Source organism: Zosterops lateralis (assembly GCF_965231275.1).
Source record: "Zosterops lateralis genome assembly, contig: SUPER_6_unloc_1, whole genome shotgun sequence".
In the NCBI taxonomy this organism is placed as follows: Eukaryota; Metazoa; Chordata; class Aves; order Passeriformes; family Zosteropidae; genus Zosterops; species Zosterops lateralis.
In genome coordinates this window covers 365,438-653,795 of record NW_028154616.1, presented here as the reverse complement: position 1 = coordinate 653,795, position 288,358 = coordinate 365,438, and the positions used below count along the sequence as shown (strand labels likewise).

The 288,358-nt window shown below is 40.1% G+C and overlaps 5 protein-coding genes and 1 long non-coding RNA gene across 11 annotated transcripts in view; 4 read left to right on the top strand and 2 right to left on the bottom strand.

The window, feature by feature from the left end:
• Positions 1 to 11,390, top strand: part of BDNF (brain derived neurotrophic factor) — a 39,062-nt gene extending 27,672 nt beyond the window's left edge. For both annotated transcript variants that reach the window (XM_083885337.1, XM_083885336.1), the window contains exon 2: positions 9,934 to 11,390. In XM_083885337.1, the coding sequence (XP_083741463.1) occupies positions 9,955 to 10,695 (741 nt within the window). In that variant the 5' untranslated portion in view covers positions 9,934 to 9,954 and the 3' untranslated portion in view covers positions 10,696 to 11,390. The remainder of the gene's footprint in view (positions 1 to 9,933) is intronic.
• Positions 11,391 to 48,151: 36,761 nt separating this feature from the next.
• LOC310911250 lies at positions 48,152 to 57,595 on the bottom strand. 3 transcript variants are annotated; one of them, XR_014590470.1, is made up of 4 exons: positions 56,233 to 57,595; positions 54,515 to 54,637; positions 48,439 to 48,506; positions 48,152 to 48,216 (listed from the first exon to the last, which is right to left on the bottom strand). It is a non-coding gene; the product is annotated as an uncharacterized lncRNA (long non-coding RNA). The 3 variants fall into 3 exon arrangements; XR_014590471.1 differs by lacking the exon at positions 48,152 to 48,216 and having other exon boundaries at positions 48,242 to 48,506; XR_014590472.1 differs by lacking the exons at positions 48,152 to 48,216; positions 48,439 to 48,506; positions 54,515 to 54,637 and adding an exon at positions 51,454 to 52,273.
• Positions 57,596 to 57,706: 111 nt separating this feature from the next.
• On the top strand, positions 57,707 to 77,005 carry LIN7C (lin-7 homolog C, crumbs cell polarity complex component). Its single transcript, XM_083885363.1, has 7 exons — positions 57,707 to 57,791; positions 62,966 to 63,084; positions 64,189 to 64,260; positions 64,618 to 64,827; positions 67,321 to 71,600; positions 72,982 to 73,102; positions 74,012 to 77,005. Exons 1-5 carry the CDS (start codon positions 57,755 to 57,757, stop codon positions 67,474 to 67,476), a joined length of 594 nt encoding a protein of 197 aa, XP_083741489.1. The 5' UTR covers positions 57,707 to 57,754; the 3' UTR covers positions 67,477 to 71,600; positions 72,982 to 73,102; positions 74,012 to 77,005.
• Positions 77,006 to 85,804: 8,799 nt separating this feature from the next.
• Positions 85,805 to 161,730, top strand: LGR4 (leucine rich repeat containing G protein-coupled receptor 4). 3 transcript variants are annotated; one of them, XM_083885331.1, is made up of 18 exons: positions 85,805 to 86,375; positions 117,873 to 117,944; positions 132,069 to 132,140; positions 133,612 to 133,683; positions 142,066 to 142,281; positions 142,927 to 142,998; positions 144,383 to 144,451; positions 144,970 to 145,041; positions 145,128 to 145,199; positions 145,854 to 145,922; positions 146,326 to 146,397; positions 151,589 to 151,654; positions 152,285 to 152,356; positions 153,213 to 153,284; positions 153,565 to 153,690; positions 154,785 to 154,882; positions 155,466 to 155,540; positions 158,757 to 161,730. In XM_083885331.1, the coding sequence occupies exons 1-18, from the start codon at positions 86,191 to 86,193 to the stop codon at positions 160,031 to 160,033; spliced, it is 2,829 nt and encodes a 942-aa protein (XP_083741457.1). In that variant the 5' UTR covers positions 85,805 to 86,190; the 3' UTR covers positions 160,034 to 161,730. The 3 variants fall into 3 exon arrangements, with proteins under 3 accessions (XP_083741457.1, XP_083741456.1, XP_083741458.1); XM_083885330.1 differs by having other exon boundaries at positions 154,785 to 154,906; XM_083885332.1 differs by lacking the exon at positions 85,805 to 86,375 and adding an exon at positions 107,477 to 107,539 and having other exon boundaries at positions 154,785 to 154,906.
• A 6,712-nt stretch (positions 161,731 to 168,442) lies between these two features.
• On the top strand, positions 168,443 to 187,039 carry CCDC34 (coiled-coil domain containing 34; the record flags this gene model as incomplete). The annotated part of the gene is made up of 6 exons (XM_083885334.1): positions 168,443 to 168,627; positions 172,262 to 172,394; positions 174,701 to 174,808; positions 184,646 to 184,804; positions 185,249 to 185,390; positions 186,564 to 187,039. The coding sequence occupies 6 exons, from the start codon at positions 168,443 to 168,445 to the stop codon at positions 186,776 to 186,778; spliced, it is 942 nt and encodes a 313-aa protein (XP_083741460.1). The 3' UTR covers positions 186,779 to 187,039.
• Positions 187,040 to 259,262: 72,223 nt separating this feature from the next.
• BBOX1 (gamma-butyrobetaine hydroxylase 1) lies at positions 259,263 to 287,764 on the bottom strand. The gene is given in 9 exon segments (XM_083885333.1): positions 259,263 to 261,545; positions 262,666 to 262,832; positions 263,535 to 263,731; positions 269,147 to 269,252; positions 272,669 to 272,867; positions 281,332 to 281,446; positions 283,097 to 283,354; positions 283,356 to 283,477; positions 287,689 to 287,764. Coding segments are annotated over 9 exon segments (1,377 nt in total). The 5' UTR covers positions 287,741 to 287,764; the 3' UTR covers positions 259,263 to 261,384.
• Positions 287,765 to 288,358: the final 594 nt, after the last annotated feature.

Sequence of the window (288,358 nt, the reverse complement as noted above, 5' to 3'; positions counted from 1 at the left end):
AAATGCATTAGGGACAGAGTGCCAGCCATAGCAAGTGCAAAAGTCTTGTTTCCAAATGAAACCACTTAGAAGGTGGGGGGAAAAAAAAGCTGAAAACTATAATGCTTTGAAATCTGTGGTAAGCTACATTGTCATTGTAAAATATCATTGGTGAAAGAGCACATCTCGCCAAAGTGTTTTCAATGCAGTTATGTTAACATATTGACATAATTTTCCAATAGTGTTATCTCCAAAGATAAAGCTGTTGTCACAGCAAGATACATGCAGGTCTGGCTGTCCAGTGAAGTGGATTAGCTTCCCAGTGAGCATATCCTTATATTGGTATACAAGTCCTCACTATTCCATTAACATTGATTGAGGTGACTTTGCAAACCTACAGATTTCTGCTTCTGCTCTGGTTCTGCTCCCATGTAACTTTGGACTTGAATACTCCCAGAAACTGCTCTGGTACCTCCATGTAAGCTTTTATTCCTTGCCCTGTGTATAGAAATTGTTTTCATTGAGATGCTGTGCTGACAGCTGGCCTGAGCATGTGTCAAGAAAAAGCCACACACAAGGGCAGACAGCCAAATGATGACTGAAACACCCACTAGCAAATGCAGGAGTACCGTTAATACCTGTCAGGGCTCTCACAACAAGCAGTTCTGCTTTCTGATTCATGCACATCACAATGTACTGATCAGCTGCATTTCAAGTACTGGCTGTGGCTAAAAGTAAGGTGTCCTCTTACATCAATGCCCCACACAGTCAGGGTCTCGACAAAGGTAAGTCTTACAACAAGCAGGTATAGCATTTGCTCTCCTCTCCTCACCCTACTGAAAGTGCTCCCTGCCCAAACCACAGGTAAGCTTCTGATGGCTGATCTGATCCTGGTTTAGGGCAAATTTGGGAGAAAACCCCCAAATAGGGTCCCTCTGGGAAGCAAACCCAAACGGCCCCTCCCCCAACTGGTCCAAGAAAGAGCTTCCTCGGAGAAAAATGGAAAAAAAATATTTATTTAACAAAGAAAGTGCCCACAAGCATAAAAGAATTAATAATATGAAACAATAAAACCTTCCATTGTTCTGAAATGAGATTGCAAATTGAGAAAGTCCTTGCTGTGAATTGTAACTCAGCTCTCTGTCTCTTACCAGCTCCTCTGGCACTGGAAGATGCCGAGGCCCAGGCCCTGGTGAGCCGCAGGTGCCAGCTCCTGGTGCTCTTCTGGGTTTTTCAGTCCAGAGCAGGTTTAAACAGTCCCAAGAAAAAGGAAAAAAACTGTCCAGGGAGCTTCTCTGCTTCAGCTAGCCATGACTAATTAGAAGCAGAGGAGATCTGTCCCACTGTCTGTCTGTGTTTCAGACGAACCACAGTCCAGGAGCAGCAATGTGTAGGAGTCAGGCAGTTTTCTCAAAACAAACTGCACATTTCTCCTTCTTCCTGCTTTGCTCCCAGAACCAGTCCTAAAGGTACAGAACTCAATATACAGCGCAAACAAAACAGATTATTTGGATCATAATCCATAAGCATCATAAAGTCACCCTAGAACAGATGATTATGCTTTTTAACCATTTCTTTTCCTTGGCAAATCTTCACTTATGTTCCTGTTGGGTGCATAATGTTCTATATGTCCTAAGAAGCTACCACTTGCAGCAGAACTGATGTGTGTGGGATGCTTTCTATGCTGTTCAACAGTTTATAGGCACTCTGTGAGATCCAACTTCAACTGGTGCAGGAACTTCTGGGTTGTTCCAGGGCTGCTGGACACATGTCACTGTTCAAAGGATCCAACTCATGCTAGATCGCACGCAACGTGATCCTTTGTGTTCCTGCTTCTGGGTGCCAATTATCCTTGACTTCTGTGTGAGCTTCATGTGTGTACTTGGCAGAATAGCTTAGGCCTGTGATGATTCAGTACAGTGTTTCATACCAGAGAACTGCAGTGAAATAGAGGACAAACTACAGATGCTCCTCAAAGGTCTGAGGGTCTGCCTTAATGTTCTTTTGCACACGGGTTGAATTAGCATTTTATAAAGCTCTGGTGGCTATTGAAGCAAATGATTTCAGAGAACTGTAATTATCTGACCCCATGGAGGAACCAGATAGTATCTTGGCATGGAGTAATTGCTTAATGGATTGGTTTCATGAGTTTTATGTTGGGGGAAGAGTATGTACGCTATTCTATAGGTGAACCTTCCTTTCACAGAGATTGCTTTAATGTTACTTCTGAATTACCACAAGTAATGGCATGAACATACCTTGATGTTTACTCTAAAGACATAAATGCAGTTTTCTGAAATCAGTTTTGAAATTGGAATTTGCTGATGCACAAGTTTTGGTCTTAGAAGTATCATCTGTGCTGTACAGTATTTGTAACATAGTAATAGAAGTGTAGCATGTTACTCTACCCATCATACTCTGAAAAGCAGAAATAAACCTATTGATAGTGCTTTTATTTGTGGAGAACATTCATTGGGATTTCATATGGGAGGGCATACCTTGGGATTCAACATGAAATTTTGGCAAAAAAAAAATTGTGGTGAAGCGTATTGTGTTTAGTACGAATACACACACGGGCTCCTTTGGGAGATAAGTTTCTTTGTGCACAGTTGTAATCACAACTTCCTGTGCAGTTTGAATGCCCCGAGTGTGGTGTGCAGTACCAACAGCTGGAAAGGCAATAGGTGTGTCACTGGCTCAATAATCAGTTCCCATTATCAAAGTATAAAAAAAGTGCGCATCTCTTCTAAAGATGTTGTCTCTCTGAAAACCTATGATACCATCTGTGAATCTGATCTGCTATTTCTTCACTTGTACATACTGTCAAAACTCATCCTTCCTGTTTACTGGTATGGGCAGACTGGGTCTGAGATCTGTCCAGCAGAGATCCTGCTGGGAACACCTTGTAGTCTTGCACTTAGCCAATTTAACTATAATTAAGCATGTTTTCAATGAATCTGCTCTGCACTCATTAAAGCAACTGAATTCTCACTCAGAGCTTTGAAGCAAGCTGTTTGAGTGTCTAGAAAGGTACAAGCAAAGTTCGTAGGAAAGTCTGATATGTGGCTCTGTGAAAGATCAAGACTGTGATGTCATGTCATTATTATTTTGCCATTATTTTCTTTGGATTCTTTCTCACCTCTGGTTGTCAGAGGCTGTGATTTCTGTGTGTATTGAGGAGAGAGTCCAATAAAACCTTGGAACCCCACAAAAAATGCCTTGTAGTGCTGTAGATAGGTGCAGGCTTTTCTAGAGCCAATAGAGACATTGCTGGAGTTTCTTTGCTCTCAGAAGCTGTACCACAGACAGTGTTTAGCAACATAAGATAAAAGCAAACTTCTCATGCTAAAAGTTGTAGTTAAATTTAACACTACTTGCAAATTTGCTTGCTGTTTATCTTGGACTTCAAAATACTTCACAGTCTCTGCTATCTCTGGCAATAAGACTAAGTAGATTTCATTACTTCAGGGAAAAACCAACATGAGAATAAAAATAAAATAGGTTTATTCTTCCTGACGTGAAGCACCAACTTACAAGAATACAAATTGGATATGGGTGTGCGTGTATATATATTGGGGGGTGGGTGCTTTATTTGCAGTAATGAAATTTAATTACATAGTTTGCTGCATAAATAGCCTCAAGGATAAGTTGAGTGTGTCAGACATCCAGTTATGCATGTGATAAATGTTAATACTATTTGTTCTCAGTACATTTAGTCTTTGGAAATCATGTGCTGACATGCATCCCATTTTGATATCTGTTCACACACTGTGGTAATGATGCATAAAGCAGAAACTCATGCCTGTGGCATTCAGTAGGATTTAGTAAATTGAACTTTTGTTTAAAGATCTTAGAAAATGGCAAGGCACAAAATGAATGTCACTTGCTCCTAATTTTATTTTCCTCCACGCACTCCTTTCTGGAGATTAAAGCATGAATCTATTCACTACTGAAAGTTATTTCAACTCACATGGCAGATATCGGGATGCCAAAACCAAGTACATGTTCACAGCTATTTCTTAGGTCTCTCTGCTGGAAATATAACCTGTTAAACTACTGGATTTCTGCTTAAAATAATTAAAATAATGAAATTAAACAATTAACTGGTGAATCTTCATTAAATACAAATACTGAAATAAATAGTTCAGCAAGGTAATTGTCTGGATATGTAAAGTAGCTGTAGATAATTGACACGACTTTCATTTAATGAGCCTGCTTCCCATTAGTGGAGATGACTGCCACAATTATGTGTCCTTACTCTAGCTGTAATTGTATGGACTTTATTGGAGTGTGAAGTAGGTCGCATCTTCCTGAGATCCAGTCCAGTGGGTGACCTCTTTTCATTGCTACAGCTTCACTGTGCTGCACGAAAGCAGAAAGGACATTCTTGTGGCCATGAGAATGAATGGTGTTCATGAAGCTGGTCTCAAGCAATTTCTGATAGACGTGTCTCATGTCCTGAGGGAGTAGTTTAAGGCTTGCTCTCAGGGAGGCTAGTGTATATCTATGTTGTACAAGTTAGTGGGTGTACAGCAGTGTATGGGACAGCAACGGGACCAAGACTACTTCTCCTAGAGAGGTCTTCAATCTTTTATGCCCAGAGATGTGCCTGAACAGGAGTGCAGAAGAGTTGCAGCCTTTACTTGTTCCTAGAAGGTGTGAAGTAGAGACCTGAACCTCCTACACCTGAGAAGGGAGGGCAAAGGACTGTACTGTAAGAGTACAGACTGGTGTTGTAACATCAGTGATTTTTTTATTGTATGTTTCTGGGTGCACATCTTACTACACGTAGTCATGGCTACACTGTTTGTCTGGCATTCAGTTGTATTGATGCCCTCAGAACATGCATTATCAGCCAGGTTGCTCCAGTTAAGAAGAACTCAGCACTGGTGAGCCTCCATGGGAAATAGTTGCTCAGTCTACCAGCATAGCCTCAGGTATGGATGTACACCATTCTGGGGCATCTCCATGCAAGGCCTCATAGTGGTGGATATGCCCAGCACAAAAGGATCAATATCTTGCTCCATAGTTGCAGGCTGGGAATATAGGAAAATAGTTTTCTTCCATGTTCCCAGCCCAGTTCCCCTTCTACACAGAGTGGCACACTGACTGTCTCAATATGTTAATGTTTGGGGTTTACAAGACACTTATTATAACAGGACAGGCAGTATCTTTAATCTTTGCAATTTAATGAAGGTTTGGTATTTGAGGAACAGAGAGGAAAAGGACTGAAAACTGCCATCCAAAGTATTTCCAATGACCTTATTGGTGCTATGTTGGGATATTAGTCCTGCCTCATTAAGAAAGAGATGAACTGTGCTGTTGTGTTTGATGCTAAATGCCAGGAACCCATGAAAAAACTCTTGATCCATTTTCCTCTGCTACAGTTGAGCAGAAGAGGGGGAAAGTAAACCGTAAACCCAAAGGGGCTCATGAGTTGAGGTAAGGATTGGGAAGAAACACTTCAAGGGCAAAATAGGCTCAAAATTAAAAAGTATTAAAAATTATTAACAGAATTGAAAGAGTATAATGAGAACTAAAATCTTTAGTACACCTTTTTTCCCCCACGCTCCCCCCAACCCCTGCCGCCCTTCTTTCCTTCCCACCAACAGTGCAAGGAAACAAAATGGAGAAGTTTTAGTCAGTTTATCACTTCTAAAATATTTTTTCAGCTCACTTAGGGAGAGAAGTCTCTTCCGTTGTGTAGTGGGGTCCTTCCCATGGGAGGCAGTTCTCTGTGAACTTTTCCAACATGTTTCTAACTTTCACAAGTAGCAGTCCAGCCTGACCTGCTGTAATGTGAGTCTCTTCCACTGGCGAAATAGTCTTCCCAAACTACATGGTGTAGGCCATTTTAGTTCATGGGGTGTAGTTTTTTATGGATGAGTTGCTCTAGTTTGGAAGCAAGGGTTCTCTTTCTTTACCTTCTTTCTCTCCAAGTTTCCCACCAGATTACAGTTTTTCAGCATCCACACACTCCAGCATGAACACCTTTTCTCACAGGCTGCAAGTGGACCTCTGCATCCCCCCATGCACTTCATGAATTACAGGGAAACTTATATTCTAGTCCTCACCATGGCTTGCAGAAGAGTCTCAGCTCTGACGCTTAGAGCACCTCCTCCTTCCCTTTCGTCCTTTCACCAACCTTAGTGTTGCCGTATTGTTCTCCTCATGTATCTTCACCTTTTCCTTTTCTCTGACTCAGGAGAGAATTGGTGCCTGTAGGTTTGTTTGTTCTCAAGCTGTATCAATAGAAAAGTTTTTATGGAGTTCACAGCACTGAAAGGTTGATCCCATCAGGGCTTCACATCAGGGAATTGTTCATCATGCCCCTCGCTGTCAGCTACGTGGTCCCTGCCGGCCCCACACAGGCAGTCCTAGCCACTGCAGCGTTGGCACCATTCAGGACCTCTCTTCAAGTGGGGCACCAAAAAGGAAAAGCTACTGCTGCCACCGCGCCCTTCTATCTGCAGAATGGCTGGTTGAAGGTGGCTGAGCAAAGAAAGTTCATCGCGAGCCATGCCAAGATGGCGGCTGTGTGCCCTGGCCGCACTGCTGGCTGCACAGTCCTGGCAGCGCCGGGATGGACCCCGCGGCCACCTCCCAACCCCTCGGAGGAAGAAAGAGGATTTGCATGCATATTTTCCCTTCTTAAATATGTAATCGCAGAGGCATTACCAACTACTTCAGTTGGCTTAGCAACATGTCTGTTTTCAGAGCCACCCTGTAATTCACTTTGCCAGGCATGGAGGAAGCTTCTAGAAGCTTCCCACACAAAAAAAAAAAATCCTTTCAGTGCCTGGCATCCTCCCTCAACAAAAAAAATCAAGCCAGGTAAAACCAACACGCATGCATTCATGTGTCAGCTCAACAATAGCTGAAAGGTTGTGTGATTCTACCCATGAAGTGAAATATTTTGTTCTGCTAAAGCATGTTAAACTAGCTCATTTTTAGCAACTGCTAATACAAATTCTCTATGGTCTCTAAAATAAAGATTTCCCAGGTGATGAAATATTACACCCTTGTATTAAATTACTTAATATAATTTTGCTGCCAAAGATAAGGACTCTGTATAGTGCTCAAGTCACCGTCAAGATAGCAAGAATCTTTTTACATCCTGCTTCTGGAGTTCGACTTAGTCTGGGACTCATTTGCAGAGTAGTAGATGTTTGATTTGTGGTTGCTTGCTGGAAATATTCCTTGTATCTGTGCTGCTAAAGCTTACTTTGACATGCTTTTCTACAGTTTTAAATGGGAAGAAGGGGATTGGCTTTTAAGCAGATATGTTTTCTTGAATATCATCAGTATGTTATGTGGGTAATGCCTGTCTAAAATTGTTGATTTTCAGAGTCCAGTTGTACACAATTTCTTGCCATCCCAGGTAATAGTGGTGATTGTGCCATCGAACGAGATGTAAGAAAAGCATCCATGTGGGTGAAGTTGCACATTCTGTTTTCACATCTGCACAAGATAAACAGCCCAATGGCAGTAGTGAGCGATGTGGCCTGGTCCAGAGATTCTTCTCTCCCTTGTTCTCCTATCTAACTTGGAAAGCAACTGATCAACTCCAGCTGGTGTGCTTACCCTGATGGGTGCAAACTTCTCCCTCTTCATGACAGGCAAACTGCTTGTCATGATGCTTCTTGAGCCCTCCCTGTATTGGTCTGGAAGGCCCCTTGGGGGACCCATGTGCTCTGTCCTACAGAGTCATGAACTGGCCGGGACCACTGGGCACTAGTTTGGTAAAAATAACAGGAACTTGGTTAGAAGCCAGAAGATCTGTTTTCTGTTCATTGCTCTGGTGGCCACAAAGCATGATGTGAGTGTTTGGGGTTCTTTTCGTTTTAGGTTTTATATTAAACAATTCTCTGAAGAGAGAGTGTATAAATATTTTTTTTTCATTCCACTGGCTCTGCATTTGTATGTTAGCTGAGCCACCCATTTTCAAGACAAGACGACTTGTCTCTCACTCAATAAAGGACAACTAGCAATCTTTTTCCTTCTTTTGTAAATCACCTCTGTAATGCCTCTTTTACTCCCCTTTCAGGAAAAAATCTGACCACTCCCTGTAGAATGTTTTAAAAATCCCAACATGAAAAAAACTACAAAACATTAATGTTCTGCATGCTTAGAGCAAACACTATGTTCCTGTGAGTCACAGATGTCAGGTTTGTTTAATCTTAATAAGTCTATGCCACAACACTACTATTAAACAGTAAGAGAGATGGAGGGATGCAGGAAGAGTTATGCTGGGTTAGAAAGGCTTCTTGGCCAAAATCTTGTTTCGTGGGGGCCTGGAAATGAGTGGGGTATGGAGAGAAACCTGAACACTTCCCACCATGCCTTCATTAAGTACTTTAAGACCTACGTTTCGGGCATTGCCTTGCTATTGCACATTTCATTTTACATTTTAGAATGTTTTATGATAAATTGTGTTTCCAAGTCATAAGAGTACTCATTTCCCACAGTATATTTGCTGGAGATAAAGTCTTTTTATATAGCACCCTGTTGGCAAACAGAAATAGCATTTACTCCAATGAATGTTGCCAAGTATGAGGTACTTCCAAATGAACTTCAAAAGCTCTGAAACATGCATTAGCTGCTTTTTCAAAAATTTGAACAATGCCATTGCTTTCTAGCAACCAGAACTGGTGAGAAGAGGGATCAGAAGGTAAAACAATAACAACTGGATAGGGTAGATGTTGTTGTAGTGCTTTGGATCAAACAGAAGGCATAGCTATCTGTCAGTGCAGGATTTGAGGGTGGTTCTTATAACAGGACCTAAAGTATCTACTCTGCACTTGAAGAGGAAACAATTTCTGCCCTGAGGAGACACAGCAAAGCACTTGGGAAGGAGTTCATATGAGCTCCAAGCAGTTGGAAGTCCTGATAGGAGTGAGTTGTGCTGATTCCGAGCTTGGTGAGGAATTTCCTTATCAGCACTCCTTTCTGGGGTTACCCCTCCTCTCTCAGTGAGGACAGAGATGAGCATACACATAAACATCAAAGCACAACCCTTAACATGTGCCAGATTTTGGGGCAGAATGTGACAGAAACAGGCAAACTGCTGTGGTTCGGTATGGCAGTAGGGCTGGTTGTGTTGGGTTTCATTATGGCCTCTGGGCTCTAACTAGGCATCAGTAAATGCTTTGTCCACCTGAGGACAGGTAGTGTGGGGCCCTGGAAAAGTACAGAACAATGGTTCTGCTACTGTTGCTTCAATATAGCTCTTACCAGCTGTGTAATCCAGCACACCCTTTCCATGCTGTTCACATAATGCAAGCTATCTGTCCAGCTCAAGTTAAGTATACTTTCCCAGGCCATTTTCTTGTTCTATATTCATGTATATATACCTTCTACATTTAGATGAGAAACTGACCTGCTGAGGCCTCAGAACTGTATGGCTTCTTCCTGTATTTTGAGGATTGCTTTCAAAACACGCGTGCAGTTTATCCTGGTGCTGCTCAGTTGTTTGGGGGTTTTTTGTGGGCAGAATGATAAACTATTTTCTGCCATAGAGAGATCCTCAAAATCAAGTATTTACATTTGCGCTTGAAATGGAAGTCTTGCCTTTCACAGCTGCAAAGCTGTCTTTTATTGCTGAAATGTTGCATTCCTAAACAGCAGTTCTGCTTTTGCAGTTACTTGAAATAGGTGTAATTGGTCAATAAATAAGGAGTTTACATAGTATCTAATGTAATACTTGCTACAGAGAGATTTTTGCATGTAAGAACTGAATTGCTAAAGATCAATGTTGCCTGTGCTACAGCATATGCTTTTTCTGAAACTCTAAATTAAAGAACACTCTTTTACAAGACTATGTTTTATTACTGGTAATGAGTTGCAACTGCATGCAGAACATCTCTGTAGAAAATGCATAGTGTTGTGACAACTTGGGTGAATTTTTATTGCTCTAAACCTTGTAAGTTAATTTATTTTTCTTGGTTTTAACAGTTCCACCAAGTGAGAAGAGTGATGACCATCCTTTTCTTTACTATGGTTATCTCATACTTCACTTGCATGAGAGCTGCCCCAATGAAAGAAGCTAGTCTAAGAGGACAAGGCAGCTTGGCTTACCCAGGTCTTCGGACCCACGGGACTCTTGAGAGCATAAATGGCCCCAGTGCTGGTTCAAGAGGACTGACATCGTTGGCAGATACTTTTGAACATGTCATAGAGGAGCTTCTAGATGAGGACCAGGACATCCAGCCCAGTGAGGGAAATAAGGATGCAGACTTGTATACATCCCGAGTCATGCTAAGCAGTCAAGTGCCTTTGGAACCCCCACTGCTCTTTCTGCTCGAGGAGTACAAAAACTACTTAGATGCTGCAAACATGTCCATGAGAGTCCGGCGCCACTCTGATCCAGCTCGCCGTGGGGAACTGAGTGTGTGTGACAGCACAAGTGAGTGGGTGACAGCAGCAGAGAAAAAGACTGCAGTGGACATGTCTGGGGCAACTGTCACAGTCCTGGAAAAAGTTCCAGTACCCAAAGGCCAGCTGAAGCAATACTTCTATGAGACCAAATGCAACCCTAAGGGGTACACAAAGGAGGGCTGCAGGGGCATAGACAAGAGGCACTGGAACTCTCAGTGCCGAACTACCCAGTCTTATGTGAGAGCTCTCACCATGGATAATAAAAAGAGAGTTGGCTGGCGCTTTATAAGGATAGACACTTCTTGTGTATGTACATTAACCATTAAAAGGGGAAGATAGTGGATTCATGTTGTATAGATTATATTGAGACAAAATTATCTATTTGTATATATACATAACAGGGTAAATTATTCGGTAAAAAAATAATTTTATGGACTGCATGTATGACTGAAGTTTATACAGTACAGTGGTTACACAATCTATTTATTGAACATATCCATGACCTGAAGGGGAACAATAGTCATTTGCGCACAAGTTTAAACAAACAACAAAAAGAAAGAAAACAAAAACAAAAAACAAACAAAAAAAAAAGTAAAATCAAGCAAACAAAAAAGTCTACATTACATTCCTCCATAACATTGTGGTTTGTCGCCGTTGCCAAGAATTGAAAATATAAAAAAAATTTAAAAAAAAGAATAAAATTGCATGCTGCTTCAATTGTGAATTAATGATAAACTGTCCTCTTTCAGAAAAATAAATTGAACCAAAACATTCTGTTTACATTTTAGACAGTAAGTATCTTTAGTCTGTTAGTATATATGTTTACTGCTTCTAACTTCTGATAGCATTGAAATTAAAACAATGTCAAGGTGCTGTTGTCATAGTTTTACTGTTTCTCTTTTACTTTTGAACTCCCATCACATTGAAAAAGAAAAAAAAATCATTATTTTATTCTGGATGAGAAGAAAAAATTGGTTTTTGTATGTTGTGAAGGTGTTTGCAATAGCAGTCCAACTACTGACAAAAAATAATAAAAAGAGGCAACTGAAAAAGAATGGTGATGTTCCACTTCACATTGTTGAACTTCAGGCTTAAAGCCAGCAATTATTTAACTGTATGGCAACATGCTTTTTTGCTTGTTGGGGGGGTGGTTTGTTGTTGGGGGGGGGTTTTGTTGTTGTTTTTCTTTTTCAATTTTCAGTCTTTTGAGCCATGCATTTGCTTTACCACGTTTGCTTGTGTTTGAGAGGTTTTTTTGTCCCCCTTTTCTCCCCCTGGAGGGACATTGGTTGTGATCTTTAAGTATTTCACTTACCATAGAACTGGAGCTTGTCATATAGAGAATATTCTATTGTGTTCAGAGCCATTATTTTCATATAATAAAAGACTGTGCTTGTATTAAATGTCTTGGTGAAGCACGGTGAGAGTGTCACTAGAAAAAGGGTCTAGAAAAGATGATGGTGGATCTGAAGTCAGGTTGGTTGTGGGACTTAATAGCTCAGCTAGTTTGGGAACAAATAACAGTGATTTGGGTTGACTGAGGCTGTCCCAATTGTAGTCGTATACTGAATGTGGTCCTGTGCATTACGTTAGAGAGTGAGAGTGTAGCGATGTACATGGATGTCCTTCCCCTCCAGATCATGCCAGCAGCCCCAGGCCTGCAAAGCTGGTGGGCAAACTCTGGTGGCATCTCTGCCTGAAGGAACCCTGGAAACAAGCTTGGGAATGAGACAGAAAGGAGAGCTGCTTCTAGTAGAAAGCAATTAGCCTTATGTTTGTGTGGCTCTACCTCTGCTGTCAGACTTATTTTATGAAACAAATATTGGCACTAAAAAACCACCCTTGAAGTAAATGAAGAGCAAGTTCTGGAGTAGTTGGCTTAACTTGCTCACGTTCTGAGAGACGTGTTTAGCTGTGTGTTCCCCTCTCTCCTGACAGAAGTATTGCTAAAAAGATGGGTTGTAAGGCTCAGAGCTGTGCATAGCACTTGCACTGGCTACAGTGGGCTGAGAACAAAAATAGCTTGTTAGTAAGCTCACTGAAGGCTGATGCTATATTTGTAATTCCTGTAGATTAAAAAAAATAGCTGGACAAGTAGGAAAATATGGCAAAATATAATCTGCTTCTGAAAGCTGTAGAATCTGTGTTTATTAAAACTTTGACTGGGCAAAGCTTATGGAAATATGCTGGCCCCATTAAGGCCCTTTAAAGAGCATATTTAACACTGATTTTACATCATCACTGGTAAAAACCCATGCTGGAAGAAAACAGACGCTTTAACATCAGTGATTTCTTCTCCTTCGGGTAGAAGGACCCCATTCCTGAGGGTCACTAGCTGTGGAGGTGCCAGTTGCATCAGCCATGTGCACACCGGCCTGTGCGTGAGAAGAGAGGGTTTTGTGACCCACCTGAACCTCCAGCTTCAGCCTTCCCCATCGATTGCTGATGCTGATTGCTGAAAAAAAACCAAAAACAACCCCAGACCTTACTGAAATTCTCAAAACTTCATCTCAGATATTCTTCATGCAAATTAAATCATAGAATCAAGCAATATTTTGTGTTGGAAGGGACCTTAAAGATCATTTATATTATGGACAAGTACACCTTCCGCTAGACCATCTCATTCCCCTGGGGCCAGTACCTGTGTGTGTATTGCAATTTGCATTTAATTAACCCAGCATCACTCAGGAGTTATTCTCAGGAATACTGCTAATCTGCAGCAGAGAACAGGTGTAATGTTGGCTTCTCTCAAAATAAAGAGTTGGTTGCTTTTAAGGAAAGGATGATGCTGATGTGTGAATAACAAACAAATCACTCATCTAGACTGGATAAAAAGAAAAAAAAGACAGGATCTGACAGTAGTCTAATTCAGATACAGGAATAAAATAACTACTAGTTCAAAGAAATTGAATTTCCAAAAGAGAGGTGTTAATGCATAAATCATGCTAGAAACAAAGTTTCTTACTTCCCAGAGTTAACTATCCTTTACTTATAAATCCTCACCTGGCACAGTAAAGGTGGTGCAGGTGTGGCAAAATTAGAACATGGTAAGTTCAGAGGGGTAAAGGACAACCCTTGTAGCTGGGGGGACTAAGGGATGGAGCTGGGAACCTAGAGAACTGTGTCTAGTAACTACACCTGGAGTGATATTCCCCATAACAGGCCAACTCTATACTTACTGATACAAGGTTAAACTGGAAATTAACCTGTAGTCCCATGGCTCTCCCATCCCTGACCTTATACATCCATGGTCACAGGCTGGGCAGTTTTAGTTATTAGTTAACAGAGAGACAGAGAGGGGAGTGTTGGTTTTCTTTTATATCACTTAATTAAACCCTTGCTGTGATCTGTTTGTGACAGAAGTATATCATGCATGTCAGCAGGCCTAGTACTGTGTTAAAGACTCTTGCAACTCTAAATTCATGTCTGTGGCCTTGTTCTCTATTATTCATCTTGTGTAACATAAATATTTATTGTATATTTATATAATTTTATGGGTTTTTGGGAAGATACTGAAATTAGCATTAAAATTTAAAAGCAACTGCGTCATATTGTAAATATAATTAAGCTATATTTAAGTGTACTGATTAACATAATATATGTTTAACAAGAGTTTTTTATGTTTTTAAATATATTTTCAAAATACATATATATATATATAAATGGGGTTTTTTGGAGGACCATGTGACTTTTCTCTAATTGTAAAACAAACTTAAGTTTTACTATAAATATGTGTGTTCTTTGTTTTAAAACAATTTTTACTCTATTTTAGCAATAAAATCTCATTTGGAGGGCAGATAGCCCCCTGTTTCATAGCTGGACAGTTAGCATCGGGAGGGGAGGGATAGCAAGAATTTACTTCACATAAAGGTTGGGGATACTTGCAGAATTATGTCTTTCCATTTAATTCTAGCCCAAAAGTCCTCATGAATGACATATATATGGTTTTACTCAAGTATAAAATAAAGAGTGTAATGGATATAAGGGGGTGGGAGTTTCTACCTTTAGTAACTAAGGGATAAGTGAGACATAGGCTCAATAGCTATAGTCATGTACCTGATTTTTAAATGGTGTCATTTATATTTATATCCCCTGCACTGATTTATGACCCTACAGAGTACTAGGAGTGGAACAAGATTTAACATCTTGTTACCATTTCTAAAATAATATTCTCTACTACAACTGCCAAGCCTGTATATTTAATTATCCCATAGACCTATAATAATCAATAAATCCTCATGATGAGTAGAAAACTTTCACATAGCTTTAGGAGGGAGACAAGGGGAGGGACAGAAACCCAAACTCTTACAAAAAAATCTATTGCTGCAGATTTTTCAAGAGCCCAATACCAGCAATATCTCACAAAAACTGAGGAAATTATGCTTCTACAGATTGTCATTTTTATTTAACACACTTGCATGCACATTGCTTTCTTTACTGTCATTTTAACATAAGCTAACAGAAGCTGTAATGGATGCTTAAGTCTTCGGGATGTGGACGAATGGACAACCACGTCGTGTGCCTGCTCCTGGCTGCAGGAGCTGGCTCTGCTTGGACCTTGCCTCCTTCCTGAGGTAAGAGAGAGAAGTTGCTTTAGCTTAATAAATGTATGTTGATTATATGACATGGGTGCCTAGGGAATAAAATGCACACATTCAAAATACATATTTGAGCTGCAGAGGAAGATACAGGTGCTAACCATCCAGCTAGTCAGCCACTCTACTGAGTCCTTGCTCTGTAGGGGAAAACAAAGGTATTTCCATGGCTTTTCTCATTTGGAGGGAAGAAAAAAAAAATCATAGCTAGACTTTAAAATTACTCAGCAAAAAAATAGTAGAAAGCAGAAAAAGATTTTTGAAGAGAAGTGAAGGCTACATTGAAGTCTAATGAGAGGGGGAGGATGTTTATTTCAGTTTGTCCCAGTGTTGTGGTTTGAAAGCAAAATGAATGAGAGGCTCCAAGTCAGAGATATAATTTAATGAGAAGAAAGGTAAAAAGGTAAAAATAAAATGAAATAAATGCAATAACACAAAGAATCACTGACAGGGTCAGAATACAACCTGAGCAGGATGGTGGAAGCAGTCCAGGTGAAGTGCTCTTCCTGAAGCAGTGATCCTGTAGAAAGGTCTGGGAGCTCTGGTCCTCTGGGAATCCAGTGGGTAAGTGCTGCTTGCACTGTCCCAAATCCCAGCTTATATCCAGGTGAGAATGCTTGGCTCCTCCCCCTGGGCAGAGCATCTCACAATAGCATGAGAAGTGTGAAATGGGTCCTTGATGGCCCATTAACAGAGATAACCCCTGGAGGGAGTTACCTGTGACTCATGGGTCATTAGCAGAAGACACCCCAAAAGTCATTGGCAGAAAACACCCCAAAGGCGTTAATGGGCCATTAGCAGAAAAGGCAGGGGGCTTGGGAAAACACTGGCCCATCTGGTTTCAACAGTTCATGAAGATGGTGATAGAATAAATACTTTGTGTACAGCCTACACTGCAACCCAGGACACCCAGGCAGATCTAATACACGGCTTCTACAGCTCCTTCCCCTAATTAGGTCCTCATTGAGAAGACACTTTCTGGCAGGTCAATTAAAATGAAAAAGTAATTGATGCACTTTTTCTGAGTAAATATAAAGAGCACTGACGTCTGACTTTATGAAGGAATTGGAATTTTAAAGTCAGGAAGTTTCTGTAAGGGGGTGTTTTGGAAGAGGAGGAGACTTATTTTCCTGAACTTTTTTCATAGGTAGAGTTTGTTTTTTTAAAACAACTTGCTACCACTCTGGGTACTCAGAGACTGGTGTTGCTATAAATCAGAGAGTTTAAAGTGATAGCTTTATTTTGATGCCTATGGGAGATGGACTGGAGATAGCACAAGTGATCCTGCTTTTCCACACAATATCTGGGTTCACCTGGCAAATTTGAAATGCTTCTGGAAAGTCTTTCAGGTATTTTAAATCCTGTTAGACAGTGGCAGAAAGCACTTGGAGGTAAATTGCTCTTTGCTACACCAACCCCTCTCTACTAAGAAAAATGGCACATAGTTGCTGGTTTTTGCTTTGCTGTGCAAGGGCGAGTCTCTCTGCCTGTGACCTGCTGCATTCTCCATATGAAGTCACACACATGTATATACGTATTTATCTAGCTGTAAAATCACTGTTGGTGCTGCTCACTTGTCTCTGTTGGTCAGGCTGCTGCTGTATTGTTGACTGCATACAGGATTGTAGCCCACCTGCTGCTGCAGGTCCTTACTCTGTAGGAATAATGTGAAGAGGGAACAAGGAGTGGCAATTCCAGTAATTGCCAGTACCTGGGAGGACCACGCAGGCAGCAAGGGCTTCCCTGCTGCTTAGAGTCCTCCAATGCCTCAGCTTGCAGCAGACCCTGCTGATCTCATCTGAACAACAACTGCCAGTTTGTTCACACAGGGATTTGAGAGATGAGGAGGAGGATTTGGCACAGAGCTATGAGGCTTCTTGCCTAAAACCTCTCTTCTGCCTCTGCCAGCAAAGGGGTGGGTTACAAGGAAGGATATGTCCTGCTGGGAGTGCAGAATTTTGCACTTCTAGAAATGACATCTCATGAGTCTACACTCTGAAAATGTTTCCCTTTGCTAAAAGAATCCTTTCTTTATGCTGTCCCTTCCTTCCCCTTTAGTAAAAAAATCTGGTGTAGCTTAAGCCTATAAAGTTCAGACTGCAGTTCATGTATGTAAACCAAGCTGTCTTCTCCTCTCGTGTTATGTTAATTATAACAGCCTTTAAAACTGCTCAGACTCTAAACAGGGGTGTAGGTACCTGATGGACTAAATATTCCTTCAAATGTCATCTACACTGAGGGTTTTTAATCCTCTTAAGAAGATTTCCAGTTATAATTTTTTTCTGACCTTTGAAGACCATTCTTCTGGGTGACTAATTTTTTCTCGAACCTCAACATGGTCCTTCATAGAAGTTCCACTATATTTGGACTCCAACCATGGGAATCTGTTCTTTCAAGACAGTATAAAATGTGTGACCATGTTTCTATTACAAAAATAGTGTTGCCAGTGTCACCATTTACTTCTATGGAACAGCCCAATGATGCCCTTTCACTTCCAGTTGTACACTGTGCTCTTATAGGGATTGGTACAGCTGTAAAATTGAATGGAAGGATGGAACCAAAAAAGCTTTGAGAAATATAGAAAGAACAAATCTAGTGAGCTTTGTTGAGAGCAAAGTTCAGGAGATGTACTGCTGCTTCCCCTGTTTGTAGCAGGCTGGACATCCCCACCTTTGCTGTACAGCCACAAATACATATCTAAAGTCCTGTTTAGCTACAAGAAACTCAAAGTGTGTGGCATCTTTTCTTTTTTTAGTCCCTCTGGTTTGCTTTATTCTTGGCCTAAGCAAAATGTCTGTCCTTGATGTCCCTGTGTAATGCAGGCCACCTGGTGAGTAAAAACAGTCTCAGCAACACAAGTGTTTATTTAAAAAAATAAAATCTCTACATCACCTTGTAAATTAATACCTTTTTTTTGCCTCACGGGAGTTACTGCTCCTGAAGCCAGAGCCAAAAGGATGTGCTGATATAGGTGCAGATCGCTGCTAACAGGTGATTGCCAGTGTTGGGCTGCAGCAACAAGGCGACTTGCAGTTGTGTCACCTAACTGGTGTTAAATCACGTCCCAGCTTGTTACAGATTTTTGACCACTATTCCCTTGGGTTTGAGTAAGTTAGTCTTGGAGATGCTACCATCTGCCTATTTAATTCTGAAGTGTACAAAGAAAGTCTCACTCTGCTTCAGCTGAACTATTCAAAACAGCCATATTATCTTACACTTCTTTTCCTTTGAGTTCCCCTCCTTGCTGCCAGCTGTGCTGGTGTGGCTCACTCACCTCCCCACTTCAGGGGATATAAGTTCAGACATGCCCACTCAATCTTGCTGATAGCTGCTGGTGCATTCCACTGAGCTGCACAGGTCTCCACTGAAGAGCTGTCATGGCAGGAGAGGGAAACAAAGCGGATCCTGCTGCCAGCTGCCTTGCCCTGTTGTGCAGTAGTAGGTATCAAACAACTTCTTGTTGGGTCACTGCAAGACACGACACAGGAGAGATGACCCTGTGCTGAAATACTGACAATGGTAGATTCAGTTCAGCGCTTCAGGAGGAATAAGCCATGCCCCTGTTTTCAGAAGTTTTGTTGCAAACAAGCTGTCTAGTGAAATAGAAATTTATCACCTCATGTGCCAAACAGAAGTGTTGTTTTCCCAGGGAAAATAGGGCAAGAGCTTGGAAGAGGTTAATGGAAGAAAAGCATCAGTTTGTGTGTTGCCTTAAAACATGCATTACCATTAGCTTCCCAAAAAGATAACGATCTTCATATGACTGTATGCATTGAGGCCTTGATAGTCAGGTATTTTATTTCAGTGAGCCTGACAAGCCCAGGGACCACACAACCCTTTTTGCCAGCTGTTAAATTCAGCTTGCACAGTGTGGGACACAGAGGAAAGGCAGACAAACACATGAAATCCCTCTAAATCTGTCAGGTAGGCATCTGCAGTTATCAGTAGCAGTGCTGCTCTTGTCTGTTCCTTCTCTAATTAAACCAGAGATTCCAGGCATAACTCTGCATGTCCTTACGGCTTTGCAGTTGTTGCCTGCGTGGAAACTCAGAGGAACAATTAAGATAAAGTAGTGCAAACGATAGTTATATGAGCTAATTAGCCTTGCCTGTCACTGAAAATAGTGGATGGACTGCCTTGCTTGAACTTCCAAGGTTGTACATCAATATGAAGAAATCCTGAAATAAAGGGTTCCTGTAGCCTAAGATGATATTAGGGCTCTGCAACCCCCTACCTATGCAGTGGTCATCTCATAAATTCCCTTTAAGAAACACAATACTCTGTTCTGTGCTTCGTAACACAACAGATACCTATGGTTTCTAAGAATTGGTGCAATATCTCTAATGAAGTATTTATCAGTTATTGAGTAGGGCTGTAACTACAGTGTAATTTACAGACTAAGTTTACAGACTAATTTCAGTTTGGTGCCACACTAATGAAATTACCACCTATGCAGTAAGTTGGGACATTGCACAACAAAGCTGCACACCCAGAGACATCAGCAAATATTCTTGCTCAGAGCTTTTGTTTTTCTCTCCTTTAAATAGGACAATTTTTCATTAATCACAGAGCCTAATTCTGCCTCTGAAAAGCACAGTGTCTACTGAATTTAGTTGGAAGATTAAAGAGCACTCAATAAATCAATAGAGAATAAATCTAGCAGAAGTCATTCTGGACAGAATCGGTTTTAGCTCAGGAGAAAATTGGGATGAAGACTGGCAGAGGAGTAGTCTGAGAGTCAATTGCTGTAAAATTGTCCCATTTCCACCCCCATCCTGGAACTTGGGAAAACTGGGGACTTGGTCACCACTGGAGATCAAGTATGAGGGAGGCCACACTGGTGATTACTTTTGGTGTGGACTTCCTCAGAAACTTCCTTTTGCAGAGTAACATGAAAAAGCCCCCATGGCACTGGCACTGGGACCTTGACAACACTGTGGTGTGTGCCTGTGTGGATTTCAGCCCCAGTGACCACTGACCCCAGAGGAGGGTCGAGTGGAACCTTGTCTGCTCTGGGAGGCTGCTCAGAGGGCATGGGGGGTAGAGCCATCTCCTGGAGTCACATAGAAAACCACGTGACTTCCTTCTACTGCTTTGGTCTTCATGCTCCTAAGTTGTGTGAGTTTGCCTTTCTAGTACATTAAAGTCAGGCCAATAGTTTGTTCTGGATTTACATAGATGTATTTGAGCTACAGCCAGCCATGGGGATCCAGCAGGGATGAGAAACCTGCCATGTCTCTGTGGTGCTACAGACTTCACATGGCCTCAGGCACAGCTGAGATCCCTGGCTCTACTTTCCCATTAGGTTTTGCCATTTTGCTGCTGTTGTCGCTCTGAATATTGCTGATTATATTTTACCAGCAGGTTGCCAGCTGCAGAGCTCCACGCCTGGACACAGGATCCTACAGCTGCATGGCTGGCTGGGAATTGCCATTTTGCTTTGAAGCAAATGAGCTTGTTCCACCCAACAGTTTTCATCCTCCACCATACAGAGCACAGACCCTCTGCTCTGGTTCAGATCTGTGGCCACCATCTATTCTTGCCTCCTTGTGTGCTATACATTGTACCCAGAGGCTTCTGTCATTACCCAGGAGGGGGTTTTCCTACCTCTATCCCTAAGCTTTGCCAGGTCCCAAGAAAAAGTCACTTAAAGATTTACCTTTAGGGTCCTGCAGTGTTTTGCAATGTGTTCTTGTTGAACTCTGTTGAACACATAGATTTAAAAATAAAACAATACAAAAAAAAGCACAAACAGAAAAGATTTTCTGCTGAAGCTATGATTACTGTGAATAATAACTAGGAAATTACAAGAATTCAAAATACAAAGTTTCAAGTGCAGAGATAAAACTCTGCCTCTTCTCCTCTAAAGGCAGGCACACCAACCGGTCTTCTTGGCCAGTTTGGTCTACAAGGCAGCAAACAGTGTTATTCCTTAGATCTATTCTAGGAATAACAAGTGTACTTGGAAGAAGAATTTGGGCAAATTACATAATTTGGGTTAGGAAGTTAGGATTTGAATAAACACTGATTTGATTAGGAAAAGGGTTTCTTTCAACTATTACCACCATACTTCTGACCTATGGTTTTCTATCTTTTGAGATGAGCAACATACCTGGTGCCAAAAACTTATTAGTTTTTAGAGACATATTTATGAAGACTGCAGCACATCACAGGATGCAAAACTCTTATTCTTTAATAAATTACATATCGCAAAATATCACTTCATTGATGATAAGATATCTACAATGTAAATATTTGGTAATATAAATACACCCTTACATTAAATAACTGAACAAAGCCTATGTGACAGGCTTTGTGAGTCACTAATGCAGACAAATGCTGTATTGATTACCAATGCAAAGGTCCATACTGTAGGCTGATTTTATTTATCAGAATACATGTACCACGCCAAAACTGGAAATACTAAATACTCCTACCCGCAAAGTATTTAAAGGATGTTCAAATTAAAATCCCCCTCTGCAAGTATAAAACCCTGTCAAAGACTTCAGACTTCTCAAGTATACTGCAGACTTGAAATGATGGAAAATATGGGCTCCAGACTTTTTTTTGGGGGGTGCCTGGCAAGCAAATGTGACATCTTGAAGTCCCTGGTTCCAGCCTGCCCCTGTGCAGAGCTGGAAACACAAGGCAAAGTAGGCCTTACACTTTGTGTTTGGACAGGTCCAGCTCAGTTAGGATCCAGTGCTATATGTGCTCACTTCCCACAGATACTCTAATCCAAAGCTGTGTGTCCAGATAGATACACATGAGGATCCAAGTGTCTGACTCTCATCAGCAGCTAACTGTGGACTTGGGAAAAATATGAAGAGTTGGTATTACCTGTCCAAAAATCCCCATGGATGATTAACTGGTAATCATACCATCACTGGACTTATTCTCTCAGTTTTGCTTCCCTCCTTTTGTTTCTCAAACTCCTCACTTGGAGGAGAGCCCAGGGTGAGTACAGATTTGCTTCACAGCCAGGGCCACCACAGAAACCTGATCCCAGAGACAGACCACCTCAGGGCAAAGATGCTCTCCCTGCACAAGAAACCACTGGAGAGCCCGTCTGCACAGATGAAGCAGTTTGAAGGACACTTGAGGGATGCAGGGGGCTGCATAGGTGTGTGCTTCACCAAGGAAGTAAAACTGATTAACAGTTTCCCACAAATTAAAAATGGGACAAAACCATTTCTGGCAGAGGACAGGATTTTCCCCAGAAAGGGGCAACAGGGGAAGTGGATAGAAAATCACCTTCCCTTGACCTTGGGAAGAAAAGGCTAAGATGTAGCATGTTGAAGGCCACTAGACAGAACAACTGTAAAGAAAAGTCAGAGAAACTAAGGAAGATCCATTTAGCTGGGTAAATGTGTTTGCAAGAAGGAGAAAAAGAAATGTGAGCAGTACAGCCAGCCAGGGGAAAAAAAACCCTTGGAATATTGTATTGACTGGCAGACATGGGGATGCTGCTGAGTACAGAGGGTTAGCTAGAGGCTGGGGAGGGGGCCAGGGTGGCCAAACAATGAGGCTCGACATGGGGATTTAGATATAACCAGCCTCTGCTCAGGGCTTGTTGGTGCTTGCGTGCTCTCAGTGTCTGAAATGGAGCAGCTTTGCTAATGAGCAGATGTTTTCTTCATGTGGCTGTTACGACATCCATTAGGGTTCCTGGTGGAGATGTGTAACCAGTCCCTCCCCACCCACACATCAGCTTTGACTCCAAGCTGTAATACACAATTATGCAAAAGCATTTGCTTTGTGCTGCTCCTGACAGTCCAACATATGTACAGAAATTAGTTTTTTAAATAAAAATAATCCTGCTACTGCTGCAGCAATCTGCCTTACCCAGAAACTCAGTTTTGGGGTTCCAAAGTGCCAGATGCTGGCTTTGCTGGCTCTAGATCTGCTTGGTAAGGTCGCCAGAATTGAGAACAGGACACATGGGGTACCAGCGCTGCAGTCCCATCCATCTCATCCAAACTAGCTGGTGTTATCACATCCTAGCTAGCTCAGCTATGGGCATGAAAAGGGTGTAAAAATCATTTGGTTAGTGTAGAGTAACAACTGAAATGTTAGTTGAATCAGCCATGAGCACTTGCTGCTTTCATCAGCACTATAATGAGATATTAAAAACTTTTCAGAGGAAACCCCCAGCCACCTGCATGCAGATAACCAATGCCATGATCAATTAAAACTACTGTCAGAAACATACAAAGGGTGTTGTTTATGCTGCATCCAGATGTCAAGCAAAAAACCCAAACCTGTGGGCTTTAGATAGTGCAGACTATAATTGCTGGTTTTATTATAGCATAACTGAGGCATAACTCCCATCTCTTCCATTTTTCTGGAGAAGTCTCATTCAGTTTATCATTTGTTACCTGAGAATTTATGTTTCACATAGACACCAAAGAAGGTTGAAGAGTAAATATCTCTTTGTGCTAAAAACATTTTCATGAAAATGGAATAAATAATAAGTACTTATTTTTTTGTCCTAGTGGATTAGGTGACCTTTTAAGAAAGATTCCTTTTCTTTACCAGCTGTATCTTATTTAAATATGCAGTTGCGTGCCTCTCATCTTTCTTTCCATGTTTGATTTCTGAACCTCTCTAATTGCTGCCAACTTTTGTGCTTGAGCAGGGACGGGTGAGGATGAAAATTCTGCTTTGATTTAGGCAGATGTGTTTGCATATTGTCGACGTTACCATTTGCATGGAAGGAAAAAAGATCACAACTATGGTGTCTTCCATCTTTCCTAGCTGAACTGTGGCCTGTGGAAAATGTTAAATGCTGAAGAAATCATCAATAAATCACAAAGCTCTGCTTGAGCAGTTTACCATGGAGGATCTGAAATTGCAGTTTCTTCTCAGAATACTTCTATGAGGTCTGCATGTGTCTTATGGCTGGGTAAACTCAGCATAGAGTGTTTAAGGAATTCACAAGCGATCTCAGAGCAAAGTAGCAGCAGAATCGCCACATCCCCTTTCTTTAACAAACTGGCCCATCATCTTTCATTTGAAAGAAAATGAGAAAACCTATGTGTCTCCCTTCCCTGCACTGCAATGAGGAACCAGAGTGTTTTCAAGGTTTTGAATGAGGAGCTACCTGGCTTTGTGGTTGGAAAGAGGAGACAGCAGTTCCAGCAGGCTGAACCTGAGACCTTTGGACCCAAGCTGCAGGGGATAGGGCACGATTGGCAGTGCCTGTGGTAGCCCAAGGGCTGCCAATGACCATCTACCCTCTTTTCTTTTATTCCAGCATTGTAAGAACACATGGAAACTGAGTCTTCTGTTGTACCCTCTATCTCTACATGCAGTTCAGCTGGAGCATGGTGACCTCAATTTTCTGATGTTTGTGGTGTGCTTATAGGATCCATTTCCCTTGTGTTTGCCCCATTTGACGCCCCTGTGGCCATCGGTCAGGGAGAAGACAGCCTTGGGATGTGGGAGGCACCATGAAGGACCATGAGGTAGCAGCAGAGCCAATGCTGGGGTGGCTCTGTTCCACACAGGACCATGTGTTTGTAATTTGTACTATGACTGTGCCATGTAGTACCCCCGATGTGCGTATGCCCTGCTTCCTGATATGATTTCTTAGTCATCTTTCTCCTGATGTCGACTTGCAGTTCTCACTCAAAATGTTCAAAAAAGATAATCTATTATGCAAAGCAACAGAATCCTGTTTGCAAAGCTTGCCTCCGCTGGGATTTCTGTTGACATCTTTCAAGCAGCTAAAGTTCAAATGAGAAACAAACTGATCAGGAACTGGAGTGGGTGAGGACCAGGGTTCAACAGGACCATGATAAATGGTGGTGATGAGGATGCAGAAGGAAGCCAAGTTACCAGGTACAGGTTACAGCCTTGCCTGAAACATTGTGATTAAAGCTTATCGGGTGCACAAATAAAACTGTTGGAGTTAAATTAATCGTGGCTTAATAGAGCTGAATCCCTCCCATAGGCTTCAGCAGCTCTATAAATGGCATTACAGCCTGGGTGTGTAATTGTAGCTGGAAAAGGACATCCCTAGGTTTGGGCAGGCATCTCCTGACCTGAATAATTTTCCCTCATTCTGTATGTAGGAGTGTGTTTTTCCACACAGCTACACTATGTGTAATGTTCACCATTATAGATGCCCAAAGTATGGAACTGAAGCTCGGTTACTTTTTTTTTAACCATAGATGCTGATGTTCCTCATACTTGCTTTAGGAGCTGTTGAAATTAAGATTTTCTCTGCAGCTCTCAGGGAACCATTTTTCCTCTATTAAAAGCTGCAATTTTCACAAAACAGCATGATTTGATTAACTAGAACTTGAAGAATAAGGTCAGATAATGTGACACTTGCAATAAAAGGTCAAGATATGACAAAGCCATATTTAGTGCATTTCCCACCTGAATGGGGAATTGCCATTATGCATTCAGTTTAAGGAACACTCATATTTATTCCAGGAATGCTCTAATGCAACCTTTTCCTATTAGCTAAATAAAAGATTAAGTTAATGCTGACACTTACTTTAAAATTTACTGGAATAATTATCATGGGCGGGGGGAAAAAGGCCAAGATTTTGAGATTAATTGCTATGGAAATAAGCAATGTTGGTAAAGCTTTGCTTGTCACCATTTATTAATATTCACAGTAGATTTGACCAACTCTTCCTCCTTTCTTTTTTTTTTTTTTACTTTTTCATCATTTCAAAGAATTTCCTGTGTTGTTTTATTAGTGAGTATGCATGCATCTGTCTCAATGAAAGCAAGGGCAGGAGAAAGTTTTAGGGCATGGTACTGCATGGAAGGAAAAGATTTTGAATGGGGATGTCAGTAAGTGGATGCTGTTGGTCTTCAACACCATGGGGAGTTGATATTGGGACAGGGCTTCTGTGGAAATCAAGTGTCCTCCCTCCTTTGATATAAAACAATTGCTTGATGTGGGACACCTAGGATCAGCTTTTATCCTTCCAGCAGAAGAACAATAAAAAGTGTGACTTCAAATGAACATAGATTTGAACAAGGTACTTACCTTTTCTTTCCAGCAGGCCCAGCTCAGATTAGGAGATTTTTTTTCTGCTTTCTAATGGATGGCAGGCTTTGTGTCCAAAGCACAGAGTGTGCAGGGGACAGAGGGGTGAAAATATATAATATTTTAATATAATTATATCTATATATAATTATGTAAAATACAATAATATTCTTCTAATTTTTTTATTTTAGTTAAACTATGTCCTTTGTATTAAAAGGTTTTCAAGAAGTTCTGCAAGTCCTATAATGATAAGGATTCCACCACACACTTTATCTTTTTTGAAAAAAGCAGAGAAATATGTAAAAATTCGTTGAGGATAAGATGTGCAAATAATATTCAATATAATAAGTGGGAACACAAAACAATTTGTGGTCAAATTTGTTGTTTTAATTCATAAAAATTGTTTCAGAAAGGATGTTTTATCCCATTTTCCTTTATTTCAGTACCAAAATCTAAGATTTTATTGCTTTTCCTACACACATGCTTTTTACCAGCACTGCTGATGTATAATTCAATCTCCTATATTCCTGCCACTGTTTACTAAAATGTTTTTCAATTATTGAGTTCAGTTCTGCACAGGCTTATCACCATAGGCTTCACTGGGTAGGCATGGCCCTGCTCCTCCTTTTTGCTTGTTAATTAAACATGTCATACCATTGATCAACTTTTGATGGATTAAGACTGTTTTCCTGTATTCTGAAAATACACAAAGAAATGTTTCTGTCAATGGTGTCTGGCATTTGGACAAGGAAATGTTTCTGGCATTTGAGTAAGGAGCAATTCCTGATTAGCAAGCATCTAGAGTAGAGTAACATCTACTGGAAATTAAATGAAATGACAGCTCAGAACTGAAAAGTACAATAAAACCTTGGCAGAGGGTTTTATACAGAGAGGGCAGCTGCTTCCACTCCTCAGACATATTTCCACAGCCTGTGGGACAACGTGATCAGAAGACCAATCTGAATAAATCCAATAGCTAGGCTGTTTGACATATTCCTCAGTGAAGTGTTCTCAAGGCTCTCAAATGGAGGAAAAGCCTCAAGGAGGGACACAGCTGCATACTTATCCCACCTTCTCTTCACCGACTGGCAAGGACCTCTATCCCAAAAGGGTCTCTGGGAGGGGAACAGATGCTGGCAGAGATTTCACACTCCTGCCAGCTGGTCCCCACCTCGTTCTACAACCAACAGCTGGCACTCTCTCTGCTCTCCTGTTGCAAAGTTTTGCCTTGCAAAGTTCCCACAAAGGAAAGGGGGTGGTGTTTTTCAGAGTTCAAAAGAAATCCTTTGGATTTTGGCCGGGAATTTCTGTATGAGGCTTTGATCCTAGAAGGTGACACATAGCTGGCATCTCTGTTAGCATTGCTTTGCATAGGTAGCTCAAACCATGCATTTGGAGCAAAAGAGGGAAGGTACTTCCACTAAGTGGACTGCCATTGATTTTCATATGTTCATAGGTATTAGAGAGGAAAAAGACCTATTAAATCATCTAGTCAGTATAATCACAGTGGAACTACTCCCTGCTGGACATTTACTGGTGGTTTGTCAACTCTAGTTCAGGAAACTGAGTTGTAGTGTTCAATATAATGGATCCTAAATTTCCATTTAATATCAGTTTTCTTTGGTTTCTGCTTTTATATTAATGCATTGATGGGCTTTATATTGATTGACTTTTCTAAGTGTAATGAGAACAAAATGCCACTTATCATTTAAGTCATTTAACTCAAGCTAGCAAGCTGTCAAGCTAGCTCCTCCCTGGGGAAAATCATAATGGCTAGAGCAGAGAACCATGTCAATACAGAAGTGTTGGTAAGACAGAAAATTCTTCAAAGATTTTAAATTATTTCAAAATAATAGTAGAGAGTTACACAGCTGAATATACCAACCAAGTCTTCAAAACCACATGGTGCAAAGCAAACAGAGCATTAACCTTTGAGCCAAATCCCTACCTGGTTATGGTCACCGAACTATGGAGATCTGCTTGAGAAGGACTGAAGGAAGAAGAATAAACCCATTGCTTTCCCCCCCTCAACTAATAAAACCTAAAATTGCTTGTAGTGAGTTATTTATAGATTTTCATGTAGTAGTAGACCTAGCATGAGAATAAGTGACAGAGGAAGGTTTTGATCCTTATAAATATCTTGTGGAAAAGACACTGCAATTACCATCATATATATCATTACTTAAGATGGAAAATGCTATACCTCTTCAGTTCTAGAACCAGGCTCTTAGAAACATGTTTGAGTTTTAACACACCAACTGTTTCACAAATGCTGCCAAACTGCTGCTGGAAGACAGCTCCAGGATTAAACATTTGTAGACTGTGGATGCAGTGCAGGGTGAAGTGTAATCTAAAACTGCTGGAAATCAATTAAAATCCTATCATTCTTAATAATACATCACTGGAATTATTTAGAGAAGGAATTCTGAATATTGTGTAACAGCCTACTCTATAGGCTGGGTGAGAAATTATCAAACTAAAAATATGCTCTTTCATCAGATTTAATAACTTTGGTGTAAAGAAATAAAACAGAGGTTATGAAATTTTTTATTTGCAGAAGGATGCAGTTGCTTTTAATTGTGAATTCATAGGAATGTATGAGGAGGAAAGAGGATCCTGTTCCTTTCTTCTCATTCTTGTGTTTTCCACTACCATATTTACTGCAGTTACCAACAACTTCTCCAGAGCATGCAAGGATTTCCGGTTTCAACCACTATTTCTCTGAAGTGCTCTAATCCAGCCTGAAAATAAAAAACCCTTATGAACACTTATGACCATCAAGAGATCTGTTTCCACTTTCTGCCAAAAAAAAAGAAATTAAATTACAAATAAATTATTTCAAGAGAATCTGAAGTCTACTTAGCAGACTGCTATCAGCAATTCTCTGAAGAAGGTGAAGAATCAGAAAATTTCACATTACTTCCAGGCCGTTTCCCTGGAAAGGGAGCTAAGAGACAGTCTTTGGGAGTTCAGCTAAGTCACACTCCTTATTATACAATTTATATATGGCTGCTCTCCAAGGAAAATAAATCTTTCCATGTTTCTTCCATCCATCTTACCTCACTCCAGAAGCTGCTTTTGATTCATCCACAGTCTTATTAACAAAGATGGTAGGCAACATAAAAATAGCCAGGATGAAGGTCCCTGCAGCCCAGCAGCCCTTCTCCAGTAATGGCATGAACAGGCTATGGAGAAATAAGAACCAAGCAAACAAATAACATCCTTCCCCTAGTGATGTCCCTGAAAAAGACTTCTTGCAGATGAAGCAACTTCTTGAGCCTCCTGTTGGCCCCACAGTCATTGCATTCTTGGGCTGGTAGTGCTGGGGACCTTTTTTCTCCCCTTCTTTTTTTTGCTCTACCTTCTTTCATACTCAGATTATATCTCCTGTTCTTGTGGTTATGGGTTTTTGGTGTTTTTTTTTTTTTGTCTTATGGATATTTTTCATGTTCCCCTCAGCTAAAGTTTGGCAAAGCAAGTGAAACAGGCTCTTCTAACTGCTGCTTAGGATAATCAAATCCTTCTGGGACAGTTCAAGATAATCACTAAACTATGGGTCTCCCACTAATTATAATAGCTTTGGCTCAAGCATCTGTCCCACAGATAGAGTTTATGCTTCTTTTCATCATTCAGTTATAACATTTAATATCCAACATATAAATTATTAGATGATGAATGCAATATCTGTGAGAGATACAATCTCTCTTTTTATCTACTATATCCTCTGGTGAGGTTAGCTTAGGGGGCTGATGATGTATCTTGGGAAAATCCATTGAGAATTCCTGATTGTTTCAGAGACTAATGTTTTTTCCATCTTTAGATATGGGTTCTCCTGTTTGTTTGTAAACTATCATAGCCCTGTATCTAATGTCTGAGTAATGTTTACTAATCTTCTTAATCTTCCAAAGTTTCCTAATCTTCTGGTTTTCCTAATCTTCTGGTATGTTAAATACAGCACTGGGTTTTTCTTCTGCTAGCTGGTGAAATCCTTTGAAAATGTGTCTGGACTCATGAATGTGCTTATAATATGGGTAAAATTTGTATATGGGTGTATCTTTGTTTTGGTGGATCTTGTGGACACAAAAAGCACTATTTTTCCAATGCCAGTAACATCAGTTTAGGCTATGGTGATACTGAACTCTCAAAAGGTGATATTAATCTTTTTACACCCATGAGCAAAATTCAAAGTTGCCTCCTCTGAACAGACTTGCTTTTAATATTTTTAGTACTCAAAATCTGCTTCCCTGTGGTTTAGGTGCTACTGCTGTTCCTCCAGTAACCCTCTTGAAACTGTCCATGAGGAAACTTACATCACATGAGAGATGGTCGGAGGGTGCCAGGAGCAGGGCTGCTCAGCTGATTTTACAGAGGAAAAAACCCAGTTTTTTTAGGATTTTCATCACATGAGAAATAGCCATTGTTTTCCTAGAGTCCACATAGCAAGAAAGGTTTGTAATGTGTTCTTGTCCCATGGGTGGGCCCTTCACAACCACCACGTACTCTGCTAGCTCACTGCTTCCTCCAGGCCAGTTGGCTTCCTATGTATTTAGAGTTTAGGTATTTACTAGCACTTCATGCACAGATACAACAGTATCCCCCAGAGGTGGGACCTGCTGGGGCTGAGGCAGGCATGCTGTCACCTGTGGCCATGTAGAAGGTACACTAGTCTGATTATGGACCCAGTGCCACAGATTATTCTCCCTTTTCTGGACACTGGCACAACATGTTCAATACTGAGAGAAGTTTGTTGCTCCTGATGTCTGCTTGATTAAACAGCATTTATTATCCTGTATGGATGCTCTCTATGAACAACCACTGAGGTGCACATCCCACAGCTGTGCCTTGCATAAAACACCTGTGAAGCCCTCAACTGGTGGAACATAAGATATAAAATAAACAGAGATGTCTTCCAAACTAAAAGCCTTAACCACCTCAGAAAAATCCAGTAAGTTTATGCTCATTCATTTGAAGCAATTCAATCAACTTATTTTAAGCCCAGGGTTGGTACAGACATGTCCTGTATGACCAGAAATCAGAGCAGCTGTCCCTTTGCCAGCATAAGATGGATGCCTGCTTCATTTTAAGGACTATTCAAACCCTGCTCAGGCTCCAAAAGGTAGCATTGAAGTGCAGGGCTAGCAAGGTACAGTGCTGAAGGTGGATCAGCTGAGTCTCTTTATCCCACGGAGCAGGAATACACCAGCAGCTGCCTTGATTACCTGTTCCTGGAGAAGTTTCGAGGCTGTGGCAATGCTGCTCCATAGCTTGTTTAGTGTCTCTTCTGGAGCATCTGCTTATCACTCATGCAGTAACTATTCCTTGGTGCCTTCCCTGCAATTTTCTTAGGTTCCTGGGCCCCATGTGATCCCTAGGATAAACATTTTAAAACTGTCTTTCCACAAAACTGAGCCTTTACTGAAATGACAGCTAAACTTTTCCTGGGGCTGTGAGAGTTCCTTGATAAGATCTCACATAACATGCTGGGGAATTATGTGTGGCAGGCTCATTCCTCACCCATTAAATGAAATTAATGGTTGTTTCACAATGTATAAAATAACAGGGAAAATATGCCAGTAGGTGGCAGGGAATGCTGCTGAGTCACTGGATATTAAGCAATGCAGAACAAAGCAAACAAGGATTACAGACTCTTTGGGGATGCCATATCAAGTAACCATTTGGAAGCAAGTAGCAGCCCTTGCCTGACACATGCAGGCACAGGCATCTGTCACCACAGTCACACTCTGGCCCAAGGCAGGGAGGCAAGAACCTTGAAGCCAATGTGGCTAAATGACCTCAGCAGGGTCTTGATACTCCTCTGGGGAAGGTAAAAGGAAAAGACTAGAAAACTTTATCTTAAAGCAGAAATAGAAGTGCAGCTGCTTATTACAACAAATCCTTATTTTTAATTTTTTTTAGCTGGAGTTTTAAAAATAAAGATATATGTCTTATATTTAGCAAAATTTAAATAGTCTGGTGCCCACCAATGTGGCAAATTTTATTTGTATTTTCTAAACCTGTTAATGGATATTTAGTTGCTGTATTTCAGATTAAATAATTAAACAAAATCTTTAGTACCTCTTCAGCTACATATTTTATTTTTTTTATATTCACTTCCAGAAATGCTAACATATTCCAGCACAAACAGAGTGTGGCCTCAGATGTCTTCATCAGAAAACATTAAAGGTTAAAGGTACGCAGTAATTAAGTTGTGCTAAGGGAACTTCCTGTGAAGCTGTTGCATAAATCCATTGAAGAAAGAATAGAAAGAAGTTAATGAAAAGAATGTGTGCTATTGACCAAATTTAGAGTAGGCTTCTTAGAAATATGTTTGCCACTAAGTTGCCGGGCTCAAGCAAGAATATCTAGTTAAAATAAGAGATGGGAAATGATGGAGCACTTCCAGAATAGGAAATATCCTCATGATTGCTTTATTCACCTCAAAAGAGGTAGTTTAGGATATTAATTTGGAACTAGAAATAAGTGGGGGCTACAGATAGTTTTATGATTTCTGTGACTGATTATATACTTGCCTCTTTCTTTGAATTGAACTATTTAATTTTCCATTCGCACGTCAATATACATTCATGCCAAGACTGCAAATTACTGGTTTTACTATAACAATGAAGAAAAAACCAGTGATTCTTGTAGTTGGTTTTGATCTGGACTGAAGTAAAAGCAAGCATTTGAAGGCGTAGGGGCAAAACGCAAAAAGCCAATGGATGATAGAAAAATGTTAGAAAATATACTAGCCTTGTGACTAGTGAGATGACCTCAGACATGACATCTTTGGGTTTCACTCCCTGCTTTGTATCACATCTCCTAAACAGCTTCCTAGTCACAAAATTCCTAGATATTCTGCAGTCTTTCTCTCATTCTAGTTTATCATTAAAAATTTTAATCCTGGTTTCATCTTGATGTAAGTGAAAATAAGTACTGAGACCTTTTTTATTTTTTTAATTTAAAATAAATACCAATTTTTCAGAATAGAGACCCTAGAGCTCCTAGAGCCCCTGGATCTAGAGAGTCAGACAGATGACTTAGACGAAAATTATCTGCCCAGTGAGCCTCCCAATTATGATTCATCTGTAAGATGGATCACCACCTCTAATATCAAAAAGAAAAGAAGGGCAGTCGGAGTGGGTGACTCCCATCTGAGGGGAACAGAGGAGCCCATGTGTTGACTGGACCCATCCCACAGGGAAGTCTGCTGCCTCTCTGGGGCCCCGGTGTGGAACATCACTGAGAGGCTGCCTGACCTGATTCAGCCCTCTGATTATTACCCACTGCTGATACTCCAGGTTGGCAGTGACAAGATTGAAAAGAAGAGTGTCAGGGCACTGGGTCAAGTGGTTAATAGGTCAGGGGCACAGTAGTCTTTTTCTCAGTTCTTTTGGTGTCTGAGAAAAATAGTAAAAGGAATAGGAGAGCTCACATTATCAACAAGTGGCTCAAGAACTTGCAGAATTTCAGATTCTTTGATCATGGGGCAACTTTTACGGCTCCTGTTCTGTTGGAACCAGATGGGATACATCTCTCTGTTAAGGGCAGAAGCTTTTTAGCTCATGAACTGGCAGAACTCATTGAGAGCGCTTTAAACTGGGTTTGAAGGGGGAAGGAAGTGCAGCTGGGCTGTCTGGTAGCAGACCCAAGGGTGGTAAGCCTGCACTAGGGGTGAAGTCAGTAGCCCAGCTGAGGTGCATGTACACTATTGCACGTAGCATGGGTAACAAAAAAGAAGAGTTGGAGATCATAGTGCAGCAGCAAAGCTATGATGTAGTGAATATCACAGAAATGTGGTGGGATGACTCACATAGCTGGAGCACTATGCTGGATGGCTACAAGCTCTTCAGAAGAGATAGGAAAGGGAGGAGGGGTGGAGGAGTGGCCCTTTATATTAGGGAGACTTTTGGCACCATTACTATTGAAACTAGTGATGAAGAAGTTGAATGCCTATGGGTAAAAATTAAGGGAAAGGCCAACAAGGCTGACATCCCACCAGGAGTCTGTTGTCATCCACCCAACCAGGAAGAAGAGGTGGACAACTTATTCTATACACAGCTGGAGAACGTTTCAGGATTATCACCTCTTGTTCTTGTAAGTGACTTCAACCTGCCAGACATCTGCTGGGAACTTAATACAGTAGAAAAGAGGCAGTCCAGGAAATTTTTAGAGTGTGTGGAGGACAACTTTTTGTTGCAGCTAGTGGGTGAGCCCACCAGAGGGGGGGACTAGGTTAGATCTGTTGTTTGCAAATAGAGAAGGGCTGGTGGGAGATGTGGTGGTTGGAGACCGCTTGGGGCATGTTGATCATGAAATTATAGAGTTCTCAATATTTGGTGATATCAGGAGGAACATCAATAGAACTTTTATATTGGACTTCTGAAGGGCAGACTTTGGCCTATTTAGGAGACTCGTTCAGAGAATTCCTTGGGAAGCTGCCCTTAAAAACAAATTCATTCAGGAAAGGTGGGCGTGCTTCAAAACAGAGATCTTGAGGGCACAGGAACAGACTGTCCATGTGTGCCGAAAGATGAGTCAACGAGGCAAATGTGCAGCCTGGATGGGCAAAGAGGTTTTAGAGAAACTTAGGAATAAAAAGAGGACGTATCATCTTTGGAAGGAGGGTCAGGTCCCTCAGGAAGTATTTAAGGAGGCTGATAGAGCATGTAGGAATAAAATTAGGGAGGCCAAAGATCAGTTTGAACTTAAAAGGGTGAATTTTGTAAAGGATAATAAAAAATGTTTTTGCAAATATATTAATGGTAAAAGGAAGGGTAAAAGGAAGACCAACCTTTTTTCTTTATTATATGTGGAGGGGAACTTAGTAACTGCAGATGAGGAGAAGGCAGAGGTGCTTAATGCTTTCTTTGCCTCAATTTTTAGTGGGAAGATGACTTGCCTTCAGGACAACTGTCCTCTTGGGTTGGTTGATGGTGTCAGGAAGCAGAATGATCCCCTCATTATCCAAGAGGAGGCAGTCAAAGAACTGCTGAGACACTTGCATATTCATAAATCTGTGGGCTCAGATGGGATCCACCCCAGGGTGATGAGGGAGCTGACAGATGAACTTGTGAAGTTGCCCTCCATAATTTACCATCAGTCCTGGCTCACTGGTGAGGTTCCAGGTGACTGGAAGCTGGCCAATGTGACCCATTCACAAGAAGGCTGGGAAGCAGGATCCTGATAATTATAGCCCAGTTAGCCTGACCTCAGTACCCTGTAAGGAAATAGAACAGTTTATACTGAGTGTCATCACACAGCGCCTACAGGACAGCCAGGGTATCAGACCCAGCCAGCATGGGTTTAGGAGAGGGAGGTTGTGTTTGACCAACCTGACCTCCTTTTATGACCGGGTGACCTGCATGGTGGATGCAGGAAAGGCTGTGGATGTTGTGTACCTGGACTTTAGCAAGACCTTTGACACTGTCTCCCACAGCATACTCCTGGAAAAGCTGGCAGCCTGGGGCTTGGACAGGAGCACTCTTTGCTGGGTTAAGAACTGGCCACATGGCCAGGCCTAGAGAGTGGTGGTGAACAGTGCTGCATCCAGCTGCCAGCCAGTCATGAGTGGTGTTCCTCAGGATTCTGTGCTGGGGCCTGTTCTGTTCAATATCTTTATTGATGACATGGATGAGGGCATTGAGTCTATTATTAGTAAATCTGCGGACCACACTAAGCTGGGAATGTGTGTCAATCTGTTGGAAGGTAGAAGGGCTCTGCAGAGAGATCTGGAATGGCTGGATGGATGGCAGAGTCCAATAGGATGAAGTTTAATAAGTCCAAGTGCCAAGTCCTGCATTTTCACCACAATCACCCCCTGCAACATTATAGGCTGGGGACGGTGTGGTTGGACAGTGCCCAGGCAGAAAGGGACCTGAGGGTTCAACAGACAACTGAACATGACCCAGCAGTGTGCCCAGGTGGCCAATGGCACCTGGCCTGGCTCAGGAATGGTGTGGCCAGCAGGAGCAGGGAGGTCACTCTTCCCTTGTACTCAGCTCTGGTGAGGCTGCACCTTGAGTGCTGTGTCCAGTTCTGGCCCCTCAGTTTCGGAAGGACTTTGGGACACTTGAGCACGTCCAGAGGAGAGCAATGAGGCTGGTGAGGGGCTTGGAGCACAAGCCTTCTGAGGAACAACTGAGTGAGCTGGAGTTGTTCAGCCTGGAGAAAAGGAGACTCAGAGGTGACCTTATCCCTCTCTATAACTTCCTGAAAGATAGTTGTATCAGCTGGGGGTTGGTCTCTTTCTCCAGGCAGCAACTGACAGAACGAGAGAACACAGTCTCAAGCTGTGCCAAGGGAAATACAGGTTGGATATTAGGAAAAAATTTTTCATGGACAGAGTGATAAAGTACTGGAATGGTCTGCCTGGGGAGGTGGTGGAGTCACCATCCCTGGATGTGTTTAAAGAAAGACTGGATATGGCACTCGGTGCCATGGTTTAGTTGAGATGTTAGGACATGGGTTGGACACAATGATCTTGAAGGTCTGCTCCAACCTAGTAATTCTGTGAATTTTCCAGCCAAGTCTGCTCCTTTGCATTTCCTTCTAAACACATCAGACTCTGGCTGAAGTGCCAGGTTTGGGATCTGGTTTTTCCCCTTTTTCCTCTTCTAGAAAATCTTTTAGACCTGAAGCACAACAAAGCTCTTTATCCTTCTCTTGATGTTTCAAATTTCTTATGTAACCTTTAATAAAAGTATGTCTAAAGAAATCTGCATAATACTGTCCAGACATGTGGATGCTAGCTTGGAGTACGACTTTTTGTGCTGCTCACCTACCAGCACATTTGATAAGTGAGGAGGAGTGTCTCAGACTTTGGGACGTCTTCCCAAATGACGTTCCTTGCTAGCTCTCTAAACAGAAGGGATTTGCCCCAGCTGTTTTCTCAACAAGAGGATGCAAACCAAGAAAATGTCTATCACTGATTATTTTCAAGCTGAGTAAGGATCCATACCACCTTACCACATCGCAAGGAATTGAAAATCTAGCCGCTGATGGACACTTATTCCTCTCAGATTTATCCATCATCCACTCTGTAAAAAACCTGTGTTGTTACATATGAATACTCTTTCACCTCAAAGACATCACAGAATAGCATATGGTCACCTATTCAGGATAATGATTTTGAGGATCATTACACCACAGAGATGGGATATTTCACTTGTGTTAGACTATTGTGACAGTTATAATGTATGGTGAGTTTTAATGATAAATGCATGTGCTCACTTTAAAAGGTGTGGATTTTGTAAGAACAATAAATCTCACCTTTATAGTTATGCTTAATATTAAAATTTCTCTGCTCTCCCAGCTAACTCACTATTTCAGTTTAAGACTATCTAAGGGGAACGTTCTAAAATGAGTTCTCTCCCTTTGTTATAACCAATCCCTTTCCACCAATAAGGAGAAAATCAATACAAGCAGATATAAGAGAAAAAAATAGCAGTTTACTAACAAGTGAAACAGGAAGGAGAAAAAAAAAAAAACAACAATAGCAACAAAAAAACCCACAACCAAACAACAACAACAACAACAGCAAAAAACAGTTTATAATCACTAGATAGAAATTTGCTAAAACTCACCAACTCCCTAGGGACAAAGAGACACCCACCCAAAGCAGTGGGGTACTTCCCCCCTTCCCAAGACAGTGGCTACCAACATCCCAACCCTTGTAGCTTGAAATACAAAGGGGAAATAGTGACAACAATTCCCTCCCTTCCCACACACACCCCTCCAGAACCGGCGGCCTTCGTAGGCAATGGTGTAATCCGGGAGACACGGGGAAAGGATGGCAGCACCCTTCCGGGAAGGTAGAGCTCCTGGAGCAGTTCTAGTGGCAGAGAAGGGCCGGCGTGTGTGGGGTCGGCTGCCGCCCGCCCCGTCCTCCCGCCGCCGGCCGCACCCTGCCGATGGATGTCCCCTGCACTGTGGGGGGAACTGGTCTGTCAGCACTGCCACGGGGACACCGGCCCCAGAGACCGCCTGAAATTTTGTGCTGCCTACAGGGCTTGCAAAATAAATTCCAAAATAGTTTCTGATTGCAAAATGCAGATTTTTCAAGTTGCTACCCTTGTCAGCCCAGAAAAACCCACCCAAAACAACCTCCGAGGGGACGGAGCCTCTGCCTTGAGCTAAAGCCACCAGCCAAAAGAGAATTCGGCTTGGCAGCTCAGACTGTAAAGGGACTGGTACCCCCCGCCCTGGCACTGGCCACTGTCGCTCCTGATTTTCTTGCTTTCAAGTGTTTGAATCTTTGCAGCCTGATTCTCACACTGCTTTAATGTAAACTATATGTATTTTTAGAAATTATATGTGTGTTTTGCATAGTTCTTCTCTGAGAGAATTTGACTGATGGTCACAGTGACCAATGGAGTCAGGAGGTTGTAACCTCCTTGGGCCAATCCTAGCCTTCTGTAAAAAGTGTATATAAGTGATGGAGTCAGAAGAATAAAGAAGCTTTCTATGTTTGACCCTGCTGCTGCCTGCTTATCCTCTATGAGGGTCCACACCCATATTGCAACGTGTGACCCTCTCTAAGTGAGGGGTGACAGGTCACAGCACCACATCTTACAGAGACAGGAAAAATTTGGGGCACAGGTAAATACAGAATAAAATAGCATTTTGGGTTATCCACATTTGCCTTTTTTTTTTTTTTTTTTTTTTTTTTTTTTTTAAATTTAGACTCTTTGCAACATCAAGACATCTAAACCATAATCCAAAGCACATTGCTAGTGAATGTTAATGAAATCTTTTTAATTAAGGTTCTCTTTCTAAGGAGTTTTCCTCAGGAGGCAAACTGCTTCTGAGAGACATCTCTGGGCATTGCAGGCAACTTGCAGAAAAACAGGATTTCTCACATCTACTTCACTGCAGCCCCTGTGAGGCTCCTAGGCACTTTCTGACAAGCATAACATAAATAGGAAAAAAAGCTTTTGTCTTTTTGAGCTACAGACACAAGCCAAAACCAGACAACATGGCAAGTTTGAAAGATAAATCCACATAAATCTTTCTGAAGAGTAAAAGAAAATATTAAATTCAATGCACTCTTTTATTTCAGGATCACCTTAAAGAGAGATGAAACACTACATGAAAAGAATTGGGTATTTATATTATATTGGCTTATACTGATGACACTACATGGAGAAATAGAACTTTACCAACATTTAATATGGAAAATACAAATTTGCATAGATGATTCCATTGTACTATGTAGAGGATTAAGTAAATGTACAACAAGGAAAATGTAAATTCTTTACTATTTGATGAAAAGGGTAAGACTGACTACATTCCTTGTAGAAGTCCCTGTCTTAATGGGTACTTCCATTCTAATTCTGCCATGTTGTTTGGCAAAAGCCAAACTACTTGCAGATAAACTAATTCTTGGTTGTTGGAAACTTCATGCAGGAAGTGATAGAAACTTGCTTAAACACTGGGACTGAATGTTGTCATGGCAGGACAAGAGGCTCTGAAATAATGAAAACTAGAAATAAAATACAGTCCTGAGATGCCAGTCCTGAAGACCTACCTGACATACCATGTCAAATTTTGTTTCCCAGAACTGGGGTAAAGATAAAGGAAGGAAAGTACATGATTTGTCATTACTGAGCCTTCTGCTCTGCTGATAGGAGAAAAGGATTGTCACTTGCTAGTGATAGTGACATTAAGATTGTTGCTTTGGAGAGCCATTCCACTGTACAACATGCAAAGAATAAAGAGAGCCAAAAAAAGATGCAAAACTCAGCAGCTTTAAAAAGGCACAATGGTCATGCACCTGGGCCATGAAATCCAGTCTCTTCGTGTTTCAGATCTGTGTCATCATCCCTTCTATAAACAAACCCATTCTCTCTTCTAAAGACATGTTTCTGGGGTTTTGCGTGTTTTGGCTGCAAAGCTTATTCAGCTTCAAATCAAATATCATTAATGGCAGACAGCTTGTTGGTAATTCCTAACTTTACTATTGCCTGACCTGTATCTATTTGTAGTCATCTGTCTCTGTTACCTCTGTTGCCTCTCCCCAGTCCCCAACATTTATTCCCTCGTATACTCAAAAAAGGTAATGCTCTAATAACATATCCCTTGGAGGCCTCCAATAAAGGCCAGTCTATATTACCCCCTATACTAATATTGTCTCAAAAGAGTGTTGTTTCATTTCTAGGTTATTTAAGGTATCAATGATGTTATTGCAAGTGTTCTGCAGCCTTTTCCAGTGCAGTATGGGTCAGCCCAGGGCAAATAGTGGGACTGTGTTTCTACCTGTTATAGATGGGTAATGCAATGGTTGGCTCTCGCAATTAAGGGATGAATAATCATATGTGTATGCTAAGAGAAGCTTTATTGATGTATAGTTATGTTATTGTGGTTTGTTGTTTAGATGTCCTCTGGTTCCCCAATAGTCCTCCTTCCCCCACTGTATGGTTGTCAAGGGACAGCCTTGGTAGTTGGGACAGCCGCACGAGTACCTCTACCTGCACCCCTTGCATGGGGCATTTGGGAGGAGGGAAGGCTTATTATTAGGAGGCGTGGCATGGCATCAGCTGACCTCCAATCAAGTTGCAAGGAAGCAGCCTCCACCAATGAACAGCAAAGAAGAGTTGACTGACAGGCTGTGGGATGGGCCAGGGTTGCCCGCTGCAATCCCCAGGGCTGTAAGAGGCAGAGCAGGATTTTGTAGATTAGCACATAGCTGCTGGGTCACCAACTCTCGGCACACTGTCCTTTTTCCTTATTTAGTCTCTTGCTGTATTTTGTTAAGGCTTAATAAACTTTAAGGCTTTTAAGGCTTTAAGCTGTTAAGGCTTTGAAATTTAAAAAGTGAGTGTCATTTCTCACATACCCCTGGGCCAGTCAGTTCCAGGTGTACTGGACACCTCTTCAGGTGAAAGCAAACTGTAGCCTGTACTCTGCTGCCAGAGGAATGGAGAAAAACACATTAGCAGTGTCAACATTGGTGCTACTTTTCTTCCTTGAACCCCAGTTTGTACTGAAGTTCCAGCATGTCCAGCACAGCAGTGCTCAGTGATGGTGTGACTTCATTCAGGCCACAACAGTCTGCTGTCAGTCTCCACTGTCCACTGAACTTGGGCACTGGCAATAAAGGACTTTTAAAGCATTAGAGAGTCTGACCACTCTGTTATGTGAAAAGGGAGATTTCCTCAACCCTCAGGTTCATCAGAGCCCTAAGGAAAGCCAAGACCCTTGTGCCTGACCAGTCTGTCAGTGTCCTCCCCTTCACTGAACAGTCCTACTGGCTTGGAGGGTGGTTCAACTAACTTATTTAGGTACACATGCCAACAGCAAAAGGGAGACTCCACAACAGGTCTTCCCACTTTATGACCGCCTCAACAGGTCTTCCACTTTATTCAAGTATGTAAGTATGAGCCAGTGACTGCCAGCACCCATGAAGAACTCACACTAACAGTTTATGGAATAACATTCTTTATTAATAGAAAACTGGGACAGATTAACGTTTAAGAATTGCCAGTGATAGTATCTGACTGCAAAAATGTATTCAAAACTATACACAGACAAGCTCTACACAGAGAGGTGCAAAGTTATGCAAGGTGCTGAGCCCTGGCTACTATTTATCAGACACTGGCTGATACTAGACAGCATTCTCAGGGAGTAGGAGAAAAGCAGAGTAACAGGAACCATGGCCATTCAAACTGCATCTGAACCATGGGAACAACCTCTGCCAGTAGCAGTCACACCTATACAGACAAATCAAAGACCAAATCAGTTTGCCTAGTGGGGGATGAAGAGGAAACAAGGCCCTCAGAAAAGGCAGGGCCAGGAATAATTCTGATTCCTGTCCCCAGGTGAACTCCAAGATATGCAAAAAGATTCCATCTGCCAGTCACATGAGACCCTGGTGACCTGGCTGCTCCAGTGCTGGAATATTGCAACCCAAAATATGAAAGTAGATGGTGGCCAAACAACTGGGATTGACAGGGAGATTGGGAAGAGGACAGAAACTCTCAGCCTCTGGAGGTGACTCCTGTCAAGTGTGGGGGAAAGGCACAAGCAGGTGGAATGCCCATGGAGAAAAGATATCCAGTACCTGAGATAATTAGCTGTGCTGGAAGTAATCTATAGGGACTCAAATGGTGAGCAATCCCCTGTAGATCCAGATGAGCTTCAATGTATACAATCCATGTGGCAGAAGTTTGTATGGAGCATGCCAGTTGTACACCAACTCATTGGCATTGATGTCAATGAAAGGAGAACAAACAGTGCTGACTCTGGCAATATGAGGATCATTTTTGTCCTCCCTATCTACCTGCACATTGGCTGTGGAAAGACTGTCCAAGCCCACGGACAGATTTGAACGACTCAAGCACGCTAGAAAATAAGTGTCCCCTGCCTCACCAGTACAGACCAGCATCTGCCATTGGGAGGAAGCACCCCCTGCTTGAGAGAGAGGGTGCACACTAAGAGGTAACCTGTGGATTTACCTGCCTGACCACACAGAGGGAGAGGGGTGGAAAATCTTGTCTCTGCCCTAGCAGCACAGGTATGTCATTGGAGAGGAGTAATAATCACTGCAGGAAATTCTTCAAGAATAAATGCTGCTCCAGTTTCCACGGGACAAGTCCTCAGGTCCTCAGACAGGATAAAAAGGCTGATGTTACTTCTGATCCTCTGGAAAGGATGTTCAGTTCATATCTACAAGAAGTGAGCAATGAGTACTATGACCAGAACTTAGAGAGACCCTGCCTCGAGCCAGGTGGGGAAAAGGGAAAACAGATCTATTGGACAGTGTGGATCTGATGGTCTGGCAAATCAGACCCACAAGAGTATGAGGCTTTAGGTGATGTCTGTGGGAACAGTGTCACAAGAAGTCATCAAGATAGGTATGGGCAGAATCCATCTCTATTTCTGGGGTGACAGGGGGATCCCAACAGCTTCCTGTGCTGGAAGTTGAAGTGATCCTGATTGGGAGTGAATGTCAAAACACTCCATTGCCCTTGATGTCATCATGTCATAAACTGATACTCCACAGTACAGCAACAAAGCAATCCTGATCCCTCCCCCTGCTCCTAAAAAGAGCACCATGATGGGAACATATATGGAAGCATGTGCAGGGTTAGGTACAAGGACAGACCAAGCAACACTGTGACCAGATTTAACAAAGCAAATGCTTAGATCAAACTTGTTTCCAACCTGCTCTGGGCAGATCTGTTGTTATCTCAACCCCTTCTGACTCAAGCTGGGTGTCAATCAATGCTGTTGTGGTTTACAAATGGTATTCTCCAATTTAGTGCCTCCACCAAGACTCTCCAAAATCCCACATTGCTTACTCACTTCTTCCCCTACCCTTCTCCACTGCTGCAGATTGGAAAATCGGAGGAACTGAAGTCAAAGATCACAGATTGAAATAAGAACAATTTACTGGAAGTAGCAATGAGATAAGTAAGAGCAACAATATTAATAATAAAAGTATATAAAAGAGAGAGTGCAGAGCTCAACCTGACCAAAGCTACAGCACCCAAATTATTCTCTCCTGTCAGGACCAGTGTCACTCTACTGCTCCATCTGACATGCTTGCTTCATGGGAAGGAATGTCTTTCTTTTCAGAAGAGAAAGGGAATCTCTTTTTCTTGCCTTGGCAATGACAGGATGGGTATTGAGTAACATCTGGGCTTTGGCCACATCTGCTCCTGCTGATCTGGGCCAAAACCAGGCCAGTACTAGAAAAAGAACATATTAGGAGTAGCAACATAAAGGCTACCGAAATTATTACATACAGCCAGTGGTTGTCTAATACATAGTAAAAGTATTTTTCTACAATTATTTTTTAAGTGTGGGGTTTTTTGTGAGTGTGATAATCGAGGTCCAGAAAGTTTTCCTTATGTAAGCCTTTCCTTATGAAAGGCTTTAGGGATATTTAAATTATATTTTAGCAGGAAACATACTTCCTTTATGGACTACTTCCTTGCAAGGTGTGGTTCAATAAAAACTAAATTTTGGAACCCACTGCTAACTCATGCCTCTATTTGTGCAGGACACACACTAGACTTGCAGCTTCCACCCCTATCCCACTCAAAAAGTTCTGCTGAGTTAAAGTAGGAAGTAGAGCATAGTGCAGAGGCAGTTTCTTCTTTTGATCAACCTTCCCAGAGGCTGGAGCCACACATTGCTTCCAGTGATGAAAGCAGAAAGAGATTCAGCATGGTTATAGACTCCTAACAAAAGGCTATTCTGCCAAATCTATTTTGGGCAGCTTCAGTTCAGCACTAGTTCTTTTTAAAAGTAAACTCAAAACTTAAGGATTCAAATAGCTTTTCATAAAGTAAAATACAGTATTTTTTCAAGTTGTCACATTTCCACACTGCTTTGTCTCATAGGCTACCTTAACAAGACATTAAGCAAAACATTTGAAAGGCAGGCAAATGTTGCTAATACAATATGAACTTATCTCTATGACTCTACAGAAAGACACAACTTACAGTCCTTTCAAAAACATTCCTATCCCATTCAAGATGAAATGAAACATTCTCTGTTTCTTCTGAATTTCACCAATTAATACAATATCATTCCCTAAATAATTTCTATTTTGTACCAAGGAAAATGTGCTTATAGGTGAGAATCGTGCCAGCTTAATTATTCTATTATTCCTTGCATATAGAAAATGGCAAAGTCGTTGAAATAAATGTTGAAAAGCAGATTTTGTTCTTTCTGGAATACTACACTATTTTATAATACTATTAATATATATTAATATATATAATAATGTGGAGGCCCCCTGCCTCTGAAGAGGACATTGAAAGGGTCATGCACCCTGCACTTCCTTGGAGAGCAGACAGTGCATGAGCACCCCCCAGCTGTGGATTGGCTACCCCAGTTCTGTTCCCTGGTTGGTCAGTTCTGTATCCTTCCCCGATTGGTCCAAGTTTCGATCCCCTAATTTGTTTATTAATATTCTCCCTGATTGGTCCGTTTCTTCAGTTTCTAACCCCATTGGCTGTTGGTAAAACCACACCCCCTTTGGTAGGTGCATAAAACCCTGACAGCTGAGCCCTCTGGGGTCTTTGGCTTGTTGGCGGAGATGAAGTAAAGAAGCCTCCCGAAGACCATCCCTGGCTCCTGTGGTTCCTTCTGCGCCACTTGGGATCACCCCCTCAGGAAGAGCAGCCTCCAACAGCTAGAGTCTTGTCTGGACTGATGGTCTTGGACTTCACAAAAGAGCTGAAATCTGCCTAGGCGCCCTGCGCTACGTGGGCTGAGGCTGCCTTACTCAAGGCAACTCACTAGGGAAGGTCGCTGCCCTCAGAAGAGCTAGCCGGAGGCAAAGGCGGGTGGCGATATAATAATATACTAATATTATTAATATTATAGTATCCTGTTTTGTAAATAGAAGCTTGCTCTCCTTTAAAACTTAATAGTGAAGTGATTCCTGCAGACCTGTACCACAGTGTACATTTACTACATCATACAGTAAGGTATGTCTCACAGAGTCAACAAAATCACAGAATCAACTAGGTTGGAGAAGACCTTGGAGGTGATGCATCAAGTCTCATCTGTATGTGGTCTTTCATAGATACTGTGTATTTTATTAAAAAAGAACATTTGCAAGTTCAACTCTTTTCCTCTGAAAGAAAGCAGATGCATTTAATTATTTCTGAGTGTCAATGGTAATTAGCATCACTGGTAATAATGGTAATTAGATGCATCACTGACTTTGCAGTTTGACTTTGCCGCTTCTGTCAGTCTTGTCATCAGTAAGCAGCATTTTTATCTATAGAAAATGCTGGGAGTGGGCAGGGTTAGACATTGAAAAGATTTTAAAAAATGTAACAGGCAGAGCTGCCTATATATCTGCTACATGCTCTCACATTCACCAGGAGTGACTAGAAAAATTCAGAGACATTTCACATAGTCAAATTTTATGTGGAAAAAATAATTCTCATGGAGATTAGGTGACACTTATAAAATGCTGAACTCTTTCTACATGTTAATCCAACAGTGTGAGAGAGATTTATCAAAATGTATATTCTGTAACACGTAACAGAGCAAATTTATCTTCTGTCATATGAAAACAGAAAAAATTGCTAGTATGTGCATAACAAAAAAGGTACCAAGTCCTATAGATACAAATACCTGCATTTTGACAGAGACAATAGCAATCAATCACAGTGTGTGGCAGATCATGAAACTCACCCTGGACTAGGTCAGTGAATCAAAGTATTGCTAAAATTGAAAATACTCATTCAATGGTTAATGATTCAAAGAAAATAAATTCAGCTGTATTAATGCAATAAAATTCTACCAGCATCACAGTCCTGAGAAAAAGAGATGTCTTGATAACCTAAAAATTGAATTTCCACTCTCTTCTCTGACATGAATCATAAATAAAAGTCCTATCATGGTTAATTCAGCCTTTCAGGTTTTCTGAGGAGACATTGTTCTTCATGGTCTAAAGATATTGCTGTAATTTTTATAAGCATATATTCTGATACCCATTACCAGTCATTTTTTTTTTTTTACATTGGTGTACTGTGTTACAAAATTGCCATTTCCTCCTGAGAGTAACTGGACACATATATACATTCTACAGCAATTAGCTAGGTAATTATTTAAGTAATAACATAAATAAAATTCCTTTTGGACTTAATACTTGCCTTAAAACGTTGAAAGCACTTTGAATGCATGTGAAAACACATATGTAAATAAATGCTGTGGGGTGTGATTTGTATTATCTGTGCATTAAAATAATACATTGATTAGCACTGTTACACTTCCAAAGTTGTTATTGGAATAATGAAATTTTAGAGAACTGTGTTCCAATGTCTCCTTTAACAACCAAATAATCTTATAGAACCTCCTTGCAATTAAATTAATGTCAGTTGGATGTGAAGAAAAATACTAGCTAGCTACAAGACCACTATGGATTAGTCCTGTTAATACAAGAATATACCGCAATACACATATATAGGTCCAAAGAGAGGGAAAGTTTTAGTTTCCATAAAACTGAGATGAAAGTTTATACACCAATAGAATTATATGGAGACAAAGCCAGTCAAAATTCTTGTGATAATCTTACTCTTCCGATATTCTTCTGATAGGATGATGGTAATGATGCTGATGGTGTTCACAGGAGAGAGATTCATGAGAACGACTCCTTGCACAGCTTTAAAGAGCATCTCTTTCTCATGAAAATCTTGAGTATAGACCTTGTATTTGAAGAAAAACCTGAAGGAAACTGAACAAAGTTTCTTGAACCATTTTTTAATGTGGATTTTGCATAGGTAATAATAGACTATATCCTGTCATGTTTGCATTCACCTGTGTCTAACATCTAGAAAAAAAGGGCCACATTTTTGGCTACCTGGTAAGACACTATTATAAAAATATTAAAACCTTGCAAAGTAATCTATAAAGAAAGCTCATCTTCTTAGTTATGGATTAACTTCTTACACACCAAGTCTTCTCACCTAAAGCAAACTATACTCTCATTTTAAATTACCTTACACTTGAAACTGATTTCCACTTTGTTTTGAACTGGGAATGCAGCTGTTTTCCAATGACAGCATAGGCTATATCACTTAATTCATGACAATCCTTCAACAATGGCTCTGGAGTGTCAGCCAGAAGTCCTGCTGATGTATCCTATATAGCACGTAGCACCAGTATTTCGTGTGGCATTAAAGTGCAGCTGATAACACCTAAGTTAATTCATTGTCTTAGTTTGAAAGACAGGTGTCTGCCAGGGAAAGTAGGAGCCTCCCTTGGAATGGAGAATGTAAACCACCTCCTTCCAAATTATTATAATTTTGAAATTAAGGGGCTTTCAGGCAAAGGTATGGGGATAGGAATAACAGTTCTATACTAGTATGTGTAACAAGGCAAACAAAACAACAACTACAGCATTAACAACAAAACAGAACCAGGAACCTTGTGACAGCCTTGTCGGCTGAGACAGGAAGGGATGGAGGAGAGACTTTCCTTCACAAAACCCCGAGGCAGTCTGATCCCGGTGCCCCTGCAGGACTCTGAGGAGCACCAAGGTGGAGCAGTAGGAATGAGCAGGAATCCCGGGCTGATGGATGAGATGTATCAGAAGCTCCATGGTAGTAGCTGGAACTGCAGGGATGAGCAGGACTCCCGGGCTGGTGGATGAGATGTATCAGAAGCTCTGGGGAGGTAGCTGGAACTGCGGGATGTCCGGCGGGCAGGGAATGTGGGGCTACGGTGTAGCAAAGACCCAGAGCAGCGCCGATGAAGCGGCGGGGCGGGACAGCGCCGGCCTGGCTCCATCTGGGCAGGAGAAGGCGAGCTCAGAATTACTGGACACGCGAACAGATGGTGGTAGATCCCTAGGACTGGGCTCCAGTGATTATAGTGAATTCTCCCCGCAGCAAGCAACAGCTTGCCCGCCCTCCTTCCAATGCCGAGAGCGAGAGAGCGCAGCTGCCCCCAGCCCCGTCCTTTACCTGCCCCCAAAACTCGTAGTATCTTCCCCTCCGAGAGAAAACTCACAGAGACAAAAAAAAGAAGTTTAGGCAGGTGTTACACTTCTCTCCTCTGGCCACTTCTTTTGTTTTTTGCTGAAGTACCAAAGAATACCCAGTAGTTAGTTTCCTAGCAACTTAAGGAAAAAAAAAATCTGTAAGTAAAAAAGAAACAAATCTAACCCCCAACATTCAAAAAAGATACAAGTAAAATAACACTGGAAAAAATATCACAAGCTTGAGTGAGACAGATAAAAGGGGCTAAATTAATAATTTCATTATAGTTAGCAAAATACATCAATTAAAGTTTAATGCTTAGCTCTTTCATGCTTCTCAGCTACTAGTGTGCTAATACAAAGCTATTTACCTACTAATTCAAGAAATGCAACCCCCACTCTTTGGGAATGAGTTCTGAGATCTTTTTTCCTCCAAACACTTGCCAGGACAGGGATTTCCTGACTAAATTGGCACAAAGAGTTTGTCATATTAATACTTAATCTGTCAACATCCATTTATGGATTGAATTTTTCTAAAGAAAAATACAGCATGATATAGACTCAGTTTATTCTCTTCTAATGTGTCAAGACAGAATTGTAATTTACATAGTGGCTATTTCTTTAAGTACATTTTTTTTAATTTGAAGATAAAAACTACACTAAAATACTTCTGCCATAGCAATGCCTTTGTAACTTAAGACACTGTTGCAAAAATCAGGAAGTCCTTGAAAAATGCAGCAGTGTGCTTAAATGTTGTCGTTCTGATTTTTCACCCTTCTGATGTTCATTCTTGGACTGGAGAGTTCTTACACATAGTAACAAAAATAAAGACTAATATTTTGTAAATACATTTCTTTCCAGGGGGAAAGACAAACTGATGAACTTCTGAGTTGACCACTGGAGTCAGAAGGGTGTTCCTCTCATCCCCCAATCCTTTACCAAATCCCAAAAACTATATAAGTTGAAATTCCCAAAATAAAGTCCCTTTTCCTTTTCATCTCACATCCTGATGAGAGAATGTGGTTCTTTACGTGTCCTCTTACAACAAAATATTACCTCAGAAAGGAAAAAGCAAGTGGGTATCCATAGCTTTTTCTTTTTCTGTATAACCTATAGCCCTATTTTCCTTCCCTCCATTGTGGTCCTACACTGGCATTCCACTTCTTCAACTGGAATTCAAAGCCTGTCTCCTGCCTACTATTACATTATCAATATTCTTCACAGATCACAACCTAGAAACCCAAACTTTGTTCTGGTTAGGTTTTTTTTTGTTTGTTTTGTTGGGGTTTTTTTTCTGTAGGTATAAATCTGTACAAATTGCTGGAGTGACATGGTTTAAGCTAGAGAGTGCTATCAAGTAGACAATGGCAGCTGTCCTTAAAATTTACTTTTCAGATTTTCTTATTCTTGTAATGTCATTGTCCAGTTCACTGAGTCTACAGAAAATTTAAAGCAGGCACTGTAATTTCTGAATCTTTAATCCTTACTGAAGTCAGAATAATGGCCCTTTAAAGATATGTTTAAACATGTGCTCTTATACATGTCCTTTGGAAAAGTCTTAGGATTTAAGAAATATTGCTGAACTCTCATTGTTTTCCATAGGCTAATCTGTCCAAAGCCTAAACACGTTATTTAAAATTTCAATCACTTCTAAGAGAATGGTAGCTCCTGCACCACTGAGAAACATCTGGATTTTATTCCAGAAGCATTCCACAATTCTGGCTGCTTAAACATTTTTTCTCATCAGAAACTAGTCTATGAGGATTTAATTTTGTTCACCTGCAGAATTCCATTTGTATGACCTTTTCATTGAAACGCACATGGAGCAGCCCTCAAACTGAGACAAACTGACATTAAAATAAATCATGGAAAGAATTGAGTACATCACTGCCACATTGGCAAACACTTTGAGACCTGTTGAGAACTATTCTTTTTCAAAGCAAAAAATACAAAATGCAGACTAAATCAAAGCCAAACAAGAGGAGTTATACCCTCAGAATAAATTAAGAGCATATAAATACATGTTCTGAAGTAGTCAGAACTCTTTTCCAAAAGAAATTCACACAGTATGTCATGCTTATACTTGCAGTGATTTAATACAGATGGTAAATTCAATACATTAGCCCCACAAAGAGATTAAACTGGTGCCAAACAGGAAATATAAAGCACATCTCGCATTTCACACAGGCAGAACAATACTTATATGTATATCTATAGATAGAGAGATATAAAAATGTGTGTATTATACATAATATATATATACTGTTCAACATATATTATCAGGTAATTTTATATTATTTTATATATTATTATATTTATAATAATGTAATATATTATACAAAACATAAAGTATAATAATCACAGAATAACAGACTAGTTAAGGTTGGAAGGGAGAACTGGGGATCATCCAGTCCCAAGCCTTGTACCAAAACAGCATCACTTAGAATAGATTACATAGGAACTTGTCCAAGAGGCTTTTAAATGTCTCTAAGGGGAGAGTCCACAACTTCCCTGGTCAGCCTGTTGCAGTGCTCTGCCACCCTTAACATAAAGAAGTTCTTCCTCATGTTGAGGTGGAACTTTTTGTGGTTTAGTTTATTGCCATTGCTCCTTGTCTGGTCACTGGGCACCGCTGAAAAATCTGGCACCACTCTCTTCACACCTGCATATTTATGTGCATTGATGAGATCACCTCTCAGACTTCACAGGCCCAGCTCCCACAGTCTTACCTCATAACAGATGCTCCAGACCCTACACTTGCCTCATTAGGCTTCTCTGCCCAGCTCTCCAGCCTATCCAGGTCCCCCTGAAAGGGAGCACAGCCTTCAGGTGTATCAGCCACCGAGCCCCCAGATCCGTATCATGAGCAAACTTGCTTAGGATGCATCCTATCCCTCCATCCAGACCATGGATAAACAGGCTGACTGGACCCAGAAATGATCCCTGGGGAATGCCCCTGAGCACAGGCCTCTGACTGGATCCTTCTCGTCCCACTGCGACTCTGAGTTGTGCCTTCAGCCAGGTCTTGATCTGCCTCACTGTATGTGAAAAACGAGGTTCACTTTTTAGTAAATTTTAAGGAATATGTTTAATAAAATAATTAAGACAATTAGGAGATAAGAAAAAACCAAAAACGGCCGGCCGGGTGACTCGGCATTCAGCCAAGTCCACACCTTGCTTTCTCAGAGACACTCGTTAAATACCCTTCTCGTTATATCGATATATGAAATTCCATCCATATTCCAGGAACTGCCCTGCATGGTCCTTCCTTGGATCTGCCTTTTTAGAGCATGCGTGTTTCGTGGCTGTGTCCTTGTTATCGCGTCCAGCTTGGGCCTTGGTCCGTGCCTTCTGCGGGTGGTAGATGCTGATAGTTGGTGTTATCAGTAGCAGAGTCTTCTTTACATGTTCACTGGATGTTATCCCAACCAAACAGACAGTTTAAGCAGCTGCTACATCAACTACTCCCTTTATATCTAGTCTTACCAATAGCAGAAATAAACTTTATATCTTTATATCCTTACTATGTTATTAATCATATAGCATACATCTTGCGAAAAGCCAATTTTATAATACACACATATAACAAACCCCACCTCTTCTTTTTATAATTCATTTGGCTTTGAGCCATATTTCTTGTTTTCTAGCTTCCATTATTTCCTCTTATAGACACTTACTTTCCAACCAGTCACCACTGGTCCTTAAGTTTTCCACAATTTAATATTTTCCCAATTATGAATACAACTATCTAATTTGGATGGGTTATAACAGTGACTGTCGATATGGGAATGTGTAATAAGAAAGGAACCTCGGTGTCTTTTCATATAGAACTTTCAGTAGTATCTGTAGCATGATTTTGCCAATATCCTATAAGGCAAAAGACAAAGAATGAGTGAAGTGACAGAAAAAGGAATAACAGAGGTCTGGTATGGCTTATACCTCCACCCTCCATGCCTATGGGGTTGCTACCCACAGCAGGAGTATATGATCTTCTTGGTGGCAAGTACAGCGGCCAACCCAGTCTTGCCCTCTATTTCCTTGTTAATTCTTTTTGTTTGTTTGTTTGTTAGTTTTCAGACAAATTGCCTTTGACCTTTTTTTTTTTTTTAAACCGTAATTCTCTCCACTGTTCCTCAGGTATTTCCCACTCAACAGGCACTGGTAATCCCCATTTACTGGGATATATGTACACATGCATCACTAAAAGGCAGTAAAGTCTTTTAATCCAAAGGCCAGCTGCAAAGCCTTTTTAGAACTGACAATTGATTATGCTGGCCATAGCTGCACTCCGAGTAAAACTGCATCTTTACTTCAGCTATTCCATGTACTGTGACTTTTTCGCATGATCATTTTACTGAAATTAGGGTGTCATCTTCCTCTCTGAGGAATCACTTCTGCTACCATTTAATTTTTGAAAGCTTCCACCTTTTAACTGTAACTAGGATTGAGGGACAGGTTAAAAAGAAATTTAAAGAGAGAAAAAAAATTTACTCAACAAGAAATAACTTAAACTACAGAGTGAAAAGAAGAAAGAAGAGAAAAAAAAAAACAACAAAAAACAACAGAAACTTCTTTTACCCCTTCTGATGTTAGAGTTTTATCATATTGAAGGTTTCTGTTGGGCCAATCCTCTGCTCAGCCTATTCTTAGGGCAGGAAGACAATGAATTCTTGCTATTCTAGAAGATTTTCCTTCACTATTTAGGAGAACTTAGAAAGGTACATACACTATAGGATTTATTTCTATCTAAGGCAAACACATTCACTCAATTTGACATGCATTGATTTGAAAGATTAGATGCTCCTTAGAAACTTCGATAAGAACCCCCTTTGACAATCAACACCACCAGTTTTGTGAGCTAGGTCTTATCTGCAGCCAGCTGGAAAACTAAGAAAAAAACCTTCCAAAACAGTTTCTGCAAAATTCATAGTAACTTATCAAGCAGGGAAATAAATGAAACTACTAGAAAAATTTTGCATATACCACAATAATATTTCCAAGCAGCAAGTATCTTGTCATTCATACTATCTCTCCTTATATTCCACAAGAAAATCTGACATCTTCTTATATAAAAAAAGAAAACCAAAACACCTTCAAAAGTTTCTTAACAAAGACACACAAAGAACTGCCCACAGAAAAAGAAAAAAAACAAACAAACAACAACAAAAAAAAACTTCTCAACCAATATCTACATCTCAACCTCTGTCTAAGAGGCGAATGACAAAGTTTTTCCACCTTATAAAGTTATATAATTAGTACCTTAAATTATTTTTGATCCACCCATTTGAAGAACAAATCTTTATATCCCTTCTCATGACTTCTAAATGGTAGAAGAAAAATTTGCTCTTGAGAATAAACTTGACAGAACTAGATTTCTATCAGTAATTATCTGTACCTTTTTGTGGGGACAACGCTGCCAGCGTAACTGAAGAATGTCTTGTATTGGTTACAAATATCTGCATGTTTGTGTGTGTACACAAAGGAATCACAGCTCCTGTATTAACTTTGACACAGTACCAGTTTAGTTGAAAACTCTTTCCTTAGTTCCCACTCTGTCGGGTAGTAGTTCACCCTATATTTTGTGAGCACTAACATATCCTCTTGGTATTTCACATAGGCGCTCTTCTCTGCCCTCCTTCTTTAAACAAAACAGATTAATAAGTAATAAAATGTCTTTAAGTTAGTATGAAAGAAGTACCTTAAACACACACAAAAATAAGAAAAATAAAGGAGGCAAAAACATATTGTTTGTTCTGTAAGATATAAAACCTAAAATAAATTAGCCAAAATGTTAGGGATATGGAGCCCGTCTTCTTCTTGAGATTTTCATGTACCTGCAATATTATACAGTGGAGTGACATAAACACTTTCAAAAAAAAACAATATTACATATTTCAATTTCAACTCCCCACACTAGAATTACTTGAAAGTCCATTTCCTTTGTAGCTGTGAAGAAACAGAGGTAGCATTTGACAGACCGGACTGATTTTTAGGTGTTATGCAGAGAAGTAAAACAGAGAAAGTCCTTTGTCCAAAACTTCCAAATTTACTTGAGTCTTTTCCAGTTCATGACCACTCAGCTCTGTTTAAAATTCAACTTTGTATCACCTGGTTTAGATGCTACAGTTAATTCTTGGGTTCTCACACCGGTCTCTTGATTTTGCTGACGTTGATTTAAAACTTGCAGCTTTAGTTTTTCAGCCATACCGCAGCTTCAGTTGCCTGCAATACCTGAAAAAGCATCTTCCCACTATGGGGTTAAAGAACTTCCTCTCCCATTTTTGCAATTGTAAAGCTATACCCTCTTAACATTAATTTCTCTTTATTTCATAATTTAAACATTATCTCAAAGGGTGTTACTTTCAGGTTCCAATCTGGGTTGCATCTGGACTCCCAACATACATTTACTCATGGCATTTGAGCATTAATTTTGTTTAAAAAAATTCCCAATAACAAAAGATCTAATTTCATCCATAATTCCTTCTTCTTCTAATTCCTTCTTATCAAACACCAGAACTCTCACAACTCTTTTGACTCCAATCTCCTGTTTCATTAAAACTATTTCTTCCTATTTCTGAAGTCACCCCCCCAGCATTTGATGTCTTATAGCTATCTCTTTAGGCAATTTCAATGCACTCCAAAAAAAAACCAAACCAAACAAAGACAACTTCTAAGACCTCTAAGAATTTCCAAAATTCTCAAAAAACCTTTCAAGACCTCTAACATAAGACTCTCCAAGCTTCTGTCCCACCTTCAGGATTCCATCCAGTCACTGCCTGGTCTCCTCTCTGCCATCCAACAGCCCGAACATCACCCCCTCCTTTTTTTCCCCCGAGGCACAGAAAACTCATCAGCTCAGCAGCACAGCACCATGTGCTGCATAGACCATCTTTCAAAACAAAAACTCCTATTTTACTTCAGCAGTCTATATTACACATACATTCACTCAAGAACAACAATAACAACAACAATAAAAACTCTTCAAAATGAATTTCCCCATTAATCTGCAAAACTGCACCAATCCTCTTTTTAGACAGCCCTCTTGAACCTGAATTCTTCATTAATTCCCTTGCAGTTCCCCCTTTTCCATTCAGACATTTTAACCGTTTCAACAATTCACTTCTTTAACACAAATAAACTCCACAACAATCACACCTCTTCAGCTGCACTTACTTCCACTTACACAAAGACAACACAAAAAGATTGGTACCCTTTTTTTAAAAAAAAATTGTTAGTTTTTACTCATAGGTATTTGACTAACCCCCAGATGTTCTTAGATTATCACACTTTTCAAGCCTTTAGTATTCCTCAACCTGGCAGCCTTTTCCAAAGCCCAGGTGTCTTGGACCTTACACCTGCAAGGCTTTTTTGTGTTTCTATCCTCAATCTGGCAAAAACCCAAAAATACCTATATTTGGCCAAACCCTAAATGCTCTTGGGTCTTACGTAACCCTTTTTCCTGGGACCCCGTCCCAGACCAGGGGGTTCAAATGTTTCCCCCCCCCAGTGTCCCGTTTTCCCAGTGGGTTGTCTAGGAAAACTATCGGCTCCCTTGAGGGGTCCAACCCCTCCCTGGGACCATCCCAGCCACCCGGGGTTTTTTACAACCCCCTTTTTCCTCTGGGATCCCGTCCCAAACACCCGGGGGTCACTTTCACACTTTTTTCTTTCACTTCGCTTCCTTACTGGCCATTTCTCTCGCGAGATAATGGAAACGCAGCCTCAGAAGCTCCCACTCGCTTCACCAGTCTGGAGTAGCCAGCCAGTGTCTCATTCACACAGCACGCAGACCCCCCTTTTAACCCGCTCCCCTGAGAAATACTCACAACCATTTTCTTTTCCAGGTTCTTCGTGCACGAGGTTTTTATGGAGCAAAAATACTGCAGTTTTAGGGAGCCTTTTCCCTTTTTCTTACTTGCTTTTTTCTTTCTCCTTGCTTGTCTCTTTGGATGTTTACCTGCAATCCCCAATTCTCACCAGGAAAAACAAAGTTTTGGGCCGCCAAAAACCCAGGCGGGGCGCCTCCCTCCCTTCTGGATTTCCTGGGGTTTCAGGGATGAGGTATATCCCGGACAGAGCCCCCAAATTGTGAAAAACGAGGTTCACTTTTTAGTAAATTTTAAGGAATATGTTTAATAAAATAATTAAGACAATTAGGAGATAAGAAAAAACCAAAAACGGCCGGCCGGGTGACTCGGCATTCAGCCAAGTCCACACCTTGCTTTCTCAGAGACACTCGTTAAATACCCTTCTCGTTATATCGATATATGAAATTCCATCCATATTCCAGGAACTGCCCTGCATGGTCCTTCCTTGGATCTGCCTTTTTAGAGCATGCGTGTTTCGTGGCTGTGTCCTTGTTATCGCGTCCAGCTTGGGCCTTGGTCCGTGCCTTCTGCGGGTGGTAGATGCTGATAGTTGGTGTTATCAGTAGCAGAGTCTTCTTTACATGTTCACTGGATGTTATCCCAACCAAACAGACAGTTTAAGCAGCTGCTACATCAACTACTCCCTTTATATCTAGTCTTACCAATAGCAGAAATAAACTTTATATCTTTATATCCTTACTATGTTATTAATCATATAGCATACATCTTGCGAAAAGCCAATTTTATAATACACACATATAACACTGTACATCCCTATAACCCATATTTCCTGAGCTTACCTACGAGGATGTCATGGGAGACACTGTTGTGCAGAAAATCACACTGTGAAAAGCCAATGTCCACAAAGGAGACAGAGGAGTCCTGTAACTTTACTCGAATAAATGACAAGACCCAGTGGACCTGGGGCATATAGGAGTCTCTCTTCCTTTATTTGAATGAAGTTGCAGGACGCTTCTGTCTCCACTGGGTTTTCCGTACAGGGTCAATGACCATGCTGAAGTCTAGGTAAACAACGTTTCTCTCTATATGAGTATGTATATGTATGTATATTTAACATTAATTACATATTTAAGCTATGCCATCTCCAGGGGCACTCCGAGTGCACAGAAAGATCTGCCCTCGCAGTGTGTTGCGTGTAAATAGTCCTCAGTTACCCCGAAAGATGGGGAAAATTCGGAGACGACATTTTCTAGTGATATTCCCATCAGGATACGGGCATCACACAATCCAGAGGAACAATGTCCTGGTACACTGGTGGGCAGTCAGCTGCCGGCCTCCGCAGGGACCCGCTGCCGGCCTGCCGTCAGTGCTGCTGCGGACACCCAGGCTGAGCAGCAGCGGCCTGGCCGCCCCTCACAAGGTCCGGTACCGAGTCCAGTCCGGCCACCGCCCCGCGGCCGCTCAGGGCCCCGCGCGCTTCCGGCGGTGCGCGTCACTTCCGCCGGGCGGGGAGGACGAGATGGCGGCGCTGGGAGAGCCGGTGCGGCTGGAGCGAGGTGAGTGCGGCCGCGGGCCGGACGGGCGCTGCTGCCGCTCTGTGCTGCGGGCGGCGGCGGAGCCCCTGGCCCGGCTCGGACCCGTCAGGCAGCCGCGGCCTGTCCCGAGCCCCTGGGCGGCCTCCCCCGTTGGCCGGCCTCCCCCGTTGGCCGGCCTGAGGCCGCGGGGCAGCAGCAGCCGTGCGGCCCTCCCGGCCTGCCGCAGGAGCGGAGCCACGCCTCTCCGCCGGGCACAGCTGCAGCTGCTTTGAACAGCTGATCTGATTTGAACAGCTTTCCGTCGCTTCTGGCTCTCTCAAGCGTGTCGGTGGGACCGACTTCTTCGGCTTTGCTTTATGCAGCTCCCGGAGGTTTTTCTCGCGTTTCGGTTTGCGGCTGAGTTTCCGTGGGTGCGCTCGCCTAAAGTCTCTCGCTGCGTCTGCTCTGCCTTCACTGCTGTTAACGCTTCAGCCGACTCGTACTCAGCCTGCCATCTCTTGGTTTCTGTTTCTCTCGTGTGAAAGCTTCATCTTGGACACAGCAGAATTCTTAGAATTCTAAGTTCAGTCCATTAGTTGTGCTAAGAAAAATAATTTACTTCCTTTATAGACGACAGCTGACACGTGAACGGGTCCCTCTACACTTGTTCATGATTGTTCTCTATTACTCTCTCATGTTTATGTTCTCACTCCATTTTTCCAGTATGTAGTCTTAATTTGTATTGTTAGTACCTGCAGTGTGTAACTGAAATTAAGAGCAAAACAGATTAATTTTAAAACCTAGTTGGGTACTTTTGTGTAGTATGTTTGTGACATTTATCCACAGTTTTTAAGAAACAATTATAACTTTCTTTGAATGTGATTATCTGGTACTGTATAAGGTCCACAGATGCTTATATAACAATATAAATAATTGGTTTATTGGTATATATTTAGGAGACTATGGATTAGAAAATGAAATTTACATGGGAAATGATTACTGATAGTTAGAAATCATGTTTCTGAAAAGAAGAACAAGTAGGTGAAGTATAGGTGATTGAATGATCTGACTTTTCTCACTACCATTCCCACTAGGACCACCACTTTTGCTCAGATTGCCAGATGTATTTTTGTAGGTGTAGAACTCACTGTCCATACCCACTTTATTTTTCTGGTACCATCGTGTTACCTACTGAAGAACACAGTTATTCTTTTTTTGCTAGCCCTGCTTCCCATTCCACACTTGTAATGTGTGAGTTGGCCTGTAAATAGTGAGTTATGTAAGGTCTTTGCTTCACACTCCGCAGCTCATCCACTCTCTACTCCAAAGCTCGTTAATTAGGGCAGCTGCTTCAGCAGTGGATTAGTTGCGCTTGGAGGGTCTGCAGACTTAAGACTCGGATTCTATCCTTCACCTTATTACCCTGCCACTATGCTCTGTCCATGAAAACAAACAAATCTGCAGAGTTACTTAGGGATCAGTGAAACAAAGGAGCTATTTAGTCTACAGACATATTGGTCTTTTTAAGAAAAGAAGAAAAAGAGAGCACCATTTTGTAATGGATCTACAAAAGCAAGAGCCTTATTTACAGAAACAAGTAACTGTTAATTGTGTGGGGTTGATGGGCAAAACCTGATGATGAGTCGTAATTAGCTTGAAAGTGAATGTCACTAATGTTGGCATATAGCATAAGAAAGAATAGTGTAGAAAATGAGTTGATTTTAAATCGTTACCTTACCAGGGCAATTGGAAATTCTTGTGTCTTTTCTCCTCCAAGCGGCACTGTGAACACCACCACCCAAATTTACTAGAGGGCAGGAATGAAACAACAGTTAGCATTTCAGTTATTCTTACAGTTTAGTGGTGACATATGCTAATGCTACATACTGCTTAGGAATCTGGAATACTTGAACATAAGCAGTGGAGGTGGTTAATCAGGAGTGTCTATGAGGATGCTGTGTTTGTTCCCTTTCTGTGTTTTGGTCACACGTGCTTGGAATGATAGCATAGCTGGCTTTCCCCCCCAACATTCTTTTAGTTTAAATGGTTCTTTTTTTCAGGATTTAAATCTAGTACCCATGATCACATCAAATGATTTGTGAAGAACAGGCAATTTGGTATAAAAAGGAAAAAAAAGTGAAAAGAAAAATAATTTTTCCATTATGTATGGATTCGTTTTTACATAAAACAATTGGTTTTATGGTTTGGGTTTTTTTAATGGTCCACCTGTAGAGTTACATCTACATCGTTCCTTGTTGAAATTCATCATTGGAATACTTCTGTACTATTTATTTTGGTCTCTGGTGCGGGACATTTCACTAAGGTATAGTGTTTATATTGCGAGGAAGACAGCTTTCAGCTAATCATATTCCAACTAGTAATTCAGGAGGAGGCAAATTACATCAGTAATTTGTACAGTAATTTGTGTTATTTGACAGAGTAATCAACAAGCTTTTCTTGAAAAATGAAAGAAGATGTGTTTTGCCCCTTATTTCTAGCAAAATTCTTTTTCTTAAAGCAATATTGCTGGGATAGATTGAATATTCAGCTTTTGACTTGTGGTGTGCAATGCAGTTCAGTAGAAGAAAGTTGTGCTCAATTGCACAATTGCACTTCCACACTGGTATAATGGGATCCTCTCAATAACATACAATGAAACAAGTGCTGGGAACAAAGTGTCCTGCTGATGGGGTCTATTTTCTCTATCTACCTGAGTAAGAAATGTGGTGTGATAAAAGGTTTATTGAATGCTGAGACACTCTAACTTTCATGCTGTGTCTGACTGCTCTGGGTTTTTACTTTATAGCAGTAGTTTGGTCCTTTGATCTGAAAACACTTTTTCATTAAAGTGTGTTCTCTGCTTTGGTTTAATCTAAAATGAATCCAGTACAGTGTATCCTGATCAATTTTGAAAAGCTGATTCTGTGTTCTTAGTCTGTAGTTAGTGAAAGACACACCTGTTTTGCAAACAAACCAATTTTACCTTAGGGTAAAAAGTGCTGTGTCATTAAATGTTTTGTCTATTAAGGGATACAGGTAGGAAGCATATCTAATTTAATGACAAAACATGAAGGTGAAAAAAAGAAAAATTATCACATGGAATTCTGGTGTCTTCATTTCTACAGTTACTCCTTGTATCAGTACATTGCTGTCACCATTTAAAATTTCTTGCAGAATCCTTATCACACTGATAACAAGTTTGTACACTTTATATCTTAACATGGTTCATAGACCATAGGCTCAAGAATGGCTATGTGGAACTGTAGTCTTTATGTGCACGTAATAATCATTTGTCTGAAAACATCTGCAAGTATTTAAATGATAGCAGTGTTATAATTTATAGATTTGCTAGACAATTCTCGTTAATATGTGGAGTGTTGTCAGATTGGAAATGCTGTGATTGCCACTTGATCATACGATGTCAAGTTGATCAGTGAGCTGCTTCATGAATTCAGTACTACATGAATTAGTACTACTGTACTAGTGTTGTTACAGGGGTTACTGAGAATGTTGGTGATTTTGCATCATCTAGAATGTCTTTGATTTCACCAACTATTTTGGATTTTAAATGAAATACAAAATATGTATTAGGAAATGAGCTGTAAAAGTGTGGTTTTTTTTTTTTTTTCATTTTGCAGTTATACAAATAGCAGATATGCATGCCTGTGTAAAATGTGTTCTCTGTGGAACAAGGGACTATTAGTAGATAATTTAGATTTTGATATTGCTTTGGATAACTGATCCTTGTAAAACTTGGAAATGCTTGCCAGAAAACACCAAGTTCTCATGGCACATGGAAATGTTAACTGTCATCAGAAATAATGTGAGTCTTATGGCTGTAGTACTTGAGTGTATTTCCACAAAGGGTTTGTTCCCAGTCCAGGGATGACCAGTCTGTGTGGTTAAGGTATACCTTGTTTAATCAACTGCATGACCTGGTCTCAATCTAGTGGTTTGTAAGATGTGTCTGATAATTCATGGGAGTGGACAGAACATTGTCATGGGCTGTGTCTTGCCTGTGCACTTCACCCTAGTTTCAGAATGTGTACCCCAGTACCTTTTCATCCTGTTAAATAAGTGCTGTCTTTTTTACACTCTTATTTTATGGCTATTGCACATCCTCTGTGCTGATGTCATACCATTGAGTAGATGTGCATGCACATGAAAAATGATTACCTAGAGGTTAATTACAGAAAAAAAGAAGTAATGCATTTGGGAGATAGCAGTGTCCCAGACTTCATCCTGTTCTAAAATGATCTTCTGTGCATTATTTTATATAGTAGATTAATCATTGCTTTTTGGTCTTTGTGATAATGAAAGCAATCCTTTCTATCTGCTTTTTTGAGAGACTGTCCTAGTTCTGTTCAAGAACTTCTGTGTTTCAGAATAATCACTAATGTAACAGTTTGGAAATACAAGTGAGGGTTGTGAATGTATTGTACTCTTATGGTGCTGCCAAGAGAATGTCACGTTGCATTTGATGCCTATCTTGAGTCATACTGGTCTGGAATCAAATACTTCATGGAGTTCAGTTTCACAAAGCAGCATTTATGAGAAAATAGACAATGTGAACTCTTAGGAACAAATTTCAAGGAACTGAAAGGGGTTTGGGGTTCAGAATTCTAGACCATGGACATATTGTCTCTCAGCTCAGAATATCAACAGGAGTTCTGTTGGTTTTATAAGGACTTGAGGAGGGAAAAGAAATAGGCCAGATAGTTGTCAGCCCTCTTCTATGGGAAGTATTGAGTATACCTTATTGAACTAAGGAATGTTAGACAGCATATTTGATATTATTATAGCTGATGTTAACAAAATGCCATCTATAGAGTATTATGAAGTACCACTACCAATACTTTAATACACATACTAATATTTCAGTCCTTTGAGGAAAAGTTGGATTGTCTTTGCAGTATGCATATGTCAGTGATAGCTCCAGATATGTTACAGGGTTGTTGCTATGGTTGATTTATAACAGGCTGAAAGTACAGTGTTTTATGGTGGCTTTTTGTAAATATGTAGTTTTGTGGGAAACAAAACTTAAAGCATAGTTTTAAAGTGTATGCAAGTGCATACACGCAGACTGCTCCATTAACTTTATTTAACAAAACAACAACAACAACAAAAAAAAACAAAGACAAAAACAAAACCCCGCCCAAAGATACTTTGAGGTTCCTTAGGCATTCCTCATTACTAGTGCTTTATTTTTTTCATAGACATCTGCAGAGCCATTGAATTGCTGGAAAAATTACAGAGAAGTGGAGAAGTGCCGCCACAAAAGCTGCAGGCATTGCAAAGGGTCCTTCAAAGTGAATTCTGTAATGCTGTGAGAGAGGTAAGTTAGCTTGATGTAAGTAGTTACCTTCAATTAAAGACAAGTATGATTTTCTTTATCCTTTTTGTGCCCAGTGCAGTAAGCTGATTTTGAACTTCATAAAGCCATATTTAATTTACAGAGCTTAATAGAACAAGCCTTATTTTTAAGCAGTTTCAAAATAAAATAATTTGAGACACCATAGGTATATAAAATACTGGCTTAGTAGCAAATCACTTCTTAAAGGTTATTTTGAGAGTCTGTCCTTACTGGCAGCTAACAGGATGTTACCCAGTTGGTATGTAAGAACAGACAAAATACCAATTGCCTATGTTATTTTTAAGCCAAATCCACACCATCTTTTAGGTGGAGTCTTGTGCCACCTCATCTTCTTTCCAGGTATTCTTTTGGAGACTTTTAGATGATTGGATGTGCCTTGCTATTGCTGTTGTTTATGTTAATACTAATGGTAACAACTGGAATGATTTTTAAAAAAATCTGTTTGTAGACACAGGTGTCATCTTGATGTTTTCATCCTGTCGAGGACACTGTACTTACTGCTTAGCAAGTACAAATGGTTGGCAGGGAGGTGAAAAGATATGGGTTAGCCTTCAGTGCAAGCACCTCCTTAGCATTAATATTCTTATTGTCTCTGAGTTTTCAATCCTGTTTTTTCTTAAGATATTCAATTAGTTGCTAAAGTTGAAGGAAAATTTGGGAGTTTGTAGGAAGGGATGGATGGGTTGTCAGCAAAGACTTGAAGAGCTGCCCTTAAGTGTTTTTGCATGCATCTGTATTAAAGAGTTCCAGCTTGAATCAAGCAAGAGAAAATAGTCATCATGCCTTGAGTCAGGTGTGCCAGCCTAGCCATAAGCATTTGCAAAGTCCTGGTGAAGTCTGAATTCTGTGGAAGGAGGGAAGGCTTAGGTTGAGACTGAGCAATAAAGATGGTGAGAAATATATTTCTTCATAGAATGTTAGATTCCCTGTCCTTGTGAATCAGGGCGTAACATTAAAAGTCTCGACTTTTAATTTACAGTTTTGAGTTGTACGTGATATTTTGTTACAGTACCTAAGCAGAAAAATATCTGCTTAACTCATGCTAAAACTGTTTTGTTTCTAAAGGTGTATGAACACGTATATGAAACTGTGGATATCAGCAGTAGCCCAGAAGTTAGAGCTAATGCAACAGCAAAGGTAAAAGCCAAACCATAACTTGCAAAAAATACAGTAGTTTATTACTTCAGAAGATTATATAATCTTGAGACGATTATATAAAATTCAGAAGGATATTATCTAGATGTCTGATAAAATTGATAAGCTTAACAGGTTATTAAAAGATATAACAAGACTTGTTGTTTTAAATTTCTTTCTTTTCAGTTTTATTCTTGGAGTTGTAAATTTTTCATGCTAGTGTTGGTATGTAGGGAATTCTCTCATTTGTCCTAACATTTAAGTACTTTGAGATAAAATACATTTTCAGCCTGCTCACTTTGTCTAGCTAAAGGGACTGTATTTAATTCCTTATAAATGAGAAAATCTTGTTTCTCACAGGCCACAGTAGCTGCATTTGCTGCTAGTGAAGGTCATTCTCATCCCAGAGTGGTTGAACTACCCAAAACCGAAGAAGGTCTTGGCTTCAACATTATGGGAGGCAAAGAACAAAATTCTCCAATTTATATCTCTCGAATTATCCCTGGAGGTATAGCTGACAGACATGGAGGCCTGAAACGTGGAGACCAGCTGCTTTCTGTAAACGGAGTGGTAGGAACCGGTTTTCTTTTCTTTATGGAGCAGTAACGGCTTGTTTCCACTTGAGGGGGCACAGGGAACACACATGGCAGAAGCTGGTCGTGTCTTCTAATCTTGGCAAAATGCTTTCTTTTTGTCCTCACAAAACAATTTTGCTTAGATTTCTGTAGAGTTGTGTGCATTGAGACTTTCAGGATTATGCTTTGTTTACCTGTCTCAAAAAGGAACTGCACTGTCTATATCAGTATTTCACATTCTGAGGGGTTATAGAAATGTAGTCAAAGAATTTTGTAAAATACAAACTGCCTTCCTTTTTCTTCAAAGTTTGATGATGCAGATTTTTACTAATAGAGCTTTCTTCACCTTCTAAGGTAGGTAGTAAATTATGCTATGTTGCTTTTGGCTGACCAGATTCTCATTTTTCCCAGTAAAAATGCTACTGCATGATGAAAACTGTAATGAGATGGAACTACAAGGTGGTGTTACCTTGTATGGTATTTTTTTTCCTTCCACTTAACTATACTGAGCTTCAGAAGCAGGCTTTTTTCTGTATTTTAAGAAATATATGTCTGAAGTGCTTCTGGGGATTTTTTTTTTTTTAGTAAGTATCCTCTTCTGAAGAATTAACAACACAAAAAGTAAAACAAAGGGAGGCTGGAAAGAAAAGGTTAAGGGCAGGCTTTGACTTGAGACAGCTTTCAGTCACATGCATGTAAATATCTCCCAAACACTTGCTTTTATTTACAGAGAGGCTCTATGTAGGCTTAAAATTAATATCTCATCATTACATCTGTAAACCAAATTCTATTTTAAGGCTGAGGGTCAAACTAGATTCTGGGGTTTTTTAACTCTTGAAAAGAATAGTGACTGGGTATAGATACTGGATATCTGGAGTCTAAGAACACCTGGCTAGCACAAATCTCTGACATACTTGGCTCCTGATTATTACCTGGGAGTCCAGCTGTCCTTTTCAAAAGACATAAGAGAAATCATAGCTGTAGTGATGCAATTGTCCTTGCCTTAGCCTTCTGTTATTACAAAACATTGAGGGACTGGTGCAAAACTGTCTTCAGATGAGTCTTTCCTCACCCACAGACTCTCTTAAAAACAAACCACTACTTCACCCAAAACTGAACCTGGTCATCAGGTAGTTGGTATAGCTAACAGTGACTCTCTATGTGCATGTACGTGTATAAATATATACAGCCATTGAGAGAGTACAGTGATTGAATAAATTGCTGTTACAAACACTAATGTAGTCTCAGAAAAATCATTGACGGATGGAATCCTGTCATCATAGTACATGACAGGCATTTTCCTGTGATTGTAATTTATACTTCAGTAATAATAATAAAAAATGCTGCTGCCAAGACTGCAAGGAATATGACTGAAATACAAGTTTATTTTTTTCAGGAGGGAGATCCTGAGTACACTCCAGAATTTTAGGTGTTTTGATAGAATTAAACAGAACTCTACAAACATTTTATTATTAGTTTTAAGCTGAACAGCCTACACATCCACTTGAATAACAAAAATGAAAACATTCAAATGTATGTGTTGTCTAAGTCTGATAGAAGAGAAATAACTTGGGGTTTTTTTAACTGTTGTTTTTCTTTCTGTAAGTAACTTTATAGTAACGGGGAAACCCTCCAATCAACAGGTACATCACCTGCCTTCTAGCTTCTAATAGCACCAGTGGGAGGTAGGCTTGGAGTAGTCCCGTCATTGTGTTTAATAAGTTTGGGAGAAAGATGTTTTGCTGATAAAATATATGCTGTCCAGGAATGTATAATTGGATGCAGTTTTTGAAAACCGTTGCTTAGAAATTGTAATTAAATGAATCTAATACAGTTCTAAGAAATTTTGAGAGTTGTTTTAGGAAAGCATTTTTATTTTGGTCTTCCTGAGTTAGGTTAGGCTATTGATAAACAGTTTAGAGGAAGTGAACTTGAATGTCCTGGGTTTACTGAGAGACATGTGGAGCACTAAGATAAGCAACACACTATACCTAAGTTGCTCCATTGCAAGCACCCAGTGTGCACTGTTTTGCCTTGTTGTGATGCAAGGTAACATCAAGAAGGCAACTATCTTGCAGTTGTCTGTGGCAATTTATTAAGCAAATGAGGGTGCTAAATTTAAAATGCATGCAAAAGAAGAAAAATAGAATTAAATTTTAAGTAAGTATTCTCCTGAAGCTTTTGATTTTAAGTGTAATTTCATAAATTACTAATGTTATCGTAGAATTTAATTGTTCAGCATAAATCTAAACAAGATTTTTGCACTATTCTTTTGCTAATACTAATTAGCATTTTTATCGTCACTTCACTTGGTTTGTTGAAGCATAAGTCTTGAAATTGCATTACATTGTCCTTATTCAATCTTGAAAATAGAGTACATATAAATAAATACATAAATAGAATTGTTTATATAGAATTGTACAAAAAAAAGAAAAAATCTGTTTTCAGTTTGTGTCTTTACTAATACTAAATGGTTTGTGCTTCACAGAGTGTTGAAGGTGAACACCATGAAAAAGCAGTAGAACTGCTGAAGGCAGCTCAAGGAAAGGTTAAATTAGTTGTGCGATACACACCAAAAGTCCTCGAAGAAATGGAGTCAAGATTTGAAAAAATGAGATCGGCAAAACGAAGGCAGCAAAATTAAGTGTGCAATAACTTAAAAAGAAAAATATATATTCCTTTTACATTTTATAGTTTCTTTGTGGCTCAGTTAATCCAATGCCTGTCATAAGACCCTGTCCTTTTCATAGAATCATGGAACAGTTGAGGTTGGAGGGACTAGATCTAGTCCATTCCCCATTGCCCAGCACAGAGGAGGGCCAGCTAGAGCAGGTTGCTCAGGGGTGTGACAAACTGGCTTATTAAACGTCTCTAGGGATGCCCATGGCCAGTCTGTTCTAGTGCTTTGCTCTCCCTCACACTATGAAGATCCATTCCTGTGTTTAAGTAGATGTTTGGTTATTTCCACTTGTGCCCACTTCGTCTTGTCCAGCCACTAGATTTACTGGGAAAAGTTACACTCTTCTTACTCCTCCCTTTCAGGCATTTACACAGGTTGGTAAGATCACCCGAGCCTTCTCTTCTCCAGGCAAGTGAGACAATCACAGTTCTCCCAACGTCTCCTTGTCTGTAAGACACTGCAATTACTTAATCACCTTTGTGGCCCTTAAATGGATTCACTCTTGTATGCCCATTTCTGTATTGGGCTGGGGAGCCCCAGACTGGACCAGCACTTGAGTTGCATCTCACAAGGACTGAGCAGAGTGGAAGAATCCCTTTCCTCAGCTTGCTGGCAATGCTTTTTCCAGTGTAGACCACAAGACTGTTGGACTTCTTTGCTGCAAGGGCACATGGTGGCTCATGGCTTGCTGTTGTTACCTGCAAGGCTGCTCTGCAGCTGGTGAGTCCCCCAGTCTGTACTGGTGAACAGGGTTATTCCCCCCAGTGTAGGACTTTGCACTTTTCTTTGCTGAACTTCATGAGACTTGTTTGCCTGTTTCTCCAGCCTGCTGAGGTCCCTTTGAATGGTTTGCTGGGAATGTGATCTGTCCCATCCCCTGGGTTGTTATTAAAAACATGCAAGAATATCGACCCCAGTATGGGCCCTGGGGTGCATTGGTAGTGACTGGCACGTGGCAGGACATTTTGCCACTGGTCACAACAATCCTCAGCAGTTCAGCCAGTTTCAGAATGTTTTCAGTCTCCTTGTGTTTCACAGTTTAGGAGGAATGTGTAGGTTTAGAATGGCCTAAAATGCCCTGGAAAAGCATATATATGGTATTTCTATTGATTTTTTTAAAGTAAGTCTTGTGTCAGACTTTTAAGCAAGAAAGTGAATTTACAGATTTTTCAAATGCATTTAATAAGACATAGCTGTACAATCAGCATCCTTTTTTTTCCTGTTTTCTTTTGACATTAGCATAGAATATGCCAGGGTTTTTGCTAACTGATTTTTGAAAAAAAAAAAAGATTCTTATGTAGCAGTATTTTGGCACTTTTCTTAAGAATATGTTGTATGTCAACTACAAAACGTAATCACAATCTACTGTGTAACTGATAATGATACCAGATTTTGTAATGTTTTTGGTAAGTACATTGTTTTTACACTTCTGCTAAATTATAATTCATTACTCTGGAAATTGTGTTACCTCTCCTGTAAATAATTTACAGTTGGTGTTCTTATATAATGATGTTGTAATAGCCAACATTTACAAATTTGCAACAATCATTCCTGTAATTTACATTATTTTGTACTAATTTTAAAGCAGTTATGGCGAAAGACATGATTGCTGTGTGCAGTTCTGGATTGACTCTCTAGATGTATTTTTATATTGAGAAACAGAAGATATATAAATGCAGTGCAAAAGAATTCCAGATGTTTCCCTGACTGACTTTCTGCTGTGTAAAAGAATTATTCATCTTAATTTTCATACCATTCTTGTTTTTCTAGTATCTTTTATTGTAGTCTTATTTACATATTGAATGTATTGGGTCTGGAATTGTTAGTACCTAAATTACTGATTGTTATTGTTAGTAAGAGTAAAATGTCCTGAGTTTTGTATGCCAGGTTACTGTGACGTGAACTTGTCTAGGGTTTTATTACTGACTGCTTCTGAGTTGCAGGATTCTTGTTTGTACTGCAGAAGTACTACATCATGATTGCTAAATAAGGACATCTCCATCCGCAAACAATTACTGTCTTATCTCATGTGTTCTTGATGATGGCATGAGTTTTGTGTACAAGTTTGAAAATTTCTAGACAGAGATCCACTTTTTGGAATGTACCAGGTTTGATGCTGTACTTGTGTGGTTTAGGTTTTGGGTTTGGGTTTTGGTTTGGGTTTTTTTAGGCTTCACCTTTTGAAGAATTAACTTCATTGTCTATTGGGTATCAATTCACTTGTATGGCAGCTAGGAGTACATCCTAATTGACTGTTAGTAATTTGGTTTTTAGAGGCTTAAACTGAAAAGTGCAGTTCTTGCTATGTGGCTAATCCCTAGTCTTATTTCACATGAAGCAGTATGTGAAAGAAAGGAAAAGGTTAGTAATATAAAAGTGACAGCTTGAAGCTTGTGCTTGCTTTTGTCAGTTGACCAATTTGAAATTAAAAAAAAAAAAAAGGGGGATTGCTGTGGGCAAGTGAGAAATATAATTGCTTTCTGCATGTTTGTAAGCATGGTAAGCCTGCAAAGAGAGGTTTGGGAGATACTGGTAATTTGAAAATGCAGTATAAATATTTATCAGTTAGATGACATTGAGCACTGAATTGCATGGTTGGTTTTATGTCATAGGCTTCCTTCAGAAGGCCTCACGTTACTGATACAACCATGTTGTTGAATTGTATATCTTTATGGAACAACTAATGTTTAAAGTATTGAGACCAAAATCACTAGTTAGACCAATTGTGGATGTGTTTTAATTTAATTGTTAATTAGTAGAGAGATGTTTTAGAGCCATATATAAAAAAATATATATATTACAGAAAGGTATGGATACAAGATAGGAATGTTCATTTTACAAACCCTTGTATCCCTTGTATTACTGAACAATAGGTGTGTTTTGTTACTCTAACAAAATATTTACTTTACTGCAGCTAGAGCTGCTAAATCCAGTAGCATTTTCATTCTGAATTGTAGCATTTGGTTATGGTTTGTCAACTACTACAAAATGTGGAGAAGTATATCTGGGCATATAAATAGTACTTGTGAAATTTGATAAAATGTTTTTAAATTGCAGTAACAAAAACAGTAACAGTCAACTAATTAATAAACATCTTTGATACTATAAGAACCCTTTAATAATAAGGAAAGGGTCGATTATAATACTCCAAGAAACTTGATCTCTGTTACTATTGAGCAGTGCCTGTACTGTGTTAATATGCAGTCCCTACACACTTCTCATACTTGGGTATACAAACAGTTTAAGAAGAGGTATCATTTCTGCAAGTAACTTCTGCATCTGTTGCTGCTGTGAAGGATCTTTGGGTTTTATCAACAGAAAAATAAAAATTCAATCTCATAGGCATTGTGTTTGGATGTTTTTCTTACGACTTTCCATTTTGAGTACAGGTTACAGACTGCTTTAATTGGCTGTTTATAGTCTCTAGTAAACACCTGCATGTGTGTGGGCATCTGAAAAGAGAAACAATAAATCTGTGATTAGTTTGTCTCCTGGTTGCTTTTGAATCTTTCCTTTTCTACCCAGTGTTTTGTTATTTGCTGGAGAAAAAGTGCAGTAAAGTATCTATAATAGTTAGAACCTCTTGCATTTTTGAGAAGTCAGCTACATAAACTCTAAGATGCATATTATTCTGAGTCAGGTATTATCTTTTAGTTGTTTGAATCAAATATCTCATTCTTAGTCAGATATTTTAATTGTTTGAATCAAGTGTGTTGAGATACTGAATTTCTGTAAGTCCTTCAAAGGACAACTTGTAAGGTTGCTAGTAAAATGTTTCTGGAGTTATGAACTGAGATGAACATAGGAGAAAATGCTTCAGTTTTCAATGTAAAATAAGTTGAGGTTTTGTTTATTTTGTTTATTTTTTTTTAAAGTAGGCTGGACTGTGAATTGAAAATACATGGAGAAATATTATGTGAAAATTTGATGTGGATGACAGATAACGCTTGAACTGGAAATAAAAACACATTTCAGTTTTATTTAAAAAACAAATAGTTTCCATGACCTGTCTTATGACATTGAAGGAAGTCAAAAAGCAAAGTTGGAGTTGAATTGATACAAGGAATGGCTGAGACCACGGTTGGCAGGTAAACATTGGAATTACGGGGAAGTTGTGGACTCAGTGCAGTTTGAGTTTCTATGATTCTTTGTCTTCTAAAATCCTGATGAGAAGCTGGTTTCAGAGCAAAGTCTAGGCTGCAGTGTTCACTGTTACAGATTAATTGTCCCTAGTCTGGGGAGTCTAAGATGGCACACTAAGCAAAAGATATCTGAGATTTGGAAGTGAGCCTCAGGATAAAATTGATTGCTAGTTATAATTATAAAGAAAACCAATAAAACTGCCCTTCAGAATAAAGTTAGAAATAATTTGAACTTTTGGTGTGTTACTGTTTCCTGTTGCTTTAAAGACTTCCAGGTGACAAAATCATGAAAAGTAAAACAAACTATATCCCTCACCTTTGTTGGCTTTAATTGTGTGGTTGTTTGGGATTTGGGGGGCAGGAGCGAGTAAATTGGGCATTTTATTGGTAAATAAAGGTTTAAAATAAGTCTGCACAGACACATGCTAATGATTTTTCCCACCCTCCCCCCCCAAAAAAAAGAAACAAAAAACCTTGTCACACATTGCAAGGCTTAAGAAACTGCATCTATTAATTCCAAACTGAGCAATCTTCAGCTCTCTATGTGACTTTTGTATCTGTTTAATTGTATCATTTGATATATTGATAAATCTTGTCTAAAGAATAGCTTCTGTTAATATAAAAGCTGGAGAAAGATGGATACATTCCAATATTGCTGGATGTCTGTGTTCAGTCTTAATGCCTTACATGGGAATGGTGCCCTGTGGAGAAACAGTGATACTGAAACAGTTGTTCTCTGCATCTAGAGTAAACTTCCAGACCGTGTTCTACCCCCCCATCCCAGCCCCCCAAATTTCTTAAATAGAATATTTTTATTTTCCTGTTTGGTTGATCTCTTTTGATAGATGATAGATTGTTACCCCACGCCCTTAGAGGGGCAACACATTGCGACGTGGGTGTGGACCCTCACAGAGGACAGCATGCAGCAGCAGGATCAAACATGGAAGGGCTCATTATTATCTGACTCCAATAGCTTATATACATTTTGTACAGAGGGCCAAGATTGCCCCAAGGAGGTTACAACCTCCTGACTCCATTGGTCAATATGACCATCAGTCAAGTTCTCTCTCAGAGAACAAGAATGCAAAACATACTGATAAGTTCTAAGAATACACATTGTTTATGTGCAGCAGCCTGAGAATCAGGCTGCAAAGACTCAAACACTTGAAACCAAGAAATGCAGGGACGACAGTAGATCTCATTTGATACATGACTCTTAAGTGTTACTCAGCGCTTTGTGTGAAGTTACTTTTTTTTTTTTCCATAATAACCTGTTTTAGGCGCTCAGATACACATTCTTTCATGTTCCTTTCTGATTTCTCCCTAGCTTTCTAGAAGATAGATCTGTAGAAGGGGGGGGGAAATTAAAACAACCAAGCACCTCCCTCCCAACCCCACCAGAAAGTCATCTTCCTGAACAATGCAAGACTGAGTCATCTAATTTAAAAGTAAGTAAAACTACCTGTACCTGGTTCTTACCTAATTGCAGCTCTGCTTCTCTGCCTGAGCAGTTACAGTAGCATTGTCTGAATAAAATCTAAACAGTGCTGGAGACTAGATGGCTAACAGCAGGGAAATAAGTCATCAGGCCTTCCACCTACTTCAAGTGGCTGTAAGCAAAAGGCACAAATTAGGAATTTATTGCATTCCTGGCATTGCAGTGGCATATAGAAGTCCTGGGTTGAATTTGAGTTTGAAAATGATCACTGTTTACTGAGCATGTATTACCTTCCATTCTTGTAAATGACAGTGAAATACAGAGGCCTACTTTGCCTTCCCCTGACATTACAAAAATATGGAAAACAAGGGTCAGAGCAGCCAAGCAGTGTCAGAAAGAATAATGCACATGTAAAGGACATTGAGAGCCATCTGAGGCTCAGGCATTTTCAGACTCTTTTCCTTATTGCAGAATGCTAAATTGGATTGTGGATGTGGATTGTACACCTTAGGCATTGGTCATCACACATAGACCTACAATGAAACTAAAGCAAGTACTAATTTTGATGAGTATTTGAGGATTTTTCTGCAAAATCTTCATAGAGGGTTTTTAGAGCAGTCCACAACCTCTCCTAATCCTTTAAGAATTTGGATCCTATTGCATTTTGCCAAAACAGAACAAATAATGTGTCTATCTAGTTTTTGTAGCTGGCATCATAAAATAAATGTTTCTGAGAAGTGGGAAAAAATACAATAGAAGAAAATTAAATATGCGTTTTTGCAGTTTTCTGTGTGATTTTACTTGAGACAATTTTTTTTTCTTACAAGAAGTATGAAAGTGAGCTGTCTCAGTATGAACAAACAGCTTAAGATGCAAAACTCTTGGTATATTTATTAAAACTTGTAATTTCTTTTTGCAGGCTCCTGACTATAACCTTACTGAGCTCAGAGCCTACAGTAGCAAGGGGTTTATTTCAATCATCTCTATGATGAATGTGGAGTGCCTAAGAAGTTGTATTTGTCTGCTGCTTCACAAAAGTATTACAGAATCAATTAGGCTGGAAAAAACTTCAGAGGTTGAGTCCAACCTGTGACCAAGCACCACCTTGTCACTCAGACCACGGCACTGAGTGCTACATGCAGTCTTTCCTTAAATAGCTGCAGGGACAGTGATTCCACCTCCTCCCTGGGCAGCCCATTCCAATGCCCAGTTACTCCTTCTGTACAAAATTCTTTGTGTGTCCAACCTGAACCTCCCCTGGCACATCTTAAGACTGTGTGTCCTCTTGTCCTGTTGTTGGTTGCCTGGGAGAAAAGACTGACACTTGGCTGGCTACAGCTCCTTTCAGGGAGCTGCTGAGAGCATTAAGGTCAGCTGTGAGCTTCCTCCTGTCCAGGCTGAAGAACTCCAACTCCCTCAGCCACTCCTCATAAGTCACACACTCCAGGCCCTTCAGGAGCTTTGTTGTCCTTGTCTAGACCTGCTCCAGCACCTCCATGCTCCTGAAGTAAGGGGCTCAGAACTGGACACAGGACTCGAGGTACTGGGGAGCAATCGCTGTCCTGGTCCTGCTGGCCACACTATTTCTGGTAGATGCCAAGATGCCACTGGCCTTCTTGGCCGTCTGGGTGCATGCTGACTCATCTTCAGCCACTGTTGACCAGCACCCCTAAATCCTTTTCTGCTGGGCTGCTTCCCAGTCACTCTGCCCCCACCTGTAGCAGTGCAGGGGGTATTATGGCCAGAGTACAGGACCCAGCACTTGGGTCTTGGTGAACCTTATGCCATTGGCCTTAGTCCTTCAATTCAGCCTGTCCAGGTCCCTCTGCAGGGACTTCCTGCACTCCAGCAGATCAACACTGACCCAACATGGTGTCATCCATGAGTTTGCTAACAGCAGACTCAATTCCATCATCCAGATCATCAATAAAGATATTAAACAGCACTGGGCCCGACACTGATCCCTGAGGGACACTGTGCCTGGGACTGAAGACGGGTCTGAGGCCTGATATATTTGGTCTGCAGTTGTGCACATCAACAAGATAATGTGGAAGAACCTATTGTTAGCTGGTAGGACTACACTTCAGAAATGAAACTATGTATCGGTCACCTGGTGGGATTGATCCCCTGAAAGGGGAACAATATACAGTAAAGCTGTTGTTGGTATGGAGGTGTGATCATGGGCCCTTGTGACCTCATCTCAGGTGTTGTCCCCACATGAGAAACTGGCCACTCCCAAGGACATGGTTCTGGGGTGAAGGAGAGAGGACGTGATGCACACTGTTTTCATTGAGGGGACATCCTGAAGGTGTGCTGCCCTCCTGCTCCTCCCACTCAGGAGCCATGCTCCATCTCCTTCTCCTGCTCAGCAGCTTTTTCAGCATCCAGGGGTCAGTATGTATTTATTGCTAAAGTGACTAATAAAACTGACTTGCCTTGCTATTCTGATTGCATCTTGAGATTTTTTTGTGCACAGGCATCCTCCCGAATCCATAACAGACACCACTGGTGACTAGGTAGATAGAAAAGAGGCTCCCTCTACAAATCCCCAGGGGCAGCCAGGCCCGGTGCCCCTCCAGATGGTGAAATGGGCTGTAGCAGCAACCTCGGAGCAGCAGCTGGAATGGCCGGGATGAGGGAAATCCTGGAGTGGTAAATGAGAGGTAGCAGAAACTCTGCAGCTGTAGCTGAAGCAGCGGGGGATGTCCCGGCAGGCACAGGCTGTGTGGCTCCAGTGCAGCAAAAACCTGGAGCCGCAGCAGAAACATGGCAGGGGCTGGGCAGCAGCAGCCTGACTCCCAAACATGCAGAGAGAGGCTCCCTGGGAGGGGTAGGGGCTCTGGGTCCCGGGGTTACCCCTGAAGCACCCGAGCAGATGGTGAAAGTCCCTTTTCTTCGTTTGTTTTCCTGATTAGGTATGGTGCTAATAGGGTCCCATTTCAATGACTGCTCTCACGAGCAAAGGTTCACTCATGGCACGAAAAGCAGGACAGGGCAGCAGCGAATTCTCCCCCGGGTAAGCAGGAGCTGGACCATTCTCCTCTGAAGCTGACAGCGAGAGCTAGGAGCTATGCCCAACCCCTTTCCCCAGCCCATTCCTCGAGATAACTCGGCCCCTCGGAGAGAAACCCTCAGGTAAGAGAAGGCCAGACAGGTGCACTCTCCCCACCTAAGCGTGGCAACTTCTTTTGTCTCTCTCAAGCACAGGTCATTATCGTTTCTTAACAACAGATTGGACAAAATTCCATTAGAGAAAGAAACAAAAGAAAAAATCCTAAACTCCAAGACTTGGTATCTGATAGATCAACTTTGTGATAAATGTGACATTGGGTAAAAATTTGTGATAAAAGAATATAGCAAGATATGTTAGATTGGTGTTAATATAAAATGTAAAAGAGTATAGTCCGTAGAAACTTTTCCCCAGCCAGGTTTCCACCGTCCTCAGTCCTGGGACAAAAAGAACAGGACAAGGGCCATCAGGAGGAACAAAGACACTAGCCAACCCAGATAAGAATCGGCATTGCACCCAGACAGAGAAATTCCTCTCCGAAGGAAAAAAGAATTCTCCCCCGAGGAATACACATTGAAATAACCATGGGCCGGAGAGCTCCATCCGCATGTGAAAGGACCTTCCCGGAATACGATCTGCAAAGTTCGACAAATCCGGGAAGCCCATCCGAAAATTATTTGGACTATTTGCTGGACTATCTTGGGCACCTGTTCCACCTCGGGACATGAAAACCCCTATAAAACCCCGAGCTGCGACCTGCTCCGTGTGGATTTGGGAAAACCGTGCCTTAGAGTGCGGTCCCCCCATCCACCCGGCGCTGCGCTGTGAATCCTATTTGTGGTTTTCTCTTTTTATCGGTGATTTGGATTGTTTTATTAATAAATTGTTTCTTTGTTAATCCGATTTTTGCCGTTGCATTTATAACAACTTGATGGTAAATCCTAATCAGTTAATGTGTTTCCCCTTCTTCCTCCCAAGATACAAACTGGCTAAAGTAAAACTGGGATTCCTCACTTACTCCAGTTATAAGGACTCTGCCAAAGCCTATTGAGTCAGTTTCCTTTTAATTGTAAGAGCTTTTCAAAAGTACAATTTAAGGTCAATTCTACTGAAACTATGGCACCCATAGATTAGTAATGTCTATACTCCTTCAAAATATGAATAAAAATACAAATTTTTTCTCTGCTGCAGCATTTGGGAGACAAAGAACAACATAAAGTGTTAGACAGTGCTGAGGAATCCTGTACTAAAACCAAGCAAACACAAACACTTCTGTTCACCTTTAAAGCTCCATGTGCAGGAAGAAATTGATTGCATGCAGTGACTTAGTAATTTCAGAGAGTGTGCCAAAAAAAGCTATCTGGCGTAGGTACAACATGATTTAGAATCAGCGCATTGCATCCAGGATATTCATGCGCTAATTTATACTAATAGAAAATTCTACCCAAAACTTAGGAGGTGTGCAGTCTTCATCATGATAATTAAAATGAAACAACTTGTTATCACTACACTGAAAATTGTTCATTACCAAATTACTACATTACAATTAATAGTTTCCTTATATGATCCCCTATATTTCTTAATGTGTATTTCTTTTTCCAAAGCCTCTGAAGATAAGTTTACTTCTTTACATGACTTTGTGTCCACTATAATTCTTTAAAAATAGGTTTAAATAGGATTCAGAGCTATATATTCCTTAATCTGATCTTCCGCATAGGCAGATTTCACCCTTGAAACACTGCTTTGTTTATGTTTTTTATCCCTGGTGTATGTCTTGCCTTCAATTTTTTACTGGTTAGCATTTTGGTCGCTTAGAAAAAAATATTAGGTTGTGTGTCTTAAAAAATGTGATTCTTATTTCCTTTAGAGGATCTCAGGGAAAGAGGTATGGACAGAATGGGAGCTGCTCTGGGTGGCTGAACCCACTCAAGATGCTGCCGGAGAGCCCCTATTTGTGCCTGTCCACTCCCCATCCAAAGTGCTCTTCCTACTACTTTTCAGTTGGACACATATGATGAAATATACCAAAATGAGTAGTATATATATTGGTGGATATGGATGTTGCCTTTTCATGCATTGACTCAGTGACCAGGATTGGCTTTGAGCTGCTCAGCTTTGTTCTTGCAGGTTGTTTCCCTATGTAAGTCTTAGTGGCTCTGTCTTCACTAAATTCCACATATTTCTCTGTAACTCCTTTCCTGTGAAGTATTTGTTCAGCATATATAAACTGCCCCGGTCATGAGCCGGTTTTGTTTCAGTTACCCTTTGATTTGTCTTAATGTTTAAAGTATTTCACTCTAGAATGTCTGTAGAAAATCGTTATTATGCTGTGTTTCTAATGAATATTCCATAGAAGAAAGTTTATCTTTAAATTATCTGTATTTTAGCACCAAGCATTCCAATTTCTTTCAAATGAGGTAGGATTCATTAGCTCTGTATAACTTAAAAATAATTTGAGTTACTGCAAAGTGCCTACAAAATAAAGGGATGCTCGAATCTAAACCAGGAGGCAAGTGGTCAGAAGAGAGGAAAGGTGCACAGTGTCTGCCCTATCATGGTGTTCTGCCAAAGGCCTGTAGTTTTGGGTGGGTAGGGGTTTCATCTGAAAGTGGAAGAAGCTTGAATTCTGATCAGGGGAGTGATGAGTCACTGTCACAAGTTGCACAGAGAAGCTGTGGCTGCCCCGGCCCTGGAAGGGTTCAAGGCCAGGTTGGATGCGGCTTGGAGCAACCAAGTCTAGTGGAAGGTGTCCCTGCCCATGGCAGGGGGCTTGGAACTGGATGATCTTTAAGGTTCCTTCCAACCCAAACCATTCTATGATAAATTTGCCCATTGCTGCTCTGGGTTAGGTGGGTATGGGAAGCAGGGGAAGGTGCCCAAGAAACAGGACTTGATGCTTTCTGCCTTATGTTTACTTTCATACAGTAAGACAGAGATGTTTTGTACTGTCTACTTACAGTGGAATGCCTCTAAAAGTTGCAAAATATGAATTAAAGCCTGTTCTTTTATTACAAAATCTTTCCAGCTAGAATACAGACTGACATGAATATTGGACCTGAATTTAATTTCCAGTAATTTTGTCCTAAATTGCTTTTTTATCCTTGTATAGCTGCCTAATTTCAGCTGATGACTGGGTTAGAGTGACAAGATAAAATTAATTTCTTATGATGCTATTATGGTGTCCCTCTTTTTTCAAGGCGAACACATAATACTAGAGAAACTCCAGAGCTAATTCTAGACAGCAGAAGACCTGACACATCTAGGCTGAAAATACCCAAACAAAAAAACCCAAAAAACCAAAATAATAACAATAACGTTAATAATAATAACAATAACGACCCTACACACACACTTTTGTGAGCTGTCCTCTCTTTTGGCTTTGCTCTATCCAACTCACAGAAGGTGTTGGAATAAACTGCCTGCAGTCATTCTCTTCTAGCTATTTCTTCTTGCAGCCCAGCTCACTGCATTTCAAAGACATATTTTGGAATAATTGAGCAAGGATATAATCACCAGGCCAAACTGCAAAATACACTATGCTCTGGATTATCCAGGTAATGCATACAGAGGAGCAGGTGGTAGAGACACTGTACCATTGGAAGTTAAGCATTGTTTACGTATAAAGGTAATATTTAATCGTAAGCAATTTTAAAATTAAATTTCTCTCAGGTTTCTATTTAATATTTAACTTTTATATTTTTTCCTTTGCTCTTCATGTGCTGTTTCTAAACTATGGATCTTAGTGGTCTTGTTTGTCCTCATTGGCTTTTCTTGTTTTACAGAGGCATAAAGTAGACATTGGGAAAAAAATTTTTGACCCTACCAAAACAAATTTTTTTCCCATAACTTTTCTGAAGTTTTAAATTGTTTCTGTATTTCTGCTATACCAAGGTTTGGATCTTTACCTTCATTTTCTTAACAAAGGTTTGATCTTGGCTGAGCCTTTCTTTTGTCACTTGTTTCCTGAAGTCACTTTCAGTTCTACTTCAACTGAGTAAAAGTTTCAGCCACTTTTGTGGGAAGAAGTATACTTCCATTTTAAAGAGAACTTGCTTTGTCAGTGCAGATATTCCAGACTGTTCTTTTCCCACACACAGCAGCTCTATGTCATGTTCTCCAGCGTAACTTTAATTTCCTTGTGTCGTGGTGCAACCCCAGCACAGTGTAACTAGAATCCAAGTGTTAATTGAATTTCCCAGAAGAATGGGGCTAAATAACAGCAGCAACAGCAGCTTTTTCACGATGGTTCTTCACAGTAAACTTCGGATTAATCCTTCAGGTCCATTTCTGGCCTACTGGAGTGTAAAGCTTATTTTTATCACTAGACAGAGATAAAATTTAAAGCTGTTCTAAACTGCACACATTTCTGTGTTTACATATGCATATTAAACTGGGTCTGGGCAATACTTAGGTAGGGGAGCAGCCCTTGGGGCACATCCTGCCATATTAGCATTTCTGCTAATGGAGGATTATTTTGATGTTTGAAACCAATGGTGGTGGTAACCCGTGATAAACCAGCTCACCTTGCAGGATTAACACACTGACTGCATTTTTACCCCAATTTATCAATTAAAACCTCCATGCAAATCCCTTTTATTTTCCTGTAAAGTCTAATAAAATCTTAAAAGAAAACAAAATTTTTATCATGACTATGATCTTTACGTTCCCATTCACCTGCCATTCTCTCATGGCACAACTCTAGCATCAAGGAGTTCTGATGGTCCAGTCTACCTTCACTTTGTATTTATTTTTGTGTTCATGCTTCAGGTCTTAATCTGCATACTCTTCCATATCAAACTCCCATTAAATCCAAATGAATTCATGTCTCTGAAGTGGGACTTTTGTCAGAAGTGGGTAAACTGCTGGATGGTTTTGTGGCAATAGAAGAAAAAATCCAGTGTCCATACTTTTGTATTTTTCCCCTACATCACTCATGCTTTCCTAATGCCTTTTCATGAAATGTCTGACAAATTTTCAAAGCCATGTGTTTATACATCAGGCACTAAATCCTGAAGATCTTGCACAGTGATAGATCAGTTTATGATGCTTCTCATTTTCTCTGAAGAACAGAGAATAGTTTCTCCACAGTTCAACCAAAATGAACTAGTTTTACCTCCTTTTTTCTAATTGACTTGATAGTTTGACCCTCATCTTCTTCACCTGGTTTAAAGCACACCTCAGGATTTTTCTTTTCTTTTGCTGTTTTTGTTTGTTTGTTTTCTTAATTAAATAAGCTAATTGCTGCCTTATACTGTATTTTGAGGGATGCTTCTAGGAATTTGTGATATTAAGGATTGCTTCAGACTAGATTTTTAAACTATGGTAAATTTAAAATCCATGGTATAATTTTTACTTAAATATGTAATTTAGTAAAATATGGCCATATTTTTCAGCTTAAAAACATCTTAGCATGTAGATATTTATTACGTAAATAAGCCATCTTCACAGAAAATGTCAGGGGGTTATTTATAAAGGAAAATAAAATCAACAAATTCCTGCAAGCAGGTGTCTGCCTAAGCAGAAAGGGAGGGAAATGGGAGTTGTTGATGGAGAGGAGAGAACAGTGATCCATCGGTACCAGCAAGGGAGAGGCAGAGGCTGAAAAACTTCTTGAAGGAAAAAAAAAAACCCAAAAACTTGCTTCAAGTAAAATCACACAGGACAAGTAATGGACTAACTGAAGCAGCAAAGCAGTATTGACTGGATAAAAAGGGGAAGTGGATTGCTCCTAGGGCAGGAGTTTCAAATATGGATACTTCAGAGAGCTGCACTAAGGAAAAAAAAAATCTGAATTGATGCTGGTAAAAGAAACAGAAAGATTGAAACCAGGCAAAGATTGAGAGGAAAAGCTAGACTATTCCAGTATTCCAGTATTTCAAAGCATGCAGAAAAAAAAAAAAAAAAGCTTTGCTATTCTGCTTTTACTAGGGACCTTTTGTCCTTTTGTCCAGAGAACTTCTTTGGGGCATTATAGGGTACCACTGCTGCTGTACAAAGTAACCTCCATGCTACCTACTATTTGTCTTCCAAAATCCAAGCAGGCACTGAGGGCGATTTCTGCTCCCATTATCTTTGGTTATTGAAGTGAGACTATTTGCAGAGTGAGTATAAGTGCTTTGTTATTTTTCTTTGCCAGTAGTAGAAGAAAAAGGTCACTTTTTCTTATGGGGATTGGTTTGGTTCTGTTTTGTTGAAGTAAGGTGAGAGAACTCCTTTAAATTTTTTTCCCCTTCTATTCTGGTTGCTGCTCTTCCACTGCTATCCCTGAGCACAGGCACAGAAAGTGACATGAATGCATGGTGTCTTTGATCCTGACATTTCTTAGAACAACATGGCTTTGACAACAGCATTTCCCTGCCAAGATCAGCCTGGGAGGACAAAAGATAACCATATGTGTCAGTAGTTTTATGGCAAGCTTTTAGCATACATTGGTAGATTGAACTTTGAGAGCTTCACATTTCACACTAGGTACAGGACAAGCACATAGGCTGTCACTAAAACGACCTTACTTTTTCACTGATAAGTGATGATGTTCATATAAAATCAGTGTATCAGGAAAAGGATTCCTAAATGCAAGAAAATGACAACATTTTTCAAGTAGATAAATAATGTTAACACTTTCAGAAGGGAGTTAAAAGTTGAAAAATGAGGAGAAATGTGGAAGATGGAGGGGGTGGTGGCTGGAAGATTCATATTTCTAGGGTCCTCACTGTGCACTCTACTTTCTTGGGCATAGATGATTTTAAATCTTCAGGTCTCCACTATTAACATGCCTGATTCTTAATTTTCACCAAGTGACCATTTTTTAAGCAAAGACTTTTTTCCCCCACTTCAGTCAGCTCAAAAAAGGTGTGATTAGGACAGACCTCAGCCCTACATGGGGTCTCCTCTGGGATGTCAGTGTTGTTACAGGCAGTCGTTGGAACATGAAGTGTAAGGTATGAGCTCCTCAACTCCTGGCTGACCAGCACATGATCAGAGCACCAGTTCCAGGCCAGGGCTGCTATGAACACTATCTCTTCACTGTGTGTCTGCTGGAAGCAGGTCTGCCTTATCCCTGACCTGTTTGCCCTACCACATATTTGCAGGTATTTAGAATTTTTCATATGCAATTGCAGGTACTCGAAGTAACTGCTACCAGGCCATGTGACACCATGGTACAGTTGGTTTTACTTTGGATTCAGTTACCACTGCAAATCTGCTCCTGGCTTTAGGGAAGTTGGCAGAGCTCTGTCTATACATGGTGGTGGTGTGGTTCATCCCATTTCCCTGCTGCGGCAGAGGCAGATTGTCAGCCACTGACCATTTTCTGTGCTTCTCTGTCATTTATCTACAGAATGGACAGAAGGGTACCTGCCTACCTATGTAAGTCTGTAGTGGGCTCTGTGGGTGTTTGTGTGGTTTAGGTTGGGCTGCACAGACACCTGCCTGGGTGTGACTCAGGCTGTGCCAGCAGTGCAGCTGGGCAGGCAACTCCCCAGGCAAGTTCAGAGCATCCAAACAAAACATGTGAAATAGGTGGGATGGGTGTGCACCAGGACAAGATCTGGTGACTTTGCTGTGCTTTCTTCAGCCAGATTTGTTTGCTCAGAGCCTCTTATGAGGTCTGGACTGAAGTGAGCTAACAAGGTCCCAACTGGGTTACCAAGTACTGCTGTGACATCCACAGTGACATGTGGGGACTGTGTGGAGCATGGTGCATGAGTCAGCTAAGTTAATGCACCAGGCTTATTCCTAGTGGTGGCTGCAGGTCAGAAGCATCCAAAAGAAACCATTAAAAAAATAAATATAGATGATGGAGTGTTGTCTTGATTTTTTTCAGCCTTCTGATGTTTACATTTTGCACTGGAGTCTTCTCACCATTGTAACATAAACAAAGAGTGATGTTTACAAAACTGTGCATTCCTTCTTGGGGGAAGGACAAATTGCTGGACTTCTGGTTTGACCAGTGGGGTCAGAGAGGTGTCAACTTCATCCCCCAATCCCTGCTCAAACTCCAAAAACTATATAAGTCAAAATCCCAAATAAACTTCCTTCTTTGTCATTCTCATAACTGGACGGTGTGAGTGTAGTTTTTTCGTGCCTGTCTAACAACAATGGAGGGCACTAACGACAAGGATAGAGAAGGTTTCTGTTTTGTTTAGTACTCTTTTTAAGGTAGGTAGGAGAAAAAGGACCCAGACTGGCAGAGTTTTGGTTGCCATGTAAGAGTTGTATAAAAGCCAGGTACCACGGCAGTGTTGGTGGGAGTTAGGTTTGTTCTTTATTTTACTCTAAAGATTTTTTTCCCCATAAGTTACTAGGAGATTAAGTACTGGGTTCTTAAGTGTGCTTGTCCAAAACAAAGAGGTGGCCAAAGCTCGGAGGGGGAGATAAATTGAGTTTTGGGGCAGGTAAAGGACAGAGCTGAAGGCAACTTTACTCTATGGCTCTCGGTGGCATCGCATGGGAGAGGACACGGCTGCTTGCTGCGGGAGGAGTTCACTGTCACCAGAAAGTCCTGTCCTGGAAAATCTACCATCATCTGCTCCTGTGCCCTGGAATTCTGAGCTCCTCCGCCTACCCTGCTGGAGCTGGGCCAGCCCTGCCCGCCATCGCGGCTTCTTCGGTACTGCTCTTTTTGCTACAAGTGTGACCCTGCACCCCCCTGCCCTGCCGGGACACCCTGCCCCTGCCTGCCGGGGACATCCGGCAGCCACAGCTACCAGCCCGGGACTCTCCAGCCGGGTGCTCTGAGGGTCCTGCAGGGGCACGAGACCAAACTGCTCTGGGTTTTATGCAGTAAAGCCCTCAAGCTTCTCGGTACTGTTTTGTTATTAATGCTGTAGTTGTTTTTGTTTGCTTTGTTATATATACTAGTAAAGAACAGTTATTCTCATCCCCATAGCTCTGCCTGAATGCCCCTTTAATTTTCTAAATTATAATGATTTGGAGGGAGGGGATTTGAATTCTCTATTCTGAAGGGAGGCCTTGCCCCTCCCTAGCAGATACCTGTCTTTCAAACCGAGACAAGTGTTTTGTGTGGGAAGGAAATAGTTCTTTCAAAGCAAACCGGTTTTGAGAAGAGCTTGTGCTGCAGTCACTCATGCATTGGGAACAGGAGTGTGAAATGCTTTTCTGTCCCTGAGGCAGAAGGACGGCATGGCCCCCCGTGCTCATTCCCAGGGTATGGATGTGCCATGCCAGCTGGAATCCTCTAGTAGCGGACCCCGAACGGGGTTGCCTTTATGCCGCTGCATTATCAGGGCCTTGTTGGGACCGGTGCCTGCCGGCTGCGAGGGGATGCGGGCCCAGGCGCTCGCACGCTCCTGCGGCGGCAATGCTGTAGCTGGAAATGGTGTCCTGAGGTCACGGGGCCCGGCGCTACCCTCATTCACAGGCCAGCCTGGCCCTGGCCCCGGCCCCGCGGCTGCTCGGTTCACTCGGTCACGTTTCCGTGGGCACCGGGACGAGGGGCCTGGAGATCGCGGAGGTCCAGGCGCCGTCCGGGAAGCGGCCGCGGGGGTGCGGCAGCAGCGCGACGAAGGAGGGGTTGCTCCGACCCCGCCCCTTGCAGCCGTTGGATATAGCCGAGCTCTTTTCTGCATATTTCCCACCCCGCGCCAGCTCTGCACCAATAGGAGCGCGGGTGCGGCTGTCTCATTAGCATACGCACCTCTGCCCTGGGCGCGGAGCTGCCGTGGCTGCAGGACCGAGGTCCGGGAGGGGCGGGTGCGCCGAGCGTAGCCGCCGCCGCCGCCGCCGAGGGACCGAGGCGCACGGCCCGGGACCGCTACCGCCGCGGCCTCCCCCTCGTGCTGCCCGCCGGGGCTGAGATGAGCGGTGGCGAGCAGCGCTGCGGGCTGTGCACGGGGCAGGCGGGCGGCGGAGGGCTGACTTCCCGCTAAGGCAGCCCCAGCGCCGCGCCGGACGGAGGGCCCTCTTTATTTTTTTTTATTTTTAATTTTTTTTTGGTCGTTGTTGTTTTGGGTGGGTTTTTATACGTTTTCCCGGCAGCTGGCCAGGCTCAGTACGCGGAGGGCGCCAGGGGAGAGCCGCAGGCCGAGCCGAGCCGGGCCGGGGGGGCTGGGCAGCCGGCGAGGTCGGCGATGCGCTGCCTCGCTTTGCTTGGCCTCGTCGCCTGGGGCCTGGGGAGCTGGGCCAGACACAGCGGCGGAGCGTCACCCCCGCCCTGCCCGGCCCCTTGTAGCTGCGACGGCGACCGCGGCGTGGACTGCTCCGGGCGGGGGCTTGCGGCCGTACCTCCTGGACTCAACGCTTTCACGCACGCCCTGTGAGTCGGGGCGTGGGCCAGGCTGCGGACGGGCGGGCAGGTAGCCGCGGCGGGGAGGTACCTGCGGCGGGTACCCCCAACAATTGTGTATACGCGGTTGTTGTTGCTGCGGGTCTAACGCGGCTGAATCTGGGCCCGCCGCGCTCCCCCGGCCGAGCCCGCGGTGGTGCCTCCGGGCCGCACGCAGGGCCTGGCGCCGCCGGGGTAGGTGAGCTTGGCAGGGCCTGAAGCGGCACCCCGGGGCTCCGGTGGGCGGACGTGAGCTGGCCGACCCCGAGGGGATCGGCCTTGGAGGGTTAAAAGGCTGGGAGGAAGCCGCTCGGATCCCGTGGCAGTGAAAGGGGAGGTCTCGGGGGGTTCGGTGGGGCCCGAGTCGATCCCGGTGCCGTCCTGAGCCGGGGGGGAGCTGCTGCCCTCGTATGTATGCCTCAGCGTGACGTCCTCGCCCCGAATTGTCTTTCTCCTAGTTTTTCTCTAGAAACCAGTTGCCAGGCTAGTCAGTTTTCTCCTAAAATTTAAGGCATTTTCAGACACGTAAGTCTGGTTGAACACAGTGCCTTTGCTTTTACAAAAATCTTCGTTATGGTAAGGCACAGAGGAACCTTGGAAAAAACCAGCATAACCAGACACCGAAGGTTTATCGAGTTTTGCTTGTGAATGAAGAAAAACATAAACTCTTAAAACATTTTCTACTATATTCTATGATGGTGTTGTAAAGCAGGCAGAAACTGGTAGATCTTATGTGGAGGTTTGGTAACTTTAATAATAAAATTTTAATTGAGGAATGAGCACTGTTCTGTAGAGACATGACGGAGGAGGGATTTGCAACTTTCAATACGGTAGCTTTGCTAATCCACAAACCTGTTAAGTTTCACAATAAAACCTGTCAGTCTTGCCCCACTTCTCAGCGCAGATTTCACAGGGTGGATCAAGGCCTAGTATGGGCCAGTGGTCAACTCTGGTATTACTAAAGCTTTGCCGTGTTTACGACATATAATATAGCACACTACGGCAAATGACAGTGCGTTGTTTCAGATCGGTACTGAATTGCTCTTTTGTCAGAATACAACAGTGGTGTTATCCCTTCGAAAATTGCACTTTTTTTCTTTTTGTTTGCCTACACTTAATATGTAAAGAGAGTCTGATTCTTAGGTATTGGGTGTTTAGTTTACTGAGGAGATTTTCAATTTCTGAGGAGATTTATGTATTTGGATTGTTTCTTTTAATTGTTCAGGCTGAGTGGAGAAAGATTGCTGGGCCTTTTTTATGTAGTATTTGATGAATGGTAGAAGTTGCAGGTCTCAGTTCCTGTGGCTAGATATTTTGTTCCTTTTTTTTTTTTTTTTTTTTTTTTTTTTTTTTTTTTTTTTTGTGTGTGTGTGTGTGTGCTCATAAGGTGTTAAGTGCGACCTCACTTTGTGGTGTTTTTTCTGTGGTAGAAATTGTGGTTTCTGAGAGTTTGGGATAGGGAGTTAGACGCTGCCATCCTGAACCCTTAGACTTACTGCTAAACAGTCTTCTCTTTCCTCCACAGATAAAACAGGAAAGTTATCCAAATTAATAAAGTGCTTGAAGTCTGTCTTATAAAATGGACTGGTACATCTGAGTGTCTGCAACACGACATAAGTTGTCTGATGGGCACAAGTTGCCCTAGCCAACACTCATTAGAGATAAGACTGCCAAAGAGTTTCAGTTTATAAATTTCTCCTTACTGTGCAGGTAAACTTCACATACAATGTGACGCTTATGGCAAAAGTGAGAGGAGACTTGCATACACTTCAGTGTGCTTTGGAATGAGTTTTGTAGCTTCTGATTTTATGCTCTTTGAACTTGAGAATAAACTTTCTTGAACTTGAGAAGAATGTATCTGGTGCTGTGGCAGTGGAGGATACTCTTGATCCCTGTTTGTGATTAGTTCCTGCTTCCTTCTTTGCAGAAGGAAAAAAAAATATGATTTCTTGGTACTTCTGAGCTTAACTAGTGCCTCTTGTAGTGAGGCCACTAGAAGTCTAAGGTACGTAGAAGACAGTTTTGGAGGCAATAAAAAAACTCACTTCTGACCTGCTTGAACTGGACAATGTATAGTTTTACCAGAGATGCCTAGTTGGTTAGTGTGGAAGAAGAAAACACAAAAATAAAATCACACTCCTATGTTACATGTTTATCTCGTGGCAAAGCACCTTTTGCTATGTGAAGAGAAGAAAACTTTTCTGTGCTCTATGTCAGGTACCTTAATGATGTCAGGAAAGCCCTTTAGCATGGCTACAGGGCTACAGTTGTTACATTGCTACAGTTTTTGATTATAGCCATGGCAGCAGAGAGCCTGTAGCATAGAGATGATGGCTGAAAGATTGTTGAAGGTGATGTTCTGATAGTAAAGCAAAGGTATGCCTAGGTTTTTGCTTTGGCCCTGAGAGAAAAACTGAAGAAAGTTGCTCACAAATTAAGTTGGCAGTGAATGAGTTCTAAGGCAGTTGAGAATTATGTAAGGAACCTGGTATTTAATTTTTACTAGTTCTGTTTTCCTGAAGTTTTAATTTCTTTGTATTAAGTCTAATCATTTCGCCTAACTTCCCAGGTGCTGCCATGAATGGTCAGGCAGGGGTTTCTGTAGAGCCTTAAAGGGATATCCTTACAGAATACCCTTTGCATTCCTTATTTCTGTTTATTCAGCTCTTGACTGATCCCCTGCTCGTTTCTTGCTTACCATGGTGGTTTGAAAGCAGGGAGAGAGGGTCTGGTGTGATAGTGGGGGGTTATATGATTACCAAAGTATGGTGAGGTCTCTTAAGGGAATTTCTATCAGACCAAGCAGCTTGAACAGATGGAGTATCTGGTCACTACTTTTGAGTCACTGGTGATCTTTGAGAGATGGAATTTGAATAAAGCTGTCCCAACTGCCATCATCTCAGTGAAGAGATTATTTGGAGATGTACAAGTCCTCAGAAAAGACGGGTGACAGCACTAGATCGGAACTCTCTGAGGGGATGGGATGGATGGGGAGGAACTCAGAGGGAGTTGAGATAACATGATGAAGGAAAATTGCTTGATCCTTTTACTTTAGGCAACTGTTTGTTCTGTATAATTTAGACAGGTAACTCTTATTATGTTATTTATGTAACTCTTAATTACCATCTGCCAATTTTTCTGTTTACGAAAGTTCAGTTTGCTTGGTTTCAGAATAACTGTCATCTGTACAAGTGGTGCCTGTGCTAGAATATAAAAATGTGTTTTTTCAATGCTGTATGGCCCTGATTTTTGCTATGATGTTTCACATGCCATGCTCTAGAAAATTTCATGCTAGTGAGAGGAAATTGTGATAAGGCATATATGTGTTTGTGCTTCTCACGGATGTCAGTTTGAGAGTGTAAATTCCAGTTTGGAGGGTTTAATAATTGTAAGAGTCTTGTGCAGGAGATTAAAAGCAAGTAATCCTAGATAATTACTTCTGGAGAGATCTTCTGTGGGCCTAGCTGACTTATGTCTTGCCTGACAGCCTTGAGGAATATAGTCCCTTCTCAGTGCCTGCTGTTATATTTTAGGCACTTGAAGTAAGAAAACAATACAGATAGTTTTCATTCTAGTGCTTCTTGTGTATATTTTCAGGAAACGGTAGAGTCCCTTTCTTTGATTTTACTTTCTTTGAGTCGTGAAAGATGGAGAGCTCTGGCTCCCTTAGACTAGAGGATAGACCTTCAGAACGAAATTGTCCTCTTGATCTTTTGGGTTTTATTGCTCATTTAACCTAATAATGCTGTATTTATGTGTGCTGTTATGCACTAGTTTTATGAGATCAAGATATTGCAGTTGGGATCCTTTTTTCACTTGTTTTTTACTACAGGTTCTTCAGTAATGACAGGGAGTTGTGATCTGTATTTGGGTATACATGCTATCTGGGAGTACTTGCATGCTGTCAGGATTGAGTGAGATGCCTTCCTCTATTTACATATAAATGGCGAAATGATGTGGTTCTGTTTGGACTGAGCAGAGCTTGCCTTTTTTTTTTCTTTTTCCCTTTTATCTATCACTGTTATTGTTTTGTAAAATAGTGATAAAATGTGGTAGGGAGGTGTGAGGTGTCTTCCTCTGATACATCTGGTACAAAGATAGAGATATTTAGTGTGCTGCTATGGTCAGATATCTAAATATAGTAAGGACCTAGATGAGTTTTTTAATGCTGTCTGGTAGAGTTGTTATGGTGAAAAGTGAAGATGTCCAGATGTGACCTTGACTCTGGAAAATGTAGCATAATTGCTATCTATCCATCCATCCATCCATCCATCCATCTATCCATCCATCTATCTCTCCTGAGATAGAAAAGCCTTATCTAATTAGAGGTTTGAAGGCTTTACAGGTAAACCATTTAGTTTTTCACTTGCTTGTGCTACTTACTGGTGATGTGATGGCAAGTAATAATTCCATACTTCTTTTAGAAAGACACAGTCATGTCATTTCAATTTGAATATTCTTACAAGTCAGCAGAAATGCTGTTACATTTGTACAGGCCCATGAAATCCCACAGACGGGAGGAGTATTTCAGTTTGGTGAACATTCAGTGATTCCAGCAACAGTCTTTCCAGCATATATCACCCTAGGGTTGGAGTATTTATCTTCATTTTAAGCTGGCCAATTTATCTGTCAGTCTTGTAAAAAAGTAGATACTTTTAGGTTAAGTACACAAAGTGAAGCTGTTGGTGTTTCAGAGTTTTATTAAATATTTTTGCCTTTTTAATGTTTTTGTTGGTATCAAATTTGGTGTTTTCCTCTTTACCTTTTATCCCTCTCCCCAAAACCCCCAATATTCTGCCATAGCATGTAATTCTCAGTTATTTGGCATTTATTTTGTACACTGAGCTCATTTGTATCAGCAATATGTAATTTCTTGTTTGATGCTTACTGCAGAGGCTTGTAAGTGTGATTTTGGTGAATAAATACTAAGATAAGTCTGCAGCATGGAATAAAGTTGGACTTAAGTGTAAGCAAGTTTATGGTAGTAAATAACTACCATTTCAGTTCTTGAGAGGAATTTGGTAGTAACTATTTACTTGAGAGGGAAAATATGGAAGCTGTAATATAAGGACTAAAAAACAAAACTAAAAAAACTCCTCTGCAAGGATCTTTGTTTGTTTTGTATTCTACATCTAAGCCAGCAATTTTTGCAGAACACAAGCTCTTATTTACCCAGAGAAAATTACTGGCCTAGATTTCTGAAGGGCTAAGCACCCATATCACGTTTTAGAGAGCACGGTTGCTGCAGGGCTCTGGAAGTACCTCTGAATGTCAGAGATCTTCCTCTCAGCTGCCCTTGTGCTTTTCCTAAAAGCTTTTTCCTAAAGATGAGCCTCTTTTTGGGAATGGGTAGGAGCTGATACTCTGCTTATGTTCTGGGGGATTTCCAACAGCCCAGGTTTGCCTGCTCCTTATTATACAACCAAGCAGGGGAGTGAAATGGATGGGACTGGTTCACTTCAGCAAGACTGCATGAAACTTCATGGCCAGCAGTTACTCTGTTAAGGGATGAATGTGTTTCAGGCAGCAGCTGTGTGCTGCCAAACTGTGGTTTTGGATCTCTTTATGGAAGAAGCAGAAAGTCAAAAATAGCTTGAGGAGGAATTAGAGAGATTTGTATGATCCTAGCTATAGGAGACAAAGTTAGGAGAAAGTACATAAGAGCAGAAGCAGCCATTCATATTTGAAGAAACTTGTAAATTGAAGCAACAGACTTTTAAACGTTACAAGACCTTTGCTTGCAGAGTTATCAATAGTATGTCATAGGTTAGAGGTCCCTGGCCATCCTCTCCACCTGGTAGATTCACCATCTGCTTCAACAGTGAGCTAGGATTTTGCTACAGAGAAATACTCTTCTCTAGTTTTTCATATCTGCCTTTCAGGTTGCAGTTTCTGATAAGATGTTCTCAAACTTTGGTTTGAAAAGAGGTTTCTGGTTATGTGACGTTGGTTCTCAATGCACTTCCACTACTAGTTTGCCCTGCACAACCCTGCTGAAAAAGTGGAGGTAGCTATTGATATTCCCTTTACTGATAGGTGGGCAACTGATTTTGTTGCGTAATTGTGTGCAGTGATGGTTGCCACAGGAGCTCACAGAGAGGAGAGGAAGATCTTGGTGTTACTATATAAATACTGTCCTCATTACAGATATGTCTAAGACCTTTTCTTTCAAAATCTGGTTCAGATTCATTCACTTTTGTTCCAAATAAAGCTGGTATGTCCAAATTGGAAACATGCAGCGGCAGATAAAAGGGTACCTGGAAAGTATAATTTAATAATGAAAAAATGGCCTGTGATGTACCTGCAAAACAGTTGGCCTGTTTGCCTTTTTTTTTCTTTTTTTAAGTGCTAAATTCCTGTTCCTGTCACTGAGTTTCACTGGAGTTGAGTTTCTAATATTTTCAAGTCATATGTCTTTTGTTTTAAAATACATACTTGACATAGCAGAATCCATTTTATTCTACTCTTGAATTATTTGGCTCTTACAGAATTGTGACCAGGTCAGCACTTTCCACTTCCCAGAAATATACTTATGTTGCTGAAGGAGTAAGGGAAATCTACATTTCATCTTCACTGTGAATTTGAAGGCACAATTGTATTATACATCTCTTACAAAACCACAGAGAGGACTGTAGTGATCTCAGTTTAAAGTTGGTGTCTGAAAACTGCTGTTGAATTTGAATGGCTAATAGCCAACTGATGGCATTATGCATAATGTCAGCCAGTATGAAAACATGGTTTTAAAAATGCAGATAGCTATTTTTGAACAGGTGTTGTTGATACACATTCCCTGGTGGACTGTGGTCTGACATCTGTGAGGGATATGTTTGATTTTGGGAAATAAGAATATCACCTGAGGAATTTTTATCAGCCTCTTTTTCCTCATGTGTTTTTTATATTTGCTATTTACTGAGTTAAAAGGAAGTAATATTTTTCTTTCATGGCCTGTTCCAGTCATACAGTATGTTTTGGAGTTAGTAAAACTTTGGCTAAGTTTTGAACATTTTTTTTAATTACTAAAAGGTATATTATTAAATGTATTTTGTTTCATTTGATGTCTTCTCAAAGGAAGAATGGTCTGTATAGCATGGCAGAAATTAAAGTTAATTTCTTAGATTTCCTGTGTGTATTTTTTGCATTTATATCTGATGAGTGCAATTAGTTAAGGATACATATGAAGTAATGAGTGTGTGGAAGATAAGAATGATATCTTCTTCATAATTGAAAAAACATTCTTGTGTTTCTCAAGTCATAGCAGTTTTAAATGTATTCAGATGTTGGTATAATGTCAGATAACTCTAAATATCTAAGATTTGTTGCTGAAATTCGGTGTTTAGTGTGCCTCAGTATTGGGGTTTTTTGTTGATGTTCAAATCTAATATTGATAAATACATGTAACTAAAAATCGTTTATAATTTGGTCACCTTTAAGCAGTTGAGACAGTGGTTAGTGACTTTTGACAACTCTCAGCCTCAGTAAGATTTTGCACTTACAAGTGTAAAGATACACTGGAAGTAATTACTGAGTCTGAATTTTTTTGTTTTGTTTTTGATCTAAAATCAAAATTAAAGTTTAAAATTATGAAAGCTAACTTCTTCCTTAGGATTAGGAAAATTATTCAAAAAACTAGGAACGCCATCATTTTTTTTCAAATGTAGTAACTAATTCCTGCACCCTTTGTATTAAAAATGAAGGAGGAGCCTCCAGTCATTCTGCTCTGGAAGACAGGATTGAAGTTGCACAGAAGTTTCTGTCTCTGGGGCAGAAAAAATGATCATCTGTCCAATAGAGTAAGCTTATTATTTACCTTGAAAAAACCCACCAAAATGAAGAAAAATCCAAGGTCAGATGAAGTTGTTGAGAGGACTGGGGAAAGCAGCCTCAGAAGTCAGGTCCTTGGAGAGTAAACAGCTGTTTTTGCAGCTCTCATCTGAGGATTTTCTTACTAAAATATGAAGACTTTTTTTTCTTTTTCTTTCCTTTACTCTCTCCAACCAATTGTGGTGAAATGCTAGGTCTTGCAAAGACTTTTTTCACCCTAAGACTTTTAAGCAAATGTGTCTGGACTTTTAAATCGTTATATGATTAGTAGTGAATCATAAATGAATGTGCAATTTCAGAGGTACACAGGAAAGGCCTAAACCTGTTTAACTTAGCTTAATAATGCTGCAGATGCAGTTGTATATTTTATAAGATTACTCTCAAAAAATGTGTTTTAATTTGGGAGTTTTACCATTACCTTCTTGACATCTGTATATTTATAGATTAATAGCCTGACCCAGTGCCCCAGTTGGGAGAGCAGCATGGCTGTGCTTTCAATAGGTATGTCACTGAGAATAGAAACGTATGGAATATTTCATTCCCATCTTTGAAAGTGATGTATGGGGCTGTAAGGGCAGGGGGCTTCAGACTTCACAGCTGACTGGTAAGCTAGCCATGAGGTTTGCTGTGAGCAATCAAAATGCACTTACTGAAGCTGTTTTGTGGTAGCACAAGAACTTCAGATGTAGAACAGTGCTGTTTTGGCACTGCATTAATGTAGTGTATTGCAGAGACCATGCAGTACAGTTCTCGGGTGGGTGTGTTTCATTCTTTTGTATGTGATACTACACAGTGTTTTTTCTCAGCCATTTTGGGCACTGTGGTGATTGGTATTTGGTGTTCAGTAGGTGCAAAAGAGGTGAGTGCTGATATGGGTCCTGCTGGGATGTACCTGGGGTTGGATTCTCCTGTGCCCATTGCTTCTCTCTTCAGAGAGAAGAAAAATGGCACCTGCTGTTCCCTGCTATCCAAACAAGACTTGTTAGCTTGTAAAGTGACAATTTGTTTTTCCTGCAGGCTTTAGGGTTGTGGTGGGAAAGCAGGACAGTTTATTCCTGTTGCTGGAGGAGGAGATGATGGAAGTCAGGAAAGGATGTTTGGGGAGGCTTGCTGCTCCTTGACTGTCAGAAGGAGTCAGTGCTATATAGTGTCAGTCCTTTCTTTGTTACTAGAATTTGATATATGGGATGTCCTGACTGTCCTTTTTAAAACTTTTTCTCATGTTATTTTAAAAGTAACTCTTGCTTGTGAAGTTTCCTTGCTGTTTTCTAAATGCTGATCCAGATTAGTAGCAGATGTAGTTTGTTCATCTGGGAAAGTGAAGAGACTGTGAAACATGTGACTTTGGTGTGCAGGTCTCTCTCTCTCTCTGGTACAGTGGGTCATTCTGGCTGGAAACATGCCTGGTGTTTTTAATGTGGCAGAACTGGTGGATCTGACCTTCACTCATACATGTAGAAGCTATGAAGAGGCTGTCATCTTTTTCAGGTGCTATAGTTGGAAGCCCTAGAAATATGTTTTGGGTTTTTTTACTGGGGAAAACCTTTCCCGGACTGGGGGACAGTTCTGTGAGCTGCTCCTGCAAATTAGGAGTCCTTTAACCTACTGAAAGGAGCCCTGCACTGTTTGGAAGATAGTTGCCAGGCTTACAGGTTCTTTAAGGGAATTTTGCAAAGCCATTGTCAGCACCAACCTACATATTTATTGTTCATCTCCTTTATTTACAGTTTCACTCAAAGTAGCTGCTCTCTTGAGACATGAATTGCTCACCATGCTGGGTGTCCTCTTGGGGTCTTGGTGGCCTTTCTGGAATTAGCTGGGGAGAGAAAAGGAAATGGTCCATTGTAATGAGTCTTACTCTGAGAATATAATTACTGATTATTTGGGCCTGCACAGGCTTCTGCCTTTTGGTAATTTTTTACTGCTGTTGGTTTTAACATTTAGGTTAAAAAACACAATGGACGTGTATGGGCTAATATTGACTAAACTGTTAATATTTTACAGAACCTAGTGTGAGTCTTGCTGGGTGTAGAAAATCCTTGTCTTTTGCAAGGGCAAATCTGCTGGCTCTGTGTTACTATGGCTAAGTGTTTGCTGGAGGCATTATATCTCCTCAATATGAGGTCAGTAATTTATTTAGAATTTATTTGCTCTTGCTTGACATTTTTTTCCAAAATTTCAGCTAGTTTGTTTTTCTTCAGCCTGCTTACTGCAAGGCAGGTCTCTAGTTTTCAGACCAAAAACATGCAATATCTCATTGTTCAAGAGGATTAAGCAGGGATTTAATTTGTTTTGGGATAATAAGTGGCAGTTGTTTACTTCTTCAGCAGAATACTTCGCGGCATTGCAGCCAGACCAGTTTTTCCTCCTTAAAACTCTTCAACTCTCCTGAGTAATTATGCCAGTAAAACAAGTCTATATATCCAAAAAAGACTACCATGAAAACAATAATATATCTGAAATCCTGCTTAAGAGTAGGACTGCTTGTACTGTGATTGTATCTTCACTTACAAATTTTTTTCCCCCCATAATAGCGTGAATGGGAGAAATCCTGTAACAAACATCAGATAAATCTTCAAATATCCTCAGTATTTGCCTCACCAGATATATTCCCTGTGTCCTTCAGGCAAAGTGCATCACATGGTCTGAGTTCATTCAGTGCCATCAAGAACAGAGAATAGCAGAATAATAATGTAAACATTAAAAAAAAAAATTTGTCCTTCATGCCATTTTTCATTGAACTTGCCTCAGTGAATTTGGTGCCCAGTCTGATTTATTATAAAAAGGTCAGGTTAGATATTGTTGGCCACTTGACTGTGCAAATTGACTTTGCTACCAGTTTGTTCTTTGGCATCTTCAACTGGAATAGGCAGCTGCTCTTTTATCTCTGCCCCGCAAGTGCCCATCAGGAGATACACTTTAGAGATACTGGAGAAACTGAGGGTTCTACAGTATTTGATATATGTATGTATTTCAAAGAAATCCACTTCTTTCAAAAGATGATACCTTAGTTGCATTGTGCTGTTACCAAGAAAAAGAACAAGAATTATTTAATGCCTAGTGTAATCTCATGTGCTAAGTTAGTTTTCATTGTTGGTGCCTTCCTTGAACTCTCAAATTGAAAAGTAGTTTCTTAACAGAACTTACGAATCTCAGTGTGAATCAACAGGCAAAGTGTAGAGGTAGTTTTGCATATGACCATTTTCAGTCTTACAAGTCTTTTGCATCTCTAATTTAAAGAAAGACCAGTAATAGCACCCTGCCTTGCCATTTGAGCCCCGCTCATATTTGCATTGAAGTAGAAGCTTTATGTATGATAGTGGTGAGCTCTGTTTAGCTCTACTGTACATCAATGGAAATCTGCAGGAACAAGGTGTAGCAACTTAATTTAAGGAGTTTGCCAAAAGAGTTAAGAGTAACTTACAAATTTTTAAAGTTTGGTAAAGGAGACAGGTTCTTGCAGCAGGACAGTGCTAGCAAGATGCTTCTTTTGAGGCTGACAGCAGATATCTTTAACAATTCATATCTGCAAAACTGTTGGGAAAGCCTGAAGATCTGTCAATGTTACAGATGCTGCTTAACTCCTTTGGGAGCTCAAACATATAAGCACAGCCTTAAATGGGGTTACTTCTTAACCTATCACTATGATATAGTCGATCTTTGGTTTAGGTCTCCCTGAAGTGCATAGGATGTTAGAAATACAGGATATTGCTTTGTATTTGCTTTGTATTTTAAAAGCAGTTAACACATAGTATAATTTTAGAGAGTATATGCACATCACCCCAGAAGCTTCAGCAAATAATCAGTGCATGTTAAAAACACAAACAGGCCCTATTGTGCTGCCATCTTGTCATCGTCAGCAGCAGCAGTGCACTGCTGATGTCTTGGAAAGGGTCTTTCCTCCAGGTGTGAAACTCAGAAGGAGGAGATTCTGTTACAGGTTTTCTTTACCAGCTTCTCAGTGCAAATAGCTTTCATTAAATTTTCACACAATAGCCCAGGGCTTTTGGGGAAGGACTAGACTGGGAACTCAGCACGCTTACTGCGTATGTTGCATGCATTTAGAGAAGGTGGTGAATGAAGCACAAGAGGCATCCTAGACATTGAAAATCTTGGCCATACTTTAAGCTTTTTTAGCTGTTAAAAAGATAACATCTGTGGAGAGATTAACGAGCAATAAGTAAACTGTGTGGAATCTAGGATTGCAGAATGCAGTTTAACTGCTTTTTTTCAGCACAGTCATTTAATTACTGGGTTACTGAAGGTTTTCTCTGCTGTGGGGGAGTCTAAGTGTATGTGTGTGTGTAAGGGGAAATGTGAATGTTTATACAAAGAACTGTGAGAGAAGTTTGGGGATATTGCCTTCATGTTGCCTGCACAATCCCGATTTATATTTTTCTTGCCTTAATTTCTTTTCAAGAAGATTGTAGATGGGTCTTGCTATCACTTACACTTAATTATTTCAGTGTTCACTTCCTCGTGTGATTTAACACACACAAGTTTAGTTATTCTTTTCTGGCCTAGGAAAAGATTTCCTTCCAATAATTACCTTTACTGCCTTGTTTGGAGAAACATAGTTGTTTGATAAGCAACTCCAAACAAGGCAGTGCCTGGAGCTGTCTTGGAAACATAAATTATACCTTTTAAATAGCATGTTAAGCTTCAGTTTGCAGAAAGTAAACTACCAGATGTACTGAATAGGCAAGCTCTAAACTTTTATCCCATAACAAAAGTCTCTGAGTTCAGCAGGAAAGCACTAGTTCACACTGCTCTTCAGTACTCTATTGGGGCAATACAGATACAAAGGAAAAGACATTCAGATTACCTAATAACATCCATTAATTCAGCCATTTCTTTCTACTGCCAGTTGTTTAGTTATACAGTATTAAAATGCATTTGTAAGATGAGTGTCATGCAGTTCTGCCAGAAAGATTGCTCCTGTGGTAGCAAAGAAACACGAATTTAATCTTGTGGAAATTTCTCAGGATTATATCCTTCTGTTTGCCTTCTATGATGACCTTCTTAATATATAGTATGGATGAAAGAAAAAAAATACAAATAGTAAAGACCAGCAGGTATAAGGTGCATACATTCTTTGTTAAAACCATTTTGATTTGAATTCAGTGGTAGTTAGAGCATTTTTTTGAACTGGGTGGTACAGAATTAGTTCTAAAAGCCGTTTCATTTGCAACATTCATATTAATCTATATGCTGTACAAAATACAGTCTGATATGTCAGGCATGAGTTGCTTCAGTCTACTATGTTTACTATAAATAGTCCTTATATCTAACTATTTTGTGGTAAATATAATTTAAAGTAGCAAAAGGTTCCATTTGTCTTGAATCTTTCAATATTTAGTGTTCTTATTAAGGTGAAATATTTAACTCTACTGTTAATGACACAATAAATATTTGTAAAGTTGACTGTCTTTGTGAATGTGGAAAAATAACTTGAGTTATATATGTTTTTAAATAAAATTTCCTTCTTCATAATACCCTGGTCTTTGTTGAAAAACAGACAAAAAGTGATCATGTTTTGTGTGTTTCCTCACCTTTTCCCATAAGGTAGTCTCTTAAACCTCTAATCTGATCACCTGTCCCTCAACTAAAATTTAAAATAAGTCACTGCATCTGCTTTACACTTTTCACGTTGAGTAGTGAATATAAGATACATTGTTATTTATTGTGGAATCTGACACTCTAATTGCAGAGCATTGTTTCATTTGTTGCATTAAAAATAGTTTGCCATTTTCAGTAGGAACCTTTTCAGGCTGTGAACTTTCAGGGCTTCTTTTTTTTTTTTTCCTCCCAATGCCATCTCCATAGTTTTGCTGGTGATAAATTGTAAAAGTGGGTGTATTAATGGAAGTAAATGATTAAATTGGTAATAAGGAAACAGGGTGTCAATAGCTTAAAGATGTCTGTGTTAAGAGCAGGCTTCAAGCTGTGTGGGAAGTTTTACTGGGCTTGGTTTACTGTTGGTAAAATTCATAGTCTTTCAAGGTAGAAGGAACCAAACTTCTTCAAAATAAGCAAGAACAAGACAAACCAGATGTTATTAATGGAGCTTGGGAAGGATAAGTTTTGTCCACCTTGTATCCATTATAGTTGTCTTAATGTGATTTACATTGGTCAGTGGCCTTTAGTAAGAGCTGGAGTGTATTTCCTTGCCTATAGAATAGCTATGATGATGTAAAAATATGCCCATGTTTGTTTTGTGGAGATAACCAAGGTGACAAGTATTCATAAGCCAAGTTTTTTTGTTGGAGTTCATCTGTAAAATGCATATTGCTGGGAAAATGCATATTTCTGTCTATGAGCAAGCTAGAAATATGTGCAGATTACTTGATTGCCTTCTGTGGGTTGCTTGCTTTTTGATCACACAGGAATTAGATGTGTTTGTATAAAAATTGATTCTTTTTTCATGATCAAAGTTGACAAGCCTTAATCTGTGTTGCAAAGAGTATGGACTAGGTAGTAATGTGGTAGGTCTTTGTTTCTCATGTGAATGCTTGAAATGTTTTTGCATTATGTAAACTGTTTTGTTTTTTTTTCTTGACAGTTTAGTGATTAAAATCTGATTGGTTTTAAATAGATGTAGTCATTTGAATACTGAGAACATATTTAACCTGAAGAGAACCTTTTCAAGAAAATCACTAGTAATAAGTGCTGCTTTGACCTCTTTTTTATAATTGCAAATGATCAGTTCTTTTTGGTAGAGAGTTTCTGTGAAACATTTTATATGTTTGTATGCGTTTTCCTTAAAAATTAGAAAATATGGTAGTTTTTACTGGCTTATATTATTGGGTCAGCAATAGTAAATGCCGCTAATTTTATTAATGTTCGCGCAGAATCCAGAAGTCCAGAACTGTCCTACTAAATTTGGTTAGCACAACTATCCAGTTTGGGATGCAATTCCTAACAATAGTGATGTTTGTGACTGCCTCTGATGTCTGAGTAGTTTTGGGGTGTTTGTTTGGTTTCATTTTTTTTCACAGAATTGTTAGGGTTGGAGAGACCTCTGGAGACCATCCAGTCTAACTCTCCTGCCAAGGTAGAGTCACCTGGAGCAGATGGTACAGGTGGGGTTTGAATGTCTCCAGAGAGAGACTCAATGACTTCCCTGGGCAGCTTCTTTTAGGGCTCTGCCACTCTCAGTGCAAAGAAGTACTTCCTCAGGTTGCTACCTCAATGAAACTTCCTGTGTTTTAGTTTATGGCCACATTTGGTTGGTTGTTTTTGGTTTTGTTTGTTTGAGGGTTTATGATGGGTTTTTGTTGTTGTTTGGCTGGGGAGGGTTGTTTGCTTTTTGATAACTGCAGATTAGACACTGAGCCATGCAACTAGTGAGAGGCAAAGCCTCACCCTCGTGTGGGCCCTGGGTTTCACAAGATGGATGGGGTCTTGTTATGCTTTTTAATATGATATTGCAATGGCATATTCTCCCTTTATATTGCAGTTTTATTAGATATTCTAGCAGTATTTTTATCAGCTTGATACAAATTTGGATTGTAGCTGATGCATTGGATGCCCTTAATATGAGTTCTCATGCTTGGTTTTAGAATGTAAATTACTTTTCTTGCTCTTTGCTGCTAGAGAAGTGTTTCTCCTGAACTGCTGTGGTAAATAATCACAGAAATTGTCAGTAATATAACAGACCTTGAGTGCAAATTCCTCCCTTATCAATGTTGAACTCTGTTAACTCAGTGATATGAGACATTCTGATAAAGCTTGTGAATAAGCTTTCCAAAAATACGTGCTGGAGTTAGACCTTCAGACCAAGCCATGCAGACATTGGTTTTTGTTTTTTTTTTCCTCCTTATTTTTTTGTATCATTACATCACATTTTTCTGTAGGAGGAAACAGGAACACGATGTAGGACAGGTGGTTGTTCTGTATTATTTGTTGTGGCCTTAATTTAGTGGTCTAAGGTAAAGACCAGAAAGAGATTTTGGTGTGTAATACCTAAGTAGGCCATCTTATCTTTGACAAGCAAAATCACTGAGTACTATTCGATTACCATTGCTGAAAGAAAAGTTGCTCCTTTGATTATGTGAACAGTGTTACAAGGAGCTGACTCCTTGGTGTATTTAAAAAAAATACAAGAAGATTTTTTTATTATTTGAAAAATAATAAAAAGGTCTATATTGATTTGTACACTGTTACATTTTCATAAAATCATAGAATGGTTTGGGTTGGAAGGGACTAAAGATCACCTAGTTCCAACTCCCCTGCCATGGACAAGGACACCTTCCACTAGATCATGTTGCTCCGACTCCCATCCAACCTGGCCTTCAACAAGGGATGTTCCAGGGATGGAGCACCCACAACTTCTCTGGGCAACTTGTTCCAGTGTCTCACCACCCTTACAGTAATGAATGTCTTTCTAATATCTAATGTAAGCCTACTGTCTTTCAGTTTGGTGCCATTCCCTATTGTTCTGCCACTACATGCTCTTGTAAATAGTCTTTCTCCATTTCTTTTTTTAGGCTCCTTTCAGGTACTGGGGAGCTGCAGTTAGGTCACCCCAAAGCCTTCTCTTCTCCAAGCTGAAAAATTTGAGGTTTTGCCTAGACACATAGTTTTCTTTATAGCATGTCGTGCTTGTTGAAGAGTGCTTGCCTGATATGTAGATGGTGTAGAGAGTATTTTAAAACATTGCGTTTTGCATTCACTCAGATTGGTGTTTATTATAAAAATGTTTTTGTCTGTTCTTCATATTTTGGGGGTTTCTGTCAATTGCAAAAAGGCTATTACAGTTTTCTTTCAGGAGAGAAGGTATTTTAAAGATTACCAGAGCCTCAGCCCGTGGTTATTTGATGTGAAAAATATCCTCTGGTAATGATTATGGTAGTTTTTGGCTGGACTGGCTGGGCCAGACTCCCGAGAGGAAGCTGCTTGTATTCACAGGACAAGGGCATTTACAGGATAATGGAGTGAGGCAGCAGCACCCTTGGAGGGCTTGGACCACGACTAGGCAGGAGATGGCTTTGTTAAATGGTGGTTGTACCTGGTACTCCTTACCCACCCCGAGCCCTTCACCACATGCATTGGATGCCTCCCAAAAAACAGTGACCACATTAGTCTGCTGCTTTGACTGGTTTGGAAGGGAATAGATGGCTAGATTTCCTCCAACCAGCCTGCATCTATGAGGATGATATTTCAATGGTGTTTTCTTAAAACTGTTTTGTGTCGTGTTTGTGGCTCAAATATTACACGTTTCTGTAGCATTTCTGTCAAACAATCTGCCTACACTGTTGAAAAGCAGATGTAATCCTCAGATGTCCTGTGTAATACACAGTCATAAGTGTTACATCCGTTTTTGCCCTAAATAATGGAGTACAGATTGCCTTCATTATATTTAATGCAAGTAGATATTTAATTGCATGAAAGGCCAATTACATATCTGGGTTTATACGTTAACCTTCACAAGCTCTATTTTCAGACAATGCTGATGCATTGTCATGTGCAGGGTCAATTGTACCCGGTCCTTTCTCAGCTGTCTGCTTCAGGATGACCGGGGATGTTTCATCAACATGTGGTGTTCCACAGGCTTTCGTTTTGGGAGCTGTTGTCTTGTGCTGGGTTTGAGCGAACTGTTGCAGATATGCTGGTTTTATGACTACCTGTATTTAGTAAGGGATGTACAGCAAAGAGGGAGCATAGTAAGCTTGAACTTCTTGTAATTGATAATAATAATTTAAAGCTAAAATGTAACAGTATTTCAGTTGTGAATATGTGGAAATTGTGTGTGCTGCTTAATGTGTTTCAGAAATCCCTGTTACTTTTCTTCTTTCAATACAAGAAAACAGGCGTGTAATGCCTCATTGAAAGACGCCTGTAGGGGTGCTTTGTGAGGGACTTAATTAAGGGCTTTGAAAGACTAAACAAAAGGAAAAAGAAAATGCTACAGGGTTATTGTTATTCCAGCCCATTGGCTCAGAGAGCTGACCATCCATTGGTGCCCTCTATCCTTTCGGGAGCTGAATGACACTTTTGTTCATGGCTAACAGAGGTGAAAGAAGCCAATTATTGGCTGTCTTTTCCACAGGGCAGCTGCAGACTGATTTCACTGCAGGCAAATATGGACTCTTCTACCACAAAGATGGTTGTGATGACAGTTATTTTTGTGTAATAGTATGAAAGAAAACAATTTTTTTTTTTTTGCCTTCCAGTGACTTGTGTAGATGTTTATTGAAAACTACTGTGAGTATGCTCTCAGGGAATGGAAACGTGTTATGAACTGGATTCCCCATGCTAACAGTGTACTCAGCTTTTTCTGTGAGTGTATGAATGAGTGAGGTTTTTTAATATTTATTCTTCTCCTCCTGCTTTTTTTTTTTTTTCCTTGAAATTACATTTGATTTCAACTGTGGAGTTTTTCTAATTGGTGTGCAGCGTGCATTTAACTCTTATGGCTTGCCAGCCCAGGCTGTGCTGGCTCCTTCGTATGCAGTAATGATAGAGGGACAACCTCTGCAGGTTAGTGGGAAGCCTTACAACAGCAAAACATCAGCATACCACTAAGGAACCCAGAAAGGATCTCTGTGCCTGAAAATTGTCACCCCTTCTCCCACATCTCTATGGCTTGGTCCAGTACATTATAAAAATCTTTTCCCCCAACTCTTTCTTTTATATTTAAAAACGTATTCTTTTCCCTGCAAATTTTCTTTGTTTCAGTAGTTGCAGTTTAACTGTGTAAAGAGACCCAGTTGACTAAGAACCAGGTTCTCTGATATTAGGATTCTAGAGAAGTCTCCAATTAGTGAAGTCTCCTCTACTGGCCAAATCTTGACCAAGGGCCAATGTCTCAGTCAGAGCTGATCCATCTTTGTTACACTGGAAGACTTCTTGTCATGATAGCTGCTCATCAGGCCTCTCAGTGCTTGAGGTGGGCTGGTTGTGGTAGCCTCTTTGCGTTTAGGCATAGTTCATAATAATAATACTAAACAAAAGGACAAAGGTGATGTTCTTCAATTTATGTGGCTTTGTGCTGCAGGTGAGAGGAGTGTCTGCCTTTCGTCCTCAGATCTTTGGAAGTGGAAATGCTGAGTACATTCCTCCTTCATCTGCTGTTGAATAAAGAGCAGTTTTTATGCTTTCATTTGGTTTCTCTTCATCCAGACTGATTATTCTCCTTCATAGATTTGTTGTTGTTGCTGTTGAACGGCCAGATGACTGCTCCTGCCAGATTCTACTCTATTGCTAACCCACATTGATTGAAGTTAGTTGTGCCCCCATGAGCTTAGCATAATGCAGGCAGCATTGTCTGAGGCTTTTGAATCCTTAGAGGATGTGACTTTGAGGCACTTCTCATTTGTGGGCCAGTGTCAGTTGTAGGACTGTGCCTCTGCCAAATTCCTGAGAATGAGAGATGTGTACATGTGTGGGACTGTGCAATTGGCTGCATAATGCCAGCAGCAGTTGGCAGTGATGAGGGTGACTCTCCTGGGCCTGGAGCTGGGCTCGCCTCTCAAAGGGAATGGGCAAGCAGCCTGGGTCTCAGGGAAGTTACCAAGAAGAGTTGTGTGTTTTTCCACAAGGCAAAAAGCATACGTGAATTTGGCTTCCTGAAATGAAATAATTAGCTGTGTGCTAAGTCAGATAATTAACAAGATAATTCCTGCCATTCTGTATGAGAAGAAATAAAATTGGGTTTCAATACTCCCTTGATGTCCCTTGTTCAGTCCTGTACTATTGAAATAGAAGCTGAACCTGTAGCTCTTCTCTGAGTGTCCTGGCAGATGATTCGGGCAGCTTTCATTTTAATTGATGTCTAAGGTTCACTGGAAACTAAGATGGATGCTTAACCCATGTCTTCCTATGTATCCATAAGGAACTTGGACATAGATCTCAAATCAAAAAAAGAAATGTAGCTGAAACGTACCATAATTCTACACATGAGGAAAGCTGATGAGGCTGTTTAGATTCTTGTGTTCAGCTACACTCCTTGTCAGTAAGCAGCAACTTTGCCATTTCTTGAAGTTACAGTTTCCTGGGAGAAACACAAGGGTTGTGTGTTAGCACACATGAACTCTGCCACATGGGAAGCTTTAGGCAGACTTTAATCCTTTAGATGTCAATAAAGTAGAAATTACTCTTATATTAAAATGCTATGGCAATAATTGATGACCAAAATTTTCAAAACTTAAATTTTATTTAGTACCTAAATTGGTTGTTCTTTGTCAGCTTATTTAAGATATCTTGAAAATTGCTACACAAAAGCATGTTTGGTTCTAAAAAGATGCTTCCAGGTGCTGCCATGAAGTCTATTTTGGCACTAGGATGTTGTAACATGTGCTTTTAGTTTTCCTACAGTATAGATGTTTTGACGGCTTTTTACTAGAAGTAATTTTTAGTTACATCCAAGTTACATATTATATGTGATTGAAAAAAATTCCTAAATGCTAAAGCTGTTTTATATAGGTTTGAACTAAGCACAAAATTTAGATTTTGTCATCTGGCTTAATTGTATCAGTGACTGTTCACACACCCAATTTTGGTTTGCTTTTTTTTGTTGTTGTTTTTAGCCTTCTAAAAATGTAGGTCTTGCCCAGACTTTTGAGGCTCTGGTTGCTTTCTAAACATTGGGTGGGACAGACTTAGAAGACCAAAATAAACCAGAAGAAAATGAATAAAATTCAAAGTACTTAGGGTTACTAAATTTGGCATTTTTATGAATTGGATTTATAGCTGTTTATGGAGAGAACTTTCCATAGCAGAGCAAAAACACACCGTGAAACTGCAACAGAAGATTTTTATATGAATATATGTGTGAATTGATATCACTGCTTTTTTATCAGTAAACAGATTTTAGACTCTGGACAGCTCAGAAACATGGGTAGCGTTAGCCTCCTCCTACCTCACAGAGATGCAGAAATATTCTCCTCTGAACTCAAGGCTTGGTAAGGAAAGCAACCTGTCTAAACCCATGACATGTATCTGTGCTGGAGCAAGCAAGGCGCTGAACTTCACTGGGTCTCTGTCTGGGGTTGTAACTGGGAGTTTATGATGTGAAACATTTGTTGTTTTAAATACAGTGTTCCTAGTTGGAGAGGGATGTAATGTCCTTGGAGTCCAAAGGGTGAGTGTGACTCCCGACGCTCCTGTTAAGGCGGTTTAAGCTTTATGGAATTGCCCTTGAAGCTGTTAAATGGAATGAAACGTGCCTTGTAGGTATTGGTGGTTTTGCAGCAGAAACCTGAGACTGGAGCAGCGGCGGGGGCGGGGTGGGACGAGGATTGGACCCAGATCTCATTAAACTGGTTAGATTACATACTTCGGTGATGTTCCTGGTGTTTCAGCAGGAGTTGTTCATGAAGGTTTTTGATAAGGTAAAAGTGCTTGAGAACTTCCTCAGTAGTAAGGAACAAAACTGTGGCTTGGTCATGTGTGAAGTGTTGGTATCGAGTTTTGCAATATGTTTTAACTTAAAACACAGATATGTTTTAAACCTGGAACTGACAACTCAATAAAGAAAAATCAGAGTTGTTTAAAAATGACATAGTTAACCTCAGTGACTGCTGATTCCATTATGTTAAGGACAATTGATGCAACTGGCAATGCTACTTAGTTGCAGGTATGGTGTTAAACATTATTTACTTAAAACGTAACAAATACTCTTCCATAAAATTCCTTTTTCTGATGTTGATTTTATTACAGGCATGAGCTACATGTGACATTTTTTCGTAGTGTGAAGTGCCCACTTCCTTCTTCAGTGCTTTTCTCTCCTACCATAGGAGTCTGCTGCTCCATAAAAGACAGCTAACGCCATCTGATTAAAAAAAAAAAAAAAAAAAAAAAAAAAAGAGGCACAGAAATATACTGCTAGGGTATAGTTGGTTGAACTCTTACGTGTGTAACCTCTTGCCGCATTCCCTTTTTCCCTATGTGTGGAGACTTAAGGCTTCAAAGCAGTAGAAATATTTCTGCTTTCCTTTACTGGCTTTTACAAATAATCTCAACTCTTCCCAGAAATGATGGTTATAATGCATGGTTTTAGTTGCATATGTTTTGAGCTAAGATGATCTTACTTTGTATGAATGATTTTAAAAATGTCTCAAGTCAGAGGGTAGCTGTGATGTTACCCTGCTGAAAGCTTTCCTATCAGGAGTTTGGTTGATAGCAGGATATGCAAATTGGTTACAGATCAGGGATGCAGATGATCTGAGTTCCCACTTGCTTTTGTCCGTGGACCTTTTTTGTGTTCTTACTGGTTATTCACATTTTGTGATGACTACTCATAGGTACGGGAGGAGTATCTTGGTACTGACTTGCCCTCAGATTGCTTGACTTGTGCCTGTCACATGGTTTGATTTTTTTGTTCTCAATTCCCTGGCATTACTGTATTCCACAGGGTAAATAATTATGAAACTGAATAATACATAATTTTACTCTCTACTATAAATAATCTCTGTGTAAAAGAAATACTCCTGCACTGAAAGACATTGTTTCCTCCTCCAGTTTACAATAAGGCTTTCCTTTAGGCTGTAATCTGCACCCAAAGTATGGCTCTTAAAAATTAACTGAGGAGCATGTTAATTTGCACTATATTCCTATTTTGGGATGGGATCACTTTCATAACAATGCAGAGGAATTCTTTTCTGGGTTAATTCCCTACCATGTGTCAACATAAGCCATTAACTGTATGTGTGATTGCTTAATGACTGGCCTGCAGTGACTCAAATACCAGTTCAAAATAGGGCTTTGCATACAGGTATTGTTCTCTCTAAGATCTTGATGATGACTTGATTGGCACATGAATAGGGTACATTAGAGCTAGTTACTGTGTCTGAAAGAAAGCTAAAACACCATGTTGGAAGGGAAAAACCCAGCAACAGGTTGATGTGACACGGGAAGGAGGAGGCAGGAGAAATAACTTAGAGATACTGTGGGAGAAAGAGGGAGATGTTACTTCTCGTGCAGGAATGGGCTTGCCTGAAGTTTTGCAGGTTTTTTGTTGCTGCCAATGAAAATGTTGTAGGTCCTGCTTCTGCAAAATGCGAAAAGCTTACTGAAATCTACAGGATTTATATGCTGCTTTAAAAAAAATATTTAAAAAGGGCTCTTTGTGCCGCTATTTACTAAATTTTCAGATAATCAGAATCCTCTTTAATAGCCAGGGTCAGTAGGTGATTTGAAGTTTGATTATTTCCATGAAAAATCAGGTCAAGTATTTTATCCCCAAATAGTTTCCAGTTAGAGCCACAGAAAAGTGAATGGAAACCTTGCATATAAGTTATGCATAGAGCATTTCCCTCTCTCTCTTTCCCTCTCTTTCTACCTGCATATCTAGCAAACAAGACATTGGCAGAGGAATCTCCTATCCTGTTTTTCTGCTAAACAAACAAAAGGGGCAGGGGAAGAAAGGGAATTAATTGGTTTTGGAAAGGACATGGTAGGTAGTAGCTGGGCATAGAACATGGGAGCAGCCTTGGTCAACTGGAGGGGGCTTCAGGCTCTGTTGGTGATTTTGGACAGCTTCACCTACCTCTGCATACATGTTTTCCTTGCCATGCTGTTTGTTTAGTGCATTTAGGCAGCAAACTCCTCATGGTGAGGAGTGTCTCCAGCTGTGTATTTGTACAGCGCCAATCCACTGATGTGTGGAACTGGGCCCTTAGCTTCTCGTTGCAATACAAACAAGAGATGATAAGACCTTATGCTCATTAGTGAGATAGCATGGGTACTTAGGAAATGGCAAGTGTATTTGCTGGGTGGGAATGCAACCTGTGTCATACTTAGCCAGTCACAGCAGATACAGACTAATTCTTTAAGTATTTGGATATTTCCTTTCTTGTAAGAGTGTTTTCCTGGAAGAGTTGGAAAATGAAGCATACTTGTAAATGAAAAAATGTCTTATCTCATAGACTTTCTGTTACTCCAGAATGGCCTGTGAGTACAGAACAGGTTTCTGCACTTTTAAGTTTTGGAGGTCTCTCCAGTCATGTCAGAGACAATAGAAGCATGCTTATGATTGCTGGGGAGAGATGGAATAACAAGAAGAAAAACCTATATTAATGCAAAAGCTGGTTTAAAATTCTTCCCTTTTGTCATTACCGGCTTTGTCCATGTTAAAAGGAACAGTAGATAAGTATCAGGTGGAAAAAGTGTTGAGAGTGGCAGTAAGGATTGGAGATAAGGGATGGTTAACACTGCAGAGTTCTGGCGGTTGGAATACCCAGTGGACCTTTCCCATTGGAAGATGGGCACTCGTAGTTGTGACTGTCAGAAATGGAGAGAATGCAAACTTTAAAAATGGAATGCCAGTCTGATACTGGGGTCCTATCACCATAGAAATGTTAGCTAATAATATAGGTATTATACTATTATACTGCTACCTTGCAGTAATAGATGCAGGTAATATATAAAAGGTAAGAAATTAATTTCTCAGCATGTTATTTAAACTTTATTTTGAACTCAAACGTCATTGCAAACTCAAAGACTTTCCAGGTGTAGGTTCCTCTGTAAACATCATCTTTGCCTGGTATTTCTTTTCTTCCTATTCATGATTTCTCACTTTTGGGAAATGTATTCTCAATGTTGGGAAACATGCACTGTTGCATGTAAGGTATATCCTTGGATTTTAGCTGCACTCTTTGAATTCATAGTGCAGAGAGTTGCCATTCCAAACAGTAGTTGTGATGTGGTGCCTCTAGAAGAGAAGTGCTTGCTTCTTGTCATCAGGAAGATACAATAAACCAAAGCTCTACTACCAAATTTGTTTCCTTTTAATTGAATTAAAATTTTCTTGCCGATTGTCTAGGCTTTCCGTGCTTTCATTACATACTGAATACAATTAAGATATGGGACAATATTAATGCAAATTCCTGTATTCTGTCCCTTCAGTGGTTTTATCACCATCCTGAAGGAACTGGCTAAATGGGAAAGAAGATTTAAACCAGGGATATAATTCAGTTCTTTCTGTCCCATGAGACTGCCTGCTGATGGTTGTGATTTGGATAAAAATCACATCGGTTTTCATCATATTCCTGCAAGGAGTTGGGCATGGAATGTATTTCTTCAAGACTGTAGCATTGCAGTGCAACTTAATATTAGTCTAACCTTGAGTTTCTCTAATTTCTTGTCTCCCCCTGTGCACTTGTCTTGGCCAGTGTCTCTGCTTTGTCTTTATCCTCACCAGTGTTAATGTAATCAGGTCATTATCCATGTTATCAATGGTCCAAATGTTAATGGGTGGCTGATTGTTGCTGGGTACTTTCCAGCATCATGTTGAGGTGCATTTGCAATATCCTGGCTTATTTAATGTAGTTTCTAAAAATACTAACAGTCTCAGCTTTTCTTAGTATTGCTGAAACTGGATCATGATTGCTACCTGGGGAATTTTATATAAGATCAGGACCTATTACCTAATGGTTTTGTACAAGTAGGTGGGAGGGCTTTATTCAAATATAGATAGCTCTGCCTGAGTAATTTTCTACGTGTTATAATTAAATAACTCAGTGGCAGACAGCCCAGACGTTGGAAAAGACTGAATGGAGCCTACAGTATTACATGCTATTATCTATCAACAAACAGGTTAAGCTTGCTCAGAGGCACTATTTTATAGGAATTTAAAGGTGCCTTGTTGAAACATGATCATCTTTCCTTCAACCAAAGCTCCCCACCCTTTTTCTGTCTCACTCCTTGCCTTTCTCTCTTCTTTTCTAAACTTGACAGAGTCAAAAAGCCAAAAAGTAGATAGCTATTAATAAAGGACTGGGAAGCACAGGTATGTATTTTGATCTTATTTGTTTTAAACAGCCAATCTCAATTGGGTTTTGTTGAGATTTAATTTTCTTTTCTGTAGCTAGGTATTTTATGGTTTATTTGTTGTAAGACCTTTTTTACAAAGTGATGTGTTTTAGGTCATTAGCATGTATTTGGATGCAGTGCATGAATGTGCTGGGAAGGTATGTGTGCCCCCAGTTCAGTGCAGATCCAAGAGTTAAGAGAGGAGACTGTGAGCTAGGACAGAAAGTGTAACACTGGCATCTGCTGTGGGTTTTAGGAGACATGCCAGCACACCAGAGCTGTGAGGAAAGTTTCTTTGCCCAAAATGTCCACACATTTCAGGGAGATGCAGTTAGGAATGGTAGGTAATGTCATTAAAAAAAGACTGTTGCAGCTGAATGTTCCCCAGTTTGCAGAGACTGGCATTGTTTTCCTTTTCAATACCCATCAGTTATTTTGGGTCCCTGGCTTTTATTCTGTGCTTGTATCTTGGGCTAATTTATCTATCATTTTGTTGCCCTTTCTGTCCTATGGGAAGTCTGTACTTCCCATTTTATGGTCTTTTTGTTATTGCAGCTTTTCTTCTCATGCAAGAATTCTCGTCCCACTCCTCCCTTTCCATCATCTCTAGTCATCGGTCCTTTCTAGCCAGAATCATACTCTGGCAATTGGTAAGAGAAAAAACTAGCAAGGGTCAGGCTCCTTTATGGTAGAGGCAGTACTTTAAAATGGTAGAGAGGGCTACCTGTGCCTGCAGGAGGCACTGTGATATGTTGTGCATTGCATCTAATTCTCATTTTTGTGGTGCCACTTAAAAAAGCTGTGATTGAAGCCACTATTTCAAGATGAGAGTTTCTATTTTTAAAATATGAGAGAATTAGTAAGTTGCCTTCCAAGACACAAAGTATTTCTTCTCATCCTGAAGTCTGGGGATGTTTGACTTAGGTTAGTGGTAAAATCAACAATCCTTGAAAAAAATTAAATCCAAATAACTAAAACCTTACATCAAGAACTGGAATTCTTGCAGACAGAGTACAATAAAAAGTTTAAATGCATTATGTTTTCTAGTTTAGTTTTCTGAAGTCTCCACTGCTGGTTGATTGAAAAGTGATTAAATATCTATCCGTTACTATGCAAGATACGTGGTGCTGTGTGTTTTTTACTGTGTCTAACAAAATTGCTTTTTTCTTCCAAGGAAAATGGACACAACAGCTTTAAATGGGGAAAACGCAACTGTTTCATATTCACAAGAACACAGAAATATCATTTGATGGCTATTTTCAACAGAGGGGAGTTTTCAGTGCCTTTAGTATAAGTATTTTTAATGCCTCTGAAGTATTTCTGTGGTAGGTGGCAGCAGGAAACTTAGCTAAACTCAGCTGGAAATGAATATTCAAGTAGTTGTCAGAATAAGCTGAAAGGATCTGCTTGAGCAGGCTGGAGACAGCAAATGAGTTCTTGGCTTGACTTTTACCTTTTGCCTGAAAAAATTAACCTCTGCATTACCTGAGATGGTGAAATAACATTTACAATTACAAGCTACTAATTTTAGTTAGTTTTATTCTTTCCTGTAGCACCTTCTTTGAAGAAGGACAAAGCTTCTGGCAGAGTGTAAGAAGCATTATTTATCATTCGAAACTGCAGCCATGGCACTGTAGGAAGGAGTGCAGTTGTATGTATTTTTTGTGTTAGATCTCTCCTACCTGAAATGGTGAAACTAATTGCAATTATAAGGCTGTGATTCATGTTATCCCCTGAGATGCAGCCTCTTGCTAAAGAGGTTATCACCTTTGGCAGCTCATATTTTAGTTTCAATGCCATATTTTAGTTTCTTGACCATCATTTTAGTTTCAATGTCAGCTTCTTGCCCATCATGCCCTTCAGTGTTTCCAGGAATAGGGCATCTGCCACCTCTGCCTTGGTTAATGTTGGTCAGTGAGCCAAGAGTTAGCCTGGTTGTTTAGTACAGATAAACCTGATTAATGGCTGCCTGCTGAAAGGTGCAGGTCTACCCTGGTTTCTCCCTTTTCCTGATGAATCTGCAGTGTAAACCCATGGCATTACCATAATCTTATATCTCATAGAGCTGTTGTGTCTGTTTTGCGCTTCCTGGGGAAAATCTCTCAAATATAAATGTGGATCTGAACTTAAAATTAAGTCAGAGGTGTAGTTTGCTGGGCTGATAGACCATGCTGGGGACTTGTTGGAAGAATAAGAAATTTATTATACGCCTTTTAGATACTGAGTCTGAACTTCAGTTTACCAATAAAATTTAGGGCAAATGTATGGAGGTTTTGGTGTCTTGTTTGTTGGGAGTTCTGTGTGCACATGTGTTTGGTAGCAATTGAAAGGTTTGCAGGTGTTGTCCTGTTTTTAGGGGACTTATATCTGGATGTAGTGACCCAGTCCATAGTAGGTCTTCTTGCTTAGTCCTGCAGAAAAGGGGCTTTAGGCAACTGCTGACATGATCCTTCTGTTGCATGATAGCATCATTCCCATGAACACTACTAGAGGTTGAGACAGTACTATTAATATTCTTCTATTCATTCTTAAGAACTTTTTAATGTATATTAGCATCCTAAATGATTTCTGGGCTTATAGACCTGAGGGCTTTTTAGTAGAGAAACAGGTGGTAGGCATGCCTGTATGACAGCTTCTCAGTGGAGATTTCTTTGACATGTCAAGGGGCATACTAATATTTATCTTTATTAAATCGACAGTTTTCTTGATACTGCATAGACTGTATCTTTTTTTCCAAAGTTTAGGAGTAGTAAAATGACTGTTTCTAAAATACAAACAGTAGAAACTTAGCAAGGGCTGTTTTTGTTTTGGACTGTGGTTTTGGGGATTATTTGGCATTATTTTGTCATAGTATATTGCGCTCCACCATTTTTGTTGCAATTCTTCTTTTATGTGTTTTAAGAGTATCTTCCCAAATTTACTAAGCAAACTTTATATAGACTAGTTATTAAGTCATCTAATTTTAGTGTCATGAGTGTTCCTAATATTGTTTGTAAATTCTTGCTCATGAACTACTTAATGTTTTATTACCAGTGTATAGTGCCTGTGAACTCATTCTTTGAGGAGATTCTGTAGAGTGAAATGAAAAGAAGAAAAAAATTTTTATATATGTATGTGTGTGTATATATATATATATCAGCAAAGCTTCTTTTACATAATGTTCCTAATTAAACAAGTGTTTTAAGACGTATATGATGATCATTAGGAAACTGTCAGAGTTGGTGCTTTGATATTCCCCAAAGTTTGCAAATCATTGCTATAAAGATTGACTTATTTATTTAGTAAGAGTTACTATCACATGTAGTGAAGGCAAATGCAGAAACTTCATAAAAATTTATCTTTCTAGCAAGACATCATGATAATCAGTCCCTGAAGATTCACGTGATAAAGACAATTGCAGTTTGTATTTCTGTTTGTTTTATTACAAATTCAGCTTCAGTGAAAATAAATTTCAGTAGAATTTGAGAATATCGATGGTGGTTCTCAAGTCCTCATTATTTCGGTGTTCTGTTTCATGCTTACATCCAAAGAATCTATTTCCCGAATTAGAAATTGTAGAGCCTAACACTTTAAGCTACAGGGAAAAAACATTTTTAGTTAATTTCAGATACAAAAGCCAAAATTGCTTTGAATTTGTATCTCAGCCATTCTGTATGTCTGCATGGTTTCCATTGACTTTGTTTAGGATTGCATAGGGCACTTCTGAAATTGGGCATTTATAGCTCTGGAAATTTCAAGACTATTGCTTTCAGATTGATGTGATTTCCTTACCTCAGCTGTCAAAAAAAGCTGCCGTGTAGTGCAACAAATGTGAGTGCAGCCAAAATCTTTGCCAAAGTGATGCATAAGTATTCATGCAGTGCTTTCTGATGCTATGTGCTGTTGACTTACTTTTACTACCACTATTTATTATGGTGCATATGACAGTAAGGTTTTATATCACTTGGACAGTTCTTTGAGAGTTGTGATTTTCTTGCACAGATTACTTTTTTTAAGATCAGAGTCTCCACTCCCTTATTACTCTTCTGCCTATTCATAAATGGTGATAATAAAAGTGGATTTGCAGTCCTCTAGAAAGGAGAGGACAAGCCTGGATGTATGAAATGTATATATTTATGGCAATTTGAAAAATGTGTGAGAACAGAAGTTTCAGTCTCCCATGGAGCAGACAGATGACAGCTCATGTTCCTGATACATTTATTTGTTTTCTTGCACAAGAAGAAAAATGTCCTCAGCAGCAACACTGTACTGCGACCAGGCTGCTGCCAAGGCACAAAACACTGCTTAAAGCATACAGGCTGTAGAGTTTGGGGATAAAGCATCTTGAGTTCAGCTCCTTCTGAAGCCTAGTGAAGGAGTCTTTTGTAGATTTTTTTGGGCTCTTACCACAGTTGGGTTTGTTTTGTATATAGTGAATCTTCTTTTGATGTCACTGCTCTTAAGTTAGGTTAGTATAACTATTAGCAGCTGCTGAGGAGTAACTTTTTTAGTTAACATTTATTTTAGAGAAACAGTTGTGTCTAGAATTAGGGCAAGAAAGCAGTTTTAGAGAAATGGTTGCCTCTAGATTTAGTGTAAGAGTGCAGTTTTCACACTGGCAGCGCCTGAGGGTCTCTGTTGCACAGGTGGTGCAGCAGGTCAGTTGCCAGTTACTTGTTAATGTCAGTGGAGGATTTCAGTGGTACTTGTTGGCCATCAGTGGGATAGAAGGAGAGTTGGGCTTTGTTTGTTTTCTTTTTATCTGAATTATGTGGGGAGGTGACATATAAATACTAGAGAACAAATGTGGAAGACAGCAAGCAGGGGAGGCTCTACTTACAAGTGTTACTGAATTGCTTATTAACTACATACTAAAAAACCCAAACCAGTAACCAAGTGGAAAGTAAGAATTTGGATTATGTCATGAATTGTTACGCAGTTAGTTTAATTATCAAACCAAATTGTTTTCATGCTGCTTTTATTCACATTGGGTAATAACTTGCTTTAGGACTGGATTATCTGTGATCTTTGTGTCAGTGTGAACTGAGGTGATGGCACCAAGTGTGCCGCTTACTACTGCTTTGTAAAGAAAAAAGATGAGCAGGTCCGCATACCTATCATGTAAGCACTTGCTGCCAGCTTCCCTCTGCTCATGGACTGAGAATGAAATCTACTTAAAACTATTACCTCGAGGACTTTATAGGTTTTGTAGAAGGAAAACAAAACAAAACCACAAAAAACCACAAAAAAAACCCAAAAAAACAAAACAAAACAAAAAAACCCCCAAAAAAACCCAAAAACAAAACAAAACAAAAACAAAAACAAAAACAAAACAAAAAAAAAGACTGTGGTAGAGCTAAGACATGTTTCTGCTATTCTTGCCAGTTGTTCCAGAAACCTTGTTTGCCACAAGCTATTTATTAAGTCCTAATGCATGTGGTTTTTTTTGTTTTTGTTTTTTTTTTTTTTTTTTTTTGAAGACACTGTGGGATGAAAATTTGCGTGGTGGGTGGTCACAATATTTTTTTTAAATATTCTTGTGGCTCTACAGTATCTTAATCATCTGGGTTAAAACTGTATGTGAGTGTAAGTTGGTAAAAATGAGTACTGGGGATAACAGTATTGTAGAACCTCTTCCATGCATGCCTTCCTTGTAGTTTCACAGTAATTATTTTTGTTTAGAGGTGTTGGAAAACTTTTGTGTCAGCTTCCCATTTTATAAGTCTTTGCTGCAACCCGATTCTCAAATTACAGTGACTCGAAAGTTTAGCATGCAAATTTCTAGAAAGAGATATTACTGTGTGATACTAGAACAGGTTTTTTTTTTTTTTCTGTTACCATACTGTCTGATGATGCTTTCTTTTTCTTATCCTTTTCATAGAGTGTAAAAATCCTTTCCTGGTTATTGATAAATCTGTATTTGTTCTTTCCCAGAGATATCAGCATGAATAACATCACGAGACTACCAGAAGATGCCTTCAAGAACTTTCCCTACTTGGAAGAGCTGTAAGTATTTTGCACATGTTAAAGTATTGCTACAACATCATATGCCTGTATAAAGTAGAAGGTGGGTGGAGAAACACTGTTGAGTCGCGAACAGAAAAAGCAATTATACTTTAAAAATATAATCTTGCACATGTTTGGAAACCAGAACAGTAAATGCTACTTACAAGAGACTTTTTATAGTAATTATTTTAATCATGGCTAGAGTGATGACACATACTAATTACAGTGTTATCCAAAGATAACACAAGAGTTGTGTAATTTCCAGTGTTTTTGAAGGAGCTACGGTATAGCTGTTGTATAAGTTCTATAAAATAGATGTTGCTTCATTTACTGGGCAGCTGGGTTCCATTGTCCTTATAGGCTGCAGATGCAATACTCACAAGCCCATCCTGACCTATATCTGAAATTCTGTGGTACAGGGCTTCTTTTTAGTAATTTCTCTGGCAGATTTTTTTCCCCCACTTCCCGCCTCCCTTTTGTTGTACTCTCATTTTAGCTTTCTTTTTTTATATACTTGGATTTCTGAATCCCAATCTCATGTGCTCAGTATTTTGCTGAAGTCCTAACTAAGATGTCTTTGCAAAGCTGAAGTATGCTTTCAACAGCATAGTCCTTAATTAGGTTGTGTTTCAGAGTCAGTAAATAGGGAGGCAGATTTGACATTCACTTACTACTTTAAGTACTGTTACGTGACAAGTGCTTTTTGTATGCCTTATAGTTTCCTTATCTGAGAAGAAAGGGTAAGGGTAATGGTTCAATCTTGGCAAGAGAGCTTTGAGAACTTCCAGTACTAAACAATAGATAAGACAAAACCCCTGCAATTTGCTTTGGCTCTTATATTTTCAGTGACAAAGTAGGATTTCTTATATTAAAGAACATATAAAGTACAAATTAAAGCTGTCTCCGTTTGTGACTTTGGCAAGGCTAGAACTATAAATGCTGCATTGAGAGGTTTTTCAGTAAAACATCTTGGGGAAAGAACAGCTCGTTTCCCCAAAGAGACCACCTTTATGAAGTAGGGAAGTGTTCTTCTGACTTTACCAATGAGGAAACAAGCAAAGAATGAAAAACATTTGTGAAGGGGAAAAAGGATAGATTAACTCTGTAGCAAAACTGCAGATAAAGCACAGAACTCTTTGACTCTGGTTATAAACAGTACAACCACAGCACCTCACTGAAACAAAGATACTGGGAAATTGATAATGGATGGATTGCTTGCTTTTGAAGAAGGACTTGGGTTCCTGAAAGCTGCCTCTTTGCACCTCAGCCTCACTGGTTGCTCTAATAAAGTGTTCCACCTCTCCTTAGAATTTTGATCTCTCTTATATCCTGATAACATAGCAGTTACCATTACTGATGCACTTAAATAACTCCGTTTTACCTGGTTGTTAAATAGTTTTGACTCAGGTCAGTACAACTATGGAGTGCAGTTGAGTTGATTTATGTCAGATAAATTTTGTGTGTTATCTTATTTCATGTTTAACAGGTTCTGGTTTATTCTTTCAGATTTTAGATATTGCTTAAATCTGTGATATAGTCAAGAATGCTTTACGAAGAAAAGTAGGTTTTCAAATTGTGCATTTGTGTAATTGACAGAATTCAAGAAAGGCTCTATGTCATGAGTAGTCAATTGGGAAAGAAAAAAAAAGTGGAAAAAAAACCCCAAGACTAGCAAGGCTTGGTTGGCTTCAGAATATATACTAGCTAACAGTCCGTATGTGCTTTATAATATGTGCTTCTGTATGCTTTGTTCGACTAGATTCATAACTTCCTTTTTTTATTTCAATTCTTCATAGGCATATTTCACACCAGAAGTCAAAAAACCCAAACAATTCTGTTTTTCCAACTTAGATGACTGTGGGAGACTTCATTTTTTCCCCCATAAGTAATTAAGCAATAAAATCTAATGGGTGTGTGTACATATTGTGTAACTTCATAAACCTTGGGGTGTCAGGAAATAAAGAGGAAAGGCAAAGCCTTCAGCCATCTATCTGTTGTACTTATTACCTAAGAGCCATTTGCTACATGTACCTCATTGTCCCCCCAAATTCCAGGTCTTCAGTTTGAAAAAAAAAAATAGGCTAGCATTAAGCTCAGAATTATGTGTGAACACTAAGAAGCTTTAAATCATTCTTAGCATGCTTGATGTGTTAAAGCAACTTCTTGGAAAAAACAAACCCACAACAAAAACACAAGTCAACTCCAGATTCTCTTGTTTCAGTTCAAATTATTCTTAAATGGGAATATAATACCATAGATTCAAACAAAAGCAGCTTTCCTCCGTAATAGAAATGACCAGCACCAGATATGACATGTTTCTGCTTTGTTCTCCCTCTCTCTCTCTCTCTTTGTTTATAGTTGAACAGATCCAAATTCTAACTGCCAGGCCCTAGCAAATTTGCTGTTTCAGCACACAAACCTGGGAGTTAGTATCCGTGCCAAAGAAAAGTAATTTAAAGAAAATACTTTAAGTGGTGTTGGAATCTGTGCTAGAAGAGACTTTTTCATTGGGAAGTTCTCCCAAGAATTACGCTAAAGAAAATGGAAATCCCTCAAACTAATAGGAATGCAGTAAGTACCCACTCAGGCATGAAGTCTGGTGGGTCGCTGTCAAGGAGACAGCCCCAGACACCTTTATCTTCATACCATGCCATAGCTCTGCCATGGTCAAATGCTGTGTTAGATTAGCCCCTGGCAGAGTTTGCTAATTAATGTTCCAAAATACTATCATAGAATTTAATTGAATGGAATTGGGCAGCAATTAGAATGTATTATTGAAGCAACTGAGTTGCACGTAAGGAGAGGCTGAATTTAAAAAGTGTAATGGGAGCCATTTGAATTGGGTGTTGTCATTTCTTCAGTGAAATCAATTATTTAATAGTCTGCAGAGACTTCAGAGGATCATTTTCCAAATCCTAAAATTAACACCAGTGGAAGAAGCAGAGTACCAGGCTTGGAAAAGCTGGCTGCTGCTCTATTCTTAAGTGCCTTCTGCGTCACCAAAGAGGAAGCAACTCAGGTGCTTCAATTATGCATCCCAGGCTGGTTTTAGATATTCTGGATTATCCAAGATACCTGCACCAGTCTGACAGGTCTGACACGGGTGGGAAACCAGTGGATGCTGTGAATGGCAGTTTTGGGGCCAAATGGAAGAGGACATCTGAAATGGCACTAGATGGCTATGTTTACCCTACTGACTCCCCAGCAAAGAATCAAATTTGTAGGAATACTCTGTGATTTTGTAACTTTGAGATAATGTCCTATCACAGTATTACTCACAGGTACAAGCAAAGGGATTTTGACTTGTCTACGGGCAGAATCCGCCCATTGGAGTGAGTGCTCTGTGTACCCTCATTCACAGCCTCGTCATGCATGTCACTACATAGCACACTTACCATATGTCAGCAGGATTCTAGCACTATTTATAAATGTTATAAAAATTCTCCACGTCTCTGTAACTGATACCCATCTGGAAGTAATTTGCAAACTGTTGAAATGGCAATGGTGAGAGTCAGGGAGAGGCAGACCACCAACGGTTTTGCCTTAGCAGTTAATGATGTGTATTCTTCAGAAAATGCTAATGTAAATATGCTGCAGCCTTAAACATGATATAGAAACTAAAAATTCTTGAAGAACTTGGCCATGGTTTTCTAACCACACCTAAAGTATTTATAGAAAGATAGAGAAGGAAAATATAACTAGATAATGCAGTGTTTTTAGAAAGTAGAAACCATTTTCCATTGCGAATTTTTAACTAGAATATCCAGGTTGTGTTATGTTTTGATGGCCTTTTTTAAAGGTGGCAGTCCCTTCCAATATGTAAAATTATCTAAAGTAGTTTGAAGGATTTTACACTCTATTTATGAATGATCTGCTAGATTAATTAATTAAAAAGGCAGTCTCTTATTCAGGAAGGCAAAATCAAAATTACTTTTATTCTTGGCCAGTTTTCCAGTCTGTCTTCAGAAACATGAACCACTCCAATAAAGCAGAAGTATCTTTGACTTAATGACCTTTTAAGCTTGTTTTGATTTCCACTCTTCACCCTTTAGAATGTTGTCATCTTATTTGCCCTGCAGTCATGGGCAAAATTCAGGTGATAAGCTTTTAGCAGTCTGGCTGCTGGTCCATGTGAGAAGCAGAGGACTGCAATCTGTTCCATGTCTAGCTGTAGGTTAGTTGTGACAGACGGATATGATTGTCCGAAGGGGAGCACAAGTAATTTCCCAACTAGTCAGCCTTGGGGCAGAGCCCTGACCTTCTTCAGCAAGGGTTAGGGAGGGTACTCTCCACTCTTTGACTGTTGGGTAGAAGAGCCATATCACACCCAGTAATACTATAAGGAAAAGAATCCTTCTGAAAGCACCAGCAGACATGATTAACTTTGCTTGCTTAACTTTGAGATGTGTACTGATACCAAGACCTGTTGTTGTGTGTTTTTTTTTTTTTGCTCATACATGATATGAAATACTCTCTCTCCTGTGACACTGCCTTCAGATAGTGTTCATTTTATCAGGAAAGGGCAAAGCTTTCTTATTTAATGGTTAGTTGAAAATGATTGGGGAAATAAAGTAAAAAAAGGAAGCATTAGATCAATAGAAGTTCTCTCTTTTCTGAAACATGATGCTAATCTGCTTTTTGAGAGATGAATAAACAGTGAACAAGAGACCACACATGTGCAACTAATTTTTGCAAGAAAATAAATAGTGCGACTGAGTATTTGCTTGACTATTTAATTATATCCATGTTGATTACAAGTCTTAAGAGGTCTTGCTTAATCACCTCTCCTGCCTGGCCAGAGTCTCTGATCACAGCTTTTAATTGACAAAGTATTTTTCAGGAACGTAAAGAATAATTAAGATGCATACTAGCAGTGAAAATGAGGTGGGTTTTTGCCATAAGGTTGTAATTAAGAAGTATCTGCAAGGGAGATGTCTAGAGTTATCTTCCCTCTTGACTGCAGCTGACCACCTAGCTGAAATGCCACAGCTGCTTGTTTTTGTAGTATCTGTTTCAGTTTGTAATTTAGATGGTAACTTTCCTCCTAATTTCTTCATCAGTATCAAGTTGTATTATTCTTGGGCAGGGAGGGGGAATATCGTATCTTTTTTATTACCTGAATTTTATGAATAAGACACGTCTTGGAATTATGCCAAGGCTGGGCTGTTAGTTTAGGATGCTGTGTCTTTCCTCACCTGGCTGTGGAACACTTGATGGAAAGACTTGTCTTGTTCTTCAGTTCTAGGTCTTTTAAGAGCAGTATTTTCAAGGCAGTGTGCTGTGGGTTATGCCCACACCTCTGAGGTCCCAGCCTGGCAGAGACATGGCTAAAATCAATTAGCGAGACGGCATGAATGAGTGCGTCTTGAAAAATCAAAAAGGTTTTGATAAAGAAAGAAAATAATACAAAAAGGCAAAACTGAGCACAGTATAGAGACAAGTCTCGTACTTGCTACAACACCTCGAAAAGCCTGGAGTTTCTTTGTTGTCTTTCTTTAGTACTTAAACAGTTTAGGTGGGCTTTTTGGCCCTTGGCCCAATGAGATGAACAACAGACTTCGAGCTACGTTCCCTGAGTGCGATCAACGCTTCTGTGCTGGCTCTGAGCCAATTACAATGAGAAAAACACAGAACTTTATAGTTAAACTTCTTAAAATGTCTAAAGATAAACTGAAACTCTTTCCCTATTTGGAAGCACCTGTTGGGGATGGGAAATGCATTCCTACAGTGTGCGAATGCTGATGAGATGGTGCAATTCTTTTCTCTTTCACATATATGAGAAATCTCAAGGTTTGCAGTTAGAAACTGGAGCTGAAGGACTTGTTTTGAGTAGAAAAGGTAAGAATGAATCTTCATGTTGTCCTGAGGCCTTGTGTTAGCTCACATGTGATAACTACAACTGTGGTTAAACATCCTCTTATAAAACAGGCTGGCATGAATGGAGACATCACTGCCCTGTCTCTGTCCTTTCAACCCTACCAGCAGAGTCTGAGGAACAGCCAGAAATCTTCCTTCAGCTGTTTTTTTACAAGGGCAGCCAGTGTAGATACCAGCTGTTGGTTCCTCAAATATAGCCATATGACATAGAGCTGGAAGCCAGTGAGTGCCCTTCATTGATATATCAGCTCTAAATATTTGAACAGCTGGAAGAGGTGATTTCTTCAGTTAATCTAGACTGAATTCCAAGAGGTGAAATTTTAACGGAAAATAAATGCAAGGGATAGGTTTCTCATGTGGTAGCAAATTAAAAGCCTAAAAACTTGACCAGCCAGCTCACATTAGTGCTTGCTGCTTTGTGTGCACCGAAGCTTTACAAAGCCGTCAGCGTGTTGTAACTTGCACCTTCAAATTCTAGTCAAGACAAACCTTTAGGCAAAGACTCCCAAGTAGAATTAACCACAGTCAGCTAAGATATTTTTAAACATCACTTACCTTGGCCTGCATTAAATGCCAAATGATGTTTCAAAACATGTTGGCCAACCTGTGTTTAATTAGTGTTTTCTTATCTCTGTGAGCCCTAAATCAATTTGATTCTGGATGAGTTTTAATCATGCCGATACAAGAATATTTCTGTAGCTTAGAAGGTTCTTGCTCTGCTTGACAGCTGCATGTTTTTTCCTGTTTGTGGGGACAGATGCTAGTAGGTTGAGTAAATTCCATTGTTTTTTAGAAGATGAGGAAGTTTGTTTCTTTCTAGTTTCTGTTTCTACATGTTAACTTCCAAAGTTGACATGGTTGTGTATAATGATCCCAAGACTGGTTGTTCTGCTGCAAGTACTTTTAGAGGACAACAAAACTTTTCTTATCTGTCTGGTTCTTTGAGTTTCATGCACACGCACAGAAGCTGGCTTAGCTAAATTGCCTGAAGGCTGAACTTTGCGGTGTTACACTTCAAGACCAGTCTTACAAGCCTTATTTATTATGCTGCCTGAGTTGCCAGGTTGGGGCTGTCTGAAGGTGTAAACCAGATAAGAAACTTCTGGAGGCTGAGCATAACTGGAGAAGCTCTTAAGCTGTGTCTTTTCAAGTACAGTTCTCCAAATGGTGCTTCTACCATACAGTCCTTGCTCCTCCTTCTCCTTTTGGTTTCAGAAACTGGAGTGTGGAACAAAAGATGTATGTGTGTAAGTGATCAGGTAGCCAATTTGAGGCTAGGGTCTCAAGAGTCATCACATGAGCTCTATGAAAACTTTAGACAAAAAAAGGAGAAAAAATAAATCCTGTATGTTGAAGGTAAATGCCTTATCCTCTGAGAAAGTAATTGAGTTTATGCTGTCATCATAGTTTCAAACTATGATACTGTATGTTACTTATAAGGGGACATGGTGATGTCATTCTTTTACCTCCTTTCTTACTCTGTGCTCAGATGTTTGTATTCTTGTATTTTTTTTTCCTAGGACAGAGGTACTCTTGGCTAATTAGCCTTGGCAGATGTCCTGGCACAGAAATAGTAACCAGACTCCTATAAAGTTATTTTTCTTGCCCTTTTTATATAAAAGTAAAATTCTAGATGATTCTGTTAAAATATTTGCTTTCATTTCAGCTGGAAAAAAGCTAACGGTCAACCTGAACTGAATCAAAGAATCATACTGAAAATTCCCTCAATTTCTCTAAGGTTCATTGTAATTCATTGTAAAGATGTCTGCAGAATATGCATCTGAAGTGGTTAGAAAACCAGTAACAGAAGTTTAATTGCCAAATATATGTAGACTTAATCCACTTCCCTGTTTTGCAGTGTCACTTGCTATGTGCATGGTCATTCAAAGATCCTATGTCTGGATAGCCGATAAATGCCAGGGCAATAGACAAGGATGTATGAACAGACCAAAGCAACATTGAGGATTTACTATATCAGCAGCAGTTTTTTCACCCTTTCATGTCTGACCATTAATATAGTTCATGATCTTGGAAACCTCCTGAATATCCAAATAGCACTACCTGCTAAAAGCACAAATTTGTAGTTAGTTGAGTTGTTGCATCCTAGTTGATCAAAACCAAACTTGGTGGCTTTCGTCTCTGTGTCTCTGCTGTGCAGACTTGGTAAGTGAAATACATTATTACCTGAGTGCTATCAAGAGAAAGGTCTATCTGGCCTATGGTAAAGCAAAGTTACCACAACATAGTACAAGATGTGCAAAAGCAAGTAGGGAGAAGATAATGTATTTTATAAAATATATTCTGCATTTTGCTTTGGAGGTGAGAAGAATCAAAATTGCTTTCTGCAACAACTCAGGATTTCTGCTGTAGACTAGATGTTAACCAGTTTTCAAGACACCATGGTATTGTTCCTTATGTTTATGACATATATGCCCATGTTAAAAATATATATGCAAACTTCTGAGGTTTTTTGCTGCAGAATACTAGTTGAGATTGCAAAGACCGCTTGTTTCAACAGCTCGTAGTGTATAATAATTGCTTTATGTTATAATATTTCTTTCAGTGTATGTGTTGCAGCCTCTGGGTTTTACTTCAAGATCTTGCCCAAATACAGATATGGCTTGAAAATGAAAAGATAGAGCATATTTTGCATGGTTGTGAATGCTTGCTTTCCTGAAAATCCATTGTTATTTTCCTGTTTTTGACAGTCCATGAAAAGCATTACCATAGAGTATATTTTGTCTTGTGGTAGATGCTGGTGACTCTTGCAGACAATTTAACCACAGAACTTTTGAACGAGCTTTAGACTTTTTAATCAGTCAGTTTAGTTTACTTAGATATTTTAGCTTTTTAGACCAGAAATGCATTTTGAAAACAAGCAGTTATCTTAAAGCTCAGTGTAACTTGGAGAAAGCTGTAAATACTGGAAAGACATCATGAGAAGAAGTGGAGTTAGTGCAGCTTTAATGCTGTTTTAGTTACAGTCCTCCTTCTTCAGTCATGACATGTCTTGATGTACGCACTCACAATTTTATAAATAGTGTTCAAGGTTATATAATACTACAGCTACTACAAGAAAAGGAGGAGACAAATGCATTTTCTATTAGCAGAAGCAAAATAAAGCATACGTTCAGTTTTGTTAAATTGGTGTGAAGGAATTTGGAGTAACTCGTAGGCAATAGACTGGCTTCCCAGTAGTTCAGCAGGCTGCAGCTGACAAAAGTCCCAAAGGGGCTTTGCTACTCACAGATAAGCAAAGTCAGGTTTAGTCTGGAGACAGCTTCCATTTACCAGCTCCTCCCTTTCTGCAGCTGCCCATCTTGGGTAGGAGCTGTCTGCAGAGGCACGTGCCCTCACCAGGCAGGGCATCCACCCCTGCACAAGGGATGCTGTGAAACCCTGTATTTTCCTGCAAATGACTGTACCACTCCCACAGAGCTTTAAACCTTGATTGATAAATTGTAGTACATAAATAGGCATCATCTGTTAAGAAAAACAGAATTCTGTTCCAAAGTGATGGCCATTTTGGCACAGATGGAAACTGAAGCTCTTTTTTAGGTTTGTGGAAATACTTGCTGGGCATCATGGATTCAGTTATCTATAAAGCATTTTCAAAGATTACTTCTGTTGTGGGAGAACTTAAAGTAAAATTCAAGTTTATATTTGGAAAACACAGAGAACCCAGAAAAAGTGGAAGTTAGGGACCGGCATGCAAAGATAGCAGCATAGTTCAATGTAAGACAGCACAAAAAGTAGAGTTTGCAAAAATACAGGTGGAGAAGAAGTGTAATGATTTCCAATGGGATGAAAATAGATAGGTAAAAGTTGGATAACTAAAAGTAGATGTTGGCCAGGCAGAGGAACAGTGGTGGATATGGAAGGTCCAGGCTTGACTAAACCTTGAAATACGAGTCTTGGGTCTTACCACAAAGCAGCTAATGTAGAAGTAAAAATAATAAGTCAGGTGTTTTATTATGATATGTCAGGATTGCAGTCTGTGTCACTATTTGAATTTGAGAATTGGAGAAAGTAGCCATTACATTTTTATCAGAGACAAGATAGACAAAAGGTTAGGAGCATAGCACCAAGAGGAAAAGAAAAAACAACCCAAAATTCACAGCAGAATGCTTCTGTATAAGCATGAGACCTTCAGATGGACAGAAGGATATGAAACTCTTTGCTCAAGTATCCTAAGGTTCATGATCATCTAGGATGCAAGACAAGGAGAGAGGTTTCTGAGAACTTTTATTGTGTCCTGTCATAATAAGAGTGATGGTTTTAATTGTTATAGGCAAAAATGTATCCTTGGAACACCCTCCCTGACTTTTGGAGCAACACCAGTGATTAACTTGGCTTGGTTAACATGCAGCTGGGTTGCCAGACTCATAATTGCAAAAGATTTAATTTCCCAAAAGAGAGAAAGCAATATTAGCTGCAGTTTCACTGCAAGAAACAAGGCTTGCTGCGTATTCTGGGAATGAGACACCATGAAAGGCTGTTCTTCAGCTACATTGTATCTTGATGTCTGTAACAGTAAGGTATCCTCCACATCTGGAGATTATTTACTGTGTCACTTAATGATTAAAGGATATTGCTCACCTCTGTATTACAGGCTAGCAGAACGATTTTGTTCTCTGTGTGTCCTATTCTGTTATCCTGCTGTGCTGAAATTAATTATCTGAATTTGAATTTGTCCTGATTTACCATTAAAACAATATTTATTTCTAAAGTAAAAATAGAAGACTACAACATTCAATGCTATGCAATTACAAGAAAGATACCTAGGGTTGCCATACTTTACAGCTGTGACTCCACAGGAGTCGCTCCACTCCGAGGTTTAACTTAGTTGCACTAATTCCAGATACCTGCAGTCCTTGGCAGAGTCTCCAAATGAGAGAAGTCAGGAATGAGTTAGCAGAAAAACTCATGGTCAGTGTGATACACATTTACATCCCACTTCAGATGATTCCTGCTGCTATATCTGTGCCTTGAGAAGTAAGAGACAGCAAATAAAGTTTTTTGTGGCCTTATGGCACAGCAGGACACTTTACATTTGTCTGTTTAATTAAATTGTTACTGTCTTTGTGGGTGAATCTGTTTTGCAGCTTGCTGCCTTTTGGAGAAAGCTGTAATTAATGCTGATGTAGTGTTGTTCAGTGGCAACAGATGGACTTTCAGACTAGGTCTCTGTAACCATTGCCACTCAGAATGAAGGGAAGAATAGGTACTCAGCCCTGATAGTATAAATGTATGGCTGCCTTAAGGTGCTGCTTTGAGACAATGTGAAGTTGTCCCACCATAGAGCAGAAATTTCCAGGGCTGCTCTCAAGCAGGAGTGAGTCTTGCTGCAAGGAGATGAAAGTTGTGTCCTTTGTTGTGCTAGAGTTTTGGCCTTGGTAAAACTATGATTTCCCTTAGCCCATTTACAGTGTGTGTGTGTGAGAGAGTGAGAAACAGAAATGCTTTTAAATTATTTAATAATAAATATTTTTAAGACTTGCTAAAAAAGGTAATGTGGAAAACCGGACTGGATGATTTCAGTGACATCCTCATTTGTAATGCTGTATGTGTGCTATACTGTATGGTATTAATTTTTCAATTCTCTCTTTAAAATGAACCTGATTATGTAACGAGAAACATTTCTGTCCTTCCAGCTGCTGCATGGGAAATGTGTTGAGAGCAGTGCGTGATATACTGATCTTTGCCTGCCTAGGATGTGCATGATAAATGTATATTTGGCAAATGGATTAGTAAAGCCTTTGCACACTTCCTTGAACATTGCCAGATAGTGGAGAAATGGAAATGTAATTGATCACAAAGGTTGGACTTTTTCTGCTGATTGGTTGGAAAAAGGCTGAAGCAGGAGTTGCTGTGAGGAAAGCAAAGTCCTACTGTTTGAAGTCACACAAGTCTTGCTCTGGCTCAGCTGTAATTTGTTTCCAGTGCTCTTTAGGTTGTTGTTAGTGACATTGAGGTTGAGGGAGACTATTCAACTGTATAATAATCCCCAGTCTCTTTGGGTGAGGGAACATGCCTGGCAAGCCTCTCACACACCAGATTAATGGGGAACGTTGGCTGAGCTGCACATTTACCAGGGCTGCCACTCCTTGAGTTGTGTAATATGTAATCATAGTAGTGTTTGTATGCAAAATGATTAGGTGCTACAGCCTCAGTTGAATTTTGTTTGATTTGTATTATGCTGTTTCAAACACATTTTAACATAAATGTGTGTTGTAGATTACTGGCTCTCTGCTGTAGAGACCCAGGATGTTTCATCAGTACTTCTTTCTGCTTACAGTGAACTTCTTAAGAAATCGTTAGAAAGAAAGACATGAAATATTGCAAACCTCCTTCCACATCCCTCTACATAAAGTTAGTCAAGTTGATTTGGAAAGCTACTGACAACAAAACGAATTTTTGGGGAATGTTTAGTTGCCATTTGGAAACTTCCATTAATGTTAAAAATTTGAAGAATTTGAAAAATCATGTCCCAGCTCTGAAATTTTGAGGTTGCTGGCAGACAGATTTCAAGAATAAGCATACATAGATTCTTCTTATTTTCTTCTAGTTACAGAGCTGTTTGATTATACTAAAGCCATGCAGATAAGCTTTTCTCAGCAGTCAGCAGATGTGGGATTTTTTTTAAACATACTTTTCGTGATGTCAGAACCATAGCAATTGGGGGGTGTGTAAAAATACCAGGACTAAAAACCAACAAGCAAGTTATACCTTAACAAGCAAAGATAACACAGTTTTTAAAGAACAAGTAGGATCTGCTGTCACCTTCTTGTTCATGAAGGTGTTCTTGTCCTCCCTTGATTTATAAATATAACTATCTGCATTTGAGAAATGGATTTAATAAAGATAACTAGCATCCTCTCTGTCAGACAGCATTTTATTAAGTCACTAATTCCTCTGCAAGCCGATCTATGTAAGCATTAAATGCTTTGGTAATCTTTTCCATGTAGTTAGAGAAGAAGATAAAAATGTAGTAACATTGCTGTGTTCTGGCAAGCTGATACTTTAGATGTTGCTCTTGTTATTTCCTTTGTTTGCCTCTTTGAAGTAATAGTCTCCCTTTACTGTGTCTGGTTTGCTTCGCAGTGCCTTGTAACAGCAGAGGTGGGTTTTGATATTCTGTAACCTTTGTTAAAACACATTGATTGTTTTTTAATTATTAACACTTACTGGATTGTACGTAGTATTTTCACAGATGGTTTCATTGCACAACCTTGTCCAACATTTCTTTTGCTTGCCTTGGATATGAAACTCAAGTCTAAAAGCAGATACTTTGGCTGAAAATTTTGCATCTTTTGTCAGTTATGGATTACCAGGTGTTTTGCATTATTGTGTTTACCCTTGATAAAATACAGCTATTAGCAGCTCAACCAAGGCTGGACTGCACAGGATCCACTGGTCAGGGGAGAGGTAAAATGCTGAAGAAAAAAGAGTTGGGGAAGGGCGAATGAGCTGTTTGAAAGCAGTTGTTTTGTGTTTCCTGCTTTGTATTCTGCAGCATCTCCTGTCTTTATTACTTGTAATATCACAGTGATTTTCATAATTGACTTTGTGTTAATGTCTAGCAGTCCAAATTTGAAACCAGCCACATTTTGCGAGAGAGTGTGTATGGCTGAGAATCCTGTTCCATTTCTCTCTGCCCCAAAAGAGTTTTATTTCTTGGAAAGTTCCCCTGAATAGCTGACCAAAAGGATGAAATTTTACCACTATTATGTCTTGGTCATACTGTCACCACTGGGTGAACATACCACTTGATTGTGAATATTGTTTTGATATTTGGGATTATCACAGAGACTTCTGCTGCTTTGCTGTAGCATGTAGCTGTTTTTAGTTAACTTCATACTTTCTTTAGAAACTGCTGTATCAATTAAAAATAAGTGGATACCAGAGCATGTGTTTCGGTGGAGCAGTGCTGAAGAAAGGCAGAGGATTGTGTTGGTAAATGCACTGTCAAACCTAGTACCAAAGGAAGGTTCTTCATCATTCTAGGGTGTGTTTTTTCTAGCATGTTTGCAAAAGAATATCCACAAGGCTGAGTAATGTGTCCTAGTTAAAAATGTGCCATAAGTACATAACTGTTACAAACTTGGAAGATTGTGAATGTAGTGTAATTGAATGCAAAATGGGTAATTGCTTGCAAGATTTGATATAGGATTGACTTTTCCTTGTTAGATAGTTTTAGAAGCATTGTATTTTGTGACTGAAATTATTATTGCAATTTTTTTCCAGGAGACTGGCTGGCAATGACCTTACTTTTATCCATCCAAAGGCCTTGTCCGGCTTGAAAGAACTCAAAGTTCTGTAAGTAATTGGGTTTTAGAGCTTCATAGCTAGCTGTATGCTTTCTTAGTGCATGGCCAGAATGTTTACTGGTAGGCTGGAGAAAATTTTTTTGCCCCCTGTCCTCCCAAAGTATAGCTCTGCTACTTTTTTTTCCTTTCTTTCTTTACAAAGCCTGCTAAATGTGATTAAGATGACAGTGATGAACTTGACTAGACTATAATTATTGCATTTTATTAGAATACTTATTTGTTTCTGAAGCAGAAGAATCAGAGGAAAAATCCTAAAAAGGAAATGTAAGTTTTTGTTGTTCTCTACCCCTTCAGCGTACTCTGTCAGATGCCCTGACATTATCAGGTAGTACTATTACTTTGAGATTTAATACACTGTTTGAATTGTTCCCCATGGCAACAGAAAAAATTGCTATAGTTTGATGCTTCTCTAGGTGAAAATGGCTTACTATTAAAAAAATCTTTTGTTTTTCTTTCTGAGATAAGAATTTTTATAGTGGTTGTTTTTCCATAGCTAAGGATAAATAAAGCTTTCTGTTGTTTAAAGTTTTAAAAAACTCTATTTGAAAACTGAAGCATTTCTGATAATGTAAATACTTCCAAATGCTAGCAGTGTAATAGCAGGTAGTTAATTAAAGAGATATCTAGAAAAATGGCAGACCTTGAGGCTTTAAAGAAAAAAACCAGACACTTTTACCAGGGTACAAATTAGGGAACTACCCATTTGCAGTACTATTTAATATGATATTTTGTAAATTGAATGCAAAATGTCAAAGCTCTTGAAGACATGTCCATTGCAATACTAACACGGGAGGTGCCTGAAATTCTGGCAGTTCTTGGAAAAATGTGGGACATGGGTCTTAATTAACAGTTAATTTGTCTACTTGAATTTTTACCCCAGCATGCGCCAAAATGGAGTAACATTTTATAAGGTTATTTACATTCTCTTTATAAAAGAACTCACATGATGTACATTGTCCTATACGGGAATTTTGAAGAAATTCACAACAGTATAGTTTAATTCGGCTCAGCCCAATGGTGCATTGTTGGGTGCACACTTTGTAGATTAGATTGTTAATGCATTATGTATTGATGTGACTTCAGGAAAAATTAGAGGTTTGTGTGTTTTCTAGCATGCATAAGATAATTCCACAAGAAAACAATAAGATAGCATCTCTTGTAGCAAATTTGTCTTAGTGTTAAGTTGCTTAACATCTTCAGCGAGTTCCCAAGGGAATTTCAGCATATTGTGTCAGAACTTCTTCTGCGCAAGTTAATGTTGTTAATGAATGAGTTGTAAATAAAACTGAAATAGACTGTTTTCTTGTTTCATTGAGTATCTGGTCTTGAAAATTCTACATGCATTTACAGACACTAGAAATCTGGGAATCCATAACAGGACTATGGGTTTTTCTGTTATTTCTACTTTTGATGAAGATGATTATCAAATTCTACTTTATTAACACAGTAGATTTTTACAGAACCCTACAGAACAATCAGCTGAAGACTGTACCTAATGAGGCCATCAGAGGATTAAGCGGTTTGCAGTCCTTGTAAGTTGCCTTACTTTGCTTTTGGTTTTGGATTGTTCTCCAAGTTCCACTTTCAGTCACTCTGTACACCTTTGCTTTAGTCTATAGAGTTATGAAGTATAATAATGTATGTGTAATAATGTAAATGGAGTTTCTGAAAGTGCAATTGCAACTGCAACGAAGTTTCACAATTAAAATTCATAAGGAATTTTATTTGTCATCTTTGGAGGAGTCACCCAAATGCAAGCTGTTTCAAAACTCAAACGCCAGTTACAAGACTGCTGTATGAATGCAGTGGTGGTTTAGTTAAACTCTAAACCCTCTTCCACATCCTGAGGTATTTAAGTAAATTCTTAAATGCTGTTCAAAAAGGAGTGATGCCCAAGTCTTTTGTATCCAGAGCAGGAAAAAGGATTTCTGGGAAGTATTACTTGAGCCATGCATAGTATTGGTTTTACAGGAAGGTGTTGAAATCTCACAGTTAGTTATGAATACCTCAGCCATCATTGCTAGTTGCACATAAGTTATTTCATATGTGTTTATACTATCTCATGGCTTATTATGTTTTATAAAGCTTCTTAATCAGACCTTAATAGTTAGTTACAGCTCTCTAGGTGGTAGATGCCTATCACTGTGAGAAGGAGGTGGGAGGGGCTGCAAAATTTTTCCTTCTTCCTGCTTGCCTCCAGAAAGAGAGAGAGGGAGAGAGAGTAAATTATTCTCTCTTTGCCAAAGTTGAGGTTTCTGGCCCAAGACTGTTTCTTTCAGATTATGGATTTTTGGGGAAAAAAAATCAGTTTTGCAAAATAGATTGGTAAACTATTGCATGACTATTGCAGAGGTATTTTTCTGCATTCCCTAAGCTTGGATCTTGGCCCTACTTTCTGTAGCTGCTTCGATATTCCAGTAAGCAGTGAATTCAACATCTACATTTCACTCTTGTTTTAGTGTATGTGTAGAAGAGAAAATACTTTGGACTTGGTGCAAATACTATGCATTGTAATAAAAGCCCTTCAAATTGCATGATATCAATAAACCTTTAGTAATAATTTAAAACAAAACAAAAACCTCTTCCTGGCTTCCAGAATTTCTTTGATGCTTTAGTAAAAATGTTTGTCTACAAATCATCCATTTCATTTTCACTGAATGTACTTTTTTCTATACATATTTACAGTAATGTTTGTTCTCTAATTAAAGTTTAAAATATTAAATCTCCAGTTGGTGGTGATGATAATTTGATGATAATGTTATGTGCAAAAGGGAAGGAACAAAATTTCAAAGTTTAAGAGAAAAATAATGTATAAATGAAGCCATCATCTCTCTTTTTTAAAAAAGTTGTATGTTTTTAAATATTTTTGGAAAGATGACTATGTTAGCAAACATTTTAGTTTTGAAAAAATAGTAGGATGATTATGTAAGATTTTATAATGTAATCATTATAATCACTTGACGAAAACATCCTTACGATTAAAATGTACCAATTTAAAATGTGGTGAAATTTCCCTTTCTAGAAATGTCATTGTTCAAGGGCAAATGATAAAATATATCAATTTTAGGATGGTGAAAAAGGAGGAAATTAGGTTAGTAAGTAGTAGCAAGCTGCTTGTTACTTCTTTTTCTGAGGAAAACCAAATTGAGATTTCTGGGTAACTGTTGGAAATATGGTGGGGAGATCCAGTCTGGAAGTCACTGGTATCAGAATCAGAGACAATTCTCAGTTGGAAGGATCACTGAATCCAGCTCTCTAGTGAAAGATCCTCACAGGCATTGAAGCCATGACCTTGGTGTTAGTAGCACCATACTCTAACCAACTGAGCTAATCTGAAGCTCAGGAAGCTTTTATCATGTTGTTTTTGTCGTTTTTTTTTCCCTATCCACTGATGTTACTCAGCCTTTGGTTTGTTCCTCTCTGTTCCTGTGAATGATGTATCTGCATTGCAAGACCACTGTAATTTGTTAGAATGGACAGGAATTTGAGAATAATTTGAGTTTTGATACTAAATAACAACTCTTTATTTTCTGTTGCACTAAATATTTTTCCCAGCTCTGGCCTCCAAAAGAGAGTTAGAATAGGGTTCTTTATACGGAGGTGAAATTTAGCAAAATTAAGGAGTTTTACTGAGTGGAAGCTTGCTGTATAGCGCCCCAAAAAAGTTTATCTGGCATGATGTATGCTTACATTGCTGTGATAGGTGTGATTGTGGGACAGCTCTACCAAGGGCGAAGCCACTGGTTGTCCAGCTTGTGCATCCTTCTTTTGGTAGCAGAAAAACCTGACAAAGAGCTTCTCAAATGCAAACAATAGTCATGATGCATTTTGATTACTGCAAAGCATTGACAGCATGTTTTTGTTATTACAAGGCCATGAAGTGGTATACTTTGTATTTTAGATCTAAAAATGGTGTTGGGGAGGTTTATGGGCAATCCAAGGGTCAGACAGAGGTGCAGTAGCACAGCATGTGAAGCTGCTTCCTGGGAATGACCGGGAAGACATTAAGGAAAGCCACTCCTTTAAGTGCCTTGGCATATTTGACTGTGATTACTTATTTTGGTAACACTATTCTGAGCTTCGACCCAGAATCTGGGAATTTGTAAAATGGGTCTGTAAACTGCAGCAATTTTTAGGGTTGCTCTGATTGACCACAGAAACCCAGCTATGTAGGACTAGTAGGAATATTCTAGTACAATCCCCAGTGTGTGACAAATATTGAAATTACATGATTTAAACAAAGACTTTTAGATGCTTTACAAAGGAAAAGTTTATTCCACTTGAATAAAAAACCCAGAAACCTAATTGCCACTGTGCATTTGCCATCAAATCCAGGAGTCTTTTGAAAGCCTGTCAATATCTGCTAATGTATTAGGTATTATTTATTATAATTGTAGTTCTACTGTCCCAGCACATGTGCACACTTGTCCACATGCAGGGAATATTAGAGCATTCTGCAGCAACAGTTCAAAGCACTGCAGCTTAGCTGTTCTGCCACATTGCCAAATTGCTGGGATTTGGGATCATGCCAGCATGATACTCAACTGTGATAGCTCCTGCCTTTCTTGTGTGGGTGTTCACCTGAGCTGCACACATAAAGTGTCTTCATGTGTGTGGTCAGCAGTCATTTTCTGCAGTACCTGGTGGCAGGTCTGGCTCCCTGAACAGCCCCATTTCCTCACAGCAGGATCATAACCAGTTTTACAGTCTGGTTTGCTATCTTGGGAGGCTGGAGCAGGCTTGAAGCAGGATAAGGCAGCAGGCATGAATCAACTGGGATGGGATAGTATTTTCTGGGAGTGGAAATCATCTTGACCCAGGTAGGAAAGACTAGGGTCCTAATGTAGAACTGAAATGAGAGTAGTATCATGCTTTGCAGGGTAAAAATGTATGGTAAAAGCAGGGGGACAGAGAATGGAGGCATATTTCAGTCAAGACACATTTAAAATACGTTCTGTAGTACATACCAGCAACAGTCTTGCATTTCTAGCTTTTTTGTATTTTAGAAAGGATTCCTTCTACAGATCAAGTTAATATTTGTATTTATTTAAAAAAGTCAAATCTAGAAACATTTTGCTGGTAATGAAACTGCCCAGTTTTAAGCCATAGTTGTTGCTGACAATTTCAAGTAACATAAACCATAAATGCAAAATGTGTCAGAAGGAAAGATCCCTGAATTTGGAGAGAACAATGCAAACACAAGTTTATATAAAAAAATAGAGTTCTGCTCTTATTCTGCAATTTTCTTCTTAGAGAGTGCCTTGGGCTTGTGTTGATAATGTTGAGTCTGGATTATAGAGTTTGGAAAGACCAGGGATATCTGTAGGAACAATAGTGTTTGGTAGTCTGTGGAAGGTGTTCATCAACAGCAATGACTAGATGAAGTTAAGACACTAAGGGGTTTTATATGTAGTATGCACCCCTAACTGTGGCAGGTGTCTTTTCAGCTAAGCAACTTTTAATGGTTTGTCTTCAGAAGTTTTCTAGTTTCCTGCTTTGCTGTTATTAAGGGGTTAAAGGGCATCAGCTGTCAAATTTAGTCTATGTTAAGATATGGAATTAATCAGAATGGGAATGGAAGAAATTGACACATTTTCTCTTTAACCTACAGACTTGAATACACTGAATATGTTTTTCATCCTTGAATGTTGAGAGTTAAGAATGTATAAAAGCTCTTCTGAGCATATCTGATTGTGCTGAAAAATCTTTAAATATACTGCTTTGTATACTTGACATATTTTTCTATGCTGTCATTACCTTTAGAAGGTGTTCTGTTTTCCTTGAAAGTGAGGTATGGTTTTTTGTGAACTTCAGGGGTTTCTGGGATTATTGTAGCTTTTTTAAACTGTCTGGGCTTCCTTAAGGAATTGCTAAGTTTAAAAAAAATCAGGGAATTATTTAAAAATTGAATGATCAGAAACTTAGATGGTAAAAGTTAAATAGCATGTAAACAAAATTAGCTGAATCCTCTGTGGGTATTTTGCAGCAAACTATGAACTCTGACTGGTACCATCTAAACATTTAGATGGAAGAAACAGATGTGCTAGCACATCACTACTGGTGATTGAAATAGCTTTGGCATGGATCATTAGTTTCTGAGGACTGCTGTAAATTTGTCTTTGAATAAAGCAAATCTTTGTATTGATATTCTGAACATAAAATGAATGCACAGAGAGTCATTGCTTGAAATGGTGAGCAAACACTCAAGAGTGTTTTAAAGTACCTCTGTTAACATGGGTTATTTCCTCCCACTGTAGCAGGATTTCTGAGATACCAGGCTTATCAGTACTCAACTTCAAGACCTAAAAATCTACTCCACTGTTATTGGAGCGATTTCTTTGTGGTTTTTGAAGGAGCACTTTAAAGAGCAATGTTCGTTAATGATTGCCATTGAGAAGTGGTTTAACGCAAGAGCTGGGAGTGATTTGCCTTTTATGAACATCAGCAGTAAACTCCTGCTGTACAAGGCTCTTAATTAGGCTATTAGTACAAAGCTGTTAAAATTTCCTAGTTGCTGAAGCCTGCCTGTGCTCAGAGATGGGAGCTAGTGAGGCTAGGAGGCTGGTCCTGGAGGCCTCTCAGGTGTTCCTATAGGGGATGCAGGCTGTAGGGCAGTTGCCCTTAGCAGTGTGTGTACATTTGTATGTAAAATTCATTTATATCTGCGCATCAGATTTGAAACTTCTATTCATTGGAATTGAGGCAGGCATTCTTAGAAGTTCTGGTTTCCTTAAGGTAGAGTCAATTGTTTGAAGACCTTGTTATGTCCTGTTTGAACAATATATCAAGTACTGATGTAAGAGCTGAATATTTAGATTTCTTTTATCCTCCTGCTCTTTTCTTCTCCTGGAGTTGGTGCTTGTGTGAGGAAGGATCATGAGAGGAATAAAAGTGAAGATGACAACTCCACAACTGAACTCTTAATTTATAGACTAAAATGTAAAGGTCTCTCACAAACCAGTGCCTATGAGAAAGCCGAAATTGGAGTAGCTTCTGGAAGATTAAGGTACCTGCTGCAAGCTCTAATTTGAAGAATATATTTGTATCTTTGGATACAAATATATAATGGATAATGGAAAAAGACAGTCTTTATAGAAAGTCCAGTCCAAGCAAAGAATATTGCTTGTTCTTTGGTAATTATTTGACCTAGGTAATATTCTCTTATCTACCTTAAAAAAAGTTGTGTTTTTTAATTGTTAATATTTTGTGAAAGTTGTCAAGTATTTTAAGTTTGCTTTTCAGTTGTTTCACTAAGTGCTTTGTTATGTGCATTTCACACTCAATAGGAGTGTTTCAGCTGTGTTTTGTGCATTCAGTATCATGTGGATAAGCTTTGACTGCTTGAAAGAGAAAAAAACATAACCATGGCATATTAGGCTCTTAGGAGAAACGAAGGAACACAAAAAATAGTGGATAAGGCCAAATAACTTAAAAGTATTTTTTTCACTTTCCAAACTTTGCTGCTCAATGTCAGTGGTGACTGGTGGTGTTCTTTCCCCTCTCATCTTTCCTGCAATGGGCTGGAGAAAATAAAAACGACAGATTGGATGGCTGTGGACAGTCGTCAGTTTAAAGTATGGTTACTTGGGTACTTGATCCACCTGTTCTGGGGAACAGAGGTCTTGGCAAAGCAAACTAAAAATTCCGGGTCCAACATCATCTCCATGACCGTCTTTGTTCTCCCTGGCTGTGTTCAAATCATTTTGTGTGTGTCCATCCTTCGTGTGTTCACCTCCTTCTTTAAGGCTGAGAGAGGAGGAGCAGGATGTGTGGCCTTTTTGTGTGCTTTTGTTTTCCTAAGTCTCCTAGAAAAATGGAATTTAGCAAGGCCCCAGTGGAAGTACAAATGGACTAGATGAGCAGGCACAATGATTGAGGCCTATCTCTTGAGTATGCTGCTTCTCTTTAAAAAACCCAAATCAACCCCTTCTCCCAGCAAAACAAACAAACAAAAAAGAGCCCAACAAAACAAACACGAAAAATACCCACCGGAAAAAAGTGGGGAAGAGGTAGGGAGAAATTAGAAGACTCAGATATGTTTATTCCATTGGGAAATAATTCTTTGATCTTCAGGGAGCTTAAAATTTAGGAGAGAAGGTAATTTCTAGTTGCTTTTTTTCCTGAAGCAGAGCCTTAGGCTGTTTTCCTCTCTTCCCCCAGCCTCTTTGTTTTCCTCCTTTATTATCATCAGACTTCAATTTCTCTGCAATGTTCTAATTTCCATGCAGCCTAAGAGCATTCCAATAGAATAGCATACACACCTGTCAGACCATGGGGCAAATGATAAGGGGATGCCACCATATGAACCATAGAAATAACCTCTTTGATGCACAGCTTTAGAGCTAATGACACCTCTCTCATCTTAGGAGAAAACTTTGTCTGCAGACAATTTTGTAAGTTCTCGCTTGTAATAGTATATTCGTTGCTTAATTTGGTGTACTTTTTGACATGGAAACTCAGCTGATTACTTTTTTCGTAATAATTTGAAATATGCAAACCACATGCATCACAACCTCTGTTTTAAGGAAAAAGATTAAATGTGTTAAATTTGTGATCAGCTTGTCTTCTGCATTAATTCTTAGTTAGGGTTGTCTCCACCCTTTGTATTCTGCATGTCCTTTAAGTGTTGGGATCCAGATCTGTTGTGACTGTGCCTGGGGACAAATGCAGTAAAGTGACTGGGTCCACACTGCCTGCCCAGAGAAGGACAGGATGAATGGCTGGAGGAAATTCTGAAACTAACCCAGCTAGATTTTCAAGAGCATATGTGATCACGGCTTTAGAAACCAGAGGGTGATAACATAATTCCAGAGCTGTGCTGATATATATGTTAATCAGCATCCATGTTAATGGAGGAGGGTATATGTATTCTCTCTCCCTGCACAGCAGCACAATGCACCATAGCTGGTACAGCTGTCATTTCAAATCAGTTGTGCATGGTGCTTTCTGTTGTGTTTGCAGCAAACTCACTATGATTCAGCTGTATGTTGACCTAGAGAAGACAGCCTTTAGGTCAGAGGGCCATCAAATATTGCCCAGTGCTCTATGCCTTCTCAGACCCAATAAAGTCCATGGATTATCACTGCTTTATGAGTGTATTGCGTCTTCCCAGGATATTGAATAACCTCTGGGTCCTAGGTATGTCCCCTTGTTGCCTCATAGTTATCACAAAAATTAACCCTGTTATGGCTGGAACCAGGACAGTTTACTGTATCTAATTTTGCAATTGGCATTCATTTAGGGAAAAAGTACAATGGCAGATCCAGTGATATATGATAGTTAATAGTGCTGATGTGCTATTTTGCATTTTGTTGTGCAGAATGTTAGAAAAGATTAGGTGCAAGAGAGCAATCAGTTTTAGTTGAGATGTTTCATTTGTTGGGATAATTCATAACTTTGACTTTGCTCACAAACAGCTTTTAATAATCTTGTTCTCTAAAAGTTTTTTGTTGCATAGCAGTACCACAAAGTATACAACAGTATATGATGCTATCAACAAGGTAGATGTATGAATAATACATACAAATGAGTAAATGCCTCTGCAATCTTAGATGTCAAGCTACTGTTTTAAAGATTTGTTGCAGTCTTAGAAGCTCGGGATTTTGTGGGAGATGCCTTATAGAGTTATTAATTCATTTTGGTTACCTGATTATAAGCATATCAATTTGTTCAAATGTTTTATTAAAAATGTTTGCAAAGTTTATTATGAAACTTTATTTTATGGGCTATTCATTTGCCTTGAAAAGGTTTTCATGCTTCTTCCAATAAAACTTCAAATTTTGCAGTATTGAATTATTTCAGGGAAGATGCAGAAGCTTGCAAAAAGATGTTCATGAATAGTAGGACTTCAACTGGTATTTTTGCTGATCTTAGTTTGCAAGTTTGTTACATGAACTCTTTCTGTTTTAATATAGGCGTTTAGATGCTAACCATATTACTGCCATACCAGAGGACAGTTTTGAGGGTCTTGTGCAGCTGCGTCACCTTTGGTTGGATGACAACAGTTTGACAGAAGTTCCAATCCATCCACTCAGCAATCTCCCCTCTCTGCAAGCCTTAACACTGGCTCTCAACAAAATAACGCACATTCCTGACTATGCATTTACAAACCTTTCAAGTCTTGTTGTTCTGTGAGTATTTGTATTTCATAGGACACTTTGCTTTTTTCCTGAGTTACAGTTTTGATTAATCTAGGGCATCAAAAATTATTATTTTGCTGTGTTTTAGCTCAGTTGACTAGTAATAGCCTATACTGCCAACATGAGATGATACCATGTATATTAGAGAACCTGCTGAAGGTTTGCTTAAGACTTTGTCCTAAACAAAAAGTCACATGGGCCATGGGTAGTGAGATTCGATTTATGACATCTCATTATATAATGAATGTTTCAAAACAATGGTTGTCAAATAAAGCTTTCAGAGATACTAAAAGAAAAAAAAAAACTGTTTTATCTGAAACTTGTTTCTTTGTAGTCTTAAAAATCTCCATGGAATAATATGAAAAATTAGTTTGATTTCTGTGTTTATGTTACATTTTTATCACGTTTCTGAATAGTGATTAAAGATTTAAAGTAGGTTATCCTGACTGCAAGCAGTCTTTTCTTTTTCTATATGAGGATGAAATATTCTGTCTGGAAGTGAAAGATATTTTTCTGAATATTCCACCCCATGCAATGTTTTTTGTTAAACTATTTTACACTCTTGATTTCATAGAAATATCTGCTAATTTGTTAGCTTATATCAAATCATTCACTTGTTTTGGTTTTGTTTTTCAGACATCTCCATAATAATAAAATAAAAACTATAGGAAAACACTGTTTTGATGGATTAGACAACCTTGAAACCTTGTAAGTATGTTTCTTAAAATAATTTCTGATCAGTGTTTGTCTCTGTCTCAGCTTAAATCAAGGTTGCCATACTGGTATGATGAAAGTTTTGCAAATTGGGCGTACATGCACTGTGCAACACATGCCACTGACACTTAGGTCCAGCTCAGCTTTCAGAACTGAAGGCTGGTATCAGTGCACTGCTTGACCAAAAACTAATTAACTACATTGAGAAACAGGTAAATATTAGCCTGGGTGAAATGTCATGCTGAATGATGTGACTTTAATGATTGTAGCCCTGGTCTAGCTGGTGTATCTTTGCATAGCACTCTGCTGAGTCAGGTAGGTAGATCACAAGTGGCCCCATGAATGATAAGGTACAAATATTTGTTTCTCAGATTTCCTGTAGGGTTAAACATATATAGGACACATTGCCAAAGCTATTGTGTGACAGTAGGAGGTTTCTGAGGGATCTCAGAGGGCTGTTGCTCCACTGTTCCTCGTTCTAAACCTCCTGACTGCCTCACTGGCAAGGAATGGCTTTCAGCTGCTTGGATTATATTTCCCATTCCCCTTCAGCTCGCTCACTGAATGTCTAATAAGCAATATCTCCCTCAGTAGCACCTCTTTTATGCTTTGGAGAATGCTACATAAGTAAAACTAACGAAGGAGGGTAAGGGCAAGCCAATGACAACCTCTGTTAACATGAGGATAGATGAGTCCAGAAATGCTACTTGCTTCATCTTATCATCCTCTTACAACCTCAGTTAAGTAATGATGTGCTTTGTAAATAGATACAGCTGATATAAGACTCGGAAAATGGTTTTTGCCATTTATAAGGAATTCCTTTTGCAGAGGTCCTGACATGGTAGAATAGTGACAAGTTAAATGAGAATTCAAGAGATCCCCATCACCAATCTGTCATGAGGTTTTTCTGTGCTTCTAATCAGTATTTATAATTGGTTTTGCTGCAAGATCTGCTTTTACATAGTGGCTTATTTACTGTTTTATGAAACCTTGACAAAAATATTCTTAGTAAGATGATAATAAAGAGTAGTAATTTGTATCTACTTTTTTAAAAAAAACTTTGAAATTGTAGTTCATTTCTGTGTAAATTCTGTTAAAGAAAACATCTGTGAGGTATTGAAAAATACTGAGTTTTGCTGTAAGGAAATATTATTTGACTTAATATGGCTAATCCCTGGGTAATATTAGATATCTTACCTAAGTTATTAGCTGGTTATAAAGCATGTAAAACATCAGAAGACTAAGTTGGTTATTCTATGGTCTAGTTAAAGGTGTTCTGAGAACTCTTTTCTTTTGTTGGACTATCTTAAACAAAAATTATTTTGACAATTCATGGCTACTGTTAAAAATCTTCTAATTCTTGCGTTGTTTCTTCTAGAGATTTAAATTACAATAACATGGTAGAGTTCCCTGAAGCCATAAAAGCACTTCCAAGCCTAAAGGAGTTGTGAGTATTACTTATTTTCCCTTTTTACCTTTTCTTTCTCCTTTTCATACACGAAAAGGAAAAACAAATTCCTAGATTTAAGAATGCATGTCTTCTTGTGCAGGAGCCTAAATTAGGTTAAGTTATGCTAAGTGAAGGTATAATTAAAAGAAAATATAATCATCATCTAGAGAGGATGTGTTGAAAATAATTTTGGAGTTACATAAGCAGGCAATTAGGTACTCATTGACGATGCACATTTTCCTTGTCCTCTCCTTAAGAGATGAGTGAGAAAAATGAAAGTACAGCATCATGTCTGGTCAAAAGAATTTCTTTCTAATGAAATATTTTCAGTTTAGCATATGTGCAGTAGACAGAAATCACCCCTTTAAAGTTAGTCCTACAGATTGACTTAGTCCTGTTGCAGTCCTTGTTATGGCAGGATTGGGAATTGAGTAGATGTGATGAAAGTGACTACTAGTTGAATCTGCGGGCAGTATAGTTTTAAATGTTGGGTTTTTCTTTGCTAATATCTTTAGGGGATTTCACAGTAACTACATTTCCGTAATTCCTGATGGTGCATTTGCAGGAAACCCCCTTCTAAGAACGATGTAAGTAATTTTCATCCATCTATTTTTAGCCTTTAGCAGATGGTGACTATAAAAATAAACACTGAAACGTGTTTTTTATTTCCCAGACATTTGTATGATAATCCTTTGTCTTTTGTGGGGAGCTCAGCATTTCAGAATCTGTCAGATCTGCATTCCCTGTAAGTAGCTTGTTGACAATACCATACCATAAATGGTATGAAATGGTGTGGCTAAGAACTCAAAATAAATAATTTTTTTGATTCCATCTTACGTTAGAGGGTTTTTTTCAGTAAGTTTTAATAAATATTGTTATTATTGGGAATATCTAGTTTCTTAAGAAGCTCTATTAAATATACTCTACAACTTTTAATTACCTTTCATAAGATACATAACCCAAGACCAAATGCTCAGATTCCTAGTTAAACAGTCTGCAGTATGTCCTTTGTAGGTTTTTTGAGCAGGGATGTACATTGTGAGAATGTTTTGCAGGTTAGTGCATATATGCTCTTAGAAGATATCACTTCTAGAGGTGATGAATAAGCAAAATGGAGTGAGACTTTGAACTACAAACTACAATTTTCATATGTATATCGATAACACTCTTTCCAGTTTGATGAATTCCAATTGTTTGGTCATGAAGGACTAATTTATTAAGCAAATAGTAAGAAGCAGTGAAAAGACAATCTTTCCCACATTATTCAAATGTAAAATTTAAAAGCAATAAGAATGTTAGAATGTCTCCTTGGTGTAAATATCTACTGGATAATAAGACTGAATGTCACAAATGAATTTAATAATAGTTCACAGCTAATTTTCATGGGGATTTTTTTTAGGGTCATTCGGGGTGCCAGCATGGTGCAGTGGTTTCCTAATTTGACAGGAACCATAAATCTGGAGAGCTTGTAAGTGTCTTCTGCAGAAATAAATTCTTGGATTTGCCTCTTGTGAAGTAATTGAAATAAGATTGATGGATCTGGAGAACAACTGCGTGTATGTTCTCTTCCTGTCAGTAAATGTAATGATACAGTTTTCCTCACTGTGATACCTGGGTGCCACATAATTTTATTTTTTTTTTAAGTAGGGGAAGCTGAGAAAAGCTTATGAAAAAGGCCATTGATACTAACGCCCTCTCCCAGAACTGAAAAACAGAAAAATTGTCCTCTTCCAAACAAAGAAAAAAAATTTTAGAGGGTGAATCTAGGCCCCCAATAGCATTCTATTATTATATATCATTGTTACACCATCTGTCATAAACAAAATAAGCATTTATATGTGTGGGTTTGTTGGTTTTTTTTTTCCCCACAGAACTCTTACAGGGACCAAGATAAACAATATTCCTTTTAATTTATGCCAAGAGCAAAAGGCACTTCGAACTTTGTAAGTATACATATTGTGCCTCTCTTCATGCATCAGAATGTTTTGAAAGAAACTTAAATCTAATCTAAAATAGAAGTGTTGCTTTGAATTTTTGATCCTAGTAGTTCTACCAAAGTTGAGAATGTGGTTTCTTGATTGTTCAAATCAAGATTTTTGGCGGATTTGATGTAATGCTTTACATCCCTTAATCAGAGTCCCCTTTATAGGGATATGTTACATTTCTTTCACATGTTACAAGAGAGATGTAAGGTGTGCTGCAGAGACCAATCTTCAAATTTGTTCTGCCAGCATTCATTCTTAACACAACAGTAGTCATGTACGTTCAGAGGTTAAAGAAGAGTTCAGTTATACTGCTTTGACTTTTTGTGTTCAGGAACAGAGCATCAGGAACCAAAAGAAATGGAGATAAGAATGAGGAAGAACATAGCAATACAAAGGCTAGACATAAAAAGCAGTGAGGATGTGTTAAAATTGATGGGAAAAAAACCCAAATTGGTGTCTTGGTTTAGGGCAAATTTAGGAGAAAACCTCCAAATGGGGTCTCTAGAAAACAAAATTCAAGCAGGCCCTCCCCCTACTGGTTCCAGAGAAGATTTCCATGGAGAAAAGTGGAAAAAACTGTTAATTTAACAAGCAAAGCATTCACTAGCACAGAAAAGGAGTCGTATTAAACAATAAAACCTCTTGCTGTTCTGAAGAGATTGCAAATTCAGAAAGTCCTTTTTATGGGGTGTAGCCCGGCTCGCTCACTCTCTTATCAGTCTTTACAGTGCCAGAATGCAGCATCCTAGGCCCTAATGGGCCACAGGTGTTGATAAGGCTGGTCTTGAAATGAGTCCCATTGTCTGACTCAGTCCTCTCAGGGGTACCATGCCTCCAAAGGACTTGCTTTTTGAGGTGGTATGGATGGTGTTATGGGCTGTAGCATGAGGCACAGGGTAGGTCTCTATCCATGCAGTGGTGTCTTCTTCTTGGGTTTGTGCTTGTAGTGCTTGCCTTGGTGTGTCTGGGTAGTGTAATTTAATCAATCTGCCAGGCCTCCCCATACTTATATTTGGACCACTGCCCACCATACCATAGGGGCTTCACTTGCTTGGCCTGCCTGATTGCAGCACATGTGTCACAGTCATGGATAACCTGAGAAATGCTGTCCATGGTTAGATTCACCCCTCGGTCTTGTGCCCACTTATAGGTGGTATCTCTGCCCTGATGACCGGAAGCATCATGGGCCCATCGAGCTAGGAACAACTCTCTCTTGTGCTGCCAATCTAACTCTATCTTTGACACCTCTATCTTTGCAGCCTCATCTACCTGCTTGTTGTTTTGGTGCTCCTCATTAGCCCGACTCTTGGGGACATGCACATCTATATGGTGGACTTTCACAGTTTCTCTGCCATGGTAACAATGTCTTTCCACTCTTCAGCAACCCAAATTGGTTCTCCCCTATGCTGCCAACTAGCATTTTTCCACTTCTCCAGCCATCCCCACAGAGCACTGGCTACCATCTCTGAATCAGTGTAGAGGTAGAGCTTTGGCCACTTCTCTCTTTCAGCAATATCCGGGGCCAATTGAACGGCTTTGAGTTCAGCAAGTTGGCTCAACCCAGCTTCTCCTTCAGTGGCTCCTGCGACCTGTCATGTGGGGCTCCATACGGCTGCTTTCCACTTCTGGTTCATCCCCACAATGCGACAGGAACCATCTGTAAAGAGTGTAATGTGTTTCTTCTGCTGGCAGTTGGTTGTACGGTGGAGCTTCTTCAGCATGTGTCACTTGTACTTGTTCCTCTTCATCCATGAGGTTTTCACCTTCATGCCAATTTGTAATTATCTCCAAAAGAACAGGGTGATTCAGTTTTCCAATACAGGGGTGCTGTGTGATGAGAGCAATCCATTTGCTCCATGTGACATTCATGGTATGGCGGGTAGAGGGAACCTTAGCCTTGAACATCCACCCCAGAACCAGTAGTCGGGGTGACAGGAGGAGTTGTGTGCTTCAGTGTCTGTTACCTCTGAGGCAACTTGGACTCCTTCATAGGCGGCCAGGATTTGCCTCTGTGTCAGAGTGTAGTTGGCTTGAGACCCTCTGTAGCTTTGACTCCAAAATTCTAGTCTTGAGTCTCCCCAGGCACCTTCTGCCAAAGGCTCCAGGACAGACCATGGCTCCTGGCTGCACAGTAGAGCACTTATTCACATCTGGTCCTGTCCTGACTGGGCCAAGGGCCACTGCATAAGTGATCTCCTGATTGATCTGGGCAAAGGCTTGCTGCTGTTCAGGGCCGGCCCCACTGTTAAGTATTCTTGCAGGCAAACAGGTAGAGAGGGCTCACAATCTGGCTGTACTCAAGAATGTGCATTCTCCAAAAGCCTGTGGCACCTAGGAAAGCTTGTGTTTCCTTCTTGTTAGTTGGTGGAGACATTGCTGTGATCTTATTGATGACATCAGTGGGAATCTGACGCTGTCCATCCTGCTACTTCACTCCCAGGAACTGGATCTCTAGAGCAGGTCCTTTAACTTTGCTCTTCTTGATGGCAAAGCCAGCTTTCAGAAGAATCTGGATGATCGTCTCTCTCAAATACTTCCACTGTTGTTCTCCCACACAATGATGCCATTGATGTACTGTAGATGTTCTAGAGCCTCACCTTTTTCTAGTGCAGTCTGGATCAGTCCATGGCAGATGGTGGGGCTGTGTTTCCACCCCTGGGGCAGTCAGTTCCAGGTGTACTGCGCTCCCCTCCATGTGAAAGCAAACTGAGGCCTGCATTCTGCGGGAGAATGCAAGTTTTTCTCCAGAGGAATGGAGAAAAACATGTTAGCAATGTCAACAGTGGCATACCACCTTGCTGCCTTGGACTCCGGCTCCTACTGGAGTTCCAGCATGTCCAGCACAGCAGTGCTCAGTGGTGGAGTCACTTCATTCAATGCACGGTAGTCCACAGTCAGTCTCGGTTCTCCATCAGACTTGCGCACAGGCCAGATGGGGCTGTTGAAGGGTGAGTGGGTTTTGCTGACCACCCCTTGGCTCTCCAGCTCTTGGATCATCTTGAGGATGGGGATCATGGTTTCTCGATTCGTCCGATACTGCCGGGCGGTGCACTGTCAAGGTGGCAATTGGTACTCCTTGCTCTTGCCCCTTCAGAAGTCCTACAGCAGATGGATTCTCTGATAGTCCAGGCAAAGTGTTCAATTGCTTAACACCATCTGCCTCTACAGCCGCCATCCCAAACACCCATCTGAGTCCCTTTGGATCTTTGAAATACCCATTTCGGAGGTAGTCTGTACCCAAAATGCATGGAGGCTCTGGGTCAGTCGCAATAGGATGTTTCTTCTACTCATTTCCAGTCAGACTCACATCAGCTTCCACTGAGTCAAATCCTGTGATCCCCCCGTCATGCCAGCAATAGAATCAGATTCTGCCTCCACACGTCTTGATGGGATTAGTGTGCACTGTGCATTAGTGTTGACCAAGGCCTCATATTGTTCTGGTTCTGATGTGCCCGGCCAGCTAATCCACACAGTCCTAAACCACTAAGCCAGGTTTTCCCTAGCCTCTATCTGGCTTAGAGGCAGGGCCCCTCTAAGCCTGGCTTTTTTCCCTGGGCATGTGTCTTGGAGGTTCCTTTAAGGGGATCAGATGTGTCATCATCATTGCATCATCATACCTGGCAGTTTGGCTACAGGTTACTGGAGCTGCTTCCTTTTTGGTGGAACTTCCTCTCTGAGTCTTGCAGTCCTTCAAGTCAAGCACCCATTGCAGCAGAGCAGCAGTGGATTTTTCATCCCACCTCCTGTGTGTTTTCTCCACAATGATGCAGGAAGAACCACACCTCACCTCACTGGGGTGTACCTTCTCTCCCTATCTGAGGGGTGTCTGTGTTTGGTGCCAGAACCTCTCATCTGAACTGCCAAGATTTGGACAAAGTCCTCTTAAATCTCCTCCCAGAGTTTCTTGGGATTCTCCTCTATCTTGTCTTCTAATTTCTGCAGACGCGTTTCCCCAGCTGCAATTCTTGCATGTGTTGGGCCATGCATGAAGCTTCTTTGCCATATCAAGCATGGTCTCCTCACTTCATTATTGCTAGTGAGTGTCATCTCACTTCATTATTGCTAAAGCAGAAGCATATTCTTGTGGCCTAAGTCATACAAGCTTCTGCCAAATCATAGATGTACATGGTACCAAGTCTGGATTCCTAGTTGTTAGGTGATCTGAGAAGACAATCTCTGCCACTGCCATTTCTCTCAAGCATTGAATCCCTTGTTCTAGGGTCTTCCACTGAGTTTGCTGCATATAGAGATCATCTGCACACAGATATCTGTGCCACACTTCTGCTTCAGCTAGCTAAAAAAAAACTAACTGAAAGCGAAGGAGAACTCTCTCCTCCTCTGTGCCACAGACAACACTCTACAAGAAGGAAACACTCTAATCTCCATGTTTTCTAATACAACCACCTTAGACATTCCACCACTTCTCCTTCTCCCACACTTCACTCTCAGATCTAGTTTTAAAGATGCAAAACTTATTTCTGGGCTAAAGAAACAAATGAGGATACAATTCCTAAAGTCATCACAAGAGGACTGGTAACTGAAACCATTAGGAGGATGGGGACAAATCATGTTTGCAAAGGATATACACAGGAAAATGTGGAACAAAGGCAAATCCTGAAAAAGGGAGGAGAAAAAATATGTTGTTTGATAGAAGAAAACAGGGGAGAAAAAAGGATGAGGTGGAATTTGTTTTCAAACAGCCATATCCCTTTCAAATAGAAATTTTAAGGTTGTTGACTTGTTTCTAGTCTTCTTTTGCTGCATTGTTTCACAGAACATTCTGACCTTTCCTAGCTTTGCTTAAGCAATTACCAGCACACCAAACCAGATTGGCACCAAATTTGTGCTTTACATACAATTTACCTAGTTTATTCTAAAAAAGAAGGTTATAAACCTGCTTTTTTCAGATTATATCTCTCAGAATTCAGGGAGCATGCCCTAAATGTTTTTAGGGTATGTGTATACTGAGATGCAGAGTTCACAGTTGTGATTCCCTCTGTTATTTTCTCTAAATTATCCGTAGTTTTTCAGTAGAATGGTACCAATAGGATGATTTTTCTGTCTATCTGTTTAATAGTTAGAAGTGATGAGATGTTTAAAGTAGAAAGGAGTTGAACTAAACACCCTTCTCCCATTTTCTGTTCTGAAGGGACTTGTCTTATAACAATATAAAGGATCTCCCAAGTTTTAAGGGCTGCCACACTTTGGAGGAAATGTAAGTAGAAATAAGTGTTGTTTATTTTTATAAACTCCTTAGTATTCTGAATCCACATCTCTAGAGACTTTTTTGCTTCATGTTTGATCTAATTTTCAAAAATTAAGGACAGAGAGATAATATGGTGATCTCATATGAGAAGTGTCCAGGACAGAGAATTCAACCACTTGTGCTTTCCTTAATTAGCTAATGCTTAATTATTCCTGTGGCACAAAAGAAATGAAAGACACAGCTTAATCCTTCATTTCATAGTAGTATTGCTATGCACATAAACGGAATGGTTAGAATATGCCTAAAGACTCCATGCAGAATGGAGAGTTGTTTTAAATTTCAGTATGACTCTTCACTGTTCACAAAGTGTTATTTTTAGTTTGAAAGTACTTCAGTCCACACTTAATAGTCTCTTCTAAATTAAATGAGTTGTGAATTGGGATTAGGCAGAGGTGCCACGAAAGTGCTTCATGGTTGTATTTACATAGCTGATACAAAATACTTGACAGTCTGTCTGCAAGGGGAAATGAGTAAAATCTTGTCATTGATAAGGTTAAAGCCATCCATTAGCAGACACCAAGCTATCCCTTCATTTGAAATCAGCTAATAAAGTTCTGTTTCTGCTTCTTCCCTTTGCAGTTCCTTACAGCATAATCAAATCCATGAAATTGCGGAGGACACTTTTCAAGGACTATCCTCCCTTCGTGTCCTGTAAGTGCATATATGTCACTGCATGTTGAGTGAAACAAGGTCATGTTTTTCATTCCCCTGTAAACTGATGCTGGGGTTTGGTGTTACAAATTAGATTGATGGCAAAAGGCCAGCAGCCAGTTTCAGCCCTGTTCCTTCTATTCTCCATTTTATTTCTCTAGCCTATAAAAATACTTCTATAAAGATGAAGTCTAAAACTGAGATTTTTTTCAGTGATCCAGTATTTTGCATAGTAACTATACTATTTCATTATGTAGTATTTGTTGGAGAGATCCTATCTGTTTCCCTCAGGAGAAGCAGATAAGTAAACAAAATTATCCTCTCCCCTTACAACTCAAGCTATATTAAGTTAGCTGGAAAAACAATCCAGAAATTGGTATTTTAAGAAGAATATTATAAGTCATTTCAAATCCAGCAGACCTGGAGCTGGATTTGAAATCCAGCAAAGCAAATGCTCTTCTGCTTGTTCTTTTCTTGTCTTCCCCATCTCTGCCTACATTTTCAGCTACAATGCAGTTGTCACCAAAGTGGTCATCCTGGCACCTTCATGCTGGGAATAGGTGATGCCAGAGCCAGCCTCTGCCTTGGGATCACAGGTTGTGCTGGTAGTGTCAGAAAGAAAGGGAAAGGGAGCAGGAGTGGGAGATGGATTCTGCTTCGGCAATGAGATGAAATGACATACAGCTGCCTTATCAAGGAATTTGGCTTCTGTTGCACCTGGCTAAATGGGAAGAGAGGGGATATGTTCTGCTTTTCTGATAAAGGCATGATATATTTGTCACCTTAGCTTTTTTTCCATCAGTGAAGTGGCTGTTACATTTGATGAAACTGCCAAAATAATCTCCTTTCATTGCAGGGACCTCAGTAGAAATCGGATCCATCAGATCCACAAGGGAGCTTTCATCACTGTTGGAGCTCTTCTTAACCTGTAAGTAGGCTGTTCTGTGTAGTCACCCCCTCTCTCTATCGTTACACTGCTGAGATAATAAATATTTTTATGCATTTATCATTTGTTTAATATCTGTGAATCAGAAATGCTCTTGCTAGCTGAATATACACAGGGCACACTTCTTTAGAGTTCCTGCTGCACTGAGAGGCATTTCCAGACTACAGCTTCATATGATAAAGTCCTTCCCTACTTTAATGAAAAGTATGCCAGAGGATCTTCAAACTTACTTCGTAACACCGTCTTAATATTTACATTCCAGAGACCTAAGTTTCAATGAGCTTAGTTCAGTTCCAATTGAAGGATTGAGTGGACTAAACCAGCTTAAACTCACAGGCAATTCTGAGCTGAAAGAAGCTTTGGCGGCAAAGAACTTTGCAAAACTCCGGTATGTTGGTAAATAACACCACAGAGTGCTTGCTGTACTGAGCAATGTAATTATAAATGGATAAACTTTGCTAAGTCCTGTAGTATCTCAGCATTGGTCTATATAAAGGGCATCTGACTGTTCTGGTATAGAAGCCAGTTGCAGATAATTTTCTTAGGATTTTTTATGTTTTTCCTCCACAACTTTTTAGGCAAAATATCATCTGACTTGACAGTAGTGCTTTGGGTGGATTTCCCATTTGTTACTGAACTGAGCACATCTGTCTTTCTCAGTGTGGAGAACAGGAGCAGACACACAGGTGTCTTGATTACATAATCACCATGCTTTATATATGTTTTTGTGGAGGCAAATGATAAGAATAAAATAATCATTCAAATGAAAACCTGTAATGGATTTTTATGAGAGATGGATCAGACAGTGATGACCTGTTTTCCATTTTACAAAGACCTTTCTGCACATTAAGAAGAAGCAGTCTGATGTTCCTCTTAAATGTTTTCAAGAAGAGAATTCAGGATAGTTGATATTGTAATCCTGGGTGAAAAAAAATTAGATTCTGGTCTGCTATTCCCTCATTGTTTATGTGGTTTTCTTAGAACTCTGTGTGAAGATGTACTTCTTCTCTGCCAGAATAACAGTATGTACCATTTCTGCCAAACACACAAAAAGTAGAAATCTTATTTTGATATCACAGAATGAAGAGTGAGAAGGAAAGATGTAATACAAGGTTGTGGTCATCTGGGAATTAACTTTCTTAAAAAGTTACTCTTAGCTTACTTAATTAGTTTTCAGTTTAATTTCTACAGCAATGCCACAAACTAGCCCTGATCAAAATTTGGTTTGTAGAAAGAATAGTAGAAAACTAAATATCATAACATCATCTTTGTACTTCTCACTTGTATACATCACCCGTCCTCTATCTCTGTGCAAGAGTTTATTAGAAATGGTTATACCTGACCCAATTTGAAACAGTTTTTATCAGCCACTGTGAGAAAAAGATTTGAGTTTAGCACTTCAGTCTGTTACTTAAATATTTTTAATAGGTGGTAATCTTTGGTTACAGTTTAATGGTCTTCCTTGTTCTGCCTGTATTCCAGGTCACTCTCTGTTCCATATGCTTATCAGTGCTGTGCATTTTGGGGTTGTGATTCTTATCTAAACTCGAATGCTGAAGATTCCAGTCACCAAGATCAAGGTGCCTTGATAGATCATGAGAAGGGTAAATGTTTTATAGTACTTAACCAGCAGTATTGTTTTTTACCAGACTAGAATAACAGTGTATGTTGCCTTTGAATAAGGGAATATAAAAAATATAAGTCTTCATAGGGATACAAAAGCAGTCTCTAAAAGTGCTTAGCAGTTGCTTACAAATCAGCAGTGCCATGTTCCTTCTAAACATGTGAAAGATATGCTGGACACTGTAAGACTTGCCTGTCTGAAAAAAAAAAGGTAATTAAAAAAATTCAAACTGCAAGTATTTCTTCCGTCATGGTTTAATTGTTCTCAGTGTTCCAGCCTTTCTATTCAGACAGGACTTGTCCTTCCACTGTCTACTCCAGGCTCCATAGATCTTTCCCCAGTGATCAAAAATGTTGCTTTGTTACAAAGCCTTGTGAGCAGCAATTTCTGCACTGAGCATCTGACCTTACGTGGCAAACCAGAACAACTTCACTTGTCAAAAGACTCAGGTGTTGTTGAACTATTTCCATCCTAAGCAGCTTCACTGCCATTTCATTTATTTTTTTTTCCTATAACTAACATGTTTTTCACTTTTACAGCTAATGCAGATAGTCTAAGAAATGTGAAAAATGAGGAATTGGGACAGACTATTATTCACTGTACACCGGCAACAGGTAAATCGTATAATGTGCTTTAGCCACACTGAACTTCAGGTGTGGTGTTATGCAAAGAGTTGAGTGCAGAATTACATCTTTCATTCCTGGTAGTCATTTTGTACACAGACGATTAAATTCTCCAATGCTTTTGGTAAAACTTGATTTTGATGTAAGTGTTGTTTTGGATGAGCAATCACAAAGCTTTGACTTGGCTTTAGACACATAGCCCTTAATTGGAGAACTATGCTAGGAGAAATACCAAAATTTCTTTCCCTAAGCAGAGTAATCAAGACTGTAATGCTCATATTTGGAGTCTCCTAATGCACTGCTTTCTAATTCTGTCTTATTTTTCCCAAGGAGATGTCTGTGAAGCAGACTGTATGGATGCTCATCTGTTCCAGTGAGAGTACAGCCTGTGCTTTAAAAGCTTAACTCAAACTGCTCTCTACGTTGGTGGTTTTAATGAAGCCTGATGTCTTTTCAGGAGAGAGGATAAGGAGCACTCATGTGATCTGTTCCCCAGCCCTGCTGTAGCCACATTAACTTTGAGCAGAGGGCTATTAGAACTAGCTGGAGTAAGCAGTAGCATCTTAAAGTGCTTAAAGACACTTGTGCAGTGAATAGTCTTATTGGCATACCAAGATTTACTCCAATTCAGGCTTGAACAATCCAGGGGTGTTGACAGTCTTTGATCTTGCAATGAATATTTTCATTCTAGGCAGCTTTGTTTTCTGCCCTTCTGTTTCTCTTCCTCAAGCTGCAAACTTCTGTACACCATTCCACTCAGCTTCTTAAGGACTTGATGTGGTGCCTGTTGCTTTCTTGCCTTTGCCACAGCCTCTCCAGAGGATTCCTTCCATACATCTTGTACCCTTTTGTCTACAGGAACATGTAGATGTAGTGTGCTTCCAATGAAGTCACTTCTGGATGAGCAGGATTTTTCCGAGTCTTATTTCTTTCTCTTTTCCTAACTACTATTTTATGTTATGAAAATCTGTTTATCTTCTGAGCTAGCTCTGGCTTTAATATCCAGAATATCACAAGGATTTCTTGATCACAGCCAAAAAAAACCTGTAGTCAGAAAGTCAAATATATTAATGTAATTGTGCAAAATCTGAAAGTTAATTTGTTAAAGGTGCTTAATTGCTTTTGATCTCCTGTTTACAGAATGAGAATTGAGATGGTGTGTTACATGGGTTAAATTTCTAAAATGTTTAGCTCTTTCTTTTTGTTCATGCCAGAAATGCTGTAGTAGGTCTAAAAGAAAGAGCTTCTTCTACAAGTTTACAATTTGCCTTGTTTTTCACCAGTCCCTCTCGTACTAACAAGTTTCTATGTCATGCTGCCATCTGGTCATAAGATACTCCACCCACCATGTAATTTCTGAATCACTGCTCAGCCTGTAGATCCACTTTGCCTAAAGAATGAATTGCTGAACAGTGGTGCTCAAGTAGCTCAAGTTTGCTGAAAGATCCTTCTGAGATGAATTTTGCCCCCTCCCAGCATGGGTTGGGAATATCAGTGTGAGAGGATGTTAACTTTTAACTCAAAAGGCAGCTAGACTTTGGGAGAAAGACAGGAAAGGGTGGTGGCTTTTATTTGTCTAAAGTACAGCTACTAGAAAAATGGCTTCAAGTTGGTTTTTGGAAGCACAGAACTGACATTTTAAAGTTTCATAAGTAGGAAGTTGTTTTTATTTTTAAGTAGGTCAGCTTAGCACAGGTATTGTTGTGTCACATTAATGTATGGTAAAGTTAATTATTGATGTTTTACTTGGCAATACCTGCTAAAAAGTTTTTTGTGTTTTGTTGTGGTGGTTTTTTTTTTTTTTTTTTTTTTTTTTTTTTTTTTGCTTGTCAGTTTGTTAATTTCTGGAAGTTGCTTTAGGCCTTGGGAGATTTTTGCACTGGCATTTAATCATTCTTGGCATTTCTGTTCCTGCCCACGTCCTGCCCACGTTAGGGATAGGTTGTCCTTACCTTTCCCCTGCCTAAAGGAAAGGCATGTGCTGCACATAGCGAGGATAACAGACTGATTCCAGCTCAGAAGCTCCAGCCTTTGAAGTTTGGCATTTTTCTTCAGCTCTGTCCTGCAGTGACTTTATAAAGCTTGTATCCCCGATTGTCTGTTGTGTTTATGCTGGATATTAAGTTCTGCACCTTTAAGACTGGTTCTGAGAGCAAAGGGAGGGAAGAAGAACTGCACAGTTTGTTACTAGAATCTGCGCCTGCTCCCCTGCATCCCTCACACCGACAGCTGTTGTCTGCAGCACAGACAGTTGGGAGAGACCTCTCTTTTGCTTTTTAGTTAGTTTTTTTAGCTAGCTGAGGCAGAGAAGTTCCCTAGACTCTGTTTTTTTCTTCTGAGTGGTCCTCAGCTGCAGGGAGGGATCCTGAGCTATTGTGCTTAGGACAATTATCCCCTAATGGGGATAGGAGAGGTGAAATTCTTCTAATTGTTACTTAAAATCGGTAGGATTTCCCTATTGAATAAATAGCAGTTAGGGGGATTAGAAGGGTTAGCAACAGTAGTGACCTTTTCTCCTTATCTCCTATTATTTTGTTTGTAGGACTTTTTTATTATGTAAGCTCTTTTAAGTGGCAAAAGAAGAAGAAAAGAATAATTTTCTCATATGACTTTTCAAGCTCACAGTGCCTTTCAATGGCGAGGCTGGGGGACAGAGCTTGTGGTAAATTCCTATCCCTGTTAAAGCTGATTAAATTGAATTTCTCTGCTGTTCTACAGATGTTTTCTTGTGACCAAAAGTAACTCCAGAAGGCAGGTTTGTGAATAATTTCTGGAGAGAAAATGCTCTTTCTAAAAATTTCTATTCCCTTACACAGGGATTGTGAACACTCACTTTTAACATTTTTTTGCCAACCTTTTTTTTATGAAGTAAGAAATCTACATAAAATAAAGAAGTATTTAGGGGGCACTAATAAAAGCTATTTTGAATAGCTAAAAGGTTATTAAGTTTGTTTAGCTAGCTTTTTTATACAGAATGTTCTCAAGTGACCAGTCACTGCAGTAATTATTATTTCAGGCATAATTAATTAGTAAATAACTTCAGCAGAATCATTTACTTTCAACTGACCTATTTAGTAGTTCAGCTGTATATTCTATTAATGAATTAATGAGGTGTATGCTTTTAAGACCTTTTCAAAATCTTGCTTATTAAGGCAAAACTTTTTCCTAAATTGGTTGTCCTTCTGTTTGTTTTTTGTTTTCTTCTAGGTGCTTTTAAGCCTTGTGAATACTTATTGGGCAGCTGGATGATTCGCCTTACTGTCTGGTTTATTTTTTTCGTTGCTTTGTTCTTCAACCTGCTTGTCATGTTAACAATATTTGCATCCTGTACTACATTGCCATCTTCCAAAATGTTTATAAGCCTGATTTCTGTCTCTAACTTATTTATGGGAGTCTATACTGGTATTTTAACTTTCTTGGATGCTGTATCTTGGGGAAGATTTGCTGAATTTGGCATATGGTGGGAGACTGGCAGTGGTTGCAGAATTGCTGGGTTTCTTGCAGTTTTTTCATCAGAAAGTGCCATTTTTTTTCTGATGTTGGCAGCTGTTGAACGGAGCTTCTCTGCAAAGGAGTTTATTAAAAAGGGGAAAAGCAATCACCAAAAACAATTTCAAATTGCAGCATTTTTTGCTTTCCTGTGTGCTCTGGTAGCGGGATGCTTACCGCTTTTTTATAAAGCAGAGTACTCAGCATCACCCCTTTGCTTGCCCTTCCCCACTGGAGAAACACCTTTGTTAGGTTTCACAGTAACTTTAGTGCTACTGAATTCATTAGCATTTTTGCTAATGGCTGTTATCTACACTAAGCTCTATTGCAACTTGGAAAAAGACGATCTCTCTGAAAACTCACAGTCCAGCACGATTAAGCATGTTGCTTGGCTAATCTTCACGAACTGCATCTTTTTCTGTCCTGTTGCGTTTTTCTCATTTGCACCATTGATCACTGCAATTTCTATCAGCCCTGAAATCATGAAGTCTGTTACTTTGATATTTTTCCCACTGCCTGCTTGCCTGAATCCAGTCCTGTACGTATTCTTCAACCCAAAGTTCAAGGAAGACTGGAAGTTGCTCAGGCGCCATCTGACCAGGAAGAATGGAGCAGTAGCAATTGCTGTCAGTGCTCAAGGGGGCTGCGTGACACAGGATTTTTACTACGACTGTGGCGTTTACACCCACTTGCAGGGTAACATTGCTCTGTGTGAATGTTGTGAATCACTCCTTTTATCCAAGCCCGTGCCCTGTAAACATTTAATAAAATCCCACAGCTGTCCTGCACTGGCAGTGGTGCCTTGCCAAAGGCCAGATGGCTACTGGTCAGACTGTGGCACCCAGTCAGCCCACTCTGACTATGCGGATGAGGACGACTCCTTTGTATCAGACAGCTCGGACCAAGTGCAGGCCTGTGGCCGTGCATGTTTCTACCAAAGCAAAGGCTTCCCTTTGGTTCGTTATGCCTACAACATACCAAGAATTAAAGACTGAAAAGGCTTTCTGCCATCAGCTGTTCCAATAAAGAGGTATAATGTTTCGCAGACTGTTGCCTGTTTTGACCTTTTAAGCAGGAAGCACTTTTGTAATCATTATTTAGTGTCATTTGTAAAGAAGGGAAGTGGGCAGTAATTTCTTGAGCCATACATTTTTAAAAAATCAAATAAATCAATTGCCCTGACTGTAAATAATTTGTAAACCAAAATTGTTACCCAATATTTTTACTCTTTTCACACAATAGTGGTTTCCTTCATACAGTTTTTACATGCTAATGGTGTGTTTCCACATCATATTGCAGTTGTACTTTTCTTCTTCTGGTGGTGAGGTAAGTTCTGTTGATTTTTTTTTTTCCTCCTGCAAAAGCATAATATAAAGGACAGCTGTTTAATATTATAGAAATTATTTTCAAATGTGACTTTTCTATAATTAAGCAAAAAAAAAAATGTATTGCTAGCTTTGTATAGTACGTTCAGCATTGAATCTCAGGATGCATTTTATTGCAGGGCCAAAAAAGGGATTAATTCTCCCATACGTAACTGTGACAGCAATATCAGAATACTGTGTCTGTTTTGTATTTTAGCTAATGTTCAATTAAAAAACAAAAAAGTTTGTTGCAGTAAAGTACTTGTAATCTGCAATACTCCGTAGATTTATTGGAATGAGAATATTAACAGCTGTCAGGAATAATAGGGTTAAAAACATTTTTCCAGTGATGATGCATTACTTCAGGTGAACCACAGCAAGTTTCTTCAGTATTACGCAGTCGAGTCATACTATTGGAAGGAATGTTGATGTATCGGGGTGTTGGCAGAGCTGTCACTGTTCACAGCTCATGTCTTTGCAATAAGACTGGCTAATACGCTGCAGCCTGTTACAGCACTCTAGTAATACCTATGGATAGACTGAAATTTTAGGAGATGGAGGGAAAATGCAAGGCAATTTGGCAGTAAAAAAGAAAGCATTTTTCAAATTACTTTCCTGGCAGTGAAGTACACTGTGCAACGTCACTGATTTTCACATAAATGAGTGCAATTTTTTAAAAGCATTAAAGTTCTGAGACCCAAATGATTTAAGTACAACCAGTGATCAATTTTATATATTTAGTTTGAAATACGATCAATACAAAGTTATTAATGTGTGATTAAGTAAATATGTAAGGTTTTTGGACAATACACTAGATCAAGAGTAAATCCACTGCCATCCCAGTTACCCTGGAGAAATTCTTGTTAAGATCTAAAGCTAGATTGCTGTTTTGAGAATTAAACTGTATATACTGTTCATACAATGAATTTTTATCTTTGTATTGTAAGTTATTTGATAGAACCCATGATGGGAAATGTAGCTTCAGTTCATTTTGTTAATTAAAGCTACCTCCTAAATAATAGTGGCTGCCAGTAGCAGAATGTTTAAAATATGGTTTATGTACTTTTTTCATTGTAAATAAACGTGGTTGTATATTGTCACTATAATAAAAACAGGATCCTTGTATATCAAAATCATGTAGTTTGTACAAAGTATGGGAGGAATATTTACGTATGCTGTTAATTTTGTAAGCCAAAATATTCAAGTGTAAAAAGGGAAGAAAATCATCCAAGAGTTGTTAATTCTTATATTTACACTCATGAATATTACATCTGCAATTAGCATGGAATGTTACACTGAAAGCAAATAAAAGAGTACATGAATACTTACGGTTATTTGTCTCTGTTTTTCAAAAGTTTAAGTTGATACCGGTGCACATGTAGAATTATTGAGTATAAACTATGTCTCATCTGCTCTTAGCTACATGTAGTGAAAGTTTCAGGAAAGAAGTACCAGAAAAATGAGAAAGTTGCCAGTTTACAAGTGGATTTATGATTTCAGAATAATGCTGAAATGCTGACTCTTGGCATGCCAAATGTTAAAAACCTTTAGCAGTGTTAGTCCTCATATGAAGCAATCTCTTGATTAAAGGTGTTATGTATTGTGTTTGAGTGAAAATGGTTTTAGTATGTATTGAATAATCATACAGAGTATAATTTTCTTTTATAAATATTGATGCTTTTTATGTTGAAAATCGTGGGGATTTTTTTAAGCCATCATTGTGTAAGAGTCAGAGCTTGTTCCACATTCCCTCTGCTGGCCAACATGTCAAAGGTAGTAAGAATGCTTCTCAAAAAGGACTGTAAATGTCAGATGCCATTTATAATCAGTAAGGAAGGAAATCTCAACATGTATCTTCCAGAAAGCCTGTTGTATTTTCAATGTTTTCGTGTACGGATTTATTTATTCCCTTTTACAAGTGAGTCTTTGCTGCCATGCTGTTTAAAAAGGTCAGATGTGATCCATTTGAAGATCTAGTATTTCACTGTATCTCAGTATGTTTTTGGAGTTCAGTTACACTTGGAATTAACTCTTTAATGCAATCAGTCCAGTGTCTTCCAGCACATGCTGGTTCTGTCTGCTGCTGGTAGAGGGGAAAGAATATGGGCAGCAGCTACTGACACCAGCCTGTTGAGAAGCAGTGCTGCAAAACCTGCTTCTCTCAACCTGAACAAGTGTGTGACACCCATGAACGATCACATAAGGAGAATCCAGATAAATCCAGCTGCCAGGTACTTAATGCCAACTTTCCTTGTGTCTTTGCTGATCTCAGGCCAGGGCACAGTGGAATGTTCAGATGTTCTCATCCAGTGAGAATTTGCTGCTGCTCTAAAAGCAATGTCAAATACATGGGGACAGCTTGCCTTAAAGCTGTTTTATGCTAGCACCATGTGGGATTTTCGTTACCTATGTGCCAGTGGCTTTGTGAGCTGTCACCTCAGCAGTCTTTTCAGCTAGGTAAAGTTTCCTAATTTCAGTTTTGAGACTGAAACAAGTGAAACCACAAGTTACACCCTTCTGGGGTGCCCACAGAAAAGAAATCCTCCAATTTTCTAGAGTCTAAAGCTAGCTGAAACTGTTCTTACAGTTGCAGTGTCACATATCTTGCCTCTAGACCTCTCCACACCTGTCATACTGAGCTCCAGTGCTGGGTTTAGCAGTCAAAAAGCTTTGCTGTTGACTTTAAATAAAAAACATAGGGCAAGGAGAGCATTTTGTTGTTGTTTTTCTTTCTTATCTTCTGCTGTTGTGAGGAAGCATCTTTTTTGCAAGGAGATGGTCACAAAATTGCCAAAGGTATTCCCTATCTTTCCCCCCCCCCCCCCCCCCCCCCCCCCCGCCATTAAGTGTAATTTCTTACAGATGGCTGTTAGCCTGCTCTGTGGCAATATGCTGGTCAGAGCTCTTCATTTGAAATTGAGCTTTTTCACTCTCTTATAAAAATAATGCAACTACTTTGCAACTTGTTGATCTAGATGCCTTTCGCCTTTTTTTCATTCCCAGTAGAAAATTCTGCTTATTTATGAATTTACTCAGAAATTTCAAACTTGTACAAAGATACTTCAGTAATTCTTTTCACTTTGATTACTATTTTAAGCCTTCCATTTAAATTTACAGGGTAATATTTTTAATTAAAAGCACAATGGAGAGTTTGTTTTATATGTACTCTAAATTTTTAATTACAGAAATACTTTTGATTTTCTACTGTTAGCCTAAGTTTATTTTTTAGCAAATTTTTTCAATATTATCTTTCACATATTGGAGTGTAGAGTCTGATTTAACATTAGACTTCAAGATGATTGAAGATGATTCAATAAATAAGGAAATGAAATATGAAAGGGGATAATATAGCAGAGATTGCTGTTTTCAGTACTGTTTTATATTGTTGTATACTGTAAGAACTTGGAAGGTGAATGGACATATTTTGTATGTTGCACTTATGGCACTACACCAATATAAAGTAACATTGTTTAGGTTTTATGTAAGAAATACTAGTTAGTGGTAACTGTGGTGTTTGCTATAGGGAACTAATTTTGATTTGAGGGTAACGAAATATGAAGTGTCTCACTGGTTTCCAGTAACAAAAGCATAACCTGTGTTCTGAAAATTCCAGCCCAAAAAGGAGCAAGTAAATCTGTTACTAACTGATGCTCTAAAAGAGAGAAAGACTTTATGCAGAACTATAAACTAGCTAAATAATTGAAGGCTGTTTAAAAGCAGGAGGCCTGTGATCTCCAACTAACATAAAACAGCTTGGTTGAGTGGGAGTCTCATCTCAAGGTCCTATCACTTTAAAGCAGATGGTTCCACATCTGCAGTCAGCAGAATCTGGGCTGGGACTAGCAGTGTATACAGTATACTGCAAGGATGAGAATACATCATACCATGAAGGAAAGTGAAGCAATCCAGGACTTCTCAGGTTTCACAGCCTCTAATCAAGCAGAACTACACATTCAGGCACAAAAATAGCCAGTAGACAAGTATAGGTGGTGTTCCTTGAGCTCTGACATGGAGTGTGAGCCAAGTAGCTTTCTCCCTTGCTCTCATGCCCCCCACACTATTTTTCTTTATGCTAGAAAATCAGACTTAAGAAAACTTGTATTCAACTATATTTTTCAAGGTTGCAAGTAAAATAATATTTTCTTCAAGTTTAAAGCTTGATGTCTAAGCCTCTGTTTCTCCTTAAATTTAGTAAAATTTTTTCCATGTTATTATTTTATGCTTTGTGTTCCTTAATGTCTGGTGGGGAATTAGATATTACATCTGCAAGCAATCTGATCTCATTCTTTTCATTAAATCTGACTAGTATTCATCAAGTTGAACTCAGAAGCTTCCTTTTGCTGGCTCTTGTGTTTTCAGAGACTGTGTTCATCAGATTACAGTTGAATTTCTAAAACTGAACAATTTCATAAACAAGAGTTGGCAAATCAAGGTGTTTAGTGATTCAGAGTAGTTGATTTATGTCTAGAATATAAATCTTTTCTATGTCTTTTACCTAAGGAATTGCTTTCTTGATATTTTATGTGTAAAATGTTTTTTTTTTTAAATACTGTGGGTGGTTATTTGGGAATACTTCTGAGAAATTTGCCACAAGCATTTATTTGTTCAGGCTGATTGTGGTTGACCTGCTGATTGGCATGACCATGCAGACAGAAAGTATAGGTCTGTGAACACATCATGCTATTTTTACTCTGAATTTTACTCTCTGGTGATAGATAGCTCCAGAAGTGCTTATTCTATTGTCTATGGCAGTGAGCTAGCACTGAAAGGCTGAATGCAGTTTTTGTAATTTCTTTAGTGAGAAATTAGGATGATTTTTCACACTAGCGTCAACCATACGGGTGTGTGTATATATTTATTCACTACATTTAGTTGTTTATGGCAACTTCTGTGCTTCGTTGTGGCAGTTTGATTTTGCCTGTGGGTTTTAGCAGTGTTGGCCTGTAAATATTGCCAGGACAGCTGCTTCTGACATTCAGTTCACAGAATTAAGGTTTTGCCATTCTTGCAATATGGCATTTATCGTGTCAGTACTCCTGTGGCCATAGGAGTTGTGTACCTGAACCTGCAGGATTGTTGTTTCAGTGCTCTTTTTAAAAGTTACATTATTTGGGCTCATGCCTTTCCTGTGTTAACTAGGGCACAGTGGCTGTGGAGCTGGCTTGACTAGTTTAGCAGAATGGTAAGAGATATAGTACCAATACTATTTCATGCTGTCACATCTCTTAGGTGCCAACAAGGTGGAATGCTTCTGCCATTCCAGCAACAATAGTTTAACTTCCCAAAGGGTGAACTAATTTTTGCCTCTCTATGGGCAGTCTTGATGTGTAAACTCTACTAGCTTGTCCCAATGCTAAGGTTTGTTAATATAAGCTATTTGCCCAATATCTGCTCCTGCATCCTGAGAAATTCTCATATTCTGTATAATAGGACAGGAAGGGAATACACAAATATTTGTGTTTGGCAAAATTGCTGCTTGCCTTGAGACATCCATTTCATAGTTTCTGGCCATTCCAGGTGATGTAGGCCTCCATTAGAAGTGAGAGATGCCTAGTGCAGTGAGTTTCAGAATTTTCAATTTACTGAGACATGGGGCTTTTAGTTTTTTCTATAAATTTATGACTGTTGTCAGTCTTCACTACGAGATGGGCTTTAAGGTCAGGGAAAGTTTTCAAGCCTTCCTGAGATGTCTTCAAATTACCTTGGTCTGCAGCATGTTAAAATACTTGATGTTTTCCTGCTTGCCATGACATGGAGCTTTGCTCACAGTGCTTGGGTAGCCATGGAGTGAACAGCTTTCATGCTGCTTTTATTTCTTAACTGAATACAGCACATATACAAAAGTTCCTCTAAAACCGTAGGTGGTTTGTGTTGAACAAAGCTGAGGCATTGGATTGTATAACTTGTATCCTAAGAATTCAGACCAATTTGAAATTTTCTTCCTGTTGTAACTTTACTTGGCATGAAATTTAGATTCTAATGATATTCTGTTGTCTCCAATACTTGAATCATCAATTTAAATTATTTCAACATTGTTAGATACTGTGCCTAATCATACTTGATTCTTTATTTTGTGATAATCAGCTCAACAATGTACCACAACTGGATGGAGTTATTTAAGCATTATGAGCATCAATTTGGTGCATGGTGATGTATTCAATATTCTGGGGGTGCTTAGATCAGAGATGTATTCAGGCCTTTTTCTGTGTTTTTCAGCTTGCTGGAAAACAGTTCTGTATGATCATCTGGTGATCAGTGATGCAATAACATTTGTTTTTTTCTTACAGGAAACATAATGTTATTTCTCCAACCTGTCAAAACTGCAGTTCCTTGTGAAATGGTAAGCCAAATGCAGAACCTCCACCACTGAAAGGGGGACATCCCAAATCCCTTACATCTCACTTCTGCCTCTTCCTCTTAGTTTCTGGCTGTGTATTTCTGTTGCTTGCCTGGTTTTGGCCTCAGCAGTTGTCTGATACATCCCTGAGCTTTAGCTTGCTCAGACCACAAGTTGTTTGGCCAAATATTTGTCTACCACTTTAGAAAGGTTTTGTGGGTCAGTAAAGGGTCCAATGAGCAAGAGGGAGGGAGAAGTACATGATCCTGAGAGATAGGAGAGATGCAGCGGGTTTGTCAGAGAAATTACAGGTTTGGGTGCCTGTCAGTCTGCAGCCCAAGCACCAAACATCCCATCTTAAAATTTTCAAATGTGATTATTTTGGGCATCTTTTAGGACTGTTAATGATGGCATTGAGATAGATCCTGCCTCATGGTACTTGTTTTTGTGGTGTCTAGGTGCACATAATGGGTGTGTAGATCTGATGACCTTTTTGTATCATTCAGCTACTGAAATTCAGTTTTTATGGCAAGTCAGTTGTCTCAGATGTCACAACTGACTTTCTTAAGACAAAGCGTTTTTAATACTGTTTCTTACTTTTCAACTTGCTAATAAAAATGCATTTCTTGTTAAACTAACCTGAAGAATCTTTGCAAGAACAATTAATACAGTAGCCAAATTTACAATAATTTTCCAACTTCTGCATCTCATCTTACTATCAGTAATGCTGCTGCTTAGCCACAGCAAAATTACTCAAAGTTTTATAAAAAAATTACCAGTTGCTGATCAGCAGTTATGTCCTTGATTGACGAAATTTTAGGTAACGAAAAGCTTTGGTAATGTAAATGTCTGTTGCTGATCCTGATTAAGATTTGGCTAAAAGAGAGGGGAATAGAGTCAGCATAAGCAGTGAAGGGGGACTGTGTGTTCCTGGGATTTGGAACCCAAACAGAAGGCCAACAAAGAATGTAGTAGCAGACAAGGACAGAAAAATATATAGATATATAATCTGACCTGTTTATTGCAGGTAGTTGTAGACTCAATGGAGAACTGATAGAGAAGGCAAAGGATACCGTTTTCCTGGCAGAGTTGTATGAAAACCACGTCTTTAGAACTTTGAATCAGAAACAAGATAGTAATTGTGAGGACTGAAATAGGATTTTGCAATTTAATGCAAGTATGGATTACAAATTTTGATTTGGCTGTTCGAAAATGTTGATGGCTTCTTCTAATGTGTTGTGATTATCACTTGCAGGTGCGGTTACTCGTTCCTGTTTACTGGAGTGGTACGTGTGCAAAAACGGTAGGGAAGGAAGAAGAACTGTCAAGAGTCCCTACAGATTAGTATACGCATGTTAGTGATCGCCCTGGAAATGCCGTGGGCCAGGCGTGCAGTCCCGGGCTTGCTGCCTCTCCTGGGCCAGGGTGCCTCCGTCAGATGCCATGTGCTGGGAGGACTCGAGTCACGGGCCCACGGCGCACCAGGGACCGCCGGTTCTCACCCGGTCTTTCCCCCACGTCTGTCCCCAGGCGCTGGCTCGGCCCCGGCCGCACCGGACGCGCGGGGCGGGGCGGGGCGGGAGCGCGCGGGGCGGGCGGGCGGCCATGGCAGGGGCGGGGCCGGGGCCGGGGCCGCCGGGAGCGCGGGCCGAGCCGCCTCTGCCGGGGACCGCCTCTGCCGGTAACCGCCGCTGGCCCCCGCCATGAGCGGTGGCGCCCCGCGCCGCGGGACCGACGGGGCCGAGGTCCTCAGCCCGCCGCCCGCTGAGGGCGAGGATCCCCTCAGCCCTTCCAAGGGCTCGCCGCTGTCCCTCGCGTCCCGCTCCAGCTCCCCGGGCTGTGAGGAGGAGGAGTGGGTGGCGGCCTTCCGCAGCCCGCCTGGCGATAGGTAACCCCTGCGGCAGCGACCGGGCTCGAGCAGGGCTCGGGGCTGCCCTTTGTTCACCAGCCGGGGCCCTGCACTCGCTTCTGTCGGCTGGAGACCTTGAGACCTAGGCTTGTTTGTATAGATAAGCGCTTTAAGCACTTAGTAGTTCCTTTTTTGGAAAGTCTTCTCAGTGGTAATACTCAGCTGAGTATTTTTATGGGCTCATAAATTATCTATAAGCAGTTGACGTGAGCCTGATAGAAAGCTACAGTCTTTGCTACCTTAATTTAAAAGTGCTTGCGGATTGAAGGGCTGTTTTGCGTAGTGTATATACTGGGTTCAAAGTCAGTTTTGTATTGCTCATGCTCCGGTGGCATAATCCTACTCTATTTTAATTATATGCGAGCATAATACGCATTCTTTTTACTTGGCATCTCGCCGGCTTGACAGGAGAATAAGTAATTCTTATTCTTCTCTTTAAAACAGAAGAGGGAGGAGCAGGGAGAGCCTGTTCTATTCTGGAATACAACTTCATGATAGAAACTTCACAGGCTTGTGCATTAACTGGTGGTGAATGTAACTAACGAGGCTGAACTGAGCTAAAAGTGCCGGTGGAGTAAAGGAAGGACTGTAGAGCTTCATGGGGGTGCAGGTTTCCACATGGTTCTCAAATTTCCATGGAGCGCAGTGAAGGAATATGGACCACACTAAACTTTACTTAAAAGCGTTTCTTTTAAAGTACACTTAAAATCCAGGGAAAGAATGTTCAAGTGTTGTCAGAAGCTTCAGAGTGAAGAGATCAGCCAGTTTATGTTTCAGTTTTTCTGTTACCTCTCCATACTACTCCCCAATAAGCAATTTTGTTCATGCACCTTGAAGTTCTACTGCAGTTTCTTCAAGCTACAACATGTTGTTGCAGCTTCAGAGGCTATTTGTAACAGCTCCCAACTCTTGGGCCTGTTGCTGCAGTATTCTCAGGCAGCAGTAAGATGCAGCTGGAGACAGCCTCTTTTAGGGCCTGAGTTGGCTCTGGGCAAAATAGATGCTTTGCTGATGCAGACACTGCCTCTGAGTAACACTGCTGCTATGTTGTACTAAGTGTCTACCAAGTGTTCCTATAGCAGCTTCTGTGTATAGCTTCCAAGATCTCAGAAGTATAATAAAACCACTTTTTGTATAGCCCTCCATGGACTCTGAATCTTTTTGTTGTTGTTGTCCTCTTAAAACTACACAAAAATTAGCTGGAGGCAGATACTCAATATGGGAAATGCAAAATTTGCAAAAGAGAAAGGGTAACAACAAGGCCTTGTTAGGGGTGTTAGGCATTTTCATACTTTTGTTGTGGATCCAGTGATATGTTTGATGGTGTAACCTTATGAATATACGGCAAATGATAATCACTGTTTTCTATTAATCAGGCCTCAGGTCTAATGCCAAATGTGTCCAGTTTGATTTAAGATACTTATTTCAAAATAAATGTGCACTTGAGAATGGGATATTTTAAGAAGTCTATTATTTTAATTACTTTGAAGTAGTTCATAACTGCTAGATTTTCAGAAAATGGTCCTGTGAAATTCAAGGTCTGTGGAGTTTAAAATGCATAGTTGATGTGCCAGGGAGAGTGTGACTGGTGGCTGCAATGCACAGCAAGAAAGACTGGGTTCTGGTGCTGTCGGAAAGCTTTAGAACACAGTACTGGAGAAGTGTGTCTCCTAACAAGTCTTAATACTGAGCTTGTGTTTTCCTCTGTTTAAACTTAATTTTCTGTTACTTCTTACTGGTCTACAGTAAGTTTTAAATCTAGTACTGTGAATAACTTTCTTGTGAAGTTGACAGATTGAATTTTGTGAGTACTGATAGAAAAAAAGACATAATAAATATTATTTTTCCTAATTTATTCATTCTCCTAGTACTTTTTCTAAGGTTGGTTTAATTTGTCAGTCGTGTTCTACTATGTGCCATAATGCAAATCATGCAAAGCAAAACAATTTATTGAGGAAGTATCCCTGCCCAAAATGTCAAGTCTGTACAATGTTATGGGGTTTTTTTTCTGAATGTGAATATATAATGATTTTATCCTTTAATAAACTTTCAGAGACTTATTTTCTTACAAAATGTGTTATTAGGCATTCTTAAGTGGTATCTCTTATTATATGTATGTGTTTAAAAGCTGTCTATGTTAAATTTTTGGTCTTTATTAATGCTATTGCATAAAAGCCCTAGGGTGCAGCAGAATGTGTTGGACTGTGCTGGGCTTTTGAGTGTTTGGTCTGTGCTGCTTCTGTCCTTGCATTGTCTGTGTGTCGGGGTGTCCCTGTCAGTTCTGTTATTCTTCATTTCACACTGTAAAAGTGGGTTTGTCTGGGGAAATAAACCTGTTTCAGGTAGATTTCAGTGTAAATCATTTACCCCGACTTCATCCGTTAACAGTCCTGTTAGTGCAAACACATATGGATAAAACAACAGAGAGAAGAGGATAAAACTCCGCAGCACTGACGTCCCCAAATGCTTTCTACCACAGAAATATATTCTAAAGATGACTGGTACAGAAAATGTTGTGCCGTTGAGTACTGCAGTACTGCTGTGTACTATGAATATGTTGTACTTTTATATTGATAAAATCCAGATATCTTACATTTAAAAAGTTGATTTCTGGAGCATTGACATAATGTGCTTATTGGATGCTTTTTCTGTAGCTTAGATTCAGCAAATGGAATTCCTCCCTGTAGTGAAGTATGTATGTACGTAGGTATTGCCAGAGCCTGTATATCCATATGAAATAGTAAAATGAAGTCTGGTTTCACTGCTTTGTCCTCAAGAAAAATTTCTGTGGCAGATAGAAGAAATCTTTTAAAGAAATCTCTTGGCACATTTTCAAATTTTGCTGACTTGGTCCCTAATATACTGTGTTACTTATGAAATGGTACAGGTATAGAACATTATAAAAGATTTTTCTGTCCTGAGGCTAGGATTGCTGCATTATTCATGAGTCAGGAAGTTATGAGTGACTTATGTAAGATATCCTATTAAATGTCTAATAGAACCTTGTATAATACCATCAAGTCTTGTATGCTAGCTCTATTTCTTAAGCTCATTTTCTGTGAAAGTGTTTCTAGGTGGAAAACTTACTGGATTGAATGGATGTATTCATAATGAATGGATTCTTAACGCTGATGTTGCTTGATACCAAGAATCCACTTGTATAAAACTTGAACAAAGAAAATAACATTCTCACTTTTGCTTTGGTTTTGCTGAGGACCACTTGATACGTGGGGGTATCTTGTGACCAAGGATAGGATGTTAATGTTAAATCTCTGGTTTTCCTCGGCTTCCAGATGTGAGAAGTGACACTTTGATGTTACGGGTGTTCTCTTTGTTTAGTTCCTAAAAGGTAATGTTTGGATCTGTTCCACGATTTAGAATCACTAGAAGCTAGAATTTAGTAAGTAAAGTGTGGAATGTAAGGGGGATGGTCAGAGGTGCATTATAGATGCCATTTATCCATTAGGGAGATTACTAAGCAAGTAGAAAAAGTATGTCATCATCACATTATGCCATAAAAAAAAAGTACTTTTTCAAGACAGTAACAGTTTTTAACTTTTCAATCAAGTGCATTATAGATAATATTCTCTTATGTTTCTTCTTTTTAATTCAGGAGGGTTGAACACCCTGAAATAGCAGGGAGGAGAAAAGTGTCACCTTTGAATGATAACCTTTCACCATGGGAAGAATGGTTCATTGGCAAAGAGAAAGAGCTGCGTGCCCGCTTACAAGCTAGAGTTGCAGAGGTGGTTACATCCAGTTACTTTGATTCTAAGTCTAATAAAGATAGCAAACACAGGATTTTGTTTTCTTCGGTTGTAGAAACATGAGTAGATGTTTTTGTTGGGATGTTTTTTAGTGTCTTAGATCTCCATAGTGTTTATGTTTGTCAGTGCTGGAATGATTCATGTTATGTGCATTTTCTTTTTGCTAAATGTTATGCTTCATTGAACTGGTGCTGTATAATACTTTGTTTATCCAACTGTCAGGAAATGGTTTGATGTTAGAAGATTAAAACATTTATATAATTACTTCCTTGATTTTCATCATGGGTATGTATGCCTGCATTTAGGTTGTAGAACAAAATGGGGTGTCTGGTGATTGTAAGTATGCCAAGCTCCTTGTTTAGTTTTGATGCACAGTGTTACCCACTTAGCACATAATTTTACAGTTCTTTGGTGTCCTTTCCCAGGATAGGGATCCCTGTTACAGCATTTTTTTCCTCATTCTGTCTTTTGCCCCCTTGCAGATGATCAGTTCTTGAGAACCAGGGCTGGGACACAATTAAGTGAGAGCACTCTATCTTTCCTTGATTACTTTGTTTGTAGTTGCAGTTCGTTAAATTATACAGTTGTTGAAAATCAAATGGGAAGTATTGGGTAGTGACTAGAACAATCACATCAAAATTAGATGATTTTTCACTTTAGTTACTGATAAACTATTTGACCTCGAATGTTTTCCTAGCCTTTCTGTGATTATCTGTAAAGTGGATATAGCACACACCTGTTTTATGTGGGCTACCTCATGTTGTTTATAAAACATCTACCACTGGAAGGTTCTGGAACAGAATTTTACAGGTTAGCAGTACACCAAAGTAGTTTGTTAAACTTGAGGAGTATGCTTTGATCTGTTAATCCACATCCACCAAATGTTTCATGACTTCCATTTATGTTCTGGATTGATAATATCAATGTAAGCTAGCAGATGTCTCTCAACTAAGTATTAAGAACAGTCCTAGAACAAACATTACTTAAAGCCATGTAGAAAATAGTCATACAGGTAAACATTTCTAGTTTGTAAGATTTTGAAAATATTAAATGTTAAACTGCAGCAAATCTGTATGAAAAGCTTATATTTGGAGGAAAAATATAATCAACATTTTTGTAAGATGCCAGAAGATAATAAAATATGTGATATTTTTATTAAAAATTATTGCTATGTTTGATATTAAAAGTATTCTGAACTGATATCCTGAGAAACAACTGTGAAGTCCCAGATCTTTTGCTGACATTAGCACCAGGTCTGCCCTGAATGTCAGAAAAAAAATGGATAAACACTTTGAGTGGAATTAGGTTGGGTCTTCTAAGGTGCTTACAGTGCCATCAGCTTTTGCAGAAATTGGGATCCCTGCAATGCAGGTGTCTTGGAACTCAAAGGAGATGTTATTTGCTGTAACTTCCCCTCAGTACAGCAACAACTTTATTTTCAAACCATGTCTGTATTGTGGGTGTTTGAGCTTTCTGTAAGTTTCTGTTGAAGTGCTACTAAACTGAAATTCAATGTCGTAAGAAAAGCAGTTCTCTCTGAAACTGTCTGCCGTGTAGGAGACCATAAAATCAGTTTCATGGAAATAATTCCATCTGCCTGTGTTTGAAGGTATGAATTTGCATTGAAAATTAGCACTTTGTGTTCATGCTACTGTTGGAGAAGCCAGACATCTCAAATTGTCTCCTTAGTTATGTTTTTTCTTCATTAACATCACTGGAGAAATACAAATGATTGCATATATACTGTGCGTCCTATAAATATACTTTGAAATGTCTTCTGTCATGTTCAAAATAAAACTGTTTCAAAATTTGCTAGAATCTGTAACAATTTTGGGTTTAGTAAGCCTTGGGTTAAGCCCTAGAGTTCGAATAGTTCTGGTACTAAAAATCACAGATGAATAATATTTCATGTAGCTTTTGATACCTTCCACAGTGCAGGGCAGTATATAGTGTAAATTTTAAATATTGTAGGAAATTACTGCTGCAAATTATAAGAGTGTGCTGTCTAAAAAGACATTTCAATAAACTGAGAGGATGATTTGATACATTTAATTGCTTCCAAAGCCTAATTAAAATATGTATTTCCAATTAATATCCTAAAAATGATACATTTTCATTGATTACATTTCATAGTATTTTTGTGCTGACTGCCATTCTTCTCCAAAATCTTAATGAAGGAAAAATACCAAAATTTAATGCTTCCATTGTTTTAACTGCAGCACTATTGCCAGTATTGCTGTAAATGGTCATCATGGATTTGAAATGTATACTTTTTCTGTAATTAGGAAATCAATAAACAGCTTGAGAAAATGAAGCAAAATCAAGAATGTGAAAGAAGAAAAAGGATAGCTGAAGAGAAACACAAGGAATGGGTCAAACAAAAGAGAGAAGAGGTAAATATTGCTTCATCTGGAAATACTCTAGTACATGCCTGAGTAAGTCTATGTAAAATTTACTCAGTCTGTTTGGACATCCATGTTTTCAGTTTGCTGAGTAAATGGCTGCTTTAACTGAAAATTACAAAAAACATGCCAAAGCAGCTAAACATTTTATTAAAACTGATTTTTTTTTTCCTGTAAGGTACAAAGGGGTTTGTTTTCTGAGTAGTCGGATAACTGACAATTGTGTACATCTTGTGCAGTAGCCTTCTTCTGATTATAGCTGGGGTTTTGGTCTTTAATGTACCCAGACTTCCCAGGTTCAGTGCCCAGACATTATTGTTAAGTGTACATCCTGACTGTGTGCGATGTTTTGTACACCAAATAGATTCCAGAAGAAGGATTTAGTTAAATATCACCACGGACAGGCAAAAGAGTATTTACTATAGGATATGGTTTAGGAGGGATAATTGAGGTATGGGGCCAGATTAAAGGAATTCTCAGTAGACCACAGTTAGTAACTGGGAATTCCTTCAGTCAGTAACTAATTTCTGGGCGGGATCAAAAGTTTAAGTTCTCTTGAGGGGATACCTGAGTCCAGAGTCAGAAACACAGAATCGTGATCTTAGTGGGGCTCTGTAACAGCTCTGTCACACCAAGTGAGCACTGGATAACAGAAATGGGAACACGTGGGAGACCAGGGCGTGCTTGGCCCCTGGTAGTTCATGGGTGTATGTGCTCATCCTCTTAGGGTCTGTAGCAATACCGGTTGTTTACTGTTCTGTACTTCTGTTTCTGAATAAAATCAGATGAAAATTCACTAATTCACTAAAAATATCACAACAGCACTAGCTGGTTGGATGGGCATTTGTTTTCATGATTTTAGAACTCCTTCAGATTCAGCCTTGAACCACTAGAATAACATGTATTTAGATCTCACCTAATTAATCTTAGTCTTAATGCTGGTTAGATAATTGGCAAAAACCCTCTGCAGAACCTATCCTGCTCTATTAATTTCTTATGATTTATATTACTAATTAAAGTACACAGGAAAAAGTAGATTTATTATTCAGCACATACAATTCCATTTTCCTCTTCCAAAATGAAATTTAAATGAAAATTAAATTCTGGATGTCTGTAGCTATTCATTGGCTTGAAGGAGTTGGTCTGCCTCTTAAGATAGTTCCAGTTCAAAAGCAGAAGTTTTACTTCTGTCTCCTCATCACCCCTACCACTTCCTTTAACTTCCATAAATTTCTGCTTATTTGGGTTTTCCTTGGAACTTTGTGGATTTACTGGTTAACAATTTATGTTCTGTTGTCAGCGGGATTAGAAGGTCTTTTTTATGGTAATCACATCAGCTTAGAGGACAGGAGAAAAAACATACTCGTGTCTGGACTTTATCATATTGTATTTTGGAAGCATAGGGTCATCCTTAGAGCATGTCCTGAGTGTTTAGAAAAGTAAACTGATTTTCATTTAAATCAGATGATTCATTGGCTAGTCTTTCCTATACACCACACTCAAATCAAGGATAAACTGAACTTAAAAGTTCAGCTGTCCACAGGATATCAGCATTTGTGCTGCATAGACTGTCCCACTTCCAAATTTCCGCAAGATTATTTGTGGATCTAGACACAGACTGAGGGATAAATATGTCAATTCAGTGACTAAGATGCATCAAGATTTCAGCTATGGTTGAGGTAAGAGTCATGAGCACTGACAGTTGATGTAGTTTTCTTGGGGAGTGCATAGATATGTCCTGTTTGGAAAACACTTCATTTCCTCATAGAAGTATCAAAAGGTGCTTCTTGAGGCAAAACTTGCAGTATTTTTTACTGCAATTTGCATTAAGCACTCACCTTTTTTGAAACTCAGTCAATGATTCTGAGCCCTGGGGGTAGAGTGTAGAAAATGCTTTATTTGGCAAGAGGCAGTACTTCCAGGGATCTAATCTCTGTAATCTCCACAAGTCTATATCCTTTTCTTTTGCTCAATACTGTAGTGATAAAAAAGTAAGGCACACTTGAGCATACATGAAACTTCTTCCTTCATCTTGAGCACCTAGCACCAGGAGACACTGCTGGAAGAGTCTTTGTACTGTGAATGTGAGAGACACATTTATGTCAGAAGTAAAATGTTTGTATATGTGTAAAAGAATTCTGGTTTTCTGTATGTCAAGCCAGTATTTTTGCATGGCAGTTTTAGTCGTGATGCTCTCTCCAGCTGTTAAGTATAGTCCTTTAGGATGAGGTTAGGAAGCAAAGCTTAAATACTGTTTTTGTTCACTATTGTTTTTTTTTAATTATTTGATATAGATTAAAAACTATATGCTATTATGGTTTTCTTATTCTTCTAATCACTTTGCAGAAACTATTTTTGAAAGTAAAGGAATCCTGGCTCTTTAGTATTCTTCTATGCAAATAGCTTTTGTGGTTCTTAAAGGCTGTAAATGAACTAGAAGTAATACTTTGAAGGATGAGCCATCAAAGAACATTCTAAGCCATAAAATATGTTTATACAAATAATTGTTCATGGCAAAATATTTCAGCTCACTAGGAATTAAAAGCTTAATAAAATCAATTTTTAGGTACTGTCTTGGACCTAATAATGCCTTTAAAATTTTCAGTAAGATACTGGATCTCTCCTGAACAAAAAGAGTCTTACTTTCTCTCCCTCTTAAAGTTGAGCCATTTGTGGGCAAACAGTAAATTGCCTGTTGACTTTTAAGCAAGTATCAATTTAAATATTTTAACTTTAAAATAACTCTAAGCATGCTTTTGATGCCTGAAGAAAAATGAACTTAACATGATTTTCTATGTAACTGAAGCTTTTATTTCTGAGTTACTGTTAGATTTATTGATAAAAATGAAGTGGTTATGGTTAGAAATGCTGAGCAAGTAAATTCGGTGTTCAGTTCCTGTTTTATTGGAATTTCTGATCCTGTAATGTGAAGTCTCTTTCATTTGTATCATCAGATGTGGGATTGAACACTTTAGTAAGGTACCTGCAATTGTGAAATTACTGATTAAATCAAAGTACTGATTTTAAATCAAAGTGTGAAAGGCTTTAGAGAAATGCACTGTGAATGCATAAACTGTCAAAAGCTTGTAAACTTCCATGACTGTTTAATTCTTCAACATTGTCATCACAGTCAGAACCTCTTATGAATTGTTGCTGAAAAAAATATATAGGATTAAAGATCAGGGATGATGACCACAGCATTGATTGTTGATTGCATTTAAAAAAAACCATCTCTGATGCACTGCCCTCTACCTTCTACAATCTAATATGGTATCTTCAAATCATATTTAATCCATCTTTACTGACTCTGCAAAGCTGCTTCATTTTTACAGTGTCAATAGAACATGAACTTAGAAATATCTAGAGTATTCAATTCCTATATATGTGTGTACATATAAATGTTTATATATTGTTGTGGGTTAGCCCCAGGAGGAAGCTGAGACCCCCACATAGCCCCTCACTTGCTCCCACCAGCATTTATTGCTGAGCAGTTTGGTCTGAGAGATCCCTTGGGTTGAATGGTGTCAGTTGTCCTGGCTGTGCCCCCTCCCAGCTCTCTGTGCACCCCCAGACTATGCACCAGTGGGGTGGGATGGGGTGAGAAGCAGAAAAGATCTTGAAGCTTTGTAGGCACTGCTTAGTGATAACTTGTTTTGTTATCAACAAATGCTATTTTGTTCAGAAATCCAAACACAGCACAACAGAAGCTGCTGTGAAGAAAATTAACTCTATCCAAACCAAAACTCACTACGTGTGTTATGTATATGTTAGCAACAATAACAGAAATCCCCAGAGGAATACTTGAATCCCAAAGTAACTGTAATTCTGAAATTCTGTAATCCTTGTATTTAGTCTTTGCATGTAATTCTTTATGCTGTAATAATGTGATACCTAGCAAAATTGTAAGAGCACAAGTAGTGAAGTTACAATTTTTGCAGTGGAAAAATCAATTATTCTAATACCAATCTAAAATTTACCATAACATTTTTAATACTTTCTGCATTGTTGAATGGAGAATAAGGCTGCATTTCTTTTCTCTTTTTTTTTTTTTTTCCTTAAAAGTAAATATGTCCAAGCAAGCATTAAAAATAGAATTTGGATGTTCAATGGTTTTTATTGTTCTTTTTTTTTCAGTAAGTCCCTTTACTTACTGAAAAATATAATTTTTAATGAAAACTAGGTACAGGATGAAAAACTTCTGTTTGAATGCTTTTTCATTGAAAATTTTGTTCTTATTATCTACTGTGCTGTTGGCTGTTAGTCGTCTTTATGAGAAACAAAAAACAGTAAGACATGTATGAAAGCCTAGAACCAATACACTGTATAGTAATGAATGACAGTGTTCTTGAAGCAGACTTCCCTTTTTGGTGTGCTGATTCCTCCTGGAAGAGTCACCTAGATGCCAACTCTTACACCAAAGGCTTTTTGTTTAATGCGTATTTTATCTTATCATGATTAATACAGAGCACAGATTGTTCAATAGCTTAAGCATGACTTTCAAGTTCAAAAGCTGTACTTGCTCATGCTCTTTCTTTCATCCAATGAGTTGTTAATTATTTTGTGAGGCATGGTACCACTACCACAGAAGTAGTGGAGAATCCTGTTATCCCAGCCTGCAGCTTGGGGACATGTTGAAATCTCCTCTGGCAGAAATGTAATGAAGTCCAGATCTTCCCTGTTTTAGGTTAATGTTCTTACAGCTGAACAGTTGTTGAGTCAAAGCACTGGTTGCTAATGTAGACCTGATGTCAGTTTAGACTTGAAAGAGATGCTAAGATGTCCACTTTTTTAAAAATTGAAGAAGTATGATGTGAGGGAAGCTTCTAGTAGAAATGCTTTCCAGTCATGCGAACCAACTGCATTTAAGAATTGAAATCTTCTGTTTACATACCTAAATACCTAAGTCTGTCTTTACGTATCTAATTTTTTTTGTGAGTCTGGGCTTAATTTCTTAAGGATTTTTTTTTTAATTTTTTCATATTGTGGGTCTTTTACTCTCTGGACCTGAAAAGTCTTTACACAGAATTTTTCTGTGATGACCAATGCCATGATTATAATTCTAGGTTGTACCTGAATCTTAATTACCTTTAGATTTCTGTAAAGTAGAATGAACTAATTTCTCATGGTGAGTTTAGAATGAGTTTTAGACAGAGTTTTGGAAGAGGAGGTCAGTGTGACAGGTGAATATGAGTGCTCATGTATTTCAGCAGCATTTGTGGAGTCCACATTCTTTTGAAGATCGCAAGAGTGTTCCAGGAACCAAGTACATTAAAACTTTATGCTTGTCACATACATTGAGTCCCCACAAGAAATGAACACAGTGTGGGAGAAAGATCCAGTAATTCTCCAGTTCCCGGACTGCAGCAGGGTCCGCACTGACTTTGTGTGAACTTCAGCAGTAAATTGATATAAACCAGCTTCTCGAGAGACATCTGCAGCTCAGACCTTTGTTGACCTCCTTTCTAGCCTCTTGGTTTTTTTCACATGGAAATTCTAGAGACATAAATTAAAGTATCTGTGTGGGCTAGGCTTGGTCACTGAGTTGTGGTAGAAGGCAAAATTGGAAAGTAATTACAGTTGTTTGAATGACCCAGATGCTGAAAGTGTTTGATGTCCATGATTATATGAGGACAAACAAGTAAATTTGCATGTGTGTTCTGATGTTGGCAATGTGGGTTTTTCCTATATTTTTCCATCAGTCAGCATTAACTGATGCTAGAATATGCTAGCTGTCAGCAAACAGCTGTGAAGTAGAACATTTATCTGTGGAAAAAAAAATGTTGTCACATTCTGCAGGCCATAAGATAGAAAGGATTGCTTTGAGAAGTATCTTAAAAATATGAATCACATCATTAGTTTCTGGAAATATTTCTACTCAGTGACAGTCTACATAGAAAATGCAGAACAGAAAGCACCTCTGCACTTTACACATTCCAGCCTCTCATTTAGTCATTGATGTGAAAATACAGAAATACATATTTTAGTAATTTTCTTCCAGTTGGAACAGTTCCTCTGTTTCAAAAGCAATTAGGGTTGTTTTTTTTTTTCCTGCATGGAAAATTATTTAATATTTCTACCTTCTGTCAGGAAGGAAGTGGGACGCTTCTTCAAATTTTAAAATCCTTTGACCATTCCCCACATACATGTAGATCTGTTTTTTCTTGACAAGTTAGTAGTTGGTACTGACTCAGTGAGAGGCACCATCACTGCTTTGTGGGACAGGTGTTTGTGTTGGGTGGGGATTCCCAAGTACCGACCTAATCCAGACTTCATTTCGTTCTGATACTTGGTAGAATCACAGCACAGAGCATGGAACCTTCAGGGTAGATTTGTATCCTTTCTCCTTAATTATGTGCTTGGGTAGGGTGGCAGGAGAACAAGCCTTTCTTCCGATGAGTAATTGGATGTTTTATAATCAATACCTTAATTTATATAATACCCACAACCATATTTTAGTGTATGTAAATTGACTAGTGGTTTAGTGAACAGATTGTGGCTGTTTGGAACACAAGATCAAAGAGAATTTTTAAAACCCAATCTAAAACAACACCAAGCATAAACAAATAATTTCTTCCCTCAGATACACATGGAAGGAGCGTAAAAGAAGGAGTGAGGAACATTTACATTAATATGCACATTCATGGCATTTTTGATAGACTTTTGTAATGAGGATGGGAGAAAAGCTGGGATGGTCAGGATGGCAGAAGTTTGACATGCAACAGGTTAATAAAGCAGCTGGAAGTGTGGTGTACTCTAACTTCATGAAGTAAAATCTGTTCTTATTGTGAGAGCAGAAAAATTTCTAGACAGTGTAAAGTCTGCAATTCTGCATGGAATCTCCCTGTCTTAAGGATGTCTCACTGGAAGTAAAACTTAGCAATAGTTGTGGCTTTCTTGGTAGTATGTATGGCATGTTATTGTTTACACAGGACCTAATTTAACTTTGAGTCAGCCTAGATAGTAGCTAAACTCATCTAAGTATTGTGATTTAAGATATATAATTTAAGAAGCTTCCTTGTCTTTCTTTTATTGTATTTAGAAAAATTTTTGGTCTATTTTCTGCTCATAATGGTTTTCGATTATGGAACCATTCCCCTAGGTATGGAAGTAGCCTTTTTTTTTTTCAGTTTTCTCCTATATTTATTTTCATGTCTTTTATACTATAAGACCCTTAGCTAAGGACTGTAGTTTTGGATGATCCTTAGTTTTGTAACTCAGTTTCATGTACATCAGAGGTAAGTCAGCAAACAACAAAATGTGCAAAAGCCACCTTCTCCCATAGTTTAAATCGCTGATTTCACCTATATCTCTCATCTACATTAATACTTTTTATGTGTCGCAGAGAACCATTTTCTCAAAATTGGAGTTGTTGGCACATTTGGGGAGTATTTAGTAATGAAGAGACAGAAAAACAGCTCTGAATAAAAGAGATTGAGATGAATTTTAGATGAATAAGGAGGGGAATTGGTTATTTGTTTTTTTTTTTCAGGAAGTTGATGTTTGAATAATTTGCCAAAAATACATTATTTTTTCTTTTCAACATTTTAAAATATGGAAGCGTTTGTTTCATGTTAAGAAAGATCTTGTTTCCATGCTTCATTAGCATAAAAACTTTTCAGAATCTCAACTTTTTTTAGTTCCCAGAATGAAATGTATTTTTTTTCATTAGTCTTGGTTGTAAATAGTTTTATCACACGTACAGGCCTCACTGTTGTGAAGTCATATTAATAAGACCAATTGTTTTATAATTCTGTTCAGTTTTACATTCCAGAATATACATTGAAATTGGAGTGTATTCATATTTGAATGAATATGAATACAAAACAGATTAAGTTGATGTTTGCTAGAATGTATTAGAAGTGAAATGGAAAAAAACCCACCAAATAACAAAAAATCAAGGAGAAAATAGCTAGAAAAATAGCTAAAAAGTTACTTGCAATTGTTTTGTGAAATTGTGTGCATTGTGTATACAAAGAAGTCTGTTGTCAAATAAAAATATTTTAGAAGAGTATACCAGAGCAGTACTACTGAAAGTGTCCTTGTGACTTTAGGTGAAGAAACATCCACCTTGGAGATTATGGTAGAGAGAGCTAATCTTTGCATAGCTCATAAAAGGAGGTGGGTGGGGTGCACTGGGGGGACATCTCACAGTGCCTAGTACAGCTGCTGATGTTAAAATTATAGTAATGCTTCCGGTGTTGGCAAACAGAACAGGATATACTAATTCCAGCAGTTCTGTAAACTGGCTTCTTTCCTGGCAGAAATGAGGTAAGGGTGTTGCAGAGCAATATATGCTGAAGTTTTTATTCTCTATGCGCTACTTTATTGGATTGTTGGTAGTTTTGGTGTGGGGGAGACAAGCACTGAACCAGCAGATACCCTGTTTTAGACCAGACTGAAGGAATTGTGGTGGTCCCCAGCTGCAGTATTATGGTTTCTCCTTCATAACGCATAATTGGACTTCCATAAGTGCAGTAAACCTGGGAAAAAGGTGGGGCAGGGGCACATGGGGAGAGCTCTAGTTTTCTGCCTTTTTGTTCTTTTAATGGGAAAAATGGTGGTATATAATGGCAAAATGAGAATAGGAGTATATTCCTGGTTTTCTTGTGAATGTGTTTTTCCCATATTTCATTTATTGATTATACTTTGCAGCTGTAGCTCTAGACACTTGATATCCATACTGCCAACTGTAATAATTCTGAGTCAGTATAAGTTTCTGCTAAATTACTTATCTCCTTTGTTCAAGAGGAGTGTGCAGGGAAGTGTATAAGTAGAAGATTTCTTAAAAGAAAAGCAGCATATTTTTTCAACAGCTCTTTTCTGTTAAGGGGAAACTGGTCTTAAGTCTTGTGCCTCTCCTCCAAGTCATGCGTACAGCTTGTCTGGTAGATTATTGCTTCTGTGCGTATATGTAGTTGCTTCAGAGCTAAGTGAGTAAAGCAGAAATAGTATCAAATGAGTAGATTCCAAGCACTTCATAAAGGTTACAAGGAACAGAAATGAGAGCTATTGTTACTCTTCAAATGACTCTCCAGATCAAGAAAAGGCCAATGGACACATAGTTCTTTGCTTAGAGAAAAATCCTCAGAACATAACTGTTGGATACACACACGCTGAAAAGATGTAGAAGTGAACAATACCTCTGGTGTATTCTGTCTTGAAAATCATACAGGCAGCAATTTCCACACTCAGGTTACCATTTTGCCTACCCTAAAACGTTTTCTCATTTTTCCCTTTCATAATTTGAACAGGAGAAATGTGTGGATTGATTTATTGAAGTAGTTCCCATGTGAATAAGCTAGAGAGTATAAAAAAACTTAAAAGAATACCACAAAACATGAACTAGATTTTTGTGTAAACTTTTTTTTCTATTAATTTATGCTTAAGTATGCTGAACAATCTGCATGTCTCAATGACTCTTAGAAGGGGGCAGTTTACCTGACTTCCATTTGCAGCTGTAGTTTGCTCTAGATTCACTGGCAAGTAAAGCTAACACACCATTGTTGAGAATTGCAATGTGTATTTCATTCCCAGAAATATTAAGATGTGTCTGAAGTGTTTAAAAAAAATCTCTGAATAAATAGAAGAGTAGTAAATCTGAAGAGACCTGAAAGTAAAATTTTTATCATCTTTTTTGACAAATTTATGTCTCTCATACCTGGAATCTAGTGGTGAATACGCTCTCACTTCAGAGAGCTTACAATATCGTGTATGTTTTGAGGTATATGATAATTTTCTTTATAATTGTGTAATAAAATTAACTGTATTCCTCAAAAGAATTGGTCATTGAAAAACTTTTGTTCTGTTTCTTTGACATGTTTCACATAGGAAAGAAGAGAAAGGAAACGAAAGCTGAGCAAAGAAATGGTGGAAAAAGTCACAAGGGAACTAGAAAAAATGCAGTTACAAGAAAAGGCTGACATAAAGTATAAAGAATGGTTAACGAAGAAGAGAGCTGAAGAGGCAGAAAAGAAGAAAAAAGAGAAGGTATTAATGAACTGAGTTACTTAATCTGTAATTTATTACAGATTAAGATTTGATATATTCAAATCTTACATTGAATATGCTGACATCAAATGGCAGTATTGTACATGAAGAAAAATCTTTCAGGAGTTGCCATGTTAATGCATTCAAGACACTGTGGTATGGCCAGCAAAGTAAGGTGTATATTAACACACTTTGTTAATAGCCTTTGATTTTTTTCTCAGGGAAACAATTTTTTCCAGGAAGCAATGTGGAGGTTGGGGGTTGGTTGTTGGTTTTTTTTCAGACTTAAAACAAAAAATTTCCATTGTTAGGAAAAGGTGCTTGTATTTGAAGAAATATTTGAAATGTATTCAGCAGTCTGGAAATCTGCAAAAAATTATTTACTATTTTGAGTATATTGTACAGGGCTTTGTCTAGGAGTACCTTAGTATTTTTTATTTTTAGGAAAAAGAAAAAGAGCGGGAGGCTGAACTACTGGAAAAGAGAACAAGATCAGAGAAGATCTTTAAGGAGTGGCTGCAAAATTCTAGAAATAAACCACAACCTGCTTTAAATGGTTATGGTTTCCCACATGGGAAGTCTTCAGGTTTGTATGTATAGTACACAAATATGTAGTGACTTCAGTTGGTGGTTCCTTCCTTCTAATATTTTAATGTCCAGTGAATGCTGTTTAAGATATTCATCTAGTATTTTGGCACATAGGAATTATTACTTATACTATGGTATAAGTCAGGGAAACAGATTGAGACCTTTTGTGTATTTTCCTTAGCTTTTTTTTTTAATTTGAGAGAAAAATAAGATTATTTGAGATAATTATGTGGCATACCAAATTATAATTTTATCTGATTTTTCTTACCAGGCATAGGAATCACTAGAGCAAATCACTGCATCTTGTGAAGCAAATTAGTTAAGTCAGCATCCTTGTAAAGTTAGGTTTTGTGTTACAGAAGGTGTGTGTCACCTTAGCACATCTGAATCCCCCTTAGAAAAGAGGCAGATGTTGGGACACATGAGCAATTAGAAGCTGACAGAAGTCCTGTCTGAAAAAGGAGACGGGGCATCAACCTGTATGCTGAGCTAAAATTTCCTTTCTGTTTTGCTTTTCACCTGCATCGCACCTCCTTGGCTTCTGTAATCCTATTCCTTTTTTTTGTTTGAAAACATGTTATTTTTCTATGCAACAAAAATAATTGCTTCTATTTGACTTTGCAACAGAAATAATTTCGAGACCAAAATTCTGGTCTCTGAATATTTAAGAAACGTGTGAAACACGTAAACAGGTGAACAACCTTTACTCTTCTGCTTATATTTATTTGTAAACAGTGATATACCTTGCTGTCATGTTTTGGTTGGACCTGCATTTCATACTGACAGCTGCAATCATTTATTTAAATGATTTTTGAAAAATATTTGTCTACTGACTAATGTATTACAAGCTTTGAAGTATCCATCATGTGGTTGGGTAAAATAAAGTAGCCAATTTGTAGGCATTGACAGTTTTTAAGAACACAAAGGACTGAGCATTCAATCTCATTATTATTTTAAGTAGAAGTGAAGCATATACCAATTACTGTTTAAAAACCAAAAAGATAGAATATGTATTACTTTGAATGACTTAAATTATGTGATGTGCCTGTGCTGTCTTTCTCTGAAGACATTGTGTTGTGTTTAGTCCAGATAGTTACTATAACTGCTTGCATTGGAAAGCTTGTAGTGTAAATATTCCTTCTTAGTTATGTCTTTTTTCTAAATGTTTTAGGGAGTGCTGATAGAAATTTGTATCCAGCTCCAGCATATTGTAACCCCATTCCTTGGAAACCAGTACATGTGCCTCCCCCAAAGGAAGACAATGTTCTTACCATGAAGAAGAGTAAGAGACCTATAACTTGTCAGCCGCGTGCATCTTTACCAATGGTGATTTCTGAGCCCAGGAGTAACCCTTGTGTTGGATCCCTGTGCAGGAAGAAGTTATAGTCCAGAAAAAACATTCCTAAAATCTTGAGCCAATTGGGCCATAAATGTGAAGTTCTGTGTAGTTATATGTCCAAAGCAGATTGCCTTGTGCCTTACTTTTTTTATTTCCACTTTTGTGAGCAGGTTTTGTGTTTACTGCTAGTTGACCAATCAAGTTTTTAATGTTTTTTCTATATTGCATTTTGGTTTAAAAAAAAAAAAGGAAAAGATAAATTGTAATGGGACTGTACCTCAAGGCCAATAAAATGTACAGGATTGTTACTTCCTTTCCTCTCTTTTTGTTGAAGGAGTTATTTTGTATATGTAATTATTCTTTTGGTAAACTGGCTAAAATTACTAAATAACTAGGTTATAATAATAATATATAAAATAAATATAATTATGTATATAGATAATATATGTATATAATAAAAACAAATAACTGGGTTATTTTAAAGATGCTATTTATATCAAATTTTAAAACAATTCTTGGCTTAATGCAGAAGGAATTCAAGGTCTGCATCAGTTTCAGGGTTATCATGTCCCTGGGATTACTGAAGTATAGTGGGATAGCTTACATTGCTGGAGTACTGCAACAAATGGATGCAGGCTCTTTAGGGAAACACAGGCTTTTTGCTGGACCTGATAGGTACAAACCAGGGAGAACTGGTCAAGGATGTGAAGATTGGAACCAGTAATGACATACATTACTGACATACACACGAGTGTGTGGTATTTGGTAGGGTGCACATGAGAATGCTGAGGAAGTGTCAAATGTCATTGTAAGGATATGCTCAATTACCTTTGAGAGATCTGGTGATAAGGGGAAGTTCCTGTGATCTGGAATAAAGTGAATGTCAACCCAGTCTTCAAGAAGGGTATATATGCAGAACTACAAGCCAGTAGTCAGCCTCACCTCAGTTGCCTAGATAGATGATGAATACAGCAAGTGCAGCCAGCAGCCTCCAGGGATGCATGAGGAAGAGCATTGCCCAACAAAGGGAAGCAGTCCATCTCTTGTACCATAACTCTTTGGGACCACATTTGGAGTGCTATGTCCAATTCTGGGCATTCCAGTAAAAGACTGATGTTGATGTTCTGGAGCAAGGTCAGTGAAGGGCCACAAAGTTGATTAAAAGGTTGCAGCATCTGATGGAAGTTGAGACATAGATTCCTGTGCCTGAAACATCAAGGCCAAATTTTTGGTTAGCAAAAGGCCCAATGGTGTGATTTAAAAAGCAGCATGCAAAGGCCTGCATGGATCCAAAAATATCCAATTCCTGGGGCAGTAGGGAAAGGGTAAAAAAGTCAGAAACCTTATTTACTCTTTAACCATCTATCGTAAGCAAAGTACTACTCAGCTGGCCTGTTATTCTTTTTGCGATATGCATCTTTGCACCACCATACCGGCTCAATTCAACCTGGAGCAACACAATCCATGTGCATTGTTTTATTATATAAGGCATCCCATTCACTTTTTCCCAAAGGTATGGAAATTAAACAAGTCTGGAAAGGATCACTGAGGGAAGTCACAGATAGGCACAATGTAGATTCATTTAAGGCTTGAGCAAGTGTAAGCCACACATGTTCTGGGAAGGGTGGCATCGCCACCACCTCTCCTTTGCCAAGAATCCACAGCCATAGAAGAGCTAATGTTTGAATTTTCCACATCTTGTTTTAATTACAGCTGGCCGATCCCACAGTTCAACAATTAAATTATCTTTTGTTTGATGATATATAGTACTAGCTAAAGCACATTGGGCTGTGGATTCTACTCAAAATCCTGGTAAATCAAATTCCCGTCTTTCTGGAGGACCAGAAAGATGCTGTTGGAGAACGTCGGGTCCTAGTTGTTCTCTAATAAATGCAAATGGAGTAAATGATCTGCAAATCTCACAAAAGCAACGATAACATACAATGCCAACAACATGTGCAATTCTACAAGTAGTTTGTACCTTACAATGTAAGCAAACAACTGTCACTACTGGGTGACAGCTAAAATTATGTGACACCGTGCTATTCTTTCTAAACGACTTTGCGCCTGGATATGTGCATATTGCAATGCTCGTGTTATATCATCAACATTACTACCCCTGTACTGTGGCAGCAACAGGTTAAGCGCTGGGCTAGTCCTCCAAACCTGTCTTCTGGTTGCTTCTGGGTCTTCCAGCTTGCTGTAAGAAGGGCCAAACCAGCTGTCTTACAAACGAATTGATCTTGCAGCTCATGAGTTGGTGAGAGGCCAACGAGTCCTCCCTGGTCAGGCAGAGACTGGTTCAGGTGGTTGCGAGCTCTCAGTGGTTCTGGATTCAGCAGTCTGAGAGAGCAGAGGTGAGGGTGAAGCAGGAGTGACCAGGATCCTCAGGAGAGGTGTCCAAGGGTTCTCTGAACGGTCTCACATTCTTGGCTGGAATCCACCTTGGGTCAATTTCTGTTGAGACACAGGCAAATCCTCTTCCCCATGTGACAAGGAGATAAGGTCCCTTAATTTTACCTGTTTCTGGGTCCTTAATAAGGACCGGGGCTTTTTATTTAAACTCTAACGTGGAGTTGTTGCCAAAGTGCCTCACAATTGGAGGGTTAGGATCTGTAAGTGAGCAATTTAGGAAGTTAAAAATGTACAGTGCCTTCTGCAATCTCTCTGCCAGAGTAGCATTCCCCATTCCCCCTTTCTGTTGCAACAAAAGACGCTTCAGTGACGCATGAGCTCTTTCAATTATGGCTTGTGCCGTGCGGGAGTGAGGAATCCCTGTTTTGTGGGTTACCCCCCAGAGGGCAAGGAAATTTCTGACCTTCTGGGAAATGTATGCTGGGCAATTATCAGTTTTGATTTGTGAGAGGATTCCCAGGACCACAAAAGCACTTGCAAAGTGATGACAGACATCCTTTGCTAATTCTCCTGTGTGATAGGATGCAAACAAGACACCTGAAAAAGTATCAATGGAAGAATGAATATACTTAAGTCTGTCAAACTCAGGGAAATGAGTAACGTCTGATTGCCAAATCTGAAGCCTCTCGAGCCCTCTAGGGTTAACACCTCCCACAAGGGAGGAGAAGGAATGTCTTTGGCAGTCTGGGCACACAGCCACAATACCAGCAGCTTGGCGTGTGCTCAAGTCAAAGGCGCAGGCGAGCAAAGCAGCATTCTGGTGAAAAGAATGAGTGACTGAGTTTAGCCTGGGAAAGGAGTGGTCTGGGAGTTGAACAGGTAAGGCGAGTAAATCAGCTTGGCAGTTCCCCTCTGCAATAAAACCAGGTAAAGTGGTGTGAGACCTGACATGCATCACAAAGTAGGGATGCTCTCTAGTATCTAAAAGAAAAACAAGTTGTTGTAACCACTGAAACAGCTCCTTGTTGGGCATATCCTTTAGTACAGCAGCTTCAGCTCTCTCCACAAGTCCTGCAACATAAGCAGAATCTGTTATTAAGTTAAAAGGGGTGACAAATCCCTGAAAAGCTCAGACAACAGCTGCTAATTCAACAAACTGGGGTGAACCTGGTACAGTAGTGACATCCAAATTCCATCGATTGAGATCGTCCCATCAAAGCAGGGTGCGACCAGATCCATCTGTAAAAACAGTTAAAGCCTGCAATGGGACTTCACTTCTTTTGGGTTTCATCAGAAGATTAAAGCTGGTTGCCACAAGCTTGTGCTTTGGAGGATGTGTAGAAAGCTGTCCCAAAAAGTCAGTAAGGGCCATTTGAAAAACTTCAGATTGCTGCAACAGCCACTGTAAATAAAAGGTCGTAACAGGCAAACAGATTAAACAAAAATCCACACCTGTAAATGTGGTAAGTCTCTGTCTAGCTTTTACAATGAGCATAGCAAACATTTCATGTTGTGTGCTTACAGCTTTAGACATCTGATGTGGCAAAAAAATCCACTCAATGATCAGCAAGGGGTCAGGCACTTTAGGATCCCACTGGAATATCAAAGCATGAGATTGCCTAGCCGGATTCAGAATGCTTAAGGAAAAGGGCAAGTCAGGGGCCCGTAAGGCAGCCTGCCAATTTGAGATAGCATCAGCTACCAGTTGCAGTGCCTGGCAGGCTTCTGGTGTGAGTTGGCAAGGCAATAGCAGATCTGGTTCCCCTTTTACCAGATCAAAGGGCTCAGGTCAGTGTTTGAAATTCCCAAAGCCAATTAATTGAACCCAAAAGTTTTTGAGCATCATGCAAAGTACAAATTTCTGTGTGAATCTGCAAAGGCTGAGGAGAAATACTCTGGGTCCTAACGCGCCAGCCAAGGTATTTCCAGGGAGGTTGAGACTGGATTTTTTCGGGAGAAACACAAAGCCTAGCTTGGGTTACAGCATCAGTGACAAGGGCTAGGGCTTCCTTCATGATCTCCTGTTTTTCTGCTGCAACAAGGATGTCATCCATTGAAAAGGTGTCTTGTCTGCCTCGGCTAGTCCTGACACCTCGACAGTAAAGGGTACGGCTTGGTAGCAGGATGAACCTCACTGATCGCTGTGAGTTCTTTCTTGCTCGATGAGTGAAGTAATGACAGCAGGAAAAAAGAGAAGGCTGTTCTGGGTTAACTGCTGGCTTTATTCATCAGGGTATCTGCCCCAGCAGACACCCCTCAGCAGAAGCAGTGGGGAGGAAAAGTGAGGGAAAAAAAGCAGGAAACCCCCCAATGCAACATCTTTTATTGGGGGGAGGAACTCAGGGATGGGTTTAACTGGGGACAAATCAGGGGCCAAGGGGGTATGGCTCTCTAGGTAAATGACATACATTGTAACAAATCAATAACTCGGGTGGGGAGACAGCTGAAGTCTTATCGAATCACTTGGGGTCCTTACTGGAACTTTACAGACTGCTTGGGAGATACCCCAAAGTGACAGACAAGAGCCAGGGGCTGTATAACTTATGACTGACATATAACTGGAGTTGAGGTGAAACCAAAAAGGGTGGAACATGGGTGGCATGGGGCAAACAATTACAACTTATAAAAAGGAATATAAAACAAGCAACAAATACATACATAAAACTGATAAAACCAAAACTACACCACTACAATCCATGTAGTGATAAGGCAGCAGGCATTTTCTGGCAAATGGGGCTGAGGACTCTCGCAACAAACCATTGGCAAATCAATGGCGAGCACTTCATCCCCTGAGGGAGAACTACCCAGTCGTATCTCTGCAACAGTGCTTGCATGTTGATGCTAGGGACAGAGAAGACAAATTTAGGTGCATCTTCAGGAAGTAATGGAATGTCAAAAAAGCAGTCTTTTAAGTCAATGACTGTCAAATGCCTCTCGGGGGTTCATAGTAGAGGAGGGGAGACCAGGCTGCAGGGCTCCCATGTCTTCAGTGAATGACATCATTAATTTTTCAGAGATCCTGGAGCAAGCGCCACTTGCCAGTTTGTGTTTTAACAACAAACACAGGTGAGTTCCAGGGACTGGTAGAGGGGACTATATGTCCCTTTTGAAATTGTTCCTGAACAAGCTCAGTAAGTGTGCATAATTTAGGCAGTGGAAGGGGCCATTGATCCACTCAGCAAGGTGTTTCAGTTTTCCAGGTTAGTTTTAGGGTGTCACGTGCCACAATGGCCCCAATTAATAATCAGTCTGAATTTTGAGTCCCCATTGAGAAGGCACATCTCGTCCCCACAACACCATGGGCACAGGCAAAACAAATGGCTTTGCAGAGGCTCTGTGATCTTCAGGTCCTATCACTTGAATTAGATGGAGACTTTGGTAACTGTGACTGTGTTGTGGTTTGAAAGCAAAATGAATGAGAGGCTCCAAGTCAGAGATATAATTTAATAAGAATAAAGGTAAAAAGGTAAAAGTAAAATAAAATAAGTGCATTAACACAAAGGATCACTGACAGAGTCAGAATACAACCTAAGCAGGATGGTGGAAGCAGTCCAGGTGAGGTGCTCTTCCTGAAGCAGTGACCTGTAGAAAGGTCTGGTAGCTCTGGTCCTCTGGGAATCCAGTGGATAAGTGCTCTTTGCACTGTCCCACATACCAGCTTATATCCAAGTGAGAATGCTTGGCTCCTCCCCCTGGGCAGAGCATCTCACAATGGGATGAGGAGTGTGAAGTGGGTCCTTGATGGCCCATTAAACAGAGATAACCCCTGGAGGGAGTTACCTGTGACTCATGGGCCAGGCGTTAATGGGCCATTAGCAGAAGACACCCCAAAGGTAATTAGCAGAAGACACCCCAAAGGCCATTAGCAGAAGAAGCAGGGGGCTTGGGAAAACACTAGCTCACCTGGTTTCAACAGTTCATGAAGATGGTGATAGAATAAATACTTTGTGTACATCCTACACTGCAACCCAGGACAGACTGCTCCCCTCAATCCCAGAGAGGGTTGGGGGTACCTCTGTGAGGGGCCAAGGGGCGGGAGGGGCACTTGACTTGAGAGACAACACTCACATCTGCTCCTGTATCTAAGATACCAGTGAGTGTCATCTGTTGTCCCTGTAGTGACAGGGTACACTTGCAAATGGGACATTTTTCAGAAATTTTTTGCACCTATAATATCTGTGAGGTTCCTATGGAACCAAATCCTCCCTTGTATCACACTCTGCAGAAAAGGGTGACAAATTGTGTGAAAAGGGAATCAATTGTCCAATGCATGTACCTTGAGGAACAGTACAAGGTGGAAAGGGAGACCAAGCCATAATTTTTATTTCCCCAACAGAGTCCAAGTCTATAACTCCAGTAAAACAAAAAGCCCTGAAAGAGTGGTTGAACACCTCCCTATCAGTAGAGCACTTATCTCGGGCCCTAGTGGGCCAAAAATTCATGTGGGGAGTAAATGAACAGAAGAATCAAGCAACATTACTGTGATTGAGGTTGCCAGGTCCAGTCCAGTGCTCCCTGCAGTTGCTGGACAAAGACTTGAGGCTGTTCTCTGCTGGGGATTCCTGGTGGCTGCACTTGTGGGGCATCTGTGGTAGCTGGATCTGCATAGGCAGCTGAGGAATTTGTGTCGGGCTGCGGCGCCATCCCACACTCTGGCTCTGGTTTCCCTGGATTGGACGACCTTCAGAATCATACTTAGATTGACGCTGATTAGCAAAATGATGACCTTTGTGACACCGTGGACATATATCAGGGGCTTTCAGCTTAGCTTTCTTTTGAGCAAGGCAGCCTTTTTTAAGGTGGCCTGGCTTGCCACAGCCATAGCAAACTGCTGCACTTTAGAAAGTGCCTTTGGCTGCCGCAGAAGCTGCAGCCATGGCCTCATATTGATGTTCTATTGTCCCAATTTGGTTGCATGCCTCAACCATTTTGACAAGACTCAGTTCTTGGTTAGGCAAGAACTTAAGGAGTTTTTTACAGTCTGTGTTCACATATTCAACAGCAAGTTTTAAAAGCAAAATTTCATGGGCATCTGCATTATCAATTTGGTGCTCTAATGCTTGTTTAAGGTGACCAATGAATTGCATGTAGGGCTCTTGGGGACCCTGGACATTGGTTGTGAATGCTTTCTGAGGTGCTTTGGCATCTGGGACTTTAAGAAAGGCTTGGCGAGCTGCATCTTGAGCTCCATCAAGGGCTTCTTTTGGGCAATCTCATGCCTGAACAGCAGAGTCTGTATACGGTCCTGTTCCCATGAGCTGCCTGCTTATGAGGGCAGCCAGGGCCTGATCAGCATGGCCCATGTAAGTTAAAAGCAGGTTTTGCCAACCTTTTTCCCATTCTTTCTCCCATAAGCTGTATTGCATAGGAGATAGCAGCAGCTGGGCAAGAGATTTTAAATCATATGGAGTCATTGTGTGGCCAGCAAACACAGAGTCCAGCAAGCTTACAAAATGCAGCAAGCCAATACCATGCTCTGTAGCTGCTTGCCAGAGCTCTTTAATTTCTGAGAAGGATAGCTGTTCCCACCGGGCAGTTCACCATCTTGTTCCCTTGTATCGTACTGGAGCTACGATTCTTTCAGCAATTTCAAAGTCTCCCTCTTTTAGTGCTTGTCATTTTAACCGCACCCAGTTATCATGAGGCTCGAGGGGATATAAATCAGGTTCTTTGTCAGGATCAATAGGTCCAGGATCAAAGGGATCCTCCTCCAAACCATCTTGATCACTTTCCTTGCTGTCATAGTCATCAGCGAAAACCCTCACAGAGCATGGAGGGCCCCCCTCCCTTCTTCCTGCAATTGCTGGTGCTGGGGCTGTGAGTAATGTTTGCTGCAGCATAGGAGATGGAGATACAGCCTCTTCAGTTAAGGATTTATTAGATTCCACAGCACAAGAGGGAGAAGCGGCAGCTTGTTTGGCTTTAGCAGCAGTCTCTCCAGTTCTTAAAGAGCATTGAGAATCTGTCATAGAAGAAGAGACATTCCCTGTATCTTGGGAGTTTTCTTGAGCCTTTAAGGTCTCAAAAGTCACCCTCCATGAGGGTAGCATTTCTGCAGCCTCTTTATTTCCCTTGGTAGCAAGATCCCATAGCTTAACTCCTGGTTTGTCCCACAGATCTGATGGACTCAGTGACTACTGGAATCTCCACAGCTACCCAATGTAATAAAGCTTTTAAATCATTCAAAGGCAAGGTTTTACTGTGCTGTCGCAACAACCTGCACATGAGCTCAAACATGCTCTTTTCCTGGGCAGACATTCCCTGACCCATCGTCCCCTGCAGCAGCTAACCTCCAAAATCCCAGAGTGTTACCTCACCTCCTATTTCCCAGAGGGGTTCCTTTTGCCGGCCAACGTTCCTGCTTCTTTCAGCAGCACTTTGTTCTGCAGGGCTCGTCGTCCGTCGCTCAGCTAGGCCATTGTCACTCCTCACATGGGGCACCATTTGACGACAATTGACAGAGAGACATGGACTCCATGTTTATTGATATGCCTAGCTGAGTTTATATACCTTTTCATTATATAACAAGTAATATTGTCAAGTACATTGCCTAAGTTATCCCTCACACTAACACAGGTAATGTGCTGTCTTATCTAAGTTCTGCTTGCTAAGCACGTATCATACCAAGCACATCACTGTCTCTTGCATTCCTCTGCCAAACTTCTGCTTTCAGTTGCCAAGGCTTGTGGCCTACTAATGCTAATATGTCCATTTCTGACATGAGCTGAGCAGTGCTCCCAGCTCAGCTCTCTAGCTGTATCCCCACAATGGGACAGTATTAGACTAAAATGCAAATGATTAATTTTGGATGAGCTTACAGAGATTTCATGGGACTCTGATTTAGTTGAAGAGCCATATACTATTTTAGTGTTTTTTCTAACGGCTTTTCTGAATGTGGATAGCAGTAAGGTGTGTTGACATAATTAGCTGAGTGTATATTTATGACTTTGTATTTCTTTCCACATTTATTTTCTTGTAGTGAAATAAAATGAACTAGTGGACTTGCAACCCCTAAAACAGAAGCTTTAAGATGAGGCCCTTGCTATAGCTTGTTCATAGCATTGTAAAGACAGTCCTGTTCTAACTAAGTTACAAAAAAAGGTTAAGGCAAGAAAGCTGCTGAATGCACATATTGGCCCAAATTCAATCCACATAATGATTTTTCTAAAGAAGAGAAATAATTTTTGGATTTCTTCCAACAAGAGAGCAACTACAGAATAAAATGGGCTGGCCTTGTAGCATGATTTTAGATTGTGTGCTACAGAAGGCTATAATTTTATGCTGTTGTGGAAAATAATTTACACCATTTTTTTTCCAGATGTTAGAAGATAAAATCTTGACACTTCATTTTTGCGTAAAGAGCATTCTGTATTCTGTAATTTATGTCTCTCCTGGATTTCTCTGCTCACAAAATTTCACAGTAGATCAAGTTATGGAGTCTCAAGTTACTCACTGGAACCAATACAAGGTTTTGCATCTTGATGCTTATGCTGCTAAAATAACATGAAGCTTAACCTCAGATTTTTTTCATCCCCATGCTTTTGCAGAATTTCTGGTTGTAAGAATTTTTAGACCACTTCAAAGTAATGACTGTTGCATCCTTCTAGGATTCACAGCTTTTCCACTTCTCTATGTGTTGATTATAAATAGAATACCACACTCAACTTCGCTGTGAAGGATTACATCTCTTGTGAGCTTCTGGGTTTGAAAATTTCTCCGTAGGTGCTCCATAAAGAAGCTCGACTTTCCAGTAACTGATAGCAGATCTTCATGCAGTTGTTTCAGGTGTTATGGATTTCCTCAGGAAAGGAGGGCATGATGTGTATTTAGGCCTTCTTGAACTACCCTAACTGGGGCCTGGTTGAGGCCTAGCTGAGGCCTAGTTGGGGCCCAAGGCCTATGACACAGCAAAAATTTCTCAGTTAGCCATGGCACAGTTAGAATTAGATATTAAGGTGTTTGGGAAAGATAATAGGGTGTTGAGGGTCATTGAATAGAATTGTTAGCATGCAGATGTTAGCCACCTTAAGGGTAAACCAAACAATGTGTGTTTACATTCTTTCCTCTGCTGTGTGCCAATGAAAAAGTTATTACATGTATAAACAATGTAGAATAGTATATAGGTTGCTGCACTGCATGTAATAAACTGACTTCGTAGAATTAACCATACTGGTCGTATCTGCGTCTGTCTAGTCTAACCCTCTCTTATAATCGGTATCCCTGGCTTCATTCAGGGTTGGAAGTCTACATGCAGTAAAGTGCATCAAAAGTCCTAAAGAGCATATCATGAGTAAGAGGTCACTATGATTGTAGAGAGCCTTGCATTCACAGGAAGTAGTTTGGTTAATGTAGCGCAATGCAACTCTACTGGTTCTGGTGTGGAGCCAAGACTTCACCTGAACTAAATAACCAATAACATCAGACTATAATCATGCCCTTGCCAGTGTAATGTTTATTAGTAAAATTAATTCCTTAATATATCCTTTAAAAAGTCAAATGAAAGAGCAGTCACATTTATGTGAGTAAATATGGAAGACTTAAGCCTTTATTGCTGTGGTCAAAGGTGAGTATTCCATAGTGCTGTTACTTGGGCAACATCAGAAGCTATGTTTAAATTCAGTATCAGAAAGGAAATCTGATCACCCTGATCCAGTAAAGCATATGAATCCTTGGTTAACTTGAAATGTGTTATGGACGTCATTGATAAAGAAGGATTAAAGCAGTCATGCCATCTGGGATTTCAGGCCTCTGATTTGAGGCTTGTTCAGTTAGCAAAGCCTCCATTTCATATGTAAGGTGATGTCCCTGTTTTTGTATGTGTAACTCATTTTACAATGGCGTATTAGACAATTCCCTGAAATTGTAGTTGTGAGGCAAATTTTTGGAAAATGTGAAAGTTTTTTCTTAATTATATGGACTTAAATATTTAATTGGTCCAGCTTACTGTCTGAAACAGGAATTGCAAGTATTTAATTCACAGACAAATACGGATTTACAGAAAATTGTCAGGGTGATTTGGAAAGTGATATACTTGCAGCTCTTAAAACCTATTGAACTATGCTGTGGACAGATGCAAGGATGCATTCAATTATCTTTCGGTTATTTTGATGCTAATGATATAGTTACAAAGGACTCTGGTTTCTTTCACAGGACTTACTACTGAATTTATTTCAGTATTACTAGCACTAAACAAACAGAAAGTACCTTAACCCAGCTTGACAAATATGAAAATAATTGCTTTTGTGTATAGGTCCTGTGGAAGATGGGTCATTGACTTTTACAAGGTATTTTTTAAACAGTGCAAGGTTTTGTGTTTTGGGATTAAGACAACAAGTTGTTAAGAAGTCATCCAGGAATGCCAAGATGTTAATAGATGCTATTATGTTTCCTCTGTAACTTGAATCTGACTAAAACAACGAAAACCCCTACAGGTTTCATTATACAAAACCACCATATGTGGTTCTACAGGTATGAAATCTATAATGTGTAGATTTTTTTTGTAAATGTTGATCCGGGAAAACTCTTCAATTTCCTCGTCACATTAGCACATCCATCTTCATATATCAGTTCTTGAAAGATATGTAGAATATCAGTACCCAGGAGGAAAGCAAGATGACTATGGTATGCCTGAGTTTGAACAGCCCTTCAAAGATTCTATCAGCCTTCCCTAACAAAACTGTGATTAAGTTGCAAAGAATGGGTCCAAGGAATTCCCACATTGTTCTCACTAATGCACTACTTTAAAGGGATAGTGCCACTGTTTTGATTTCCACTGATCAGAAGTGATTTCTCTTTGTTAGGATATTTGTTCCAGGTTGAAGTGTAGCCCACAGTACACTGAGTTGGGCAATGGCATATATATATAGGACATATGTATTGGGTCTGGCTGAGTGGAGTTCATTGCCCCATAGCAGTCCTCACAGTGCTGTGCTTTGCCTTGCTAGAGAGAAAGGTGCTGATAACAAAATTGCAAAAACAATTTCCATACCAGATGTAACTGCCGGGATGCAGAACACAAAGATGACAGGTGGATGGATGGCAGGTGAGGCTGCATCTGTGGCTGGGCACAATATGATACCTCTGCTGCATTATTGATTTCACATGATATCGAAATTTATGCAGTCTTGAAATTCGACAAGTGAGTTATGTTATAAATGTAATAGCAAAATTGGATTATTATCAGAAAGCAATTTATTAGAAAAGCAATCCCAATCACTAACAAAGAGAAAACCACAATAAGGACGGACAGCGCAGCACTGGGTGGACCAGGATCTGCTCCCTAAGTACAGATTTTCCCAAATCCACACAGAGCGGACTGCGGCTTGGGGTTTTATAGGGTTTTTTGTATCCCGAGGCAAAACAGGTGTGGGGCATAGTCCAACAAAGAGTTCAAATACAACATTGAATGGATTTCCCGGATTCGGGAAGATTCTTTTCACATGTGGATCATGCTAGCCGGTCCCCGATTGCATCGGTGAGTAGACTCCGGAGAGGAATTTCTTCATCCGGAGAGGAATTTCTTTGTCTGGGTATGATGCCAATCTCGGCTGGCTAACTTCTTTGTCCACCTTGATGGCCTTCGTCCTGCTTTTTTTGTCTCGGGCTGAGAAGCGATGGCTGCTCAAGCAGCAACCTGACTCGGGAAGGATTTTAAACAGACCATACCTTTTTTATATTTTTATACCAACACCAATAAAACATACATTTCTATATTTCTCTTCACGAATTTTTACTCCAATGTCACATTTATCACAAGTTATTATGCCCATTCAGCACTTTCTCCTATGCCACTGTATGCACAGTTTTTCAGAGATGTCCCAAGCCAAATGTGCATGACAATAGCTTCAAGTATCCTCATCAGTTGAATCTGGACAGTGATATTTATTAAGCTAAGTGCCAAAGCTGCTGCACTGATACAAGCTTCACCATTAAAGTTTCTGGCTATCACTTGTTTATAATGTTCCAACCCATTGCAGCTGACATAAGCTGTATGAAACTTCCTTGTATGTACTTCAAATTCAAATGGCTTTCAGAACTTTCATTTCATATCCAAATTCTTTTACTTCTCAGGAAGGAAAATGGGAGGGTAAAAGTACCAGCATTCTTGGTGTATGAACAGTGGGTAATATAACCCCATTGAATTTAGCAAGGAAGGTATTTTCATACTGACTTAATCAGCTAGTAATACAAAATACAGAAAATGTAATTTGAAGAAACTATTTTTTTTGTTTGTTTGGTTGGTTGGTTTTTTTTGTTGTTTTTTTTTTTTTTTTTTGTTAACTGGGTTTTTAGACTAATGTTAGTATTGATTTATTTGTACAATCAATGCTGTACATTGCTTAAATGCTGACCAGGGAACTATTTTTGTTTCCATGTTAAGCAGAACAGCTTTAAAATTTGAAAATATTTTATGTAATCTACTAGCTACTGAATGTAGTGGATATGCTGATCATGTTTCATGAGATTGCAACACACACAGATCTTTGAACAAATCTCCATACTTTTTTATTATTTCAGGTGACCTGGGTGTGTTGCTCATAAGTAAAATTGCTAGGATTCTTCTAAGACTTCTTCAAAGATGTAAGATTTCAGAATTAAAATGCTTAAACAGGAGTAAGGACAATAAGCTTCAACTTCATGCCTTTTAAAACTATTGAAAGATGTCATTGCCACTTACCTTTAAGCGTTTGAGACTTTTAAAGCATTATCATCTTGTAAAGTGGTTCAAATGGTTGGTACAGTCCCTTAAAATGTTAATCTACTAAATGCCTGGTTAAGTTAGACCAGTGATTTGTGGTCATTTACTGTCCTTGTCAATAAATGTACAGAATTTGACCTCTCTCCTCCTGAACATTTGACATTCCTCTTGAAATGGTTGTGGTTTTTCTAAAATAGGTTACAGGTAATAATAATTTCAGAGCCAGTGGCCTAGAAAATAAGATATGTGAGTTTCAGTCTCTGATCCACAAACTTTTACTTATATAAGTGAAATAAAATACTTTCTGCAGAAGGATTAAACAGCTCGAGGTAAAATATTCCCTTACCTGATTACCCATGGGAGAAATTAATGAAAATAACAAGCTGACTATTGAGAAATAGTGTTCTGATTTTTTCCAGAAGGTCTGTGAAAAATCTTTTAATCATATTTATGATAAAAAAAATCTCTATGTTAAATGCTGAGTGAACAGTATTTTAGTCTTTTGCTCTCTATGGGAAGTTTTAGGTTGAGTTTGAATGATATTTCAGGGAAAGGACTGAGGTGGGAAAATGTGTCTCCTCTATTGATGCTAAAACCCATATTATTTTTACGACTGTGTCCCTTAATATTTGAGTTAAGCTTTTGCTGCACACAGCTGATAGGTAGGATATGAGTCTGTGGATGGTAACTTGTATTTGTGCACTGCAACTTGGGTATCTCTGTGTACTCAACAGAGAGGCTAACTAGGAAGAGAAACATTTAATTTGCATTCTGACTTTACAAGTATTGCAATACTGTGCTACTGTTTCCTTTTACTTTTGCATGTATTTAATTGTAAATTTTGTGTAAATCCTACACAAGAAGGATTTGCAATCTAGACTTGCTAGACCAAATCACTGGTAAGCAAAAGACATTTCATGAACTAACAATATGATCTACAAAGTCTGTCTGGGAATTGTTTTGTTCTCTCCTATCTGCTAATAGTATGAAGCATTTTTGTTCTGTTTTATCTTGGGACTTTTTCATGAATAGAAACATATATGATGTGTTTTTATTTGCATAAAGATTTCATGTATACTTCTCTCATAGTCTTAATATATGTGTGTGTTTTTAAATATATGAAAAACATTTAGCTAAGTTTTGGTATTGCTTCAGTTTTTTAACACAAAAGGGAAGTAAACTGAATGGTCATGAGCTTTTGTATCATGTCCTCAAAAAGAATTCTTGTCTAGCTGTGTATAGTTCATAGAATTACACAGTATGCTCTTTAATTAACATTGAGACAATATATAATGGGTAAAAAATGCTGCCTTGTAATGAAATCAAAGAACTTGATTTAAAATTCACGAGTTATATATCTGAATCTTTGCTAGATCAAGGATGTGTTAAGTAAGTAACTTCTCTCTGCCAGGGTTATAGCATGTCTGAAAGGTGCTGGCTTTCATTAATTAGCACTTTTGATTTCCTGGTGAAAAACACATAGGAAACAGGATGTAGGAGGGTTATACTGCATAGCTAAGTGATAAGGGAGACTTCCAGTTGTCTGGCTTTTTGGTAATGGCTGACATGTAAAGGAGTACTTGAACTACATCAGAGATACATCACTATAAAAGACATTAACTCGAGCAAATGTAATTAAATATTATCTAGAAACCAGATCGTGACATGTTTTCCATGACACAGTTTTAATTTTGTTTCTTACTTTGCTGCTTTGTTGTTGTTGTTGATTATGATTAAAGGCACGCTCTACTAAGCAACTGAATCCACTTTGGAAATGTGAACTTTTAAAAATAAAATACTAAGAACTTACTGGTAGAGCATAAACCAAATTCAAACAATGTCTGGAACTAACATTAAAAGTCAGAAGTTATTGCCCCTGCAAAAACAAAATCCCAGAAAAACCTTGGCAGTAATGGAAATTATAATTAATTATGTGCATGCAGTACCACACAAATAAATACTATGTACAGAGAAGTTATTGCTTAGTTAAAGTTTTCCTCTCTATTCCCAACTGTAAAACATAAATTTTAGATTACTTTTATACACTTTATGTCCAGCCCAGATTCCCTCATTAGTTTTTTAGGGGAAACAAAAACCATAAGACAAAAAAGCAATGGCAGCTCAACCAATCTAATATAAAATCTTGACTCATTGATGCTTGAAGCATAGTTTATAATCCAGCTTTCTGGATAAATGAGTTTTCCCTGCTGCTGGAGAAGGGAGGGTAGGGATGAGAGTCTGTGTCATAGATTTCAAATATAGCTTGATTTGTAACATCAAGCATTGGTTACAGCGCTCTGTACTTTCAAGACTGGTTTTAAAAGCTGTTTTTTTCTCAGGTAATAAGTTTATGATATGTGTCAGTGGGTAGATTTTTGAGAAATTGCTCAGCAGTGTAAATCTGATATGCCTTTCTTTAGGAAATTTCTCTCAAGTAATTGGAGGCAAAGGAAGAATGAAAGTTACTCGGGTTTGCTCTCATCTCACATAACTTTAGAACCCTACCTTGTAAACTACTCCCACTGTGTTCTTTTAAATCTGTGAGTACATATTGGCATGCTCAGGGTGCAGCAATGGTCTTTGAGAAAGGCAGATTAGACTGTAGAACTGTGTGGTTTCTTCCATGGTGTGCAACTACTCTTTTGGAGGGCATCTACTGCCTGTATCCTCCCTGTACAGGGATCTGCTGCTTCATCAGACCTACGTTCCCAACTTGTGCCTTTTCAGCCCACAGCTTTTGTAGCATGAGCAGTGTCTTGAGATAAACTGTGTCTATTATTAGTCATTGTTACAAATTTATTCTGAGTCTTATGTTTGGTATTTTTTCTTTACAATCCTGGATTGAATCCCACTTTCATTAAAAACAAGCAAACAACAAAATCTCTAGATGCTGTGAAAATAAAGCAAGTTTATTGTTGTGATTTGTAAACTAATGTTCCAGCAATTTACTAAGAATCAACTCATGCATGTTGTGCTTTTGTTGTGCTTTTTGGTAAGCAATACTACTGGCCAATCAAAACTAAATTTCTATTTGTTTGGGTTCCAGTTCCTCCCATACACAAGTTGCCCCTGTCAGATTTTAGTTGTTAGTGTCCCATAGTTAACTTAATTCACAATCAGATATAGAAAACTGTGAAGCAGGTCTTAGAAGTTAATAAAACAATTTTTGTCCGTGTGGTTATATAGGTTTTGGGTAGGACAGAAGAGTCACTAGGAGCATGAATATCCTTAGTCCTTGAGGAGTTTCCAGTATCACTTAAGCAGGACCAAAATGGATCACAAATCAATGCACAGTATGGGTTGTGCATCTGGTCCCTAGCAGCATTGCCTGCTGCAACAATGATATCATAACAAAGAAAAGCAAAAATAATACTCCTGAAATTTTACTCTGTTAAATCAAACTCCCTGTAAATTGTCTGGAAGATGATTTTTGTGAAGAAACCTATATGAGACTTCTGAAGCTTGTGCAGTTGAGACAATGATGAGGTAGGTAGTTGACAGTAGGCATAAATTTTCAGAGTACAGTGTAGTAATGATATTGCAGTATTGGAGATTGTGGTATGTGAAAAAACTCAAATCTTATTAATTAAATCTTATTAATACACTTTTAAAATATATTATTTCATTACATTGAAATATCTACTATATAGCCTTTGATTTTGTGTTTACTATCACTAGGCCTGTGACTCAGTAATCCGTCTAGTTTACATAACTCTCTGTTTTCTCCTGCGTCCCAGAAGCTGTGCTAACACCTTTCAAAATATAGACATGTTGCAACTAGTTTAGAAATGTTTAAAAATTTTTGAAGAACTTCTTTCTGGTTGAGGAGTTTCTGACTGGATTGTAATACAAGAGATTTGTAAAAAAATAATTTGATTATTTGATACTACGTAAAAATAACTAATGATCGAATCCTAATCAATGTGACGGAGAAAACTCTTTTAGATAACTGAAGTCAGTCTGAACTCAAGATTTACGGGATTCCTATACTTTTCAATCTAAAATTTTCTAACAACATCACAAAAAGCAATGTTCACATACCGAGAAATCTGAAAATATCAGGTCAAACATAAGCAATTAAAACCTTAGCAGAGTCTTAAACCAAGAATATCTGGCCAGTAAAATGGCCAGGCAATTGGTCATGTAAGGTCCACCTACACCACAGCAGATAAGGAAGATACATATTTTCCTCTTGAAGTTCTTGAAGGAAAAAATAAATTCTTGTACTATTGCTCCTATTTTAAAGAATATATTTTTCTTAGTGAGAGGTAGGGAAAGAAATAGAGATGTAGTATATTTATTGTATACAAAAGTGAATACTATTTTTTTTAGGTTGAAAAAAAGAGAAACTGATAAAGAAGATTACATAAATCAGGGAATCTAACCTTAATGTTCAATTTCAAGGAATTTGAACATTTCTTATAATTTGCAAACCTTGCAACTTACAGTGAACCTGTTAGAATACATTGATCAATTCCTTTCTATCCTTCAATTTTTTGTTCTGATGATTTGACAATTTCAACTTCAGTTTGAAAGAGTAAATTTCTGTTTCTCAAACGTTATTCATATGTTGGTGTTACATCTTTCCTACATATTTTTCCATATTTTCCTGGCAGAACATGAAGAGATCTGCTCTGAACTACTGTTCTTTACTTTGTGAGCCCCAAGAAGCTGTTCTGATGTATTTGATGATGGCAATTTTTTTTGAACTGTGTTTGCCAGAGCCATTAACAAAGTTGTGGAAAGCTTGTGTTTCCTTTAGAAAGGATGGTTTAGACATCCTGTGCCATGTGATTCATCCTAGTTTCTGAATTGTAATTTAAATACACATGGTCTGTAGTGGTAAGTATGCCAGGTATGTGTTTAACAGGTAGGACTAAATGCCAGATCTGCACTATTGGCAAAACCAGTAAACGTGATTTCTCTGAGTTTGTATGATACTAGGTCTTTACTAAAGCAAGAATCTGATAAAAGTCTAGAGCATTGCAATGACATCCCTGCAGCAGGTGGGTTTTGAGTCAGAGTAATTTCTTTCCCTGGGAACTGTGAGAATTGTAAATGTACAGTGAAAAAAATCATGTTGTAATAGTTAACCTGCAGCAATGATCCCTCAGACTTCTTACATCTCATAACTAAACCAAACACTGCTTAGTTTACATAACATATAGTAATTCTACTTGAATATATTTTTCACTCACTAGGTGTCTTAGTGCTCTGTAATATTCTGGGCATGGTATGATTCTTGGTAAACTAAGTCTTGCAAAAGAACTGGAGACATGATATAACTGGATTCTTCAAAATTTTTGAAATCATAATTAGCAAACCTCCCGTTCCTCACGCACCTGCATTTGACAACCTTCTCTGGATTTGGGTTTCTAAAATGTACATTCTTTGTTGTCTTTTGTGATAAGGATGTAATTATACTGTATGCACTTATTGTGCTTTTTAAGAAAGGATAGGCACTTTTGAGTCTGAAAACAATTCTGTCAAATAAACCCAGTCTTAGCATCAATTAAAGGTCTGTGATGTTTGTCCAGTTAATGACTCAGTAGAATATAATGTTACTGTTCCCATTAGCCTTAGTTTTTACAATATGGAATTGTTTAACTTGATTTAAATAATAAAAAGATTGTGAAGCAAATAATTAAAAGAAAATATCACTTAATCAGTGCATTTGGCAAATGGAAAGGAGTTTGGCTCTAAAGACATTTTCAATCTATTCTGTTTAGATGAAAATCACGATAGCAGTGAATGGGATTTTTCTTTCATTTAGTTGAATTCCGGGACCTGCTGCATCTCTAAGTTCTCTTGTTACTGCTGGAGGCTCATTCTCCTCAAGTGCTTTGGAACACAAGTGTTTCATCTTGGGGACCCAGCACACCTCATACCTTCCAGGCCTTCTCTCCCGGAGCTGACTTCTGAATCCCCTAATAATACTTTATTTATCACCTATTTCTCCTTCTCCAGGTAAGTCTTGATAGTACAGGCTGGTTACAGGAAGGTAAGGAAATAAAAGGACTCTTCTTGTGTCACTAGACCAGCATAAGGGAGGGCTGCAATAATTAATGTGCAGTCGATTCTGAGATATCAACTAGTTTGGCATGGTATTAACTACTTATATAACCAATACTGCTGTGGGTTTCCTTTTGATTCCTATTTCAGGGAAGTAGTAATGCTTCCTGTTGATATTACCTGTAAAGTTTTGTGTTGGTATATGTGTTTTAAAAACTTTTCGAAGTTTCTTCAGATTAAGGAGGCAACTTTTAAACACTGCAGAGGGTTCCTTTCACCATTTGCTTAAATATCCATCTATATGTTTTAATATAATAAAAGCAGAAAGAGAGCTTACATTTAATTACGTTGTTAGAGGCTTGATTTTCACAAAATATTTCATAAACTGTTGTGGAAAGACTAAACTGATATGGAAAGCAAGAATTTGATCTTACTTTCTTTATATTGCTGAATACTTATGGCTGGCTAAAACATTTTAAAAAGAGCTAATCTGCACATTTTAAAGAGGTTCCAAAATTAAAAGCAGCTGAGGAGAGCAGTTCAATGTCTGGCAAAGGATCTGGCTGTATTTTCTATATTGATATACGTGTGAAATGAAAGAAATTATATTCTATGTGTTAAGTCTAACTGGTGAAGAATACATGTCAGATTCCATGTCTAAATTTTTACATGTGTCATCAGACTACATTTTTTTTTCCCTAAGTCAAACGCATTGATGCAGGCATTAATTGTTGTCTTGGGGTGGTTTTCTATTCCCTGATCATCTGCTCTATGCCCAAGAATGGTTGCTGTAGCACTCAGATGGAGAGGAGGGAGCCTTGGGTCACTTTCTCGGGCTCTTTCACAGCCTCACTCCTGGGATGCCTGTCGTGCTGTGTGGACTGGGTGGTTTTGTTATTTTTTGCTTAGCTAGTTGGGTTTTTTGTTAGCTTAGGCAAGAAGGGTAGGGGTTTGTGGGTTTTTTTGCTTTCCCTGGCCTTGAAGACTGTGTAGCAATCCTTCGGTGGCTTTTGTGTTGAATTGGACGGTTTGGTTTTGTTCCGAGATCAGAGAGAGCAATCGGCGGGAGGAGAATCAGTGGAAACAAGAGGGACAGCGAGGGGCTGCTCCGGTTCGGCCCCAGACCTCAGAAAAGCCAAGCCGGCGAGAAAAAGAATACCAAATCCACCTGCTTCATCCGCTGCTGGCTTGGGGTGATTTTATGATGATACTCTATTGCCTGACCATCTGCTGTATGCCCAGGAAACGCTGCTGTAGCCGTAATATGAACCAAGGGGCAGAGCCTGGGCGCCGCGGTGCGGGTTTTGTTCAAACTCTCCCCGCCCAGGTGAGCTCTGCGGCGGCATGGATTGGTACTTCATTGCCTTCGCTGGATTCGGTTTTGTTATTTAGGCAAAGAGCTTGTGGTTTTTTCCTTCTCCTGGTCTGGAGGCTTTTCACCAGCAAATCCTTTAGGGGTGTTTGTTTGTGCGTTTGTTTGTTTGTTTGTTTGTTTGTTTGTTTTCCCCTTGAACTGTTCCGGCTTGGCCTTTTTTGCAGTCTGTCCGGGGAGCCGGCAGGGGGACCTGCCCTGAATCCGAGGCCCTGGAAGGCAGAATCAACGCGAAAAAGGACATTAAAATCCAAAACTTCCCCTGCTGCGAGGAGACCCATGCCAGCAATCCAACAGGTTCCTAGCTACTGCATGAACTCGCTCGTTCCCTTCCCTGAGACAAAGGGGGGCAGCCGCCATCGTTGCCTCACGGCCACGCAGTCTGGTGTTGGGGGTGGGGGTTAAGGTTTTGAAATTTCAGTATTTCAATCCTTTTCTGTGCTTTGTGGGCAACTTTTTTTTTTTTTTTTTAATTTGTTTTGATGTTGTTAATAAACAGTTATCTTTTTTTCCACTTTCACTCTCTAGTATCCATTTCTCTTATTGGCAGAAGAAGAGAGAATTATTGAAGTTCTTTCTCTTAAGACAAAACACTCATTCCAGGGCATTTTCTCCTGAAATTTGTCTCAAAATTTCAGAGAGTTGTGAAGAGGGGACCAACACCAGCAATTCAGCAGATTCCCATCTGTTTTGCCCAAGCTGTGGCATGAACCTTTTGTTTTGTTTAGGGTTTTTTACACTTGAGGCAGGAGCCAACATTAATTTTTTTTCTCTCCACCAGGTTTCCTCTTTCACTGGCATTTTGTTGTCTTTGTTGTTTTTTTTTTTTTTTCCCACAGTGAGTGCATGTGTATGCGGGGGGGAGGGGGGGGGGGTAAGGTCTGACAATTCAGTATTTATTCAGCATTTATTCACTTATTCCAGAGTGTTTTTCTCCTAAACTTTTCTCTAAACCAAGAAAATTGTTCATCCTGGTTTTAAGCTGTAAATCGTCATCTTGTCTTGGCATCACTTGGATGGATGCCCCTTAGCTCTAAGAATTAAAACTATGCTTTCGAGTTGGTTACCTGACCTTTGGCATACACATCCAGGGATCAGAGGGCAGGAGACTCTTAGACCATTCAGCATTTTAAGGTTTACTGATGCTCTCTGACATCTCCTGCTAATAGAGCTACACCTTGTATAATATGTATACTGTGTACAGATTTATATCTTGTCACTTCCAGGAAGAGTTCAATGGTGTAAAAGCTCTGGAAACCTAAGTTAATGCAAAAACATTTTTTAAAATGTTCTTTGAGTTCTTGTTTACTTGATAGAACAAGCAGAAGGAAGCTACAAACAGGCAGCCTTTTATTCAGCTCCCCAAATTGTTGGGATGCTGCCAGCCCACAGCATTTCTTTTGGCTTGCCTTGTGCTTATTTCACTCTGTTTTCTAGCTGTTGAACTAGGCACAAAAATCCATGGAAATAACTTGTTACTACTAAAAAGATAAATTGTCAGAGAGAAAGGAAGATATGTTGTCTTTGACATCTATGCTGTCAGGACATTTTGTATCTGATATCTGTACGAAGACCTAAAGTGCAGGATTTCTGAGACTGAAGTACCTCAGCAAAAGAGAGATTCATATAAAAGCTTTCGGGAGTCTGCTCTGCAATTACATTTTCAGGGAACCGTATCTCTGCAATGGACTTCTGAGTTGCAGGTTCCCATCTTGCCCCATTCTTGACAAGTGAATTTTTCCTACAGACTTTTTGCAAGGGCATATAGTGAGAGTGGTTTTAAAATGAAAGGTGATAGATATAGATTTGATTGATTGATATAGATTAGGAAGAAATTCTTTACTCAGAGGGTGATGAGGCACTGGACCACGTTGCCTGGAGAAGCTGTGGGTACTGCCATCCATGGAAGTTTCCCAGGCCAGGTTGGATGGGGCTCTGAGCAACTTGATCTAGTGGAAGGCGTTCCTGCCCATGGCAGGGGAATTGGAACAAGACTCTTCCAATTCAAACCACTTTAGGATTGTAACTAAGATGCTACAGGCAGAAAAAGCCTCATTTCAGGTGATTTGGGCCTGAACAGTCAGACAGTTCTACCAATGCTCAGAAACCAAGCACACTAAAAGGGCAGGAGAAAGCTAGTTGTGAAAGGGGAGGACTGAGATACTGTGAGGTGTATAAGCCAGTATTATTCCAAGATAATTTCTGTAATGATGAGTTTGTCTTCAAATGCAGTTAACAAAGCCACACATTAACACAACATCATGCGTTTCTGATCTGAGGAGTGATGTATCTTTTAGGAAAAAACATAACTGTGACAATTTTCAGTAAGTGTTTCTTGGTGAGGCTAAACCTGAATGGTTTTTCTTTCTCTGAATCATCTGGTCCAGGATAGAACATTGCTAAATATGTGTAAAGGTATCATATTTTGTTTTTTAATAGAGCCATTGTGTGACTGATCTGCATTTTTGTTAATTTTTAGTTCATAGGATATAGCTCTAATTAGAATTATTATGAAGAGTAGCACTATTATTTGTTCCCTTCTAGCATTTGTCAAAGTATCAGATGACTGGAAGAAAAATTTTCTGAATTATCCTACTTCAGTGTCTGAAGCCAAACCAATTTTTAAGAGAGGAAACTCAGGCTATTTTTAGAAAAAGGGTGTACACTATACAGAGGAATTAAAATATTTTGTTGAAATCAGAAATGACAGCATTTAAAATCTTGTGTAGATAAAAATTCCTAGGTGATACGACTTAGAGGGTTAGAGGTTACAATGATGGTGGTAGGTTGATAGCTAGTCTTAAAGGACTTTTCCAACCTTGATGATTCTAAAATTCAGTGTTCTGAAGTAAGGCCCTTTAGCTCAAGCCCTGAATTAAACCTGAATGTTAAAAACTGAGGCTAAGCAAAGGTTATTGCATATTGTTATGTTTTGTACTTCATCAGGATTCAAAAGGGAACAAGTGATCTTGATTCAGTTTCCTCTTCCAGTTTATACAAGTGTTTGTGAATAACTTGGTGGTTTGGTAGGGTGGGAGTGGAGGCAGATGAAGAGAGGTTTTTTTGAAAGATCAGGATCATCCTTCACATCACAGAAGTGGATAGATGTCCAAAATGAAGGATTTCTGTTGTGATCATATTAAATTATTGGACTTTTCATTATAATTTAATACTTTAGAAACAAGACTTTGCAGCAACTGTTCTTTTTTTCTGCCTACAGAGTTACATTTCTGCAAAATAACATTTTGCAGTGTTGTAATGAGAGCATTATGAATGCTGCCAACAGAAGACACAGTACAGAATGGTGAAACAGTGTATTGGTACAAGCTGAATTCTTCTGGGGTCAGCCCTATGCCTTGTTGTGTGAACCACTTTTGGTTCCATGTGTTCATTTTCTCTCTTATGGTTGTAACAAACAAAGAAAAAAAAAATCAGTATTCTGGATGGATGATAATAAAACCCCAAACAACATATATAGAAGTATCCCTGTATATAGTTAGAAACATCATGTTACTGACTTCCATGGATTTTAAATAAGGTCCTATAAAGAAAGTATATCTTTATGTGATTCTGTTTTGTGAGGCCTGGAAGAAGTGGTTATTTATATTTTTAATCTACTTCTTTCCATCTCAGTTTGAATGGTCTCTGCTGGTGCTCAGTGAGTCTGGTCAGATGAAAGTTTGGATTCTGGCCAGCAGTATTTCTGGCAGATGTTTACCTGAAGGAAGTAGTACAGTGAAGTATGATCCCTTGCCAAAATCAACTGTTGTAACAGTTCATCCCCTGGCCTTTCTATCCTATCTGTGTACAAGAGTTTCCTTTATTTTCATGCTTGATGTTTTACTGTTCTTTTCTCTGTGGTCTGGCCGCCACATCTCATTTTATTGTCAAAACTGTTTTTCTTCAAAAAACTACCAATTTCAGATAGCTACTTATCCAGTAGAGAATGGCAAATGGTGTTATGGATTTCCTCAGGAAAGGAGGGCATGATGTGTATTTAGACCTTCTTGAACTACCCTGAGTCCTGGTTGAGGCCTGGTTGAGGCCTGGCTGAGGCCTGGTTGAGGCCTAGCTGGGGCCTAGTTGGGGCCCAAAGCCTATGACACAGCAAAAATTTCTTAGCTAGTTGTGGCGCAGTTAGAATTAGGTATTAAGGTGTTTGGGAAAGATAATAGGGTGTTGAAGGTTGCTGAATAGAATTGTTAGCATGCAGGTGTAAGCCACCTTAAGGGTAAACTAAACAATGTATGTTTACATTCTTTCTTCTCTTGTGTGCCAATGAAAAAGTTGTGACATGTATAAACAATGTAGAATAGTACAAAAGTAGCCGCACTGCACGTAATAAACTGACTTCGTAGAATTAACCATACTAGTCGTATCTGCGTTTGTCAAGTCTAACCCTCTCTTATCAGGACCCTGTCTTCAAAATGGCACAGTTTTGGTATTTTTTACCTATTGATTTTGGCCACCTCTGCCAAGATATTTGGTAGCTTCTGCTACAGGAGACCTGTAAGAATGGGCATACAACTATGTCTGTACTCCTGAAAGGAGCAAGAGAGAAAACTACCCTACATAGTTCTTGCAATGCTTCCCTCTTTATTCGAATGAAACTTTTTAATTAGCTAAATGTCTGTTCATAAATAAAATCTGGTCTCGGTTACTGCCAGCTGTACAAGAACCATCAGCTACAAGGGGATCAGGATTTTCCTCCCCTATTTTCTCTTTTCCTGGTGTCACAGTTGCACAGCCTGTTAAAAAATCTTTCCCAGGAAATACCTCCATTAATTCTTGAGCAAACCTGAATATACAGTATTTGGAGTGTAGGTGGCATGTCTGCAGTTTGATTTTGTGCCTGGTCATCTCAAGTATTTAGATTGGATTAAGGGTAGCATTTATACTAATAGTTTGTACAGAGTTTTAGCTCAGCTCATAGCAGTAACAGTTACTGAACATCCTGAGTGACTGTATATGTAAATTGGGTAGTTATGCAAGGGGCTGATACCCAACACTGCCAAAGCTTTGTTACCTGAAGTTACAGTTTATTGACATATCATGGGGTTTTTATCTTCACAAAAATTACTATTTCTTGTTAGTAAGTATATTGGTAGCATAATGCCCTGCATATATGGATCTAAATGAAGGATTCTGGTATCTTTGTCAGCAGCAACATAATCTGTCTATTTGGTTAGTAAGACTACAAGTGCTCAGTTTTTATTGGGATGATCAGAGTGTAACTGATAGACATTATTATTTGAGTTAAGGGCTGGGTGCAGATCTGAACAGGCTGATAACATCTCTCTAAGAAACTTCTTGTTGAATTTGTGTTGGCAGTATACTTTAAATAAAAATTTTTGAACTGCTAGTTTCAGGACAGCCTGAGTAACTCCATATTTAAAGAGGTTTAGAACAGAAAATCCACTTGTGTACCTTCCTTTTTGAGGTGGCAACATGGTAGGAGATAGAGGGAACATTCGCAGCCATTGAAAGTCCCTGCTTAACTGGTTTAGACCATATAAACTAATAAAGTTCAACTGTGATCTTTTTTAAGCTTGTTCCAAATCTAAAGTAGTTCCTGGCACCTGAAGCAAATCCATGAAGTTTTAAAATCATGGCTCTGTAAACTGAGTTTTTCTAAACTACAAATAAACTAGTAGTATGCACAATCTAAGATGTGATTATGAAATGTTTTGCTTCAATCCATATGCATGGTTCAGAAGGTCAGACATTGCCACAGTATTTCTTGTTATTTTTGGGCTCTCGTGTGTTATGGTTGCCTGATCACATGTCATTTTGTTTCAGTTCTTTTTCCATGGGTTTAGCTTTTAAGAACAGGCACATTTCAAGAGAAATTCAACAAGTTGTAAAGTTCACAAAGGCTGAGGACAGTGATTGGATTACTTTTAGACTGGAATAATTGAAAGGAACTAAGCATCTTGTTCCAAGGACTGGGATTGTTTAATCTAAATATAGTGTGTCTAAGTTATGGGTAATGGAAAGAGCAAAGCATGACGTTGGTCATTGGGTAAAAGAGCCACAAAGAAAATAGAGGCACTTAAGGTCATAATAGCTCTTAGTAACTTTCTTGTTTAGACCAGCTGTTGCTGAACTACAGAGAATTTAGAGGCAAACAAAACCAAAAGTGGAGAAATAGTGCTCTTGTTTAAGCGCAGTCCAGTAATTATTGATAAATAATATAAGGAGTGGAAGAAGGATTCCTTTCTGCTGAAGATTGCCCACTGTGGCTCAAAATTTAAACTGGTGTTTGTCTTGTTTCCAAACATCTTTTCACTCAGTAAATGTGGGCACTCTTAGTGTCAAGGACTTAATTTCAAAATGTATATGGCTGTTTAAACGATCAAATACTGGTGGTGCTGAAAGGACCATGTATCTCCTTTGTTTGACAGTACTGAAAATTTGCCTATGGTCTCATAGATGGCCATCTAAATAACGTGGTAAGATTTTCAAAATTAGAAACTGCTCAATACTTGAGAAATTTTTTCATCTTGGACTCATTCCTAAAAATGTTTTTGAAAATAGATTGAAATGCCAGAATGAAAGAAGTACATTTTGTATACCTGTGGATTGGTAGAAACTCAGGATGCTGATGAAGAAATATTAGAAGGCAAGGGAGACCTGAGGCAATGTGTGCTGAACTCTAGCAAGTCATAAAGAATAGTGATATAGACACATAAATGCAGAGAACATGCAGTTGTTCGAGGAACTCGGGATGTGGAGGCCTGAAACAGTGGTGAATGTGACAGGATTTAATTAAACTGTTCAGACTCTGCAAATAAACTGCTCAACACAGTCCCATGCTGCAGTCCCAACACTTGTGGTTGGTTTTAGTATGTATCTCACAGGAATGCCCTTCAAGGTTGATGGAAGACTGAAGTACTTGGTTGTTCTGGTGTCCGGTGAAGCTTTACCGGCTAGCTCTCTCACCAGTCAGAATATGGAGGGTACAGCCTTGTACCTTTGATGTTCGGTGGGTCTGAACCTCAGACTGAAACGTGGTTATGGCGTGGAAGGAGGAGCACACTCACGTGGGAAGCAGAGAGGTTTATTCAACCCCAAAGCCCACGTGAAGAGTGAGCTCAGGGGCTCAGGTTGCCCATTAAGTACCAGGGGCATCTCCTGGGCAAGGAGATACTTAGAACCAGTGCTGGGGATGGGGGGAGTGACCAAGAACAGGGGACAATTGGCCATCTATGGACAGAAAGGGGAGTGGGGAACTTGATACTTGGCTGAGTCACCCTGAAGCTCCACCAAAACTCAGGCTTTAGGGCGTGGTGGCAGTGTGACAAGATCTATTATCAGGGAAAGGCTACAGGGAATTGGGGCTGGGGGCTGTAGGGATAAACCATTACAAAACTAATAAAAAACATACAGAACTTTAGAAAACCCCAAAGTGCACACTGCAACATTTAGTGAGAAGCTACAGAGTAAGACTTTAGGGAGGATCCCTGTGCCTCCTATGTGTTCTTGGCTACTTGTTGCTCATGCTATAGGAAAGGTGTATTCTTAACTTAGTTACTCTTTTGGTGCAACTAATTTTGTTTAAATACACATGGAAATATAAAGAGCTGAGATTTGCTCATCTTTTTTACAAAACTCACCTCTTTTGTCACTGTTACTTTAATTCAAATTAAAATTTGATTGAAGAATGCATAAATTTGGTAAGGTGGATTTATCATACTTGCCGGAGTTTGTATGTGTGATGATTGATGCTTACAATATGAATAACATAAGTTTTTAAAGACATCTCACTTCTTTGGCATTGTGATAAAAATAGGGTAAAAATTCGTGTATAAAATAATAATTCGATGTATAATGAAACAAAGCTAAAGTAAAATTGTAAAATCCAATAGAAGGGTAACCGTTCTCTCTCAGCCTGCTAATCTCAGTTGCAAAGACAGGACGAAGGTCATCAACTTAGACAAAAGACACTGGCCAACCCTGATAAGAATCACTTCCTCGCCAAGGCAAGGAGAAATTCCTTCCTGACGACGATGCCAATTTCACCAACCTTCTGGTGCCACAAGCGGAATGAAATCAACATAAGACGGACTTTTGGAATTGACATAAGAAAGGAGCCTTCCCGGAATGAGACAACTAGACTTAATGAGGTCCGGGAGGGCCATCGAAAAGAAATCCGGACTATTCAACCCACCTTGGACACCTGGACTGCCTAAGGGCAGAAAATTCCTATAAAACAGTGGACTGAGAGCTGCACTGGCGTGGACTAGGGCGTCTGGCACATCGGTGCGGACCTCTATCCACCCAGCGCGCGCTGACAATTTCCTATTATTGTGGTTTTTCTCTTTTTCAGGTGCTCGATATTCTGTTATTAATAAATTGTCATTTATTAACCTGAAATTTGCCTTTGCATTTATAACAGATTTGGTGCTGTGACTCGGATTCGGAGGAAGCTGCGGGGACCTGCGATCCAGGAGGGTACCCCCGCTGATTTCGGCGGCCTGGTGAGTGAGGAGACTCTGCGGCTCCACCCGAACCTCCGAACCAAATTTAGGAGCGAGAAAACCACAAAAATAGGACAGGGGAAAGAACGGATCCGGGGGCAAAGAGAGCTCGGGAAGGCAAAGGGCCTTCGGAAAAGCCGCGGCTTGCAATTGCTCGTAAAACGTCTACGTGCACGAAGACATCCACGCAGGAAAAGGAGCTGTAAGTACTGCTGGTTGAGCGGGTGATTGGGCGAGTGTGTGAGACGTGATCTGATCACGAAGCGAGTGTGGACTTCAAGGTCGCAGTTCCGTCTTTTCCCGCGAGGGGAGCGGACGGCCGCGAAGGAAGCGATTTCGTGTGAAACTCTCTCACATTGCTCGTCAAAACCGGGACGAGGGAAGTCTCGGGGACCGATCACGGAGTGGGCAAAAAGGGGAAGGGTACGTCCTGTTGAGCTCGGGAATCGGTAAACCCTTTTTGCCAGCGGACCAAGGTAAGGGTCCAAAGAAAATCCAAAAGGATTAGAGAACCGATCAGGAACCCTCGGCACAGCTCGCTGGAGGGGGAGTGATCGAAAAGCCCCATCCCCTGAGAAACAACCAAAGACACAACACACAGGCAGAAAAGTCGACTTGCAGGGAATTTCGAAGATTTGGTAAGGAAATTCGCGAAACATGGGACAGAAAAAGAGTAAGCCCCAGAAAAAAACCCCAGAAAGACCCCCCACTGGTAAGGGAAAGGGAACCATGAAAATCCCTCGAAATAGTCCCTTGGGGTGGATGTTGGAGCATTGGGGAGATTGTCCACAGAGGAAAGAGAAATCTAAGGAAAGAATGATTTACTATTGCATGGATGTGTGGGGTGGAGAGAAATTGGGGGAACACCTCACATGGCTGGTAATGGGATCATTTGAAAGCTGGACATGTAGTAAGTTAAATCGCTATGTGACAAACAAGAGCCCCTCGGACCCCGAGGAGAAGGAATACGCCCGGCTTTGGCTAAACACCCGAGCTGGTTTGTTCCCGATAAAACAGAAAGGGCGGCCCGGAACCGGGACCGAGCCCTGGGAGCCCCTAGATCACCTCCCACCTCCCTACATTGGGCTGAATTCCCCACCCTCTCCAGAGCAAGTGGTGCCCACAGCCCCTTCCGATCCTCCAAACCAGCTTTTGGGGGCACAGGCATCTCAGGTGGGGAGTCATGCCTCCCCTCCATTGTCCCCACTGGCAGGTCCCTCACTGCCACCCCCGCTCCTGCCTCTCCCGTCTGGCCTGGGTCCATCGGCGGCGCCCCCGCTGATAGATGCCATGACCGCGGGAGCCCCCTCTGAGATCCCGTCTGCGCCAGCTTGGGGGCACTCTCGGTCACCTTTTCCGCCGCCACCAGGGTTGCTCCGAGCGGAGGAAAGACCCCCCTCTGCTGCACAGGCGGCAGTCCCGCCCCCGCAGTCCGGGAAAGGGAGACAACCCACTGCTACCAGTTCTCCCCCTGCTAGCAGAACCCGATTGAAAGCAAGGATGGTGGGTGATGAATGGGGAGAGAATGAGAATGTAGGACACAGTTTACTTCCATTAAGGGAAGTACCAACTGCCCCAGGGATCATTGGATTTGTAAATGTGCCTCTCAACACAGGAGACGTAAGAGCGTTCAAAAAGGAAATGGGGCGATTGTTGGATGATCCTTTTGGTGTGGCGGACAGGTTGGATGAGTTCCTAGGGAGCAGCATTTATACATATGAGGACCTGATGGCAATCCTGAGGTCTTTATTCAATAGTGAGGAAAGAGAGATGATAAAACAGGCGGGTATCAGAGACTGGGACCGGAGGAACCCACAGGGGACACCTGGGGATCAAAAGTGGCCCAGCTCTAGCCCAAACTGGAATGCACAAACAGAGGACGGGAGAAGGAGCATGGTAGATCTAAGGAACATCATAATTCAGGGCATCCGGGAAGCTGTCCCAAGGGGTCAGAACATTAGCAAGGTTTTCAATGAATGTCAGGGGAAAGATGAATCCCCCACTGAATGGATTGAGCGATTAAGGCGAAGTCTACAGATATATTCTGGGACGGACCCTAATTCCCCTGTGGGGGAAGTTCTGCTCAAAACTCAGTTTGTGGCAAAGTCATGGGAGGACATTCGGAGAAAATTGGAAAAGATAGAGGGTTGGCAGGACAAAAGCTTGCAGGAATTGTTGCGGGAAGCCCAGAAAATATACATGAGGAGGGAGGATGAAAAGCAGAAAGTACAAGCTAAGGTTTTGGTAGCTGCGGTGAAGGAGGTCCAGAGACAGGAACAGGCTTCGGGGAAATATAAAACCTTACCCCGAAAGTCTCAAGGCCCCCGAAAAGCAGCCCCAGACACAAGAAGGGAACTGCCCGAGTGCTACTATTGCAAAAGGGTAGGACACCTTCGGAGGGACTGCAAAAAGAGAATGAAAGATGAAAAAGTATTTCAGGAAGATTAGGGGTGTCAGGGGCTCTTCACTTTGGGGACTAGGACATCTAACGAGCCCCTGGTAAAACTAAAAGTAGGTCCCCAGCGTCAAGAAACCGTTTTTCTGGTGGATACCGGGGCAGAAAGGAGCACTTTACAAAATCTACCAATAGGGTGCACGGTCGGTAAGGAGAAAGTTGTGGTGGTGGGTGCAAAAGGGGATCCCTTTAGAGTACCTGTGATAGAAAGCGTGGAAATTGAATCAGAAAATAAAGTCTGCCTAGGGAATTTGTTGTTGGTAGAGGAAGCTGATTACAACTTGCTAGGGAGAGATATGATTATCGCCCTTGGAATTAGCATAGTTGTAAGAAGTTCCGATCTTGTGGTGAAAATGTTTAAACTCACTGAGAAGGATGAGGCAGACATCAATCCAGAGGTATGGCACTCTAAAGGGGAGGTGGGGAAGCTAGAAATAGACCCTATTCATATTATAATCGAGAACCCCGAGGACCCTATACGGGTCAAACAGTATCCCATTCCCCTGGAAGGGAGAAAGGGATTGAAGCAGGTTATTGATGACCTCTTGAGGGGAGGAACAATAGAGCCATGCATGTCCCCCCATAACACCCCTATACTGGCTGTAAAGAAGGCAGATGGAAGCTATCGGTTAGTTCAGGATTTGAGGGCAGTGAATGCCCGAACCAGGACCAGGTTTCCGGTAGTGGCCAATCCGTATACTTTGTTGAATCGGCTCACGCCTGAGGATGTGTGGTATAGTGTGATTGACCTGAAGGATGCATTTTGGACTTGCCCTTTGGATGAGAAAAGCAGGGATTACTTTGCTTTTCAGTGGGAGGACCCCGATACCAACAGAAAACAGCAGTTGAGATGGACAGTGCTTCCACAAGGATTTGTAGAATCCCCTAATCTATTCGGGCAGGCCCTGGAGCACCTCTTGACTCAGTTTACCCCAAAGGCAGGGACGAAATTGTTGCAGTATGTGGATGATCTGCTAATAGCAGGATCTTCAGAGGAGCGGGTGAGGGAATGTACAGTGGAATTGTTAAACTTTATTGGAGCTAAGGGTCTGAAAGTTTCAAAATCCAAACTGCAGTTCACGGAGCCCGAAGTGAAGTACCTGGGGCATTGGCTGTCCCAAGGGAAAAAGAAATTGGACCCTGAGAGAGTCGCGGGAATTATAGCGTTGCCCGCGCCAAAAACTAAAAGGCAAATACGCCAATTATTAGGGCTCCTGGGATACTGCAGGCAGTGGATTGAGGGTTTCAGTGAAAAGGTAAAATTTCTGTATGAAAGATTAAACACCGACAGGGTGAAGTGGACCGAACAGGATGAATTAGACTTTCAAAAACTAAAAGAGGTTCTCATGACAGCCCCAGTACTGACCCTTCCAGATGTGAATAAAGAATTCCAGTTGTTTGTAGATGTTAGTGGGCAAACTGCACAGGGAGTCCTGACTCAGGAATGGGCCAACAAAAAGAAACCCATAGGATTTTTATCAAAAATCCTGGATCCTGTGAGTCGAGGTTGGCCTACGTGTTTGCAGGCTATAGTTGCAGTAGCACTCCTGGTGGAAGAAGCGAGAAAGATTACCTTCGGAGCCTCTCTGGTAGTTTACACCCCTCACAATGTGAGAAACATTCTGCAACAAAAAGCGGAAAAGTGGCTGACCGATTCCAGGCTTCTGAAATATGAAGCCATTCTGATCAGCTCCCCGGGATTGGAGTTGAAAACCACCTCGGCACAAAACCCTGCACAGTTCATGTTTGGAGACCTTTCTGAGGAACTATTGCATGATTGTGCTGAGATCGTGGAACTTCAGACAAAAGTAAGATCAGATTTGGAGGATCAGGAATTGGAGGGGGGAGAGAAATGGTTTGTGGATGGGTCGGCAAGAGTAGTCGAGGGGAAAAGAAAATCAGGATACGCAGTGGTGGATGGCAGAACAGGAAGAGTGGTGGAATCGGGTCCCCTAAGACCCGAATGGTCGGCCCAGGCTTGTGAGCTTTATGCTCTGCTGAGAGCTCTCAAAGGGTTAAAGGGAAAGAAGGGGACCATATTCACTGATTCTCGGTATGCGTTTGGGGTGGTTCACACTTTTGGGAAAATTTGGGAAGAAAGGGGCTTGATAAACACAAAAGGGAAAGGTTTGGTCCACGGCGAAATGATTCGACAAATCTTAGAGGCAATCAGGGAACCAAAAGAGATTGCGGTAGTGCATGTGAAAGGGCATCAGATCGGATTGCAATTTCAGACGCGTGGGAATAACCTGGCTGACCAAGAGGCAAAAAGGGCAGCATTACTCACAGTAAAAATCCCCGAGGTGATTGGGGAGGAAAACTCCAGAATCCAAATATGTCCCTCTGAAAGGGACATTGAAGGATTTAAGGAGATGGGAGGGGCATTGGAGATGGGAAAATGGAAATTGCCGGATGGAAGGGAATTGGTCCCGAAAGGTGTGGCCAGAGGGATCCTGAGACGCCTGCACGAACAGACCCACTGGGGAACACGGGCATTGGCTGACCAGTTTCTGAAATTCTTTGGGTGCAAGGGGATCTTTGAGTTGGCAAAACAAGAGGTACAGGGGTGCGTGACTTGCCAGAAAGTGAATCGATCCAGATCCAGACAAGCGGCTTGGGGAGGTCGTCCTCTTTCATACCGGCCGTTTGAAAGGATCCAGGTGGATTTCACTGAATTACCAAAGGTCGGGAGGTACAGGTACTTATTGGTTATTGTGGACAAATTGACACATTGGGTAGAGGCGTACCCAAGGGCAAAAGCCACGGCTCAAACGGTTTCCAAAGTATTATTAGAGGAAATAGTCCCCAGGTATGGAATCGTGGATTGCATAGATTCAGATCAAGGGACTCATTTTACCTCGAAAATCATAAAACAATTAACCGAGGCCTTGGGAATCAGATGGCAATATCACACCCCCTGGCACCCTCAAAGTTCAGGGCAAGTAGAAAGAATGAATCAGACCTTAAAAACTCAGTTGGCAAAACTCATGCTGGAAACTAAGATGTGTTGGGTAAAATGCCTTCCCCTTGCTTTGTTGAACATAAGAACCATGCCTCATTCTGATACGGGACTGTCCCCCTTTGAAATGTTGTATGGGATGCCATACAAACACGGAATGCCTGTGGGACATCCCCGAGTCGAGGATGTGCAGTTACAACCTTATCTCATCACTATAAACAAAAATTTACAGGAGCTCAGAAGGCGTGGACTCATCCCCCAAAGTGCCCCTCTCGGATTTGCGATTCATCACATTCGGCCCGGAGATAAAGTGTTAATCAGGACTTGGAAAGAGATTCCTCTCGCCCCGCAGTGGGAAGGACCGTTCCTGGTACTACTCACAACTGACACCGCAGTTCGAACCGCTGAGAAGGGTTGGACTCATTCATCAAGGGTGAAAAAGATCGAGGACTCAAAAGCCTCGGACTGGAAGGTCACCACCCCTCCTGGAGAGCTCAAAATCAAACTCAGGCGTCAACCTAGATGACCGACCAGATAAGTTGTAATACCCCAGGTTGTGAGTGCTTTCCTTTCATTCACTTTGAATGCGTGTACTGTAAACAGGTTTAGGTCACCCATTGTTGGAGAGGGAGTCGACCTAAAGGTTTGTGCACTAACTGTCTAATCGAGGAGCAGGTTAACACAGACCGCCTCTTAGTACTTGCCACTCGGGCCGGACTTTTTGAATTAGATTCTCCTGAGTGGTATCAGATTTTCAAAAAGGGAATAAAGGGAAAATTGGACGCTAAAGCAGAACCCTTAGCAACTGAGTGCCGGAGGACCATCAAGGTACCTTGCCGAGGAGATACAATCAAATTATCCCGGTGGGCAACCTATAAGAGAAGGTTTGCCATCAGGACCACACGGGCCCCTGAAGCAAACCCTTGCTGTCGGGAAGATGGTTTACCCCGCCGTATGTTCACATACGGGCGATGGGCAAGGCAGAGGGGTTTTTCGGTGGGGAATCCTGACGGTCCTGAGCCTAGCCGTGTGCTGGGCCAAGGGGGCCCTTCCAGGGGCGCTCCTGGGGGAGAATCCTCCCGCGAAGTGTGAATGGTGCTTAACAGCACCAGAAACCGGGCCGATAATGGATTGTCCTCTAAAAAGGCAGTTGGGTGATTGTTGGGCTAATGGCACTCGATTTCACCTTTGTGAATTAGAAGGAAGGGTCCGGTGCCAACGCTCAGGGGCAAGTCCTAAGGGCGGGCTGTTCAGGGATCCTGCTCACTCACTCGTTAGACGAAGGCGGGAGCTCGAAACTCCTCACCCGGTACCAACATGTCAACAATGTAACAAAACTGTATGGATGGGAGGAAAAAGGCAATCTACCTTCCTTGCCTACTATAAGGTGAACCCCCTGTGCTACGACAAAGCGAAACTAAAAATATGTAATATGGGTGGAAAATTGTATTGGGAAGGGAGGAATCTCAAACATGAAGAAACGGGTTTCTTGGACTCAGAACCCATCATTTTCGAGTTATTGCCTCCGGGAGATAAGCGTGTGTGTTTGCAGTTTGACCAAGTTTTTTGTTTTTCAAGGGACGAGGAAGGGATGGACCCTGAAAGTAAAATGAAACAGGTAACATTAGAACTCAGGAAAAAGGAAGCTGAGGCCAGAAAGAGGAGAATTGAGCAGGAAAGGTTGAAATCGCTCAGTGAACAGTACGAGCAATTGGAAAGGCAATACGGGGATGGGGGATTTCCGGCCCCTAACCAAAACCTCTTTGTAGAACTAATGCAGGAGATAGCCACTGAATTGGGGCTGACGGATTGCTGGATTTGTGGGGGATTAAAGTCAGCCGAAAGGTGGCCCTGGAAAGGAGAAGGATTAGCCCCAGAACAACTTCTAAAATGGGAAAGCTCTAAATTGTCAAAAATAGTAAAGAGACCGGAGGGATGGATTTTGGAAAAAAGGATAGTAGGAACTATCTGCATCAGCCGGGAGGGGAAGGAGTTCACCGACCTGGTGGGTTATACTCCTTGCATAAATACCCTAACGGTGAATGACAAAACACGGGTCTGGCAACCTGAACCACCCTCCGGATATTGGAGCCAAATTCGAGAAAAAGATTGTGAGTGGTTTGAGACTATGGGACTTTGTTGGCACAAAAGTCCCGGGGCTAATCCATTTCAGGCACTAGCGGGACTGAGAGAGTACTGGGACGAGCCGGGTAGAACCAATATAGGCTGGAAAGCTCCAGATGGGATATATTGGATTTGTGGAAAGAAGGCCTATAGCGAACTTCCCCGGAAATGGAAGGGGTCCTGTACCCTAGGAATGATAAGACCCTTCTTTTTCACCTTGCCCAGAGCCGAAAGCAGTTTGTTAGGAGCTCCTCTGTTCGAAACATTAAACCGACAGAGAAGGGAGATAAGACGAGTGTTACCCATAGCCGGAGGCAACCAGAAATGGGGGGAGGAGGAGTGGCCCGCTGAAAGAATCATTGAGTATTATGGGCCAGCCACCTGGGCTAATGATGGCAGTTGGGGATATCGAACACCTATTTACCTCCTGAATAGGTTAATTCGGCTGCAAGCAGTGGTAGAAGTGGTTTCTAACCACACCTCAGAGGCCTTGGAACTCCTGGCAAAACAGCATTCACAAATGAGGGCTTTTGTGTATCAAAATCGGCTTGCCCTGGACTACCTGCTAGCAGAGGAAGGAGGGGTCTGCGGCAGATTCAATGAATCAGAATGCTGCATCGAAATCGATGACTATGGGGAGACTATCAAAGGGTTAGCACAGGAAATAAAAAAGGTGGCACATGTGCCAGTCCAGAAGTGGAATTCAATTCTTCAGGCTTCATGGTGGGACCAGCTGTTCGGACAGGGGGAATGGTGGAAGAAGGTAATATTCTTTATAACGTGCTCCATTGCAGGCATTGTCTTCCTCCCGTGTCTGATCCCTTGTTTCATTCGACTGATACATTCAGTCGTCCAAGGGATGCAAATAGCATCCCTTCCCATGGATCCAGAGGCAGCACAAGGGAAAACTGTGTCCAAAATAATGAAACTTGAGGAAGAAAAAGGTAAAAGAAGGGCTGCAGAGGCCCTAAGGGAATTCGAAAAGGAGCGGAAGCTCCAACAAGGTGATGAATCCTCCCAGGAGGACTGGGAAGAATGTGACTTTTTAAACTAAAATTGAGGTCAATAAAGGGAGAAAAGCGAATTTTTAATTTGATGAATTATTAGGTGGGGGACTGTGATAAAAATAGGGTAAAAATTCGTGTATAAAATAATAATTCGATGTATAATGAAACAAAGCTAAAGTAAAATTGTAAAATCCAATAGAAGGGTAACCGTTCTCTCTCAGCCTGCTAATCTCAGTTGCAAAGACAGGACGAAGGTCATCAACTTAGACAAAAGACACTGGCCAACCCTGATAAGAATCACTTCCTCGCCAAGGCAAGGAGAAATTCCTTCCTGACGACGATGCCAATTTCACCAACCTTCTGGTGCCACAAGCGGAATGAAATCAACATAAGACGGACTTTTGGAATTGACATAAGAAAGGAGCCTTCCCGGAATGAGACAACTAGACTTAATGAGGTCCAGGAGGGCCATCGAAAAGAAATCCGGACTATTCAACCCACCTTGGACACCTGGACTGCCTAAGGGCAGAAAATTCCTATAAAACAGTGGACTGAGAGCTGCACTGGCGTGGACTAGGGCGTCTGGCACATCGGTGCGGACCTCTATCCACCCAGCGCGCGCTGACAATTTCCTATTATTGTGGTTTTTCTCTTTTTCAGGTGCTCGATATTCTGTTATTAATAAATTGTCATTTATTAACCTGAAATTTGCCTTTGCATTTATAACAGCATTTTTTCTGTTCACTAATATTAACATTTCTAGAGTAAAATTAAACATAATACACTTCTGCTCCAGAGAAAAGCACAACAGAGATAATGTAATACATCTACTGTTAATAGCTCTGGCTTCTGTTATTACAGTACCAGACTGAAATGAGAGATAAAAAAGTTGATGTTCTGGTGGGATATAGACATATTCTTATTTTCTTTTTACAGTAAAACCAACTTTGATGTGTTCCTTAGCAATTCTTGGTTCTGTTCCTTGCTGGAATGTGTCACCACCAGAGGGTGACATCATTAGTGAGTGAAAGTCAGAAGCACATGTTGAATAGTTTAGTGGATAGAAAACAAACAAACAAACAAACAAACAAACAAAAAAACCAAACAAAACAAAAAAAAAAAACCTGAATAAAAGCAACTTAAAATCATAGAAATCACTGAGTTTTAGATTTCATTCTTAACTAGGATCCACTAAACTGACAATTTGTCCCTTTTTTAATTTGGTTGAGGCATGAGGTTGTTTTGCTAGAGTTTTTACTTATGCCTCAGTGAGGCAGTGAAATCATTCAGGCTACAATTAGCATTGTCCACAACTGCACAGCACCAGCTCTCAATGCAGTGCACCTATCTTAGAAAACTGGAATTTGGATAATCACTACATATTTGCAGCTCTGATTTCCTTCAAGATGCTGATAGTAGGTATTGCTATAGAGACAATCTTTGAAATATTTAATTCTGGGGATTTTAAGTATCGATTTTGTTGTTGAATCCCTGTCTAAAGATTCGGGGGTTTAAGTACATAAGATAGTAGCTATTTTAAGATTTAGCGTGAGATGTTCTACAGTCATGATCATATTTTGATTTATGCACATATAATAAAAGAAATATCCTTTTTATTTTACAAGAGAGAAAATATTAAGGCTAAATACAGCTGACCAGATTATGACTTAAATCTCAGCTTCTGGTGTCCTGGAAATCTTGGGTTCACAAGCGACTGGCAGGCACCAGTGCACTTTAGAGCAGCCTTCACATGCCTCTGAAATAGGCAATGTCAATATTTGGAATAACCAGTTTAATTTCTCTAAATTGTGTTGTATGGCTGTGCAAGTTGGGTAGCACTGAGGATTTGTCTAATATTTACCTTGGTTGTCAGAGTGATCACTTTTTGTGGCTCAGACTTTGTTTGGGTCTGGTATGGCAAGAGATGTAGCAATGCCACTGCAGAGCCTGGTGCCTTCCATGCCAGGCCTGAGTCCTACCTACTAGAAATAGTCATGGGAATGGCACTGGTTGTGTTATTCCCTTGTTTTGTTTGAACTATGGACTGTGTCTGTTCAGAATTTTTCTGACATAGTGAGTAAATTCACTGAAATTGAATGGTTGCCAAGAAAGATTCAGCTAGCTGAGGCTCCTGTAATACAGATTTGGGGTTGAGAAAAAAAAAAAAAAGTCCTTTGACATTCCAATTCTTATACTTTCTCTTTTTTCCATTCCACTGCTGAAATGCTGCTTTCACTTGGATGAAGGAGGTGAAAATCGAATGGAAACATTTCAAAAGGATGGAAAGCAAAACTACTCTCCCCAGCCAATCTGTTCTGCTGTATACATTCAGTCTGTGCACACTCTTCCCTCCAAATTTTCAACTCCTTTTGTGGTAAGGCAAAATGTTTGTGCTCTTAAATGCTGACAGGTTAGGAAAACTGTTTCCCTTGCTGCTCCCCCTATGACTATACAGCCCTTGTTTGGATGCTCGATGGTGCTGGGATGGCTGCCAGAACTGAGGCAATTCAGAGGGGCTCTGCTACAGTGGCCTGGTGAAGGAGCTGCTCTGAGATGCCTTTGTTTGGCTCTCATCAATGTGCCATTGTTTGCCAAGATAATTGCCCAGTTAATACTAACTGGTGGGATTATTATATAAAGTTCATGTCCAGTGTAAACAGGAAACAATGTACTCTATTTATTTTTCCTCATCATGAAGTTCCCTTCTGTCAGCCTTCTGGGATTCACCAGTAATTATTTGCTGGCAGAGACTATGGGGTGGCAAATTAACATAAGGAGCATGGCATCAAAACCTAATCTCCCTTATTATTCAGGTGAAATCTCTGGTTTTAGGGCTTAACTGAAAGGCCAAAAGAATTGGGTTTTTTTCAGCCTGTATAAGAGAAGGCTTTGGGATGATCTAATTGCAGCCTCCCAGTACCTGAAGGGAGCCTACAAGAAAGGTGGGATGCTTTAAAAGAACATGTAGTGACAGAACAAGGGTGAATGCATTCCAGATGAGAGTATGTTTAGATGAGATCTATGGAAGAAATTCTTTACTCAGAGGGTGGTGAGACACTGGACCAGGCTGCCCAGAGAATTTGAGGCTGTCCCATCACTGGAATTGTTCAAGGTCAGGGTTGGATCCAGCTCTGAGAAACCTAGTCTAGTGAAAGATACCACTATACACAGCAGGGAGGTTGGAACTAGGTGATCTTTATGGTTCCCTTCCAACCTATGGTTCCTTCTGAGCTGATCTCCGGCCAGCCCTGCTCTTCAGATAACCATATAAACAAGTTATTCCTATGGGTCCAGATCCCAGACAGAGACGTGCTCTTGGCTGGAAGAAGGAGCAGACTCACACTTGGTGACCAGGAAGGTTTATTCAGGCCAAGGCCCAGGTGCAAGTGAAGAATTCCTGGGCTTACTTGCCATTTAGTACAGAGGGTGTTACCTTTGGTAATGAAGGGGAGTAACTGAGGAACAGGGGGCATTGGCATGGCCATTTGAGGGCAAAAGGGGAGTGGGGAAACCTAAAGCCTGGCGGAGTCACCTAGCTCTTGCCACAGCACTCAAGCACTAGGGTGTGTCAATGGGTCTTATCAGGGAAGGATTACAAAGAACTGGGAGAGGCCTATTGTAAGAGAAATGGCAGGGATTTGGGAAAGGGGGATGGTAGGGATGAACCATTTACAGAAACTTAATAAGAAAAAACATACAGAACTTTAGAAAACCCAAAATGCACCGCAACACCAACCCAGGCTATTTTATGATTTTATGATTACTCCAAAGTAGATCATGTCCTATATCTACAGCTGCTCAGCTGTTTTTTCTAACTTGGAAACAAATAGTTCCAAAAGTTTATACTTTAAAAAGGTTTTTCTCAGTTCTTATGGTAGTTCTGCAACTGTGAAAAGGTAAAGTGTAATTTTTTTGCACACAGTAGTAATACAGCTCGCTATAAAATAATCTTACTATTACTATAGAAAATTCTTGATTATTTGGTTTAATAACAATTTTAAACCACTTAATTGATTACTATTATGAGAAACAGTTATAGCTGAAAAATGTCTTATACTTAGTGAAAAATCATGGGTTTATTTTCTCCTGTTTTAACTCTTGAAGTTTAGGAACAGTTGATTTATTTAAAAAAATATGGATCTTGATCTAATACCAATATCCAACTATGACGGACAATGATTCTCTAATAATTTAAAGTTAGAAAGTGTATGTTTATTACGATGCTGGGCAGCATGCGGGATAGCTCGCAAATACACACGTGCAATTTACAGATGATCACAGGGTCTTTTTATGTACAGGAGTATTGAATACCCAAACCACAAATGCATATTTACAACTCTGGTACATCCCATTCCCCACTTCATATGGTAATTAACAAAAAAGCCATTAAGCATGCGTAATTTGTTTTTTGAAATGGGTCAGTGGTCTTTTTTATAGGATGAGGTCCCAAAACGATGAAGGAAGATTGTCTTCCTCAGCTTTGACTTTTTAACCTTTAGTTTACATGACAACTGCATCCTGTTTTTCCAGGACTGTTTGATTTATGCTTGTATTGTATTCTTGGAGTAATTTGATTAGTCAGGATGCAAAAGCCTATTTTGACAGGCTTCATGATTTGTCAGTTCCTTAAATCCAGCTTCTGTTAACAAAAGGGAAGCTTACCTATCTTATCTCAGCAATATCTAGTTTAACTAAACTTGTTAATTCTTCTAAATTAATGCTTCACAATTTTCCTTGCATTCTAATGTTGGGTATCAGTATCTTACAGCATGAGTGAGGCTGTTTCCTTCAGTGTCATTGTTTGCACCAGTGAACATATCAACCTGTGACTCATGATAATAACTGGCTCAACAGTTACTATGTGCAAACTGGTTAAATAATGGTGAAAAATTGGATTGGAAAGTCAAAAAACTCTCACTTTTTATTTCCAAGTCATGAGTAGCACAGAACTGTGTGAGTACATACTGTACAGTCCAATATTGCCCTAATGTTATGAGCTAAGGGAATGCAGTGAACACTGCCTGGGTACCTTTCCTGCTGCCCATTGCTTTGCTCCATCATGTCTCTTATATTTCCAAGGCTTGCTAACCTCCAGGTATCCATGCTGGAAGTACAAGTGGTACATCAGGTTCTGAATAACATCTCACCCCTGGGCTCTCTAGCCTTGAGCAGCAGGCCCTTGAATATTCTGATTTATGTTCTTGTAATGTGCTCAAGTTCATTGATGCTCTCCTTATCCAATTCTCCTACTACAGCTGTTGTGGTAGGTGGAGTTGAGCCAGTGGTAATAGTGGCAGGAACATCCCCTGTGTAGGCCAAGGGGACTATTTAATTTGCCTGCATTTTCTACTTAGATTAATGGAAAAGGAATGTCAAAATCAGCTGCAAAAAAAACATTTTAAAGGCTTATGTAGAACTTCCTAAATGATGTGGTGTGTTGGGAAAGACTTGAGAATAAGATAGATATGTATCTTTTTGTTCTCAAACATGCTTTCCTTTCCCTTGCAGGTAACATCTTGCAGATCCACAGAATACTACACTATTTTAACATTTATTAGTTTTGATTATTATCGACTATGTTATCCCCTGTTCTATCTGAATTTCTAGCTGGAAACTCTGTATGGTATTTCATACAGTGCAGGTTTTTTGCTCCTGTATATCTTTCTGCCACATTTTAATAATTAAATGTTTTATTTCTCAACTCATCATAAAAATTCAAAAAGTTTCTCAAGGAGAATGAGTAAATCCTGAGGAGAATGAGTAAATCCACATTCGTCTCATACATCTTTTTGTATGAGAAGCTGTACTACTGTGCAGGTATCCTGGTTTGACACTGGCTAAATACCAAGCACCCACAAAAGCTGTTTTCTCACCCTCCCCTGCCACAGCTGGGCAGAGAAAAGAAAGAAAAATTAACCAAGGCTTCATGAGTTGAGATAAGTACCGGGAGAAAACACTCCAAGGGCAAAACAGGCTCAGCTTAGAGGTACAAAATGGATTTTATTACTAACAAAATCAGAGCAGGATTTTGAGAAGTAAAATGAAGCCCTTAAAATGCCTTTTCTTCCCCCAGCCCCTCCCTCCTTCCCACAGACAGCACAGGGAGACTGTGGGGGTGGGGTTTGGTCCGTTTGTCACCCGAGCTCTTCTTCCACTGCTTAAGGAGAGGAATCCTTCCCCTACTGCACTGTGGGGTCCCTCCCACGGAAGACAGTTCTCCATGAACTTCTCCAGTGAGGTTCCAATCTCACGAGCAGCAGTCCTGCCAAAAGTTGTGCAACGTGAGTCCCTCCCACAGGTGCACAGTCCTCCCAAAACTGCTGCAACATGGGTCACTCTTCCATTGGGTGCAGCCCTCCAAGGACAGGTTGCTCCAGCCTGGAAGCAGGGCCCTCTCTCCACCCAGTCTCCCACCGGATCACAGCCTCCTCTAGGTCTGCACCTGCTCTGGCATGAGCACCTTCCCCACAGGCTGCAGATGGATCTCTGCATCCCCTGTGGATCCTCACGGGCTGCAGATGGATCTCTGCATCCCCTGTGGATTCCCATGTGCCACAAAGGGATATGCTTCACCATGGTCATCACCACAGCCTGAAGAGGAATCTCGGCTCTGGCACCTCCCCCCCCTCCTTCTCCACTGACGCTTGGGTCTCCATGTTGTTTCCCTGTCTTGGGTTATGTAACAAAAAAAAAGTTTATTCTATTCCATCTGTTGAAACCAGCTGGGGAGGTGTTTCCTTTATCTCCTGTAACTCCAGGGGGAGGGGGCGGGTGCCTTCTGAAAATGGGCCAGCTGTTAAAACCATGTGGAACATTGTTCCTTATCTCTTCCACAACACATCCACCCTCGGGGGATATCTTCTGTTAATGGGCTATTGAGGCTCACCAATAACATGACACATTACATCATCCCATTATGAGATGCTCCACCCAGTGAGGGGAGCCAAAACAAGAGTGTGGACTGCTGCCTTCTAGGTAACTTGCTGGAATAAGACAGATTTTGGAAGAAATTAAGTGCAGCACTACTCCTGTGAAACACTGCCTGTCAGACAGGTTTCTAATAGGCTCTGGTCTTGTTCTCTTTACCTGGCCAGTTTCTGCATTACCTGCATTTCCAGGGATGTCCAGGAGACAAGAACTGGGCTGACATGATGCACCAAGGGTCCCAACTGAAGCAGTGAGGGAGCAGTTTGGTCCAGAAACATCTAATGGCCAGTGAGCAGCTCTGAAAGGTCATTTTGTTAAAGAATCTGGGTTCTGAGGCCAGCAGCATCAAAGCTGAATGTTCATTAAAAATTTTGTTTCAGAAAACAAATAGTATTTCACCATATGTACATAATTTATCAGATTTCTGGAAAATTAAAAAAAAAGGTGTCAGTTGAAAGTTTTGAATTTCAGGGATGTGTAGCTATAATTAAGTGGAGGGAAATGGTGCAAGATACAGTTTAACTTAAATTTTTGAAGTAGAATTTGCTATACATTTTCTGTGGCTCATAGGATTTGTCATATTAGTCAGCCCCTATAATTTTTCTCAGTCTAGCCCGTGGATAAATGAAGTTAAATGTTCCATAGCTTCTGAGGATCATAGCAAATTAAGGCTATCAGTTTCACAGTACCTTCTGCTATAAGTTTTGTTGCTTTTTCCATTCTGTTCTCTGTCTTTGCTGCTGTGCTTGTTCTGTGAACATGCAGCCTTGTCTGTACAAACTCCACATCAGTCAAGAGACATTAGCTCTGACAATGCTGTATCTACAAACCCCCCTGATGAATGACACCGTCATGACACTTTGTGAAAAAACAAATGTTTCCTGAAGACCTTATTTAGGGTTCCTCGATGAAGAAAAAGATATTAACAATGAACGTGGAACCAGTAGAGACGTTGAACTGTATCCTCAGATATGTCCAGCTCTTCCTGCCATCAGCAGTAGATCCGAATTTGCCTTCCCTGGCCCTTTGTTCACACCTACAGCAAGAAAACAAGCTCTGCTGTTCTGCCTCATGGACTGATTTCAAGCTTGGCTCAGGAGGATGCCTCCTAGAACATGTGATATGGAGCCTTACAAAGAGGTTAAATTGTATCTCACACTGGTGGAACAGCTGCTCTTCCCTGATCTGCAGGTGTAGTTGGAATTTTGGACTGCTGATTACTGATGGAGTTGCTTTCTCCATGCAACTGTTTAAGGCTTGTTTTCCATGCTGATGTCACTGGATTCAAACCCCCAGCTAGAATTCAGGCAAAAAATATTTGAGAGGCTGGTGTGCTAGTGCTGTGATTGCATGCAGAAGATGAAGATTCAGATTCTGGCTTTGGTACAGACTTCCTATGTGACCCTGCACAACCAACCTGGTCCATCAGTTGCCATAGCAATCAGAGATACTGTTTCCTTCCTTCCCACCCTCTGTCTCTATTACAAACTTTTGAGGACAAATGTTATTACTTAATTTTTCAGATTTTACAGAACCACACTTAACGCAGTGTGGTCCTGACTTTCGGCTGGGGCCATTAGCTGCCTTTATGCTACCACTAATAAATAAAAAGCAAAGTGTCTTTGTTCTGCAACAACAGTCCTGGCAAGCCTGATCAGAAGCAGATGCACTGTCTAAAAACTATTTTATCTCTTATTACCATTTACCTGGTTCACCTAGCCTTCCAATTATTCTTGTGTATTCTTGTCAGGGCTAAAAGCAAACAAGTGAAGCTATAGATTCTTCCCTTGGCTACTTGAAGAGATATGGAGAATTAACAGCTGCTCATGTTCCAGCATCATGTTGATGCTTAAGTCTTCATAATGAGAGTGGTCCCTGAGGGATGGGAATAGGACCAGCGGCCAAACAGTGTCTCTTTCTTCAGTGTGTGCTAACAAACGTGACAGGAGGTTCATCCTGACCTGCATCTCTGGTGGAAGAGTTTTAAAACTAGAGCGTTACAGGTGACACTTTGAAACTACCAGTCTCTGAGAGTGGAAAATGGCAACTGACCAATTAGTCCACATAAGTAGCTCTGGCCTTAAAGTGGATGAAAATGCCTTGCACCCTGAGGAAACTGTGTAGGAAGATATTGAAGGTTGACTTAAAGATCTTGGCGGTCTTTTCCAACTTTAGGGATTCTATGATTATGACATTAGCAATGTCTATAGTGGGGCAAGGGCACTCCTGTTAAACTGCTCACTTCCAAGGAATATTGCAGGGGTCTCTGGAACTTCTATGGTGTATAATGTAAAGTTTGGAGAGGTTTATAGTAGTTGAGCAGTAGAAAGGGCATAATTAGTTGGTGTGGTGATGTCTTAGCAAATACACTGCATTGTAGACAGGCCCTAAGACAGCTAAGGCTAGTATTGGAGTGTTGTCTCCTGATGGCTTGGTGAAATGCTAACAGAACAGTAATTCTCAGGGAGGTGTGCCCTCTGCAAAATTACAATATCTCCCTTTTAAGCTCCTGGTATGTTTCTCGAGGTTTTCATCAGCCCAACATTGGCACAGTATTGTTTATCCTAACTGAGGAGATCACAGCTTGAAGGGGTTCTAGGACATTTGAATTACAGCAAATGGGGAAATTTTATGCACATTTGGGGACTTCAAGAATTATATTGATTAAGGAGTCAACACTTTGATCAGGTCCCAAAAAGAGCATAAAAAACCATTTTTGGTTAAAATAAATTTCAGTTCTGCAGAAAGGTGAGAGAGGGAGGGGAAAATGCTTGCTAAAGTAATTTCTGTCAGATACCTCTGCTTTGTTTCTGACCTGCCCATTTCCTTTTGTTTTCCAATGGGTAAAAGATCTCTTGCCCCTGCCACCAGCCTGTGAACTCATCACACCAGTGACATTCCTTTCCAACCTTCATCTGTTTTCCTTCATTTTCAGTCCTTGTCATCCTTTTCCTTTCTTGTTGCTCTGTGTTTTGTCCCTTCCTGCCCACCCTCTGTATCCATTATAATGTCGTTTAGTTTTGATTCTTATTCTCCAATTGCAGGGGAATTTTGTATCTATCCATAATCTCTCATAAAGGAACAGTATCTTGAAGTGTTTGCTTTGCTGTCCTTGTTAATAAGGGGTTCTATAAAGATCATCGAAGGTCAGTTCAGTGCCTGAACAAGTGTGACTTATGTACAGAAGGTTTTCAATTGGTCACACTCATATGATTCTAAAAATCATATTGCTAAAGGTGTTTGTAGGGTCTGGTGGGCTCTATACCAAATCTGTACTTGCCACAGTACAGGTCCTTTAGAGCCTCTTAAGAGCTGTGTTTGTGATTTGGTTCTTAGCTGATCTTGACAATCATACAGGTTGGCTGTGCTATCTTCCACAAAGAGAAAGTAAGTTTGTGTTTAAACATTGGATAAACACTTGCAGGAGAGTATGTGCATTTTTCTGTTTTGTCAAACACTAACCAGCTTCCTGATAAAGAGGTCTTGCTCCCAAACAAACGGAAAGGACTACTTATTCCAAAGAGAGATGTTTTGTTAAAAAAAATTATATTACAAGATGAGAATCAGTCTGAAGTGAGAAGAAATAAATTTGTTGCCCATCCATGGGAGGATTCTTTTCAAGTTGAAATGTGTTCTGCTATATGATGAAATATATGACTTTTATATAACGAAAAATATCAGTTACCAATGGAGCAGGGGTAATTTTATTAGCCTTAGAATCATCCAGTGTAATTGGAAAAAAATTCCTTCAAATTCTATCTACGCATCTGCATAGCAGCTTCAGGCACATAGTTCCCAGGGGCTGAGTCTAATTTATAGAATTACAGGGGTTGTGCCTGGCTATAGAGAAGGTCTATTAGTTTTGCTCATGTTTGAAATTTACCCTTGATGCCTTGACATGGATTTTTTGTACTGTTAGTTTTTTCTGGGTCCATAGTTAACTCTTTGGAGATATTTCTCTTAAAGCAAGGCAACTATAGTGTTGTCTAACAGTTTTGTACCATGTCCTCTCCAAGTTTTTAACAATAGCCTCTGATGAACTGCGAACTCAGTTGGATTTTTTTCCTTTCTCTCCTCTCTCTCTTCTGTCTCTCTCTGATTGCATTCAGAGATCAATTACTACATTTGTGGAAAGTACCAATTCTCCAAAATAGCAGTTGACAGAACTCTCTGTGTATGAAGCATACAGAGAAGCCAATACATCTATCAGCATACATTTATCAGCCAAATTAAACCCTGGACATTATTTCTGGATGGCAGAGTGACTATGACAATGTTTGAATTTGGTCAGAACACCAAACACAAGGCTTTACAACAATATTTGTCAGCCTCAGCAACAGCCTGCGACTCCCATGGCAGCCAGTCTCAAGGCTCTGTCCTGAGCACAGTAAATCACTAGTGGCAAAGTCAGAAATCCACCATATGTTTATGTTCTGCATGTGAAAAAAGGAAAGGAAAGGAAAGGAAAGGAAAGGAAAGGAAAGGAAAGGAAAGGAAAGGAAAGGAAAGGAAAGGAAAGGAAAGGAAAGGAAAGGAAAGGAAAGGAAAGGAAAGGAAAGGAAAGGAAAGGAAAGGAAAGGAAAGGAAAGGAAAGGAAAGGAAAGGAAAGGAAAGGAAAGGAAAGGAAAGGAAAGGAAAGGAAAGGAAAGGAAAGGAAAGGAAAGGAAAGGAAAGGAAAGGAAAGGAAAGGAAAAGGAAAGAATAAGTGCATTGCTTAGCTTATCCTTTTGTAATTCTTTAGAGTTTTGCATTATAAGAACGACACTTATTCCTTAGGTTGGTGTCTTTTGTGCTGACCCTGCCCACTGGCAAAAAAACAGTGGTTGGACTTGATGATCCTGATATATCCCTTCCAAATCAGCAGATTCTATGGTTCAATTAACTAATTTGGGAAGTCAAATAATAATGTTTTATCCAAACTTTATGGTTTAATTTAATTTTGAGTAATTTTTAAACACTTGGGAAGCCAGCTTGAACCAAGGTTTTAAATGTCAACTACAGGCAAGCTGGAGAGCTGGCTGCAAGAGGTTAAGGCATAGTTTCTTCCCAGTGGAGTGGAAGAATAAATGAGTTCCAGAGGATGAGCTCCAGTCCTCTCCAACAGCTGGTGGGTAAGGCTTTCTCTATAGAGACTCCTCAGCAGCAAAAAACCTATGGCAATTCCTCTATGAAATCTGGATGCAAGGGCTCACCAAATAGTACAGTAACACCTGAAAAAAGGGAAGATAGCTGCTTGGTTTTTCAACTGTTGACACCAATGCTCTCCTTTCCCACACAGATTGCCCTGAGTTAAAGACAAGCTGTTCTGTAGTGTAAATTGCAGGTATTTACTGACCATAACCATAACCATGTTTTGAAGACTGTAGAGTGAACCTAGTCATGAATACTTGTTTCCCTCTTGGGATAATGGGAGGAGGAAGACACACTCTACCCCAGGTTTTCAGGACATAAGAACACATGTATCATTTTTTCACTTGATGGTAGCTGTAGTATGCTACTTTTGGCTCAAGATAATGTTGCTGCATTTGCCAAATGTGACTAATTTTCCAATTGGAAGGCATATATTCACATACACATGGCTTTTCTGCTAACTCCTGCCCAATCATGCAGTCCATAAGAACTTATCTTCACTTACTACGTGACAACCTTCCTGCAAGCAAGCTTGGTCAGCCATGGTACAATACCACAAGGACACTGTTGTACTATCAAACCCAAACAATAATAGGCATTATCAGTTATAGTGCCACTGATTGAACAAAGAGCTAGATATACAAACCGGTATCATTCAGTTTTGAGGGGCAGAGACAGGCAAGGGGAACCCTGCTTAGTCTTGGCCACTGTAAAGCATCTGGCTTCTGTTTGCACACTGTTCAACCTGACCTGTTTATTCTAATCAGCATAGGATTTTATGGAAATATAGGTCTACATACGCTCAAGGTATTTGGCATTCTTCTGTAAGCCAGACAGGAGACCCTCAGGCTGCTGCTGGGATGCAGGGTCACTTAGAGTGAGAGGGTATGCAGGCATTACAAAACTCAGAGCACGTTTATGCAATCAGTAGAATTTACACCAATATGCAGAAGGAGGCATTGGCTCCTGACATTCTTCAATCTGTGTTTTAGAAATAACAACATAGTGAGGTTTAACTGAGTGCTATCCTCAAATGTGGCAAGTTTGTTGCTTATTCTTGCTTAAGTCAATATTTAATTGAATGAATTGAGCATTTGTATAAATGCAGCTTCTTGAGCATCTCAAATGCTACGCTTATTTGTAAGGTATTGGCAAAGGACATTTAAAGTACTTGCAATTATTCAGTGAGATAATTCAGTGAAAGTCCCTGCAGTAGCAAATTGTTGGCTTCTATAACTACCATGTGGAGAACCAAAGACTAAGCAGAGCTTTTCCTGCCAAGAAAGTTTATGATTGTACTTATTTCTGATTTTAAAATAATTTTATACAGTAGATGGTATGTTCACTGTGCATTTTGGGAAATGAAACCAATTTCTACTTTAATAAACATTGAGCAGAATGTGATTACTTAAGGCCACCTGTAGGCGATGTTTTTAATCCCTAAGGCAGGCAGTTACAAAGATACCCTAATCATCCGCAAGAAAAACAAAACAAAGAAAAACAGAGCAGAAAAAGCCTATTTCTGATTGCGCTAATGGAACTGAAACTAGCCAAAACAAGCTCTGTGACAAGACAGGAACAGAAAGGCCTGATGCTTGGTAAGTCTCAAGAAAGTTATTGGAGTTTGCAAATTAATTTGGATCCAGCATGTTCTTTGTTAACAGTCTGCTCCAGGATTCTCAGAGGTAAGAAAAGTAACCTCCTAATTACTTTTAGGTGCCATGTTATCTGTTATATTACCCCCAACTTAAGTGGAGACAGAATTTCATCCTTTTTAGTAATATCACGCTCCCAGAAGTTTAGTATTTTTGAACTCCATTGGGTTTTCTGTCTTCCTCTTTTGTTTTTTGCAATTTTGAAACTTCTTGTGTAGATCTCTAAAGTAATGGCTTATGCAGTTACCCTCTGAAATAGGTAACTGTATGGCCTCATACAAATTGAGAAACTTTGCAATTTAACTGTCCTGGAAGATTTCCTGGTCCTAAGGAAGAACACTATTAATATTCTGTCTGGGAAGGTAGTCTGTATTGTTTTTGCCAAATTATGTGTTTCTTCAGAATTTTGCATCTTGATATGCATATCTACAGTTGTACCCACCATACTGCTAATGATGGCATTTAACATTCAGGACCATGTGTTGAACATGTACCATAAAATAGTATTGCTAGGGCAGTCATACTCATAGCTAACAGAAGCCTTTTTTGCTTTTTCTTAGTGATATTTTTTCTTCTTTAAGTCATATGTTGCATTTTCTGTATCTTTTTATTGTAATGCTGTCAAAGTTTAGAATAGGTGCTTGTGCACTGATTTAGACAATTCTGACAAAAGACCTGCAACTAATTTTGATACAGCAATTGCTAAATTTTATGCAGAGTATTGTCTAAGCATCTCTAAAAACTGCCCTAAAGTTTAAAGAATTTTAAATTTTAAAAAGGAAAAATTTTATAGATTATCCCCCATTTGTACAAAATAGGAGGTAGATATTTTTCACCCTTTCTAATTAAAAAAAAAACCATCTATTTTGAAAATAATTTTAAGTAATAAACCAAAGTTTCTTCACTATATTCTGAATGCTAGTTGCTTAGCAAGGAACAGTAGTACCTGCCACAAGCATCAAATTGAGACACCTGTTAGATCCCAGTATTTGATCACCTGAACCTGTGAACCACTAAACAATGTTACATCTGTGTAATCCATCAAAATTTCTTCCCATGCTTCACAGTGCCCCACACACTACAGAAAATATGCTGATCACTTTAGCTCTAAGGCAGGGGTTGCAGCAAAGGACATGAAGCCATAACTGCAGTGTTTTAAGAAGACTACAGGAGGGACTGAAAAATATGGGGGTTTATTACACTGAGAGCATTTTAGGTCTATGGATATTTGCTTGATAAATTTGACAGTGGGAGTTGGAGCTTGCCTTGTGCCCTCTCTGATACAGAGGAAAAACTACTAAAATTTGAGCCCAGATTTGGCCCTCAGAAAAGCTTTATGCCAATCAGTAAAATACATTAACAATTTCAGTGCTTCAAGACTATACTGGTTGTCTGTGCTTTAAGAAAAGAAAAGATACTAAGCTTACTTAACAAGCAAAAAGGGGTTAAAACTTAGTAGGACACTTTTCTGGTAAAAACTGTAAGGAGGAGGGTTGTGGTACCTGAGTTTATTTTTGTAGCTGAGGTTTTTCCCTCTGAGGATGCCAGCTTGCCACAGCAGAGCTGCTCCATGTGCAGAGGTCTCATTTACAGCAGTGAGCAGCTGTACTCTGAGTTCTATTTAGATTATACTGTGATGGATGACTTGAGTATGAGACGTGAAAAGTGAATTAACAGCTTTAATAAAAACACATTGTTTGTCTTACCAATGCATTTTCATTTTGAAAAACCTTGCTGTCATATCTTCCTCTGGTCAGTGTTATTGTCTGCTCTACTCTCTCCTTGTGTCTCCTGACTTCCAGGGTTCCTTTCCTGCCTTCTTTGTATTGCTGGGTTTCTTTCTCTCTCTCTCTTTTTTTTTTTTTTTTTTTCTTTTTTTTTTTTTTTTTTCTTTTTTTTTTTTTTTTTTTTTTTCCCCAGAGCTAGTTTGCTGAAGAAGTCAGATATCATTCTTTCTGCTGCTTGTGGTCTGGGTGGAGGCTCACTTCCCACTTCCCAGCCAGGACACTGTTCTCAGTGTTAAGACCTCAGGAATCCAGTAATGGCCCTGTTGGTGAATAGTCCATAGCTGGAGGGAAAGGCACCTTAAAACACCTTTTTCAGCTCTGTTTGATCTAAAAGATGACTAAAGGAGATTGCTAATGCCTTCTGCTTACTCCCCAGTGTTAACTGGTTTAGCCCACCTGTCACAGAAATTGTTTTGGTTGATTCTTACAGCAAGCCGCACTCTGATTTACAGTCAGCATCAAAATGTGCCAGTGGAGTCAAGGCAAGCCAGACCTGTCTCTTTAGAAGATAATTCTGGAGGAGAATTGAGGTAGGGCTTATTTGAAGGGCAGTGCAGTTTGGGCTGTCACCAGGAATCCAAGAGGCTCATGTCTGGGCTTTTTATTCTTCTGGAGGCTTTTTGTGGTGCCTTGTCTCCATAACAGAAAAATGTTTCTGCCCCACAGAAAAATGGCCTATTGGATTTTTGTTGTAGTTTAACCCCAGCCAGAAACGCAGCCCTGTGCAGTTGCTCACTCACTACTCCAATAGCAGGATCAGGGAGAGAATGGGAAGGGTGAAAGGCAGAAAACTTGTGGGTTGAAATAAAGAGAGTCTAATTGGGAAAGCAAAAGCTGTACATGTAAACAAAGCAAGGAATTAATTCACTGCTATCCAAGGGCAGGCAGGAGTTCAGCCATCTCCAAGGAGAGATATCACATGGCTCTTCAGTCAATTTGGGTCACCTGTCCTGGCTGTATCTCCTCCCACCTTCCTGTGCACCCCCAACTCCTTTACCAGCATGGCCATATGAAAATCAGAGAAGGCTCTTTATAAGCTCTGCTTAGCAACATCTCTACCAAAACATCTCTACATTAACAAGGCTGTGTTCAGCACAAATCCAAACCATGGCCCCATACCAGCCACTGCAAAGAAATTTAACCCTATCCCAGCCAAAATTAGCACAGTTTTGTTTCTCCCTATATCTTTCCTTGTAACATCCAGGCCTTCACTATACAAAGTGACTGACTACAAGTAAATTATATCACTTCTAACTTGAGATTTGTAGAACTGGAAGTTCGGAGTTACTTTCTTATATTTTTGGGGGTTTTTTTTTGTTTTGTTTTGGGGTTTTTTTTTGGTTTTTTTTGTTTTGTTTTTTTGGGAGGGGAGGGCTGTTGTTTGTTTTTGTTTTTTGTTACTGTCTCTTAGACAACAAATGGGAGAAAATTCCCTGAGAGAAAAGGAAACACAAAGAGGAAAAAAAATTCCTAATCTTCAATGAAGCAAGACCCTCAGAAGAGAAGGAAGAGGTAAAGCCAGAGGTAGTTATGCCATACCTATCCTAGGATAAACAGTAAGAGATGCAAAAAGATTTCAGCTGCCAGTCACATGAGACCCTGATGACCTGGCCGCTCCAATGTTGGGATATCACAACCCAAAATATGAAAGTAGATGGTAGCCAAGCAACTGGGATCCCTGTCCTGAGATGCAGGCATTGACAAGAGGATTGGGACGAGGACAGAAACTCTCAGCCTCTGGAGGTGACTCCTGTCAAGTGTGGGGGAAAGGCACAAGCAGGTGGAATGCCCATGGAGAAAAGATATCCAGTACCTGAGATAATTAGCTGTGCTGGAAGTAATCTATAGGGACTCAAATGGTGAGCAATCCCCTGTAGATCCAGATGAGCTTCAATGTATACAATCCATGTGGCAGAAGTTTGTATGGAGCATGCCAGTTGTACACCAACTCATTGGCATTGATGTCAATGAAAGGAGAACAAACATTGTTGACTCTGGCAATATGAGGATCATTTTTGTCCTCCCTATCTACCTGCACCTTGGCTGTGGAAAGATTGTCCAAGCCCACGGACAGATTTGAATGACTCAAGCACACTAGAAAATAAGTGTCCCCTGCCTCACCAGTACAGACCAGCGTCTGCCATTGGGAGGAAGCACTCCCTGCTTGAGAGAGAGGGTGCACACCAAGAGGTAACCTGTGGATTTACCTGCCTGACCACACAGAGGGAGAGGGGTGGAAAACCTTGTATCTGCCCTAGCAGCACAGGTATGTCATTGGAGAGGAGGAACAATCACTGCAGGAAATTCTTCAAGGATAAATACTGTTCCAGTTTCCATGGAGCATGTCCTCAGGTCCTCAGACAGGATAAAAAGGCTGATGTTACTTCTGATCCTCTGGAAAGGATGTCCAGTTCATATCTACAAGAAGTGAGCAATGAGTACTATGACCAGAACTTAGAGAGACCCTGCCTCGAGCCAGGTGGGGAAAAGGGAAAACAGATCTATTGGACAGTGTGGATTTGATGGTCTGGCAAAATGCTCCATTGTGACAGGCCCAGAGGCCCTGTGCATCCTTGGCATAGATTATTTGAAGAGAGAGTATTTCAAGGACCTAGAAGGGCATTGCTGGGCTTTTGGGATAGCTGCTGTGCAGACAGAGGAAATGAGACAACTGAATTAATACCTTGCATGGTCTCTCAGAGGGCCCTTCTGCTGTGAGATTGGTGAGGGTTGAAGAACAGCAGGCACCAATCGCCAGCACAGCAGTGCATTGACAACACTGCACCAGCTGGGACTCTGTAACACCTACCAGAGATTTTTTTGTGAACTGGAGAGCCAGAGTGGTCAGCAAGACTCTCTCATTTTTTAAAAGTCCTTTACTGCCAGTGCCCAAGTCCAGTGGAGGGTGGGGACTGACAGTAGACTGTTGTGGCCTGAATGAAGTCACACTATCACTGAGCGCTGCTGTGCTGGACCTGCTGGAACTTCAGTACAAAATGGGGTACAAGGAAGAAAAGTGGTGCCACTGTTGACACTGCTAATGTGTTTTTCTCCATTCCTCTGGCAGCAGAGTACAGGCCACAATTTGCTTTCACCTGAAGAGGTTTCCAGTACACCTGGAATCAACTGTCCTGGGGGTGGAAGCACACAGTCCCACCATCTGCCATGGATTGATCTAGACTGCACAGGAAAAGAGTGAAGCTGCAGAACACTTGCAATACATTTGTGATATCGTGGGGCAACACAGCAGAGGAAGTATTTGAGAAAGAGGAGCTGATAATTCAGATCCTCCTGAACACTGGTTTTGCCATGAAACAAAGCAAGGTCAAGGGACCTACAAAGGAAATCCAGTCTTTAGGAGTAAAATGACAAGATGGATATCATCAGATTCCAATGAATATGGTCAACAAAATAGCAGCTATGTCCCCACCAACCAGCAAAAAGGAAACACAGGCTTTCCTAGGCAGTGTAGGTTCTTGGAAAATGCATATTCCAGAGTACAGTCAGATTGTCAGCCTTCTCTATCATGTGTCATGGAAGAAAAAATATTTCATGTGGGATCTTGAACAATAACAAGCCTTTAAAAAAATTAAACAGGAGATTGCTCATACAGTAGCCCTTGGGCCAGTCAGGACAAGACAAGATGTAAAAAAATGTGCTCTGCACTGCAGCTGGGCAGAATAGGTCTTCCTGGAGCCTCTGGGAAAAAGTGCCCAGGGAGATTCCAGGATGACCTCTGAGGTTCTGGAGTTGCGGAAACAAAGGATCTGAGGCTTATAACATCCCAACTAGAAATATTGGCAGCTTATGAAGGGGTTCTGGCTCCTTCAGAAGTGTTTGGCAGTGAAGCACAGCTTCTCCAGGCACTCCATCTGCCAGTACTGGACTGGATGTTCAAAGGAAAAGTCCCTTTCACACATCATCCCATTGATGTTATATGGAGTAAGTGAATAGCACAGCAAGCTTGCGTTGGAAACCCCAACCTTCCTGAGATCTTGGAGATCCTCATGAATTTGGCCTGAAGGTGAGAATTTCAGATTATCACCACCATCATCATCACCACCATCATCATCACCATCGTAGGAGGAGGAAAAGGTGACACTTGCTGAGGAGATCCCACCACACAACCAGCTACCAGAAAATTAAGAGCAACCTGTTTTCTTCCCTGATGGTTTCTGCTGTATTGTAGGGACAAAATGAAAATAGGAAATGGCTATAGGAGTCTGAAGGGGCAAGTCACAGAAACTATTGAGGGACAAGGTGGATCAAGTCAGGTTGCAGAGCTGAAAACTGTCCAGCTGGTCTTAGGTATTGCTGAATGAGAGAAATGGCCAGCACTCTACCTCTACACTAATTCATGGATTGTAGCAAATGCTCTGTCTGTGAGTGTCTAGACTGATAGAAAAAGACCGATTGGCAGCACAGGGGTAAACCCATCTGGGCTGCTGAATTGTGGTAAGGCAATGATGCCTGGGTAGAGGACTTGGCTGTAAAAGTACGCCATGTACGTGTAGATAAGTCTTGGGATACTGAAGAACATTGCAGTGACAGATGGATCAAACTGCCAAGATTAAAGTGTCTCAGGTAGATCTGGACTGGCAACACAAGGGAGAGTTATTTCTGGCTCAATGGGCTCATGATGCCTCAGGTCATAGGGGAAGATATGCAACATACAGATGGACTTGTGACCAAGATGGGATTTAACCATGGACAGTATCTCCCAAGTAATCCATAATTGCGAGACATGCTGCAATCAAGCAGGACAGCCAGATAAAGTGCTGTGGTATGGCAGGAGGTGGTCTAAATATAAGTACGGGGAGGCCTGGCAGATGGATTACATCACACCACTGCAAAACTGCCAAGGCAAGTGCAACACGCTTACAATTGTCTCCAGCCCTACAGTGCCTTACAGCCTTACATCGCTTTTCAGAACACCATCCTGGGCCTTGAAAAGCAAGTCCTGTGGTGACATGTCACCCCTGACAGAATTGATGACAGGACTCATTTCAAATATAGCCTCTTAGACACCTTCATTAGAGAGTACAGTATTGAGTGGGTATATCATATTCCCTACCATGCACCAGCCTCTGGGAAAATTAACAATACAGTGGACTGTCAAAAACATTGAAAGCACTGGGCAGTGGGACCTTCAAACATTGGGATCTACATTTAGATCATTACATTAGAACACTACATTAGTGAAGGCCACTTGAATAGGTTACACTGGAGCTCTACTAGTTGAGATGGCCATGCCAAATCAAAATCTCCATGTACTGTAGAAAAGGACAAAGATTTCATGGTGCATATGAAAAATGTGTTAGGGAAGACAGTTTGGATTAGTCCTGCCTCAAGCAAAGGCAAACCTGTGGGATTGCTTTTGCTCAAGGACCTGGGTGCTCCTGGTGAGTAATGCAGGGGGACAGAAAACACAATGTGTACTGTGAGGAACCAGGCCTCTGAGGGTGCTGCAGAGGGGGTAGTGCATCTGGCACTTCTCTGGAGGACATCAGCTCCCTGAGGGGGTTAGCCAGTCCCCGTTAACCTAGTTAAATACTTCCTGGTACGTTAACTGTCTTGTTTGTGATTGGATGTTGCTTTGTACCCCAGTTCTGTCCCCTGATTGGCCCGTTTTGAATCCCTTCCCTGATTGGTCCAAGTTTCAATCCCCTAATTTGTTTATTAATGTACCCTCTGATTGGTTCCTTTTCTCAACCGTTAATCCCATTGGTTGTTTATGAAACCCCGCCCCTTTTTGTGACTGTATAAAACCCCGCTGACTGAGCACCTTGGGGTCTTGGAGTTGTCGGTGGGGATGGAATAAAGAAGATTCTCGGAGATCATCCTTGGCTCCCGAGTGATTCGTCTGCATCGCCTGAGATCGCCTCCAGCAGGGAGAGCCACTTCGGCCTAAAAGCACGGTTAGAGCTGACAGGCTTTTCCCTCACAATAGAGCTGAAATCACTGCACTGGGGTGCCTGCGCCACCTGGACTGAGGCTGCCTCTTTAGAGGCAACTCGCTAGGGAAGGTCGCTGCCCCTAGAAGAGCTAGCCGGTGGCCTCGGCAGGGTGGCGACAGCTGGTGCCCACCCAATGTGGGGCAATCTTTTGGAGGTTCCCCTAGCGAGCCGTCCTTGACCACAAGGTGAAGATACGGCCTTGGGCAGCCCAGCTCCTCTGACGGACCCCCTGCGTTTTAGTAGGAGCTACGCCAGGGGTGTTGACTGGGACCTGCAAATAACAATGGACTGCAGCTGGTCGTACCAGGTGACCACCTCCCACCGGGTTTTTGTTGGCCACCACCACTAGTGAGTGAAGACAGACTGTGAGTTTATTCGGCCTTTTCATTTATCCCTTTTACCAGTTGGGAGGGAGTGACAGCAGGATGAGAAACAGTTTTAGACATCCATCGCTAACCCATCCTGAATAGGAGTTTTATACCCAAGTTAAAATTATCCTCGTTGGGGCAAATTTTAAGTTTAGACAGGTGGTTTTAAAGCATTTTGTTAAATGGATTTTTGATCATTTTTCAAGTCCTAAATTAGATTCTGTTAAGTCTGACCATTTTTGGGATGAAGTGGGAAACAAGTTGACAGTAGTACAATTAGAAGGGGATTTATTGGTGGCAAAGTATTTTCCGTTGTTTAATTTGATAATTAAAGCGTTGGGTTCGGGGAAAGATGCGGGAAAAGTTCGGGGCCCCTAGTTAAAATCCTGTACCCCTCCTACCTCACCCTCAGTTCCTAAACCCTCTACCCCTCCTGAGGGTGGGTTAGCGAGCGTGTCCCACGGTGTCGTGCTGGGAGGCTATCGTCCCTCGGGCACTCCCCAACCCCCTCTCTACCCCACTCAAGTCGATGCTGGCCACACAGCCTTGGGCCTTCCCTGTGACCTTCTTCCCATGCCTATGTACCCAGTTTTACCCCCTCCAAAAGTTTCAGATGTATCTACTTCTATGGCCAGTCCAGCCATTTTGTCCTTCCCTTGTCCCAGTTTTCCCACCCTCTCTTCACAAAATGGTTGTCTTTCGGTAACACTTTCCCCAGGTGTGGGTGTGTCAAGCTCCTCCCCTATTCCCCACCCCTCTGCATCAATTGGTGTAACTGTGGCAGGTCCCTCCTCTAGTCCCTCCTCTGGTCACACCCCCTGTGTAGACCCCACCCCTACAGATTCCACCCCTCGTAGCGCCCTTCAAGTGGAGTCTTCAACTCAAGCCCTGCCCCAGGCTCCACCCCCATCCCTGCTGTGGTTTTCCCGGTGTTGCTGGCTCCGGCCAGCCCTGGCACCACCGCAACTTGGGGGTCTTTGAGTCAGTGAAACAGAGCCACTGCTAAGGCGCAGATGAAATGAGAGATGGGACCCTCCAATGAAACAGCAACTGAGGTTTTATTCCAACCCCAGGGCCGAGGCTCCAAGATTGAGAGATGGAGAGCAGGAGAGACAGAGACACCTCGAGCGCCTGAAGGGTTCAGTTTTTAAAGGGGGAAAAAGAACACGTGGGACAGCAGAGCATGGGGACCAATGACAGGAATTCAGGGTACGTAATTTAACTTGTAGGAGGGGGAAACCCTGGCTCCAACCAATCACCCAGGACTCTTCTTAGAAGTTTCCAGACACTGGGAGAGGTCTCTGGTTGACTGGCAGGAGCAGGTGCCATGTAAACAACAAGATTGACAGGTAACTGCCATTTGGTCTTAAGAATAGGAAGAATAAGGGGTAACAAGGCATGAACTATTCAACATTAACACATAACATATCAGCAAAGGATAACCATCAGCGCTCATCAACCCACTGCTACACATCCCCACCTACCGGCACCTCTAGTTTAACCGGAAGTGTCAGTGGGAAACACTGGAAGGAAGCCATCTTGGCCTCTGCCACCAAACAGAGCCGGCTGCCTTCCAAGCACGTAGAGAAAAAGCAAGACCAAAAATTTGTTAAGGCCTCGTCCTCAGATGAAGAAAGCAGTGAATCCTCACTGTCCGATTTTGAATATGAAGATCATTGGTCAAAGACCAAAAGTGATGCTATAAAAGACAATGAATGGGATATTGCAAATAAAATCACTGCCTTCCCTATAATGGTCAGACAAGGCCGGCGACAAGCTCGGAGAGTTACATGGCATCCCATGCCTTTCTCTGAACTGAAAGAGCTCAATAAAGCTGCCAAGGAACATGGTCGGGGGTCGCATTATTTCAGGCACTTGCTTGAGACTACCTTCGCGGCACACACGCTGTTACCACATGATGTCCAGAACATAATTGGGTGTTTGCTCACCCCAGCAGAGTATCTGCTGTGGGAACGGAATTGGAAAAGACAGTTAGCCACGTTGGTAACAGCTTATGAAAATGATGCAAACAAACCAAATTTAATTTTTGAGCAAATTGCCAGTGAAGGCAATTACCTGAAGGCCGCTGATCAGTTTGACATCCTGGACTCTGCGTTAAGAGAGATTGCAAGTGCAGCGAAGGCATCCCTCACGTTAGTGCCAGATGAAACAGTACCAGTCCACAGTTTTACTTCTATTAAGCAAGAGGTCGATGAGTCCTTCACAAAATTTGTGGACAGATTGAAGGCGGCACTAGAGAAACAATTAGAGAGTGCCGATGCAAGAAAAGAGATGTTAGTAAAAATGGCGTTGTTGAATGCAAATTCGATTACAAAACCTATTCTTCGAGCATTACCACTGGACCCCCAACCGACCATTGACCAGATGATAGAAGTTTGTGTCAAACATCACTCCACCGAGAATACTGTCGCACAAGCCGTTGGCCCAAGGGATTGCGCAAGGAGTATCAGGTGCTTTTGCTGTGATCAACGCAAAAGACAGAAAACAATGTTTCAATTGCGGCCAGTTTGGTCATTTCATTGTGGAATGCCCTGAAAAAAAGACTGTCGCCGACCATTGAAAGAATCACCAATGGATAAATAGCAACCCTGACAGGTGGTGGAGACAGGGAAATGGGAAACAGAGCGCGGGGCGGCAACGCGCGATGACACAAAATACCCCGTCCACCTCGACAACCAGAGACCGCGAGGAAGACCAATTCCCGCATGGACAGAAAACACTGGCGTTGGAAGTTCCCCCCTAGATGAGGAAGACAAGTTTTACGCCCAGATACAGGTGGGAACCAGGCACGAATTGGTGAGTGATCTATCAGTACAATTCGAAAATGACTCAATTTATAGGATTGCGACTGGGAAACAGGCTCCATTAAATGGACCTTTTGACATTTTGGTGATAGGAAACCCATTTCATAAACCAGCCGAAATTGCTATAATTTCTGAAGTTCAAACGCTAGAGCCAGCAGAAATCTTAATTTCTGTTATGTGTTTGGATTATCCGTATTTTTACCAGCAGTTGTTCCCATTGCTCAAGCGTTTCTTTTACCAAAAAATTTACCGGATGTTTTTCCCCAAAACCCCACTGTACTATGGGTCCAAATCATGGGGACACGAAAGCCCATCTACAAGTGTACCTTGTTCTCAAAAGGAGAAAAAATTAAAAGGCTGGGGATGATAGACACAGGGGCCGATGTGACTTTGGTGGCAAAATCTGAATGGCCTCCTGACTGGGAATTAGAGCCAGTGGCAGATTTCATTTCTGGCATAGGCAGAGTAACAACTTCATGGCAAACAAAACGACATGTTGTAATTAGTGGGCCAGAGGGTAAAATGGCAACGGTCAGGCCATTTGTTGTCAGGGCGCCCATCATCTTATGGGGACGTGATGTTTTGTGCCAGTGGGGGGCAATGATAACCATCAACTCCAGGAATTTTTGATAGGGGCCGCTGACGAGCGCGCTCTTGAAACCCCACAGCTAAGCTGGAAGCAAGATCACCCAGTGTGGGTTGATCAGTGGCCCCTATCCACTGAAAAATTATGCACACTTGAAGCCTTGGTAGAAGAACAGTTAGCAAAAGGACACATTATCCCACTAACAGTCCCTGGAACACCCCCATCTTTGTAATTAAGAAACCTGGAAAAGACAAATGGACACTTTTACAGGACCTTAGAAAAGTTAGTGAGGTGATGGAAGACTTTGGACCCCTGCAACCGGGGATGCCCTCACCCATCGTGTTGCCCTGAAATTGGCCCTTGGCGGTGATAGACATAAAGGACTGTTTCTTTGGAATACCTATCCATCCGGCAGACGCACCCAAGTTAGCTTTTTCAGTACCATCCCCCAACCAACAAGCTCCACTTAAGAGGTACCATTGGCTTGTGCTGCCTCAGGGAATGAAGAACTCACCAACAATATCCCAATGGTATGTGGCAAAAATATTGTCTCCAGTTAGAAATTCATTTCCTGATGCAGTTTTGTTACATTACATGGAGGATGTCTTAATTTGTGTCAGAGATCAATCAGATTTGGATCAAGTTCTCCAAGCTACCATCCAGGCTATCACAGACGTTGGTTTTGAAATCCGACCAGAAAAGGTACTACGTACTTCCCCATGGAAATACCTTGGACTGCAGGTGCATGAGAAGACCATCAAACCACAGCAAATAATCATCAAGACCAATCCAAAGACGCTGAACGAAGTGCAACAGCTTTGCGGCTCAATCAATTAGATAAGGCCATTTCTAGGAATTTCCTCAGAAGATTTGGCCCCATTATTTAATCTGCTAAGAGGAGATGACGCTCTTACCTCACCTAGAACCCTGACAACTGAAGCCCAAGCTGCGATTGCCACGGTGCAAGAAGCATTATCCGCTCGTCAGGCATATAGGTACGAACCATCTTTACCTTTTCTCTATGCAGTTTTGGGTACCACACCTCATTTTTATGGGCTCATATTCCAATGGGTTGTTAATCTCAAAGACTCTTTGTTAATCCTTGAATGGATTTTTTTACATGCACAACCACTTAAGACTATTACTACCCCCCAAGAGGTGATTGCTGCAGTAATTTGCAAAGGTAGGTCACGCCTCTGCTCTCTTGCAGGGTGCAATTTCTCATGCATATATGTCCCATTGGCCACAGTTGAAGACCTAGATTTTTTGCTCCAACACAATGACAACCTCCAGTTCTCCCTGGATAGCTATCCAGGCAAAATTTCCATCCACTATCCTGGTCACAAACTGTTTAAAACTAATTTCAGTCTGGTCCCCAAATTTATCCAAAGTCCCCTGGAAGCTGTGACAGTTTTTACAGATGGCTCGGGATCCTCTTGTAAGTCAGTAATGACTTGGAAGGATCCTAGGACGCAGAAGTGGGAGTCTGACGTCCAAATAGTGGAGGGATCCCCACAAATTGCAGAATTAGCCGCCGTGGTCAGAGCTTTCAAAAGATTCAAAGACCAACCTTTTAATCTCGTCACTGATTCGGCGTATGTAGCTGGAGTAGCTATGAGGGCAGAGCATTCTTTTTTAAAAGAGGTGTCCAACAAAAACCTATACTCTCTGCTTTCTAAATTGATCTACCTCATCTCCCACAGAAAGCAGCCATTCCATGTTATGCATGTGAGATCGCACACTGATCTACCAGGTGCCATTGTAGAAGGAAACAGGAGAGCAGATGCTCTGGCAATGGTGGCACAAACCACCAATGTACCAGATATTTTCCAACAGGCCAATTTATCATATCAGTTTTACCACCAGAATGTTCATGCCCTGACCCAAATGTTCCGTTTAACCAGGGAACAGGCCAAGGCTATAGTAGGGTCATGTCTGCAATGCCAGACCTACAAGGTCCCCTTCCTAGAGAAAGGAATTAACCCCAGGACACTACACAGTAATGAGTTACTGCAAACTGATGTAACACATTTTACATCTTTTAGACGGCAAAAGTACATTCACGTGTCAATTGACACATTTTCAGGAGCCGTCTTCGCTTCAGCACATGCAGGGGAAAATACCACTTTTGTCAAAAGACATTTTTACATGGCCTTTGCTACACTGGGAGTCCCCAAGTAGGTCAAAACTGATAACGGATCCACATATACATCCAAACAACTAAAAGCATTTTTCCAAGAATGGGGGATTCAACATGACACAGGCATACCACACTTCCCCACAGGACAATCAATTGTTGAAAGAACCCACCAAATGATCAAGAGAGTCCTTAATCAACAGCAGGGAGGTACAGAGACATTGTCTCCCATTGAGAGACTCTGTAAGGCCTTGTATGTTATTAATTTTCTAAATTGTTCTGCTTCCGAGACTACCCCCCCTGTAATCAGGCACTTTTCAAATTCGACCCGAGCAAAGCTCACAGAAAAGCTGCCTGTGTTGATTAAGGACCCAGAATCCCATCAAATATCAGGTCCACACCAATTGATAACATGAGGGAGAGGGTATGCTTGTGTGTCGACCCCATTGGGTCCCAAATGGCTCTCAGCAAAAAATATTAAGCCATACATTGAATCCTTAAATAATGATGCAAATTACGGTGATTTAAGTCTTGTTGAGTCATCTACAGAAAATGGAGAACCATCCAAAACAGCAGCTTGGAAGAGGAGAAAAAGAAAACTCCGGATGACAAAGATAACGCATCGTCCTGCCACAAGACTACAAGCAGCAAAGGACAAGCAAAAAGAAGCAGCTAACGCCAGAAGAAAACAAATGCCTGGAGAAATTCTCCAAGGAAGTCTTTTTAATAAATAAAGAAGGGACACTTGTGGGGAACCAGGCCTCTGAGGGTGCTGCAGAGGGGGTAGTGCATCTGGCACTTCTCTGGAGGACGTCAGCTCCCTGAGGGGGTTGGCCAGTCCCCGTTAACCTAGTTAAATACTTCCTGGTACGTTAACTGTCTTGTTTGTGATTGGATGTTGCTTTGTACCCCAGTTCTGTCCCCTGATTGGCCCGTTTTGAATCCCTTCCCTGATTGGTCCAAGTTTCAATCCCCTAATTTGTTTATTAATGTACCCTCTGATTGGTTCCTTTTCTCAACCGTTAATCCCATTGGCTGTTTATGAAACCCTGCCCCTTTTTGTGACTGTATAAAACCCCACTGACTGAGCACCTCGGGATCTCCGAGTTGTCGGCAGGGATGGAATAAAGAAGATTCTCGGAGATCATCCTTGGCTCCCGAGTGATTCGTCTGCGTCGCCTGAGATCGCCTCCAACAGGGAGAGCCACTTCAGCCTAAAAGCCCGGTTAGAGCTGACGGGCTTTTCCCTCACAATAGAGCTGAAATCACTGCACCGGGGTGCCTGCGCCACCTGGACTGAGGCTGCCTCTTTAGAGGCAACTCGCTAGGGAAGGTCGCTGCCCCTAGAAGAGCTAGCCAGTGGCCTCGGCGGGGTAGCGACAGTGTACCTTGAGGGGATCTGATTTTTAGATGAGAGCAGTCTCTAATATTGAATTGCATACATAATATTTGTTGCTGAATGGCACTGCCACTGTATGTCATAACTGCCATAGACAGTGAGTATGGTCTGCTCACCAATTCTGAGTTCCTGATGCAGCAACCAATGAACATCCCACCAGCTCTGCTAACCTGGAAAACAACTGGGATGCACAAAACCCACAGTCAAGGACTAAATAAACGAAAAAGACATCTTGGAGGGATGGCCATTGACTGTGGAAATCATACCTGTTCTTGTGTATATTTATATATATGTGTGTATGTGGTTGGAAGGTGTAGAATCAGAACATGAATAGAGATGAACAGGATAGTTTCATGGTTCCACCCAGGACATACTTATTTTTGCACTAGCTGGGAGGGAGGTTATTCTATACCACCTTAAATCATTGTGGGGGCAGGAAAAAGGGGCTCTTCCAGGGAGAAGGGGTTCCTTCAGGTTGAGAAAATGTGGTGGACAGAATGGTCTGGTATTTGCTTATTGTCAGGGCTTTCCATGTAAATAATTTCTTATACCTTCTATCAATATTGTTGCTGTTAACGTTCATTTTCTTATTTCATTTTTTCCAGTAAATTGTTCTTATCTCAACCTGTGATCTTTGCCTTTTGTGCCTTCAGTTGGAGAGGGAAGGGGAAACTGCATGTGGTTTTAGTAGGAGCAGTAAACTGGAGAATACCATTCCCAAACCATGAAACCATAGTTACAGAATCTAGTGGATTGCATACTTCTGGGCAAAGAGATGCCATTGTGATGGCAGGGGAGTGATGCAGCCAAGGAGAAACTGCAAATACAATGCATGGAACTGCTTCCCTTTTCTTTTGGGGTATGCCTGCAAGAGAACCACTGCCACATGGCATGGGGGAAATGCAAAAAATGAGGAAAGGTTCTTTCTAAGTCTTTGCAGTTGCAAAAAAATAGTCACATGCTCTGGCTGTACTATATTTGGTTTACTTGGCAATCTTGTAGAGAAGCCAAGAAAGTGAATGGATAGGATCTTCATCCTACCTGCCTGCTTCTTGTGTGTTTGCTTGTCAAAGCGCCAGGAAGCACTGTGGAAAACCCAGCTGTGAGCACAGCACTGAAGACAAGAAAGGACAGCTAAGGGCTGCTATGACCAGAAGCAAGAGAATTACTTCTGTTCATTTCCAGCCATGCTGCAGGAAGTTAACCAGCTCCACCGTCATGAGCAGTTTTCAAAGTATCCTACCACAGTACTTGCTGCAGCAGCAGCTTCTCACTCACTGCCCTTCAAGGACTTCATATAACATCTAGCATATTTTCATAACATCACTCCTGTTTGAATAAAAACAGGGCAAGACTTCAGAAACTGAGTATGATATAGTCTGAACATTTCTGTATCTTTTCCATGTCTGTTGTTCAGTGATGTCCACTGCTTTAAATGCATCAAAAAATAACTTGAAAGAGATGCATTAATTATTGCCAACATGAGTAACTTGATTCAAATGGCTGCTGGGCAAAGAAGAATAATAGAGAAATCACCTTCTGCAATCCATGTCCAATGTTTTGACCTCCTGCCTTACTTTGCTTGAGCTAATGGCTAAAGACTTGTATCATGGTAGAGCAACAAAGAAAACCTGCCTGCTTTAAAGCTATTGGCCTCTTTGTCATTTAAAATAATTAAAAATACATAAAACTTTTGACTTTAAATGTATTTTGCTAACTAAGCCAGCTCATATCCTAAAAAACTCACCAAAGGCAAAAAGAACCTAATCCTTTGGTTTACCAGATGCCCTTGGCACCAATGAATAGGAGCCTTGGGGCCACTCTGAATTGCCCTCACTCTGTTGAAGATCCTTTTAAGTAGCCAGGGAAAACAGTAACTGCTGTAGCTGCATTTTTTTGTTTCTCAGCACCATCTTGCAGCAGATGTTACAGGAGACAGGGAGATACAGCTCTCCCTCCCTTGTGATGCCAGGAGAAGAAGACAGTTTGGACCTGACAGCTCCAGCCCTAGGGTGGGAAGGGTGCCTGAAAAATGCCCTCACTTCCATCTCTGGGATCTCACTCCATGTAACAATAATGAGATTGTTTTCAATGGGAACTCCTCAAGTAGCTGTCCTGTCTGTTTTAGATAAATTTTGATGCTATGTCTATTTTCAAGAAGTGATGTAGCTAATTTGCTATCTTTGACAATTTCAACTTTAATCAGATGTTGTATAGAAAAACAGGTTTCTTATGAGGAGTTCTTATGAGGAGTTAGTTTTTGTTTTGATGTGGGGTGAATTTTTTGAATTTTTTGTTTGTTTACTTTAAAAGGTGATTTTTGTGTTCTTTCTGCAACTTAGTCTTTACCATCTTTTTTGTCCTACAGGACTGGCATAACAGGATGAGGAATGTTTTGTTATAAGTTTGAAATGTGTGTCTAAAATATGTGAGATTTTACCAAAAGTGATTTCAGATTTCCAACATGAAAATTTCAACTATGTTGGTGTGTGTATCTCTCTGGTCAGCCTACTGTTCGGCTGGGCCACCCGGTCAGCTTTGATACGCCTCAACAGAACTGATGTGTGGGTTCTTGGCTCTGCAGCACCTCGACCTTCACTGCCACGGCCGTGGTATAAATGAAAGAGGGGACTCTCGGAGGTTCGGGGAACAAAGGTTTATTGGGGAACATAGGGGAATCCCTCACCTCAGGCCCGGTGCCTCAGGAGAGACCTCGCACCTGGGCTGCGGGGGGGTTTTGTCCAGGACAAGCTCAAGGGGTGGATACAAGCTCTAAACCAATAAAACAAAGCAAAGCAACAAATGCCAACTGGGTTACATAACTAGTAACAAATCAAAAGTAAATTAGGGAGAGGTCCCTGGGGCATCTGCCAACCACTGGCCAGATCTCCTCGAAGTTTCTGGACCTTGGAGATAAGAACTCCAGTGATGGACAGAGAGAAAAAAGATATATTGGAAAGGATGGGCAGGGAACATCACAGGGAAAGGACCAATAGGGAACAGTCTCTGGGCAAAAACCAGAGACGGCACAGAAACCTTTATCAACTTATGATAAGAAAGAAATTCCAAGACAGGAGGCCCATCTAGGGTACCTAAAACTATACTAAACTTACAATGAAACTTTTAAACAAAATCCTGCAACCCCACAATGGACTTGCCCTGACAGCTGGCTTTATGAAGGTGTAGACTAAACTAAAACCTCATTTGCCTTAAGGAGAATTTGAGAAAAGACCATTAAGTATATTCTCTGATTTGTGACAGAAAAATACAGTACAGAATAAATACATATTTTTCAGCCAAAACTAGGCATGCAATGGAAGGCAGCATTTGATTTGCTTTGAATTTACAAAAGTGTGACCTATCACAGCCAAGACAGCCGAAATGTGAAACAAGACTGGATCTGCCTTTATGCCTCTGGGTACATATGATCCTGTGTGTACGTATATACACAAAACCCCTTTTAGATCTGGACATGTATATGTATATGTATATGTATATGTATATGTATATGTATATGTATATGTATATGTGGGGGTGTGAGTATTATATATTTCAACATGCAAAGCTGGGTAGCTAGTCCAATTTTGTTCCCACAGTGGGCATTTGGAAATTTCTCTGGACTCTGGTTTACCAGCCAAAATTAGTTGGCACACGCAGCAGGTGGCTCAACAGCAGCAGAGTGGAGCCCATGCTGAAGTGATCCACAGAGATGTGAGTGTACTGATCTCCCCAAGATGCTACTTACTTTCAGCAAGCTTTAAACAATAGCTGGAAATCTGCTATATAAAAGAAGATTTTAAAAAGTGTACCTGAAATGGCGCTTCGGGATTAGATCCAATATCCATTGCTACAAAATGCAGTGGGAGGAAAAGAACACTAGAACAAAAGAGAAAAAGCATTTGCAAAGAGTAAAATAGGTATGTATTTTTTTCTGTTTCTCCACCTGTGCTGGATGCAGCCAGCTGCTGAACACAGCCTGGTTACTTGATGTATCATGAACAGCACAAAGCTAAAACAGAATTAGAACTTCTGGATTGCAACAGCTGAGTGAAATCATGTCCTTTACCACCCTCTGGATATAGCCCAAAAGCTTCTTCAGTGTTGTCTTGCAAACACTTATTGCCAGCTGATTCTTTTCTTGCTGCTCTAAGATGGCAAAGACGGTTGAGCCTTTTAGTCTGTGATGGCTGAGGTACCTATGGGTTTTCCCATAATCTCTGGGGTTACCTCTCCTCTTCCAGCCCTTGGCAGAGAAGTGGCAAAAATCAATTAGCAAGAGGGCATGATAGAGTGTGTCTTGAAAAATCAAAAAGGTTTTAATGAAGAAAGAAAATAATTCAAAAACAAAGGCAAAGCTGATCCCAGTATAGATACAAGTCTCCTACTTGCTACAACAGGTCAAAAAGCCTGGAGTTTCTTTGTTCTTTCTCTTTAGTACTTAACAGTTTAGGTGAGCTTTTTGGCTCTTTGTCCAATGAGATGAACAACAGGCTCTGAGTTATACTCTCGGAGCCCAATCCATGCTCCTGTGCTGGCATTGAGCCAATTACAATGAGAAAAACACAGGACTTTCTAGTTAAACTTCCTAATATGTCTCAAGATAAACTGAAACTCTTTCCCTATTTGGAAACACCTGCTGGGAGTGTGGGGGATGCTTTACTACAGGTATCCATGCTGGGTGACTTGCATGTATCTGTCAGAAGCTGGAGCTATCTCCAGCTTTGCAATGTCATCTTTTGTGTGTTTTTGGAAAACAAGGGGAAAAAAAACCCATTTGGGGCTTCCTCTATTATTTAACCTGACCAGGTATCAATAGTCATCAGGGAGATCTAATTTGCAGATAGTTACAGAAATACTTCTCCCAGTACAACTAAAGTATTAGGCAAAGGAATTTCAAATTACAATCTCTGATATAGGTTGTAGCTGGGTTGTAGAAGTTGAGCAGAGAGTTTTCAGGCACAAGCATAAATCTTGATTTGCATTGGGTTTGTGTGGGTGGTCAGACCCTTTTCCAGTTTAACTGAATATTGTGCTCATGGAGGCATTACAGGAATTAGATTTTTTTACTTGTGCAGGACTTCGCGTTTCCACTGATGAACAGTTTTTACCATTATTCGTACTCCATTCTTTTTAAAGCTATGGGTTTAGTTATATTTTAACTATATGTTAAGTATACTGGACAAAAGTGAATGAGTCCAGGTCTAATAATATTTGCAAATATTTGTAACTGACAATAATGACTTCATATCTGTGGGCAAGATATTACATGTGAGATTAGATAGAAGCCCAAACTAGCAATCAGTTCCATAACAGCTTTTAATAAAAAAAAATTTTTGAATGAAAGTGTTCAGAAAAGTATAGAATACAAGTGGAAAATTAATGACTAGTATAAATCACAGGATGTCTTAATAAATTGCAACATTCACTCCATTTTTATAAGGATAATATCACAATTAATGCAAAGCATTGCTGGAATACATGAATATAGGTATTAATCTTTCCTCAGCTTTTTCCTCTTTTGTAGCAAAGACAAAAAAATATTTTCCTCTTGTTTCCAGATTTAATTGCTAAAGGAGGCACTGAGAGATTTCATTTCCCCTAAACCCCATTTTTCTTAGACTATTTCACGAGGTTCATAACTTTGACAATAATATTTCACTATTTAATAAAGAGGATTAGATTCAAACTGCCCTATGACAAAAAGGCCTAATTGAGTTTTATCTGATTATTCAGCTGATATCTGTTGTTAGATGATGAGTAGAAACTGTGCAAGTGTTTGCAATCTGATTTTAGGTCATAGAATCATGGAGTGGTCTGGGTTGGAAGGGACCTCACTAAATCAGGTTGCTCAAATCTCCATCTAACCTGGCCTTACTTTAATTCTCTGGTTATTTAATTCTGTAGCTGTAGTTCTATAGTGTTACCCTACTAAGAAGAGACTAAGATTTATTTGACTTGGAAGGAACAGTTTGAAAATACACAGCTGAACGGAAGGATTTGAGGGTAGAAGAGTGGTTATTTTGTCCAGCTCACAGCAGGTGAGCGACCTCCTGTTAATTCTGCAGCTGTAAGAACAGTGAAAAATAAACTCAGTGGACATGTTATTGAGTATGAAAACAAGTACTTGGAAGTTCTTTCTTTTTTCATTTGACGTCTGAATATAGAGAAAGAACTCTACTACTTTGACTGCATAGTGTAATTTTTATTCCGAATCCAGAGTAGAGGAAAACATACTAAAGATCTATTGGATGTGTAACAAAAATAGATTTGGGTTCAGTTGCCACATTTCTGTCACATGGAAAGTCAATAGCCACTTCTGCTTTGTAATTTTTAGCTACCAAGCATCATCAGCATTCCTCCTCCTGACCTTACTCAAAAGTCCGCTGTACAGATTATACATGGCATCTGATAGAATTTCTGACCCTGTCTGTGACCTCTATACTGAGAGTGATTTACCTTCCTAATGCAGAGGAACATTAATATGATGCATTCTTTGGTAAGTTTATGGTTTCTGAGCTTATGGACTTGGAAATATAAGAAAAATTATTTGTGGTTCTGATAGTCAAAACATGTACTAGGGGATATAGAGAATACAGTCCCTGTTCAATGACGTCATGTATTACAGCAGAGTCCTACCTAGAAAGGTGTGTATTTAAAAATAACACCACAGCAGTGTTTTTTTTATTATTTTAATAGTGAATTTTAGTTATGATTTATGCAATAAAGAATGTGTCTCTGAAAATAGAGGAAGGTGCCATTCATAACAAAAATTAGTTAATAATACTTTTTTCATTTTACCTTTCAAGCTTTCTAGGGAGGACCAGCAGATATGTAGTGGAAGGCATTGTGATCCCCAGTCAGTCCAGTAAAGTGATAATCTTTCAAGGCATTTTGCACACTGATTTTAAAAAGGCACATAAACTTACAGACATAGTAATGTATGTCCTAGATTCAAAGACCAGGGCACAGATAAATCTTAAATTGTTATGAACAAAATGTTTCTTAGCTCATAGAAATCAAAAATATATTTATGAGAGACTCGTAGAATGGTTTGGGTTGAAAGGGACCTTAAGGACCATCTCATTCCACCCCCACCCCCGCCTCTGCCATAAGCAAGGATACCTTTCACTATCCCAGTTTGCTCCAAGCCCCCTCCAATCTGCCCTTGAACACTTCCAGGGACTGAGCAGCCATGGCTTCTCTGAACAACCTGTACGTCAGCACCCTCAGAGTAAAGAATGTCTTCCTAATAGCTAATCAAAACCTACCCTCTGTCAGTTTAAAGCCAATACCCTTGTTCTACGACAAGCCTCTGTCAAAAATGAGGTTAGTTTCTGAAAAGAAGACTAATTTTTTAAATATTGCTGTTGTCATTGAGGTTAGATAATCTACATTTTGCTCATTCTAGTTAGAAGAAAGCTCAATCCTTATTCAGGACCTTTTTCCTTAGGAGCCGGAGCCTTGACATGACTACATCCCAGTCTGCATAGGCACCTTCCAGGTGACGTGTCACTTCTGAACATGAGGGATAGCTTTGACGACCATGAAGCACACGCCAGTTATCAAATGTCACTATGTCTCCTATAAAGAGATTGCACAACGGTCAGTAGTTGGAATGTTACAGTTGATTCCTTCAAAAAAATACAGAGGTAGATTCATATCAATAGTTAGGGAGCAATAATTTTAAGTAGCCCAGCTGGAGATACCCAGGAACAACAGAGTAATAGAGAGGCCAGTTCCCTTTTGACATCTCTTTCATTTCTTGTATAATGAAGAGTTAAAAAGCAGAGTGGTAGAGAGTCCACACTGAGAAAATCAAGCCTTGAGGAGAAAGGCAACTACAGCAAATACATACAGGTAAAATAAATAAAATGGGTGAAAGCCACTAGGATAATTTTTATTTCATCAGTCTAGTAGTATTTGTACTATACACATACATACTACCCCTGTTAAGAGAATTTCATGAGAAAAAAGTCATGACATTGAAATTTAGGAAGCCACATAATTAATGCTAAAATACTAATTTAATTTTTCTCCCTTGTGTGCCACCATAAGGATAAATCTTGAATTTAATAAACTCTTAGTCTTTCTTATCTTCTCCCCATTCCCTCTACCACCATTTTGATGAACTAATCACCAAAATGGATGGCACTAATATAATGTAAGGCACTTTGTTTTTCCATTAAAGTGATCTTACACATTATTTTATTGTGCGTTTCCAATGGAGAGAGATTATCTCCTCACAGACATTTTAGACACAAGTGCCATAGTATATAAGGCAGTCAGATACACCAATTAATTTACTTTTGTAATATCTTTTGAGAGATTCATATCTTTATTTTAATGCTGGGGAATGAAAGAACAGAGATTAAGGCCACACATGATATCACACTTAGTATTTCCCATCTATGGTGCTACTGATGCATAAATTTCCAATATGGTATGTAGCATAAAATGCTGTTTTGAATTTACTATAAAGATACATTTGACTAATCTATAGGTAGACTATTCCCTGCCATATTTTCTTCTTTAACAACGAGAAAAGAAATATATGAGATGAATGTAAGAATGCAGTCTGAAATAAAATAGACGACAGAAAGACTCTAAGTTCCTCTCAGTAGTAGTGCTAGCAGTGTTCAAGTACTTTGACTGTCAGGAAAAATATGTGAAAAATTGTTGTGAGGAGAAACAACTTACTGACCTGGTTTCAGCTTGTAAGTAAACTTGTGTTCTGCACTGTTTAATAAATCATTAAATTCCTTTAGAGCTGCATAAAATGGCCTCACTTTTTCAGCTGGTATATCAAGCACTGTGTCTCTTGTTGCATTATTATAATTGATGCGAATTGCTTGGCCTCTGGAATCCATGCTATGAAACAAAGAAAAGGGAAAAAAAAGGAAAAAAAAAAAAAAGGAATGTATCCTGTTGTTACTGAAACAGTTCAAGCTGATTAAACTGAATATAAAAATAACTGAATTCTCCTGCTGGAATATCAGGATGTTTCTATAGCAAAATTCAGACTGATACTGGATTGGATTTTGCTAATTATGCCTGACTAAGAAAACAGATAATCAGGAGAAAGTGTCAACACTTAATTTGCTCAAAAATGAATATTATACACTCTTATATGGTAAACTTTAAAAATAAATCATTAACTTTTTAAAATCAGAAAAGAATATGAGCATTTGCATTTCATCTTTTGATAGTATATAATTCTTAATCTAAATGTTTCGAATTATGACCTCTCCTTGGCATGATATATATGTACATTGGCTGCCATTTAGTAACAGATTTGGCTGTTGCTAACTTGTGCCTGTGCCTAGTAGTTACTCTACCACCACTTCTTATTTGTGTGTGGTAAAACCAAGTGAGTGGTACAATGCACCAAACAAATTCCCCAAAAAACAGACTAAAGACTCCAACCAACCAACCAACAAACCCCACCCAAACCTAGAACTACAGACCAAGTTAAACCAGTGTTTTCCCACAAGGTGGCAGGAGCAGACCTCCTACCAACATGTAATTCACCAGACGACAGGGAATTTTTCAGGTGTTATTGAAACTACTCACTCTATAATCCTTTGTTTACAGTGCACAGCAAAATCACAGTAATCCACCCCAACATCAATGTAGTTTACAGCAGTAGAGGATAGGATCTGATATGCTTCAGGATTTTGTTTCTTCAGCTTGTTGGATACATGAAATCCATCTACAACTTCACTTTCACCTCCTGCAGCTGTTTGCTTTATACAATGAAGAAACTGAACCTGGAATGAATTAACAGCTCTTAAAAAAATAAATAGCTTGCATATTTAACAGTTTATTAATATCAGTTCTATCATGCCTGTGGTTCTTTTATTCTGGTTGTTTGTTTGTTTATTTTCCTAGTGACAGACTGAGTTCTCATTCACTGCAGCTTCACAACACTCTGCGACCAGTATCACAAAGGCAGAAAACTAAAATAGCATGTTCATAAATCCATCCTATTTGGGATATCTTCTAATGCTTGCAACCTGTGAGTTGGTGGCAAAGAAGTCTTGCTTCTTTCCTTTGAGTCCCTCTTTCTGGCAGTCACATAATTTTAAATGCATTTCAGTCATATCTCAACAAGGCATATTAACTTTGTCTGCAGAAGCAAAACCTGATGTGAATTATCCACACATGGAGGGGAAGAAGTGGCTATCAGAGAAGGCCTGTCTCTATGATAAAGTACCATTAAGAGAGGAGATGGAGGGAGGGATGGAATGACCTTTTATTATTTTAACTAAGTGACCTTGGCCTATGATATTGAGCTCAAAACAAAGAATCGTGGGGTTTAGTTGTTATTATGTGGTTTTGTTTGCACTAAAAAATGGCTACAGCACTGCCTTTTAGTGAAGGATATCAATTTGATTTTGGCATCTGTGTCTGAAAATCTTAAAATACATGTAATGAGAATTTTTTGACAGATGGTTAGCAGAGTGGTGCTTCCCCATGTGCTTCTCCCATGTGTCCCAAATTTGGAGACAAATTACTTTATCAGAGTTCTTGTATGTATGCTACTGGTAAGATATAAACATTATACTTTCATTTCACTTTAGAGTGAATTTGCCAAGGCATAAGATGGAGCAAAAAGCCTAAGCTGGGCTCTGGCTTGCACTGATATCAATCTGAACTGCTGACACAAGCAGTAAAACTCCCTGTGGCTCTAGATATCACACAAACTGTAACTGCTCATCCTGCAAATGACACAAAATACTTATCATATCAAATGTTGTTACTTTTGTCATTTGGGCTTTCCATGATGGTGAATTATTTCTCAGACCACTAGGAGAAAAAATAACCAAACCAAACAAAAATCCCCCAACAGCAACAACCAAATGAACAAACAAAACCACACAAAAACCGAACCAACCAAAAAAAAACCCCACAGAACCTCCCCAAACAAACACACCCCCCCCCAAAAAAATCCCCCAACCCACCAATCAAAATAAAACAAACAAAAAAATCCCCAAACCCAAAAAGCCCCAAAACATTATCAACAAAAAGTCCAACAAAAAACACTCCACAAACACAAGAAGTCAAATAAACAACAAAAACAAAAATCCAGACAACTCACCAACCAAAACCCCAAACCAGACAAAAATCCCCTCAGGATGGGAAAGAGGACTGGAACAGGGTTTGTTCTCCTTCCCAGCTGGACCTGCAGACTTTTGTGGTGGTGATGAAGGGGGAAACTGAAGCTGTGGGCAGGGCAAATGGCCCACTGAAAGGAGCACAAGGCAATAAGTTCTTTTTTTTTGTGGCCACGGCTGGCCTTGTGCAAGGTAAACACAGCTTGGCCCAGCCAAGGAGGGCTCCAGTAAGTTATGTTATGGTCTTAGGAAATCCTAAATCAGGATTTTTATGGGACAGTTCTGAAATTAATCATCATGCTCTAACAACATGTCTAAAAGTTTGTAATAAATGACAGAATCACTAGGTTGAAACAGACCTTTGAGATCATTGAATCCAACCCATGCCCTAACACCTCAACTAAACCATGGCACTGTGTGCCACATACAATCATTTTTTTAAACACATCCAGGGATGGTGACTCCACCACCTCCCCAGGCAGACCATTCCAGTACTTTATCACTCTTTCAGTAAAAAACTTTTTCCTAATATCCAACCTATATTTCCCTTGGCACAGCTTAACACTGTGTCCTGGGTTGTACTGTAGGATGTACACAAAGTATTTATTCTATCACCATCTTCATGAACTGTTAAAACCAAGTGGGGCAGTTCTCTAGTGTTGGGCTGTCTTCTGCTAATGGCCCATCAACATCTTGCCTGTGACTCACAGGTAACTCCCTCCAGGAGTTATCTCTGTTTAATGGGCCATCAAGGACCCACTTCACAACTCATCATCCCATTGTGAGATGCTCTGCCCAGGGGGAGGAGCCAAGCATTCTCACCTGGATATAAGCTGGTATTTGGAACAGTGCAAGGAGCCCTTACCTACTGGCTTCCCAGAGGAGCAGAGCTACCAGACCTTTCTACAGGATCACTGCTTCAGGAATATCACCTCATCTGGACTGTTTCCACCATCCTGCTCAGGTTGTATTCTGACTCTGTCAGTGGTCCTTTGTGTTATTGCATTTATTTTATTTTATTTTTACCTTTTTACCTTTCTTCTTATTAAATTGTATCTCTGACTTGGAGCCTCTCACTTGTTTTACTTTCAAACCACAACACACTGTGTCCTTTTGTTCTGTTGCTCCCTGGAGAAAGAGACCAACTGCCATCTGATACAATAACCTTTCAGGAAGTAATAAGAGAGAGTGATAAGGTCACCTCTGAGTCTGCTTTTCTCCGGGTTAAACAACCCCAGCTCCTTCAGTCATTCCTCACAGGGCTTGTATTCCAGATACTTCACCAGCCTTGATGCCCTGCTCTAGATTTGTTTGAGCATCTAATCATCCTTTCTAAACTGAGGGGCCAGAACTGGACACAGCACTCAAGGTGCGGCCTCACCAGAGCTGAGTACAGGGGAAGAATGACCTCCCTGCTCCTATTCCGGGCCACACCATTCCTGAGCCAGGCCAGGTGCCATTGGCCACCTGGGCACACTGCTGGCTCATGTTCAGTTGGCTGTTGACCAGTACCCCCAGGTCCCTTTGCCTGGGCTCCGTCCAGCCACACAGTCCCCAGCCTTTAACACTGCAGGGGGTTATTGTGGCTTATATATGACTTAAGAATTCAAATATTGTGTAATAACTAGATATATAAAGAAAACGGCACATTCAGGACAATGTTCAAAAACATTTTAATGTACTCTAGTACTTTTATTTCCTGCTGGAGTCCAGGGCATCCCTCTGGGTGCCCTGGAAAGTCACAGACCTCGGTAGAGAGGCCTGGGACCCAAGAAAGAGGGTCTGGGGTCTGTGCAGGGGAGTTTTGCCTGGCACAGAGCCCAGAAAGACACAGTCTTTGATTTTGGTCCATGAGAAAAACATCCGACAGAGAGAAGAATTGCAAGTCACAAAGGTGTAACAGAGAGTAGTGTAGTTATTACCATGCAGAAGATTTTGTAGTTTTGGGTTTTTAGAATGTAGATGAAAAGGGACAAGATTGAGATTTTAGGGTGGTGCCCTGGGTTCTTCTTCTTCTCCCTTGGCATCCATCTTCGCAGTGTTGTGGGCACAAAGTAGTTTCAGTGGATTGGATCAGAGTAGACATGACCCTGTTAGTATAGGTGATAGGCATTGGCACACTATTGTAAATAATGGGTACGTAGTTATCTGTATAAGAGGTAGCGACCTCCCATCACACGGGAGGAGTCACCTTGTGTCCAGGCTGCTGTGAACATCTTGGCCGGACACAGGGGGAATCACATTGTGTCCGAGCTGCTGTGAACATCTTGGCTGGACACAAAGAGAATTGTAAGATAAGAACTAATAAACAACGCAAGAAACCAAGAAAACCAAGACCTTGAGACTCCTCATCATTCTCGCGCCACACCGAGCTCAGCACAGACACAGAGACGCAGAGTCAGACAGCAGACCCTAAATCCTTCAGAGGTCAAGAGGGAAAAACACTCCCTCGAGCCCACACGAACCACCAGCCTTTGGAATCTCAGGTGAAAAAAGCCCATAAAAAACCTGAGAATTTCCTACAAGCACATTTGAATGAAAAAGGTTACCCTTTTTTCCTAATGTTCTGTGGGGAACCAGGCCTCTGAGGGTGCTGCAGAGGGGGTAGTGCGTCTGGCACTTCTCTGGAGGACGTCAGCTCCCTGAGGGGGTTGGTCAGTCCCTGTTAACCTAGTTAAATACTTCCTGGTACGTTAACTGTCTTGTTTGTGATTGGATGTTGCTTTGTACCCCAGTTCTGTCCCCTGATTGGCCCGTTTTGAATCCCTTCCCTGATTGGTCCAAGTTTCAATCCCCTAATTTGTTTATTAATGTACCCTCTGATTGGTTCCTTTTCTCAACCATTAATCCCATTGGCTGTTTATGAAACCCTGCCCCTTTTTGTGACTGTATAAAACCCCGCTGACTGAGCACCTCGGGATCTCCGAGTTGTCGGTGGGGATGGAATAAAGAAGATTCTCGGAGATCATCCTTGGCTCCCAAGTGATTCATCTGCATCGCCTGAGATCGCCTCCAGCAGGGAGAGCCACTTCGGCCTAAAAGCCCGGTTAGAGCTGACAGGCTTTTCCCTCACAATAGAGCTGAAATCACTGCACCGGGGTGCCTGCGCCACCTGGACTGAGGCTGCCTCTTTAGAGGCAACTCGCTAGGGAAGGTCGCTGCCCCTAGAAGAGCTAGCTGGTGGCCTCGGCAGGGTGGTGACAATGTTCCATAGCAGAGTGTGAGCTTTGGCACAGATAAAACAGTGAGTCAATTCACATCTGCTCTCTATTAATGAACCCCTATTCCATTCTTACTCCACATTAATGAATAGTATCTAAATGATAAAAAGATAATCTTATTGGGAAGTATTTGGTACTTCCCTATGGGTAAATCCCATCAGCTTTATGTTTAAATACAGAAACAACAGAAGGGAAAGTTTCATAGTGTAAACTTTTCCAGTTATCTGTGTTCCTACCTGTTCCTACTACTTTCCAGTTCTCTGGAATTACGTGAATTATGTGGATTATGTGGATTACACTTCGATATGACAGGGACTGGGTGAAAAAATATTTTCTGTGGTTATCCAGTTTTACAGAATGGCCCTGGTTTTTTGTCTTTCATGAAAGGGCAAACAAGTGTTTACCTTGTACCAATTCACAGAAAACAGAATATACCATCTTAATCATATCTCTTTTTCTGTTCCCCTCCTAAACTGAAAAGATGAGTCCTAAAATGTCACAACCTGACTATAGCATTTAGACATCTAACTTTTGTGAAATAATGAGAACAGCATTCAAAGCATATAAAAGACCATAAAGTTTTCTCATATGGTAATACTTTCAATTCTTTGTGAACTATATTTAAAAATTATTGGATATATGGGAAATTTATGCTGAATTTACATCATACTGTATAAATTGCATAACCATGTATATAGATTATCAAATGGAGATTAATATATCGGTATTTTTACATTGCTCTTTTAGTACAAAATTCAGAACCACTGATCACTAACCATATTTCATACTATAGGAACATTTCCCTTTCCCCTTTTGTGGAGTGAAAAAGTCAATAAATTCAACTTACCCCAGGTGGATGCTGCAGAACAGGGTAATCAGTGTGAAAACAGAGTCTCCCAGTTGTATAAGCTACATTGTTAGCATCTACTTTGTCTTGCACTTGCCAAGTTGGTCTTTATAATGAAAGGGAAAAGAGAAAGCATGTTAGAACATCCAGCCAGCATGCCAGACAGTACACATTGAAACTGTGAAATCACAGTACAAGGGTCATTTCATCTTTGGACATGAAAATATTGTAACATTTGTGTCCATCTGTGTCCATCCACCCCAACAGAGGCTTATTTCAGCAATCCTAGATAAACTTCAGTGTGCCAAGGGATATCTGGCACCAAGATAGTACGTAAAAGAACAATGAGTTTCCAGTGGCAGAACTTTGCTGAATGCAAAGGCCAGCTGAAGACACTAACCAAGAGGCTTCTGCCAGTAGAAATCATCTTAGCACTGATGCTTCAAAATTAATCGAGTAGAAGCTGGCTCATTTTTTTTTATCAATCTTCCACTTTCCCTCTGCCATATGGAGCACATTATCAATGAAATACAAAATTTGTAAAGGCCAGGTAACTTTCCCCAGAAATTATTTTTAAGGCGTTACAGTCTTAAAAAATACAGAGTATCCTTTACAGGGGCATCTTTCCTGTAAGCTGAAAACTTGCTACTGGGGGAAAATGTCTTGATGAAAGACTTTGAAGCTTCTTCCCTTCCTATGACACTCTTTTTGAGAACTAGCTCTGTTTACTTTATTACATAGTTTCTGTCTTGAAATTTGGCACAATTCAGTAAAAAAGTTTTCTGACAACTGCAGTGAAGAAAAAAATTCACAGCTTTATGACAAAGACATGAACACCCCATGTTGCTGCACAGACAAAATGTGTTTGGAGTGATACAACATGCAGGAGAATTTGAGACCAAGAACCACAAATTTTGTTTACACAAAGTTCACATGATTGAAGATAGTCTTTAGCAGATGCATGTTATAGATCCAGATGTTTGTCTGGAAAAGTGTAATTTACCATACAGAGTCCATATAATTGCACGCACATAAGTGACGGAAAAGAAATTATGAAACTCATTTTCCCTGGTGGAATACTATAGACCAGATATGTTCCAGATAGTGTGTGTCTAGCTTTACTTCTTAATAACAGTTTAAAAAGAAAATAGGCTAAAGAACATGCAGATAAAATTATTTATATACAGCATATAAATGCTTTTTTTCTAGGAGTGGTATTTATTATAGAAATTATGCAAAATGCTAAAATTAGATTTCTGCAATTGCCAGAGGGAAACCTCCCTTGAATATTTGCAAATGTGTTTAACTGCCTAGGAGAAATAGTTTTTATTATTTGGTGTGGCATGTATTCATCAGTACATTACTTGAGTAACAGCACATATTCATCACCATGACCTCAGCACTCAATTATGATAATTTCAACCATACTTCCACAGTTTGACAGCCAAAAAATAGCCCCTTTATATAATTCCTGTAATTAGTGCTGAAGGCAGCTAGATTTGCTCCAACTTTATTTTAATAGGCTATGGTGTCACTTGATGGTTCTAAAACAATTTAACACATTTTAATTGTCTCATTTATATGAAATATATAAAATTTCTGGAGTGATAACACTTTATAGAATCATTATAAGCTTTTGTAAAAGTAGTCATTGCTTTTGTGCTGTCAGGATTTGCAAGGGAAGCTGCTCCCCAGGAGCTTTCCTTCCACACAGGGAACTTTGGTCAAAGTCCAAGTAACTGATTTGAAGTCAAAGATGCTAATAGGGAGCTCAGCATTGAATATGGAAAAATCAACCTTACTTTGTCTAAGTCTCAACTGAGCTGAAGCATCAATTTGGCCATGTTAGGTGCTCAGGTAGTAAGGGTATGTCAGAGGCTCTTGGACCTTAAGGAGAGCAAAGTGGGTTGGAATGGTTTATGGTTTAATAATTAGGGTCAGATTTCAAAGTTCATTATTCAAGCTGTTTGATAGAGTAGGAAGATTGGCACCAAGCAGGCGTAGCAATTTTTTGCATTAGATAGCAACATGGGTTCAGCCTTCATCAGTAGAAAACCAGGTTGTCTGTTACATCCTTAGTCCTGTGAAAGTGCAGCGCTAGGAACTGAAGCCACATTTGAATCATTTGGTCTTACACTTCATTAAAAGTCTATGTCTCATACATATGAGATTTGGGACACATGTCCTTCTTTTGCTGCTAAAGACCTCCAGGTGATACTGATGGATTGTCTGTCTTCATGGGAGTGCTGGAGCCCCAAAGGAAGGCCTTCACACCACATCAAGCACTAGACAATGCTTCAGAACAGAGTAGGAACACAAGGTCTAGGTCATGACAAGCTGGAGAAATGAATTGTGGTATGACTGGAGACTTCATTAATGCAGTTGGGTCTCCATAATGGAAAAAGAAAAAGGTTAATTTAAAAACATGGGATCTCTTGATGTTGTTATATGGCTGATACAGAGAATGTTTCCACTTTTTACAGTAATGACATTTTAGAGAGATCAGACCAAGAAGACATCTAGATAAGAAAAAAGGCTTTTTTCTTTCATGTGTTAGAATTATATTTATTCCTGTTTATATTCATTTCAGTTTAAAATTCAGGATTCTGTTGAGGTAATGTTGAATTTGGCAAGTTTGTCGATTCTGAGTTTATCCTTTTATTTATCATATTTTGTAGGCCATGTATTTGGCTCCCAATGAAATAGCAGAGAAATTACCCAAAGTTATTATTTTGTTACAGTTGTAAAAGCCATCCCAGAATTGAATGTCAGTAAGAAATGAACTTCTGTTTCAGAAGTGAAAATTATTATAAGTATTAGCTACAAACATTTCTTCTTAAGTTAGATGGAGGTCACTGGTTCAGCTCAGCAAGATGTGAGTTGCCATCATCATTTGTCTGCTTATTTAGTAGGTGCTTGCAGATGTAGAGCTTTGGTTTGCCAGTTCTTGGCATCAAAAGGATAATTTATAAGTGCCTGCTTGTGCTTCCTCAAGCTGAACTCTGCTTGTTGGGACTGGTTATGGCTTTCCAGAGCATACTCTGCTGAATGCAGGGATATGAGTATTCAGCCCATCTTCTTGATGATGTGGGCTACCATACCATCATCTAAGTCCTACCTATGTCCATGACTCAATATCAGATTAAGCAAAAGTTTCAGGACAGGTAACTTCCTCTGTTCAGAACGGGATTGGATTAGGGATTTTTGGATTTGTTTCATGGCATAGATAAGAAAGTCTATCTCGCTGTTACCCTATATTTGACAACATTTGTTTTCAGGCACTTTTCCTTCTCTCAGCAGTTAATGTCATTGCTGCTCTTCTTTACATACCTACCTGTGACAGTAAAGCGATTCTCTTGTACAGTATATAAACGTGATGCCAAATTTTCTATTATATATAGAAAAAAACGTACATTTTGCTTTAATATATTAATCCACAAAATAGACACAGCAAGCTTAAATGATGAACATTAGAGATGATTACAACACTGGCAAAACAAAGATATTATAAAACAAACTCACCCATAAAATGTGAGACGCAGGAACCCAATCCTGTGGCCAAGTCTAATCAATTCTCCCTGCCTTGTGGCAGCTCCTGTCAGTAGAACAATTCCTACTTTCTTTAGGGTGCACAACCACTTGTATGCACTTTCATCATTGTACATGATTTCTTCAAAAGGTATTTTGGGAAGCTGAAGGTCCGAGCCCCAGTACTGGCATTCTGAAAGGGAAGAAATAGAGAAACAAGTTCTTAGCTGTTTTAGCAACAAAGCTCAGGACACAGTGAAAGCAGGAAGTTAGTGGGATTTCTATATATTTGTCAATATTCCTCAATCCTGCAAACCTTGAATGAGGTTCTTGAGTTTGCATGGATAACAATTAAACTTAGGATGATATTCAGCAAGACATTGCAGTATTGAAATTTTAGGTCAGAAGTTGAATGAAAGGACAGTTAGAAAGGAATATTTTTGGTTAACAGTGCATCAGAAATGTGTGTATTCATTTTTCTGTGTGTACTGGTGAGCCACAAGAGTGAAAATCTGAAAATACAACTGCTTTGAAAGTTTCTTGTCAAGTATGGAAAACCTTGGAGCACCCTGAGACATCTCGCATACATCAACCCATGGGGCTACTTGACTTCAGACCTGTCACTTGGGACCATGATGGTGCTACCTGGCTTCAACCAATTAGCCTGTGGGGTTACTTGAGGTCAAACTCATTGGTTGAGAGTGTGCTGGGGTTACCTGAGTTCAACCAATTAGCTTGTGGGGGTTACTTGAGGACAAACTCATGGCTTGGGATCATGCAGGTCCATGCAGAACTCTGTGAAGAAGCTTCTCAAAACCCAAGGCCAGTCATTTCAGTTTCCCTTGCCTGTGTCCATGAAACCATTTTTCATTCCCATTCATTTTCTGCCTTCCTGCTCTGCTGAGACCACACCTTGAGTACTGCATCCAGCTCTGGGGTCTCCAAAACATGAAGGACATTGACCTGTTGGAGTGCAGCAGAGCATGCCCCCTGCCCTTAACAGCTGGTCAACTGGTAGATAATTCAGGGCATCTTGCCTCTCACACACATTTGCTAATCAGTGAAATAACTCCATCAAGACAGCTTGTTTTGAGTTATTTTGGCACCATAGGATTATCCTTCCCAGTTGACAATAAACATCTTGCTGTGGAAGCAGATGTGGAAAGATAAGTAGGAATTTCTCACTGACAGACACCTCACTTTACAAATTATAAAAGCTACACAATAAGTTCACAAAGCAGAAGTCTTCTGCATATTCCTTGGAAATATGTAGGGTCTTCTCTCCAAAGTTTGGGATGCCTGCTTTGTGGTTACTCTCTTGAGGGTTGAGTGAAAGGACTCTATGTACACTACTGACAATTCAGTGGTAAGTCACATTGACTCCTAACCTATACGATTTCTTTGCTAGCTATAATACAGGTACTTTTATGTCATGCTGTAATTACTACTATACTCTACTAGTAGTTCTTTTGTTTTAGTAGTAAGTAACGGTGTTTAAGGCCTTTTGTCTGTTAATCTGTCTATTCAATAAATAACTCATTTTATAATAGACATAATTGGCCATTCTTAAGAACTTCCGAGCCAGAGCAATTTAGGTGTGGCTCACCTAAGTTGAGCTGCTGCCAAAAATCTAAGCCTAAGGCAGGGCTTCTCTAAAGATCCCACTTGATTCATAACATGCCATGAGTCCAGAGGAGGCCACCAAGTTGATCAGAGGGATAGAGCACCTCTCATATGAGGAAAAGCTGAGAAAATTGGGATTGTTCAGTCTGAGAAAAGGTGGCTTCAGGGTGACTTAACTGTGGGTAGTGAGGCACTGAAACAGGTTGCCCAGGGAAGATGTAGAAGTGTTCAAGGCCAGGTCTGATGAGGCTTTGAGGAACCTGGTCTAGTTGAAGGTGTCCCTGCCCATGGCAGGGGGACTGGAACAAGATGATCTTCAAGGTCCCCTTCCAACCCAAACCATTCTGTAATTCTTTGACCCCAGAGCACAGCTGGAGGAACTCTACCCCTGGGGCTCCCTTGCAACTCTCACTAGGCATGTTTCACGTATTTTTAACTTTGGTAAACCTTAACTATCTGGTCTGAGGTTTTCTATGGCAGTATCTGCCAAAAGTTTCAGCAAAGATTAAAAAAAAATCAAACCCCTAGAACAGTGAGAAGTATAATGTTTATATCTTACCAGTAGCATACATACAAAAACTCTGATAAAGTAATTTGTCTCCAAATTTGGGACACATGGGAGAAGCACATGGGGAAGCACCACTCTGCTAACCATCTGTCAAAAAATTCTCATTACATGTATTTTAAGATTTTCAGACACAGATGCCAAAATCAAATTGATATCCTTCACTAAAAGGCAGTGCTGTAGCCATTTTTTAGTGCAAACAAAACCACATAATAACAACTAAACCCCACGATTCTTTGTTTTGAGCTCAATATCATAGGCCAAGGTCACTTAGTTAAAATAATAAAAGGTCATTCCATCCCTCCCCATTCAACCCTCATTTTTTCCCCTACAATAATGTTGCCAAGACTAATTTTGCTAAACAGCACTGAAACCAGTATCACCTAAGTTTTAATGGCTCTAGCATATTCACCCAAGAACCCAAGGAAATAGTAATGTAGAAAGGAAAAAGGCAGAATATTAATCATAGGGCCCAAATCACAGCTTCTCACCAGGACACTTTCTGGAGCCTAACAGTGCAGTTAACTTCCATTTAATTTCTCTGTACTACTGGCAGAGGACACTGGAAGCCACAGTTGTGGATCACTTTTGTTACAAATAATAGTGATTTTCTTCTGCAGTTGATAGAATCCCAGAGAATGTCCAAAAATACTGTATGGCATACCTGGACCACTGAATCCATCTTGGTCTTTTCTTTATTTGTTCATTCATAGGGATTTTAAAATAGTACAGTGTAGCGATGTACCTGAGTAGCTTAGGCCATTCTGTGTACTTGCCAAGATAAGAAGCTTGTTTATCTGTTTGTAGATAACAAGCCACCTGCAGTCTTGTTTTCAGAGTTCTCAGGAATTCATCAAGGCTACTGAGATAACAACAGGACTAAAAATAAGGGTGAAGAGCCTGAGAAACTGTCTACGAAAAATGCAAAACTTAGATAGAGGACACACAATGTGATGATGGACACTTGACCAATTAGGTGTCCTGGAGAATGTGTGTCTGACTCATGAACAAGTGGCTCAGCCAATCAAGAGACACCCGTACACACACCTGTGGACAGTAGTGCTAGAATCTACCACTGTGGTTTAATGTAAACAATAAATTGGCTTCTGTTGAAATCATATTGATTCATTTATTCAGTTGCCCATTTTCCCCTGCAGCACAGGTTTTAAAGGCAAGTAAAATGGCTGCCCACATAGCTGAAAGAAAACTTCTATGGGGAGTTGGTAGTGGTTTTATTGTAACAAATGCACTTGTAAGCCCCCTTGGTACACATAACCTGAAACAACTACAAGTTTGCGGTGCAAATGAATCTTAGGTCAAGATATAACTTTTATTAAGCTGCCTAAGCTTATTAACACTAAGCTGCCTTGCTAGAAAGCACCATCTGTAATTATTTTCTTCCCTGTATTTATACTAGTGCTTATCACAGAATACAGAATCACAGAATGGTTTGGGTTGGAAGGAACCTTGACTATCACCTGATTCCAATCCCCCTGCCATGGACAGGGACATCTTCCAGTAGACCAGTTTTCTCCAAGCTCCATCCAACCTGGCCTTCAACACTCCCAAGGAATGGACATCCACACCTTCTCTGGGTAACTTCCTCCAGGGAAGCAGTGGGTCTTTTCTATTTCATGAAGGTTGTCTGGAGTAAAAGGTGCTGAGGGGAGGAATGGCCCAGACCAGAGAGCCACAAGCCACCAAGCACCCAGGCTCTACACAGCTCTGCCCCTGTGCCCGTGCCAGTTGCCTTGTGGACTTCAGATCTGCTTTCCCCACTAACACCACTTACCACTACCCAAAGCATTCACTTTGTATATTCAATGATAATTCACAGTAAAAAAAATCATTTTATCATTGAACAGAGAGCATGTATACCTCCCTGGGCAGCCTATTCCAATGCCCAAACATCCTTTCTGTGAAGAAATTCTTCCTGATGTCCAACCTGGCGCATCTAGTCTGTGTCCTCTTGTTCTATTGCCGGTTGTCTGGGAGAAGAGACTGACACTTGGCTGGCTACAACCTCCTTTCAGGGAGTTGTAGAGAATGATAAGGCCACCCCTGAGCCTCCTTTTCTCTAGGCTAAACAACTGAGCTGCTCTTCGTAGGGCTTGTGTTCCAGACGCTTCACCAGCCTTGTTGCCTATCTCTGGACAAGCTCCAGCATCTCAATATCATTCCTAAACTGAGAGGCCAGGAACCGGACACAGCACTCAAGGTGTGGCCTCACCACTGCTGAGTACTGGGGAAGAATGACCTCCCTGCTCCTACTGGCCACACCATTCCTGATCCAGGCCAGGTGCCATTGGCCTTCTTACCAGGGCACACTGCTGGCTCATGTTCAGCTGGCTGTTGACCAGAACCCCCAGGTCCCTTTGCCTGGGCTCCGCCCAGCCACACCATCCCCAGCCAAGAGCAATGCAGGGGTGGGTGTGGCCAAAATGCAGGACCTGGCAATTGGTTTTGCTAAACCTCATATTGTTGGATTCAGCCCATCTATCCACCTGTCCAAGGCCCTCTGCAAATGTAAATGAACAACTCATTAAAAACAAGTCTACTAGAATTATTTTGTGCCTTTATTGATAATCTAGGTTATGACTACTAAACCTCAGATCTACATGCTTTTCAAAATGAGAAGAATGAAACACTTCTGAAAAAATTAATTCCTCTTTCAATAATTTCGAACAATAATTTGGGGGGAAAAAGATAGAGAAAACAAAAATCCCATTTCTTGATCATACCAGGTAACTCCTAACTACATTAGAGTTTGTATAAAATGAGAAGATGCCCTTTTCTCAGTACCTGCAGATGGTGTGCATGCATCAACACTAGGAATTACCCAGCATTTACTACACAAGTTAGGACAATGCTGATCAAAATCTTTCGGAGAAATATAGGAAAGTTTAGACACCATGAGAGTAAATTACTTCATCTAAAATTATTTTGTCCACAGCACATATTTTAATGTTTTTGAAAGCCAAGTGTATTTTTGCTGTATTGTGAGTTATGTTTATGGCAGCCTAGCTCATGTCATTAAGCTCTTATTAGTTATCACTGCAGGATATATTCAAATGACCAAACTTTTAAAGTAAAAAACTACTTTTAACTTCATCCTCCTAAAATTATCATCTCTCAGGACATAGCAGAGAAACTGAAAATACCATTGATGCTGTTAACATCCTGATTCAAACTTTTGTGGAACTGGATATATATTTCCAGTATCATATTATCACATTTCAAAGAGCTATCATCATCTGATGAAACCTTTAAACTGCTGTTAAAACCTTAACCTAACCTAAGGTTAAAAATATTAAGTACTGTCGTCCCTGAATTTCTTGCCTTCAAGTGTTTGAGTCTTTGCAGCAGCTTTCTCACGCTGCTTCATGTAAACAATATGTATTCTTAGAAATTATCTGTATGTTTTGCATTCTTGTTCTCTGAGAAAGAACTTGACTGATGGTCATATTGACCAATGGAGTCAGGAGGTTGTAACCTCCTTGGGCCAATCTTGGCCCTCTGTACAAAATGTATATAAGCCTTTGGAGTCAGATAAGAAAGAGCTTTCCATGTTTCACCAAGCTGCTGCCTGCTGTCCTCTGTGAGGCTCCACTCCCAAGTCACAACGTGTTGCCCCTCTAAAGGCCTGGGGTAACAAAGTACCACTACAGACTAGCTCTCCAGAATATTCTCTTTCACCCAAAAGGAAAATATCATTGTGATGTTATCTAGTTCCCACTCCTCCAAACCCCCAGCCCCATCCTGTTGTTGGTATGCCAGCATGTTGGAAAATGAGCCTCAGCAGACACAATGAAGTTAGATACTGGATACTGGCTTACTTACAAGCATCCTCTACTATACCCAGCATCTGAATTACAGACATGGTAAATAATTCTTGTGACATCTGCTGGGTAGAAGTCAAGTAAAAAGAAAGACAAAAAAAGAGTATCTTTGAGACCCCACAGCTGTAGAAGTAGAATATGTCTCTTTTGCTGTTCTTTTGGGAGCATCTTGTGAGCTGGGCTGAAATGAGCCTTAATATACACAAATAGCAGATTTTGATTTCGCGTATTTCATGGATAGAATCTGACAATGTTTTAAAAGGGAAATCTTCACATACTGCCAGAGAGCTATTTATAGTCACTTCTTCATGCACTGAAAATCTGATCTACTCTTCTTTTTGGGTTTGACACAATGTCTGACATCTATGTTTTTTGAAACAGAAACTATGATGGAAAAACATTTTTTTAAAAAGCAGCACTAAAAGCAAATAACAACTTTGAGAAAAAAAAAAAAGCCACAGCTGTGACAATCTCAGCAGTGAAGGTTAACCTTTAACCACAGCAGTCTGGTAAATTTTCATTTCTCTTTGTTGAATCAGCATGCAGGGCTGGCATTTCATATCATTGTCTGTAACACTACACTGCTGGGATATGATTGGCTGCTTATAAGAGCATGTAATTTGCAGTGTGCATCTCCACTCACAACAAGAAAGTGTGTTCTAAACTTACCATAATACACAATGAAAAACAGATCTTAAACAGCCAGCAAGCAAACTCATAGGATCCAGCCTTTTTTGGGAACTGAAACCTGGGAGAACTGCAAGACGAGGTCAATCATAATGAGCCAGGGCTTGTCTGAGAATATGAGGAAGAGCTGAATGATACCACTAAAAAAAAGCCAGTTAACTGGTGTAACGTTTATACACTTAATTTCTTCAGACCTACCATGTGAAACAGAATTTGAAAAAGCATTGCCCAAAGATTGAAACAGATCTTTGGTGTTCATCTTTACCTGGATGGCTCCAGTGGAGAAGAGCAGTGGCAGAGCAGAGAACTGGCTTCCAAAACATGCACTGTATTTATATGCCAAGAACAAGCATGTGCAAATGCATTCATGTGAAGGCAAATCATAGCTAGTAATGATGGGTGAAAAAAGTAGCATTACATCTGAAATACTGACATCTTAGTAATTAATACCTTTGCCAATGAACACAACCTGAGATCTAGATTATTTTGTCTGGGTATTAAAGCAATGTTCAATTTACGTTGATCCCTTCGAAGGCTACAAAACACCCTGTTAGCTTTTACAGCATTTTGACAAATAAAATTTCTTACCATCTGAAAAATCAAGTCTAGTTTCTCTGAATGAGGTTTGTTTATCTTCACTATATTCACTCTGGAAGCATGCCAAACCCTTCAAAATAGTAAACTCAACCATATATTTTTGCCAAAATTAAAGTTATATATTAAAGATACATAATTAAAGATATAAACTTTTATATTATCAGGGGAAAGTAGTTCCATTCTTCACTATGAAGAGTCTGTTATAGCAGCCACTGAAATGAATGGAAATATTTCTTATCATTTAAGTTTTAAACCAGTAATGTCCTATTTTAATAGATACTGTCTTAACACTGAACACAGATACACAACTTTCTGCAACAGCAAATTTCACAGGAACAGTGTCAAGAGCAATTGCAGGCATCTTTCAAGCTTTCACACTTTCATGCTCAGTCTGAAAGGCTGTCAAAGTAATGATGATATGCATCATGCCAAACCTAGTGGGTTTATAATTATTCACTTAAAAGGGTAAGTGATTTGTACAGGGTAAATGTTACAAAGACAGTTGTAGAAAATACTTAGTGATCAAAAGACAGTCTGTCGCAATGGGACATGAAACAAAGATGCTTCACTCCAGTCAGAAGGCAGTAGAAATCAGAAGGTTTATTTACAATTCATTCAGCCCTTTTAGAACATGCTGTGCTAAAGGCACATTATTGGTTCATAGGGCTGACACCTCTCCCATTGGCTGAGTAACAGAAATAGCAAACAACACCTGTTGTTATGTGAAATGAATACTGTTTACACAAGACTGTTTTGGGAAAAAGAAAACTGTTGAAAAGTTTCCCTTGGGAAGAGCTCAGCAATTCTCAGACTCAGAAAATATTGAGCCCACACAGTCTACCACTAAAATATGTATGGGAAGCAAAGCAAACACAACCTGAACTTCAGCACTACACACTGCTATGCTACAGTTACTTTTTAACAAGAAGGCCATGAAAGGGAAATAAAAAAATCAGTTGTAACTATCTTGCAATTCCAAATCATCATTCTTTTAGAAAAAATTAGAAAAATTTAAATACTTTAAACAGCACTCCCACACTTGCATAGTCACAGATGGTCCATGGCTCATTTGTGAGACCTACTAACACTTTCTGGAAAGAAAAGGCTTTTAGGAAAGTAAATGCAACCCAATTAATTGTACTTCTCTCAGGTATACAAGGTAGAAGAGGGAAAAGATAACCACGGGCCCCTGTCATGCATGCACAGCCTGGCACTGGGCACTAAAGGTTGTTGCCACTGCTCCAGCTGGGTAGACTGGTCCTCACACAGGCACCTCTAGCCAGGACTGTCAGTATCAAGCCCCTTGCATTTGACACAAGCATGGCAGACATGGATTTAATTCCTACCTGGTAAAAATAAATCTGCTCGCATTACAGCTCTGGCTTCTTCAGAGAAGCATCGTTTTTTCAACCACTCAGCTTCATATTCACTTGTGTGTTCATCAGGCCATATAATTGAGATCTTTTAACACAAAAGAAAAGGTGAGTTTAGAAAAAAATATATTTTAAAAATATCATCTAGAACAACAAAACCCCTCAGAAATGGCAGAAATTTTAATATTTAGATTAATAATATCAGAGTTAAATTTTCACTGAAGCATGATAGTAAACAAGTAATGAAAACCCAACCTGAACACCATTCAAATTCTAACATATTTTATAAATGTTCATTTTCATTTCAATCCATGACCTAATTTGCTGGTTTGTGTGGACTGTGGGAACTGCACTTAATAGAAAGAAGAGAATTGTAAAAACTGGCACATATCACTGGGGAGAGCATGTCATCCCAACTCAGAAGAGTGAAAACATCTTGCAAAACACTGACAGGTCATGAGAAAAGAAAAAGAACAAGACAGACAAGAACCTTGTGCTACAAGAGAAATCCATCTCCTTTTGAAGTCTTCCCTCAATCAAATATATTTTAAAAAAGTGTTGGGTTTTTCAATTCTGAAAAGAACATGGAAAGAAAGCATATGGCTTTGCTTGTCATGAACTGAAAGAGCTTAGTCCAGCACAGACCCTCAGTTGAATTTTTAAGGCAGACGAGTAGGTATCAATTCTCAATTCACATGACTCTGCTTATTCATATGATGGTAAAACACTATCAGTATCATTTTAGTATTAGTGCTGTGCTTTCATCAGTTTCTGAATATAAGTGGAAGCAGAAAATCCCTAATTTGCCTAATAAATAATGAATTTACATTGCATTAATTTTGTCTACAATCAACTTGGGAGCCCAGAATTCCTCACCAGAGACCCTTACACTGTGGCTGAGACACTTAAACCTGAGTCAGCCTCTGCAAACTGCCCCTGCAGCGAGGCCGCCCCATCTGACCCACGGTTGACTGCTACATATTCAATATGTTTAAAACATCTCTAAGTATAAAATGAAGGAAATTAGTTTGTCAAAGGAGCCATGTACTGCTTTTAATAAAATATAAAGATATCTAAATAATACGGTAAGTTTTTATATATATCAGGAAAAATTGAAATTCATAAGGAGGGCAGCTCCTATCCTCTCTTGCTTGATAACCTTCCATTTTTCAGGAAGAAATGTTAATGTAGATAAGTAGACAGGGATACAGACATTAATTCAATTCTGATTATTGGATTCAACTTTGGTTTGAATGTTCACTCAAACCAAGTTGAGATGAAGGTTTTTACAATGAAGATTTGCTAATAAGCTGCTATTTTTGTTATGGATTAAGTTCATCATCATTTTGCCATGCGTTTTTCAGATTTTCAAGTCATTTATTAAAAGAATAAAGAGAGGAAAAAGTGTAAGTGTAATTAAATGCGCAAGAAATGTCTGCATTTTCAACAACTAGTGATGAAGAAGGATATGGTAGAATTTTAGAAAGCATTATTATATTATAAAAGCTGAAGCCTGGGTTTTTGCAGCCTCTACATAACATCTATAAAATGAAGTTTCATATGAAGGTGGAAAAATCTGAGTTCCCCAAACTGCGATTCTTCCTTTGCAAATATCTGGTAAGGTTTGCAAATAAGCAAACTGTGATTAGAATATAACTTGAATTTTTCTCGAAATTAGATTAATAAGCATTGTTAGACGAGTTTCACAAGAAGGTGAATGATGGTTTGCTTCAAATACCTTTTTTCTATCTGCCAGAGCAACCTGCTTCACAGTGATGTTCACATCCAGATCCTCGAAGAGCAGCCTGCGTGCTCCGGCAGAGGGCAGGAAGCAGAGAGGACACTGGCAGTTGTCTCTCAGCCAGACACAGGGATAGCTGCTCTCACTTCCGTCCTCCCACTTCACACATACAAAATGGCCCTCGTCCAAAGCTTCCACCTTCTGTATTCCCGGGCTCATGCTGAGCTGCTGGGTGGTGTGGAGCATGCCAACTACAAGGCTGAGTGCTCCCAGTGAGTGGGCTCCTGCCCTTCTGCACTGGCAGCAGGCAACACACCTGGCCTCCAGGGACTATGGTCGTCAGCAGAACATGAGCCACCTCTCTCCACCTTTTGGGTTCTATATTGAAAACATCAGAGAGAGAAGTCAGAGGGAACTAAGTCATGGAGTTCCTAAAACACCACCAAGAGCAGCTTATTACTGAAGAAGTCATGTAGCAAAAGGAGTGTTACAATGATTTCCCCTTCCCTTCCAACTTCCTAGACTTCAGGAATATTATCTGTTGATTAACAGAGGGTGTACTCAGACACATCTATTCAAAATTCTCTTCAATTTGATCCATCATCTTGGCTGTCTTTTGTTGCTACTCCCTCTGACCAGAGATTTTGCAACAGCCCTAAAACCTCCTCTACCTGGAGTAAGAGCATGTGCGAACCTGGCCTCAGCAAATGAGTCTGTGGGTATGACCTCCTCCACCCTGAACCCAAGCAGAGTGGATTTTCAGGACAGATGCTGGATCTGGTTTTCTTGCGGATACGTTCTTCTTCCTCAGCTTTGTTGACTTCTCCCTAGACCTGAGGTAACTGGACAACAGTGTCACCGTTATCTCATGTTTCCTTAGGTGACTTAACTCACAGTCCAAAGTTCCAATCAGGAGGCATATTTAGGAAAGGGTGGGCTTTGGTGGTCATAATTTCTTTATACAGTTTTGCCATAAAAGGCAAGATGTCCTTCATAACAATGTTTAAGCCCTCAAAACAAATTCTACAAACCAAAAGCCAGAGCTACTACTAACCATGTTCAAAATCTAAAGCATGAAAGTATATACACCATAATCCCTGCTGTGGATACTATGGAATAGAAAACACAGAATCCACCTCCCTACAAGGGAAAGCTTTGTAAACATGACTTTATCAACAGCAACAGAGTTCTGTGAGAGTTCCTCTCTCCTTTCACAGCCAGACTGCTTTCTATAGATATACTCTTTTATTTAAAGCCAGCTACATACTGTACTGCAGAAAGATGGTGTATCCAGATCCTAAAATTAGGAAAGTTCTGGTCAAATCTTTTTCTTATTCAGAAAAATTCTGAATAAGGGGGGCTCCCTGAATCAGTAAGTCATTACATATGTATTTTAATAGACTTTATCAATGTAAATATTACATATATATTAAGTATCCTTTCTTTTTGTTCTTAAGCTCACAGGGCAAAATATTGATGCTACCAGGACCAAAGTCTCACCAGCTGTCGTTGTGCACGAAAAAATGTCTTGGGGTTCACTGTTTTGACTCACAAAGGCCTACTGGAGTTATCAGATGGTTTTTCAATATTTTTCCTTTGCTGCAGTTTAGAACTAGGCTACACGGGACTCTTGGGTGTCCATTTGTTTTTATTTCATTTAATTGAGTATAGCAAAGCAGAATACTGGTGTTTTTTTCTTTCTTACGTTTATGAATAGTAGTCCCACTGGAACCCATTAATTACTAATCCTCACCTGCAATGCAGTACAGTTAATTTTGTGCACATAGACTTAAACATCTTTTATCCAAAATTGTCTTTATATCCAGATTGAATATATTTTATTTTATACAAATGTGTACATAAATGTACATATGTCTACATATATGTGGGTGTGTATTTCTACCATATCACAATTTTCCTTTGAACTGTAAAAATATTTATGTTGCAGTGCTGCCTGCAATGTCCTTTTTTATTATGTATGGCTAAAAAGTTGTGTTATGCTTTAGGGTTTAAAAAAGAAACGACCATTTCAACATGCCATTAACTTTTGCTACTTCTGTACTCATTTCAGGATAGTTCTCTGTTCAAGGTTAGCAGTTTACCTGATGGTAATGAGTCGCACTGCCTGACACCTGGACAATGCTGAATTGTCCAACACAAAGCATGGTACTCACATCCACATGGTTTTAAGCACCTGAGCAACAGAAATGGCTGGATCAAATTATTCCACTTACCTTTCAATGTAAAAAGAATTCTAGAACAAAGTGCTATTCCCAGAACCAACCACCCGGCTCCTTTGGGTATAAGGATGCTTTTCCCTGTTTACTAAATATAGTAGGTACTCCAGTAGGTATCTGCTTAAGACAAGACCATGAGAACCAGAATTTGCTTTAGAAGTTTAAGGACACCAGGAAGATCCTCTAGCTTACTAAATGGAGGAAGTAGGAGAAATCCAAAGGTCTGGATATACATATTAAATGCCTAAGTATTTAATTTCAAAGTTTCTCCATAATGTATTTCATACATTCATTATATTCATCTGTCCAGTAGTCCACACACTGATTTTGTACACAAATTTCTCATCTTATGTAAGTGGATTGCCAAATAATTTTAGTATTATCCACATGCTTAGTGTGGATGTGTAGAACCTAAGCAAAGGCTCTTCTTTAACACAGCAGTTATAATTACCTATATTTTGTATATGGGTATTCTATAAATATTTTTCTTCAAAGTGTCAAAACAAAGGATTGGAAAATATATTAAGCCTTTAATTTCTGAATGTCTCAAAGAGAAGATTCATCACTAAAACTGAAGCCCTATGTGAAGCTTGCCAGATTTAAAGGGCTTCTAGACATCTCCTATTTTACCATTCAATTAAGAAATCTAAACATGCTTCTAAGAGGCTCCAAATACACTAGTGGTAATAGAAAAATCACATTTTTTATGGCAAGAAACTGATGTGAGTTTATTGTCTTTCTATCACAAATGTCACTTAACTGGTATTTGTTCATCAAGATAACTTGGTTACACAAAATGCATGTCAAGCTCCGAAAAGCCAATTTCATTTTGATTTGTCTCAGCGCTGATTGTCAGAGGCATGTGGACAAGGGGTTGCACGTGTGCCACTTGCAGAAGACAACTAAGAGAAGATGGGAGAAAGCCTTGTGTTTGGGGAGACTTCACCTGGTAACCATTTCATGTCTCATAGGACAGGCAGCAGGAGAACAAGGGCACTGTACCCTCCAGAAAGGTTCTCCAATCAGATGGCAAAAGGTCTCCACCAATGGTCTGCAGTGGAATGTTGCACTTGGCAATGGTCTCTTGTCAGCAGGCGGACTTTGGAAGGAGCCAGGGGGCATAAAAGTAACTGTGTCAATAACTCTGGGGCTTTTTGGCTTTTAGAGTCTTGGCTTTTTGTGACTTTTTGCATCTGGGGGCCTTTTGAGTCTTGTTTTTTTGCTTTGGCTCCAGCCTACTGAGGTCTGCTTCTTGCCCTGGCCCTAGCTGGTTTTTGTCCCTTTTGCCCTGGCCTCAGCCTTCCTTTTGGCTCTTCTGCCCTCGCTGGCACTTGCTCATCCTCACATATGTGCCTTTCCTCTTGCTGGGTGCTTGGCAGGACACTGGCTGACCTCTGAGCCTCGTGTGTAGCCTGTGTCCTGCCCTACCTCTTTGCCTGTCCCAGAAACCATCTGTTCTGCCTCCCTGTGTTCCTGACAGATGCCATGCCCACTTCATCCCTGCCTTCCTGCCTGAGCCACTTGCATCCAACCCTGCCTGCCTCCTGATGCCTATATAACTTACGTCAAAGTTACAAGGTGCTAATATAGCTTGATTTATAAGATACCAATATAACCTGATATATCTATATAACCTGATACCAATATAACCTGAATCATAGCTTTTTATACCTACATAACCTGAATCATAACTTTTATTCTTACATAACCTGATATAAATAACTTTTTATACAATGTAATGGCTAGTATATGGTTAACTGGTTGCTTAATGCTGAATAGAAAACAAAAAAGAAGGAAAAAAATCTCACCAGGTGGATAGCTTTAGAGATAGATAAGCATAGTACTAATGAGAAATTGGCAAATGTAAAGGCAATTAGCCACAAAACAAAGAATTTTGACCAGTTAGGACCAGATAGACCAAGGAACACCATAACTGCACATGTCAAAGACCAAGTTGAAAAGTTCAGATACAAAGAAGACCTTGGAAGCCTTCACCAAAGACCCCTGATGACTTCTGAACTGGGAAGGCACAAGCACAGTGCGAAAGAACTAATAACCATGAGATCATACTATGTAAATCAGTTCCAGCGCCTATATGATTATGTTATAGTAACACAGTAACACTCAGCAATACTTACTGTAAAAATATACCACAGCACTTGACAAAATGAGTTAGGTGGAGATATCCCCCTCGCCACCAGTGCTGTAAAAAACAAATACCTGCTCTATAGACATCGGTCTGTGGGGATTTATCTCAGCCTATCTTTCGGGTATCACCTGATCCAGCCCCCTGTCGTGATCCCCGCTGCCATCCTGTCTAGGATCCCACACCTCCTGTCCGATCCCACTCACCTCGTGTCCGGCCGTCCGTCGCTGCGGGAGCTCTGCCTTTGGAGCCGTGCATGCTCCCTGACAGGTCGTGCACCCTCTGCTGCTTGGATGTCGGCAGCACTCCCTGACCCTCTGGTGGTTACGCCCTCTTTTTCTCTATGTGTCCCCCCTCTCTCTCTCCCCATACTTTTCCATCTTCCTTCCTCCTTTTCTGTCTTTTCTAGTCCTCTTTAGTAGGGAAACCTTTTTTTTCATTACCAATGAAAGGTTCTCAGATATAGTGCTGTCCCATTTGAATTAATTTCATCCTAGACCATCTGCTCTAAAAGAACTCCTCACAATTCCCCAGAGTGGAAGGCAACACAAGCACAATCTCTTCTAAATCCATGACAGCAGGTTTTGTAAATGCTTTGGAACAAAAGGTTAACCTAAAAGAAACAGATGCAACCAACCCTCACAGGCAGAGTTTCCAGACAGTTTTCCTTTTTTTTTTTTTTTTTTTTTTTTTTTTTTTTTTTTTTTTTTTTTAAGTATAATAAAACTTCTGGGAGCTACTAAGGTGAGATACACGTAATTTAAGTTACCATGGGAAAGGCTGTAAGCCAAAGGAAATTTTCACCTTTGCTTGGATGTGAGAGGCTTTTACAGCTGCGTTCAACTCACCTAACTTCAGACATACTTCATGACTTAC

Bases quoted from the DNA above. Each gene is read 5' to 3' on its own strand.
- LIN7C (XM_083885363.1), top strand. From the start codon at position 57,755: ATGGCGGCGCTGGGAGAGCCGGTGCGGCTGGAGCGAG. The intron at 63,085-64,188 runs GTAAGTTAGCTT...TTGTTTCTAAAG, and splicing joins TCTGTAATGCTGTGAGAGAG to GTGTATGAACACGTATATGA. The intron at 64,828-67,320 runs GTAGGAACCGGT...TGTGCTTCACAG, and splicing joins TGCTTTCTGTAAACGGAGTG to AGTGTTGAAGGTGAACACCA.
- LGR4 (XM_083885330.1), top strand. From the start codon at position 86,191: ATGCGCTGCCTCGCTTTGCTTGGCCTCGTCGCCTGGGGCCTGGGGAGC. The intron at 153,285-153,564 runs GTAAGTAGGCTG...TTTACATTCCAG, and splicing joins GTTGGAGCTCTTCTTAACCT to AGACCTAAGTTTCAATGAGC. The intron at 154,907-155,465 runs GTAAATGTTTTA...TCACTTTTACAG, and splicing joins CTTGATAGATCATGAGAAGG to CTAATGCAGATAGTCTAAGA.